Source organism: Coturnix japonica, chromosome 6, assembly GCF_054131305.1.
Source record: "Coturnix japonica strain WE chromosome 6, WE-NBRP24, whole genome shotgun sequence".
Lineage (NCBI taxonomy): Eukaryota > Metazoa > Chordata > Aves > Galliformes > Phasianidae > Coturnix > Coturnix japonica.
The window spans coordinates 13,929,655-14,185,788 of NC_140668.1; the positions used below are offsets into that span (position 1 = coordinate 13,929,655).

The following is a 256,134-nucleotide window of genomic DNA, read 5'->3' on the forward strand; positions in this document are numbered from 1 at the left end:
CACTCAGGTGATGAAGGAGGCACTTGGTACCTTGACCTGAAAACCAGCAGTGGGAGTGCTGGGTTTGGGAAGCCTCCTGCAGCAGCTGATGTTGTGATGAGCATGTCGAGTGGCGACTTTGTGAAGATGTTCACTGGTGAGTAACAAACGGGTTTGGCAGAACTGAGGCAGCTACTGGTGGCAGGAAACATCTTGCTGATGGATGAGCTGACAGGCTCACCTCTCTTTGTGGTCTTGGAATTGGATGAGCTGTAGCTGGAAGTGCATGGCCTTTAAATTCCCTTCCAACGTAAGTCACTCTGTGAGTCCATGATTTTATAATAAAAATATCTACTGCTTTGTTCAGTAGCTATTGAACTTTTCAGAGTGTAGCTTCAGAAAGCATCCAGTCAATCTGTTGAACCTCTTTTCTGATGCTTTTACAGTAGAACTTGGTAGCAAAGTAACTACTATATGATATCGCAATCTCCAGTTCCTTTCCTTTTCCTGATGATTCTGTGTCTTCTTTTTAGGTAAACTAAAGCCAACCATGGCCTTCATGTCAGGAAAATTAAGGATTAAAGGTAGCATTGAAGCTAGAGAAGATGCTGACACAGTTTAATGCTAAACTGTGAGGGAGAAGCTGTACCAGCAGAACATCCAGCCTTTCTTTTATAATAGCAGTGCTACATTTTAAAACGATAATCTACTTTTTTCTCTTTTTTTGTGTGTATAACAACTGTGGATAAAATGCTGATCTGTTAGAGAAGATCTAATTTAGTTTTATTAAGACTGAAAGGTGTTTGTGATTAAACAATTCCTTCTTGAGAATACTTCTATTATGTAACTGGTGTTTTCCTTTCTTACACTCCTTTGGAGCAATGCAACACACCTGAAGTGGGTTTTCTTTTACATATTTGCTTGCATGCGTGCATGTCCCATAAGAAGTCTGGGAGGAGCAAATATCACCTTGCAGATCTTCACACAAACACACCCCCAGCCCAGACTGCCACAAACAAGGTAATCCCTCCCACAGCACCTGCGTGCAGCACCAGAAGGTTTAAACTACAACATGTTTACAGGCACATCACCTTCCCTCTTTAGCATGGAAAGAATGGAAACTCATGAGAAAAAGCACAAATGCTCTCTAAGGGGACAAGAGCACAGATCCTCCTCCTGGTTCAAGAGCACGTGCAAAGCCAGAGGTAGCAACCTCACAGTGTTGCCAACAGAACTGCTCAAAATGTAGGGCATTTTACTCCTAAGTATGTAGAGAATATTTCAAGACTTAGAATTTATTTTCTAACTCGTTCAATGGTCAAATAGTTTATAGTCTTCAAAGCCTGTGCTCAAACAAAATTATTTGTGCTGTAAAGGTTCCATCCCTGTTGAATTCTGGTAATAATACAGAGAATGTTGAATTCACTTATGCACTCTGCAGTCCCAGCGCCATGAAAAACATGAAGGAACTTTCCTTTTGAGGTGACAGCTTGCCTGTGGCTGTGTGGTTGTTCCCACACTTGGCTACATTATGCAATTCTGTATGTGTAATGCTGGTTGCAGCAGTGCAATCAGGAAGTATGCCTTAGGATTGCCAGGGCTGTTACATCTGGAAGGAGATGTAAGCAGATGTGGCTTGTTCTCATCTAGATAACATGAAGAGTATTGAGGGGATAGTGCAAGAAAAAGAATCTTTCAAAAGCAGTCAAACAAGTGCTTTGCTGCATGACCTGAAAGGGTGATGGTACCAGATTGTCTTGGTGTGAGCACATGGTAAGATTTATGGTCTTAATAACTAAAGACCGTTAGATACGCTGCTGTTCTCTGAGCTGAATAAACATCAGCTGGCGGTACCTCATGTATGAGCAGAGGATGGGTGAGAAGGTGGTGTGTTTGGAAACTGGGGGTGGCTGGGATCTAGAAGATGCAGAGTGAGCTGACAAAAGGTAAAGATTGAAAACAAAATGGGAAAAGAGTTTTGCCAGTTCCTCAGCCGGTGACCCTCCTGAGAACTGAGAGTGGGGAAAAATTAATCAGATGAAATTCCAGCTCCCTCCCTTGAAGACTGACAAAGATTTTAGAGGCACATGTTCATGTTGGACTACACCTCTTTTCCCCTATGAATAAAAAACCTTGCTGCCTCAAAAAACAGGGCACCTTACCCTTCTTTGATCCAGTCTTGCTCAGATCTGGAGGAGCTGGAGAGAGCTGCAGCATAAGTATTCACATATAGTAGTACTGTTAAGCACAACCTGTAGGTGACAGCAGGGCAGCAGCACCTCCAGTGCTGTGGGCTGCTCATGGGTGTGTTGCTCAATTCTATGCAGCTGGGAGCTGCTTGCAAAATGCTGAATGTGCTGTGACCAGCACAGTGCAGAGCTTTTACTCTATCTCACTTTCTGCCTTCCCTCGGAATAATGCACCTACTCTATCACAATTGCATTTGTGTAAAAATGAATATTTGAAACCCGGTTCTTTTGGTTACTCAGCTGATCTCCATTCCCTTGTTAGTAGTCCTGTGTTTTTTTATGGCTTGCACCATCATTAGTCATCTGCCTGTGCTATAAGATTCTCCTTTATCTCTCGTTTGCCTACGCCATATTCAAGCATTTCCAGGAAAAGCTCAGGGTATTGAAATATCCTTCAGTGGTCTAAGTATTCTTTCAGAATATAGGGGGAAGGAATGTGCTTTAAGCACCCGCATCTAAGTAGCTTCTGCTACACTCATAAATTAGATCTAATCCAACACCTGTGAATAACAGCTCCCCTCTGCTTTATAGTTTAGCTGTTCTTTTGGAAACCTTAATTGTGAGTATTGTGTGAGAAACAATTGATGCAATTAGATTTGCTGGAAAGAATAACGACTGTCACTTCCTTTGGAACAAGAGGAAGTACACCATTTTGTGCTTTTTCTGTCTAATACAACAGCACATGTGAGATAAGTAGTGACTAGATCTAAGGGAAGACATGTAATATGTTCTCTCCACAAATAATTCAGCTTCAGCAGATCCACTGCAGTTAAATTTTCTAAGGTACCTCAAACGAGATCAAGGCTTGGCTTTTCAAAAGATGCGTTTGCATGTGGGAGGGAACCTCTGAATGTTGTGCAATGAGCTGCAGCCTCTCTTCAGCCCCTAAATTAATGAAGATCCGTGTAGGTATGTTCAGCACACAATCAAAGTGCTGCCAAAACAGTCCCATTTAATGCAATTATCAGCTACTTTGCACTGTCCGTGCTTTCCCTTTGTTGGCACCTACAACACAATGCTGTCACAAGGGGAGCACGCAGGCACACAGCCCTTGGCAGCCCTTCTACATGATGCTGGGCAGAGGTGAAAATACAAAGAGGCTCAGTGAGGCAGGCACAGAGTGCCAGTGTCAGGTGCTCAGGTGGGGCTATGGGCATTCTGGGGACCTTCCCTGCCCAGAAAGTGTCTTTTTTTGGCTCAGTGAGAGTGTTTTGAAGGCCCTCCAGGAAAGCATGATTTGGAAGTGGAAGATTGGTATGTCATGCTGGTCACACATCCATCCTAGTGCAGAACAGAGAGCATTCATTCACACTCCTACTACTGCTCCTTTAAGCTCTCCTACAGTCTGCAGTTCTGATTTACCAGCAGTCAGCAAAGAAATCATAGCTTCTTCCTACTCATTTGTCTCTAGCAGTCAAATAAAACCATTTGTGTCAAACCTTTCTCTCTGTAGCACCTGCTTTGGCCTGGAGGCGTCTCCCTCAGACTCACAGATAAGCATGCTGGCCCTGAAGGATTCCAAACCATGGCTCTCACCACAGCTCCCCTCTCCCCAAGTTGAAACATACCTTTTTACAGTTATAAACTGCATGTAAAGATCATCATACTCGAATAGAATGCACATGTTTTGACTTAGCCAAATGGAACTGTGTGGTAATAGTTACTTGCAAAGAGTTTGCTCTGCTCTCCGAGCCATTTTGAAAGCTGTGTGCCTTGAAAGCCAACTGCTCTGATTTTAATGCCTCTTTTATCCATATTTCTGTGTCTAATTCAGTCATACTGCAAAAGTGAAGGTAGTTATATGGATTTACAGCACCTTTGGGTCTCAGCAGTCGCCTGGAGACACGAAGCACATGTGCTTGGAGACTCATACTGCCCAAGTGCTCTTTTCTTCACCAAAGGTCCTCTTCCTCAGTTAGAAGGTTCCATGGTGGAGCTGCAGGATCCTTCTTCGGGGAGATTTTATCACCAGAGTGAGGAGATGATTATACAGAATTTGTCCACATGGGTGTGTGTGCATGATGACACTAAGCTGAGTGGTGCAGTTGAAGGAATGCCATTCAGAGGGACCTTGACAGGCTTGAAAGGTGGGCCTGAGTGAACCTAATGAGGTTCAACACGGCAAAGTGCAAGGTTTTGCACTTAGGTTGGAAGAACCCCAGGCACCTGTACAGGCTGGGAGGAGTGGTCCTTGAGAGCAGCTCGGCAGAGAAGGACCTGGGGGTCCTGATGGATGAGAAACTTAACATGAGCCAGCAGTGCGCTCTTGCAGCTCAGAAAGCAAAAGGGATCCTGAGCTCCATCAGGAGAGGGGTGGTCAGCAGGGATAGGGAGGTGATCGTCCCTCTCTACTCTGCTCTTGTGAGGCCCCATCTGGAGTATTGTGTCCAGGTGTGGAGCCCTCAGTACAAAAAAGACATGGAGATTTTGGAAAGGGTCCAGAGGAGGGCCACGAAGATGATCAGGGGGCTGGAGCACCTCCCCTATGAGGACAGGCTGAGGGAGTTGGGTTTGTTCAGCCTGGAGAAGAGAAGGTTGCGGGGCGACCTCATTGCAGCCTTTCAGTACCTGAAGGGAACTTACTCCCAGGAAGGGAGTAAACTCTTCGAAAGGGCTGATAATAGCAGGACTAGGGGAAATGGTTTTAAGTTGAAGGAGGGAAGATTTAGGTTGGATGTTAGGGGAAAGTTCTTTACTAGAAGAGTGGTTAGGTCCTGGAACAGGCTGCCCAGGGAGGTTGTGGATGCCCCGTCCTTGGAGGTGTTCAAGACCAGGTTGGACAGGGCCCTGGGCAACCTGATCTAGTAAAGGCGTATGTTTGGTGGCCCTGCTAGGCAGGGGGGTTGGAACTACATGATCCTTGAGGTCCCTTCCAACCCGGGTAATTCTGTGATTCTGTGTGATTCTGTGAGGAAACCAAACCATTTAGGTACCTGAAATGCTTCTGCTCCTGCAGTCTGGCAGAAAGCAATGCCCTCTGTCTCATGCCATCTCTGCACAAACTGGAAGGGAATGGGGAGACATATGTCAGATCCAATGGGACAGGACTTCACTGGCTGCAGTTTAAAAGCAAATCACCCCAGCTCTCGTTGCCCTCTATTGCTGGGTACCCCTTGCCCCTGGCCACTGGATTTCCACGCATGCATCCTTCCTTGGAGCTAAGTGTGCCTTTCCCAGCAGCAAGCAGTGAGCTGGAGTCAGCACCAAAACCAAAACCTCCTTGTGCCTTTCCCTGTCCTTCTTTCACACATCGTCTTTTAGTTTCAGAAAATATGGCCAGACCCAACGAAACAAGAGCTCTAAGACAAAGCAGCTGCTTTATTTTCCTCCTCCCCTTTCCTCATCTACACCCCACAGAAAGACCATTTGCCAAGTAAGGGATGCAGTGATCAGGTGTATGAGGGGCAAAGCGAATCAAGCTTAATTTCAAAGACTTGTCTCTTCCACGTGACTTCCCTGAGGTCTGATACAATTGTACAGCCATAGACTCATAGAATAGCCTGGGTTGAAAAGGACCACAGTGTGCAGGGTCTCCAACCAGCAGACCAGGCTGCCCAGAGCCACATCCAGCCTGGCCTGGAATGCCTCCAGGGATGGAGCATCCACAACCTCCCTGGGCAACCTGTTCCAGTGCGTTACCACCCTCTGTGTGAAAAACATCAACCTAATATCCAACCTAAACGTCCCCGTATCACTTTAAAAACATTCCCCCTTGTTCTATCACTATCCACCCTCGTAAACAGGCATTCCCCTGCCTGTTTATACACTCCTTTCAAATACTAGAAGGCCACAGTGAGGTTTCCCTGGAACCTTCTCATCTCCAAGCACAACAAGCCCAGTTCCCTCAACCTGTCCTCACAGGAAAGGTGCTCCAGCCCTCTGATCATCTTACTGGCCCCCCTTAGCATTATTTGCAATTCTCTTTTGCCTTCCTGCAAGCACACCTGCTTCAGGGCACATTTCATCCCACTGTTAGGCCTTGTAAGAAGCACTATGGCAAGTCCATATGCAGAAAACAATGGCATTCCATTCACTAACAGAGAAACTATTCTGCCCTTGCTCCTGACTCTTGTCCCTGCCTCCTCCTGCATAGGGCAGTGTTTGTGGGCAATGAAAGAAATACCCACATTCTGGAAAATACAGACAAAAAAGAAACAGGCAGAAAAGCGGCACTAATACTTTGTCACTGGTGGGAATCTCCACAGAAAGTGCTGTGCTAAAGGTGTGAGGTTAAGGGATCATCACTATCAAGATAAAAGTCACAGCATGGAAGATTTAGCGATGGCGTGCTGACTAGAAGGAAAAAACAACACTTACCTTGGAGCTTGTTCATTTTCCCTCCTATCACTGGATATCTTATCATCATCTACGTAGCTCTGAGGTTGGCCAAAGCCTGTTGCCATGAGCTTTGCTAAACGCAACAGTGCTGTGGCTCAGAGATTTACACCGGCACATAGCATAGGAGAACTCCATAACCCAAGTGTCAAGGGAAGAAGAAAGGGGAACTGTTACAATTAATTACGTTCACTAAATTGATAATTGTAGGCTTCTTGTCACACACTACTGCCTACAGCAAAACAGCACAGATGTTGACAACTGTGATTTCTGCATACAAGCAACCACTCGAGGCTGAGCACACTCTCCTGTCTCTTTGCCATGTCTAGAAAGACCCAGAAGAGCTCAGTGTTCTCTTGCTGTTAGTTTACATCCTCCAAGCACTTCCAAAGGCACGCTGCTCTGTAGAAAAAGCTGAGCTGCCCAGAAAGTTTGTGCAGGAAGAAGGCAGCAGTGTCAGTGCACGTCATCCTGGGGGATCTGAAAGCATTTGTGAAGAGAACAGGGAAAGAAGAGGGAAGAGAGCAAAACCAACAGGCACTAGCACTGCTGCCCACAGGGGGCGGGGCTTGAGGCAGGGCCTGTGCCAGAGGGGGGCCTGGCACAGTTAGGGCCAGCTCAGGGCCCAGAGCAGAGGGGGAGCAGGCAGAGGCAGGGCCTTGGGGCCCAGGATGGAGGAGGACCAGGCACAGCTGGGGCCAGCTCAGGGCCCAGAGCAGAGGGGGACCAGGCACAGCTGAGGCCACTGCAGGGCCCAGGTGAGAGGGGAACCCAGCACAGTCGGGGCTGCTTTGGGGCCTGGGCCGGAAGGGGGCCCGCACAGCCAGGGCCCATCCCCCTTTTTTGCACATATGAAATGCTCCCAGCTGTGCTGCACAGCAGAACATCTTTCAATGGAGATGAAAGCCTGTGAAATGAAAGAATCCTTTCTTATTTCTTTCACATTTGTGTTTGTTGACTGCAGTTCCAACCAGGTGGACTCGCAGTGTCTTGCAAGTGCCACCTGGAAGCAGGTACAGACTGGAGACACAGCACCCTCAATGTCCAGGTGAGTAACAGCAACCAAGGAGGCCTTTGGGCTCTGCAGGGTCCAAGTGTGGAGCATTACACACAGGAACAGCTGAGTATAAAGACAGTGGCAGAGCTGCAGAGCTTGCCATAGTAGGGAGGCACAGTGGCTCAGCTCATTTCCCACAGTAACACAGGAAATAAGAGCCATGAGGGAAATGCAGATGCCTTCTGCCCCCATCAGAGGGGAGGAATGAGCTGCACTTCCACAGAGACATTCATTCCTCTCACAGCCACTCACACCTCAGGTGTGGAGGGACGAGCTGGGGCTGCTGGTGGCAGCTGTGGATCACTGCCATCTGTGGTGCTCCATCCTACGTTGGAGGTGGGCATGTAGAGCTGAGGACCTTTGTCACTGCACAAATGACTGCAAGCAGAGATGTAGCAGAGGGAACATAAAGCATTTAATAACTTATCACACAAAGCAATGAGTAATAGAAATGACAGTATTTCCAACCAAATATTCCCCATCCTAGCAGTCATATCTGATCTATACAATCCCACCCAAACAATTTCCCAGCCCCCTCCAATTCCTCCTCACTATCCCACCCCTGAATTTCCCTCCCCCAATTCCCACACAGTAATTGCCCACACTAATTACCAGTATGCAGGGCATGGGGAACACCTGTTCCTTGTGTGCAGACACCTGGAAAAAAAAGAAGTGTCAGGGAACTGGAGGTCTGTAGCAGGTTGTGGAGGCTCTGCATAGAACGTAACCCCAGACCACAACCCCATCAGCTGCTGGGGCAGCATCATCCCTGTCATTGGGGGATGTTGCCAGTGGTGGACAGGGACACAGGGAGAAGCCACACCTTGGTGTAGCTCTGATCTGCTCATGTCCAGTCCAATCCTCTATAGCACTTTCCATCTTCTGTCCTTTGTTCTTAACCGTATCCTTCCTTCTCTTCTGCTCTTTTCCTTTCCTTTAGGTGTCTTACCTGTATCTGCTTTTCCCCTCTTCTGTTCTTTTACTGCTCTGGTCAGCATCCAGTGTCTGCACCGCAACTCTAGGTTTTGGGATGGAGAAAGGTACACAGGGCATAGATTTGTACAAGAAAAGCTCTCTTGCTGTGCTCAACAGATGACAAAAAGGAACCCTCAGGACCACAAAGGCAGCTTGTTTCTCCAAAGGCCACAGCGTAAGCTCGTGTAACTGGGAAGGACTCTGTTATACATCTCCTAGAAGTGCCTTTGAATGAATAATTTTCTGGTCTTGTTTCCAATTGTTGCTCAGAGGAAATGAGGTTTTTATCCTTGTATCTTTGCAGGAAGACAGAGAGGAGGGAACCTGTCTGGTGAAATGCTCAGGTGCCGTTTCCTTCCTTGCACCAACAGCCTGTTTGTGTCCACACGATGCCAGTTGTCCTCCTGACAGTTTCTACCGGTCCTTCTCCGAGTCCTTCTGCTAAGCACTGCTATTTCTGTATCCTCGGGGCCCTATTAGGACTAAAAAGAGGAGCGGATAACAGACGGAAGGATCTGGCCTTCTGCTGGGTGATAGCCGCCTGCATGTCCTGTTCCTGCTTTCTCTTTTCCCCAGGTGGCATTGTGCTTCCCAAGGAGCATATGGACCTTTTAGATGGGAGTGTGCAGCAAGGAACACATGGGGTCTCAGCTTCCTCCCTGCTCTACATCTGAGTGAGGGACACTGTGACCTGCTCAGGAGGCAAGATGTCATGTCAGGGAGGTGTGTTTTCCTTGCTGTTTTTTATCATCTGTGCTTTGCTTTGCTGTGTTATTTTTTTTCCTTTGCAGCTCTATGGTTTTCTTTCCTATTTGGTGTTTTCTATGTCGTGTTTTTTTTTTTTGTTTTTTGTTTTTTGTATTTTGTTTTTTGTTTTTTTTATAAGTTTTTTTCTGTTTTTCCTTGTCTTAGTTTTTTTCTTTTGTTTGGTTTATTATTTTTTCTTTGCTTTTATTATTATTATTATTATTTTTTAATTCTGTGTTATTTCCTAAAATCCTTCATGGTTTATTTGTTGTTGTGTTTTTCATCTATGCTTTGTTATTTTTCTTTAGATACGCTGTATGAGAACTGTTGAATCACAGTCTGAGCCACTGATTATCACCTAGGGAAGGGACCTGGTCAGCCCTGGTTAGTGCAGGTGAGGCCAATGCAGCTGAGTGACTGGAAGGGATGGAGCCATTCTTTCCTTACCTTTGTAGTATATTCACACTGTGCTAGTCTTTCTGCTGTTACAGATAGTATGTGTTTTTTTTCTATTTGTTTTCTGTGGTTTTTTAAACTTTGATTCCCTGGTTTTTGGCTTGCTTTTTTCTTTATATTTCTTTTTTTTTTTCTTTTTTCTTTTTTTTTTTTTTTTTCTTTTGCTGTGTCCTATTCTGCTTTACGGTGACATTTGCAAGAGACTGTGAATTCTCCTGGTTCAAATTGCAGTTGGCTTAATCAAATGTGTAAGAAATATATAAGGGCTGCTGAGGCCAGGCTGGAGTTGCATTTCTTTATGAACTGGGGTGTTGCTGCAGATGCACTTATCTCCTGTTTTGTCTCATTTGCGGCTGTTCAAGAATATTAGATTGTGCTATGTCAGTGTTTGTTGCCATCCTGCTTTCTCTTCTCTGTCTTGCAGGTCAGCTCGTGCTAGAAGTCAGTGGTATCACTGTATGAATGGAGGTCAGTTTAGGAGCAGCTGCTGATGGAAGGAATCAAGACCAGGCTAATAAATGGAAGCATCTCCTGGTAAGGTGTCAGAGGTGGCAGTAATGATGTCTGTCATCATAAAAACCAGAGGGCAGGATCATCCGAGTGCTTGCTGACTGATACTTCGGAGTATCTCGTTCTCCAGCTGAACGATAAGAAAGCTAAATATGCTGAGCCATTACAGCTTGTGCTGAAGTTGTGAAGTGCCCCCAGATGTTTCCTTTAGTGGTAAATCATGTTCGGGCACTGTGGTAGTCCTATCTCTGTCATGATCTGGAGCACCGTGTCTTGTTGCGAGCCTTGTGTGCCTGTTTCCATGAACCTTGCTTTCTTTCTCTCTTCAGAGTAAGGGCAGGGTGCTTCCTTGCTCTTGGTGGATTCATCCAGGAGGCTGTTAGAAGGCCAAATGCAATGTTCATTACATGGAGGGACAGGATGGGAATGAACTGTCGTTGCCACCAGGCAAAAGTGAGTTTCTTATGTCATGAATGATATAATTTTGATTATTCTGAGCAGTTGCAGTGTGGTAGAGGATGTCACGAAACCATTTATTTGGGAGCGCAGGGAAGAGTCATGAGAACCGAAACCGTAGTTTCTGTTTTGGCTGTCAAAATGGTGGAGTTTCTTTGGGAGGGCAATAGCTGGGCTTCCTGTTAGCAGGCCCCCTCTGAGAGATTGGTCTTTGCTTGCTGCTTTGCTGTGCCTACCTGCCTGCTCCCTGTGCTTGTTCCTTTTACCTTTCCGCGCTTCTTTTCCCTTGCTTTGATGCTTTCCCTTTCAGGGCTCCTTTTCTCTTTCAGTGCTTTGCCCTTTTTGTACTTCTTTTCCCTATCAGTGTTGCTTTATGCTGTTCCTTTCCCTTTCAGGTCTCCTTTTCCCTTTCGCGGCTGCTTTTCCCTTTCAGGGCTGCTTTTCTTTATCAGTTCTGCTTCTCCCATTCAGGGCTCCTTCTCCCTTTCAGGGCTGCATTTTCTTGTTCCTTTTCCCTTTCACTGCTGCTTTTCTGTGCTACTTTTCCCTTTCACTGCCGCTTTTCCCTTTTAGTCTTGCTTTTCCCTTTCGCTGCTGCTTTTCCCTTTCACTGCTGCTTTTCCCTTTCACTGCTGCTTTTCCCTTTCGCTGCTGCTTTTCCCTTTCACTGCTAATTTTCCCTTTCACTGCTGCTTTTCCCTTTCACTGCTGCTTTTTCCTTTTAGACTTGCTTTTCCCTTTCACTCTTGTTCTTCCCATTCAGTCTTGCTTTTCCCATTCACTGCTGCTTTTCCCTTTCACTGCTGCTTTTCCATTTTAGTCTTGCTTTTCCCTTTCACTGCTGCTTTTCCCTTTTAGTCTTACTTTTCGCTTTTAGTCTTGCTTTTCCCTTTTAGTCTTGCTTTTCCCTTTTAGTGCTGCTTTTCCCTCTCACTGCTGGTTTTCCCTTTTGGTCTTCCTTTTCCCATTTGGTCTTCCTTTTCCCATTTGGTCTTGCTTTTCCCTTTTAGTCTTACTTTTCCCTTTCACTGCTGCTTTTCCCTTTTAATCTGCTTTTCATTTTTAGTCTTGCTTTTCCCTTTTAATCTTGCTTTTCCCTTTTAGTCTTGCTTTTCCCTTTCCCTGCTGCTTTTCCCTTTCACTGCTGCTTTTCCCTTTGACTGCTGCTCTTACATTTTAATCTTGCTTTTCCCTTTAAGTCTTGCTTTTCCCTTTTAATCTTGCTTTTCCCTTTTAGTCTTGCTTTTCACTTTTAGTCTTGCTTTTCACTTTTAGTCTTGCTTTTCCCTTTTAGTTTTGCTTTTCCCTTTCACTGCTGCTTTTCCCTTTCACTGCTGCTCTTCCCTTTTAGTCTTGCTTTTCCCTTTCAGTTTTGCTATTCCCTTTCCCTGCTGCTTTTCCCTTTCCCTGCTGCTTTTCCCTTTTAGTCTTGCTTTTCCTTTTTAGTCTTGCTTTTCCCATTTAGTCTTGCTTTTCCATTTTAGTCTTGCTTTTCCCTTTCAGTCCTGATTTTCCATTTTAGTCTTGCTTTTCCCTTTCATTGTGGATTTTCCCTTTCACAACTGCTTTTCCCTTTTAGACTTGCTTTTCCCTTTCAGTCTTGCTTTTCCCTTTCAGTCTTGCTTTTCCCTTTCAGTCTTGCTTTTCCCTTTCAGTCTTGCTTTTTCCTTTTATTCTTGCTTCACCCTTTCACTGCTGCTTTTCCCTTTTAGTCTTGGTTTTCCCTTTTAGTCTGTCTTTTCACTTTCCCTGCTGCTTTTCCCTTTGACTGCTGATTTTCCCTTTCAGTCTTGATTTTCCCTTTTAGTTTTTCTTTTCCCTTTTCGTCTTGCTTTTCCCTTTTAGTCTTGTTTTTCCCTTTCCCTGGTGCTTTTCCCTTTCCCTGGTGCTTTTCCCTTTCCCTGGTGCTTTTCCCTTTCCCTGGTGCTTTTCCCTTTCCCTGGTGCTTTTCCCTTTCACTGCTGCTTTTCCCTTTCCCTGGTGCTTTTCCCTTTCCCTGGTGCTTTTCCCTTTCACTGCTGCTTTTCCCTTTCACTGCTGCTTTTCCCTTTCACTGCTGCTTTTCCCTTTCACTGCTGCTTTTCCCTTTCACTGCTGCTTTTCCCTTTCACTGCTGCTTTTCCCTTTCACTGCTGCTTTTCCCTTTCACTGCTGCTTTTCCCTTTCACTGCTGCTTTTCCCTTTCACTGCTGCTTTTCCCTTTCACTGCTGCTTTTCCCTTTCACTGCTGCTTTTCCCTTTCACTGCTGCTTTTCCCTTTCACTGCTGCTTTTCCCTTTCACTGCTGCTTTTCCCTTTCACTGCTGCTTTTCCCTTTCACTGCTGCTTTTCCCTTTCACTGCTGCTTTTCCCTTTCACTGCTGCTTTTCCCTTTTAGTCTTGCTTTTCCCTTTTAGTCTTGCTTTTCCCTTTTAGTCTTGCTTTTCCCTTTTAGTCTTGCTTTTCCCTTTTAGTCTTGCTTTTCCCTTTTAGTCTTGCTTTTCCCTTTTAGTCTTGCTTTTCCCTTTCATTGCTGCTTTTCCCTTTCAGTCTTGCTTTTCCCTTTCTCTGCTTCTTTTCCTTTTCTCTGCTTCTTTTCCCTTTCTCTGCTTCTTTTCCCTTTCTCTGCTTCTTTTCCCTTTCACTGACACTTTTCCCTTTTAGTCTTGCTTTTCCCTTTCACTGACACTTTTCCCTTTTAGTCTTGCTTTTCCCTTTCACTGCCACTTTTCCCTTTTAGTCTTGCTTTTCCCTTTGACTGCTGCTTTTCCCTTTGACTGCTGCTTTTCCCTTTGACTGCTGCTTTTCCCTTTGACTGCTGCTTTTCCCTTTCACTGCTGCTTTTCCCTTTCACTGCTGTCTTTCCCTTTTAGTATTGCTTTTCCCTTTCACTGCTGCTTTTCCCTTTCACTGCTGCTTTTCCCTTTCACTGCCGCTTTTCTCTTTTGATTTTGCTTTTCCCTTTTAGTCTTGCTTTTCCCTTTTAGTCTTGCTTTTCCCTTTGACTGCTGCTTTTCCCTTTGACTGCTGCTTTTCCCTTTGACTGCTGCTTTTCCCTTTGACTGCTGCTTTTCCCTTTGACTGCTGCTTTTCCCTTTGACTGCTGCTTTTCCCTTTGACTGCTGCTTTTCCCTTTGACTGCTGCTTTTCCCTTTGACTGCTGCTTTTCCCTTTGACTGCTGCTTTTCCCTTTGACTGCTGCTTTTCCCTTTGACTGCTGCTTTTCCCTTTGACTGCTGCTTTTCCCTTTGACTGCTGCTTTTCCCTTTCACTGCTGCTTTTCCCTTTCACTGCTGCTTTTCCCTTTCACTGCTGCTTTTCCCTTTCACTGCTGCTTTTCCCTTTCACTGCTGCTTTTCCCTTTCACTGCTGCTTTTCCCTTTCACTGCTGCTTTTCCCTTTTAGACTCGCTTTTCCCTTTTAGTCTCGCTTTTCCCTTTTAGTCTCGCTTTTCCCTTTTAGTCTCGCTTTTCCCTTTTAGTCTCGCTTTTCCCTTTTAGTCTCGCTTTTCCCTTTTAGTCTCGCTTTTCCCTTTTAGTCTCGCTTTTCCCTTTTAGTCTCGCTTTTCCCTTTTAGTCTCGCTTTTCCCTTTTAGTCTCGCTTTTCCCTTTTAGTCTCGCTTTTCTCTTTTAGTCTCGCTTTTCCCTTTTAGTCTTGCTTTTCCTATTCACTGCTGCTTTTCTCTTTAATCTTTCTTTTCGCTTTCACTGCTGCTTTTCTCTTTTAGTCTTGTTTTTCCCTTTCTGTAGAGAGTGTTTTTTACAGCTAGTTAGCTGAGAAGGGTTGTAATCACGGTGCAGCTAGGCAAGCAGCTATAACACCTGCAAGGACAGCAAGAATAACAAGATGCCTTGGGATGGTGAGAAACTAGCCATGGTTCTGGGAACTCAGCAAGGGAGTAGCTTTCAGTTGATAACAACAAGCTGTTAAGATACTCGGGGATAGTATGTAATTGGGAACCAATGATGAGCTGCACTTTTGCAATATGTATGAGCTAATTATCCATATTATAAAGGTACACGCAGCCAAGGGTTAAATGAGATTCGCTGATCATATGTCAATGACAGGTGTGGTCGTCTGCTTTTCTCCCGCCGTTCTGCAACAAACACCTATATACAAATTTAAGAACACAACGGAGTAACTGTTACTGTTTATTAACAACCAGTTTTAATAATACGATAAAAGTATGTCCTGAGAAAGGGGAACAAACATGCTTCTTCAAGGTTTTTTAGCTGTTCTGGATCTCAGCCGTCGCTTGATGATCAGATGATCACTTTCCTTCTTTTGTTCCTCAGATTCCTGAAGAAAACATTTCAAAAGTTACTCATCTTTTCACACAAGACTGACAAGCTCTTCTTGACCCACGCAAACATATTTCTTCCCCTAAATGGATTTCAGAATGGAATTTGCTTATTATATTTTATTCAGAAAACTATGGGATACCGAGATCATTTTAATGCAGCTTAATCACTCCGCCAGCTTCCTCTGCTCCATATGTGCGCGTAGCAGTACCTGCTAAAGGAGCGCTGCCTCAACACCACGTGCGTGAAGGCCAAGCACAAACAGACATTTTCTGTTGGGGTGACCTTCAGTGAGAACTGACAACTGAGGAGTGAGAGCGAGAGCAAACCCAGGCTCTGTGGGAAAGCATCTGGCGTGAGTCTCTGCTGCCAGCCTGCACTGCAGCAAGCACAGCCGTGGCTGCCAACTCTCACAGAGGGTGGATTAGGGATTAGAAAGTGCAGGAAGAGAAGACAAAGGCAAGGGCTGTGTGCTTGCAAGCCCTTGCTGCCTGCTAGGGTGCAGTCTTGTGTAACTTAAGTCTTGTGATTGGAATAACACCCACTACAGAGGGGTGTAAGATCTAGGAATATAAAGGTATGCTAAAGGATTCAGTAACTTTCTAGAATGAGAAATATGAGTGCAGACAATCAGCATTTCTCTCTAATTTAGATAGGTGATCTGACCTGTCCTTTATCTGGCATGTAAGGCCATGAGAGGTAGCACAGTGGATTTTGCTGAAGAAATGGGCCAAATTTGGTTGGCTGCTCCACCTTTTATCTGTGAATTGCACGCATAGCAAGGCAAGAGACCCCAAAAGATGGGCAAAGAAGGAAGACGGACATCAGTTTTTATGTTGGTGCGCCGAGCCTTCACATGGGATTCTTGCACTTTCCCAGCGTCTGAACGGGAGTCTTGATTTCCAGACATGGGAGCAGATTTCCCATGGACATGTGGCTCACGGCTGACAGTAAGGCTGGTGTCCATGCGAGGATGAGCTTTGCTACAGAGGCTCAAGGAGATGCGGCAGTAATGGCATGGCCCACCTCTTGTTCCCCTCTTGGCAGGCTCTCTGCCCTCTGATGAGATTTCTTTGGCTGGGGAACTGCACAATCACTTCTTCCTTACCCAGATGCTCTCCCAGAACTGGTTGCATCTGGCTATCCGTGGAACTTCCAACTTTGCTGGCAAATACATTCAAAGCTTCAGGAGGTAGGAGGGAATGCATATACGAACATACACTTATGTATATCCATTTGCTACCTTGCAGGACAGTATCATCACAAGTGCTGTTTCTATGGAAACAAGACTAAAAATACAGAATAACAGAAATTAGAGTCTCATCTAACAAGTATTTTCTATCCTGGACAAGGTTATTCTCATTTATATACTGTGCCTGCACATGTTTGCATGGAGACGGGGTTTCATTTTGTTTTGTTGGTGCTCTCGACTGCTCTTACATGCAGAGCCCCTCAGCAATAGTCCTGCTGTTATTTCTTCTGAAAAGAAATGCTGCATTGCATCAATATGTGCTGCTGAAGCACCTCAATGAGATCAAGAATTGACGTTAAGGATTCTTCCCCATCTCAGCTGCTTTGCAGCTGCGTCTCCAGGGCACTATAGCAGGTGCCCAAAGCAGGCAGCTTTTGCCCTTTGGCTCAGGGCAGCCACCTGCTTTGCTCCAGTGCTGGTGGTGTCGGAAGGGCACTGCAGGCACTGATCTGCCCTCACCTCACAGCTTTCCCAAACAGGCCTTTGGGGCAGCAAAGCACTGATGCACCAACAGTGTGTTGTGTGAACCCCGTGCCCTTCCCCACTTGAGCTGCCCGGGCCCACTAAAAGCTTTAAAAACCCATGAAAGTGCTCTTGCAATTTGCATATAAGCAAGACTGCACTTCAGAAAATCTTACATTTTACTTCATAAACATAGGCATCTGCTGCTAATTAAAGTAGCAGCATATAATTATACCCTTTCTTATTAGTAGATATAGAGTCTGACAGTTGCTTAGATACAAAATAAGCGACCACGGATTGTCTTCTGCACTTTAACAAGCAGAGAGAGCAGGAACAATAGAAATGTAAACTTATTCTATATTATCTCTGGTAAGTGCGCCTGGGAAAAATGTTTAATCTCATTGGTAGCTTGTAATTTTAGCTCTAAGGTTCTTCAGCAACCCCTCTGTTTTCCACAGTAAAATACCAACCAGTTGGTTCCTTGCCCCATCCTTGGAGGTGTTCAAGACCAGGTTGGACGGGGCCCTGGGCAACCTGATCTAGTAAATGTGTATGTTTGGTGGCCCTGTTAGGCAGGGGGGTTGGAACTACATGATCCTCGAGGTCCCTTCCAACCCGGGTCATTCTGTGATTCTGTGGTTCCTCTGGGGAGAGCAGTGAAGCTCCTTGGGGAAGGTGTCGGGCAGGAGGAGTGATAGTGGAGCTAGTAGACACCATTTTTCAGAGACCCCATCTTCTGGCTTTTTTTTCCCAGGGAAGTAATGTCTGCTTCCTGATTAAAATAAAACCAGTGCAATCCAGGATTGTCACTGTAGACAGAGGCAGATAAACAGGAGCAAAGTGAACTGTGTGCAGAGCGTAGGTAAGGTTTTTAAAAGGCGGTGATGTTGCCAAATGTGGTTGCCTTATTTTCTAATGGGTTAAGTTTGCAGCCAAAGCAGCCCGGATGTGACAAGATGGATCTTCAAAGTCCTTACTGCTTCTCGTCAAAATACTCATGACGCTGTAGTGAAAAATCACTTCCCTGCCCCACTGAATATGTCAGCTGCATCCTGAGAGGCACATTGCAGTGCGTGACCTTTTCTTTCCTCTTGTTCTGCTAATAACCCCCAACTTTCCTTGCTCGCAAATCTAAAACTCTGTTGATACACCTACAGTCTAAGTGCTCTTGTTATTAAACTGTAGGGAAGGTAATCAGAGCAGCTAATGCCACGATAATCCCCCTGATCCATACTGTTATCTTTGGAGATATCAGAAATGATGCTGCCTGTAAAAGCGATGATGTATGTTCTGGTTAATTCTGCACTGGGAAACATTTGAAGCTAACCTTCAGAGTGTTACATGCTGGAGGCTGCAATGGGATTTCAATTGCCTTTCTTATTGACTAACAAAAAGTGCAATATTTCTCAGCAGAAACCACTGGCTTATTTCTAAAAAGTCATAGTGATAATAAGAAAGTTCATTTTGGGAAAGGTCCTTCTTCCCTCTGCAGCACTGTGACACCTAGGCAAAAGGCCAAGGCTCATAGGGATGGGCAGCAGCCTCCCTTCCTTCTCCCTGTGTGGGGCGTTAGGAGTTGAAGAGAGACATGAAGCTTCCCTTTGCGATGTCAGCTGGAGCAGAATTTTGGGTATGGCTTCCCGTGCTCTGAAGACAGATTTGGTGGGCTGTTGCTGTTCTCTCTTTTCTGAAGCATCACCAGTTTTAGGTTCTGCGTTACTGTTTTGGCAATGATGCCAAGGAGATGGCACAAACACTTTGCCAGCCTACTTGGTGCTTTCCAAGCTGGCCAGATCTACAGCATGGGCATTGCTGGCACACCTTCTGGTTCAAAGTTTTTCTGCTATGGCAGCACTGGGATGCCAGTGGAGAAAGGCCAAGGCAACTCTTTCTCTCGCTGTGCCAGTCCCTGGAAACCACCTTGCCACCTCCTCCCAGCCTGCACACAAACCAATTGATTTGCTCCACTCTCTGAGCCTCCTGGCAGCCCACTGTGAGCTGACACAAAGGAAGACCCACAGATCAAAAGAAACCAGCACAGAGACAAGGGGAAAGCATTACAGGAAAGCAAAGTGCTGCAGTGAAGTTCTCTTAGCATCTTTTTCCATCTCTGTTTTTGTTACTGGGCGATTTCCTTTTCATTCCCAGTGTGATAGAAACTTTATCATCCCAGTAACATTAATTTGCTAGATCCACCCCTCTCTGAAAGACTCCTGACAAGAGGACTGCATGGCAAACTCCTGTGCTCTCTGCCTCCCCATCGAGTTTCTCAAATATTCTGATGTTGTCTCAGAAGTGCCTTTCTTCTGCTGTTTTTGTTTCTCAGCATGAACTTTATGGTCCCCAGAGGTAGATTCAGAGCTTAAAGGTAAGTGAAATGCAGTGTCACTGGGTGTGCTTCAGGCTCTTCCGCATGAAACGCAGAAACAACAATCTCTTCACCTCCTTCCAAGCATAACTAAAGCCCTATTTTCAGTAGAACAAACTCATGCAAAAATTCCATAAGGTTCTTAATAGAGCCAGCTGAGTTTGCTGCTCACCCTTTCAATCCGTGGGCATTTGACAATTGTGAGATGATGTTATTTTAGCGAGTATCTGACAAAGCATCTGGTAAATTTTGCCCCCCTATTTTTCAGGAAACCAGATTTCAAGGTAAGGTGATCTTAGAGGTTGCCTATTGCAGCCGTGCTTGACATTTTGGCTGCAGGCAAGACATGCAAGTGCACGGCTGTGCTGTGCCAAAAAGGTATTTCTCTTTTGTTCTTGGTGTGAAGTCTCATCTAACTCAAGTACAGGTGAAGAGGTTACCCAGTGTTAACAACAGTGGGCTTTCTCCGTGCCTGCTTGCAGGTATAGGTTCTACTAACAAACCATGGGAGACTCACATGTGGTAAGAAAAGCAACCTCCAATGAGCTTGCATAGTTTCTCTGTTCCTTACTACCCCGTTTTTTTCATGCACTTTTCATTACAGCTCCTTTTTCTGTACTTCACTGATCCCTCATTCTTTTTAGAAAGACTTTTTTTTTTTAAATAGCTTTTAAAAATACAGCTTTCTTATAAGATGGGCTCCTCAGGCAGCACGCCTCCCTCGAGACAACAAAGTAGGCATCTCACACAGAGCCCTGAGAGGCTGTGGATGTCCTGCCCATCAGTTCACTGTTTGCTTTCCCATCACCCTGCTGAGGATTCTGCTACTTCAGTGATGCTACAGCAGCAAATAGACTTCGTCTGTTTTAGGCCTTCGCAAGGCAAAGGGTGACAGCTCCCAGCTGTCTGCACAGGGCTGCAGGAGGAGGCTCTTCATATGAGCAAGTGCTGCCCATGGATCAGCTGGTGCAGAAACATTGCTTCCACAGGTCCATGAGCTCTCTGTGCTGGCCAGTGTCTGTGTGGGCTGAGGAAAGGGGCCCAGGGGAGAGAGGCTGTAAGGTGGTTCAGTACCAGAATAGGAAGGGACGTCAGGGAGCATCATTTTGGCTGCACCTGGGGGCTCCTGTGTGGGCTGGTATAGGGCTGATACCACTTCACCACATGAAGGGGCTAGGCTGAGAGCCCCCACAGCAGATGTCTCTCCTTACATACACATTACAAGTTGCTGTAGATCCAGGAATGAGTTCCTAGTGCAATGTGTATGGTCTGGGAAGGAAGGTATCTGAGAGGTGGAAATGTAATCCTCCAGCAAGAGTGGAGGTAAAACATCAGTGTACCAAAGGGGTTTTGTACATCCCCATATATGCTGAAGCAATATTTAATTTGTGCTCTCACGAATGCACAGAGCTCATCAAAGCTGTAAATGCAATAAGCTTTTGTAAACTGACTCACAAGAAAGGAGGAAAACTGGGGACCTGGGAACTGCTCTGGAGACTCAGCATATCATCTCGATAAACTGCCGTTACCATCAGTGCATCAGAGAGCCTAGAGCAGGGTCCTGTTGGCAGTGTTTCTCTATTGGCTATGGGATATCTAAGAGCTACAGCTAACTGATTCCTTGCTGTACCTCAGTGTATCTAGCATCTCCAGCATTAGCAGTATGTCTGCTAAAAGGCGTCTTGGAACAATCTGAAATACAATAAGTGCTGTTGTACAGAAAGCTGTTTTTGTGTCTGCAGTCCAGGCAAAACGGGTAAACACCTATACTGTCACAATGGGGTCATGTTGTTCCCTCAATAAAAAATAGGGTTTTCGCAGCATAGGTTGCTAAAATTTGCTAGTCACAGCATATTTGAAAAAGAGCCTCCAATTTCCCTGTTAGCTAGTGCTCTTTCTCTGCCATAAACAGTAATGCTCGATCAAACATCTTGATGCTGTTATAATGAGCTGTACCTAATACCTTGACGAAAACATCTGTGTAGGCTAAAAGGGAGAACAGACTTTCTGGCTCTCAGCAGATTTAGAGCTCTGTATCTGATGCAGTCCAGCCAGATAGTCTCTGTTCATATCTTTCCCTGTTGGCTTTCTTCTTTTCCTACATCTGCTCAGGTAGCACTGGGTGTCCACGACCAGTCACAAGTCACCAACCTATACAGATGTTCTGCTTAGGGCTGTGCCACCTGTGGAGAGGAAATCCAGCAGTGATGGGAGTTAGTGGTTTCTTTGCAAGCCCACCCCATGTGCCATGTCGTCCTGTTTTCCCCTTCAGTAGACCTTTGATTTCTCTTTTTTGCAGGCTGCTTTCAATATTCTGTTTCTCCAGATACTGGTGCCCTTCTCTTGCATTCTCTGTGTACCCCCATGCATGTAGTACCTCATGTAGTAGCACGTAATACCTCATTCATAAAATTTCCCAGGCACGCTTCTAGACCCAGATAGCAAGGGCATTTGTTAACTGAGACAGGATTTCAACCTGTGTGATGCAGTATCTGTGGAGTTGACAGAGCCTGCGGAAAGCTGACAAGAGATGATTTCATTCAACTGTGAAGCCTTGAACCATGAAGATCGCAGCGCTGCTCATCCTTTCAGAGCACTGTCATCATTTGATAGATTAATCAGGGTTACTTAGCAGGGATGCTTACCTGGCAAGGCAATTCCTTAGCTTTTGTACCCCTTGAGTAAAAAACTCAAGAGCAATGAGCAGCTGCATCTGGCTCCAGCAGCACTATTAAACTCCAATACCAATGGGGTATTCAGTGAAGGGTATGAGGGTCTTACAGTTGATTTTTTTCTCCCTTGAAGATACCTCTGTATTTTGTCTTCGGTGAGGTGAAAATTTCACTGTAACCCGCATTGTTGCATCTGATAATATTTACAGAGCTTTCTGCCTTAGTAGCCTTGAAGAAATTCCTGTCTCTGGTTTATATTTGCTATGAGCAGACCAGTGCATGTTACCATTGTTGTTTAAAGGATATTTGTGCTTCAAGACCTTTTGTGTAGCATCTCTTTCCAGCTTTGGAGTCAGACTTTCTGCTCCTCCCCTGCAGGTCTTCATGCTTCCTAAAGCGTGCCCGTGGGCACAAGATGAAGCACACACGTACCAGTGTCCTGAGGCTCAAATGCTTTCTGTCCTCAGGAAAGATCCTGAAAAGCCTTTTCCTAAGTGAAGCTCTGGCCCTTGTTTGGGTTGGCTATGAGCTGGCAGAGACAAGATCCTTAATGCTACCTGCATGCATGCTTAGATTGGATTTTATGGCTTGTGAGCCTTCCTGCAGCCCTCTGTGTGGCAGCCTGACATTTAGGCTTCTTTCTTCTTCCATCTTAAAGAGGGGTCAAAAGCAAGTTAGCTTTCTGCCTTCTTTCTTATCTGATCTGGTCTTTGTACCATGATCTGAGCATTTGTCACCTGCGTGGACAGCTTATATTAACACTGATTTTAGTTTCCAGCCTTTGATCTGCTCACTTCTAACTATTAATTGTCTTATCTCGTTCATCAGTAAGACTGCTTTTCCCCTGAGGGGAGATATTCTCTTCCTCTGCCCTGTTTTCCTTTATATTACTGCTACAGCATGTTTGCAGTGCCTGAACTTGGCTCTGCATTGTATTTTCTCTAACTTCTTGCTTACAGATGCAGATTATCAAATAACATCCCATCTGCAAATGGACTCTTAATTTAAGCTTCATAGTATCTGAATATCACCACGCTGCAATCACATCAAGACTGAAGGGAGAAACACGTTTTGCAGAATGGCAGTGTTGTATTTCAGATTGGAGTCAGCCTCTTGTGAAAGCAGCCAACACTTTTGCTCCAACTGGAGCATACTGATGCTTCTCTTCTGTGACTCACTTGAGGCTGCAAATCTAGCTCAGTAACATCTTATTCTTGGTAACAGTGGTCTTCAGAATCCCTCCAGTTTTGGAAGGCTTGTATCACATTTTTTTTTCCCCAAGGACTGAGCCATAGGTGGGCTATGGCTTCTAGGCTGCAGACCTTGTGTATGTTTTTATAAACCTAAAGGAAAGAACTAATATCTTTCCTAAACAACTTAGTACAAGCTGTGCTACGTTACTTGAATACCCTTTCCAATTAACATCTTCTGTGTACAGTTCTTGAACGGCCACTAATTTGTGTTTGCTCCATTTTAGTGTAGCACTGTTTAAGACATCAGTTTATTCATTTGATTAGTTTAGCCACAGCAGTGGCACTCCCAAATATACTTTTGTTCCACTGTCCAGGTAGCTTGTCAATGTGCATATTGTTAATGCTTTTGTTTTCTTCTTTGCTTTCCCTTCTTTTTTTTCCCTCCTGCAGTTCTGCTGCAGTCAGCCCTAGAAATATCTTGAAGCATAGATTTCTTCTCTGTGCTAATTCTTTAAATGCCAAAAAGTCTTCCTGCTTCCATATGGAGGCTTTTAAGCTTTTTCTTATGCAGAAAACAAACATTTTCTGACAGCTGCAGAGGAATTCAGCCTGCTCTGGCATTTCAATACAGACACCTTTTTGCTTGCTAGATAACCACTTTGGGATGAGAGGTAGTCTTAAAAGTAGAATTTTATCGAGTATTTCCTTCCTTTCTCATAACAAAATTCAAAGCCTTTGGTCTACAAATACATATGACTTGTACCTGCCTCACTGCTGCTGAGTGTTAGCAGCAGGGTGCAATGAAGCCCTGTTTTCCTGAGTTACAGAAGGTCTTCTCCACCTGCACAGAGGCTTTTTCACCTCCCGCTAGTGCTGTGCAGTGGGAATCAGGGCTCATTTGGAGCAAGTGTAGGTGACCTCTGGGTGCTCACAATGCAATGAAAATACAGTAACCCCAAAAACAGAGCTTGCTGTACCTAACACATTTACTTTGCAGATCCCTTTGTTCAGATTCCTGTTGCACAGAGTGATATGCTTTATCCTGCATAAAGATGGGTCACGCTGCTCTTGGGAGTGCAGGCTGTACAACTTTCCACTCTCTTCTGAGAGCATCGTGCCTGACAAGTCTCTCTTCGATCTCGCTAGACCCTCAGTAGCTTCCAGATATCCAGACAAGAATAAATGCCAGGATGTTCTTTCATTCTTCATTGTCAGAAAGGATTGCAAGATCATTTTTTCTACAGACTGACTGAACTTGCTCTATCTATCCAAGCCTTTTCCATCTTCATATTAAATTACTTCCTCATATTTCTACATCGGGCTATGATGAGTACAGCATATGGGAAAGTTAATAATGAAAAAGCAAAGAAGTTAAAAGTAAATCTGGAGTTTTAAATTTATTCACGTTAAAAAGCCAAGTGCTACTTTAAAAATTATTTCCTATGTTTTCACAGTGTTATTTCAAAAAATATCTCCACTAAGAAAGCTAAAAATCAAATGTGAGTTGAAACTTTTTTAGTTTCATATGATGTTAATGAAGAATCTGGGCAAAACAACAAACTCTGAACCCAGATTGCAAAGTCTGTACAACCAAAGGAAACAAGGGGGGGTACCTACTGGGGGTGATGGCTGACAGGCAAACCGAGAAGAACGTGAACCCGAAGTACTTCAGCCAATAGGAAAAGGGGGAAGGGCTCACTACTGTTGGGGTATAATGATAAAATAGAGGCTGTGTCCCTCGGTACTTTGAGACATTCCACAGGGGAATGCCCCAGTGAATTCAAAATGAGAGAGCTGAAGATTCGCCTCTGTCTCTTTTTGGGATGATTGAATAAGCCTGCTGGAGCAGAAATTTTCCAAACAACTGGTTCAATGGTTCACCCACAGGTCTTAGGAGAATGGGAGGAAACTGGGGAGAGGCTTATGCATTTCTTTCTGCCTTTCTCTTGCCTGTGACACAGAGGTAGTACTGCAGCATGCAGAAAGGCTGCTCTGCTGAAGAGTGCTGAGCACACTGCCAGCTGCAAAAAATGTCATAGTGTGAGATTTAAACAAGAAAAAACAAATTAGTTCTCCTCACCCTATCTTGGAATTTTGAGGTGTCTGTGGGACTATTTTCTAAGGGCTGGAGGGCTGGAGGTTTGTGTTCTCTTCTCTCCTTTTGCTTTTTAAAAGATAGCTAAATTTCCTGTGGGATTATGTGGCTTAAAAAGCCGTAAGAGAGGGAAGTCTGAATCCTCGGGAGCAGTCATTGCCCTGCACAATGCAGAATGTGCAGGCAGGTGGGTAGGAAGGCTGTTAGTGTACAAAGATTTGTCTTCGTGCATTTTCATCCTGTGAGGACTGTTCAAAAGCTGCTCTTGTTTAAGGCAATTGCAGAGATTATCATTGATGAAGAGTGATTTAACAGTTCCTAGGTGCCATACATTCACTGTGCTGGCAATCCGGGCTCTCCAACAGCCTCCCCAAGGGCGGGCCTACAGCTGGTAAGGACATGCTTAGAGGCGGCATTTTTTCTGACTACTAACTTGAAAAAGTGGGCCAACTACTCCTTGGTGTGAGCAAAGGAGGGACATCAGAGAGTGAGGGTGGCTGCAAGACCCCTCCCAGTGCCACGCTGGCCCCTCTGCCCCAACAGCTGTGTGAGGCCTCACCTGTGGCCTTTACCCACCCCTGCCTAGGCCCTGTTTCAGCCCTTCTGAGGTCTGCACCAAAGGATAGCTGCTACAGATCATGCAGGTATGTGTATGTATGCTGTTTTGGTGGGTACCTAGCTCTGTTTAACACAAGTTTGGTTGGCAAAAGATGTCTGGGTGCCTCCTCTCTCCTGCTCCACCATGCAAGACTTGCGCTATGCAGGACACATGGCTGGAACTTGCCTGCTTGATGTGCTAAAGCTATCCAAGTCTCTGTTGTGTCAGCTTTATAAGTCAAGAGGAGCTCCACCTGAGGCTTTCTTTTCCTTTCTCTGGCCAAGATATCTCAGCCCTGGAGCTGCCAGCTGGGGTGTGGGTGGTAGCCGGTGTGCAGGACTCCACCAGAGCTCGCTGCTTGCTTTTCCCAGTGTTAGCAGGGTGAGCTGAAGAGTTTGAAAGGAAAGAGGATAACTTCCTCAGTTGGAAACTAGGGGTGTTGGTAACTCTGGGAGTCCTTTCTAGCCTTGTATTTCCCATCCCCTTCCCCTGTGGGAAACCTGAAGGAGCAGAAGTAATCTACTTCCCGCTGCTTAGCTGTATTTATTTTCCACTGCCTGCCTCTCGGCCTGCAGCACCACTAATGTTCCCAAAGCACCTGAAGTCATTTATTTTCTACCTCTGCCTATGGCAGTGGTATTGCACCCTAGAAGGTTTTTCTTGAAACCTTCTGGGCTTTGTTGGGTGCGCTCTAGGCATGTGAGAAAATAAATGGGCATAGAAGCAGTATGTGTTAAATCCACAGCGGGTGTCTAGACTGCCAAGGCTTGTATATGTTTTCACTTCTAATAAGTGTACATAGATATATTACTAAGTATCTAGTAGACAAACATACTCTAGATGCTGGAAACTTGCTGCTCCTATGGTCCTCACAGGAGCAGTTTGAACAGCATCACCTTCCCTTTATAAACACTGTAACATTTCTCTAAGAACTTAGATTACTTTTGATGCTCTCCATTTAATTAGGAAAATCTCTGCTTGTTTTACAAGCTTTTCTGGGTCATCCAAAGCCCTGTGTGAGAAAAGATGCTTGGATGTTGCTGGGGTTGTGCGGGTCTCCCTGCTCTGAACTGAGCTATGCATGCATAGACCAAGGTTCAGCATTTTGGTTAAGAGGAAAGGAGCCAGTCAGCTGCTTTTTCAAAGAATGATGAGGTTTAGAGTGATTAAATGTCTACAAGCTTCTAAGGTAACAAGGCTTCAATTCTTCTGTGATTATAAATGGCTGAGAGTCAAAATGGGACTATTTATTTCCATGAGTGACTGCGTAGGAAGTGCCTAGTTCATGCTGTGAATAACTTGTGTTTTTCCTCTTCTTCATTCCCTCGGCTTCTGATGGTCTCTTGCAGACGAACTTAGACACATTTCTATTAGCTGTCCCCAGCTGGTGTCACTGGCATCTCCTCGATCTACACCAGCAGTTTTTTGGCCTCAGTCATTAAAAAATACATGAGTAAAAATACAAGTCACTGGCTCCAAGGTGGACATAGTGAGCTAGGCTGCTTTCCCCAGTATCTAGCCAGTCTGCATCTAATGGTGAGCCTGCAACCAATAAAGTCCTGAGGAAGGCACATAAGATGTAAAGCCTTCCCCCTCTTATTTCCCTTGGACTGTTTTTCCCATCTTTCCTCATGTGTTTTGCTAGCAGAAGCACCTGTTGTTTGTCAGACAGCTACTTAAGACTTAGGCTGGAACAGGCACATGATACAGTCAAAACTTTTGTAATTTGAACTCCTATGTAACTTTCCTACTTACCACAGGGGAGATAAATCCTCTTACCCACCTGTCAGGTAGGCCCAACAGAGCAGCTGGAAAGAAGAAAACAAGCTGTGCATGACCATCCAATCCCTGCTGACCATTGCGGGTGTTGCTGGGAGCATGCTTTGCTTTCTCCTGTGTAGAAGATATTACCTGGAGCTTTACCTCTGGGGTCTTCCTAGGCACTCTGGTGCTGAAAAGTCCATTCTGCTCAGCAAAGTCATCAGAGGTGAAAAAAGCAGTTTGAGCAATTGATAGAGCTTAAAGTTACAGATGAAAAGGGAACTTCTCTTCAAAGGCTTCAACTTTTTCTATAATGTTGCTGCCCCCAGGCTTGCTCTGCTGATGACTCTCTGTTGGCCTGTGCTCCTTGGGGTCATAGGAAAACTGCTTTGTCTGTTGAAGATGGGGGTGGAGGAGGAGAAAATAATAAGTTGGTCTTTCTTTTTTCTTATTTTTTTCCTCTCTGGAATTGAAAAACATGCAGTTTTAGAAGACATTATGTCAGTCTGTTCCTGCTACGGAGCAAGATTAGTGTTGTATACAAATGGAGATGTTAGGAGAAAAATGTAATGCAAAACAATGTCTTGTTCCCATGCAAGCTAGAGTGGCTGCATAATAAATACAAGGCATCCAGTCTGTGTTTAACATACTTTTTTGAAGCCATGAAAAAACCTTCAGTAAAAGTCTCCTAAAAAGCTATGAAATGAAAAAGTAGCAGCTGATTCTTACAAATGTTTCTTCCTGGAGGTTTATGTTTATCTTCAGTATTTTTGTTTAGGATTGTTTGACCCTCACACAGCCCTGTGCAGAGGGCATATATAAAATCAGAACAGCTCCATTTTGAAACACGTGGGGTGGCTTCTGAGCTCACTGGCTCTGCTGTAACTAACACTGCAGCACCTCTCTATCTCTCTCTTAAAACTGAGACATCAAAAATGTTTTCTCCAGCCTCCTCCTCCTGGCCACACTTCACCAACATGTACCTTGCAGAAGATGAGGGATAGCAATCCATGAACTTTACGGCTTCAGTGCTGGGGTTGTTCCTGGGCCAGCTGCTCCTCTGGGTCCTGCTGATGGTCAAGGTATGCATCTCTGGAAAAAGCTGGCTTCTGAAGCAAGAGGTATAGCATTGAGACCTATTTGAGATCAGTTCAAGTGCACTGATGAGCTGCAAAGCAATAAGGCATCTAGTAGGAACACGTAAGGTGGTATTTCAGCACTTGCCAAGGAAGGGCATTTATCTGCTATTAAGTCAGCACCCATCAGGATAACAACTAATTGAAACCAAAGGGACCGCTCACAGCGTAATATACCAGGCAACGTGAATAATGATAATACTATTTGGCCCTCAGTTAGTCATCTACAGTTTCCTTCTAGAGCTAGAGAGCTCTGGCTGTATCTCCTGCTGCTGCACGTGGGCTCTGTGTGGATTAATTTGTGCCTCTGAAGAGGGGTGACTGCTGCTCATGTCTGCAGGTGTTTGGCCCAATCTTACCCCTTCCATTTAAGAACTGAAAAATCAGTTATTTTTTTCTTCCTCCTTTACCACAAACTATCTGGGGTCTCTCAAGTGTCTCAAATAAATCTTTCTGATTTCTCTTTGTGCCTGCTAAATTATGGCATCTTTACTGCAGGATAACAAGCCTGGCTGCCTCCCAGCTGGTTTCTTTGCTGGTTGCCCAGCTGTTAGCCTGACCAGAAAGGTGACATGGATGTCTGTCACAACGCAGGGTTTGCCTTTTCTTTCACATTACTTATGTTGCTGTAAGTATACTTGATGAGGTTCAAACACATGAAGTCTGTGGGAATGAAAATTCCTTGTTATTGCCCATTAACATCTATGCAGGGAGACTGGTACTCAACAGTACCAGTGGATGGGGATTTTTTTTCTTACTGCTGGGCTTGTTTCTTTTTGTAATATATCTTCCTGGAAACTGATTTTGGTTCTCCCGTTGCTGTCTGTGAACTTTAACAAGTAGACAGACTACTGAGATGGCTGCTGCTGCTGAACAATATTGGATGAGCAGACAGGGTTAGTGCTAAGTTTTGGAACACACTCAGCATGTGCCCCTTGAAGTCTGGATTCTTTCCTGGGACTTGAGGTCCTTCTGTGGACTGCTGCTGTGGCATTGCCTCTGCTCATTAGATTTGATACTTCTGTAAGTATAGAAAGGTGGCTTACTGTTAATAAGCTTCTCTGTTAATCTCAAGCGTGTCCCCTTACTCTGTAAAAGCTCCTTGCAAACATAGACTCCGAATCTCATCTTGGCTGTGCTTCTTCATTTCTGTTTGTGCCATGCATTGCAGTAACGTATCATTTTCTGAATCCTGCCAGGAAGAATGTCTGCTATTCTTCATAGTCTTCTTTATAAGATGGCTTCTGTAGTGTTAGTCCTTGCCTGCTCTGGGAAACAAATACTTTGCTGACAGTGTTTTTCACTGATACATCTTGCTGTACTATTTTTGAAAGCTGGTCTCGTCTTTGCACTTGGGCAATTCTCCCTTTAGAAAATGTGACAATGAAACCCATGTGGCACCTTTTGTTTTCGCCATAGCTGCTGATGAGTCATTGGTAGGAGACGCTCTCAATGAATTTTAAGTTTGCGCAGCACCAAATGAAAGTACTTATTTGGACACTTCCAGTCGATGTTGTGCTCAAGCACAATAGCAGCAATTAACTTGAATGTGATTATTGTGAGGTCTGGTTTTGATCCCACCAAAGATGTCCTCAAACACATCCTGCACTGTGAGCTACCAGATCTGAGGGTGGGAGGGCAAAGCACAAGGATGTGTATTTTGGCCACTTCTGAAAACAGAAGCATCTGGATGTAGATTCTGTCTAAAGGTCTCACCCTGCAAAAATGTCAGCCATCATAGTACCAGATTAGATCTTCACTTAGCTCCAGTATGTTTATCAAACTGCAAGGTTTTGCTTTCCCCATTCCCCTGCTTCTGCAGTCTAAAGCTGCTGAGGAGTTTCATAAGAATATGTAGCTGTAGTTCCTGTAAATGGGTGAGAAAAATGAACTGCCAACAGTCGTATACTTTATCAATTAGCAGACTGGAGCTGGAAAAAAGAATTATGCCCACCTGTCCTCAACAGTTTCCTGTTTACTGGATTTATTGAGCCCATTCATCTTGACTGAAACATACATCTGGATATGCAGGACTGCTGCTTAATATGTGTGAAGCGGGGGATTTAAAAATCAATCATATTGAGGAGCAACTATTTTCAGTCCTTCACTCTTTCACATTTCTGCCTTTTCACTGTGTTCTCCAAGCTGTGAAAGCTTTTAATTTCAGTGTGTTTGACTGACACCCCAGAGGATGTGACTCATGAGTTAAGGGATGGACAGGAAGTGTTCAGTGGTTTCTCAGTAGGGATACATCTGTCCTGAGGCAATTCTCCTTTTTAAGTGGCAGGGGGCTTTAGTGGGAAGAAAGAAGGTTTTGACCAGGAATTATAAAGGGTATCTAGTAGAGGGTTCTAAGAAAAATGCTCACATAAATTCTTCTAATTCTGTGCTAACAGGGACTTGTCAGTGAGCATCCAAAGGTAAAGTTTGGCCAAGTTTGATCAGCACAGAGAGCAGAAAAGGATGTGGCAGCCCAGAGTGCCTTCTTTCCCCAAGTTTCTCTGGTTGGAAGAGCCACTTCTCTGGTCTTGACAAGAGGTCTAGAAAGAAAAAGACAGATTCTGCCTACACTAGAAATAAAGCTATGCAATATGCCTACGTTCTGACACAGAGCTCCATGGGCAGTTTTCTGTGGGCAATTTCTTATTCTTTCCTTGCTTCCTTATGCTGTTCTCTTTGTCATGGTGTCAAGATGTCCTGTGGATTTTATGACTTGAATTAGCTCATGCTAAGTAATTTACCTGAATGTTAACTATATAATAACACAGGGGAGGTTCAGGTTGGATATCAGGAAAAGGCTTCAGCCATGGGGAGGCTGGGCACTGGAACAGGCTCCCCAGGTCAGTGGTCATGGCTCCAGACTGCCAGAGTCTTAAAAAGGTCTATTGGTCAGTTTAATCCTACAGCCTAAGCTGACTAGAACAAGATATGTTGCAACTATAATGAGTCTATTTATTTCAGTGTATTCTTATTTATTTATCTTTCTGTTCCATGGGTTCAAACTCAGCTATAGCCCTAATCTATTTTATATGTGGTTTTCCCTGGCTTCAAAGTTTTGGTTCAGACCCCTAGGAAAGTGCAGAGAGTTTCTCCAGACAGAAATCCCTTCAGCTTTCTGATGTGTCATGGAAAGACTTTTTTTGGGTGCTCATATGTGGAGCCAGTGAAGCGTTTTGAAGCGTCCCTCACCTGCAGACCACTCTTCTGACTGCTTTGTGAGGGAGACGCTGGGTAAGGGATCTGTGAAAAGTAAAGCAGCTTGAAGCTTTTCTTGTGATCTTGCCAAGCGGGATAAATGGCTTCCCCATTTAAACAGGTCAGCCTCTAGGAGGTTTCTTTTCCAATTGGCTGCTGTGTTAGGGCACTCTGGGAAGACATTCTGTGATGTCTCGGAAAAGTTCAGAAAATGCATATAATGTTTCTCAGTGTTAAATTCTTTCATTACCATTGAAGGAACTTCTGGGATTTTGCTTTTTTATTAAAGAAGTCTACAGGTGTGTAGGAATCAAACTTCATAAGCTTATGAACTTGAAGCAAATGAACGCATTTCCTCCAGTTTCCTATGGCTCTAATCTCAATAGGCTTTGATAATATAAGAACAGGGAAAGGACAGCTTGTGGTAATGGACAGTTTAATCTCACCTGCCTGCTGTGAAATACACTGGTCGATCTAGAGAACTGCAAAGTATAAATTGCCTTTTTAATACTGATAAACAATAAAGGGGTAAACAAAAACTTAAGGAAATATTACATCCTAATTGTAGTTATCTGCTGGGATCAACAAATCTGGTTCATCCCACAGCTTCTGCTGTTTATTGAGTCTCTCAGCCCCACAGTAATTATTTCCTTAGCCCTTAGTTTGTTTGTGCTGTAACAATGGCTTGAGGATGAGAAATTCTGTCCATGTTTATTATGCAACCAAAGCAGCTGACCAGCTAAGTATCTGTCTGATTTTTTTTTATCAAGGAGTTTGTAAGCAAACTTATAATCTAAATGATGCCCTGATGTAATGTAAAGAAAGGGAGGTGATGGATAATCCTCTACCCCTCTCCATCCCATTCCTTACAAGTCAATAAGCTGCATTCCGTGCTACTTCAGGCTGTTTGCATGGAAAAGAGGTAAAGAGGGAATAGACTGAAATTATGTAACTTGTTTAATCGTAGAATTATAGGGCTGGCAGCAATGCTTCAAGTCTCCCTCACACCCAGCCTTTACTTGTGCCCTCAGAAGAAGCAGGATCCTTTCAGAAACTCCGAGCTGAGTCTCGCCTCTCTATCACAAGGCAGAGATGGATCTTACCAGATTTTCAGGCTGATCTGATGAAAGAGAGATGGAAAAATGCTACATCCTGTCAGTTTACAATCAGGCAGCCTCCAGGTGCCACAGCTTGGGAGTACAAACACCATGAAGAGCATCTGTTTGAGAAGATCTAACGCAGGGAAAGAGAATGAAATTGAGACTGGGCAGAATATCAGAGCAATGTTTCACAGCAGTGAGGACTACTGAGTATGACTGGGAAAACAGCAGAAATGATCTTAAGAGTGGGGTGATAACTATGAACCAACCCATGCACACTGCCCTGTAAAGGAGGAGGAGCTTGTTATCTGCCTGGTGGGGAAACTGTACATCAATTGGTTGTTTGCAGTCTAATGAAGGATCCAAGTGTGCTGCCCAAAGGTGGACATTTTCACTGATTTATGCCAGAGGAAGACTCCTGGTAGCACTTCAGCTCAGTCTGATTTCAGTGTGTTGCACTCATGTCTTATTCTAGTGAATTAGGCCAGAGTAGAGTCCTTTGTTAACATAGGGTGGTCAATTGTATTTTGCCTGTAAAGCTTTATTTTTTATGCCTTTTTCTCCTTTTGCTTCAGGATCCCAAGTCCCGAAGCATTTAGAAGAGCAGGCTCAGTTAGAAGCACTGTAAGGGCGGTGGAGATGTGTGGCTGCTTACAACTGTCATGGACAGATGTCATGGGAGCTCAGCATTTTGAACAAGAGACAGGCAGAGCTGTGCTGTCATGTCTAAGGAATATGATCCCCGTAAGAGGAATGATATCTGCTATCCTGTAGGGCATCATGTTGATGGGTGATGTTAGCCTCTGAACTGCTTTTCATGACACTTGAGTGGGTCACTGGTAGCTCCCCAAAGAATTAACTGCTGTGGTGAGGTGGGAAAAGATGTCTGACCTTGGATAGCTGGCCTTTGTGCCTCAAGCACAGCAGCTGGTGTCCTCCCTCTGCAATTGTTTTGTGGGAGTCTGGGAGGGCAGGCAGGCAGGCATGGAGACATCCCTTTCACAGAGCAGAAAGGGGCTTGTCTGGCTGTGCTTGTATGCTTGAAACGTGGAATGAACTTAAATATCCCCTTTAACTTTCTTAGAAGAAATCCCATTTGCATGTTACACCATTATTAGCAGAGGCAATGGGACAAACACTGGTATCCTGTTAATTATGGGCATGCTAATGATACATACTTCTGCAGTCAAATAGCTCTGTAATTCTATTTCCTGTCTTAATTTTGTGCTTTGCTGTTTGAAATGTTAATGAAGCCAGAATTCTCAAAGGTCATCCTCTGAATATATCGGCTTTTTTATTTTTTATTTTTTTATTTTTAATTTTGTTTCAGAACAATTTAAATGAGGTTTTGTTCTTAATGTTGCTAACAATGTTAACTTTTCTGTTTAATTAATGAAGGTGTAGGAATATGCCTTGGCCCTGGTCAGCGAGCTAAATGAGAACAGCTCTGTGTTCTTCTCTAAACCATTCCCTGCCATTTTCTGCCCTGATATGTGTCCTGTTGCCCTGTTTCCCCCAGCAGCCCCTGCCTCTTTCTCTTCAAAGATGACATGGAAGAATAGTTAAAGGAAAAAAGAAAAAGAAAAAACAAGAACAAAAAAAAAAACAACAGAAAAGTGCAAATTTAGCAGAACTGAGCATTGCATTTTCCACGAGGCCATTTATCATCCTCAGAAAGTTTAGGTTCTTCACAAATAATAAAGCAAAGAACTGGTAATTGCAGTTTTCGGCTAATTGGCAGAACTGTGTCATGCAAAAAGGAGAATTTCTACACTGCCTTTGCTGACGATACTTGAAGGTTGTTTTAAACTTTCTACTAAATTAAGTGATCGTCCCTTGTCCGGGTTCAATGTTAATCCAACAGGTGGGGTTTTCATTTGTTTTTAATACTCTTAGATGACGGGGAAGTGGCAAGTGTAAGAGGTTGTTTCCACCAACTCGATTTGTGTGATAAAGCTCTCCAGGTCTGTTGTATGCACCTTCATATTGTAAGCTAGGTTCTGCTTTCTTTTTCACTGGAAAGCAAATGGAAGCTCTGGGTTATTTGGTGCTTTTGTACATGACCATACAGCTTTTTGGTGCCTTAAATACCTCTCATGCAGCCAAAGCTTCTCAGTGGTTAGAAAATGCAGGAGCCGTTTGTCTGGCTTTTTTCAGTCTGAACTGCTGACAGTTTCCAGCTTTAGGAAGCTCTCACCTGGCTCCCAGTGTTTAAGTCTCTGATACAGTGGGGCTGAAAAGGAACTGGCCAGGGGGAGGATATGCAGGTATTTGTTTCTAATGAATTAATCGAAACTGGATCAGAAGAGAGTGGTGGAATTTTTAGCTAGCTAATCTATCAGCTGTACTTGCTTGTACCTACAAATCTGTGCATGAGAGGCAAGCCAAGAGCTTCTGCAGTAAACTTGCTATTTTTCACATATTTAGATAGCGTGATCATCCTGCATGTGGAGGGCAAATGTGTGAGTGGAATTTTACCTGCTTCTAATATAATCAACAGAGAGTTTGCTTACTTCTCTCATACAACGTGAAGGTGACTTTGGTCTACCTCTTACATTTCTCACTTTACAACTGAGATTGTCAGTGTCTTTTAGCTTCACAGCCTAGGGCTGGATAGTTCCTCAAATATTATTTTACAGCAAGTGTTTCCACCTACAGCGCTGAATTTGCATGTTAGAGCACTTCAAGGGCAGCTTCCCAGCCTACAGACCCTGCTGTTCAGGTAGATAGAGGACAGTTAATCAAGTGTCTGAATGGAGTTCAGCAAGCTTTGCACAGGTATTCCTGGTGTGTCTCAGTGTCAAAATGGGGCAGTATTTACCCTGTGGTGAACAACCCTGGATGCAGATATAACAGCTGCTTGGGGAGGAGTCTGTGGCATTTGTAGCTCAAGAACACCCACTAGCTTAAAACCAGGGTTGTGGCCACATAAACTTCTAATCTAACACAAATGGAGAGACTATAAGCCTCTTAAACCAGCTTTTCCTGGTTTGTGGACATCACTTGTCCATCAGCCATGGTAGTAGAACTGCCCCAAAACTGGGGAGGAGAACCATGCTACTGGTTAATGTCTCCTGCAACACTGCTGTTCTGGGGGGTGAGGCAGTTCGATTATCTGAATGCTTACTACACTGATATTGCCAACTTTTCTTTTTTTCCTCCACTATTATAGATCTAATCATAAAGTCCAGCTTGTACCCAAAGCACTAGCACATCCATCAAGACGCATTATGTTCTCTAGGGCTTTTTATTTTTATTTATTTTTTTTAAATAAAGACTGTATATTTGGCATTATATAAGAAATCAGTTTTGAGAGAAGATTGATGTTTTCAGCAGATTTTGGTATTTTATGATATTTACAAAGCCCAGAGAAGTGCAGAGGGAGAAAAATATGACTAACTTTTCTTGAGTACTCCAAATAGTTAAATTGAAGTGAAGCTCTTTGTTGTTCCCCAGCAAAACAAAAACAAAAGTCTCTTTTGTTTTGTGTGGTAATTATGGATTTTCATGAGCACTCCCTGGTAATCAGGTTTAATGACACCAAACCCAAATCACATTATAGTCATTTTCCAAGGCTGTGTTGGAGACATGCCACATTAACCCAAAAGAACAAAGCTTTCGACGACAAGAAGAGTAAAAAGACAAAGGGAAGCAGCAAAGAAGTAAGATTTTTCTTACCTGTGACTGTACCCTTTGCACAATGTGATGCTGCACTAGAGGAATAAGCACTGATAAAAATATTGGGGAAATAATGTTGTCCTTGGATATCTTGGGAATCTAAGGGATAAACTTGTGTAAGGATTTACTCTTAATTTTATCTTCTTTACTATCATGTCTATTTGATTAAGCTAATAAAAAAACCGTGCTGCAGGTTGCATTATGTTATTTTAATATGCTCTTTTTCTTCTTGCTTGCTAAGCCTGACTTAGCTCAGTTGTCGAGTGCCAAGGGTTATGGGTTAGACTGTTCTGTGAGCTCATGAGCTGCAGAAAAAGGTTGGGGCTTGGTGGGTTGGAGGAACTTTCTATAGGAAACTAATGGGGGAATCTCATGTCTGCTGTGATGAGTAATGCTTTAGCAGATGCGCATGAAATGATGGAAATAGATCAACTGTACCACCACATTGAGCACTGAAAATAATTTTGGAAAGCCTGTCTATCCAGGCTATCCAAATAAAAACTTGATAGGAATTTCATTGCTGAGCTGAGGAGGGGATGTGGTCAAGAAGTAGGTAACTTAAAATTCATACAGGGAGCATGCTTTAACATAAATGCATGTTTTGAGTTCTGGTAAGATATGAAGTGTGCACACTGGCACACTTGTATCCATTTTTCTATTATGTCATATGCACTTATTAGTGAAAACCTCCATGTAATTTTTAATATGTGCTGAGTGAGTAAGATAACTCTCAGTGTGAATTTTCCTGCACTATAACTTTTGCTTTCTGGCTTCCACAAAGCACCGTAAGGACTTCATCTGTAATTAGTGAGTTGTTCGCATTGCTGTAAAGTGGTAACCTGCTGTAGCTATTGTCTTCTTGGCTGTACACAACTTTCAAAAATATGGTCTAGGATGTCATTATTCTTTTCTTTGTGGTTCAGAAAAGGAATCCATTTTCTTTGATAAAAGACCCATTGATCTTTGTGATCTATAAATCATTCTTTCAAAAGAAGCCCTTTGAAATATCAATTCAAGGTATTCTCACAGAATATAACTTTATAGCTTTTTCTAGTGATGGAAGATAATCCTTGCGCCTATCAAAAAGGAAAATCCATACTATTTTTCATTGAATTTTGTGACTTTAGTTGAAGCTTTCTGAAGGCCCAACATTACCATCTCTAGCCTTGTATACCATATGAAGTCAAAGCCTTTGTGTCAAAACAGCATTTCCTTACCTCCAGCAGAGCTTGAGATAATTGAATTAAAAACAGGACTGTACAAAACAGCACTCCTTGCAGCACTGCAAAGGCTTAGCACCTTTCATGAGGAACACTTGTGCTGTGTGTGATTTCTTCCTATTTCTATTTTTATTTTATTTTATTTTATTTTATTTTATTTTATTTTATTTTATTTTATTTTATTTTATTTTATTTTATTTTATTTTATTTTATTGTCTTTTAAGGAACTGGTTTTCCATTACTGTAAACTGCTTTTAGGAGCCCTGATAAACTCTCTCCATAGGATGCGTTTCTTAGATGCCAGCTTGAAAGTGTCTTACATCCAGTGGAAATACCTGATCTTGCATAAACCTGTCCTGGACAAATCTGCCTCTACCAAGGCTACAGGCCAGGGTCTGCTAAGACTGTCGTATTTGGTGAAACAACTGGAGGGGAGGTGGTGAGTGAGTGGTGTCATCATGCTCTCACACCAGCTGTCAGTCCTGTAGCTATCAAGTTTTTTGGCATAAGGGTGCATTCATGTTTCTCCTTATGCAATAAAGGACTGAGACTTTTCTTTGTATAATCTGAAAACCATGGCCACATCTTCAAGGAAAGCACAATGTACGATAACAATGCTGGCTCTATTGCTAGTGGAGGCTAGAGAGCGGGCCTGGGGTGGCTGCCTTTCAGTGCTATAAGTAATGAGCAGTCCTTAAGTGAACAGTTTAGAATTCCTCAGAGACGTTCAGAAACCTGCTGCACAAACCAAGGAATAAACGCAATGCAGCTCTTTTACATAAATAATCCTTTCTGCTTCTAATCTTCTGATTTATTCCCGTGGTGGCATATTGTTTGTGGTGTTTATCTCAAGGGATTGCTATTGATCTCTATTGAAGTGCTGAGGAAATGCATTTATCTGCATGAACCTGTGTCACTGTAGAGGCGCTCTGTGTCTGAGTGTACAGTTCTCCTCTTCGTGGTGATCACGCCTTATCTTTATTTCTCTTTTCCCTCCTCAGTTTATCTTTTGGGTGGCTGGCGCAGAGCAGTGGAATGCTTGGTGTGGTTTGTGAAACTGATTTAGGAAGTCAGCAGTGCTTCTAGTCCAGATCTTACCTCTTCAGTCTGTGACCTGACTGTGGATATAATGTGATTTGGTTTGGTTTTATTTTAATAACTTTCTCACAGAGACATCTATACTTCAAGCATGTTCAGTGAAATTGGGGCACTCAGTAGAGGAGGGGAGAAGATGGTAGTGAGGAAATACTACCCAAACTGCATCCTTATTGAAGCTAAATAGGGTATTCCCAAAGGTTAAGAAAAGGACCAAGATCTGAAAGTAGCTGGAGTGCCATGCAGAAGGGGGAGGATTTTGTAGCAAATGTGTCCCTCTGTCTGTATTCTCCTCTGAGAATGTGAGGTCTGAAGGATTCTTCAAAGAGCAGAGCCTTCATCACAGGGTTGTCTCGTCTAAAACTGCAGAATAGAGTGAGAAACCTCTTAGGTCTGGTCCTCAAATGAGAAGATTAAAGAGAAAACCACACTTCTATTTTTGTTCATTTGTCCTTCAACATTAGAAACAAGGCAAATGTTAGATTTCTGTTAATTTTTTTTTTTTTTTCCTGTTATTTTTTTTTTTAACCTGGCTTGTATTATAGGAAATGTCAAGGTAACTGACCAAAGCTTTGGTATCATTCCTATGGGTTTTCCTGCCCCTTGAAAAAGGCAACTGAGCAGTTTTTGTGAGACCTAACATCCTGAAGGTCCAGATCCAGAGCAATCAGATATGTCTTTGCCCCATTGCACAGGCTGTCACAGCAGCTGGCTTCAGGGCCTTAGGCAAAAAAATCTCCTTGGTCTTCAGCAGGATGCTGTGGAAGGAGTCTGAACTCAGATGAGTTCCTTAAAATCACCTGTAGAGTTCTCCTTCACATTTCTGTAAGGAGTTCAGATGCCATTTCACTGTCTTCCTTGGGATAAGTCAGCTTTGCTGTGGAAATCAGTGAGGCAGGCCATATCCTTGCTAGTTGTTCTGCAGAACCAACCTGCTTGTTCCTGTTGGCTGGGTGAATGGGATTTTGGAAAGATGCTTTATGTCTTTGAAGTATTTTTCTGGTTAAATATTGTTAATCGTCAGAACTATTCAGTTCTTAAGGTAATTTGTGGGTTTCTTTTTTTCTTTCTTTTTTATTTTTTATTTTCTTTAAATCCATTAAAGGCATGAAGTGGAAAAAATTCTTTGGTTCAAGATTATTCAATGTAATTAGAACAGTGTCACTCATCTTAGTAAAATCCTCTATAAAAGTGTTTGTTTTTTTTTCCCGCTCTCGTTAAAACTTAAATCCATGATACATAGGAAAAGATACAAGTTATTGTTCATTTACTCTGTACCTCGCCATATAATATATTCCTAGAAATAGGAGGCTCTTGGTTTTAGTTTTATAAGTTGAATGCAGCTACTGCTACTATAGGTTGCTGCATGTATGGGAGGCCTGGAAGTGCTTTCTGCTGGTATCGGATTAACTACCTCTGTAATGTATGAAATCCTCATGTAAAGGATGGCTGTGCAAGAAGTGTGGCTGGGATGTGAAATATGGATTCACTGGACACCATTAGGTAAGGCAAGCTGCAACGTTATTATCTGCTTGTAGATTGTCTTTAATACCGGAATACATGTTGAGCATCCTTCTGGCCATCAACCAGATGCTGATTGTGACTTGCTGATTTCTCGATTCCAGCTTCAGCCATGACATTCCAGGCTATGAGGAATAAGTTACTCTTACTACCAGTGCTCGGGATGATAAAGAAACTGTTATTGTTTTTCTTCTTCTCTGCTTTTGTCTTTAATTTGATTGCATAAAACCTTATTTTTCATTTTCTATTTTGTTCCTGTAGATCTCATGGTTCAGTGGAAAAGAAATCATGGGATGCTGCTTCCTTCTGCAAGCTCATCACTTTAAATTTTGATCATTCGAGTTAGTATTATTTCAAGGACTGTTCATTAATTAGGATTTGGATTGCCAAATGTGACATTGTGCCTTGTGTAATCATGTATCAACATATCAATGACTGTGCTGTTCAGCAAACTCTAATAGCCATTTTGGGCAGATAAAAATTGCAATAGAAATTAAAAGCAGATTTAAGTAGTTTTATGCTTATGCTTTATGCTTATGGCTGCATATATCTAAATTTTCCAAGGGTTTCATTTGATTATTCTGGACTCATCTATTATTATTGAAAGATTTTTTCCCCCCTTTTCTATGCTTCTCATGACTTTTTTTTTTTTTTTTTTTTTTTTTTTTAAGTATCACAATTTGTTCCTCTCTGTGTGTGATGAAGAGACCTCCTCCTAGTTTTCTTCACAAAAGTTTGGCTTGCTCTCCACTTGAATCCTAGGAATGAATTTCATTTGTACCCTGAAGATCCATAATCATTCTTTGTCTACATAGCTCACACCCTGTCAGAGGCTGCTGTTTCTTACAAATTGCTGAATACCTGCAGTGTTTTGCCTTCTTTCTGTTTGTAATGATTGTGTAACAGTTTCCACCATTCCCTAAGTGCTATTACTGTAGTCTGTTCTCAGTTTGCTGTGCTCAGTCTTGCACTTCAACAAGCCTTTGATATTTCCAGTTGTCCCATGTGAAGTCTCCAACAGGCCTGATTTTACCTACCAAATACCCATTTTCCTTGGCTTTGTGAGTTACCACTCATCTGACAGTCTCTTAGATGGAACTCTATCCCTGTTCCTTAGTGAGGTTGGTGCACCTGGCTGGATTGCCAAAGAAGTTTAAAATTAAACTATTATTTGGAGACATTTCTCCCCCTGTGCCATAAACTGAGGTTTCCCGTGAGCCCATGAGAGGTTATTAACAACAGGCAGTCATGGAAAAGTCTGTTTCGCAGGACACAAATAAGTTCTATGAAATATAGTCCAGTACATTATTATTACTGTGGAGCAAAGGAATCAGGTTTTATTTGTATGATCTGGAAGCTTTGGTTTTTGGCTGGATAGAATGACTGGAAGATACTGGGAGAAGCTAAATACCAGTAATAAACACTCTTCTTTAGTGCTTTGAGCTTGTATTATATTTTTCTGTATGTTTGTCTGTTTGATATGATTGTCATAACTCAAATCCATTTGTTCTTAGGTGTTTAGGAACTGCTGTGAGCAGCTACAAGTATCATCCATTTATTTGCTCTCCTACAGGAAGATGTGTAAGAATACGAAGTTGCCCGAAAGAGACCTTTCCTGAAGTACTGATTTTGGTTCTCACTCTACAATGTGACAAAGCCACCTTCCTAAGACCTTCATCTACAGGTAATATAACATCAGCTGAGTCCATGGTGCTGCTGTTAGATGCAGCCAAATTGAAAATGTATCATAACTAACAATGCACATTGTACATCAGCATACTGAATACATGCATATGACACAGTCTGTAGCTTGGGATCTCTGGATTCCACAGGTTGGAGTATTGGGCACCATCACAGGTTGTTTACTCACCTGTATGTAATGTATGCTCACTATTTAGCAAATATGATAAATCTGGTATCAAGTTCAATGATATGGTTGGTTGAGGGAATCAGGCTCAAAGAAGAAGAAATGGTATCAAAACCAGCTGTATTCTGAAGTGCTTTTGGGGTCCTACAGTTGATAGTTTCTGAAGTGCCCAAGCAGCAGGTTGTTTTTGTTTACTTTAAAGCTTGTTGCCTTCTGATTATTTTCTTTCTCTGGTCACTTTTTCTTAAAGGGAAATAATCTGAGTACCAGGTTTACCCACTGTATTTGTTTGTGCTTAGCTTCTTTGCCTTGTTCATGTCTTTGCTTGAGGGGAATGTTGTCTTTGGACTGACTAGGTACTTAGATATTTCTCCTATGTTAGACAAAATATTGTATCCTTTACAGGGTGGGGAGTGCTACCATTTAAGACGATGGAATCAGTCTGTTCCAAAACTGTTTTATGTGCATTAGGATCGTTAAAGAAGTTTTTTTTTCTGTTGCTATGACCAAACTGTTTCGGTAGCTTTGGACCATTTGCATCCTCATCTTTGTATATTGTCATTCTGAAGTCAGTGTTTTCTACTGCAACACTGGAGCTCTTACAGATTTTGTATTGAGAAACTCTTCCTCAGTCTGGGAACGTATTTCTTGTACAGTCCAAATTATATTCACAAATAACTTGCCTTTGTGCGAGCCCCTACCACCTCCGTGCCTCAGCATGCACCGTACTTTTACAGGATGAATACATTAAAATGCTTAGGCATTCACGGCTGACATTTGTTCTGTTTAATTGAAATAATTTCATCACCTTCTAAACTAAGCTTTTATGACACATCAAAACTTTGGAACATTCTCTTTTCAATTATTTATAAGCCTTACAATATATTTCTAAATTTCTAGTTTAGTTGTCTCAAATCATGTTTTTATGTTTTCTCATAACAGCCTGCTCTTCATCTTAAGAATGCTGTCTAACCACTAGCTTTCTAGAAAATGTGTCTCCTATGAGCTGTAGGATGAATACACAACACAATCCACTCCATTAAAATGCACACACCATAACAATGCTAAGCTTTTGATGCAGGAGTGCTTTCAAGAAACCCGTGTTTCTTTGTGCTATAACATGTCCATTGCTGAAAGTGGTCTAGTACCTAGAGCTGCCTAAATGAAGATTGTGTTGTAGCTCGACTATATTACAATGACAGTAAATGAAGGACATATTTTGTATTCACTTACCGTGTTTTTTTTTCCAATTTACTGAAATCATGGAAGTATTTATGGTTAGGTTACCTTAACTGAATGGTATATAAGCCCACTATATGGTGGTACATCTATTCTAAGAGTCTGTAATTGAATAAAGTAGGAAAACAGGGTAAGAGTTTATTGACAGAAGAGTGGTTCTGTGTTCACAGACTTCTGCACCATCTTGTCTTATTAACTGAAATGTTGTTTCCCTAGCATATAGCTGTTCTATGGTTGTCTTAATCATTTTGCTCTGTAGCCTCTAACAGCACCCTCAATGTGCTATTAGCAGCAGGGTCGTTCTGTAAATGAATAAGACAAAATATCTGTTTTTTTTCCTTTTTCCGGTGAAATTTCTCTGCCTACACAAGTTCTGTGTCCCTGGGAGCTGCAAGGAGTCAATCTTTGGTTCAGGTTGGGAGGAGTTTTATTTCTTTTTTTTTCTTCCTCCTTTTTAAATGTAGTTCAGCCAGCCACTTGGAAGGTGAAGATAAGATAGCACTGAGGTTGTCTGCAGACTCAAGTCACGAGGACTTGTAGGCTTCTCTCTCTGCTCACAATATAGTGTTGCAGTGGGCACTTCTTGGGATCCATGATGAAGGTGTATATTTGATTCTAGTTTCAGTGCTTTTCTCTTGGTTTCTGAAGCTGTGTTCTTGCTAAGCAGGAAGGTGTTTTTGTAGTGTTAGAATTAGCAATCAGTGTTGGAACTAATACCTTTGCTGTGAGCTGGGCAAGAGCGCTTCAGAAATAGCGCGTGGTTGTCATTAAATGCAGTGAAATGCGGCAGTGTCTTCTAAAAAAATTAACTTCCAGGATTTCCTGTGGAGCTGACTATTTTCTTGATCTTCATGTAAGTGCTCAGAATTAGTGCTCATAAAAAGATTTTAGTACTAATCCTCCTGTAGGTTCCTTTGAAATACAGTGTTAACTTTTTTTTTCTTTACTCCCGTAAAAGTTCTTAATGTGCCTCCTACGCTTCTTTCAGTGAACACACAGCCTCTGATTTATTAATGCACAACGTGTCCCAGAAATCAGTTTAACTGATTCCCATCCATCATTCAGTACCATTTCTTCTATTATGTTGCAGAGCGGGTGTCTTTGAAGCCCTATTTTGTATACACTGGGTGATAGTTCCGTCTAACTTTTCTGAAAAAGAGATAGAACTCACCAGTTTTATTATTTATGATTGAAGGGTGCATTAGTAAGAGCAGAGCCAGAAACCTACTTTCCATAAAAATGTTGAATACTGTTTTTCAGAAGCTGCCTTTCATTTACGCTTCTTAAGTTTTAGGAAATAAATTTAATGATCAAGAAAGGACTGACAGCACCAGTTCAAACAATGTTTAAGGCCAGGTCTGTGTACAAAAGCAAGGTCTGCAATCATACATTGTGCATTACGAATTAATCTAAACCGGAAATGTTATTTCTTGAAGGCCTGGAGCAAAGACGATATTTATTCCAGGCAAGTACCTTCTGTTCTGCCATGTTGTGTCTGTCCATTGCTCTTAGCTGCCTGTCATCTCTGCTGAATGCAAAATACATTGATTGTCACTTCTGCCCTCTGACATTATTGAAGCCTAAATAGAAGGATGTAGAGCTAGTATTTGTTATGCTACATCAGCCATAACATACTTCCTGTACCAAAACAGTCTCGTAGTCTCTGATGTTCAAAAGTAAGCAATGTCAGGGAAACAAAGACAAGCCCATCACTTGGGGACTTGTTTTATTAGCCTCCTCTAGCTAAATACTCCCTGACCTACATCTGGAGCTTGTCTGCAATTAGGAAATAACTATGTCTGCTGTGTTGAGCAAATCAGGAGAGAAGCTCTCAAAACAAGTGAGCAGTGGGTTATACCTAAGCTGGGGATATTTAAGGCAGAATCCTGAAGTTCACATTCAAGCACGGAAAGTGAGTGACGTGGTAACTTTCTGGTGCGCAATCCTACACCCTGGTCAGAAAGGTGACTGAAAGCAGCCCTCTGTGGGTTTGCTGATGGAAAAGCTGAGTTACCAGACTTTGATCCATAATCAGCACCATTATTCAATGAGACGGTTGGGATGGCCCATGTTAGAGTCAGGCAGTCTCTAATCTTTAAGTAGGAAGTTTGCAAAGCCTTGGATCAGTTACATTCTGAGTAGGAATAAGCTCTGTTTTTTTGTGGGGATTGAATATCAGTAAGACTCCAGCAGCAGGGCTCCCCTTTGCTCCCACAGTGAGGTGGTGTCCACAGCTCTGTACCTTTTCCCACATTTCATGGTGTCAATGTGGAGTTTTTAACAATCAGCAGCACTTAAGTTAGCTAAGAGGCAGGCAGTGTGTTGGCACTGCCAAGAATGTCAGCAAGCAGTTTGTGGCCACCCCACATAATTGACACATCAGTGCGTTATTCAGAGTTTGCTCCGTACAAACTGTTAAACAATGAGTTAGGATTGCCAGCAAGGATAGTCAGTTTGGGAGTATGAAAATGTGTGCATCAGCATCTCTAAAATAAGAGAAGAAGAAGCAGCTTTGAGTCTGGGAAAGATTTACAGGTAGGCAGCACCCACTTGCTTTAATTAAGACTGAAAGAGAAGAGCTGAAGGTGACCTGTAGGGGTATAAATGAAGCTGGTGTGTGTAGTAGCAGAATAGGGATTAAAAGACCTGAGGAAGGGAACTGACTATCAGTGTTTGCTAGTGAGGAAGAGGAACCTGCAGCTTTTGGATGAGTACAGAGCTCTTCACTATTCAGTAAGAACCCAAACAGATTGAATGCAGTTTCCTCCTTTCTGACTAAACAAAGACTGATGGAATATTACAATAAACTTCAGCCTTTTACTGCTTTAGTCAGTATAAAATTATAGAGAACAGGTCATCCCTGTGAGTGCAGAGGAAATAGGTCAGGGGTAAAGCATATGAACAACAGCATCTCCATTTTCATAAGATATATTATTCCTGTTTTGAGGCAGATTCTGGTCTTTGTGAAGTGCCAGAGGGCATCTGTTGTGAACTCTGGAACAGGTAGATGAATGGTGGCTGAATTTAACTAATATAAGGAAGCCTTCATTAACTAATGAACTGAATAAGTACAAAGAGAAACTGAGCTTGAATAACTCAGCTTCTCCTCTGAAAAGAAGAACAATGGCATGGAAATCAAATAACATACTCCTTACGTGGGAATAAATTTCTGGCCAATCAGTCCTTGATTTGTTTTCCAGGTTGTACCCGTGCTGGCAAGCTTCATTTCTCATGAGTTGCTGGTAGTTGCTGGCTCTGGGATTCGTGGGTGGTTTATGCCAGAAGGTGAGTCCCAGTCTTGGCATTTGAGCTCTGTGTTCCACATGCAATGTAGTTGTCAGCATTTGGGCTCATGACCTTATTCTGACTGACATATCCTGTCCTATGCCCTGGAAAACCCATATGTGCACAATCCACTGTCAAACAGAGTTCATAGAGAGGACACGTTATTCATATAAACCTTGTTTTGAAATCTTTGGTCTTTGCCCTTTACCTGTTTATCTGTAAGTTTATTTACAAGACTGCTCTGTGTCCATTTGTGTCTAGATGATAAGTGACAAAATTAGATCTCACTTAAGGCTTACACTTGTTTACTTCTAGAAGATGGTGTGATATAGGTGCTAGGAGAGGTGAATCTATTGCAAAACAAAACAAAAATATTTCATTCAAAATTGAGCTTAGATACTTTCTTCTTGTAGTTCAGACTCTTTTACAAGGAATACAAATATGCAATCAGGTAATAGTGCAATCAGTGTCCTAATCAAAGTCAGGGGTCACTTGCTAGATGATCTCTTCGTTTGACACAAGTAGTAGGTGGCCAGATAGATAGTAGAGGACAGACAATTGCTATAGATAAAGAAACAATACAACCAAAATCAATTCAAACTTTTTTACTCTTATGACAGCAATATGAGTCATGCTGAAAAAACCTTCACAGCACACCTTTGTTTTTTTTTTTTTCCCTGGTAAATGTTTCAAAGGCTGAATATGAAATTTGGGTACAATTATTATTCCATTAAAAATAAAGATGTACTGCATCTGATTTCACTGTGTATCCAAACAGTTTTTAACATTTTTTTTTTTTTTCCAGAACAAAATTGCACCAAGTAAATTTGTGCTAGAAACTTGCACTTTACACAGGAAAGAAACATTATTTTCTGGGCTGAGTGTACAGATGCTGCTGCTTTGGTACACGTGAAGTTCTTTTGTGTTTTATAGTCAAGTGTGTGATTTTTTTTTTTTCCACGTGGATGTACTTTTCTTTTGAAATGCCATAAAAATGTATTTTCTCCGCTTCCAAACAAAGATCAACAAGTATGTGATGCACTGACATGTCAGCAGTTACACAGGATAATTTTCCATGAAAAGAATGCTAATTAACTTGAATCAAAATGAATTTGAACTAGAACTTGCCTTCTGGTGGGTGAAGCATGTAACAAAAGTAATAGCCTATGAAAAAATGGGACACGTGTATGAAGGTTTTTCTTTTGTGGTGTGGCACTCAGGAAAATACTCTTCATGTTGTGGAATTTCACGGTGCAGTGGTTGGTAAGTTTCTCTCTATTTCATTCCCCATAGATACTCTTGAAGCAGAACTGCTGAGTCACAGCCTGCACCAGTGACGGAGCTCCTGGTGGGAAGGCAGGGCCTACCCAGGGGAGCTTAAGTGCATGTAATGTGTCTGAGTGATTGGAAGGGCTGGAGCCAAGATCTACCCTTTCCAACACCTCATTTGAGGGTTGGTGGTGAAGGTGAGGATATCTTGTTGGAGATTCCTGTATACCTGAGGCCTTCTCAAAGTAAGTAGCTACTTTTCTTTATTTCTGTGTCTGTTGTGTTTGAGCAAATCCTCACTTGTTGCAGCCTGTGATCTTGCTCCTCTGCTGTTGTAGTTGTGCTTTCTGTTGTGTTACAGCCCTAAATTGTGCTCTTAGTCTGTGGTAGCTCTATGGGCTTTTTCCAGACCTTATTTAAAAACAAATGGAAAATGGGCAAAGTGGGTGTGAGAGTCAGACGAAAAAGTTTGGGTTTCACAGTGTCAACAACATGTATTGCCTCCTTTGGATTCCTTGACAGGTGACAAAAGATCAGAATTTCTATATTCTTCGCTGCACTATTTGTTACAAGGCTATACTACAAAAGGAGAACTGTGGTTTCTTTTTCCTATTTCCATTTCTTTTCTTCCTGTTCATTAAACTTCTCTTTGTAGAACATAGTTTATCAACTGGATGTATATGAAAGGATGCAGCCTTTTCAGCCAGAAATTTGACTCAAGCACTGCTGTTGAGAGGAGAATGCCAGTTGTGCTTGACAACTTAGTACTCTGTTGAGTGTGGAGTAGCTTTTGATTAGTTTTAGTTTTAATGTAGGCATTCTGCAGGTGAGAGGAGGTTCATGTAGAATCAAGGTAAATGTTTTTGAAAGGCTGTTTCATTTGCTCAAGCAGCAATAATAAACTTGCAATTGTTGCATATATATTTCTAGGCAAGTCAGTAATTTGCTTCCAAAGTGATTTGGTTATGTTTGGCCACTCGTAATGAAAAGCCTTATTCTGATTAATCTACAGCACATGTCAATTAATCTCTTGTGTAAGACTGAACTATAGTGCCTAATGTGGTTCTTCAAAGTGATAACCCTCTTATGCTTTGCTAAAAAAGTACTTGTCTTTGCAGTTCTGAAATAGATTAAATTAAATTTCACATTGTTGCTGTGAAGAGAGGAGGTAGGAAGAGCCCAGTCTCATAGAATCATAACTGGAAAGCAGTTTTGCTCTTCCTGAACACTCTTGTAACCTCACTGTACTAACGTATGGGCAGAACCTAAAGGAAATGACATAAAATCCAATTTAACTTCAGACTCTTTCATTTTATAAGCAAGAAGAATTTGTGAATCTGCATAGATGCAATTGAACAAAATATGTAATGCAAGCCCTTTTTCATTGACTTAATTTAACCAATTTCAGCCACGTGTCAAATCACATGAGGGGGATGCTCTAGAAACTAGTAAAGTCACAAACCTCTTAACTAATCTTGTTGATGCTAATTTAAATTCTTGTAATAAATTTCTATTATAAAAATATCAGAGGGAAATAGGAAATGCTGGTACATAATGCTCAGGAGATATGAAAACTAGTCTGATTGGCTGGGAAACTTGTGCCTTTCAAAATTCCACACTTACGAGCAGTCCTATGAATGTTCTGGTCAGTTGCTGGCATTTAATGAAACCTGCAGAATTCATGGCATCTCTAAGAGTCCCACATTGCATTAGTTGATGATGGGGCTTGGGCCAACAGGCTCAGTGTCTCTGGATGATGGATCTCAGGTTGAAAATCACTGTGCTCGCTCACCCTTCTGATCATCCTGGACGTCAGATTCATGGGAAATCAAAGTTGCTTTGTTATGCTCATTTCTGAATGGAAACGCTTTGCATGCCTCTCATGTCTACATCTGGGCTTTGGGTCAGATGCTTTGCACACTCAAGATTTCATTCAGTAGCTGTGGCAGAGTGCATCATGTTAGGTTTTCATTCGTCAGTCCTGGGTGCTTGAAACTGTAAGGAAGAGCCATTCTCACAATATGAGTGAGAAACCTGAAGTTGTGGGGTCCTCAGCGCATCAGCTGCAGCTGACTAGCTAGTTAAAGATAATCTGGTCTTTCTAATTTAAAAATGTAGTGTAAGATGATAAGTTAAAGGGAACACTGTTACGGTTGTACATGACGCTAGAATAGATTTGTCCTCAGTGCTGTTACAAAACAAGTCTCCACAAACAAATTTTAGTGTCTCATTAAAGACTGCTTTATTGAGAGCATAGTGAACAATGGATATTTAAGGTTATTTTTTGAGAGCAGAAATTATTTACGTTTAAAGAAAACTTTGACTTTATTTCTTGACCATCTTAAGCTATAAATCTTAAGCTGTGTTTTACTTGCTCTGTTATTACCAGAAATGCAGTGTAGTAAAACATGAAGTACTCAAAAAAAACCCCGCAAACATTATTGAAGTCTTATTTGGGCACTTAATGTTGAAACATCTTTACTACCAGTTTATAGACACTTAAAATATCATTGTCCTATAAGGTCAATTGCTCTTGCAACTTCACTAGTGGCAGTTACACTGCCTACCCTGTATTGCATTAAACCTTTGTGTACTTATTTAGAGTCATGTGCTTCTTCCACTTTCAATGCTCTTACATATGTTATAGGAATCAGAACTTTTAAAGCAGGCTTTTAAAAATCGGATGTAACTTTTAAATCATATGTGCATTCCTTTTGTTTATTTCTAGAGCTGTTAGAGACACAAATGAAAATTCTTTTGTAATATAATTGATGTCTGACTATAACATGAATCTTGTCATATTCAACTTTTACCTCTGTTCTTGTACTTGTATCATTCTGCTCTTTTAGCAGAATTGAAGAGGATAGTGTCTGGTCTTGATAGCTTGGGTACAAAAAGGGATCTATGGCGAGTCCTAAATGAAATCATTTATCTGCTTTAAAACTATACTTCAAGGACTGTTATGCCTTCAGCAGAGATTTGCAGGGGAGGGGAAGAGATCAGAAGGAAAAACTGAAGCGATGGGTCATCATGACATACTTGCGTACAAGCATCAATAAATACACTTCTTAGGGGCAGTTGCTGGTACGTCTTCCTCCCAAATATGAGTACAGAGGTATGGTGTCTGCCAGCACCCACTGGGCAGCTCAACACACAGCTACATGCCACACACACTCAGGAGAATGCACAAAAGGTAATTTGTGTAGGCATAAATATATGTACCGAGAATATAATTCCTTAGGAGCAGGCAAGCTGATTGTTTGATTCAAATTGTTTCTTAATTGAAACACAAAACAGCTCCTCTTTAATCTTCAGAGTACTTGAAATCATGTCTAGCTGGGAATATATGAACAACAGTATATGAACTGCATCTTTGAGGAATGATGTCTCTACTTTTTTCCAGTAACAGATGCCATTTGGATTAACAAATAGGGATTCTCCTCACAGCAGCAGTATCTGATGGGGTTATCAAATTCTCTGAAACTAAAGAGAATGTGACAGTGACATCAATCAGATGTTATTGCTGCACATACAAATTCATTTGCTAGCCCAAGTGGTAGTTCATTTTTGTGCAGCTGGGAAATTCCTTTCAAGATTTGGTAATAGCTCACCAGTGTGTATGAGTGGATTTGTATACATAAATGACATATATGGGTGCTGTGGCAGCAGTACAAAGCCATACAAATCTGGAGCTGTTTGTTCCTGATTTGAGGCTTTCCATCATCAGAGCTTTGTCTTTTTGGCCTGTGTTAAACATGGGGCGCATAACATCAAGTTGAAACTTGCCGTGGTAGATTCACAGATGTTTCACCTATGTATTTGTTAAATTAAATGTAGGTCTGTAGTGACAAATTTCAGTCTTGATTAAACCTACGTCGGATTATAGTCTGGTGCTGCAGTTTTCACGTTCATTTTGTAGTGGAGTAGGTATCTGGCTTAAAACCTTAACCATAATATTTAGAGGATGTTCAACACTAGACTTCTGTTATAACATTGCCTTTATGGTTTTAAATGGTAATTGCCCTAGTGGCTATTTTATGCACTCAAGTATAAGTGCTCTATATGTGTATAATACCTGGATTTAACAGTTGTCTTTGTTCAGAGCCATATCAGGCATAGCAACAGCTCCTGTGGGTCAAAAGCTTTTGCCTTTTGAATACCCTCCGTGCCTCTCTGAGTTGACCTTCTCTTAGGAAATAGGTTCACAATAGGGCTGAAATGTCCTGCATGCATTTCTCATTTCGTAGTGGAGCATTGCAACTGCTATGTCCTCTTGGGCTTTGAGCTTTGAAGAGCTCCTCTTCCTTATGGCTGCTTTTAGACAAGAAAAAATATGCCAGCAGACTCTATATCTGTGCGTTAGCACTCCATGTACTGCATTCCCTTTCTGGGCTGTTGCATTAATTTCACAGTGTTTTCCAATATCTAGTAGCTCTGAATCAAAAGAATCTTGGTCTTTTCTGTTTCTAGCAGTTCTGGATTTAGAACAGTCTAGAAATTAAACGATGTCCTAATCTTTCCTTAGTGGCAAATGAGGGAAGAGTACTTGTCTGTGTGGGCATGGCCAAATTGTGGCACTGGGACTTACAGTCCTGATGTTAATCCATGGAGAGAACATCCTCCTATCCACACTGTTATTGGGCCATGAGAAATTAGTTTATTATGAACAGGATTTAGGAAAAAAAATTAATGAAGTGTCATTAAAAAAAATATATATATATATATACACATATATATTTTTTCTTAAAGCACCCTGTAAAGTAAAAGCATGAATTCAGTTTGTTTGTGGAGCAGAGGCATCTCGATATGTATTCGCACTTGTTAATGAAGGGGGACAGCTGCCTGGAGATGCAGAAATTGTAGTTGAAAGGAACTCTGAGAAACACTTATAAGTGTATGTCTATGTATTTTTATAGTCTTTTGTACAGATTTGTATCTATTCACTGTAAGAGAAACGCTATCCTTTTACAGTCTCCATTGAGTGGTATTGGCTTTGAAAGGTATATTCCACCCCTGCTTTGTTCACATATGCACATTATTTCTATTTTAAGGTTTGCTGTGAGTAAAAGCAATCACTGGGTAGGATTCATCTCCTTACAACTATGTCTCTTTAGAGTCAGTGGAGATCACATCAGGACAGTCAGTAGATTCTCGAGTGCAATTCCTGCTATCTTAAAGCAACACTTAAATAGGTCAGATTAATTGTGCCTGAGAGGTTTATTTCTTTCCACTGATTATGGAGGGAGAGTAGATGTTTGTATCACAGTCATCAGCTCTGAAGCTCAGTGATGTGCATCCCACCTGTGGTGTCAGCACAGAGTGGTTCCTGCAGTGAGGTGCTTCCCATCTACTGGCCTCCCGCTCTGCATTTCTGTGGTTCTGCTTTCCTGCACACCAGTATGATTTTTGCCTTGACATTAGAGTTCATAGATGTGAAAATGTAGTCTCCAGATGTTTTAATTCTGCCTGTCAGCACAAGAACCACATTCTAAAACACTTCATTTGACATAATGCATAGGAGAGAAGTGGAGGTGCTGTAGGAGACTTTGTCAAATGGGTCCTTTGCTGTTACAACTAGGGCAAGTTAGCCCTGTTTTGAGCATGGTTGGATTATGCAACCTCCAAAAGCCTCTTCCAGTCTGGTTAATTCTATGACTCTTCATCCAGAGTTTTTCAAATTCATGGTTATTAGTGGCAGGTTTTAAGTCGGGCAATCTGTCTTTTAACAGGTCATAACATAGCAGCCAGTCTTGGGCCTGTACCTTGCTATCTGACCTATTCCTGGGGCTGGATGAGGAGAGCTGCCTGGATTTTCTCCATGAAGTTAGGCAGGATCTTCTGTAGGTACTCATCAGAGCATTGCTTGGCAAACTTTTTTTCCCCTTTCCTTCCTCTACAAAGAATAAGTATATAGAATAAAGTGAAAGAAGATATTTTTCTGTTCTGCTAAGGCAATTTTGTAAGACTTGGCGTGAGTATCCTGGGAGTCTAAGCTAAAGATGGTGAACATATGGGAAAGCCCAGGAGGAAGCACAGAGTTTTAGTTTTCAAACCTTACTCTTGGATTGCTACAGTAATGTAATGAAAGGACATTAAATGAGCTGAAGTTATTAAACCCTAAAGGTTACAGAGTCCTATTGGGGGCCACATTCAAAATGTAATTAAACCAAGTCCAGATATTTTAATTTCTAGCTGGAGATTTACACAACATAAGTAGATTCTTCTTCCAATTCTAAACTTTATTGAAAATAAGCTTGTTAACTTGTTTATTTCTCTCTAGCAGTAACTGAATAGACATTGTTTAGAGCCACTTGGCTCTAGTAAAACAGTAGGTACCAGTATCAAAGAGTCATGGTTCAAATCAGATCATGTATCTGGGAAAACAGATGCTTGCACTCTGCTATTAAAGTCTCACTCCCCCAAAACCATGTAGTCTGCAAATGGTTATCCATTCTGATCCTCCAAGGCTCTCCCTGCCTGTTGTTCCAGATGGTCCATTGCTGGTATAATGCTCTCCATTACAGTGTGTGAGAGAACAATGGTCCTAGAACTGTTAATTCTGCTTATTAGGAATATAGGATTACACTTATAAGAGGTTGTTTCCATCTAAAACATTCCGATTTCATTGTAAAATGAACTTGAGTGAGTTTAACTCTTCAAGAACACTATCTTTAAAAAACAAAACACAAGAACAACAACAACAAAAAGTTCACCAAACATGAACACCACCGAGAAAAATCCTTAAAACAAGCCAAAATCCAAAACCAAGGACATATCTTTATGGATTTGACTTGGCTTCCTATTGCTGGATTGGCTCAGCTTTTAGTAGTCCCTTCTCTCCTTCTTTCTGACTAGCTGCTCTTCTCTGAAGGAGTCGGATTGGCTCTGCTATCTATTTTCCTCAGGGAGAAAGCTGGCATGTGGTTCAGGTGCCTTGTGCTGCAGTTTGCAGGTCTGTGCTGGAAAGCTGACTCTTGAGATGACCTGGGTGAAAAAGAAGACGTCACTCCCTCTGCCCCACATCAGTTTATTTCTTGGACTAATTCTGTGACCTGTTTGGGCATTGTGACTCCAAACAAGTTTATTCATGAAACACATCTTGAGTGTGTCCTGTGACTGCCTTGGAGCTGGGAAGATGATTTGAGGGGGCAAGAAGCCAGCAGTCTGCCTTGGTGAGTTGTGCGCACACTAACTAGGGTTTGAGTGACCTGGAATAATCAGGCACTGGCAAGGTATACCTGGGTGCTGTGAAAAGGTGTGGATTAGAATTCTTAAGGTGAGGGGAGACTCAGTCCTAAAACTCGCTCCTTGGTTGTTTGTCTTGACTGTTGGAGGCAACGGGCTGGCACTGAAAAAATGCTTAAGTTTTAAATTCAGAACAAAAACCTGCAGCAAGCCAAATCACCTTATTTAGAACTTACTAATTGCTTATAACTTTGCTACATCAGTGAAGACATTAGTTAGAAGCAATTGTGGGGCAAGGAGGAAGATAAGAACATGTTTTTAAGACTGTCTTAATATTCAGTCGTACTAAACAAGGTTGCTATGCTTGAGACAACAAGAGTAGAGGAGAACTGCTGAGAATTGCTCTCCTGCTGGAAGGTGTTTGTGTTTGGAAGTACAAGCACTCTGCCCAAGAGACAGCGGGCTGCAGGCTGGCGTAAAAGCTGCTTCAAGGACAGAATCCAGTGAGAATGGTTTGTATGCAGGTGGAGGAGAACATGAACCTTGGGCACCACTCTCCCTTTTTTGTTTTGTTTCTCTACTCTGATAGGGTTGTGTAGGGCTGGGCTTCTTAGAGGAGTAACTGTATTAAAGACAGCAATTCCTGAAAAGGTCAATTTAGGATACCTTCGTCTTGATCGGTAAACAGACAAAAAAATAGATGTGTGAGTTTTGCACTTGAATCTCGATGAGCAGGAGGCATGTGGTAATGTGTGAGAAGAGCCTCAATGTGCAGAGCAGCCCAGAGAGACCAGTTCAGCAGCAGATCGGGATGTGGGAGTCAGACAACGCTCCCACATTAATTAATGAGGTGAGGAAATAGAATCACATGTTTTCCAAGTTTGTTCTCCAGAGAAGATTTATCTGGAAAAGCTTCTGTGTTGATTTAATGGAGATGTGCACACTATGAGGTGTTTGTATGAACAGTTCTGAGCTATTTGGATGCATGTCCCAAAAGCAGAGTAGGGCAAGCGGTGAGAAACTTCTCCCCTGCTTTTTTATTTGCTTACCTTATTTCTCACTGAACGAAGGTGCATTGGGTCTGAGGGCAGTGTTTGAGCCAGTTATTCCTCTGTCCTTCCGGGGTACAGTGCCAGTCCCTGCCTGTTCCCTGCCGGGTGTTTCCTGAGGGAAAACTGAATGAGGAGTGGGGAGTGAAGAACCTGTTTCCCCCAGGAGAGCAGCTCAGGGATTTGTATTGAAACAGGCCAATGATTGAGCTTAGTCCTTAACCAAAGTGTTAATGCTGGCAGCTTGCCTGCACAGTATAAAAAAAGAAGTAAAAAAAAAGGTAGGGGGAAGGATGAGGGTGAAGATGTGGATGGAAAAGAAAACACAGCAGCCTGTACAACCCATGCAAAAGAGACAAAATGAATGTGCTACAAGGAAGGCAAGCTTCCTGGGTGAGGTCAGAATGGAGAGGGGAGCAGGTCACAGGCACAAGCTTGAGAAGGTTAGCTTTGAAAAGCACTCCAATGGCTTTTTTCTGTGCTAGGGAGCAGCAGCTGTTGGTTGTGCCTCTGCTGAGATTGAATTTTGATCTACTTCAAGCTGCAGTAAAAAAGATGCAATATCCTCTGCAAAATGCCTGCTGAGCACAGAGCTGGGTTTGTAGGGATTGCATGGGTAGATCAATCTATTGGCTTATTAGCTAAAATGATCAGGAATTGCATCACAATGGACTATCGATGTCCCATAGCAGCTGATGGCTCTGAATTCTCATCTCTTCTCTTTGAATATCTATTTTATGTATGTATGTATATGTATATACATACATACATGTATATAAATATAAATTTAAGTTTCTTCATAAATTTTTAGGATACAGTGCACTCGTACCTTGTAACAATTGTATCTTCTGAGATAATTGTGCCCTTAATTTTTTCTGCTGGTTGTTTCTTCTAGGCTTGCCATCTGTGGGACTGGCAGTCCTCAGTGGCTTCAAACATCCCAGTGAAATTTGATCTGATCTTTCCTTTTTCTTTGTCTAAACAAGCATGGTCTAAACTAGTTGGTTCAGGGTGCGTGGCACACAGAGCATGCTTGACTGAGAGTTTCCAGGAAGGGTGAGGATCCTTATGAGGAAAATCCATTCTCTTCAGTGAAAGCTGCCTTCAGAGCCTGGGAGCCCTGGGACAACTGCAGCCGTGCCTTGCAGTAATCTGGTAAGCAAGAGAAAGATGAGGCTGATTGGAAAATAAACCGAAATGATACAATATTTGCAATGGATAGCTTTCCTCCTGTCTCTGCATATATTGAAAGTTTGTGCTATTTGATGATGCCTCTCCTTTCCCTACCAAATGTTTTACTGTTTTGCTGCTTGCTCTGAAGCTCTAGCAGAGACCTGCTGTGGTACGTAACTTCTAATCTGAGGGTCAGCAGGTTGGGCTCATTCAACAGCAAACTCTGTGGTCACTAAAGTGTCACTGATGCCATGTCCCGAGATACATCCCAGTAAGGTTTTCCAGAAGTGAAAAGATGACAGTTCTGACAAAGGCCGATGAAGTGGGAATTATCAAAGCAATGTAAAAGGGGAGTGTGTTCAATGAAGAAAAGAGAAGTTTCCTTTTGGGATTGGGGGAAAGGACTGAAATGAAATGAAGCTTTCTTGTAAATATTATAGAGAAACTCTTTGCTGGCTTGGCTGAAAGACAAAGTTAGCATGAAGTAAACCGGACAATGAATTGTACAGACAGTTGGATAGGCAGGCCTTGGATTTCTTCATAAAGACCATTTCCTGTGTGTTGTTAATCCTGTTGATTTAAAAACAAAACAACAACAAAAGGTTTCCTTAATTGTCCAGAAGTTTGCTGGACACAAACCTTGATGGTTATTACGTATTTTCCAAGGATTGCACAAATCTAAGTTTTGTTTGGATGTCATTCTAGCTGACTCTTTTTCAGCCATGCAGTGGAATTTGAATGTGGGTTATTATAGTGGGTCCCTTTTTCCTTTACTGACAATTTTCCCAGCGGTGTAATCAGTCTGTGATAAGTTTTGATTCTGCGTTAACTCTTGTGAGATTGTTTTTATGGATTCATAAGGAATCAGACCTTTGGAACCTGCGTTAGCAGAACAGAAAAACTTTTCCTCTTGTCCTCTGGATGCAGAAACGTCGTGTCACCTAGAAAAAGTGACACAGTAATCACAAGCTGAATGTGAATTTGCAGAAGAGGGCTGTTGTATGGTCCTTAGCTTAGAACTGCATGATGCTTCTTCAGAAGGGAGACCCTGAGGAGGCGTTCAAAATGGAGTACTTGATATGCTTCATGTAAAAACCAATGCCTTAGTGGAAATCATGTGTTGCATTTTAATATTTCTGGTTTTGCTAAGGGAGAGGAGAAAAAAATAATCCAGGTTGCTATTTCTAAATGAGTTCTAGCAGTGACCCATACAGTCCACCTTCTTTTACACAGGCACACAAGGGATCTCTCACAGTAAAGAGTGCTAAGTTTGCATGCTTAAATTTAAAATCCTGCTTAAATAGAGTTTAACTAAGACCTTAACTCTCTTGACATTAGACCTAATAATTATTAGGCAAAGCAAGTACTGTCTTTTATTAAACTAATGGGTAGAGTTGGAAGGAAAAAAAAGACAAGCTCCTGGGTGTAAAAGAATTTGTCTTTTTTTTTTTTTTTCCCTCAACATCTCTTAGCGAGAGGTGGGGAGAATGAAGTATTTTCTCTTTCCATTCAGTGCTTTTCTTTCCCATGTCCTTGATTGACCATAACTCTGTTATATACTACATTATGAACTATTGCTGTTCTGTGGTTGTGTGATTAAAAATGAGAGAGGTCCTATTGGGGGAAGCTGCAGTCTGACTGGGACTAGACTCCATGGTGAGGTGCAGTAAGCAAAGGAGCAGCATCCGGAAGAGACAGTGAAAAAAGCATGTTTACAAAGGCCAGTTCTCCATGTGGTTTTGGTTTTGAAGACCAAGTACGTAATGCAGTAAGCTTCAGAAGCTATCAGCAGCTTCTCCTAGCTGACAATTCAGGTACTGGGGATAAAAGAAGTGATTTTGAAGGAACTGATGAAACTTGTGAGGTTACATGTTAACATCCAGTAGATGTGAGCTCCCAATTGCCAGGCTGGCCTCTGTGTTCTTTCATTTTTTGAGGCCTGTGGCAGATGTAGGAAAACATGAGGAATTCTGACCTGTGAATTAGGTTGGGATCTTTAATTAGGCAGGGAACACTTAGGAAAAAAATTGGCCTGAATGGGGATTTTTGAGCAATGAGCTGATTTGAGAGGTTCAGGTTTGATATCCTGCCAACTAAAGTTTTGCATTAATACTCAGGCCTCTCTTGCTGCGTGAAGTAGGATGGAATCTGTTTGGGTTTGCCCAGTTTAGCAACATTTTAACTGGTACAAAGCACATATAAACTGTCTGCAGGCTGCTCAGTGTCCCTGACTCATGCTGGATACAAGCAGCAGTTAAAGTTACAGCATCCCATTCTCCAGCTATGCCTGGTCTAACAGGGCAATATCTGCTTGAGCCTAAGAATGGTGTGGGTCTTCCTGGCCAGTTGGAAGAAAGCTTTAGCACGCAAGCCTGGATGTGGAAACAGTCTCGTCTGCAAGAGTCTCATTTCCATTGTTCTGAGACCTCATTTTCTATAATGATGTGGAAACACTGCTAATGAATTTCAATTCATGTTCATCAGATCTCTTGGATTTGATCAAATATAGGCAGGTCTAGTATAAGCCTCAGTTAAAGGGGATTTAGTTTCTCAATAGCAGGAGTTATGTTCTCTCTATTGCCCTGTATTATCCAGCATCAGAACTAAGCTTGGTAGAGCCTGTTGCAAAGGTGGAATGTGCTTAGCTTAAAAACTAGGTCAGGGTCTGAGTAGGCAGTGATTAATATCAGGGTTCAGACCATGTGTAACCCATTTCTGTGAAATATTTATATTCTCAAGAAGGATTTTATCATGGGAGGATTTCCCAGCAGGTTAGGCATATACCAATGTAGCCTTCATTTTTCATGCTGTGATTTAACTGGGTCTATTCAAGAAATGAGTAATTGCTACATCATTGTGATTTTTTGCTTTATCTTAGAACTGCAAGTTTACCTGTTGCCTACAGGGTTCTAATATGAACCTGGTGAACCACGAACGAAATGCTGTTTTGGAATGTAGCTGAAATTAAATCTTGATGTGGATCCTTTGCATGATTTCTAGAATAATGTTCTGCAGGGTATCCCATAACACTGCTGTGATTCTAACACTTGCCTGTAAGAATGTTTCCAACAGCATCCCTAACAGCGACTGGGAATCACTGTATGTTTTCATCTGAGATGTGTACTGAGAAAACTTTTAGAAGAGTGTTTTGAGAATGTGATCATTTTCTATCACTTCTATTTTCTTGGAGTGTTTGCTGCTAACTGTGATCATAAACATAATAATAAGAAAGCAAGAGGATGAAAACTGAGACACAGGCAAGATCCACGTACTCTACCTGGTGCTAGTATTGCCTCGCTATGAGAATCATTGTTCTCATCAGCCACAGAAAATGTAGTTTAGTTTTGTCTTCTCAAGCTTATCTACTTTACGCAAGCAGCTCTAAGACACCAGGCTCTGTCATGCCTGGTATGCCTGGTAGATAAGTCTACTTCATGCAGTCATTTAAATTACAGTGCTTATCCCTTTCATAGCATAACGAGTCGTTTTTTCATCTTTGAAGTGCTTTCAGACTGTTTGCTCTTAGTTCACCTAACACCTGAGAGACAGTGACTGAGAAACGGAGGTTAAGGGGCTTGCTTCAGGCACAGAAACAGTTGGTGTCTGGGCTAAATTCAGGTTTCTGTACACTTGATTCCCATTCCAGAATTAGGAGCCTCCATTTAAAAGCCAACTAAAGCTTATATCTCCTTTTTGTTTCTTTACTTTTTTAAAGGGTAAAAACTATTTTGTTGCTCCACTGCAGCAACGCTAATGCAAGTTTTAATGTGGTAGCTGTAAGAAGGTATTTGTTACAGGTGACAGCTTAGAGTTTCTCATAATGACAGCTCCACACAAATAATAATCCAGTAGTTCTGTGTTAGGGTTGTCCGATGGCAACAAAATTCTGAGAATCAAAGGTATGGATGTAATTAGGAATCTTGCTAATGATTCTGTGCGTTTTTGTTTTTTCCTTCTCAATGAAATGAGATTCACACAGATTAATTACTACCTGCTATAAATAAACCCTGAGAATGGCAATCTGCATCGCAGTGGCAGAGGGTAGCTGTCATTTAATATATCACAGCTTTCCATGCACCTGTTCACTCGGTACTGTTCCTATGGCAACTACACTGTCACGGTTTGAACTAAAAATCCACCTGCGTCCGTGACAGGGGCCGTGGGCCCCGGAGGGGCCCTAGGCCGAAAGGAAAAAGTTAATTAGGAAAAGAAAACAGCGGCAACGATCTAAGGAGGCACACTTATTTACTAAATACTATATCGAAATACAGGATAACACAATATAATACAATATAATTGAAAATTGAGCTAACGAATCAAGCGAAATAGGAGAGAGAATGAGTCCCGTAACCGAGAGGCCTACTGTGAATCTAGGCGAACGGCTGAAGGCTCCCACACACTGCCCTGAACGCCAGAACTCGAAAGACGTCAGTCTGTTCTGCGACTGAGTTAATATAGAGTCCAGGTCCCGTGACCCATCGTGTTGTTCCCTGGGAGATGTAGTCTTCTTCTGTAAGTTGCAGATTCAGTAAAATTATTCATGCTTAATATGATGTTATGATGTGGAATACTGATAGCAAAAATTACAAAATTATTAAACCATGACATTCCACCCCTTATTCTACATCATTACATTATGTTTATACATACATACACACTCATATGTATAATTGTGAATAATCAGCAACCTTATTTTTCTCAACAATTTATATTTCTTCCATACAAATCCCTAAGTTGAGAACAAAACTCTATAACCTAACCTACTATTTATTAATTTTGAGAAAATGGCAAAACTGCCAGAAAAAGGAAAACATGTCAGCGGTAGAGGGGAAAGGCAGCGCTAGTAGGGCGTCCCCCACATCAAGGTGCACTCATCCTTTCCCAGCCACCACAGCAGATTCCCTTTTGACTTATACTTCTTTCCATGTGTGCTCTACACATGCATGGCCAGTGCAGGATATAGAGTCCAGATGGAAAACTTGCTTACAGAATGCCTAATTAAGGTATATAGAGAAAAAGTGTTTCCTTAACATTAATCCACTCTATCTTAAGTCCTATACCTAATTGAACTATTCTGTACCTAATTGAAATATTTTCTGAGACTCTACCTATATATCTACAGGAAAATCATTGGCTGCACTCCCCCAACATCAAATTCCCTTGTGGTACACATTGGACATTCCCATTTTTGTCCATCACCCACCACGTGCACCCAGGTCCCTGGGCAAAGACAGTACCCCGGAGAGGTTTGCCCTTTCCAGATGCTGGAAGGACCCAAACCGTCTTTCCCAACACGCTCTTTATGTGTACTACAGGAACCTTATCTCCCTCCACGGTACGTAGGGAGCTGGATTGGTTAGGACCATTGCGATTACTAGATCCTCGAGTGTTGACCAACCAGGTGGCTTCTGCTAAAATGTTCTCCCAATTTTTATACGTTCCCCCACCCATTGCTTTCAACATAGTTTTCAACAACCCATTGAATCGTTCAATCTTACCAGAAGCTGGTGCATGATAGGGAATATGGTAAATCCACTCAATGCCATGATTTTTGGCCCAAGTGGTTACAAGGGAATTTTTAAAATGGGTCCCATTATCTGATTCAATTCTTTCTGGAGTGCCATGCCGCCATAGGATTTGCTTTTCCAACCCTAATATGGTGTTTCGGGCGGTAGCATGGGGTACTGCGTATGTTTCGAGCCACCCAGTGGTTGCCTCCACCATGGTGAGTACATAACGCTTACCATTGCGAGATCGTGGCAAGGTGATATAATCAACCTGCCATGCCTCTCCATATTTATACTTTTGCCATCGCCCTTCCCCCCAAAGAGGTTTCATCCTCTTGGCTTGTTTAATTATGGCGCATGTTTCACAATCATGAATAACCTGAGCAATAGCGTCCATAGTTAAGTCCACCCCTCGGTCTCTGGCCCACTTATATGTTGCATCCCTTCCTTGATGACCTGAAGTCTCATGGGCCCACCGAGCTAGGAATAATTCACCCTTGTTCTGCCAGTCCAAGTCTATTTGAGCCACCTCAATTTTGGCAGCTCGATCAACCTGATGGTTATTTTTATGTTCTTCAGTAGCCTTACTTTTAGGCACATGAGCATCTACATGGCGCACCTTTACAACAATGTTCCTTATTCGGGCAGCAATGTCTTTCCACAGTTCAGCAGCCCAAACAGGTTTACCCTTTCGTTGCCAATTATCATCTTCCCACTGTTGCAACCACCCCCATAAGGCATTTGCCACCATCCATGAATCAGTATAAAGATGAAGCATTGGCCACCTCTCCCGTTCAGCCACATCTAAAGCCAGCTGAACAGCCTTTACCTCTGCAAATTGACTTGATTCTCCTTTACCTTCAGTGGCCTCTGCAACTTGTCGAGTGGGGCTCCATACAGCAGCTTTCCATCTGCGATGCTTCCCTACAATACGACATGATCCGTCTGTGAATAGGGCAAATTTCTGTTCGTTTTCTGGTAGCTCATTGTATGGTGGTGCCTCTTTAGCACGTGATACCTCTTCTGTAGGCGGTATTTCAGTTTTTTTACTCTCAGGCCAGTCCATGATCACTTCTAGAATTCCAGGACGGATGAGTTTTCCCATTCGAGCTTGTTGAGTAATTAATGAAATCCACTTACTCCAAGTGGCATCAGTAGCATGATGGGTGGAGGGAACCTGTCCTTTAAACATCCAGTTTATTACTGGCAAGCGAGGTGCTAGAAGAAGCTGAACCTCTGTCCCAACTACTTCAGAAGCAGCCCGAACCCCCTCATACACGGCTAAGATCTCCTTCTCAGTCGGAGTGTAGCGCTCCTCAGACCCTTTATATGCTCGACTCCAAAATCCTAGGGGTCGGCCTCGGGTCTCTCCTGAGGCTCTTTGCCACAAACTCCAGGTGGGACCTTTCTCTCCAGCAGCAGTGTAGAGGATGTTCTTCACATCCTGTCCCGTCCGTACTGGCCCCAAGGCCACGGCACGGGCTATTTCTTGTTTTATCTGCTCAAAAGCCTGCTGCTGCTCAGGACCCCATGAGAAATTATTCTTCTTCCGTGTTACCTGATAGAGAGGGCTCACTATGTGGCTGTAGTTTGGGACATGCATTCTCCAAAAGCCCACTACTCCCAGAAAAGATTGGGTCTCTGTTTTATTTGTGGGCGGAGACATAGCAGTGATTTTGTCAATCACATCTGCTGGGATGTGACGACGTCCATCTTGCCATTTTATGCCTAAGAACTGGATTTCCTGGGCAGGCCCCTTCACCTTGCTGCGCTTAATGGCAAAACCAGCTTTCAAAAGAATTTGGATTATCTGTTTCCCTTTCTTGGAAACCTCTGCTGCTGTATGGCCCCACACCACAATGTCATCAATATACTGCAAGTGCTCAGGAGCATTACCCTGTTCCAAAACAGCTTGGATCAATCCATGGCAAATTGTTGGGCTGTGCTTCCACCCCTGGGGTAAACGGTTCCAGGTATACTGAATACCTCTCCAGGTAAAAGCAAACTGTGGCCTACATTTTGCAGCCAATGGGATGGAAAAGAAGGCATTAGCAATATCAATGGTGGCATACCACCTAGCTTCTTTTGACTCCAATTCATACTGGAGTTCTAGCATGTCTGGTACAGCAGCACTTAATGGAGGTGTGACTTCATTCAGGCCACGGTAATCTACCGTCAGCCTCCATTCCCCACTGGTTTTACGCACTGGCCATATGGGGCTGTTAAAAGGCGAGTGCGTTTTGCTAATCACTCCCTGATTTTCTAATTGGCGAATTAGCTTGTGAATGGGGAGCAATGAGTCCCTATTGGTGCGGTACTGCCGTCTGTGAACCACTTTGGTGGCAATTGGTACCTCTTGGTCTTTTACCTGGAGCAACCCCACAGCAGAAGGATCATCTGACAGACCAGGTAAAGTTGACAGCTGCTTAACACCATTTGTGTTTACAGCAGCTATCCCAAAGGCCCATCGATACCCCTTGGGATCCTTGAAATATCCCATCCTAAGGTAATCGATTCCCAGTATACATGGAGCCTCTGGACCAGTCACAATAGGGTGCCTTCGCCAGTTTTTACCAGTGAGGCTTATTTCGGCCTCCAACATAGTCAATTCTTGGGAACCCCCAGTCACTCCATGGATATATATTGGTTGTGTCCCTTGGTGACTTGAGGGCATTAGGGTGCATTGTGCACCAGTGTCCACCAAGGCTTTATATTTCTGTGGTTGAGATGTGCCAGGCCACTTAATCCACACAGTCCAGTATACTCTGTTGTCCCTTTCCCCCCCCTGGCTGGGGGCAGGGCCCCTCTATTGTTTACCTCGTTGACTTGCAGCAACTGGAACTCTCCCCTTCTTGGAAGAGTTCACCTTGGTAGTTGTTTCACCTTGTAATTCTTTCACTCGTGCCTGAAGTGCAGAAGTGGATGAATTACACCACTTCTTCATGTCCTCCCCATGACTACAGAGGAAAAGCAACAAGGCAAGACGTGTAGTCTCATTGTTGATTCGAGGTGACTTATCATCGTCATTTGCTTGAATACGAGGACGTCTCTTTTTAATGGTTGAGATTTTCGATGATACAGGTCGAGAGGAACTCATGTTGTTTAGCTTCCTCAATAGGCGATTGTGGAAATCCTGGTTTCCATCATCTTGTACCACCGTGGATTCATCTACATCAGGCACATTAGCCAATTTGTCAATAATATCATTTTGTGTTCCCTCCACTTCGTTTAACCTTTCCACAATTTTGACAATGGCTGAAGTATACAGATTAACTTCTGTGGCGCTTATAAATAATTCAAGTTCCTGAAGTCTGCCAATTAGTTCATTCACAAAGGGTTTCCTGTCCCCTTTGCCATATACTAATGCAAGTGCACTGGCATGCTTTTCTGGAGCTGCTTTTGTAAAGTCACGCCACATTTGTCGTGGAACGCGGACTGCTTCAGGATCATGTAATTGGTCTGGATCATTACGATTGAACTTGCGGCTGTATAGCATTTCCACCAGAGCACTTTCTCTCAAAGATTGGATACCTTTCTCTATATCAGTCCATTTCTTTCTCTCAGGCTCCAAGTCCCGTTTAAAGGGGAATCTATCTCTTACCGCTATCAACATCCGCTTCCAGAGGGTGTAGGACCGATTTTGGCATGTGCCAATACCTCTGTCCACACGTGGGTCCCTGGAAATGCTACCCAGTTGGCGAGCTTCACTGCCATCGAGCCATGCACTGTTGGCACCATTGTCCCAGCAGCGAAGTAACCAAGTGACCATATTTTCTTTTGGCTGACGTGTGTAATCCTTTCTTAGATCTCGAATTTCACTCAGTTTAAAAGATCGATCAATAATGGTCGTAATACTTTGCTCACCTTTTGCTCTATCAAGAGTCCCAGGTGTTGATGGTGGCAACTGTGTTGATGAGGCTGCCCCATCTACAAGTTTGGACTTGAGAAATTCTCGTAAAGAAAAAGTAGCTTTTGGCTCCTCTTCTGACTCTGACCCTGACCCTGATGCTTGTGTTATTTCCTCCAGGTAACCCTCCTTCTTTTTCCTCTCTCCTAACTTTCTCTGCTCCTCTAACTTCTTCTGCTCCTCTATCATCTTCTGCTCCTCTATCATCTTCTGCTCCTCTATCATCTTCTTATACCCCTCTAACATCCTCTGCTCCTCCAACTTCTTCTGGTCTTCTGACTCCCCCTGCTCCCCTGAGTCTCCTGAGTCCTGCTCTCCTAACTCCCTCCGCTCTTCTAACTCCTTCTGCATTTTCTCTAACTGAGTTGAAACTTGTTTTGTCTTTCGCCCTCTTACAGGGGCAACCAACATTGTATCTGGTGTCCCAGATGGTTGGTCCAATTGGACTACCTGTGCCCCCGGTGGCTGGTTAGATTGGACTACATGTGCCCCTGGTAGTTGGTTAAATACATTCAACTCACCCTGGAGGGCACATAGCTGGTCTCGGAGAGCGTTCCGCTCAAACTGGACGGCACCAAGCTCAGTCTGGAGGCTGTTGTAGTTGGACTGGAGAGTGTTGTACCCGAACCGGAGGACGTTATGCTCGGCCTGGAGGGCAGTGTGCTCAGTCTGGAGAGTGTTGAGCTTGGTCTGAAGAGCGTTATGCTCGGACTGGAGGGCATTATGCTCGGACTGAAGAGTGTTGTGCTCGGTCCGGAGGGCATTGTGCTCAGTCTGAAGAGCGTTATGCTCGGACCGGAGGGCATTATGCACAGACTGAAGAGTGTTGTGCTCGGACTGGAGGGTGTCGCAGTTGGATTGGAAGGCATCATGCTTGGCCTGGAGGGTGCCGCACTCAGACTGGACGGCGTCATACTTGGACTGGAGAGTGTTGTGCTCGGTCTGGAGGGCATTGTGCTCGGTCCGGAGGGCATCGCGCTCAGTCTGGAGAGTGTTGTACTCGGACCGGAGGGCGCTGTGCTCGGACTGGAGAGTGTCGTGCTCGGACCGGAGGGCGCTGTGCTCGGACTGGAGAGTGTCGTGCTCGGACCGGAGGGCGCTGTGCTCGGACTGGAGAGTCTCGTGCTCGGACTGGAGGGCATCGCGCTCAGTCTGGAGAGTGTCATGCTCGGACCGGAGGGCGCTGTGCTCGGACTGGAGAGTGTCGTGCTCGGACTGGAGGGCGCCGTGCTCGGACTGGAGAGTGTCGTGCTCAGACCGGAGGGCGCTGTGCTCGGACTGGAGAGTGTTGAGTTGGGATTGCAGGGAGCTTTTCTCATCCCAAAGTTTTTCTGCGTCAGCTCTAAGATTCTCTTTCTCGTACCAGATTGAGTCTCGTTGGTACAGGAGATCTTTTCTCTCAGCTTCAAAAACTTTTTCTCTCTCTACCGTCTCATCCCAAAGTTTTTCTGCGTCAGCTCTAAGACTCTCTTTCTCGTACCAGATTGAGTCTCGTTGGTACAGGAGATCTTTTCTCTCAGCTTCAAAAGCTTTTTCTCTCTCTACCTTCTCAGTCCAAAGTTTTTCTGCCTCAGCTCTAAGACTCTCCTTCTCGGCCCTGAGACTCTCTCTCTCAGCTTCAAAAACTTCCCTCTCAGGAATGGTATTGACTAAGGCCCGATAAGCATTAGCTAGGCCCAAAATCATTTGTGCCTCCTGAGATCTGCCTGAGCCACAACATTCCTGCCTCAAATATGCAATCAAACTCTCAGGATTCTTCAAGTGTTCAGGAGTGAAGCTCCATAACACTGAAGATGTCTGTCCTTTGAGAATCTCTTCAAAGCCTCTCCACACTCCCTGCCACTCAGTATTCTCTGGTTCTAGAGAAGACTTCCTCCGGATGTTATAAATCCAGATACTGAGTGAGATTATTACAATAATCAACAGTAAGATCAGGGAGATTGAGAGTGTGGCCCACTGATCATTCAAAAACTGCATAAAGGATTCATAGAAAGAAAGAGGAGCACGCTTAAAAATCACCATTTCTGTATAATTAGTTGCATTAGTTGCTCCTTCTGGAGCTGTATACAGATACGAAGTGAGCATTGCTAACCATGCTTTCAATCCATTATACAATTGTATAGCTCCATAAGAAAAAGTGGCTAGCTTAAACATGACCCAATATGTTCGGAGCGTCTCAAAAAAGGAACCAATGGCACACAGTCCCTGGTAAAACAAATTTAGTAGAGAAAACATTTTTTTTTCCTCCAATAGAGAGAAAAAAAAGTAAAAGAAAACAAAGCTCAGCAGTATTTATAAAATATACCGGAGTATTGGCAGTCCGCCTGGACTTTCAAGGTCAAGCTCGCAGGTGCAGAATCGCAAACACGAGATAGCTCCTTAACAGGGAAAAAACTCGTAGCTCTGTTAAAAGCTAAAAGAGCAACAGAAGAAAACACAGAAAAACAGCAACTCAATTTGCCCGCATTCTCCACCAAAATCTGTCACGGTTTGAACTAAAAATCCACCTGCGTCCGTGACAGGGGGCCGTGGGCCCCGGAGGGGCCCTAGGCCGAAAGGAAAAAGTTAATTAGGAAAAGAAAACAGCGGCAACGATCTAAGGAGGCACACTTATTTACTAAATACTATATCGAAATACAGGATAACACAATATAATACAATATAATTGAAAATTGAGCTAACGAATCAAGCAAAATAGGAGAGAGAATGAGTCCCGTAACCGAGAGGCCTACTGTAAATCTAGGCGAACGGCTGAAGGCTCCCACACACTCCCCTGAACGCCAGAACTCGAAAGACGTCAGTATGTTCTGCAACAGAGTTAATATAGAGTCCAAGTCCCGTGACCTATCGTGTTGTTCTCTGGGAGATGTAGTCTTCTTCTGTAAGTTGCAGATTCAGTAAAATTATTCATGCTTAATATGATGTTATGATGTGGAATACTGATAGCAAAAATTACAAAATTATTAAACCATGACAGCACTGTAGACAGCTGGACTGTGGACTGCACTAGAGTAAGTCCTCAATTCTCTTTAAAAATCAGTGGAGAGGAGCTGGTGGTTCTCAAGGGTGATTCCTCTCACCCAGACACATACATGAGGGTGAGATGACGTGCAGAATACAAGTACTGTTGTCTCTTTACTGTCTTTGCAGCCAGCAGAGGTGGCGTAGATCTCTGCGTTACCAACACATTAAGAATTAAGTGGATCCTGGCTGACATGCTTTCTGTTCCTCCCTGGAGTTGGTGGGATTTCAAAGCATTCCGTTTGAAGTGAGGGCTGTACAACACTCACCAAACCCATCCCGAGCTGCCAGCGAGATGTGAAAGCCGTTCCGCATTTGTCCTAAACTTCAGTGGGCGGCGAATTGCATTGCTTCCACTTGTCAGGTGGAAAAGCCTCACTTCTGGGGGCTCTGACAGGAAGGAAGAAATATATGCATTCTTTTGATCTCTGTATAGAAATGCAGCGTGGAGATTTGGAACGAGCTGCTGTCCGGTGACATCCCCAGCTCAGTGTATCAGCTTAAATGCTGACTCCATCCAGATATCCGGATGTTTTTAAAGATCTTTGTTGTATTCATTTTTGAAGCTTTTCTAGGGCAAGATAGTTGGTTCTTCTTGCATTTCGCATGCAAAGCATCCAGTTTAAAATACAAATCAGTTTGAAAACAATCCTCTTTTTGCTTTTTTTTTTATATTAAAGAACTTTTAAAGCTTGGATTTAGCTTTTTAGGCTCATTAATATTCACAAACACTGCTTAGTTAAGCTTGCTTTAATTTCTCTGTGTGCTTTCTTAATAGGGATTATAGTGATGTTTGCATTTGCATGTGAGACTTTTACTATTGTGTAAATTATGGTCCTTATTATGGGAAAAAGAAAACTAAATCTACTTTGCTCCCTTCATTTCTTTAACTCTTAATACCCCATGGGTGTGTTTCTTTTGTGCTTTCCTTATTTATCAGGTGGGTTTTTCAGTTCCCTTTGGGGTTCTAAGCCATCTTTCAGAGGATGAGGAGACTTCTGGTCTCCAGGGAGGCCTGTGACAGGGACCGAAGGATGTCTACCTCTAGAAATTACTGCTTGCTGTCAACCCTGCAAGAGCAAGAGAGCATGTATGGACACTGGGCTGCCTTGTGCTCAGCTCTGCCTTGCTGGAGATCCATGTGGATAGGAGTCAGTGAGTGCCCTGTCAGCAGGGCACGTGGTTGTTGAATTAGAAGCATTAATGTTGGAAAGACCACTAAGGTCATCTAGTCTACCCCCAAACTGTTCACTTAGCACTGGTTCCTGTCATATACCTGCAGGCCATAGGTGTTTGGTCCAGAAGCTGTCAGTGCACCAATGCAGTGCTAGTGCTGAGCAAACACTGCCTCTCAGCTGGGCTTCTCACCTTGGACTTGGTGCATGTGGCTCTTGGCAAGCAAGGAAGGTGGAAGAGAGAATAAGTGATCATCTCTGGGTAGGACCCAGACCACTGTCTGAGGATGCACAGGATGAGCAGCAGCAGCAGTTCAGTGCTTGGGATAACCCTAGGAAAGCTGCAGAACTCTTCTGAGGTGTACCAGCACTCTTTAAGCACTACTGTTGCTTATCTGAGTCTCTATAGCTAGAGCATGAAGAGAGTATTCTCTTTCCTTTCCTCCTTGAAAACCCCAAACTAACAAATCAGACACAGGGAACTTGTACACCTAGGAACGTTTCAAACAAAAAGAGCTTCATTTCCACTGGCTGTTGTGAATGGATGCACTTTGCATCTTCGCTTGGCATCTCTGACAACGTGTACTCTGTAATTTCATGCATCCCTGTAATTTATCACTCACGGTGTGGCTTGTGTAGCAAGAGATGCAACCATCTATAAATCAAATAAAATACCTTGCATAAGTAGTCCTTATATCTTTCTCATGTTATGTTTTCAGGAAAAAAGATGGCTTTTGGTTGGGTTTGCTGGGAATGGGGTTGTTCAGGTTTTTGGAGGGGGAAGCTGTTCTCTGGCAGTCACGTGTGACTTCTTTTTGCATTAGGAGTTGGCAGAAGTAACACATTAATTCACTAAGCAGTTCAGAGCAGCAGGTTCAGCTTCCTTCTGCTGAGGGAGAGTTCTAGTGCAACTCCTTGGGATGTTTTCTTTCCTGCATCAGCTGGAATGGGCTGCATGCTCCAAGCTGCAGAGCATTGATAAGCCTTTCAACTTCAATAAATAAACCCTGTCTGATGGATTTGGGTTTTTACATCCTCCTCATCAATATCTCTTGTTCCATCAGTCACAGGATGCAGCTTGTGTTTGTTCTGACTTATTCCAGCTTAAGAAATCTTGGGAAATGGTGGGGAAGAAGGGGGGGGTAATGGTTTCTGTATATTTAGCATCATGGAGATCTTCATCTGAAGCATTATTAGACTGTGCTGTCCTACCTCTGAAGGCAGCCTTTGCTGATTAACTCAGCAAATAATTAAGCACACGCACCCCTTAAAACTTCAGTTGTATGAGAGTTCTGCACGTTTTGGGGCATTTTTCTGCCCTTATGGAAGAGTAGCACGAGTTTTTCTTCTGCCTGTTCAGATGCTTTATGAAGCCAATTTGTAATACATATTACTCTGGGGACACTTGTAAATTCGGGTAATGTCTGTCTGTATGAACAGAAATTGTAAGTTTAGGAAGTGCAGCTTAACAGTATTATCAGCTGATCTCTGCTAAACTCCCTTCCCTACCTCTGTTCCATAAAATAATAGATATCTGACAGAGGTTCTGATGCTGATTCATTCTGTTGTTTTTTTCCTTCTGGTTTGCTGTTTAAATAGGCTCCAGCATACAGTGCGTAAACAGCTGTGCTGGAAAAGGCAGATCACTCGATCCTGTCCAGTTAGCGTGTGCCTTGCTGCCTCAGATCAGAGTGCTTTAGACAACTAAGATGAATATCAATGTTGTTTGAAAGATTTGGAATCAAAAGTAGAGAATTTGCCATAGGTTACCCAAGGTGTCCCTGCCTATAGCAGGGGATTGGAGCTACATGATCTGAAAGGTCCTTTCCTACACAAACCATTCTGTCATTTGATGCTCCAAGGCAAAGTAAACCTGCCAGAAGGTACCAACATTCTGAGGCTTAGTGCTGAGGTTCTGAGGAAACGAGGCTTTCAGAATTGCCATGCCATACAACAGCAGAGAAATGAAAGTGATGGAAGAAGCAGAATTGCCACATCTTTGCCTCCTTGTCTCCCACCATGATTCTACAAATGCTGTCTGTAGACCACAGCTAAGCACAGATCAGTCCTGAAGCAATGGCTGTTTATTCTGGTTAGTGTTTCTCTAGGACCAGCGCTCTGTTTTCACTGTCCTTGTGACAGTGGGATTTCAAGGGGAGAAAAAGAAAGTGTGGTCACAGTGTTAAGGGATTAATTACCTGACGTTTAATTACTATGAATTTCTGTAAGCGTGTAAATTGTGTTATGGCTTCCAGGTGTTAACTGTACCCACAGCATCTGAGCATGTGAATGACCATGAGGCACGTGAGATCTGCTGGTGCTTCTGTGGAACTAAACATAGCATCAGGGTCTGAGAATTCCTCTTGTATAGCTGACACGTTCATTTGTTATCGTGAAAGAAAAGAAGGGATGTAAGAAAGTGACTAACGATCTTATAAGAGCCATAAAAACATTCAGTTGCACAGATGTATAAGCTCTAAAGCTCAGTGCTGGTAAAGATGAGATTATTGTTTCTGAAAGCATGCTGAAATAATGCACTGTTTGCTTCTGAGGCTGTGCTAAGTCCCTTTGTGCCGTCTTGTTTTAAGAGATGAGAACTACTAAGCAACAGAATATTTTAGCTTTGTACTGGCAAGATTTTTCTGATTATGTAGGAAGGTAATCGCAAAATGGCTTTTTTGTTTTTGAAAGCAACAGCAGTAAAACATGTATCCAAAACAAAATCGTACATGGTTTGTTTTTTTTTCCTACATAGAATATAATTTTAAAGCACTCATTCAATGTGGAATAGTTGTCTTGAACAAGTCCTTTTTTTATGTAATATGCTCAGATCTGTGCTACTCTGTGGAAGGATCATTGGTCCCAAACATATTGCTCTGAGCACACTGCAGCTCTGTTTTGTGGGTTGGCCTGGTGAAGAGAACAACTGCCCAGGTTAGATATGTAACCTTTAGGGATGGGAGAACTGGACATGAGACTTCATTTGGGGTGGTGATGGAAGCAGGAGCTGTGAGATTGAAACAATGTGGTTTTATTTCGTCTTATAGTTAGGTGAAGTTCTTACAGCTCTGGACTTGTGTATGGAAGATTGAACAGATTAAGTGCTTTATTGAAATCCTCTTTGCATTCCCAATCATGCCATGGCAGTCACTTCTGCTAGAAACAGAAGAATAGTTCAAACTCAATCTAGGGCTTGTCATACCATAGGAAATGTTTGTTAAGAACAGTAGTGTTACGTTATCTAAAATGAGGCAATTTTAACATCATGTGTCTCTGTAGACTTGACTTCTCAAGCCATTTCCACAAAATTCTTCCTCACAAAACACAGAAGCTGGATAAAATGGGTCTTCAGTTCTCTGAGAAGCAAACTCCCTTTTGTGGCCCACTGAACCACATTAACATCCTAAGGGAGATCTTGTAAAACGCGTGATGCAACATGCTGTGTAAAACCTCTGAGGCCAATGGGTGTCAATCTAGCCTTTGCATATGATAATTGTGCTATTTTTGGTTTAGGGGAGGAAACCATTGCATATTTTCAGCTTTAATAGATCTGCTGGTTTCCCTTCTCTTTTCCTTCCTTTCTCTGTACTCTTTGCCAACACTTGATTTTCCAGCTGGAAACCTTGACCGTCCTCTAGAGATGGAGCATCATTTCTGTCAGATCACAATGTTTCTTCAAAGATCTTTTCTTGCTTTGCCTGTGATTGTTGCTACTCCAGTGGTACAGAGGAATTAATAGAAGAGTAACAATATTGGATGAATCAACAAGCATGCTCTTGTTGGTTTGTTTTCTTCTAGAAATAAATCCTGGCATGTGAACATATAAACAATATTAGTGTAGGTTTTGTCTATATTAATCTCAGCAATGGGTACACTTAATAGTCTGGTTGTTTTCATCAGCAACCTTATTAGAACTGTTTTATTAAGACTGCTTTTCAGCTTTTTGGGGGTCTCCCTTTCATGTGTTCCTCTAAATCAAGGAATGTAGTCATTTTCTGAAGGATTATTGATCTGTATCTTCTTGCTTCTCTTTGCTCTTCTGCTTGTTTATTAAATCTCATGGAGCTTCCTGCTTGAATGTTAAAGCTCTTCATCTAACCATCAGGTTTCAGTAAATACTTTCTCATATGAGTTTTCCTAAGCTCAGCCACTGCTCTGATTTTTATTGAAGCAGTCTATCCCAGGATGTTTGGCTTCCCGTTTTCCGCAACAGCAAATTTATTACCTTCCTCCTATTTGCAGTGTTGAAACCATGGGGCATTATGTGATGATTAAGGACCGAATCACCCAAGGATGCCGCTCAGCTTCAGCAGTTTCTTCTCGTCCTTTTAAGACACAAAGTTCAGAAGGCTGTAAAGTGAACCATGTACTGTAACCATCCCTATAACTTGTTGGTTCCCAGGAATGAGCTGTAGGAGAGGCCATCTGCTCCCACACCTCCTGACAGGCACTTCTGCTCCTTCTTTACTTATTTTCTCTCTCTTACAGCTTAGAAATGGACTGTGACTGTTATCAAACCGAACAGATTTTAGCTTGCGCGTGTCTTTAAGAGATTCATCTCAAACACAGAGATGCGGAGGATGCAGCTCTCCCCCATCGTGTTCTGCTACAGCGTTTAATCACCCTTACTGTTAAAAAATGTGTCCTTCTAATCTGAAATTTTCTGGAACAGCAGCTGTGCATCTGACAGAGCAGTGCTTCATGATCTTCCCCTAAAGTGATCTAATAGTGTTTAACATCTGTGGACCACTTGGGGTTGCCAAGGTTTTACACACCGCTGTGAGAGTGTTTGCACACAAAGGATGCCCCGTTTCTCTGCTGCTCTTGTGCACATCATTCTGGCAACTTCTTAAAAACGAGCCAACATCGCGGTATCTGCACAGCTATGCAGCAGATTTACTGTGCTTTAGAGTACCAGTGTTGATACATGTTGGCAATACTACTCATTCTTCATCCTTGTATCCATTCTGACTCCATCCTCTGCACTGTAGCAGTGGGAAGTATGTAGGATTAGCTGGTGGCACCGTTTGGGCAGATGCTGAGGACTGTCAGTAGTAGAGAAGTGGAATCCACACACATTGTGTGTTCTGGCTGGTGCTTCAGCTCACAACTTTGGTGGGTTCTGTGTGCGTTTGTTTGGCTTTGTTTTCTTAAACAAAGATCTCTTGTTACTCTGAAACAGATTTGCTTCGTGGTTGTTTGTGCTGCTTTCTATTGCTTTTCATAGACGAGAGTTCTGTTGGTACTCTGAGCTTGTTATCCACGGAGAGCTGTGTGTGTTTGGAGGCAGAAGAGAGTCTGTGCCTGAAGGTTGTGTTGTGTCCCTATGGCTTTTTGCTGTGCTCCAAATGGACCCCAGGGCAAGGCTGCATGGGACAGCACTGCTCCTCCTGGGACAGCTATGGGGAAGGGGCATGAGGGATGTGGGTAACACTGACCTGGGGGACAAATCTGGGGCTGGAGGTGCCGGCTGTGTCTGTTTGGGAATGTGGGGTGCAAGGGGAGGGTGCTGTGCTCAGCGTGAGAACAAAAATAGTCTTGTTGGCCAAGCTGGGCTGATGTTCTCTATGGGCTGTGTGGGCCTGGCTGCTTGAAGTCTTGCTAATTACCTTTGTGTGGCTTTTGGGATAATGCTGCTTCTAGAAGCATGGCCTGTAGTCCTTTATACTAAAATTTCTCCCTTGGTTCTTGCATTCTGTGCAATCAAGAGCTGTGTGTGAGCGCACTTGATCACAAGCATCTCACTGCTCCTAACCTTTGGTTGCTTGGTTTCCACAGCAGCATCTGAAAGCTTCTCTTGTCTTTCATCTGAAAGTTCGGCTTTGTATGAAAACCTGGAGGTTTATATTCATGCTGCCCCTGGAGCAGTGGGCTACACACACAGATCTCTGGGGGAGAGGATGTTTCAGGGACTATAATGGACTTGGGGGACACTGTGAGGGGAGTGGATGCTTGAATTAATTTCATGTTGTTTCAGGATACTTACCAGCCCATGTTCTGCAATGCTGCAGTGCTTCAGTGGTTGTGGGAGGGATGAGATTAGAGGAGCAGAAATTCAGATTATCCTTTCCTCTTAATGCTGTTATTAATTCTGGTCTGTATCGGAGTGGTCACTGTAATTATCTCTATACGCTGAGATTGATTTCTCCTTGTGCTCCATGGAGTAGAAGCTGGGCTTTCATGTAAATACATTGCAAACGTCAGACAAACTCAATATTGGTTATAAGCTGAGAGGACCTTTCCTCAGGCGTTGGTGTAAGACTTTGTACTTTGTTTTTACTCAATCTATCTGCCTCTGGCCTTCAAGTGAAATATGCTTGTCCTTCCTGCTCTCCATCTCCTGTAATCGTTCTTCAAGTGGAATCAGTTTTTTCAGATTTAGAAGCACTGCTTTGTTGGATACCAGTCCAGAACGTATTTAACTTGAAATTATATTATATTAAAGTTTAGTGAAGCTGAATCTCTCTGTTTATTTCTCTGCCAGTCAAATCAATATCCTTCATCTATTTGCTGATGGGGAGGCAGCAAAAAAGGAATCGTTGTGTAGGTGGTAGCGACTTGATTGGCACATGGTAGAAACAAACAGGTGAGAGATGTTTTCTTCTTTTGTTTCCCCACTTTGGAACTTTCAAGGAAAGGAAACAAGTTTCCCAGTAGGGTTTGAAGTGGTTCTTGCAATGATGCAGTTCTATCCCATGGGATAGATGTGGGGCACGTGCTTGCCCAGCTGGTGCTACAGGAGGCTCTTCTGTAGTGCAAACACTCAGGAGGGCAGGATTCTGCCCTCCCCAAGTCATCCCAATCAGATACCATTCATTCCTTCAGTGGCATGTGGATGTATGTGGAAAAAGTAGTGAGTTAGCTTGGAAAGGGAAGCGTGAGTGCAATGGACTGCTTCAATCTATTCCTCCTCATAAGAAATGCTAAGAAAGCCACTTGAATTTTTAAAAATGGAGTTGTAGAATTTCATTATTGCTCTTTTTGAGTCAATTAAAGCTGAAATACCACAGGCTGTGGAGCAGGGAAGGAGCCAGGGTGGAACTGTAACGTGTGGTGACTGCAGTCACAGCACCCAGTGGAAATATTAGCAGAGGTTAAGATCTCAGAGTTGTGCTCGTGGTGCCCTAATTCTGCTTCCACAGAGGTCAGTGGTGAAAGGCTCTCTGGTGTAATTTAGAGCCAATGTAAGCTAATGAAGAACATTTTGACAAGTCCACGCTGCAGACGTTGGCCCCTGTAAGGCTGCAGTCAGCTCTGTAAGGCTGCCGTCTCTGAAGAGCTTGCACTCAACCAGCACGACAGTGGCTTGATCTTTTTTTGCATCTTAATTTAGCGTTTTAATTAGAGTTTGTAACGATGAGTGTGAGCTGGTGTGCTGGATGTGGCCTTGCTCTGCTTTCCCAGGTAAGAGCTGATTCTCGGTGGATGAGAGATCTGCATGCTGAGAAGGTTAATGCAGGGTTCGGCCCTTCATAGCTATGGCTGCAATGTAGATAGGAGCATTAATGGAGCAGGTTTATGCTCTATATGGGTTTTTTGGTTGTTTTCTATATGTTTCTGCCATTGGGTGAATCATGCAAGTCCTCTTCATTAAATTTAGTTATTACTTTTGTCTGTGAGTGTTTGGTGTTCAAATAACTGGGGGGAGGGGGAAGGTTACTTAAATATTTAGGCGCATAAAGCTGTCTTTAATATGCAGTCTACAGAACAAGAAAGCAAGCTTACAAAAGTATTTTACATTTACAATGGATTTATCTGTGTAATGTAATGGTGTTTATCTACTTCATGCAAACTCAGCTCTAACTGCATTCTATTGGAGAAGTCAGGCATTTAGCGGCAGCCGTATGGAAGCTGAACAGCAGCTCTGCACTGGGCTACTGCTTCCTAAGTCCATGTTTGTCTTAGCTGAAGTTGGTTTTGCTTCTGATCCACGTAAGTGCGGAGCCAGCAAACTTTGAAGTGAAAATCAATCCGTTAATGAGCTCAGTTCCTGGTCAGAAACAATTATTTGTTTCTATTTTGGAACAGACTAAAGCTTGCAACTGCCTTCCTGTATGTTTGAAGCGAAGTTGCTGAGGTGGATTATTTTGTACTTTGTGAACTTGCACCAAATGTGTTTAATGAAGTTATACCTGGCAGACACATCTGACAGTGGTTTTATGAAGTTGGTGTTCATATACTATTGAAAAAAATAGTATGGAAATGCCAGACGTGTTTTCCAGGCAGATTCAGACATGGCTATTGATTCATAGATGCAGATACCTTCAAGTTCTGAGATGAGCTTCTGGCATGGATAGAGCTGTGTTAGAGACAGAGCAGAGGAGTTTTGCCCTTTCATTGGCAAATACACAGCCGGTAACAGCTCAGGCTCACTTGTGGTCCAGAAATCAATTATCAGGCTTTTACTCAGCTCTTTTGTAACTTCCTTTTCCTTAATAAATGATGCAGCTGCCCTGATGCCAGGGTTCTCAATAAGGGTGAGCATCCCTCTGCAGCAGTGGCTGCTTTCCCCGTGCCCCCTTTTGTGGTAAAGCAATGCAAGTAAATCTTGGTGTGTGCAATGCCAAACATGTACCCTCTAGAAATATTTCCTTATTCATATAGACGTCCATTAGCTGCTGGTGGTACTTCAGGGCTACTATCAAGCTCAGGACTACAGTGAAAACTCCAGGGCTGCTGGTCCTGATGCTTTCACTAGTCAGAACAAAGCTGGTAAAGTTTCAATCTGGGCTCAGAACTGTTGTTTAATCAATTTCTTATGAAGTTTGAAGCTTGCACTGAGACTGTATGCTTGCATGCTTATGAAAGACTAAATTAATTATGCTTGGCTTTCTTAGGCTTTTCTTTCTTGTATGTCTGCACTCTGGGTCCCACCAATGGCTTTTTGGTGTTCTGGCCATTGGAAACCGAGTTTAAGTTCGGTTACTGTGAAGAAGTTGTTTGTCAATGTAATTGCTGTTAGCAGCTGGAGAAGAGACTGAAGTATGGATTATAGCTGCAGAGAAAAATACAAAGCTGAGCTGTTCTACATTGCAAAATAACCAGCCAAACCTTCAAACCAGGGCTGCAAAACGGTGGCAGCTGCTGCACTGGCACTGTGCTGCAGAGTGGAGCCTGCATAGATGTTCCCATCACATCAGCTGAGGATGCAGCTCCACATTCAGCTCTTTGCTCCTGTGAACAGAAATGTTAAAGGCTGTGGGGTACCAGCTGCGTGGTGTTGGGGGCTGTAGGCACTAAGGGAGGGGATACCCATTAGATGCCTTGTTTTAAAAGAGAAAAACTTTAATTTAGTATGGTCATGGGAGGATCCTGGCTGGCAGCACTGCAGCCAAATCCTGTTCTGAAATGTGTTGGTACAGACATAGAGTCGCTGCTTAAAGAAATCTTGCCTTTAACCTTTGGGATTTGCAGACCTTGCAAAGAAGGTAGGCTGCTCTTGTTAGCTTCTTCTGGCTAACCTGTTTTACACTCAAGTCTTTGCTGTGCAGTGGAAGGATGCTGTGTGCCCATGGTATTGTTATAGCCTTGTAGTGTGTCTGCGCTCTAGTGCAGAGCTGCTCAAGTTCTTTGAGATCTGAACAGATCTTGAGCATAAAAGCGGTTTGTAAAGACCCATTCATAATACTGAGATGGAAGATGGCTTATCTTGAAACAACAGGGAACAGCAGCTGCCAGAGTCTCCATAGAGCACTCAATGGAAGGATTCAGCGATGTGTATTTTGTTGCTGTTTGCTTCTTTAAGAAGGCTTGAGCATCGTTCCTGCACACTCCATGACATTCCCCACCAGAACTGATACTAATTCTTCAGCAGATGAATTAAGCTCACTCTCAACTCAAATTCTCTCACCTGAAAGCAGAACTGTGCAGTTAAGATCTGGGAAAGACCTTGTATGTGCAGATAATTTACATCTACTTAAATGTGTGTTTAGGAACTGATGCCATATATCAGTGTCTAAAATCTCTGCTTTGTAGAGCATCTGGGCCTGGCCGTCTTATTTGTGAGCAAGTCAAATTGAATTAAACACATCTTTGTGCTCATGCAACCCTGGGCCATCAGCATCTGGGAAGGAACTGCTCCATTCTGCACATCCTAATGCAAACAGCCCCTCCTGCCCCATCAGCCAAAGGTAGGCTGGGGAGAAGCCATGACTAGGAGTGCTGCAGCTCCAGGCCATCCCCAGGGGGTGCACTGGGTTGTGCCCTCCTGTGTGTATTTGCTTCTCTGCTGTTTCAGGGCATGAGCAGAGAAACTAAGCAATTCCCAGGGGATCTGTCTGGTTTTCCTTTTAGCAGACAAAATGCTTAATTTTTTTTTTTCTCCTGAAACCCTGGGGCATTGCAGACTGTAATTTACAGAAATTAGTATCTTCAACCAGAATTGGTTTAAGTCCATGAATTTTGCAGAGCTCAAGGAAGCCATAATGCCTAAACAAACCAGTGCTGAGCTGAAAGGGGTTGAGGTTGGGATCAGTGGTGAGGTTTTCTGCAGTGTTGTTTGGGTTGGTCTCTTTCAAAAGGAACAATTTGATAGTGCGTGGTGCGTTTGTGTTCAAAGTGCCCTGCACACATCCCAAGTTAACCCTGCCAAAATCCTTTGCAGTGCTGTGGAATGAGGTCTTCTGAGGCTCTGAATGAGGGACCTGTAGTGCAGTGTCAGGCTGGAAGTTGTAAGGAACAGCTGTACTGGAGATGGAGTATTTGAAAACTCATGACTGTGTGCTGAAGCCACATCCAGCCCAAACAGACTGATTAATTTCCTTAATTTTTTTGACGTAATACTGCTGATATGGATGAATTTTGGATCCAGCCCCAGAAAATATCTGATGCATCTTACTGAGTTGTCATTGGTTTTGTTTTTCAGATTTATGTTTTTAGGGATGTGTCAGAGATGTACATCTGTCTACACAGCAGTTTCTAAATGCTGTGTCTTTTTGGAAATGACCTCAGGTAACATTTGTATTAAGAAACAGCTCAGCTTTGCCTCGCTGGTTTTGAAAGCTGCCTGTGTTTTCTTGCAGTTTTAAAAGCCCCGACAAACCTATCAATCCTCTTTATAAAGGAAAGAAAGATTGAAAATACAAATAAATTTTGTATGCCAGCTCTGGCGAAGTCGTAACAAGAAATGAATGTAGCTATAGGAAATGTCACTGTTTCTGATTTCTCTGATGTAGCCGTGGCTTGTAGATATAAATGTGTGCCCTTTGCTTGTTTATCACCTTTTATTCTGTAATCAGAAACAATGCCAAGCGTGTAACACAGCTGCTCTTTGCTGCTCAAGTGGCACGGGCTTTGGGAGAGGCACTGCTGCAGCACTCTGTTCCTTTGTGCCTGAAGGAGGAGCGATGGCAAATTATTGCAGATAGAGTGTTTTGCAAGTACAAGGAATCCCGTCTAATCCATAATTTAACCTTTGCAAGAAGATTGCTTCTGTGAGGATGCTACCTGGGCCCATCTCTGAGTTCTTCCCCTAAATGAAGTGGATGTTGCAGGAGCTTTAGTTGTAGCTTCAGTTTTTGAGGAGAATCTCCACTGATCTCTCATGGCTGCAAAGTTTTGGCCACTCCCTCTGCACTGTGTGCTCAACCAAAGCCACCTCCTGATTCTTACATTGATTTTGGGCAGCGGCTTCATTGAGGAAGTGAACTTCATCCTAAAGTAAGGGCCTGCTATGCATATAGGATATTGTTCAGCTTCTGTGTGCATAACATCCCTGGAAGGTGCACACAGCACAGCAATGGGAGATGAACCCTATGCTGAGCTCTGTGTGCCATCTGGGGGTCTGGTGGCCATGGCAGCCTTTCCCACTGTGTGGTCCCAATGCAGCAACCTGAGCACCAGCAAGGTCACAAGCTGAGCATGGAGGTGTTTGGCAGCAGCTGGCACAGACTGCTCCTCTGATCCTCATTGCTGTTCGTTTGCTGTTGCCTAAAACTGGGAAATGAACCAGGGGTTTTTGTACCTGTGCATCAGTGAGCTCTTTCAGCCTACAGAACAGTGACAGTATTGTGGCACGTTGAACCTCTTGTTTAACACTGACTCTGTAAACAAACTGAAGATTTCCAGTTGTGTGTATCAGATTGTTACACCCGTGTTGCTGTGGCCTGTTCTGCTACTCGTCACCTTTGCATCCTGTTCCCACTCTCAGGAAAGCAGCCTTCTCCTTGCATTGTCTTATGACCCAGCAGAAGTGTTTTCTGCTGTGTCTGGCTTCCTCTGGCACTGTAGCATCCCCACCTGCCTCCCCAGCCCCTCGTGCTGAACATGAGCTTAGTTCTCTTCTCCAAATTAGCTTTTGTCCTTATCTTTGCCATGCATTCCATTGATTAATCCAGAATGAAAATACAAATCACTGATGTTGGGCTTTTTTGTGTGTGCAACTCACTTAAAATGCATAAAAATCCATCAGAGGCAATGCAACATCTGTGCAGTTCTTTGTTAATGGCTATTTGCTGCTCTTGCAGTGCAGGAACAAAGGGACATCCAAGGAGTTTGGAAGGTAGCACATTGTGCATTTAGAACTGATTGAAAAAGAGAAGTGCACATTTTACTTGTGCCGTTCTGTCTGGAGGCGTTTTTGGGGAAGTAACTTGGCTTGGCGAAAGATCAGACGCTTCCTTGAAAATCCATGGTTAAATTATGTAGGATGGAGTTGGGGAAGAGATACAAAGCCACTGCCCCAGGGCATCAGCCTGCGCTCTGCTGTGGGTCAGGAGTTGTGGAAGGGTCCTTGATGCATCTCCTTCCCCACAGCACCAGGGCTGAGCACGGGGCAAGTTGCTCCGTTGCTTTCATCCGATGTGTTACTCTTGCTTTCGTTTACCTAAGTACACCAATTAATTGGTCATAAAGTTGTTCAGGCTTTTCATTAATAGGGAACGTGAGTGATTTACAGCCCCTGGGAATAATCCATCAGATGAGCCGTGGAGCTCAGGCTGGCTGTTTTCAGAGAGAGGCTACGCGGCGATGCTGCTTGCATAGCAAGGAGTCGTGCTGCAGCCATTGGTATTCAAGGAGTGCTGCCCAAAGGGAATTTTTTAAAGATAATTATGACGTTTTCTCCTTTCCTTCCCCTCTTCCTACTGCACTTTGCCGACACGATGTGATGGAGACATAGCGGCGTGGGCTCCCTCCCCTCAGTGTGCGTAGGGTTACTGTTCCCGCAGCACAGGGAGGCAGCCGCTGTGGAAGGGAAGAGCCTTCCTGGATCACAGCACTCATAAATATCAGATGGAACCAGCAGGAAGGAATTTAGGTTGGGAGTAAAATGACACAAAGCCCCGTGTTGGTTTTACGCAGGTGTGGGGAAGCCTGAACAATTATTCTTTCTGCGCTGACAGTTGAATATTTCTTCCCTTTGCCTTACTGTGGTATTTCAGTTTCCTTGGCAACCAGGGTGGGTTTTTTTTTTTTTGCAGGCTGGCAAACCCTCCCAAGAGCAAATACAGGGAAGCAGGTGTTGGCCGTGGCTTTGCACATTGCTTGGGCTCCTCCAGCTGTGGTTCTATAGGATGCTCCTTGGGCCATGCCATGAGCTGAGTTCTGCGCGGCATCGCCGCGTGCCACCAATAGTGTTACCTGAAGGACTTAGGCTGCAGGCTGTGCTGAAGTTATCAGCATTCCATTTTTCAGAGGGTGAGTTAAGTGTGCAGAAGGGCTGAGGAAATCACACCTTGGTTTTCTCGCAGAACGTGGTGCTGTAGTGATATTTTAGGAAGGTATTATTTCTTACCCGTTACCTGTGAGTCACCGTGGTTGCGAGCTCAGCCACCTCATTGCCTTGTGTCTTCCAGATCGTCTCATTGATCCCAATTGCTTCTAATGAGCTGCAGTAATAACCAGCAGACCTTATCTTTGGATGCTAAGGAGTATAAAAACTAGCTAATTTAGATCTAACCAGCTTTAATTTAGATCTGTGCTTTGCCACTGGAATAAAAAGAATCTGGGCAACTACAGGCAGAGCTGTGCAGTTGGTTTTTAGCATGGATTCTGTTAGGAAAAGAACCACAAGCTTTTCTTCTTTTCTGCCTGCAGAGGCAAGGCTGAGGTGTCTTGATGCTTTGACCAAAGGGAGATAAAGCTCCAGCAAGCACCATGCTTGGTGCCATGTATATGCAAGGAACTCTATTGCATTTATGTGATTGCTGTGTTTGCACTCTGCGAGTTTCAGTAGGGAAGTGGGTTGTCTGGCCATGTCTCATTGACCACAACTAAAAAAAGCACAAGAGTAGTCACTAAAGAAGTTGATGCTTTGCTGCAAGGTGTAACGTCCCATTTTCTTGCTGATGAAAGGAGGTAAAACCAAACTGCCAGAGTTTAAAAAGGGATTCTTTTCCTCCTAGTACTATATTTGGTAGTAAGAAGACATGAACTGTAATGGAAATGTAATATGGCTTTATAAGCAACAGGTGAAATTAAGGAATTTCAGTTCTTAGTTAAGTGCTCACATTTCTTATGTTCCCCAGTTCCCTTCAGAGTTGAGCTAAAAGCATCCCTAGATAAGCAGCTTTCCAGACTATGGTGGGATGGGAAGTGCTCCAGATAACCCTACTTGGTGAAGTTGGATGTATCTGTTTCTGCTCCCAGGTGGATTCTGGTGGCGCAGAGGCCAGTGGGTGGGTGAGCTTTAAGGTGCTCAGATGTGAATGTTCTTCTCTGTTCATGCCTGATTGACAGAGCAAAATCTTAAAGGTCACACACTGCCCAAATGTAAATGTCTTCACTGACAAGCACATGTAAGTGGGGCCCGTACTCAGTCTCTTGTGCAATACTTTCATCTCTCGGTACGGTTGCTGTTTTGAGTAGTTGGTGTGTTCTGCAGGTCAGACTTCAGAGGAGTACCCAACTGTGAACGATTCCTTTAAATCAGTGCACCTGTCTGCACACCATGCTGCTGAAGCAGTATTTGTTTCTGCTACACCTGGAGGGCTCCTTCAGAGCCGGGAGCTGAGTCCTTTCCAGCAATGATCATCTGAGTGTGATCCTTCTGGATGGTCTCACTCTGCTGTGCCACTGCAGCAGGAATGAGAGCTGAGGAGACAGTTGTAGTGCTCATCTGAACTGAGTCCACGTGCAAAACAAATCAGCAGGGCCCGTGGCTTCTCCCTACTGAACAGAAAAGAGATGGATTCAGGTACGGTGCCACTTACCCTCTTCTTCTTGAGAAGCATTCTGGTGCTCTCTCTACTCCTTCAGAGATTAAAGTGCCCCAAAATGAGCCCAGTCTGAGCACTCAGAACTGTGGGAGGATGCAGTGCTTGTTGTGCTGACAGAGAAACACTAATACAAACTGCTCCGTGTCTGGTTTGGCCACCTGCACAGAGAGCTGCTGTGGCTGTTCCTTATATGAGCATTTATAAAACCACTTTTGGGTGATGAGAAAATGAAAGCTGGGAGTTCAGCACAGCATTTGCTGTGTCCCTCTCCCATCACAGATTATTAATCCTCATAGGAGCAGCCTACTCTTTTAAAATAAAACCCAAAGAACAGCAACAATAAAGAACAGTGAGTCAAGCAGATGTTACAAGGAACAGGAAGAAGGGGAACATGCTGCCCTTCACTAATTATTGGAGTAGTGCTTAATATCTCACTCTTCTGTGGGCGTATGTTAGGCAGTGAGCTAAGGAGTACTCAGGGCTTTGATTTTTACCTGGAAGATGAACGCCCTTATTCTCAAGAGCATCGCGTTGGTGTGACTGTGCAGGGGGGAGGATGCAGAAAACCTGGAGTCAATCAAAGGACCCCCCAGACATTGTTCTGCTGTCACCTCTGCATCCCATAATGGTTCTGGGATGCTCTCTGACCTGCTGGCACCAGGAATCTCTGCACACTCAGCTGACACACAGCTGGGATTACAGAAGTGCATTGCCTGACTGTGAGCAATAACGAACAGTGAGCTTCGGGAAAACCTGACTAATAAGAGACCTTAAGCACACGTGGGTTTTTAAAGCTCTGTTAAGTACCTTTAATCTTCCTGAAGATTATAGGGTGACAGGATTTTCTAGAAACGGGCAGGATTGTTAAAACAGTGTGCGGAGATCAGCTGTGAAATGACTACTTTTATCATAACCTCTCAACGAGACCTCTCTTTATTGTGTTGGGAGATAAGCGTAGGTTGTACCTGGGAAGTTATAATAAATGCTAATTGAGTTTAAGAATCTGTTCTAAAACTGCTGCTTTTTCTATTTCTAAGGAGGGGGAAAGAAAAAAAGGAGGGGGAAGAGGGTAGAATTGTGACTCTTTTGAATGGTGACTGAGCTAATTTGACAAAACACGTTATTAGACTGTGCGCTGGAATGCTTTTCTGTGCTCTGTAATGGATCCCCCTAGTTTACAGAAACATGCTTTGTTTAGAAACAACCATGGCTGCATGAGATCTGGATTCACCCACCCGTATGGTTGCAAACACAAATACGTGAGGAATGAGGAGAAAAATTGCTACTGCTCTGTTTTGTAGCTGGTTCCATAAAGCTCACCCTGCTTGCAGCGGACACCAAGCTGCAGCTGGATCCTGCTGTCACCCAGCAGCACCAGTTCTCCTGGCTCTGCAGTGCTGCTGAGATGTGATCTCACAATTGTCAGTATAAGGCTGCACCTTTCTCTGTTTCCTTGATTTTTTTTAATCTGGGTGATGGGCAACAACTCTGACTCTTCTACTGACCGGGTAAGCTGTGGTGGGTGGGTATGTAGGGTGTATAGATAGCCTTTATTTAAATAACAAACACCAACAAACCCCGTCTCCCCAAAAAATATCACTTCCAAGGAACTTTAAAGAATAAATCCTGGCTCACCCCTTGGCATAGGAGATCAAGGACTAAAAAAGTGGCCTAGACACAAATCCTACTTGTCTAAAAGCTTACCAGATGTAGCCCGGTGGGCTGACCTGGCTCAGCTTCTTTGATGCAGCCTGATGCCTTCAACTTGACTTTCTAATGCTGTCCCTTTGCTCCCCTGAGAGATGCTTGCTCTTCTTTTCATCTCGTTTTCAGCTGTGACAGAGTGCATCCTTACTTTGCTAGAGCCAAGGCAGGTTTGTCCCTCCTAATAAGCAACAGACTCTGTTGTCCTTCTGTCTGTTGAGGTGTTTTGTTTAAGGCATCATCTTTTCACACTCCTCTGCCTCCTGCAGCTTCTAATTAATTTTGATAATGAGATACTTATTGCCACAAGAGTATTCAAAATGTAGGTACAATTAACTATTGGGAAATTGGCCCTCCTCCTCCATGGAGGAATGGAATGGCATTGACTATTCCTGGCAGTGACTTCTGTTTTCCATCATGGATGGAGGTCATTGCCAGGAACTGCACAGCTTCTTCCCTTTGGGTTTTGTGGCTGTTTCTGGAGCAGGTCCTGCTCCTGTCTGCATTCTGCCCTGGCTAAAGTGAAAGGAGCTGTGCCAAAGCTGCTTCCTGATGAAAGGAGCAGCGACACATTCCCCTGTGGGCCCTTACAATAGGCAGGGGAAAAAGCACTTGTGAAGATTCAGTCTTGGCCGTGTGTATGTAACAGGCAGTGCTCCTGCTTCTGACCCTCCTTCAAGTCACCATGCCATCCAAAGAGCTCTAGTGAGGCTGAGATGGCACTGGAAGTGTGTCCTCAGGTTGTGGGCTCTTCTGCCAGCAGTGCCAATAGCAAAGGAGCATGCTGCCTGCTGAATTACCCGTTTGACAGCTTATATGCACGTAAGCTGGTACTGGTGATTTATTTATTTACTGTTGGCTCTCCATGACCCCTCTACTGCAAATGTTGTATGACTGCAGCCAAGCCCCTCTGTAGGTCCCCATGTCCCTAAGAGCTGTGTTGGCAGCTAAAGGTGAGAGCTGGTGCCTGCCCTTGACCTAATTCTGGAGCTTGTGTGTACAAATCCATCCCATAGTATTCATTCCCCCGGAGCAGACTTCAAGTAGAACGTCATTACGCATAAAACAGCAACTAGGGAAGGGAGAAAATATCAAAGGGCTGATGTTAATGCATGATGCAAAGTGCCATGTGCCACAGAAATTTAAGTACTCTGTGTAGCTATGGGGATTGAACTCGGTGCTTCAAGGCACAGCAGCATCCAGAAGCCAAGTTGGATGAGATCATCAACAGTAATGCATTCAAACCTCTGTAGGTTGAAAGCAGAAGGTGATGGTGTTTCAGGGGTTGCACGCTCCTGCTATCAGTAGGAGAAGCCCAAAGTGTGTTTTGTGGGGACATAGAAACCCTTAACCCACCTGCCTGACTGGCTGGAAATGGAATTGTGAAAGTCCAGGTCACTGCTCAGGGTGAAAAGAGCTGTTAAGGCTTAACATAGCCTGAAGTTGTACCTTCTGTGTTTGTGTCGGATAAAGGTGGGAAGAATCTGAAATCCTGTGCCAATTATTCATAGTGGTTATTAATCACCGATGAGGGTTGGGATCAGATGATCTTTAAGTTCCTTTCCAACCAAAGCTGTTGTATGATTCAAGCCATGCTATTGCCAGGCTGTGTGCATGAATGCAGTTTTGGTGGGGTCCTCCTTCACACAGTTTATACCTACAGATCATCAACTCTGTCATTTGTTAATTATTAACGTGATATCAAAAGCTTTTGTATTTTAAAAGCCACAGAAACCTTTGCTATTAAGCAGTACCTACCGCAACTTTGAAGTTCTTTGGTTCAGGGATTAACCATGCATAATCCTTTGGGTTTCTTTCTTTTGATGGTTAAAATGTACTAAGGACTGCTTCAAAGAGAAAGCAATGACGTGGCATGATAAAACAGCCACATTTAACTGTTTTTCCTGGTACAAACAGCAAAAACCTGCAGATTTGAGGTTGTTTGGAAGGTGTAATAAACACTCTCTGATGACATATGAGGCTAAAGGTTACTCAGCTTTCTTATGATGTTACATTAGGAATCCTGATGAGCCATTTCCACAGAGGGAAACTACTCATTACACAGAAGAAAGTGCAAATATGGGAGGTAATTTCTTGCATGTCTGTAGGGAAAGACAGGTGGTCTGCATTGAACAGAGGGGGAGGGCTGTCTAATGGAAGGATGAGTGGGGATGTCTGCCATTCAGAGCTTATCGGGTCAATGAAGGAAATACTTTCCTGTTTTCTTTCTTTTCTGTTCATGTGAAGAAAATAGCAATACAGAATTCTTCAGATGTAATACTAGGAGGGTGGATATGCTCACTGAGGTACAGGGCAGTGGAATCTATTTTTACCTTAAATTGCAAGTACCGGACCAGAAGCATAGTGCTTTTTCAAGCTTATAAGCTCTCTTACAGAACTGTTTGCCACAAAAGAAAATATGAGATCTGTAGGTAATTGTATTTTGGATGCAAGATGTAGAAATCATTTGCAATTTCACATTTTACATTTCCATATGTTTCAAATCACAAGACAATGAGAACCGTGTTTGTAACTTATAGCAACCGTGTGAGATCATATAGTTGCCTCCATTCTAGGACAGGCAGAACAATTGGGAACCTATGCGTTGCATGTTGGTACCTTTTCAGCTTTTATGGCATGTAAATCCAGACATCCTTAGCTGAATTTGGTAACTTCTGTAACCTAGTTCTTATCAATAAGTATAGGATCTTATATGTGTGAGTCTGTCTGTATGCCTGTAATCTATAGTCACAGCCTGAGATCCCTAAACTTCAGCCATCTCTACTAGTGTTGCTATATTCCTATTTTCCTGATAATTAGCAATTAGAAATAATTAGAAACTTCAGACAAATTCAAAATAGGAATTAGTCTCAAGTAAATTCTTAGCAGTGGAGAAGTAGGTAGGACTGAGATGCCCAGATGGGGGCTGCACTCAGTGCTTCTCTGTTCTGCTCCAGCTGGTTCAAGTTTCTGGGAGGGGACAGGGAAGTGCTGCAATGAAGTCGTGGGAATGTGAAGAGGTGCAAGGCCGCACGTTAGAAAGTTTACTTCTAAAACCTCAGACGTTTGACTTCAGACATAGTGAGGGCTTGAGCAGGGTGTACCCCCCATGCTCCAATTGCTCCAAAAAAAGTTTATTTTGGACAGAGCACTTCAGGCTTGAACTGCTGTTGTGAGTTTGTGCAAGCAGCAATATACAGATGAAGGGCTTTGGAAGACCTCCACCCCATCTCTAGCTTCTTGATGCAGGATTGCTCTGTTTTTGATGTATGATTCCTTATTTAAGGTCATTGAAGCTAATGCTGCAGTCAGGTCTTTCATGATGGATGTTTTTCTTAAGTCTATTTCACCCACCTGATTGCATGGCCTCAACCAAAGAGGAAATAAGGCAAATGAGGCAAGGAAGCTACTGGAGATGGTCCTTTGGGTTGTGCTGAGCCTTTGAGCTCCCATTTATAACCTGCTGAAGTCACATCGATACCACCTTCCACTACCAGTCCCTCCCCCCCAAAATCAAATGCCCACCTCTTTTCCTTTTGTCTCTCCACCAAAAATTAACAAAGAGTTAAGTGTTATTTGGAAGTTCTTCGTCTCAAAGTGTTCTCTTAGCCATTTGTCTGTATGTTTCCAGGGTATCTGTGGCTAGGGAGTTTTAAACGAGTAGAGAACAACTCTGGTTTGACAGCTGTGTGCTTTGAAACAAATCTAGTTGATTACTTCTGCTTTTTTTTTAGCTGAAGTTGACTACAGACATCAGTCCTTAGTGCTTTTACTTCAAAGTATATGTATTTATTTCAAAGCTCGTGCTTATTTGCAATCCCAGCTTTGTACACAGTTGATTATTTTCATATTATTTCCCACTTGAATGAAAATCATCTCAGGCAGTATTACAGATTCAATTTTCATTGCTAGTGCACATCTGTAAATATATTTTCAGTGAATATTTGTACACATAGTTGAATGTTTTCTTTCTGCAAAGTGTGTGCCAGGAATGACTGTATTTAAGAGTCGTACACCTGGTATCAGTGTGATTAGAGGTAAGATTGCTCCCCAGTTTTAGAAGGAATTTACACTGCTTGCTCACTTGTTGCCATGGTGCCACTGGTTTTGTTTCTGTAAATGTAGGACGTGCTTTCTTTGTAAAGGGCCTGTGAGTTCACTATTGGCTGCTTGGAGTGCAGATTGCTTTAATCCTCATAGTTTAAACAGGCAAGTGTGAGGATGTAAATAGAATAGGCAGAGAAACATCTAAGTGGCTTACCAGAAAGAATCCTATGGATGCATCCCCAAAAGTTTCAGTTGTTGGCTCCAATTTGTGTTCATTCTCACTGCTTTGCTTTCTTCAAACACACAAGGCTAACAAGGCAGGTCCTGAGCCTCTCAGAAGAGCAAGGAGCAGTGTGACTTACTCTGGATGAGTGGTAGGCATTAGAGAAAGCAAGAAAATACTTTTAACATTCTCTCTCATTGTTTCAGGGTCTGAATGATTTGGCTGAAACAAGGCATCTGTGTCATGGAGCAAATATTCATCTGGTTCTACTTGTTGTGGAGGTGATGGGGGCAACTGAGAAACAGTGGAATGCCAGCAGTGTGAAGCAAACCTTCAACTCTGTCTTATCCCCCTGACAGCACATTTAGGTGATCGTATTTGTGACAGTGGATGAGGAATGGTAGAGCCTGATTTGTGTACGTGCTCCAAATAAAGTGCTGATTTCAGCATCAGCTGAGATGTGTTAAAAGTAGTGGTATTTTTATTCCATCCTGCTTTAAGTCTGACCGTCAAGAGCACTTGGGTATTTTCTGCAGTGTTAGGAAAAACATTGTACTTTGTGCTACCTGCTGTCTGTGCTCCAGGGTCTATTAAGGGCTACCGAGCTCGAGGGCTTGAGGTTTGGTTTGCTGGTTGCAGAACAAAGTGAGAGAACAGCTGATGGTTCTGTGTGTGGTTGTTGCTCTGTGGCACAGAAAGGTTGGCACCTGTAATGAAGTATGGATGTCTAAACAGTACAGTGCACACAGTAAATAAACTTTGGTCATCTGAGGGTGAACTGACCAAAGCTCTGCAAAGCAGGAAAAAGTAGATTTGCTTTGGTTTTTTTTTGTTTTTTGTTTTTTTTTTTGTTCTTCTTTTGAACACACTATTGCATAATAGTTTGATTTGTGGGAAATGTTTGAGAAATAGAGAATCTTCCCTTTTCCAGGTACTTGTGGGCTGTCTGTGAGAAGCAGCAGCTATAGCACTCATGTCCTGTGGTGCAGAGCGGGCCCATATGTCTTCACCTCTGGGGGGAACTGATGCTGTTTACTGTGAAAGATAGTCTCTTGTTTTCCTCTAGAATAGTCAAATCCTCCTCTGAGGAATCCCTAAATTACAAGATCAAATCATTGCTTGGATGCACCGAGCGTGAGGATTCTGCTTGAGAAGCACAAGCTTCTTGAATTGCTGCATTGTGCAAAGGGAGAAGGAATCCTGGCTTTCTGAACTGTAGCTCAGGTAATAAGGGAAGATGATCCTGATGGCCACAGCTTTTCAGTGCACCTGGTGCAGGGAAGAGCACTGTGGGAGAAGAAGAGGAAGAAGGATCCAAATGCTTCAAATGGAGTAGGACAGGGAAAAAAGCACAGTTTTCTCAGTTTATGTTAGAATATTGCTGTATACCAGAAGCACCAATGTGTTAAAATGCCCAGGTATTGTGCAATGGTTGCAGAACGGGCTCAGATAAGGCCTGGTGCTTCTGGGTTCTGTTTCACAGCACTGGAGAGTTCATACTGCAGTATATATCTTGCTTGTTATTTACCAACCATCCTTTTTGCAGTCCTAGAAAATTTATCAAGTTAACTCCCCTCTCTCCCACACACAGTTTTAGTATGTCCACTTGTATGGGAGAGAAAATGCAATTAAACCCTTGCTTTTATCATGGTGTTATTAGGGTGAGAAAGTGCTGACAAGGCCTCTGCCTTCAAACTTGCTTCAATCTAATTGTTCTCCATTTGTGGTTCTATAGTTGACTTTTTAACTGAGCTTTTCCTCCCCTCAAATTCAACTTGAGCTGCATTTTTTCAACATAATAATGTTGCTTAAAAGGAAGGGGGGGGGGGGGGGGCACAAACATGGCTCTGTAATTTTGTCTTCATTTGAACTCTTTATGATGTTGTTGGCATTGGGAAAGAAGATGGAGGAGTGTGGAAGGGGTTGATGGAGGAGGTGAAACTCAATGCAGCTACTCCTGTTGATAAAAGGTGGTAAAAGGTGGGCAGATCCAGGCTCTGGTCAGCTCAGCATAGCAGCAAGAGCTGGGGGGAGAAAATAATGGTTGTTGCAGTAGTAGATAACATCTTCAAGCGGTATTAATTCAATTGGAAGGTTGTAATAAAACCATTTATTTTCAAAAAATACCAGCAGAGGCCAGTTGTGTTTTCCTCATATGCAGAGCAGTTGTCAAAGGAGGTCATCAAAATGATGATTCCTCGTCTGCCCTGCTTCTTATGTCCTTGACTATTTTTATTCACTGTTTTCATAGCTAGCACATCCTGCTATGCAGAGTTCTCTGCAAATAAGCCCAAATTAAAAGTCTATAAATATTTATTTTTCTCCCCGTGAAGCAAAAAGATTTTGCGTTGCTTTTATTACAGCATTATCCTTGGTGTCAGGTAATCTATCTGAAAAGATATAAAAAGAGAGTCACACTTAGAAGGCTTTTTCACGTTCTTGAAACTGAAGGCAAATATTGACTCTGCTTTTCCCTCTAGAAGAGAAATCTGGTTGTTTTTGTATATAGGCTTCTTATCTAAGATTCAATTTGAAGGGGAAGTGACTTTGCTGCTTTTGTCAATTAGCAAGTCAGCAGTTTCAGAACTTACATGTGATTTTAACATAGTTACCCGAGGATGCATTTGAATTTGGTGTAGATACACTTATTCCACATTATGAAATTGTTTCTAACATCGTTTGCCTTTCAGAGAATTTCAAACCTAAATTGCAAGTGAAAGCTTTATAGTTACAGGCGCTGAAAGTTTGCTCACTCGTGAATGCAAACATGACGGCGGGGTGTGTGTGTGAATGCAATCTGATAGCAGAAAGCAAAGCATTGCATTCTGCAGTTGGACTCCGTTGTGTCAGAAGCGTGAACGGAGATGTGTGTTCCACCAAAGGGAGGACTTATGGTCTCTTTGCTAATCTGCAGAGCATTGAGTCCGCTTGGCGTGTCAGCTGCTGGGGAGTTCTGTTAGGAGTTCAGTGAAGGAAAAAAGAGGGAACACAGATGGATGGAAGTCTATGCTTGCTTCTATGTTGGAAATGCATCTGCCTAAAAAGAAAGTATATGAATGATACAGGATCATAGTGTTTATTTTGTTTCACATGCCCTGTGAAAAAGGGGAAACAATAACCCTTTCTTCGAAAGCAGTATTTATCTTGAAAGTGCCTGTTTGCTGTTGGACGGTGAGCATTTGAGGTCCCTAAAGAAGTTAAAGCATCCATTACTTTCTGGTTTTCCAAGAGTAGCTGCACAGAAAGTAGAACATTACTTTTATAACCTGTCTTCCTTTATAGATTGATGGATAATGGTGGTATTGTGAACTTTCAGTCAAGGTTTTGCTTAGCCTTTTGTGTTTTCCAGGTAAGGCAGATGTGCTGAGTGAGAACAATGTTACAAAGAAAAATTAAAATACTGAATGTCCTAAAATAGCTTAACAGGGAAAGATGATACACAAGTCTTAGGACTCTAAGTTACTTCTATCTCTATTCAAGGATTGTCAAACTCTCTACGGTCTGCATCCCTGAACTGTGAAATATTCAAGGGGGAAGTCACCAAAGCAGATACTTGGAGCCAGGTGTTTAGAAAGCTGGCACCGTCGTGAATGGCCCAATTCAAATTGGGTGTATAGATAACAACAGATTTTATTTTTACTATACTGTAGAAGCTAAACCATATTTTAGAAACTGAATTATGCCTGTAGTCCTTCAGTTCTCCCCCTTTAGCCTTCTTACAAGGGCTTTATTCAGTGACCCTACAGGAAACCAACATTTTAGTAGATAAATTAGTGTTATTCTAGCAACAAATCTCAGGCTGGTATTTGGATTCCTAATTCTCAGCCTCCCAGCGTACTACCAAACCTTGGTTATCTGGGGAACCCATTACTGATTCTTTAAAGCATGCAGTGTATTAAAAATTCCAAAGAAATGAAGAGGTTTAGCACAATAACATGAATTTGTTCAAATCCTGACCATCATTTAAGTCTCTGGGGTGCTCTGATAATACAAGTGCATAGAAAGTTGCATATTCAGCTGGGTATAGTTTTCATCTCTGGCAAAATGAAAAGGGTTTGGATATTCATTCCAGGAGACATTTTTGAAAAGGACTTGTGATTGATATCTTAGTCAAAAAGACTTAAGGCTCTTGGAAAACACTTTATACTTGTCCAGAAGACACTGGTGCTGAAAGGCAGCAATTTTAATAATTTAGAACATTAAGAACATAATCATTTATAATCCAGCAGTGTCTTTGTACATGTCTGTGTTCTGAGGGGTTTCAAGCAGATAATACTTATTTGAAAGTCATACAGAAAAGGAACATGACTTAAAAATCTTAAGAAGAGATAATGATTAGCTCTGTAATCTGTTTTGCATCTCTTTTGAAAACGTTTTCAGTGTATCATGCTAGACAGTGGTGTGTGTGTGTGTGTGTGTGTGTGTATAAAATAGCTTAAGAGTTCATGAAGGCTGCAAAGGTCATTAAAATCAGGTGAAGCTTTCTCCATCTGCTGTAGGAAATCGCATGTTAATGGGCAGAATTAGGTGACCTTTGCAGGAGCCTGGAGATACGTGAAGCTATTTGGAAATTCTACAGCGAATGAAACAAACAAGATCACCTGCTAGATGTATTTATTTCTCTGTGTGCAATCTCTCTTTCTGAGAAAATCTTGAATGACTAATAGTTGTTTAAAACTGGGTCTAGAGGAGCCTTATAGAAGGTTTTAAGCTCACTGGACTGATTGTCCTTGCACATAAATGTAAGTACATTGTGGACCATTAAAGTGAGTAATCATCAGATGTGTCTTATGCTTCTTATTGACACCATCACAGTTGGTAAGCAATGGAAGTCTTGCTTGCATTAACATAGGCAGATGATATGAAGAATCTTGCAGTATTTTTATTGTAACAGGAGGACTGTGCTCCTCAGCAGAAGGCTTCATTTCCATCACGGTTCCCCAATTCTCAGTCTTCTATCCTGGGGGTGTTAAGAATAACCATTTAACTTGGACGGCTCTGTAATGGAGGACTGTGGAAATGGAGAGGATGATGATAATGCATTCCATTGTGATTTAGTAAAACAGCCTTAAAAAAGGGCTTGAGTTTCTGTGATGTGGTTTTGTTTCTCTTATAGAACACCCCAGATGTTACCATAGTACCATGTTGTTGTGCTATAAAACAAGGTAGATATTTAATGTTTTCAACAGGGTTCTGTGGCTTGCTTCCTAACCAAGCACTCTCACTTGGTGTCTTCAGCCAGTCGCTCTTACATGAAAAACAGGTGATTAAACTGTTACTTAACAGATGATTTCTATTTTCAAAACAGAAAAACAATACTTATTATCAATCCACATATAAAAGACGGGGAGTGAACTTCCTGACTTTTACAGTTAGCAAAAACAGGGTATTATGGGTATTCTTAACTATGTCTACATGTATTACATATACATATATATTATTATTTTATGTAAATGAACTTTTAAAGCCACTTTGAGAAATAACATGCTTTATAAACATAGTGCGTGTCAGCATTGTTGTAAAATTACACCCTAGTCTCCATGAATGAAGACCTAAGCTTGAAGTAGCTGATAATGTACTTATGAGTTACTAATTTCTAAGTCATTGATGTTTCATGTCAAAACAGTAACTTAAGATTTGAAAAAGTCAAATAGAAACTTGTTAAATGAAGGGTTTAGAGCAAGTATACTTGATCCTTTGTTTCTCATTATTCCTTTCCTATCTATTAAATACTGCATCAATTTGACAGTACTGGAAATCAGAATCTATTAAATAATTACCCAGTTTTAGCAGTACCAGCGTGACAGTCCACTGACTTTATCTAAGAGATTAAATCAAGTAGTCAAAACCTTTACTGTCATAAACTCTGTGGGACTGGATGGGTGAAAGATTGGCTCAAGCTGGTACAAATTTTTTCAGTCACTACTGAATCGCGCAGTGTTGATTGCTACAGCCAGATAAAGATTTAATTTAGATCAGAAGTATTTGGAAACATTCATAAAGATCCTACAAGATAGAGTTTATGAGAGAACCAGTGCATGGGCATACTGTTAGACTGGATGTATCTTTAGAGAAGAAATATATTAAATGGCTGAGTCTGTGACTAACCTGAGTGTTGTTAACTTTGTGTATACCTTTCTTCTATATGAGGAGTTGGCTAAAGGAGTAAAGGATGATTCTTGAGATCTAACTTCTTTTCACTGATGCTCCTGATGTAAAAGCAATGGATGTGCAATCCATAAGCACTCACGGACGCGCAGTTGGGAGAGAGTAAATTAATCATACTGGTGAAGAGTGAGCAAAGCCTCAAAATGGTGGTAAGGTAACACTGTGCTATAGAAAGGGAAAGGGGAACTTCACAGAAACCAAGACAAAGGGTAACTGTACATTTAAAAGTGCAGGGAAAGGGGGAATTGCAGACACTTAGTCAAAATAAAGCCAGAGAAGAGAGCAATAAAGATAAGAAGAAACTGTCCGGAGACCTCTGACAAGAAGGATTAGATCCCCCCCCCCCGGGCAAGATGATGCCGACATGGGAGAACAATAACAGCAGATAACACCAAGAAGAAAACAGAAGAAGAATTTCACCCCAAAACATCGGCAAGGGTCGCAGGGAATGGGGTCAGGGGGAATGAGGGAATGGGGTCGCGGGGAACGGGGCCATAGGGAATGTAATGAATATGTAATCAAACTGAGGAGGAGACTATTGATTATGTATTAGCTTAACCTATATCTGTAACACACTTTTCTCTTTACGGGGTGCAAGTTTGGAGGAGCTATCCCCCTTGCACCCGGCGCTGCGCAACGCTGGAATAAACATACCTGCTTTATAACCCATCTCTGGATTATAGAGTTTGATTCCGCAAGTCAATTTGGCACCCCAGATGGGACCCTCTCTGTTCGGCTGCAGGACCAGCTGAGAAGGGGGACGCCTTTGGCGCGCCCCGAGATTTCTCGGAAGGACTCCCCTCCCTCATCTGATCACTGCAGGAGCAGACAAGACCCATCTATCAGCGGACCAGGTATGTGAAATGGGGGACCCGTAAGTCGTGAGGAGACGTCCTACGCAGGGCACAGAGGAGTCGGCGTGCTCCCCCCAGGGATGTGAGCTCACGGGTTAGGTTAGGTTGCCGGCTGGGTTAGGACTCCCTAGGGAGTGCCTACAAAGGGGCCAGTAAGTCGTACGCATGGTAAAAGAGCTATTGCTCACATTCAGGTGATTGCTAATTGGGCAGAGCTTGTCTGCTCTCTGGTACAGGGTGATTTGGGTAATCCTGGGATAATTGGTATCGTACAGTGCTGTTTATATAGGTGACCTAAGTCAACAACTAGCACCGGTGTTCTTAACATCTTTGGTTAAGCTTAACAAATGATATAATGTAATTGTGCTTGAATTGTCGTGTGAGTGTGGTGTGAGTGAGACGCAGCACAGCTGCGGGGCGAGTGCGGAGTCCCGACCCGCGGTTCCGTCCTCCCGCGAGGGAAACGGCCGGGGACGGACGAAGCGAAAGTTGTCTCCAATACTTGTATGTCTTTGTTTTAATACATGTTTATTTTGTATTATTAATTACTGGTTGTTGTAAAGTATGTGGTCATAAGTCATAACAATGCTGTTGTGTCAGAAGTGGTTTTACTTATAAAAGAATATGGTGGTTTATATTAAGTTACGATGGGAAAATCACAGAGCAAAGAGGTCCCTGCGCGCTCACCCCTGGGGTGTATACTGGCACATTGGCGAGATATCGCTGGGGAACCAGGAGGAACCCTGAGCCGAAAAAAAAAAATCCTGATTAAATATTGTAATCAGTGGTGGTTGATGTATAAGCTAGAGGACAGGGACAATGAACATATAGAGGGATGTCTGTGTGGAATGAGTATCAAGCCATTTATGTGATACTGTGTTCTGCCTGCGAAGAGGTGTAAGGGAGGTGGGTCAGTCAGTGCTGGCTCTGTGGCGAGAGGTTTATAACTGAACGATATGGATTGCTAAGGGAAAGTTATAAGGTAGTAAGGGTGTTTATGGAAACTGAAGAACTGTGTTGCTTGATTTGTGGGTTTTGAAGGGAATGGGACAAACTGTTTTGCTGGTATAAGAAAGTGTAGTTGTTAATGGCATACGGAAGTATAGTTGAGGGTATGTGGAAGTGTAACTGAGGGTACAAATAGTGGAATAGTGTACAGAGGAAAAAGGGTTAAAGAGAAAGTGAGTTTATCTGTGCTGGCATGAGAACAACCCCCCGCACCGTTCCCCTGCAATCAGAACTCTCAGAGTGGGAGAGGGAGCCAGGGTCAGAGACTGCTGCTGTAAACTGCAAAGGGGGAGGTGGAGAGGACAGGGCATTGGAAGTGAGAATAGCCTTCATGTGCAGAGATGTGGGAAATCTGAAATCTGGGCAGCACTGGAAGGCTCTGGAGAGGAGGTGAAATGTAATGATTAGAGTTTGGAAAGCGAAAAGGTTTGGGAAGGACACAGGTTGAGGAAGGCAAAGATAAAAACAGGGATGTCAGGTCTAAAGAGAGGAGTACAATAAGAAGAAAACAAACAAACAACAACAACAACAGAAAACAAAACAAACACCTGATTGAGAATCAGAGATGTTCAGGAAATTGAGAATAATAACAGCTGTTACTGTTGTGGTGCTAGAGTAGGGCCATAGGACCCAGAGATCCCCCACAAGGAAAGGGGAGGGAGGCTTGAAGAGCCCAGGGAGGGCTCTGCTCCGCTGGAATGAAAGTAGTGTACAAACTGCAGTGGGACACTGGTAGAGAAATCCGACCAAGCTGAGTGAGAAGGAATTGTCTCTGATTGCAGAACTGAACAATGAGAACTTGGGAAGTTTACCCTAGCAGATACACCGATGAAACTGCAGCTAAAGAAGCAGGATAAAGTAGTTCATTTTCTGATGGATATGGGAGCTTCTTACTACCCATAGATGGTTTTGTAACATTAGTAGGTGCTACTGCCCAACAAGAAAAGGCTTACTTTTGGAATTAATTAAATATAAGCTAAGAAAACAAGTAGGAATACAGGAATTCTTGTACCTGTCAGGTTACCCTGGCAAGAAATTTAATAAAACTGGAGCTAAGGGTCAAACAATATTGGCTGATTAAGAATTGTAAGTCTGACTATTAACACAAACTGGGAAAAACAATGTTATACCCCCAGGAGCCACAGCAATCTCAAATAAGACACACTTAGGGGTGTGGGCATCAGGGCCAAAAATTAAGTTAAAAGCAAGAGCTCACCCACTCAGGGTAAAGTGGTGCCCTTTGAGGATATGTGACTGTAGAAGGATAAAAGAAATAATAGATAATTTTTTTTGAGTTTGAATTGCTAATTGAATGGGAATCCAAGTACAAAACTCCAGTTTTGCCAATTTGCTAAATTTTCGGTAGTTTGGTAGAAGACATGAGGACAAGTAATAGAATTGTTGAATGGATACACTCAGTGATGGAAAATCTATGCACTTTATCAACCAAGTTAAGGAATGACTAGGTGGAGTTTACCTTCTGGATTTGAGGGATGTCTCTTCTGCCTGGTTTGGCTAAAGGAAGCCTAAGGTTATTTGCCTTTGAATAGGAAAGCCCTAATAAAGGGAGAAGAGACTCAGTTAACCTGGACAGTGTTACCCAGGGTTGTGAGAACAGCTTAATGATTTTTGAGAACCGGTCAACTTGTGAGCCTGAGACCTGGGATCCTCCATCCTAGGGTGGAACTAACTTTACTGGAGCATGTGGATGCCACAGCAACAAAAGAACTGTGTACAATAGACTGAGAGTTTGCTGAGTTTCTTGGTTTACAGAAAGCACAAATAACTCAGAAATTACAGCTGGACTTTGGACCTTAAGGACTGCCAAGAAAGAAGCCATCTGCTAAGCCCCTGAGCTGCAAACTGTCAAGGAACTCCATACGTTCCCAGGAATGACAGGAGGATGCTGACCATGGATACACAGCTACGGACTGATGGTAAACCTCAAACAGCTTGAAGTGAGTAAGGGATGGTGCCTGAGGGCAGTGGCTGCACTAGTGCTCAATATTCAAGAAGCCTATAAATCTACACTGGGCCAAAGGACACCAGTTTTAATATCTCATACAGTGTTTACTGTATTGGAGGCAAAAGGGGGACATTAGTTCATTGGCTCTCACCCCAAAGATTCCTGAAATACCAGGCCATCCTGGTAGAGCAGGGTGATGTAGAAATAATTGTGACTAATATTGTCAACCCAGTATCTTTCCTTAGCGGAACTCCCGGAGAACCAGTATTACATGACTGCTTTAAATCAACTGAAGCTGCACATTCCAGCCAGTCAGTCGAACCTGAAGGACGAACCCTTAGAAGATGCAGAAGACACCTGGTTTACCAGAAGCTGCAGTTTTATGAGACAAGGAGACTGTAAGGCAGGACATACAGTAACTGCTACTGACCAGGTAACCGAAGCACAACCACCAGCTGTGGGGACTTCCCCTCAGAAGACTGAAATAACTGCCTTGACAAGAGCCTTAATCATATGGACAGATGCTAAATATGTGCCACACGCTCATAGTACCATCTGAAAAGAGCAAGGATTGCTCACACACAAGGAAAACAGATTTAAATCTACCAATGGTTATTATATGTTGTAAAAGACATCAGAAATGTAACACTGTACAGGAAACAGAAAATAAGATGATAGATCAGGTGGCAGAACAGGCAGTTGAAGAGGGCTTCAATTCCAGACGGTAAACTTAAAATCTCTGAAGCCAAGTCAAAACCTGTAAAATATTCTAAAGAGAACAGGAGTCCAATTAATAATTTAGAAAGGAAGAGAGCAAGCTGACAGATGTGTGCATGCCCAAATGGACACATTATTATGCCCTTTAGTATTTTATGGAAATTGGTTATAAGGGAAGATAAGAGAATATATTGGGCAAACCAACACTACAAAGTACAGTCCCAGTACCAGGAACAGGGCACAAGTGGGCCTCACAGGAGAGGGCCTTCCAGGGCAACAACGGCAAATTGAGTTCACAGAACTCCCAAGAAAAGGGGGGTACCACTGTATGAAAATTTCTGTAACCTTAGAAACAATTGAGGATGCTGCTGCAGATGCTTGATGGACAATCCAAAAGGAGATATCCTGTTTATCCAAAGATGCATTGCAACATGGAGTAGGCAGGGATAACACCGATTGGGGAATAGTTTTCTCTGGATCATGGGATAAACTTACTAGTTGCCAAATTTAGGATGACTAAAACAGCTTTTCTTAGCCTGCATCACCTTGCTACTCTTGGTGTGTTTTACTTGTGTTGTTATAAGATGTCTTTTGTGTCTGTACCAAGGTACTGGAAGGGAATACGAGGTTTGGAAGAGACATGAGCTGAGACAAAAGGTAGAGAGCGGAGCCTATTTTGAGACCCATTAAGAATCTAGCAGGTAAAAGCCTGCTAGATTGAAGAAAAGGGGGGAATTGAAGAGTGAGCAAAGCCTCAAAATGGTGGTAAGGTAACACTGTGCTATAGAAAGGGAAAGGGGAACTTCACAGAAACCAAGACAAAGGGTAACTGTACATTTAAAAGTGCAGGGAAAGGGGGAATTGCAGACACTTAGTCAAAATAAAGCCAGAGAAGAGAGCAATAAAGATAAGAAGAAACTGTCCGGAGACCTCTGACAAGAAGGATTAGATCCCCCCCCCCCGGGCAAGATGATGCCGACATGGGAGAACAATAACAGCAGATAACACCAAGAAGAAAACAGAAGAAGAATTTCACCCCAAAACATCGGCAAGGGTCGCAGGGAATGGGGTCAGGGGGAATGAGGGAATGGGGTCGCGGGGAACGGGGCCATAGGGAATGTAATGAATATGTAATCAAACTGAGGAGGAGACTATTGATTATGTATTAGCTTAACCTATATCTGTAACACACTTTTCTCTTTACGGGGTGCAAGTTTGGAGGAGCTATCCCCCTTGCACCCGGCGCTGCGCAACGCTGGAATAAACATACCTGCTTTATAACCCATCTCTGGATTATAGAGTTTGATTCCGCAAGTCACTGGAGGAACGAAAGCTTTGAAATGGGGTGAAATCGAAATTGGATGTAATTTAGTATTGCAGTGTGTAAGGTCATGCATGTCCGGATTAATTAGATTCTTACTTAAAGATAGAGAATCAGCTGAAAGTGACAAAAAGCTGCTGGAGCATTAATAAAAGGAGATTGAGGTGAGTGAGAGATTTGTCCTAACGCAGGGAACGAATTCCTGTAAGGAAGGATGGTAAAATAAGAATGCTGTTATGCAGATAAAAAGTAACTTAATTTGGCATGTTCTGTACAACTTAGGTGCTCCTTTAGAGGAAGGATTAATTCAGAACATTACAGATGCAAAGAAGGGCTATGAGGATTATTGGTAAAACTGACAACTTTCCCTGTGAGAAGACCACAAGAGTGTGACTTTATTAATCCGGAAAGACAGTGGCTCCTCATGGAAATACACAGAAAGAAAGGAAAAATAACAGAATGCTCTAAACACTCCAGATTGCTCTATTTTTCTAATGGGCACCCCTTCACTGACCAGGTCACCAAGTTACACATCCAGAAGCATCTTGGTAGGATGGCTTAACATCTTGGTGCTTTCCTCTTGGTGAGGTAGCTCAGGTTTGCTTTCTCCCATCGTGTAGGTAAATGTAAACTTTGTTCTCACATCCCCATCTCTTGTGTTCAGGAGAGTGTAGCCTGTGCAAGTCTGAAGATACCATTCTCACAACAGTGTTTTTTGATGAGGTTTTTTTTTCTTGATGTGGAAGCCTCACTCTAGAGCAGTCTGAGAACTTTTACTGAAGTGAAACAGTGTTTTGTACAAACCCCTTGAGACTTAGAAGTATATTCTTTTCTACATCGTTTTGTCCTCCCTATGGTGCCCTCTGTCGAGCCTTAAAAGGCCACGTCAAGATGATCTCTGGTGACAGCAGCAAGAAAAAGTGATGATACCAATGGATGCCATGCCATTGGCTATAGTCCTCTTGAGAATGGCTTGATATTTTCTACCTCAATCAGTACAGGTAGAGATGATCAGGTAATTAAGCTGGATTTTCTGCTAATAGATGATGTAATTTTTATTCCTGGCACTTGACTCAAGCAATAATTGCTTAGTCCTTCATTAGTTGCTGCTGTCATGCATGCAGTATTCCCAGTGGCTACTGTCAACTCACTCTGAAGAAAGAAAAGGTCTCTACTTATTCTTGTTTTCAGTGTTGAGTGTAATCAAATTCACTCAGTGTTCGTGATGCCATCCAATCTGCAGAAGAAGCGTTACGTCAATTAGCTCTGTGTACAGCGTGAAGACTGTGTGATTCTGTGAGGAGTGGGATCGCTGAGGTTGGAGCAGTGTTTTTGGAAGTTGGTGACATAATTATAAGTCAGGTCAAATATATTCCATAAATCAATGTTCCCAGCTGTCCTGCACTTGAATGCAGATGATTTATGGATATAAAATCTCTCAGAGGAGGAGGGAAAAAAAAGAAGAAAGGGGAAAGATTTCATTAAAGTAAAACTTGAACTACTCAAAACGATTTGGTATGATCTTTACATTTGAAACCAAGCCCATCGCCTTGATTCTTTTTAGTCCTTATGCTAATAAAATGATAACTGCTAGTTAAATATTGCTCATCAAAGTCCATGTTAATTGTGGTAACAGTTCTGGGAAATTCTATTAGTTTCTGCCACAGATAAGTGTTTTCAGAGGTAGTTAAATAACATCTTTATTCCAGCTGGGACCTCATTGTCAGGTTTCTCTTCATTAGATAATCTTAAAATAGCCTTAAACTACTAGAACTGCTGCAATACAGTCAAGTATACCGATTCTTTTTCTCCCTGAGAGACAGTTCTTCACAAGGAGAGGGAAAAAAAAAAGTACTGTTGGCTGATAGCCTAGTGAGAAGTCTATCTTGTCCCAAAGTGCAGAATGTGATTTAAAACAGTTATGCCTCCTGGGTACAGCCCGACAAGCGCTGTCACTTACATGGGAAAACAATACGCTGTAATCCCTTTCTCATCACTAAAGTGTCAGTTCAGCACATGAGGTAAATGCCATCTCTGCAAAGACAGCGTCACTGTCCTGTGCTTGTATGGCTTTGCGTAAGGGCAAAAATCACCCCATCTCTAAGTATCCCCAGGAAAGTAGTAGCCAGCTGTCGGAGTGCGGTTCAGCTGTAGAAGCATCACAAACGTGAAGGTTCTGAAAATGGTTGGGTAGATTCATGGGGAAAGAACAACTGACTTGAGAGAGGCTTGTTTGGGGCTGGGAAGGAGTTTTGAAGAAGATCTGTTGTGTGCATGTCCTATTTCTGCATCTTTCCCAAGTGACGTCTAGCAGATGTCTGACCTTTGGTCTGACGTGCTGCTGTCACTCTTCTGTTTTGGAAGCAGCATGAAGTGCTCTGCTGTCTTTTCCTTCTGCCAACCTCAGATATGTGCAGGTTCAGGCGATTATGATGGAACTCAGGGGCATCAACAAAGGTCTGATACGGTACCATGCTTGTTCTCTTAGGCTAGGAAGTGCATGAATAACAAATGGAGATACCTGACTAGCTTATTTTTGTCACTATTGTGCTTGATGTGATATGCTAAAACCTGCATCTGAAGCCTGAAAGATCTTAAGTTGCTTTTTCTTAAGAGAAGGACCATGGGGCAAACGCCAAGAAAGCATTACCTTCATTTCTTACATTTTTGGCAGTAGTGCCTTACGTGTTCTTGCTAACTGAAGTATCAATGGAGTTACAATGTGGTTCTAATTTAATGGGTATATTTAGTACCAATTCATTTGATCAGAAACTGAATCTAATTTCTGAGTTAATATTATCATTGTAATGTTTTGAAGCATTATCTATTTAATGAATCAGATTCTACACAATTACTTTAAAATTACAGTGTCTGGCATGAAAATATTATTGAAGAACACTGAGTTGATTTGAATTTTTACACTCAATTTTAACTGCATAGCTGAGATCTTTAGGATGGCGCTTTCATCTCTGCTTCTGAGTATCTGCACTTTCACCTGGGGACACTGGGAATGCATTACATGTTAATGAGGTTGCCTGTGTCATCTTGTAAAGCGAGTGCATGCAGTTGTGTGCATAAATACCCTTTCCTCTACCAAAATCAAGTGGGAGAGAAATTTTTTAGGGCTTGATGGTGTATGGATAGAACAATATCGTAGAGTAAGTGTTTGTCTAATTAACAGAGGCAGCGTTGTTAGACCTCTACTGCAAAGAGAAATTCTGTAAGCAAAGGGATTTACTTTCTTAGAGTGATGCAAAGACTTCTTCCAGAATTAGACTTCAGCAAATGAGCTTTTTGTGCATCTGAGTCGCACCTGTGAGCCAGAACTATTTCAATGTAGGAACAGTGATGAAATCTTTGACTGCAGAACTGTTTTGTATTGCACTCTATGTAGAAAACGTCACAAAATCCTTGTAGGTTACTCAAAGGAAATATTGATGTATTGTGACCTACTGTATGTTAAATGCTATTCAGACCAGGTTCTAAACTTGGATCTTTAGGTGCCTTTCCCTGGGCCATCTCAGCTGTACCAAGTATGTTTGCACTAGAGCATGAAGCACAGGTTAGACCTGTGTGCACTTGGGATAAGAAGCTCAGGGTACCTGGTTCGTGTCTCTCAACTCAATGACACAAGGTTTAAACCGTGACCAAATATGACAGCAAAAGGTTTCCTGCTAGAAATTGGCTGTTGAGTATCTTGAAAAGTAATTGTGTTGATGTTCTGCCTTTCATATCTTGGGAAGAGGTGCTTTAAACATATAATGCTTCCTGGCATGGTTCAAACTGATGCTATTTTAAGAAGTAGGAACGGAGGAATTCAGAAAATCCTCCTTTAGAAATAGTTTCAATTTAAAACGTAGCATTCTAAGTTTCAGACTCAAAATGGAGAAGATCCATCCCAGAAATGGGAGGAAGGCTTTGGATGAGGGCATACTGTTTATTATTTTTCTGCTACCATTCAGGTTTTCTATAACAACAGCACAGCCGGAACCCATTTTGAAATGAAATGCGTAGTGAACTTAAAACATTACAAATGAGCCCATTTGTGCAGTTTGGAATTCCTCTAAAACCAAGGATCTGAGCGGATAGCATTGAACTGTTCTCAATCTTCTATTAGCAAATGATTTTCTGCATCAGAGGATGAAGGAGAAGCTGTTTTCTCCCTTAGTGGAACTGCCTTAGTATTACATGGCTGATGGTCATTATTTGAGATTACCTTTGCTTTGTCTCTGGTTGCAGCTGTTTCAGGACAACACTGTGCGGTGAGATGTGCTCTGGTGGCCTCCTTTTTAACACAATATGAGCTGCTATTAGAGAGTTGCATTTGTGTTAATGCCTTTAATTTTTTCTCCTTTCCCCTGCTGTCCTTCTCTAATACACAGTTTAGGAGCCAACAGCTGTGTCTCTGCTAAATGCGTGTTCTGGGTCTGGCACTGCAAGTTGAAGATTCAAAGCTGTAATTAGAGGGGCACTTTAGCATTTCTGCTCACATACCTAAGTTGGATATTTGGTTAAGCAGAAAGGGAGCTCTATATATTTTCAGGGACTCGTTTGCTATCAGGCAGGGATCTAGTCTTTCCTGGCACCTATCTGTGTTTTGCTCTTTGGACAAAGATATTTGTGCTACAGGCTAAAAGTAAGCAAATCTTCCCATGATTCCCATGTTTGCAGTGTGCTGCAGAGGATAACAAGGCTCCTGGTGCTGTTTGCCCCCACTGTACTATGATTCTGGAAGGCATTTCTGTTATTACAGTGCAATTGGGGCACTCAAGAACATCAAAATGTGTGAAAAATAGAAAATAAATGGACTTAAAAAAGAAAACAAAAATCAAGTAACAGATAATTAACTTTTGAGTCCAGCTGATTGTTGGTGCCTTGGCCATCACTCAGCTGACCAGACTTTGCAAGGTCTTTCGCGTAGTCCATCCAGCATTTGACATCCTGCCCCCAGCCTGACTGCAGGGCACCTGAGAACAGAGCAGCTGGCTCACTGCTGTTATTTCAAGGCCTGAGTCTCTCCTGACACATTAAATGAAGATCATGATGCAACTGAAAACAGTTTTAAAAACACATCTCCTACTATCCTTGAACCCTGCACTTTACATGTAAATTGAAACTGCTGGCAACAAATAAGAGAGTATTTTATGGACCTCAGTCTATGGAAGGTGCAAACTCATAGCTGCAAAAATTGATAGACCTCAATAAAATTTATTTATGCAGCCAAACACTCGGAGTAACTTCCAATAAGCACAGAATTAAATTTAACAAGATATGTCAATTGCAACACTCATTGCAAGTTATTATTATTGTGATATGAGCCAATGAGATTCTGTCTGAACAGGTTATATCCATTTTTCTAGGTAACTCTCTGGTATTTGACTGGTATGCAGTTGAGCTATTACATTTTATATACACCAGCTTAAATATCAAGAAGCAATCTTTGGAGATCTATGCCACGCTGGATGCTTAAATTGCACGAGTGCTTCAGAAGCAGTTTAACAAAAAAAAATCAGTATTGATCAGAAAGAATCAAACTAGGATGTGGCTCTGGGCATCCTGGTCTGGTGGCTGGCGACCCTGCACATAGCAGGGGGGTTGAAACCGGATGATCATTGTGGTCCTGTTTAACCCAGGCCATTCTATGAATCTATTCAGTGAACCTATGAAACTATTGGATTTAAGTTTCTAGAGGAAAACTTTGAAACAGGTATTTTTAAAATTACCTGTATGCGGGCACAATCTGTAATCAAATCATGACTACCTTGTCTTTATGCATGCTGTATGTAGCTTTCTATGAGTATAAAATGGAGGGGTGGTCTTTGGATCATGCTAGGTGTTAGTGGAGGTTGGCTCTGGAAATGTGGTGAAGGATCAGTGAATGTCAGATGCAGAGAGAATTAGAGAGGTCATTGCAGACTGAATGACAGCAACTACCACAGAGAAAAGGAGTTATTTATTTCACTTGGGAAAAGCACTGAGGTAATAAAATGCCTTCTGAAAATCTCAGCTTAATTTTTTGCTCTCTAAAAGTGATAAAAATCTGTTTCAGTTACTTTTGATTGCAACCAGATTGCGTTTAACTGCTTTCCTTTTTCACTGTTGTGGCAGTTAACATGATTTCTGTTCCATTGCCAGAACTCACAAGGACAGTAGCTTAGAAGTCTTCAAAGAAAGCATCTCAGCTACAAGGAGATCCTCCTTGGGATTCCTGATAGTCCATCTTTTTGTTTTCATTCATCGCCATGCACAATATGAGTGAACCGATGACTGCTGCTTGTTTGAAGCTCTAACATAATAATTCTAGGCTTATTAAAAAAATTAAATAAAAAAGCTCTCCCTGAGAGCTGCCGGGCTTCTCCTCTACCCGGGGGTTCCCTGCTTGAAGGAACCGCCCGAGATCCCCCTTGACCACGCGGTCAGCCGCTGCTGATCGGTCCGGGACGGCTCCGAGTCAGGCGACTTCGGCGATCAGAAAGGATTCTGCCGAGCAATGTGCCCGTTTAAATCTCCCTCCGTAGGCAGGGAACGCCCACACGCTGCGTCAGCGGCTGCGTCAGCTGCTCCCTGAGAGCTGCCGGGCTTCTCCTCTACCCGGGGGTTCCCTGCTTGAAGGAACCGCCCGAGATCCCCCTTGACCACGCGGTCAGCCGCTGCTGATCGGTCCGGGACGGCTCCGAGTCAGGCGACTTCGGCGATCAGAAAGGATTCTGCCGAGCAATGTGCCCGTTTAAATCTCCCTCCGTAGGCAGGGAACGCCCACACGCTGCGTCAGCGGCTGCGTCAGCTGCTCCCTGAGAGCTGCCGGGCTTCTCCTCTACCCGGGGGTTCCCTGCTTGAAGGAACCGCCCGAGATCCCCCTTGACCACGCGGTCAGCCGCTGCTGATCGGTCCGGGACGGCTCCGAGTCAGGCGACTTCGGCGATCAGAAAGGATTCTGCCGAGCAATGTGCCCGTTTAAATCTCCCTCCGTAGGCAGGGAACGCCCACACGCTGCGTCAGCGGCTGCGTCAGCTGCTCCCTGAGAGCTGCCGGGCTTCTCCTCTACCCGGGGGTTCCCTGCTTGAAGGAACCGCCCGAGATCCCCCTTGACCACGCGGTCAGCCGCTGCTGATCGGTCCGGGACGGCTCCGAGTCAGGCGACTTCGGCGATCAGAAAGGAATCTTGGAAGTTAAATTACATGAAGATAGGCCGGCCCGAAAACTTCCTGCAAGTTAATCCTGGTGTTTCAGCAGCCTGAAGCTAAGCTTCATTTGCAAAGCCTGGATTCCTTGAGAGCCAGCTCATGTGCCATGCTGGGTGAACTGACTTGGTGCTGTAGCTTAAAACAACATTGGGTTTATAAACGTGTATATATTTAAAGCAATTCAACGTTACAATTGGAGAATAGATAAAACCTCCCTTGCATATGTCCAAACCAACTAATACTTTGTGTTGAAAGTAAGATGGAAAGGAAGTTAATGGATCTCCACTGTGGCAGATGAATCCACCCCATGACAGTGAGGACTGATATGGCAGCAGAGAACCAACAAGTCATTGTACTTGTAGGGGAAATGAATGTGTTTGAAGCACTGGAGAAATCATTGGTGTTTCCTCCTGAAGCCCAAAATTTCTGGATAGCTTGAGAAATGCAGCTCTGTCAACACAAGACTTTGAAGAGTAAATGTGGATTTGCATTTCACAGTTGTGTTATCTGAATTTCTGTTAGGTATGAGCTCAAGCAACTGACATAAGAAAATTATACCTTGTTTTATGCTGGGGAATCTGCTCCTTAATTTCTTCTGGTGTAGACCCTCAGGTGACTGAGGGACAAAACCTTACCAGAGCTTTCCCTGCAGTTTAAAGAGAAGCATCTTCCTCATATTCTGAATATATGCAGCGAACACGTGGTAGGTTTTGAGATGGTAAAGGCAACTTTTCTCTTTACAAAAGTCTTTTTCTTGAAAAAACAGGTAATATAGAAGTAATTCAGGAAAATAAGGAGGTATTGATTGAAATTAACCAGTTACAACAGTAGATTGATAAGATGGCAGAAGGATGATTTTCTGAGGAATGAGCCTTTCTGAAACTTCCTATCTTGTACTATGCAGAATCACAAAGCTTATCACTTCTAGGCTGTTACACATGAAACTAATGATGACTCAAGTGACAAGCACCCTCTGCCTTCTCTTTGGTATGATGCCTGTTGAGAGCTGAGGTCACTGGACAGTGCTCATCAGAAATAGGTCTGTCGAAGTTGGATCTGTTCAGCTTAGCATTTCTGGTTGCTTGTACGTGTATTTCTGATGACTTCTGTGTTAACCTTTCTGGATGGAGTAGAAGGTATATGAAGTTGTAGCTACCACCCCTGATGAAAGAAAACTCAATAGCCCTTGAAAAGATTTACCCTGTCTTAAATGAAGTGGCTCAACACAAAGTTGATTTGCACACCCTGTGCTACATGAAGTCTGCAATCTGAGAAATTTATTACAAATGGATTCTTGTAAGACAAATCGTGTGGAATAAATTGTTTTTCTAAGGAGCCAAATGCAGCTCTTTCAGTGAAGTATAGACAAAAATTATTGATCAGAGAGCGTTGTTTGGTTTTGTTTTAATTTCTGGAGTCTTACAATTCCCAAGCACTGTCTCATTCTATGACCATCTGTTTCTTCCTGAACTCTCTTCTTATTTTGTGAGGCTAAGAATGAAATGAATCAATTTCAACCCATTTTCAGAACAAGTATTCCAGGGAAAAAGCATTGGTTGGAATGGTGTGTGCTGTTATAATTTCTATCCCCAAAGCAAAGGCATGGAAGGTGACAAACGGCACTATTGAGGTTCTTGCTCTCTTCCCCCCCTCCCCACACTGGGAATGTTGTAAATGCCTCATTGAACTGTCTGAGGGTGTGTTATTTTCAGTCTGTATCTAGAAATACAGGATAACCAACGAGGCTTCTCCCATTAGTATATTTCTTTATCCCTCTTTAGAAGTATTGTTTTTTATCTAGTGAGTCTGTGAGAGTTTGACATTGGATGACTTTATAAAACATTCTACTAATTGGATTTGTTAAAATAAATAAATCAAACACTAATTGGAACGTGCCCTGCCATTATTTTTGCTTACTGAATTAGATATAATGGCGTGAAGTCCTTTTTATCATATTTGTGCACTTATTTAAACACCCCCCTGGCGCACACTTCTGCAAATTCAATTATATATTCAAAGGAGGCACTCAATTTATGCAAGGCTGGTTTACATTTAATCCGGGGGAAGACTCAGTAACTGATGATAGGTCTGTTCAAGATTAATTAGCATCACTCAGATGAGCAGTGGCATTGTTACAAGCCTGCAGTGTAAAACAAGGGATATTTAATCTGTCCTGTGTGAGCTGTTATTTGCTTCAATATGACCCTTTTCAGGAAGGGAACGACTTCATCCTTTTTTGGCTTTCATTTTGTGTGAAAAGAGATGGTCAACACCACATGCATTATCTTAACAGTATCAGAGTCATCTCAGTTTCCTTTCTTTTTTTGCCCTACTTAGCAATTGTATTTCTTCACTTAATTTTTAGCTGATTAATGGAAAGATTCTGGTTTGCATCCCGAAATCCTTAGCCCTGTTAATTATTAACGAAGACACCAAACCTTATTTTGGTTGGTGTGCAAGTGCTTTACTTTTCCTCTGAGCTGCTTTGTGACGCTGTGGGTAGAGCTGTGACGTGCAAACCTAGAATCTAAATTCACTTCATGATATCTTTTATAATGAATTATCTTCTCTCTGTTAATGAAAATCCCTGTTCTGCAGTCAAGCAGTTTTGTTTCAGCAGTGGCTGATTTTGTATTAAGATGGAACTTATCTATGTGGTTTTTCTTCTCTTGTTATGTTCCTGCAGAGCTGTAGCTTTTAGGTATCCATACAGGTGATGTCTTAGGAAATAGTAAATATTAAGCTTGTGCTGCTGCCAGTGAAAGGAACTCACCTGCAGGTTTCAGCCTACTATGCCATTTTGGAGTCGCTATCCCTACTTAAGTAGGCATTTAAAGTCCGTAATTACATTTTTTTGTTTAGACTGAAATTAATCAGTGGGGAGTAATTGAATTTCTAAGGACCTGGCAATGAGCTGCTCATGTAGCAGAGCGGATGGCTCCATCCCAGCAGGTTAGCACTTGTGCAAATGCCACGTGTGCCTTCACCTTGCTGCCTTGCCATCTTGCTTGGGAGCTTGTTCTCACGCACACACACTTGAACATAACAGCACACTCATCAGTTGGGTCAGCAGTATTCCCCAGAAGAGGCAAGATGCTGTGCTTCTCTTTAAACTCTCTCTTCTCCCCTTATGCACGGTTTGCTCTGCTCAGAGCCTGCTGCAGCCTGGACCAGGCTGTGGGCTCCATGGGCAGTGGGGTGCTGCTGGTTGCATGGATGGGGTGATCCTATTTGATCTGGTGGCCATATGCATGGATTAAAGCAGAGTTTGGTGCTCTAAATATCTGCAGTGGGTGTCTATGAGTGGGGGCTGGCAGCAGGGCACCTCTGGGAGGAGAAGGCAGGGCTGTGCTAGGCTGGGCATGACCACTTCCACAGGGCACAGATTGTTTGAGAAAGAGCTTTCTTGCTCACGGGTGATCATGGCTGCGTCCCAACTAGGTCCACTTTTAGTTCTTGTCCCTTTTGCCACTCTCTAGCACAAAGCCGACAGGTGCTTTCCTCTTCTTGATCACCAGGATTGAGCCGTTGTGTGCTCCCTGTGCAGCCACTCTGCTTATCCGAGCATTGAGAATCGACTCCAATGCTTTTTTTCCCCCCTGTCCTCATTTCCTGCAAATTCACCTCTCCAAATTCCAATTCTGCTTCCAGTAAATTAATCCATCTGGTTTATTGCCTTGTCACTTTGCATTTGGTGGTTCCTCCACTAACTTTTCTTTCTTCAGAAATGTAGATGTGTTTGCAGCTGCTTTTAAGGCTCTCCATGGTTTATCCTTTCTTATCCAATCTCACTACACGGGTTAGCCTTGAATTTCATTCAAGGCACTTTCAAGCTTCTTAAGGTGTTGTCTCTTATCAGTGGAAACTCCCAATTAATTTCCAGAAGCTCTCACTATCCTTGTTCAGCTTGCCCTCCAACTTCACCCGCCTCTGTGTACATAAAACAATCTATTTGGCTAATTGTATCTGTATATCAGCAATTAGGTTCCCTGTTAAATAAGGACTTCTACCCTGTATTTTGTTGTCGTCTCATTTTGCTTCTGAGACTATCAGCACCTGCGTAATTTTCTCTGTACGCGAGTCCTCGTACAATTGCATGTCTTGATCAGAGTATTTATTTGCAACTCCTTCAAAGGAAGAGCTGAGAGACAGCACCACTTACTGTACTGTAGCGTGCTTTAGAGAGGTGTTGTGTAAATGGAGTTTGTCTGAAGTCCTCCTATTAGAGTGAATCTATTAAAACTAGAATGCCCTGCATGGAGACGGAGAGCAGAGTATTTGATATTGTCTCTTGTGCCTGCTCGCTATGGGAGAAGGTGATTTTTGGCTGCATTGCATGCTTCTCACAGACAATCCAGAGCACCTGTTTTTTCTGTCAGACATTTTAATAAGCACATTTAATATTTTAAACTTGAACTTTTTCACCTAAATTAAATTAAAACTTGAGGGAAACAGCTGAAGTGCGGTCCTGCTCATTTTGACAGCTCTGAAAGCCTCACAAGAACTGTAAATTTAAAGCAAAAACTACTTTTAAATGCTGTAGGAAATACATTTGCAAGGTCTCTGCTGGAGCAGGCAAGGCTGCAAGGGTCATAAAATCTGCTAAACTCAGAACTATTTATATTAAAATTACACAACATAACAATTTTTTTCTGTTACGACAAGCTTAATCTTTAAACTTGAACAACACCGACTACGGTCAGGTACTCTATCCAACAAATCCTTCAAGCGTGTGCTTAAATAGGAATAATTTGTGTGAATTTTGACATGAATTTTTAGAAAATCATTTGTGGTTGGAGTGCACTTTAAGTCCTTTAGCAGAATAAGGATTGTATGAGGAATTTTGATGTAACTGAGATGGGTTTGGTCTTCCTTGGGACACGTAGAGAAAAAAAACACATGTTAAAACTAAAGAATGCTTAAATGACCCACTGCTGGGTAACGGTTATTGAATTGAAACCAGAGATCACTTGTGTACTTGCTATTCGTTGTGCATGTGTAGGGAATGCAGCCTGTGGGAAGGTAAAGAGCCGGGAACGTCTCTGTGCATATAACTCTGATTAGTGTCAGGAGCAATTGGCAGTTTGGCTGGCACAGCAAGATCGTGTAGCCCTGAGCAGTGCTCAGTCCCTGCAGCTCCAGAAGTGTTAGATATGTCCAGCTGACTTTGGAGTAACTGCCCAGAGATTTCTCCTTGCTTCTGTAAGAGAAAACAAAAGCAGAGCAGTGACACTGTTGTCATAATTAAGGTCAAAACCCAAACACCCAAATTACCTCATGTAATAGAGCCAGTACTACAATATGTTTGGCAAACCAAGATGGGGAGATGTGAGGAATGTACCTGAGGCAATGGAAGGGGAGGTTCAGCAGTGTAGTAATGATCCACTAGTACTAAATGGGGATAAACTAATTGAATTAGTTTGCCTGGCACACGAGCATGTGTTGAAATATATATTTTTCCCCCACCGTCAATGCATTTATCTTGATTTGTAAGTGTTCAGGCAGCTGCCAGGTGGCAGTGAACCACATTCAAGTATTTCAGGAACCGGAGTAGGAAAGATCACTTAGTCAACAGTCTGGAAGGTGTGAATGCCAGTTTCTATCCACTTCTTGTTATTCTCCCATTGTAGAGAAATTAAAGGCTTACACTGTGAGGTCCAGTTCTGAAAGGCCTGGAGAAGTAGTCATGTGTCACATAGGACTTTGTGTTATTAAGCATAAGAGGTGGTTGCAAGGAAGGATGCAAGTTCTCAAAGTGCAACCCAACCCAGTGTAATTTGAATCTCAAGTGAAATCAAGCATGTATTGCTGTAGTATAGGGATACTTTGCTTGTCTTTGCCATTTGGGTTCTTTCTTTCTCTTATTTCTTTAAAAAATCTGACCTGGAGTTTTCTGTAAATACCAGCACTGGGACCCAAATGCGTGTGCTTGTTATGTGCAATTGTCCGTGAAAATGTTAAGAAAATAGGTGGAAATAAAGGGAGCTGATGGAGGAGAAGAGCAGCAATGTGAGAAGAAAGACTTCTAAGGGATACAAAAAGGTTGAACGTTCAAAACTGTTTTCTGGATACCTTCTCTGCTCTCTGAAATATATTATACATGACTTGTTTGTTCCCCCTCCCTCTGTATTTCTCCCTCTGTAAACCTAGGTGTGAGAAATTAAATGATTTTAGTGTCATGATTATGTATAATATTAATGCAGGAATGTATGTGTTTTCCTTGCTTTTAGGTGGTTGTTCCTTTGATGAGCACTACAGTAACTGTGGTTATAGCGTGGCCTTGGGAACCAATGGATTTACCTGGGAGCAGATCAATACCTGGGAAAAGCCAACGATGGATCCTGCAGTCCCAACTGGTGAGTGAGAAGCCTCAGCAGCAGCAGAGGTGTTACTCTGTGAGGATCAGCTGTTAGCCCTGAACAGATTACTGACATATATTGTATGTCAGTATATTATACATTTATATATTACTCACATATATTGTGAGCACATCATAACACCACTGTCTTTTCAGTATTCTCTGAAGAGTTCACAATAATGATAACTTCTAGTGGTTTTATTTCTTAATGGAAACTAACATTATATGTTGGTGTATATGGCATAAATCCCACAGAATGCTTTGTTGACCCTGAAGAAAAGCATATTTTAGGAGAAGGCGCTATATTTTTCTGAAAACCATTGTTTGTGCTTTTTTGGCAGTTGAAATAGCTGAAGTCCCTGCTCTAAAGCAATTGACACAATGGCAAACAGAACTGGCCAGCCAACTTGACTGCAGTCTTAAAGTATTTGTTCCAGTTAATTGATTGCACTCTGACAAGCATGAACTACTTGGCAGAATTAACATCTTGTGTTGTTGTTGTGGTATTTATATGACTGTAAATTATTGGGCTAAGAAGCCTGAAATTGCCAGGTGCCTGTTAAGGGAAGCACAGAGAGCTGATGTAACAATAGTTCCCTGCTGTAGCCATGGAGAGGCAGGCTGGTGTTCATCCCTGTGTGTTAAAGCTATTAAAAGAAACAAAACAATAAGAAAACTTGTTTGTTTGTTTGTTTTAATTACAGCCTAGATTGGAAACTGTTAGTAACTGAATCTTTCATAGCATGTGACTTGTAGGACTATTTGTTTAGACTCTGGTATCCCAAAAGTTAATTCTGAAAGTTACGTCTCTGGTCTTGTCTGTAAGAATGCATTTCATTATTCTGAATGTGTTCTCAATGAGGGCAGTTTTATTTCTACATCTCCTCACCTTCAGCTCTTGTGTGTGTCACAGTCCCTGTTCATGGTAGACCTAACTAGGGAGAGATGGCAGTTATTTGAATTTACAGATCTCAGAATGATCTGAAGGAATAGGAACAGACATAGCTGTGATGCCATCTGGAAGGCAAGGAATTAATGGGAGGGCTTGTACTGGAAAAGTTCAGTACTTTGCTAACTCCAGATGTGAAGGAAAAATCTATCTTCCTGGCTTCCATCTGAAAGTGTTTTATCATCTGAAGATGCTGGGTCTGTGGAGAAATTGATAGGCAATCAACAGGCTGGGATGGCAAACAAACCCCAGAATAGTGCAGTGTGTTTCTTAACAAGGCCTTCAGAATTGATTTTCCCAATTAAGAAGTAGATAGAGATGTGTGTGGTTCTTTCTCTTAGTGCTGTGTTCCATATTATCAGGTAGCACTAATAGTTAGATCCATAAAAGTGTTAGAGCAACTGCAAATTAATGACAACGACAACAGAAAGCAACATAAAGAAATGCAGATATCTCAATTGTATGGAAATACAGAAGAGGGAAAGCTTCTAACAACTTATAGTGTGCTGATATTGAAACGCCATTTAAGTGAGCTTAAAGGGTATGAGGGGCAATGACAAAGTGCTTCGCTTTACTAATTGTTTTCTCAGTACTAGTCATGCAGAGCAGAAAGTCAAATCAGTAGGTAGGAAAATAAGGTTGACCACAGCAAATGTGTACAGAACACATTTCTCCACTAACAAAAATACGTTTTCAAAAGCTGTCCAAATGATGCTAACGTCGAGGTAAATTATGGTGGTCAATTAAACTGCCTTAAGCTTGCAGAGATGCTAGCGCTATTACTGGGAGTCTGTATTGCTGGATGGAATCTTAATGCATATGTTGTTTGTATTGGTTAATTGTTTGAAAGTCTGTTTTGTGAGAATAAAGGATTACTTAAAAATCATCTAGTGGCAAAGCCAGCCAAATAAACTGATGAACAGCATGTTCCACTCCTACAATCAGAGACATCTTTAAAGCCAGAGTACCAGAACATTTGGTGATTGACTTTCTATTTTGTTTAATTTATCCACAGCAGCTGAAAGCAGCAGGGTGGAAATCCATCGAGTTTGCAAGGGTGTCAAAGGTGGTAACAGTGGTTGGAATAAGCAACTGTGGCCAACTGGAGGCAGGAAATCTCTTTTAGCATGGGCAGGAGCAACAGGAGTGCAAGAATGCATAGAGTTGTGAGCAGTAATGTGTGTTTTCTTGATCAGGATGCTGTTTTAGGCACTATGCAGTTCTTGTGTGACTGGAAACAGCATAAAATACTGTATTGTGAAAGTGGTAAAGCATGAGTGAGCAGACATTAAATTGGTTCCACGATACTAAACAAGTCTGCAGCGCAACCTGCTGGGAGACGTTGGCAGAAAAGCGTGGCCTCACCCCATCCTGGTCAGCCCACATTAATGTTGCTCTCAGAGCTATTTCCTTGTTTAAAATGTCGGCTTTCATAAGCACCAGCTTATGAAAGCTGGTCCCTTTGAATTGAACTAAGTCACAGAATTCCATCCTCCTGAATACTAATGATAACATCTAGTGCTTTTTACAGTCCTTTTCATCGTTAGATCTCAGAGTGCTCTTCAGAGGAGGTCAGTATCATGAATGAGAGCCTGAGTCTGTTATACCATGTAATTCTCTGCTCAGACACTGCTGCAAAGGTCTCTGCTCAGGGATGACTTCCTATTTTTATTTATATTATTTTGAAATCCAAGTGTGCTCCTCAAAGGAGGGGGACAAAAAAAAGCACAATTAAACTGCTCTATTAGCCATGTAAAAGTTTGTAGGCAATTTGTTTTACACCACTGCTAGCAAATAAACTGTTTGTCATGAATTCTGTGGTTAATTCCTTAGGGCTGGAAACTGTGTTAATTGGAGGATTAAGAACCAGATGTTTGTTGTTTCAAATAAACGTTTCAGACAACCTGAAATAAATGAATTTGTAGGTATCTAGTCCCCAGACTTTGGTGCAACTCTTTCCACCTCCTTGCACAATAGCAGGAGCGATTATAACAGAATATTCCATAACAGATGGGTGTTTACTTAAGCTTGAATTTCCTCAGTGATGAGTATTCTACAGCCTCTGGGCTACTTGTTCCACTCTTTGAGTTATAAAGGTTCTCAGTACTCATCTTCCATTTTCCCTTTTATGGCTTAATCTCATTATTTTTTTCTCTATCTATGACTAGGAAGAATAATCAGTTGTTGCTCTCTTTTATTATCTCTGACGTAGCTGTGTGAGGTTAAGTCTTTGTTTCCCAGGACTAAGTATGACCCAGTGCTTTTAACCTCTTTTAATTCAGAATGTTTTGCTTCCTTCTCTCTATTTAATGCCTTCAGTCATTACCTTCTTATCTTTTTTGGGTATTTGCCTAAAGCTCTCTTATCAAGCTGGGGTTTGATACACTGTATAAGAGTCTTGGCAGGATGTGTGGCTGTAATTCTGTTCCAGAAGTTTAGACTACAGTACGTAGTTATATCCTGCTCCTTGTATTTGCTTGATGCAGTTTTTATTCTTTCTTTCCCCGCAAATAACTAGTCTTTATGTGCTTATGTATTAGATGATTTGAGATGAACATGGGGGTCTAGTCTGTGTTGAATGACAGAAGATGCTTCCTTGCTGATAAAAAGGCCTGAGCTGTTGTGTATATCAGAGGCAAAAGCTTGGTTCATGGAACAAGTTCTTGTGTTAAAACTAAGAAAAACACTGGCTTTACTTTGCATGTTATGACACTGCAGCATTCCAGGAACCCTGCACCTGCCTACCCTTGCAGCATTTGTGAGAATATATTAATAATGGAAGTATTTAACATTTAGCATTTGCATGTTCAAAGTATTTTACTGGCATTTACTAATTAACTCCAATGGAGACCTTGCTGTGCTGACTAGACTGGAGCAATTACTTTAATTGTGTTAAATACAGTCGTCCTCTGAATGCAAAGCTATGGTACAATGTGCCTTTGTGCATCAGTGTTAGGCTGGCTGTTAATCTGCTGGTTTGGCTGTGTGAAGTTTGGTGGAAAGCAATCAGCACACAGCAGTTTGAAGGTCTGGCCTCATCTTCCCAACTGCTGATTTCCTTTCATTTATACAAACTGGCACTTAGTGTAAGTGCTAGTTTACTTTGTATGTATGTGTGTGTGTATATCCATAGTTATCCTGTAAAGATGAGCAATATCGCTGCTGTTTTGGGCTGAATCAAGTAGACATTGTGTTTATCTAAGAAACAAATTTAGATGAGCTTAGAGCTGAATTAAAAGGTTAGAAGAAATCAGAGCATTCAGAATTAGCACTGTGGCATTAGTGTGTCACTTACCGAGTGCAGGCAGCTTACCTTTCCTCACACCACAAAAATCAACAAGACCCATTATCAGCCAGCAGTATTTTCATGCTAGAAATGGATGCATTGTTATCTAAGGGTTGAACTCACTTGAAATGTGTAACCGACAGTTTGGAAGCTGCAAATGTTTGTGGAAAATGCCACGAGTACATAATTTTGTGGGTTTTCTTGTGTGTATTTATGTTGTGCTTCTCAAATAGCTGCTAAGTAGCATTGCACCACAGATATGGAAGTGTGCATGTACTGCATTTGCACTCTTGCTGTTTACAGCTGAGCTAAAGCATTTGAACTGTTTCACAGTGCTTCAGAAGACAGAGTATGGTAGTACCAAGAGACTGCAAGCTGCCCTATTGGTTTAAACCCTAATGGCAAGTGCAACATTGAAATAAGAGGTTCACTCTTCAGAGATGGCAGTCAGCATTTGTCCTATAGTCTTCACATGAATATGGAGAAGGGTTCTGTGCTGACACCTTATAATTGTAGATGTTTTGAGATAATGGTAAGGTTAAGACACAAACATGTCCTGTGAACTTCCGTATGTGAGTTGGTATTGCATGACACAATGAAATGAACCTAACTTGAGAGGTGCTTGGTGTTTGAATTGCATTGCTTCTCTTGAACTTGTAGTGGATTTTTTCTTTTCTCTTGCAGCAGAGATAAGGGATGGGGACTCTTCTCTCATCTAATTGGGCGTGTACTTTTGTTCCAGTAGCTGGAGGGCTCACTAAGCTTCTTACTGAAAGAACAGAAGGGTTATCATCATTAGCATTGCTTCATGAAATAACCATTTAGCAAGTGAACATCATAGGCATGATGTATATCTGAATACCAGATGGCTAAATTCTACTTGGACTCCACTGAACTGAGTGAAGTTTTATGTTTCTCTAATAGGCCAAATGCTTTCCTGTGTCACCTTCTTCTTTGCAGCGAGTGGCACTGTGAAGTTAGTGTGAATGAATAATTGTGGAACAGCTTTCTTTGGGGAAGATGATAAACTTTCCATCTATGCCTACACAGAAGACTGACAGGATTGTTCAGTTTCATTCAGAGAGGAGTGATGTGCAGTCAGTGTTAGCCTACCCAAAGAACAGAGGACCTCTGTACACACATCAGGCATTTCTAGTTTTATTTCTTCAAGGCTAGAGTAAACACCAACGTGAGTTAGACTCAGCTTTTTTAAGTTTGAAAGGCAGTGCAGTAGAATTAACATTTTCCTGTGTCAGAGTGGATTAATACTTGCTTACAAGAAAATAAACAAACTTGTTAAAGGAATAAATTAAAACCCAATTGTGTCTATGATGAATCATGATCCAATTTTGTCTGAGAGGGGAGAAGGAAAATTGGCTCAGCTGTCTATGTATTGTTTCTCCAAAAAGTATTTTTTGTGGGGGAAAATTACTAAGAATGAGTGAAATATGTTTGTTCCCACTCTCTGACTTCCATAGGAGTAAATAGATTAGCCTGGGGACTGGGGACTGAACTCAAAGTAATTTCTCAGCTTTTAAGGTCTGAGCAAAAAGGGATCTGTGGAGACTTTTCACAGTGCATTTTAATTCTGCTCTTTACCATCTCACTTAGTGTCTGTATTTTGGGGTTGGCTTTTATAGTAACAATTGTAAATAATTCTTCTGAATTTTCATCACTAACTTAAACTGACTTGAGTCTGGGGGGATGATTTACATCTTTCCCCTGATTTTATTTTAGGTAAGTGTACCTAAGAATGCTTAGAATTGGGAAAATGAATGATTTTCATCCATACAGCTGTTTATCCATACAGCTTTGGGATGGACAGAACATTGTAAACAACTAGAGGGAACTTACTTTGAACTGCACCTTTTAAATTGCTCACACTTATGCTATCTATCGGGTCTCCCCAGAAGCTATTACTGCAGCTGATTCTTTAATAGCCGCTTGCAGCCCAGTGTTAGTATTTAGCTTTCCCTCAGAGGAATATATTGTCATCCATATTTTTTTTATTTTCTCTGGTCTAGGTTATCTGTAAGTAAATCATACCTGCATTACTATATAATTTGCTTTTCAGCCAAGGGAAACTAGCAGTGAAGACCATGAGCAATTACTTCTGTTGCACACAATTGCTTTCAGGAAGGCAAATCTAAGCAATTAGTCTTGAGGGTGATTCGTACCAAATATTAGATTTCTATCTGGTGTTCCTGTATTCTAACACCAAGTAGATTTCTTCTGTGGTTAGACCTACTGATTTTGGGTGGACCATAAATAGTAATGAATTAAAGTACGTGTGAAATTACAGACTTGTAAATTAACAATCTTGCGCTGAAAAATAATAAGCATAAGTCAGCCAACTACTCTGTGATTGTCACGGTTTGAACTAAAAATCCACCTGCGTCCCTGACAGGGGGCCGTGGGCCCCGGAGGGGCCCTAGGCCGAAAGGAAAAAGTTAATTAGGAAAAGAAAACAGCGGCAACGATCTAAGGAGGCACACTTATTTACTAAATACTATATCGAAATACCGGATAAACACAATATAATACAATATAATTGAAAATTGAAAATTGAACTAACGAATCAAGCAAAATAGGAGAGAGAATGAGTCCCGTAACCGAGAGGCCTACTGTGAATCTAGGCGAATGGCTGAAGGCTCCCACACACTGCCCTGAACGCCAGAACTCGAAAAAACGTCAGTCTGTTCTGCGACAGAGTTAATATAGAGTCCAGGTCCCGTGACCTATCGTGTTGTTCCCTGGGAGATGTAGTCTTCTTCTGTAAGTTGCAGATTCAGTAAAATTATTCATGCTTTATATGATGTTATGATGTGGAATACTGATAGCAAAAAATACAAAATTATTAAACTATGACAGTGATGTTATATGCAGGAGAAGTTGATTTAATTAAGAACTCTTAGCTCTCCAGAGGCTCGCTTCTGAAGGAAGCTACATCCCGGTTATTAATGTTTTGTCAGTCCATTGTGAAATAGAATCTTTCCTTATGCGTCGTTGTGAGAGGTCAGAAGCAGCTTCCATGTAGTTGGCACTTTGGTACTGTCATCTTGCTTAGCAAGGGAGCGTAGTTTGCTCTGAACATGCACATATCAAGATAAATCAAAGAGGGTGGAAAGAATGACTTCTAGGAAGGCCTTTTAATGACCGTGAAGGAAACATGTAGGGAATGCATGTAGTTACTGCAACTTGATGTGTTAAATGGTACGTTTGAACTGTTGTGAGTCTATTTCTGATCCTTTTCAGTGGAAAAAGTCAGAAGTGGGACTGTTTGTGAGTGCCAGGACCTTTCCATTATCACCATTAGAGAGACCATGACACTTAAAAAGCAATGCCATAACATCGTTCAGCATCATGCTAGGAGGAAGGACAAGAAATCCATTGTTATACATGTTTATCTTCCATAGTTCCAGGCATATTCATTTTTCTCAGAACCTGTTGGCTCTGTCAGGAACTGATGTTTTTCAGCATCTTAGATTAGGAACAGTGCAGACTATGAGGGCGTGCTGTCCACGTGCCATGGGGTAGTTGTTTGAGAGCCAAGTTAAGGCGCTGTATAACCAAAGTAATGGAAAAACGTTTCTAATTTAAAACTTGAAAATGTTAGAGAGTTGGAAAGAAATGTTTCTTTTCATGTTAGGTTTCTTCCAAGTGGATAAATATGATCTAGTTTAAATGCCACAGAAGTTAATATAGTTGTGTTAAAATAAGGCTAGCGTAGAAAACGAGTTTACTTATCCTGTGACTAAGATCTTTTGTTTTAAGTAGTTAATTCTATAGCTTCCTATAACAAAGGGAAGATTGATAGTTTTATACTCCACTTGTTAGAAGGTTTGGAGCAAGAAAAGAAGTGCGCTATAGGAAGACGAGCAAGATGTGTGAGTAGGAAGAGGCTCGGAGAAGGTCTTTCTGGTGAAGCTGGTATAGTAAAACTGATAAATGTGAAAGTAGTGGCTACTAAGGAACAGAGGAAAAACAATGACTAAGGTCATCTAGAGAAGGTAGACCCAAAAAGGAATAAGTCTGAGAGAAGAATGACCTGAGCAGTCTGTATGGACAGATGGCCAAAGTCAAGATAGATTAGATATGAATAAGATATCTTTGGATAAGATTGTGAATGAGGAGCGAACGTTGAAAGATAAGGATTTACGAAAGGAAATGCTGAGGAAACAGTAGGCAAAATTACATCTCAGAAGTGATCAGAAAGCAACAGAGGAAAACCTTGGAGGCATTCAGAGCAGAGACTGAATGGAATACAGGAAAGGCAAAAGGTTTAGTCAAGGTCCAGTCCATCATCTGCTTTTATAGCAGAGTCTTGGGCAGTTCTCTATGGGTGTTCAGCTCCTCGCAGCTGCTTAACACCAAGTCAGTGGAATTTTCCTGAAGTCCTTTGAATTTAGTGGATACTGGATACAGTCACTGAAGGGTACTGTATGTTGTAATGATTGTCTGACTAATGCAGTACTTTTCCTGTTTTATTTCTTCCCAGTAAGCTCATCTTTCTACTTTTATTATTACTATTACTTCTCTCACAAAACCAGACTCAGCATCAGAGCACAAAGCTGTATTGCGGTATCTAAGATTCCAGTGTAATTAATTATTTAACTTTACCATAGGCCTAATTTGTTGTGTAGTGAAATAAGTGAAAGCCTTTCCACCAACCTCAAAATAAATGAGATGAGATTTCATAATAGGCAGAGTACATAGTCTAGGCTTTTAAATACTTCAGTCCTTAAAAGGATGCAGGTTGTTTGGATTGAATGGTAATAACCTCAGTTAAGTAATCCTGCTGAGAACTGTGACTACTAAGAGCCCTAAGTCATTTTTTGTTCTTAGGAAATACCAGCATTTCCCATTTCCAATAGTAAATCTTTAGTGCATGTAATTCAGCACATAAAAGGAAAAAAAAAAAGAAAGGTCTGTTTTCCTGAAAGTCATTTGTGTGTGTACAAAAAGAAGCTGATAGCAACAGCTTTCGCATATTCTCATGAGAAAAAATAATGTATGCATCCCTTGCATTAGGCAATCCAATGCCTTCTATAGCATTCACCTCTTTCAGAAGGAGTGGGAACTGTTGCAGTTGTATTCCTTTGAGATGAAAGTTGTAATACTACAAATTATCGCTTGTTTTCAGTATGGACTAGAAAAATAAATGCAATTTATGCTTTTAAATGTGGAAAATTAAGCAAAATAAAGCAATTTTATATGTTTGAGGATCTTTTCAAATGAAAAGCTGCACTCAGTGAATTCTCATCAGTTCCTTTTTTCACTGTCATGTTTCACGATGTGAACTCTGAATTGAATGAACAGCTGCAGTAAAATGGTACCAGTCAAGTCACAGGGAATTCACAGGGAGTTGAGACATTTCAGGCTGTGACACAGCCCTTTGGAGCTCTCATTTACCTTGAGAAATGGTTGACTTTTAGCATAATGTCTTCAGTACAGCTCACAAATAGAGAGGTGTCAAGCCCTTATTTGCAGTACTTATACTTAGTACTAAGAGTCAGCCTTGTACAAACAGAACAAAGACTCTTACTATCACTATTAGGGGTTTATATTTCTAATTGTGGAAACAGATTTTTTTTCTCCTGGTCTTCCCCTTCAGTCTTACTTACAGTGCAAACATGAGAGTTAATATGAAGGAAATGGCAGAGTTGATCTTAAGGGTGTTTTAGGGAAAGCAGAATAGGAAATGAAAGACATGGCTTAGGTGTCTAAAAGCCTTCTTAGTTCACCTGAAATAAGGCTATTCTTCACATTAAAGATCTGACTGTATCCCTTTGATCCTTGAAAATGCCACCTACTGCAGCGTATGGATGTTGGCTGAGCCAGGATGCAGTTTCAGCTGATGTCTTGGTCCAGTCTCATGGCTGTGCCTCTATGCACACAACAGAAGCAGTGGGCAGAAACATGCTGAAAGCACAAACAGAGGGGCAGTGAGTGGCCGGCACTCCTCAATATCCTGAAATAACAGACCTGATTAATTTGAAGATTTTTCAGAACAGATCTTCTTTTAATCTGTACAATTACAGTGGTGAAGGTTGAGCTGTGGGGAATCTGGGCAGTACAGCTGAGGTTGCCTTCTTGCTCACCCTGAGCCAAACTGATCAAGCTACAATAACTTAAATTAAGTTCTTGTTATACTTGATGCAGCGTAGGCTGATTGAGTGAAGATGCACCACAGCCTTCATTACGTGCTCTCATGGCCAGTCTGATTACTCCATCTGACCATAGCAGACAAATATCTTTCACCCTTTCCATTTTATAGGTTTAAGCTGTTTAGTAATAGAGGGAATATTAAAAAGAGGAATCATAACCAGATCGTATTTTAGCTTAGTTCTCATTAGCTGTTCATCTAGAACAGATTGCATAGGACAATCTTCTGGAGTGTGTCTAATTGCTGCAACATGGTAATTTAATGGGAACACATTTTTATAAGCTTGTTTAACCGCATCTGTGCCAACTGACCCCACAGCTTGGTGTGCAGTGATGCAATGCGAGCAACTAGCCTTTAAATGTAGGGTCTTATTTGTATGGCCCCTTTTGAACTTCATTCACTGTTGTGCCTTTTCTAATGTGGCATCTAGCATCACTGCAGTATCTGAATTCAAAGTGTTCATCCTCCATCCCACTCATCATCCACAAACGTTTGTTCTTCAAGATAACTTTTAGGTCCTTAGAGTCTTATCCCTTACATTTTTCCTTCTATTCTTTATACTGTGAGCGTTTCTTTTCCTAAAATGTTCTTTGTCATAATTTGTCTAGGAACCAAGTTTTCTTGTTGTCTGGAGTGTTTTTACATGGCAGCAAACAAAGCAGCTCTCAGAACTCTGTGGTCCTTCAGCCCATCCCAGGAAATACACCATTTCTGTGCATCTATCTCAAAACCTTGTGACTGTTTCTGTTTTTCCCTCGATTCCTTCTTCATTGACCTCAGGCTTCCCTGTTACTCACAGCCTCAAGTCCAGTGGGCCACACTTGATTCTTGTAGGCTGCCTAGAAAAAAAGGTATGTGCATTCTGTTGCAGCTTGGCTGAATTGGTACAGAAATCATCCCTCAGCCTTTTACCCTTTAAGTGAGAAACAGGGTTTTAAAAGCTAATTTGCTTGTTTTCATGGCACGATCTTAATTCTACAAGGGAGAATAGATGATCTAATCTAATTTAATTTTGCTCTTTGAGAAGGAGGGAGATCACTTGGCCAGCTGCTGCTCTGAGCAAACATGGAGCATGTAGGCTACAAGATAAGCTTTGAACTCTATCAAGTCTCTCGGCAGTATATGCTAATGTGCGCTGTTGGGAGATTTCTGAAACTTTCTCTTCTGATTGTATTAATTAGCGTGCCACTCCAAACCAACAAAGCAGTTGGAATGAGCTGTAACTCTGTAAAACAAGTGAGTGCTGTTACACATAGGGCTTCCTCTGTCCCTGATGCTTTAGTGTGTTGGCAGTGTGGACTATGAAGATATATATTTGGCCTGATTTATGGAGTATATCTATTTCATCTCTTTCTAGAACTTTAAGCATATTTTAGCACTTTAATCTTTTCCATTCAAGCTGTTCATTTGTTAGAAAAGTGTACATGCCAATCTTGCATCTAAAGAGAAACCCTTTTCTTCGCAAATATTTAAACATTTAACATGAGGTAGGAAAGCATCTCTGAGTATCAATAGCAATACTAAATTTCTTTCTGCACTGTGACAAACCCCCTGAAAAACCAAGGCCTCTACAATTCAGGGCCTCAGAGTTCTTCAACTAATCTTCCCCAAGGTGGATTTGTTCTTTTTTGTAATCTGATGTTTGTCAGGGTGGAATAAGTTTATCAGTACTGGCTGTTGAATCTTTGTATGTAATAAGACACAGAGATGTTCCTGTATTCTTTTATCTTCCTCCATGCAGTAACGGTCCATGCAGTTGACAAAGACATGACTTTATTCCAAAAGACAGAGCAAACCAAGGCTTGGAATATAGGAGATAATTCCTATAACTTAAATGTATAGAAGTCCATGCTTGTGCCAGCAGAGGAGTTAGGGTTATAGCACTTGGGAGCTCATACTGCTTGCTGTGTATAGCAGCTTAAATAAGACATAAGATGAGAAGCAATAGTTTGTGAGATAATGTCAGGGAGTATCATAGTGTACAGTACATTAAAGCTGTATCCCCATTTGGGGAGTTTATTACTCTATGAAATTGTGAACTTTACCTGTTTCACTGTAGCCTTGTTTGTTTTTTTCCCCTTACATCATCTTTAAGATGTTATTTCACGTGTGCGGTCTAAATCAAGTCGTTACCTTTCTCATCTCATGTGAGGTCTTGACAAGTGTAGGTTCTGCCTATGGCTTCACCTCTAGCCTGTCCTATTGCTGAACTTGAAATAGCAAAGTCTGCAGGTTTTAACTTCTGTTTCATACCCATAAAGAAAGAGATGAAAACATTTAGCTAAAATCATTATATCATTGCTGTGTGAACTGGTTACAAACTGTTGTTTGGATCTAAGTACAGTTCTGGGAGAGCCTTCCCTGTACTATTGCTAAAGAATTCTTTAGGCTTTCGTATTCTATTCAGCTCCCTCTTTAGCTTTGTTTCCCCTTGTCTGATAAGTACTGATAAAAACTCACCAACAGCCTCCCTTTGAAACAGAGGTCATACCTCCCATAGTAAAAATAAAGCATTGCATCAGTTCCTTCACAAGGACTCTATTCAAGCTACTTCTTTATGGGGGAGAAAGAAGCTACTAACATTGTTATCAGAAATCAACTCTTTCCTCATGTTGAAATTAACCTAATGATTCTCCCATATTACTTCAGTTAAAAGAATATGATCAATGTTGGGCTTCCTTGGTCACACTTAAAGCTTTATTTTTTTCCTCAGAATCTCAGATATCAGATTTAATCCTCCTACCTGCACTTCTTGAATACTTTTTCGTTATTCCCAAAGTAAAAGCAATAAATAATTTCCTTTATGTTAAATATATTTAAAGCTGCCTTAAGCTCAGATAGGAAATCTAAGAAACATCTCTTGGTGCCATATACGTACAGTATGACAGCCCATCCAGAATTCATCTGGCTATGACAAATTATTTCCACAGGCATGAATGCAGTGTCTTTTATGCATGTACTCACATACTACTGCTTAACTTGAGAAAATGATAAAAGCATATCAACTTTAGAGCCTACTCAATACTTTACATAGTAGATATTTATAGGGCATCAGCTATGCTTTTTCATTCACTTAACCTACGCTTACTTCTGGAACTGTGTTGCCTATGTAGTTGCTTATTTGCTTGATTTAAGAGATGTCACCCTTTTCTTTTGTACCTTGCTCACAAGGCACAGCTGGACCACAGCTGAGCTTTCTTGTGCATCTATGATAGAAGTGTCATCCCGCTGTAGAATGATTACAGGGCTTGTAGAACATGTACCCAATTTGCAACTAAATGATTTTTGTCTGCTATCACATCGTGCTGCAGCTTGAGATTCAACCACCAGTCTACATTTTTCCTCCCTATTTACATCGTCATAAATTATAATACTTATTTTGCCAACCAATTCCGTTATCAAAAATACACACATGTCATCTTTCTTGCCTTTGGATGTCTAACTGAAAGTTTGCTATGAAAACTGTTACCCTGGGCAGTGTGGTCATTTCTGCTATGTTTGTTTACTTTTGTTTCTATTGTTAAGGCAGTAAATCAGTAGTGTGGTGGCTGCTGTTATACTGCGAAATCCCCAAATCCTTAAACAGAAATGATGTAATCCCAACACAAGAAGTGCTAAGAAAAGAATGCGTAAGTGTGGGTAGGCACATTGGCTAATTAGCTCAAGTGCATAGGAGAATTCAGCTCACTTTTGAGTAGCTGGACATGTAGGGCTAACAGCGATTGGATGTTTTAGTGCAGAATCAAAATGCTTCATTGCAGAGTAAGCCATGTTTTCCATAGTCTTTTCACCACAACTTCAGGACACTTAATAGTTCAAAGCACTGGACTGTAAAAACTCTGTAAATGAGTCTTTAAAAGTTAGAATGAAAACAGGGGGATGGTGGTACAACCACAACAGTAGTCAGTCAACATTGCAGTAGTGCAGCCTTACTGAATTGCTGCCAAGGAATGTAGATTAGGAGCCATTCTGTTTTAAAAGCTTCAGCTAAGATAATTAATTGCATTTATTTTCAAGGTGATGTAGTGCTTGTTTGTGGGAATGAGCAACAGAGAATTAGAAAAAAAAACATGGAAATTTCATCAGTGATTACCAAAGCGATAGTGATTTACTAATTGCCTTTTGCTGTTTCCTGACAGTTTGTATCTCTTATAAGCGAAACAATCTGCCTCCAGTCACTGAAAACATTTGTGTGTTGAGAGATTAGGATAAATATACCACAAGTAATTGTTTAGTTGTAAATTTGTTCTTTTCCCTTTGTGGGGAGTTGGATTTGCCTCCTGTCTTCTGTGGGAAGTGCAAATACTTACCCTGTAACCCTTAAAGTGTGCTCAGAAGACCCTAAGCAAGATTTTGGCAGAACAGAATGTAGCCAGGAGCAAAAATCGCCTTCCAGATGTGGTGGAACGGAGCCCTGGCAAATTCTTTGCTCTCCTGGTTTTGGCTCTGGGAAATTCTTGAGAGCTGCGGTTAGCATCAGTTAAACAAAGACTGCAGACTGATGCAGGTTCTGTATGTTGTCCCCATGTTGCTGCTGTTGCTTCTTAAAGGTCTTTCCCCTCCATAGCCCTGTGTGCTTCAGCTGGGAGTTGGAAGGCAGATGCAGCTACATGACTGTATTTGCACTGTGTGAGCGGGGGCTGATCTAGGGCAGTATTTTCTGCATTTTTCCTTCTCTATGCTCTGGTATTTCTTTGCCAGCAGTGTGTGGATAGCACATTAATCAATATAATGAGATTTATGTGGTTCTGTTGAGTTCTGTAGGAAAACATATTGAACGTAGATTGAATGATGGAAATGAAGGCTCAGACAAATGTCTGACATATGTGTTTCTTCAGGCATTTCAGAGTTTAATACGCAAATGGGAAAGGTGTTGATTTTGTGACCCTTTGTGAATTGGCAGATCTAGATCCACAGAGGCAGAGATCCTTCTGCTGCCATCAGTAACTCAGTTCCTGAGTGTTTAATAAAGTGCAACCGAAACCTCTGGATAAATAAATAAGTACCTCGTACTGCAAATCAGTAACTTCTATAGTAAAACCATATTCACAGGTTTTTGCTATGTGACTGTATCCTTTTTTTCCCCCCATCCTGAAATAGTTTTTTTCTAATTAAAACTAATGTAAAAGTGCAGACAAAAGTAGTGAAATGCCATATGAAGCTGCCCCATAACCATGGGCCAGGCCTATCTTTCTCACTGCTGTAAGAACAATACGGTTCTGTGTTTGTGCTGATCTTGAAATCATCCTGCAGTACTTTGCAGTCTGAAACAAATGAAAATCACCATACATTGTTGCATGGCAGATCCCATAAACAGCAGGTCTGAACGACAAGTGTGTAGTGTAATGGGATAGGAATAATTCAGTGAGAAAGCAAAAAGCCTCCTTTAAGGAATGCTTTTTGGAATATCAAAAAACCCAACCAACCAACCCTACCCACAGCCTTTGTGCACAGCGTGTGGTTACTTTCATGCACAGAGCTGGGCTGTGTGAGCAGGGAGATGACAATCCTGAGCCTGGATGGACAACCTGGACACAGTCTTCCACTTTGGATGCTGTATGTGAACTGAACCTGGTCTGCTAGAGATGTTAATTAAGTTGTAAACCTGTGGAATGGATTCCAAAAAAGCCAGACAGTTGGAGCATATAAACAGGAGGGGCAATGGCTAATTACAAGGGTGGACAGTGATAGGACAGGGAGGAATGGTTTTAAACTGAGACAAGAGAGGTTTAGGTTGGATATTAGGAGGAGGTTTTTCACCCAGAGGGTGGTGATGCACTGGAACAGGTTGCCCAAGGAGGCTGTGGATGCCCCATCCCTGCAGGCATTCAAGGCCAGGCTGGATGTGGCTCTGGGCAGCCTGGGCTGCTGGTTTGTGACCCTGCACATAACAGGGGGTTGAAACCAGATGATCATTGTGGTCCTTTTCAACCCAGGCCATTCTAAAATTCTATGATAAAAAGGGGTATATTGATGGAAGACGGCTGGTAGATTTGCTTCATTTTCCCATGGTTCCTCTGCTATTGTTCTTGAGGAGCAGAAGGGAGTGAAATGGAAGTAGTCCTCTGGTTCTCTATTACAAGCCTGTGTATTGTCTGTGTCACCTTAAGTGGTGGAAGAAATCTGTAACTACTCAGGACACCCCCTAAACTCTGTATTCAGCACTTACTTGTTTTAATCCCAGCAGTTGCTTAGTTGCATTTAAAGCCCCCGGGCCCCATTGAGTTAACTGTTGTGACTGTCACCAGGTTGTTTTTCTTTCCTGCCCAAATGAGATGTCTCCCCTGAAAATAACATGAGTCTCACATGCAGAAAGCACAGCTTTCAAATGTTAAACCAGATGGCAATTATCCTGAATTAGTCTCTCATTTGCAATGCTCTCATTTTTTTTGAGGTCTTCTTTATTTTTTTCCTTTTCTTTTCTTTTCTTTCTTTTTTTTTTTTTTTTTTAAACTTAAAAACAAAACAACAACTAAAACAACAGCAAAAGCAACCCTTCAGCCATTTGTGATTATTCTTGTTTGGTATTTAAAGACTTGTTTACTTTTAATTGGTTGCCAAAGTCACGTACTGTTTTTGATACAATGGAAAGGCAATAGAATCTTTCTGGGGACAAGATTTGTACTATGACATTCAATGGCAAGGATGTACATGAGGGACATGGTTCTAATCTATATGGAACAGTAAACATCAAGTACTTAACTGGAGAATACATGCTTTTACATTTGGACCATCTACATTATTTCCCTCCAAATACTATGTTGGCTATATACCGTATTTCTCTGCTTTCAGAGCTTTTGTTTTCTAAATTACATTTAGAGCTATAAAACAGAATGCAAGCAGAAGGCAGGAGACTCCCTGTAAGCTTATTTAACTTACTGATGTGGACTGAAGATGGGTTTGTGGAGTTTCTAGCTCTGAAAATGGCCGTCAGAAAGCTTTGATCTCTCTCCCACCTTCAGTCAGGTCGTACTGTTCCAGGAGTAAATCTGAAGATACAAAGCAATTTCATTTTCATTTTGAAGTCATTTAAAACAGAATTGGGCCTTTTTTTTTTTTTTTTTTTTGTGCAGTGAGATGAGTAATGTATAATTCTGAAATACAAATACTGAGAGGTTGAACCTTCCCACCAATATCCTGTTAAATTTTGTTGCTGTGTGACAGATGGCAGCAGAGGGTCAGTCTGACAGAACGGTGTTGACATGGGAGTATGTATGAAGCAGAGGTTTGGAACTGAATTCCTCCATGTGGAAGAAATGTTACCCATCAACATTCATTGACATTTGCTGAAAGTTTATGGAAATCAAACAGTGCATGTTGGCACAATGGGGTGGGGGGTAGAGCATATCAGCAGCATGGAAGACAAGCCTCATTCTGGACAGCTGTCACACCATGGAATGAAGAGTGTCTCCATCAGCTCATCTGCGTGAATGAGCAACTTGAGAACTGTGTACAGAGCTTAATATCATCTTCAGTGTGTTGGAAGTGATGGTGACTGTGTTAAAATATTGGAAAGCCTGTGCCAAGTGGGTCCCAGAAATGCGCACACAGGAACAGAAAGAGCACCATATGCAGGTTTGTCAGGACATATTGAACCACTGTGAGGATGAAGGTGACAGTTTTCTGGATCGCATCATTATCGGTGACAAGATGTGGCATCACTGCTACAAGCTAGAGTCAAAATGGCAGTCTGTGGAGGAGTGATGTGAATTCTGCATCGAAGAAAAAGCTCAAGATGCAGCAGCCCTCAGTGGGTAAAGAAACATACACTGTCCTTTGGAATAGGAAAGGGGAGGATCCTTCTGGAGTACCTGGAAACTGGACAAACCATCAATTCTGACCATTACATCATATCTGAATAAGCTGAAAGCTTCAACTTCTGGACTCTGCCAGAGACAGTCTCAGTTTTACAAGATAACACAAAGCCACATACCTGTTTAGGGACCATGGAATATGTTGCCCATCTTGGTTGGACTATCCTACTGCACTCACCATATAGTCTGGATTTGGCTCCCTCTGACTTCCATCTGTGCAGGGTGATGAAAGATGGGCTGTGTAGACAAGATTTTTCTAGCAGCAATGCCATCATAGCAGCTGGGAACCACTGGGCCATCTCTGCTGGTGCAGATTTTGACATGCATGGCATGCAGGCTTTTTCTTGTCCATCACTGGTGAAATTGCACAGTGAATGACTATGTTGAAAACGAATGTTTTATAGGTGAGAATTTGCTCTAACGAATGGTGATATTATGCTCTTTGTATCTGTTGTTGTTTCTGTGGAAATAAATAGGAGGCATTACTTTTGGAACAATCTCTACATAAAAAGTCCCAGGTATCCATATAGTTTCTTTGCAACGAAGTAATCTCTTATGGATCAGATAAGAAGAAAGCTGCTCCTTCCACAAAATCATTCTGCCTTTGGTAGTTGCTGTGTGACCACTTAGGGGTTTGGAGTGCAAAGTGAAACATTCAAGGATTGCTTTATTCCAGTATGTTTAGGATTACTTTTTCCAGCATGTAAAAGACACAGATATTCCTGTGTACATTCTGAGTTCTTTAAAAAAAAAATACAACCATGTATTCCGATGCTGAATATGCAGAATATACTGAATAGCTTTAGTTGGTACTTGGAGGCAGTTAGAATTTTTTCTTTATCAGCTGAAAAATCTCATAGAAATCTGCAGAGTGTTCAAGGAATTCAGGTACTTCAATCCCACCCTCATATATATAACTCAGTGTTTTGAAATGTAAATCCTACTGGTATCTTAAATATACATATATATTAAGTACTTCAGAGAATGTTACCTATAAAGCATTTATTTGTAGCCATGGACTGTTTTAAGTATGTGCAATAAGATACCATGTACTGCTAACATAATTCCTAATCATATTGTAAGAGCCCGCAGACAGGTTTCTTATATCACAATCAGTGTGTTTTATAATGCATTGTTCCCCAGGGCTTGGTGCTGGGGATGCTTCTATTTAACATCTTTATTAATGATCTTGATGAGGGGGTTGAGTGCACCCTCAGTCTGCAGATGATGCCATGTTGGGAGGTAGTGTTGATCTGCCAGAGGGGAGAAAGGCACTACAGAGAAACCTGCATAGGCTGGATTGATGGGACAGGGTAAACTGTATGAGTTTCAATAGGGCCAAATGTCTGGTCCTGCATTCTTGTCTTAACAACCCCAGGCAACCCTGTGGGCTTTGGGAGAAATGGCTAGAAAGCTGCGTGATGGAAAGGGACCTTGGTGTGCTGATGGACAGTCAGCTGAATATGAACCAGCAGTGTGCACAGGTGGCCAAGAAGGCCAATGGCATCCTGGCTTGTATCAGGAGTGGTGTGATGAGCAGGACTAGGGAAGTCATCCTGCCCAGTACTCTGCACTGGTGAGGCCTCACCTCGAGTGCTGTATTCAGTTTTGGGAACCTCAGTAAAGAAAGGACACTCAGGTCCAAAGAAGGGCAACAAAGCTTGTGAGGGGTTTGGAGAACGTTGCCTACGAGGAGCAACTGAGGGAACTGGGGCTGTTTAGTCTGGGGAAAAGGAGGCTGAGGGGAGACCTTATTGTTCTCTTCCAATACCTGAAAGGTGACTTCCAATCTAGATGCAGAGGGAGATATTAAATGCAAGAAGAGAATAGTTGTTGAATTGAATCTTGAATCAGGACCGAGTAGGCAACATAAACAGTGTATTTAGTTCTGTATAAGGCTGGAGATAAAAGGATAATGACCATAGGAGGAGGAAAGAGAATTGCATCAGCCTCTGGAATGAAGGTTCTTGTTTGTGTGCATTAAAGGAACTATTATTATTCCATAGAAATATCCATGGAGATCTGAAGTAACTATGTGAGCTGGGATTAAGTATATGTATTAGGTCTTCGTAGCATATGAAGTTGTCAAAATGATCAGTCCTAGAACTGGTCTATGGAATCTTCTGACATATGAAAATGTAGCAGGGTGCTGAAAATACAGACCCAGAGTGTTTAAAGAAAAGAAAAAATGGTATTTATAATCAAAAGAAGGAAAAAAGGATCAGAATTTGTTCCTGCCAAGAGATTAGGACAAGAATTGATTTGTGATTTCTGGACAAATGTAAGGAAATAAAACACAAATAGCTGAAAAACAACAGTGTAAGTACAAGCACACAAAGGCAGTAATAGAAAAAAAAAAGGGGGATTATAAAGGATAAAGCTGATGCCTTTAATGCGCTGCTTGGCAGTATTAAAAGCACAATGAAAAGCAAACAAATTCTGCAGTGGATACACAGAAGTAGTGAAAAGCCAAAAGGTATCTTCATAGCTGCTGGATGACTGTACTTAGTGGAGCTTACCCCATTATAGAGAAGCTGTTAGAAGAGAGATGAGGATTCAGCAAAGGTCAAACTGAAGTGGTCTGGGGTCCTGAGGATCTGAAAGTATTATGAGAGAACAGGAAAATAATATTTTCATAGCATTTAGAAAACAGAGAAGGAAAGTGATCAACAGAGGGCCTTGTTGAATTATAAGAATGTGCTTGGAATAAAATGAGCAGATGCTACAAGAATACTTGAGCTGGTGATGCATTTAGGAACAAGGAGCTGTGAACTAAAAGTGAGAGGGGGCCATGCACATTAATTTAACCACATTTCCTTAAAGAGTAATGCATCAAATAGACTTTCAAGAAGAGTAGGGTAAATGCTCCAAGCAATTTTAAAACATTAGCTAAGTTTTAACTTTCAGAGTGTGGGGAGAAAAGTGGTTTTCCAGCAGCCCTTCAGTCCCCCATAAAAATTTTCCAGACTTGCTTTGAAAAAGAGCTTTATACATCTAACTCCTCCTAACATCACTGGAATGGAGTTAGAGAGTAGAGAGTAACTGACTACTGGGATTGTTCATGAAAGTCCAGGCTAAAGAGTGAAAGAAGAGGAGGATACTGAAGTTATGTGGAAAATGAGCATCCAGTTGACCTTGCTGTTTAGCTGGACCTTCCCCCAAAGTCTCTGTTGCTTGACAGTTTTACACATGAAATACTCTATTTCTTTTTTCTTAGTAGACGCTCTTCTGAAGACACAGACATCTCAGCCCAAAAACAGCTTCTGCAAATCGAAGTTAGTAAGCACTCTGGATTGTTTGCACCTTGCTCAATATCTGCAGCAGTTAGACTTTTGGAACAAGAACACAGAATCTTCTCTAAAAAGCTAGAGATGAAGTCATTCTCCAGTGGAATAAAAGCTTCTAGTGAAACACGCTCATTTTAATTTAAGATGAATGAGATTGAAACTGTATTGCCTCAAGATAATTTCCGGCTGCACTGTTGGTCAGTCATAGCTCTTTAGCACTTATAGCTTGGTTAACCCTTCTAGTTCTTCAGAGATTGCATTAATCCTGTTTTTTTACTCAGCCTTCCCCAGGCACAGAACTTTATTAGGGAAGAACAATATGTATTGCTGTGCTAGTGACTGAACAACGCACAGCAGAGCTGAAGGCAAAGGATCCAAACCACATTTCAGCTTTGTCCACATTTAGTTCAGTATGTAGAGCATCATACACAGTACTACTATTTTTTTCTGTTTTCTGCTATATTTTTAATTGATGACTTGCTCTAATTATACTACTAGGTGTCAATTTAAACTATACTCATCATCAAAACAAAGTTTGGTACGTTCTGTATTTGACAAGTCATGTTCTCGCTGAACAGTCGTATTTTGTGGATTTTTTTGGTGTTACTTTGACTAAAAAGCAGTCTGCTCATTAGCTTGCCTAGATACTTGCTGCTCTAACAGGTCAACATTTTCAACACCTTGGTTGTGCAGGTGATGTTTTTCAGACTCTAAAAACATTGCTCTGTCCTGAAGCAATGATTTTTGTCTTGGTCGAGTGAGAATTTCAGTAGTTATCATGGTAAATAGAACTAAGTTATAAATATGGATTTTTGCATCTGAAAAAAAAACCCAGTGTTGCCAAACGAATTCTTGCAGGCAAAACCTAAATACTTATTTTTATTCATGAAGCCATCAGTTTTTCCAAAAGGTATGCTGCAAATGCACATATTGAAATCTGTGGGAGGGTTCTATCAAGCATGCAATTACTACAGCGTGAAGTCAGTAATATTTGATAGAGACTGAAAACTGGTACCGTCAGTGACCCAGTTCTTTGGACAATGGCAATGGGAATATCTTCCATCTTCTGCACCCTTCCCATTGACGTGACTCTGGTGGTGGGTATTCTGTTGTTTCCCACAGGTGATGTTCACAGATTAAATTGATCTTGCTCTGAGGTGATATCCAATGTAAACGTTCTTTTCTGTTTCATCGTATCTCTTTGGAGGATTGGTTTACTGCAGGAAGAAATGTCAAAGTTCTTCTATCAATCAGGCAAACATCATCTCTTCTGACAGGAATTTGCTCAGTTTGGTCCTGTATATGGTGAACATAGAAGTGCACTTGTTTCTCCCTGGAATTTTTAGTTTTGGAAAGTCCTTCAGCAGGGAGTGCTGCTTAATCACTCAGTGTGACTTCGTCTCTTCTAGGTAGGCTTTTGGTGAAAGCCAGGATGAATGAATTGGTCCTCAGAATAATTTTTAAGGGAAAAATTGGATGTTTACCGCTACATGGCATGAACTTCATGGTGCCTCTTTGCCATATGATGTCTACCAATTGGCGTGAGGTTTTAATTCCCAATTAACTAGAAAAGAAATACACTTGAGAAGTGTTGAAGGTTTGTGCTTGCTTTGAGGCAAATGATCTTTGCAGATAATGAAGGCAGCATTGTATCCTTACAGCAAATTGAAGTGGAAATTTGTGGGCTTTTCTGATTGTGTGGTTTTGTTGCCATCATTTATTTCTTGGTTGTTTTTCTTTTCCCCTCTTAACCAATAGGCCAGATTTCCACATGGTGCTTTAGTTCTCTTGGAGCCTGGCTGGTTTTTATCAGTTGAGAATTTATGTCTTGAAGGGAGTGCCTCTATCAGATGTACTTGTTTTCCCAAGGAAAGAACTTCCCATTCTGCAACCTGCCTTCTCATTCCCAGTGCTTTTCAAACGTTGTAATATCTTAGCACTTTCTAAATGTTGCAAAGGATTTGAATAACTTCTACTTCAGCATATGGTATGTATCATCAGTGTAATCCACTACAGGTTCTGAGAGCTGATAGCAAACTGCATGAGAGAGTCTATGCGGAAAGTAAATGAGATGGGGAAGAACTTTAAATATGAAATTAGAGCAACAGTGAGATAAATCAATAAAACCCATTTAAAACATTAGGATAAAGTAATTTGCTTTGAATGCTCAGGAGAATTTACTATCTTGTGTTCAGTTTGTATCCCATGTTTACTTAATTTTGTCTTCTGCCTGTTTGTAATGGGTTTTTTCTGTGTTTTTTTAAAATTTTTTTTTGTTTTTTTATAACTGCGCATATTTGAGGTAATTCAAGTAATGAGAGAAATTGATACTTGCAGTATAGAAATGACTGTCCAGGTGTCTTGGATGGCATTGAAACCAGTTCTGGAAGTAAACAAGTAACATTCAGGATGTTAGTTCTTCTTCACCTGCAACTTATTCTGCATATCTTGTAGAGAAACTGATGCTTCAATTTACTGTGCCACCTGGACTCTTTTACTTTGTGCCTTAAGCAGAAAGACTCTGTACTCTCTGGAGCTTTGTTATACCTCATGCTGTACTTTCTGATGCATCAGCTCATGGAGAGAAGATAATGGCACAGAGTTGTTGGATTTTTTTTTTTCCATTCCAGTGAAAATGCTTTCATTTAATTTGTGAATGTTTCTGTCACTCCACTTAAAGCAATGTTCGTGTATTTGGTTTTGCACAAAAGGTGGAAACGCTGCCTAGTTTCTCTTCACAACCTCAGTCCTTGACTTCAGCAAACCATCAGAGGCTGAATTCCTCTTACAGCAACAGCTGCAGGAATTAGGAATTTTAGAGGGTCACACTTTATTACATGCAAGTACAGTGTGTCTTGCTTCACTGGAGCTGGACTCTCGTAGATTTAATTGAACTATGTTGCCGTTGGGTTTTTTTTGGTTCTTTTTTTTTTTACTGCTGCTTGGTCTCACTTTATTGGATATCTTAGCCATAGCTGTTAAAAAGCAACATTAGAGCTGAGCAAAAAATAAAATTGCAGAAGAACAAAATGTTACAGGAGGCAGATATCCATGTGTGTTTTATAGAAATAGGACTTAGGTTGCCAGAGGCGTTGTTTGTGACTTTATAGCCAAGTTGAATGCTCTAAACCATGTACAAAACTAAAAAGTGACATGATATAATGCAAGATTTAAAGATGTAGACAAGCACAGAGTTGTTTGTCTTGTCCTGAAGTGTAGAAAGGACCTGTGGTGTTTGTGGAAGGAATCACCTTGGATGGACATATTTAACCCTTAACAGCTTAATCTTCTCATGCTTTCTCAGCTGTCTCTGTTGAGACATGGGCTACATGACAAGTTTAATGTTTTAAACAGCTATTTAGAAATGTATTAGAAATTACTTGAGAAACTATTATGTAGGTTTTAGAACAACACCAGCAATACATGCCAGCAGTTGTTTTCAAATGGCCATTAAGCAAAACTTCCACGCTTGATCACTCTTTTTTTGAGCTGACATGGTGCTTTTGATGTTGCTATGAGATGATGATGGTAGAGATACTTGCAATGTAGACATGCTGCTGTCTAAAATCCCTAAGGATTAGAAGAGCAGTTGAGGCCAGTTTCTTACTGGGTCTCTGTAGCTTGCTTGAGGCCCACGGCTTAAAGAGTCCTTGAAGCAGATTTTGCATTGAGCACTAAATAAAACATTTTCTGTCACTGTTTCAGACAAGAAATTCCTTAAAATAAAAATACTTCTAAATAATTTACAGGTTATTGAGGATATATCTTCCAAATTCAGAATGTTTACGAGTAAAATAAAGCACTAATCATACTAATGTTTTTAAATTGAAATTCTTTGAAGGCAGAGCTGTCCGCATACATTGGGAATATGGTTGCTGTGCTTTTGTTACCTATGCATCAGTGGTTATATATTTTTTTTCAGTTTGAGTCTGCTATTATGATGAGGCTTCTGTCTGTTTTCTGCATCTAAAGGAAAGGATTGGTTCAGAATATTGAAATACAGAGGTTTTGTTTTTTTTTTCCTGCAAATCTCTCACAACTGGTACAGTCCAATCAAAATCAGCTTTCACGCTGTGTCTGGTGTTGCTGCCAAAGGCTGCCTGCCCTGGGCTGATGTTGATGTTTCTCTTCCACTTCTGAGAGTGTTTGTCATATTGTCTCAATCAGGCCAAATGAAATACAAACTGGAAGCAAGAGAAAGATTGGGAAATCAGTTGTGGTGTGAATGAATATGTTTGGGGGCTCTTGGGGGCTGAAGCTTGGAGACTGGGGCAAATGGGTGCTATTGAGAACTGCATTGCCTACCTGGAGGAAAAAAAGAGCTGTATGGTGTTTGCTATTTATGTTGGAAGCAGTTGTTCCTTGCTCATTAAAGGCTCAGTGATCTGATCCAGAAATAGACTTTGTTGCTTGGAGGCACGAGTTGTGATGAGTAGAAATGAACAGTGACTAACCCATCAGCTGAAAAATGCCACAAACAGAATCCAAACTATTAGAAACCCCAAGAAAATTCATAGGTGTCAAGTTAGGTTTGTGAATAATTCATAAATAACAGTTTCCATGTTACAGAGTAAATCACTCAGGAAATTCTGCTCACCACCTTCTCATAGTAGTGACTTCTGAGCTAGTATAGTTGGTACGTTTATTATTTCTTTTGTTTGTTTCAAAACAATCTCTTTATGATTAAGTTAGCTGAATAGCTGTGCCAGGATTGCAGCTGGCATCCATTCTGCTCTGCCAGCATTTCACAAGGAGCACCTCCATGACCTGTTGTTGAACAGGTGACCTAACAGGAAAAAGAATCTTGTTAATGACATGATAGCCTTTGACATTGCTTCCTCAAAACCCCACTTGCATGTGTGCTGAAAGAGCAGTGCAAAGCATTTCCAATCGTATTACAAGGGTTTGCCGAGCAGAATGGTGTGGAAAGGTGATCCAGAATGGGGAGCTGGTAAAAAGGGCTGGGATTCTAATGCAATGTTTCAGCTTTTTTTTTTTTCTGTAGACTTGCTCCCCTCTTTGAAAGACATTTCATACTAGTAGAATGTCAGTGATTTTATTCATTCTACCAAGCATATGATCACCCTTGCAGAGATCAATGTTCCTCTGACTAACAGTTTCATCTTTGCTTTGTTTTTGTGTCACTGCTATAAGCAGAACATCTGGCCTTATGGGACAAGGAAGGCATCTGGCTTCTTGGAAGAGGCAGCAGAACAACTCAGATTTTGCTGCTCTGAAAGTAATGCCTCCTGTTTAGTTCCATGGCATCTGCAACAGTTCCTCGCTGCCTTCCATCCCCCCTTCTTGGCTTTCTGTGCCCCGCGCTGAGCACAGGCCGTGCCCGCAGCCTGCCCTGGGCTGCTGTGTGCCCAGGCTCCTACCCAGCACTGATACCTGGACTGGGCCCTCACCCTGCGGGGCAGAGCCATTCCCACTGGGGAGAGCAAGAGGGGACATGGGAGTCCCCAGGCAGACCCTCAATTACCCACATGGAGAGGCACAGACTGTTTTTGCTTTTTTAAGAATTGCTCAGGTTTTTATTGTTATTATTTTGTGTTGTCCTTTTAAATCGGTTGTGGCCCAGTGTTGAAACAAAAGTCCCAATGGAGCAACTGCGGTGGACCTTCATGCTGCCCTTGAGCCCTTCTTCCTGTCCAAAGCCAAGTCCTCTGCTTCTCCAAAGGAACAGCCGCCTCTGTAGCTTCTGTGCCAGCGCCTGGAGGCCGCAGGGAGCTCGGGGCCGTCCGCTGGACTCCTCGTGCTGTGGTGGTGCAGCAGCTGAGAGGACACCAGTCCCAGTCCTGCCCTCTTGTCAGGGCTCAGCTGGAGGCTGCAGGAAGCTGAAAGCCATCTGTTGGACTCCTTGTCTTGTCCCGGTGCAGCAGCTTGTAGGACAGCAGTGCCAGTCCTTCCCGTCTCCTCAGAGTTAGGGGAAGAAGAGGTGAGAGGTCTTGGGGAAGGCTGAGGATGGAGGGCGGGGAAGAAAGGGCGGCAGGGAGCAGCAGCTGGCGCAGGGGCTCTCTGGCGGATGGTGCCATTTCAACGCCAAGATGGAAATGGAGAGCCCCTGGTGCGCCGCCGATGGATGTAGCAGCGTCTCCAGGCAGACACGATGTTGGGGTGTCTGCCCTGCCTCGATGGAGGTGGATCCACCTCCATGGGCTCTTCCTCCACAGGGATGTCCACCTCCATGGGCTCGACGCTGCTCTGTGGTGGATCGACATCCATCGGCTCAGGTTTGCTGCTGCTCCCCTGAAGCCGCGGCTTCTTTGGTGGAGGAGGATCCATCCTCCTCCACGAGGGACAACACAAAAGGTGTGAAGGGACATTATATGTTGCTCCTTGGGCCACAAGGGTGTCACCAAGTCGCGAGTCGACTAAGGACTGATGTTCTGTTGTCAGGGTCCCTGTATTTATAGCGGTTGTCAGGGAGGTGGTTTGTGACATCAGAAAGCCGTGGTAGTGTGACCGTTAGAATGTCCCATGGTGACCAAAACATGGCTGTGTTGGGCGTGGGGAGGCAATGGCCTGAGAGCAGCCATAGCTTTCAATGGGGATGTAGGTTGCATATAATTTGAAAGATGAATAGAAATAAAACCAGCTCACAGTAATAAACAGACAAGCCAACAAACTTTGAGGCAGTGCATGCTATTGAGATCCTTCAGTCATTTGCTTGAGTTCTGTGTACAGTGAAGCACATTTGAAACATTTATACACCAGTGCACACAGCAGGTGGAAGTAGGTAGAGCAGCTGGAAGTCTTGGCAGTGTCCCATAGCTGCAGTGTCATTGGCATTAGCAAAATGTGTTGGGAAGAGCCCTGTGCCTGTTGTGTCATGATGGACGGTTACTGGAACTTCATCAGCGACAGGCAGGGCAGTTGTGGGAGAGAAAGTGAAGTGTCATCTACCATAGGCCATGGTAGATGCAAATTAGGAACGGTGCTTGTAGATTTGTTCCTTTTAAACATTGAAGTTGAAGTTTCAAATCCTTGGTGGTGGTTGGGAATTTGTCACAAAACTTCAACCCAGGATATCAATACCACCAATATCTGCCTCTAATGTCCTGGGCCACATAATAAAATAGGAGGCCTTACTTTTGGAGCTGTTCTCATAGCTTGCATTGAATAGGATGAGCTTGGAGTGTGACCTTTGCTTCTGAAATCCTCTGCATCCTCTGGTAGGATGTCAGAACTCAAGAGTAAGCTGGTGATTAGATTTTTAACAGATAGGAGTTTAAGTCCTTATTGAGCTGTGTGGAGGATGTAACATGGCTGTAAGCAGTGATATGACACGTAAACAGAATCAAGAGCATGGGGATCATTTTGTAACCTCTAATTCCTGAGGGAATATCGAACACATCCTTCCAGCAAGCACAAGTCATGGCTGCTGTAAATACTAGGGTCTGCTTTGTACAAAGATTCAAGTAGTGCATAAAAGCATTCTGCAAATATATGTATTTTGTTACGTTAATCAGTGTGCAAGGTCGTTGTGTGTGTGTATGTTCCATGTGTTAACAAGATGAGGCAGAAGCCCCAAAGAAAATAGAAAATCAAGTCTATAAATTATCATTTTGAAATTAGACAGTGTCAGCCTTGAAAGTTCTTCTTGTAAATGTAAATAATGGGACTTGGTTATTGTTATCCCTAATGATTTATTCATCAAGTAGAAAAATACCTGTATTGACAGTGCAAGATAAATCCATGCTTCTTCACAAACAGGTGGCCTAACAGGAAAAAGAATCTAGTTAGTGCCAGGATAGCCTTTGACATTGCTTCCTCAAAACCCCACTTGCATGTGTGCAGAAAGAGCAGTGCAAAGCATTTCCAATCGTATTACAAGGGTTTGCCGAGCAGAATGGTGTGGAAAGGTGATCCAGAACGGGGAGCTGGTAAAACGGGCCGGGATTCTAATGCAATGCTTCAGCGTTATTTTTCTGTAGGCTTGCTCCCCTCTTTGAAAGACATTTCATACTAGTAAAATGTCTGTGATTTTATTCATTCTACCAAGAATATGATCACCCTTGCAGAGATCAATGTTCCACTGACTAACAGTTTCATCTTTGCTTTGTTTTTGTGTCACTGCTATAAGCAGAACATCTGGCCTTATGGGACAAGGAAGGCATCTGGCTTCTGAGAAGAGCCAGCAGAACAACTCAGATTCTGCTGCTCTGAAAGTAATGCCTCCTGTTTAGTTCCATGGCATCTGCAACAGTTCCTCGCTGCCTTCCATCCCCCCTTCTTGGCTTTCTGTGCCCAGCGCTGAGCACAGGCCGTGCCTGCAGCCTGCCCTGGGCTGCTGTGTGCCCAGGCTCCTACCCAGCACTGATACCTGGACTGGGCCCTCACCCTGCGGGGCAGAGCCATTCCCACTGGGGAGAGCAAGAGGGGACATGGGAGTCCCCAGGCAGACCCTCAATTACCCACATGGAGAGGCACAGACTGCTTTTGCTTTTTTAAGAATTGCTCAGGTTTTTATTGTTATTACTTTGTGTTGTCCTTTTAAATCGGTTGTGGCCCACTGTTGAAACAAAAGTACCAATGGAGCAACTGCGGTGGACCTTCATGCTGCCCTTGAGCCCTTCTTCCCGTCCAAAGCCAAGTCCTCTGCTTCTCCAAAGGAACAGCCGCCTCTGTAGCTTCTGTGCCAGTGCCTGGAGGCCGCAGGGAGCTCGGGGCCGTCCGCTGGACTCCTCGTGCTGTGGTGGTGCAGCAGCTGAGAGGACACCAGTCCCAGTCCTGCCCTCTTGTCAGGGCTCAGCTGGAGGCTGCAGGAAGCTGAAAGCCATCTGTTGGACTCCTTGTCTTGTCCCGGCGCAGCAGCTTCTGGGACAGCAGTGCCAGTCCTTCCCGTCTCCTCAGAGTTAGGGGAAGGAGAGGTGAGAGGTCTTGGGGAAGGCTGAGGATGGAGGGCGGGGAAGAAAGGGCGGCAGGGAGCAGCAGCTGGCGCAGGGGCTCTCTGGCGGATAGTGCCATTTCAACGCCAAGATGGAAATGGAGAGCCCATGGTGCGCCGCCGATGGAGGTAGCAGCGTCGCCAGGCAGACACGATGTTGGGGTGTCTGCCCTGCCTCGATGGAGGTGGATCCACCTCCATGGGTTCCTCCTGCAGAGGGATGTCCACCTCCATGGGCTCGACGCTGCTCTGTGGTGGATCGACATCCATCGGCTCAGGTTTGCTGCTTCTCACCTGAAGCCGCCGCTTCTTTGGTGGAGGAGGATCCATCCTCCTCCACGAGGGACAACACGGAAGGTGGGAAATGGCTTTGAGTTGCTCCTCGGGCCAAAAGTGTGTCACCAAGTCGCGAGTCGACTAAGGACTGATGTTCTGTTGTCAGGGTCCCTGTATTTATAGCGGTTGTCAGGGAGGTGGTTTGTGACATCAGAAAGCCGTGGCAGTGTGACCGTTAGAATGTCCCATGGTGACCAAAACATGGCTGTGTTGGGCGTGGGGAGGCAGTGGCCTGAGAGCAGCCAAAGTTTTCAATGGGGATGGAGGGTGCATATAATCTGAAAGATGAATAGAAATAAAACCAGCTCACAGTAATAAACAGACAAGCCAACAAACTTTGAGGCAGTGCATGCTATTGAGATCCTTCAGTCATTTGCATGAGTTCTGGGTACAGTGAAGCACATTTGAAACATTTATACACCAGTGCACACAGCAGGTGGAAGTAGGTAGAGCAGCTGGAAGTCTTGGCAGTGTCCCATAGCTGCAGTGTCATTGGCATTAGCAAAATGTGTTGGGAAGAGCCCTGTGCCTGTTGTGTCATGATGGACGGTTACTGGAACTTCATCAGCGACAGGCAGGGCAGTTGTGGGAGAGGAAGTGAAGTGTTGCCACCCTTCTGGGATGATGACACTGATGATGTATTCTTTAAGGACCTGAGAGGTACCTGTGCATCAGGTGCTCTTGTCCTTGTGATTACTTCAACTTGCCAGATGTTAAGGGTGAATACCACACAGCTGGTATAAAACAGGTCCAGGAGGGTCCTAAAAATAGCTTGATGGTAATTTCTTGGTACAGGTTCTAGGGGAACCAATGGGGAACGGTGTTTGTAGGTTTGTTGTTTTTAAACATTGAAGTTGAAGTTTCAAATCCTTGGTGGCTGGTGGGAATTTGTCACAAAACTTCAACCCAGGATATCAATACCACCAATATCTGCCTCTGATGTCCTGGGCCAACGTAATAAAATAGGAGGCCTTACTTTTGGAGCTGTTCTCATAGCTTGCATTGAATAGGATGAGCTTGGAGTGTGACCTTTGCTTCTGAAATCCTCTGCATCCTCTGGTAGCATGTCAGAACTCAAGAGTAAGCTGGTGATTAGATTTTTAACAGATAGGAGTTTAAGTCCTTATTGAGCTGTTAGGAAGATGTAACATGGCTGTAAGCAGTGATATGACATGTAACCAGAATCAAGAGCATGGGGATCATTTTGTAACATCTAATTCCTGAGGGAATCCCTAACACATCCTTCCAACAAGCACAAGTCATTGCTGCTGTAAATACTAGGGTCTGCTTTGTACAAAGATTCAAGTAGTGCATAAAAGCATTCTGCAAATATATGTATTTTGTTACATTAATCAGTGTGCAAGGTCGTTGTGTGTGTGTATGTTCCATGTGTTAACAAGGTGAGGCAGAAGCCCCAAAGAAAATAGAAAATCAAGTCTATGAATTATCATTTTGAAATTAGACAGTGTCAGCCTTGAAAGTTCTTCTTGTAAATGTAAATAATGGGACTTGGTTATTGTTATCCCTAATGATTTATTCATCAAGTAGAAAAATACCTGTATTGACAGTGCAAGATAAATCCATGCTTCTTCACAAACAGGTGGCCTAACAGGAAAAAGAATCTAGTTAGTGCCAGGATAGCCTTTGACATTGCTTCCTCAAAACCCCACTTGCATGTGTGCAGAAAGAGCAGTGCAAAGCATTTCCAATCGTATTACAAGGGTTTGCAGTGCAGAGTGGTGTGGAAAGGTGATCCAGAACGGGGAGCTGGTAAAACGGGCCGGGATTCTAATGCAATGCTTCAGCATTTTTTTTTTTCTGTAGACTTGCTCCCCACTTTGAAAGACATTTCATACTAGTAGAATGTCAGTGATTTTATTCATTCTACCAAGAATATGATCACCCTTGCTGAGATCAATGTTCCACTGACTAACAGTTTCATCTTTGCTTTGTTTTTGTGTCACTGCTATAAGCAGAACATCTGGCCTTATGGGACAAGGAAGGCATCTGGCTTCTGAGAAGAGGCAGTAGAACAACTCAGATTCTGCTGCTCTGAAAGTAATGCCTCCTGTTTAGTTCCATGGCATCTGCAACAGTTCCTCGCTGCCTTCCATCCCCCCTTCTTGGCTTTCTGTGCCCAGCGCTGAGCACAGGCCGTGCCCGCAGCCTGCCCTGGGCTGCTGTGTGCCCAGGCTCCTACCCAGCACTGATACCTGGATTGGGCCCTCACCCTGTGGGGCAGAGCCATTCCCACTGGGGAGAGCAAGAGGGGACATGGGAGTCCCCAGGCAGACCCTCAAGTACCCACATGGAGAGGCACAGACTGTTTTTGCTTTTTTAAGAATTGCTCAGGTTTTTATTGTTATTACTTTGTGTTGTCCTTTTAAATCGGTTGTGGCCCAGTGTTGAAACAGAAGTCCCAGTGGAGCAACTGCAGTGCACCTTGGTGTTGCCCTTGAGCCCTTCTTCCCGTCCAAAGCCAAGTTCTCTGCTTCTCCAAAGGAACAGCCGCCTCTGTAGCTTCTGTGCCAGCGCCTGGAGGCCGCAGGGAGCTCGGGGCCGTCCGCTGGACTCCTCGTGCTGTGGTGGTGCAGCAGCTGAGAGGACACCAGTCCCAGTCCTGCCCTCTTGTCAGGGCTCAGCTGGAGGCTGCAGGAAGCTGAAAGCCATCTGTTGGACTCCTTGTCTTGTCCCGGCGCAGCAGCTTCTAGGACAGCAGTGCCAGTCCTTCCCGTCTCCTCAGAGTTAGGGGAAGAAGAGGTGAGAGGTCTTGGGGAAGGCTGAGGATGGAGGGCGGGGAAGAAAGGGCGGCAGGGAGCAGCAGCTGGCGCAGGGGCTCTCTGGCGGATGGTGCCATTTCAACGCCAAGATGGAAATGGAGAGCCCCTGGTGCGCCGCCGATGGAGGTAGCAGCGTCGCCAGGTAGACACGATGTTGGGGTGCCTGCCCTGCCTCGATGGAGGTGGATCCACCTCCATGGGCTCTTCCTCCAGAGGGATGTCCACCTCCATGGGCTCGACGCTGCTCTGTGGTGGATCGACATCCATCGGCTCAGGTTTGCTGCTGCTCACCTGAAGCCGCCGCTTCTTTGGTGGAGGAGGATCCATCCTCCTCCACGAGGGACAACACGGAAGGTGGGAAATGACTTTGAGTTGCTCCTCGGGCCACAAGTGTGTCACCAAGTCGCGAGTCGACTAAGGACTGATGTTCTGTTGTCAGGGTCCCTGTATTTATAGCGGTTGTCAGGGAGGTGGTTTGTGACATCAGAAAGCTGTGGCAGTGTGACCGTTAGAATGTCCCATGGTGACCAAAACATGGCGGTGTTGGGCGTGGGGAGGCAATTGCCTGAGAGCAGCCATAGTTTTCAATGGGGATGGAGGGTGCATATAATTTGAAAGATGAATAGAAATGAAACCAGCTCACAGTAATAAACAGACAAGCCAACAAACTTTGAAGCAGTGCGTGCTATTGAGATCCTTCAGTCATTTGCATGAGTTCTGGGTACAGTGGAGCGCATTTGAAACATTTATACACCAGTGCACACAGCAGGTGGAAGTAGGTAGAGCAGCTGGAAGTCTTGGCAGTGTCCCATAGCTGCAGTGTCATTGGCATTAGCAAAATGTGTTGGGAAGAGCCCTGTGCCTGTTGTGTCATGATGGACGGTTACTGGAACTTCATCAGCGACAGGCAGGGCAGTTGTGGGAGAGGAAGTGAAGTGTTGCCACCCTTCTGGGATGATGACACTGATGATGTATTCTTTAAGGACCTGAGAGGTACCTGTGCATCAGGTGCTCTTGTCCTTATGATGACTTCAACTTGCCAGATGTTAAGGGTGAATACCACACAGCTGGTATAAAACAGGTCCAGGAGGGTCCTAAAAATAGCTTGATGGTAATTTCTTGGTACAGGTTCTAGGGGAACCAATGGGGAACGGTGTTTGTAGGTTTGTTGTTTTTAAACATTGAAGTTGAAGTTTCAAATCCTTGGTGGCTGGTGGGAATTTGTCACAAAACTTCAACCCAGGATATCAATACCACCAATATCTGCCTCTGATGTCCTGGGCCAACGTAATAAAATAGGAGGCCTTACTTTTGGAGCTGTTCTCATAGCTTGCATTGAATAGGATGAGCTTGGAGTGTGACCTTTGCTTCTGAAATCCTCTGCATCCTCTGGTAGGATGTCAGAACTCAAGAGTAAGCTGGTGATTAGATTTTTAACAGATAGGAGTTTAAGTCCTTATTGAGCTGTGTGGAAGATGTAACATGGCTGTAAGCTGTGATATGACATGTAACCAGAATCAAGAGTATGGGGATCATTTTGTATCCTCTAATTCCTGAGGGAATCCCTAACACATCCTTCCAGCAAGCACAAGTCATGGCTGCTGTAAATACTAGGGTCTGCTTTGTACAAAGATTCAAGTAGTGCATAAAAGCATTCTGCAAATATATGTATTTTGTTACGTTACCTTGGCTATTTCATCATCCTGAGCAAAGTAAGTGTTTTGGCATAGATATTTGTTGACTACAGTAATTAAACAGCTGTGGTATGAGGAGTGAATTCAAGAAATCCAAGCCCTGTCAGTGCAGCCACCTTTGACCAAGGTGCCTTGGTTCTGTTGTCTCCCCCGAATAGAACAGAATGGTTCAGTTGGCAGGGACCTACTTAAAAAGCTTCTTGGCCTCTTTAGGGATGAAACAAATTTGTGAGGGCATTGGAGTGTCTCTTGAATACTGACATGCCCAGGGCGTCAGCATCTCTGTAGGAGGCTTGTTCTAATGTTTGGCCACCCTTGTCATAATGGAATCTTTCCTTGTATCAGCTTTGTGTACTGAAAACTGTGCATTGTAGGATATAGTTCAAGAAGTTATTAGGGATAGTCTGGACTACAGTAGCTGAGAATAGAAAAATACAACATCAAATGTGTAGCTTCAGTACTACTTATGATTTATGGGAGAATGTTCACTGCAGCAGAGGCCTTTGCAAGCTGCCCTGGAGGCTGGGTGGCAAGGCCTGCCTTTCCTTGTCTTGACGTTCCCATGTCCTTCTGCATGTAATGCTCATCCACTATATGCTGAGGAAGGAAAACAATGTTTTAGAGAGTTATCTTTTCTATGAAAATCTGTTTTCGTGTTAGATATGGTTGGAAAATCAGCTCACTCTAATTCAGAAGGAGAGAAAAACTGTGTAATACATTTTCAATGGTCATGTTTGCATAATATATGCAATGCATAATCTTTCTTTCAGTTTTTTTCCTTAGGTCTTTGAGGTAAGCTTTTCTTCATGCTTTGGTGACTTCCATTGCTAAAAATGAGACAACACTTCTGGTAAAGGTTAAGAAAACCTTCAGAGCCTTATTAAGGCTTGTACCTTGACTGATCTGTAGAGCATCTTAGACGTCAAAGTAGTAAGAACATCTTCAAAAGATTGATGAGTAATTAAAATCCACGCCTTTTCAGAGCTGCAAATGCGTTGCTATACCAAAGGCTTTACATGCTACAAGCATGTCTACAATTGCCATACAACTGTGTGGTTGAATGCATGAAATCATGTCATGCAGCACATGTATGGGTTGAGAATGCAGAAATCAAGATGTACCAGGCTTTTGGAAATCATAATTGTTGTACTTCACGTGATTTAAAGGTATCTGGAGCTGTAGGCAGCGTGAATGCCGTATTTAAAGTGCTGTGCTTTCACTGACATTGTCAGAGTTTGGTACAAATCCTTAGTTGTGTGTACCCTTATGGCACTGGTACTATCTGGAATTTTAGATACTTCTGGATATTTTATTTCTAGCACCATTGCATATGACATAGAGTCATTTGGTAGTTTCCTAAATGGAAAGAAGTTAAAATCTACTATTGTATTGAGCCATATTGAAAATACTACGGAAAAAATAAGTGTGCTCATGGCCAAGAGAATTAGAGTAAGATGAGCAATATATACCCTTCAGCTCTTAACAAACTGTTTGATAGGCAAATTGTTGCATGCTGAGTCTAAGCGGTTCTGTGAGCAGGAGGAAATCATCCTCCACTGTTCTACCAAATTAGCACCCTGGATGGAGGCTGTGTGAATGCAAAATAGAAATGGAGCAAATGATCTCAGTTCTTGTTAATTCCTTTATGCCTTATTGTAAATAGAACAACTAAAATCTTGAACTGTTTAAAGTAAAAGCGTTCTGAATAGAATACGTTAGGAGGAAATTAAAACAGGATGGAATTCAGAAAGATCTCTTGGAGGAAAGTTTGCACTCAGCATACGGTATGTGTTTCACAGCGCTGTGAAATCAGACTTTCATCAAGTTATCTATGTTGAAAATGTAAACCTTCAGCCTGTTACCAGTTTTAGTGGAATATGCTGAGCCTTTGCCTTACTAGGGTGAAACATAATTGCGTGTCCTCAAAGCACAAGCTGCAAGTGGTACACATTCAAAATGGAAAGATGTGTTTTAAATGAACTGTCTGTAGGTTTGGAAATTGGATTCTTCCTTTACAGTATGAGGAGGCAAAATAGCAAAGGAAATTGTCAGGCAGCAGGACTGCTCAAATTCCATTCCTCTGGGGGCTCACATCATGGTGTTCTGAATACCAAAAGTAAGAGGAAAGACTAAACAAATGGAAAAGAGCTTGGGGTTTGTGTTTATTTATTTATTTGTTTTTAAATGTAGTTTTTATGTTTATATCACAAGCAGCAGTTGTCTGTTTTGGGTACTTTTCCTCCCCAGCTGCTGAAAATGATACGGATACAGAGCCAATCTGAGCATGGACTGTGTTTTAAGCTGTTATCATTTTTACTGCTCTTCTAGACAATGTTTTTTTAATGTAGTATATTCTCTATTCCTTTCAGTTCAGAGCTGGGAAGGGAACAGCTCTGTGCGTGTAACAACACTGGGCTCTTGACGTTTGGTTGCAGTACCTCCATGTTGTTGTGTATCGCTGGCTCAAAGATGGTAAACTTCAGGCAGTATTCCACAGTCAGCTTTTGGGTACTGGGCTCTGCATTCCAGTGCGTCTCAGTGCTTTAACAAGTAACTACAGAAGACAGTTTAAATGCTCTTAAAAAATAAAACTAAAAACTGAGTAATCTTGATTGCTTGAGAAATGCATTTGCTATCCAAACACAATACCACTGCCTTGAAAAACTGATTAGCCCGATGATCCAATAGGCTACCTGTACGTACACTGACATTTAAAGGAAAATCTAATGGGTTTCATGAGGTTGCTCACCATGCTGCATTTTGTAGATCAGCGCTCCTTGTGAATGGCAGCTGTGAGCAAGCTAAGCAAGTTATTTCAATTGAGCATCCATAAAACCTCAAGAGTAGAAACACCGTTGCATGGCTGTCAGAAATGCTGAGCTTATTTTAACAATCGTTCCCCTGGGGTATGAACTTCCTAATTTATTCTGTAAGTCTTCACCTGTGGGTAGACTGCCATCCCAGTGCCTGTGGGCAGAATAATGCATGCTGACCCTGCTGTAGCACACATAGAGTTATGCTGCTTGCAGTCAAAGTGAAAGTGGCCTCTAGAAAGGGAAGAAGTCCTAAGATCCCTCTGATATTTTTACTATGTGTTTGCCTATGTAACTGCCTATGTTTTTGGATCATGTTATAAGCGTAAGTAATGCTAATAAATACAAGTTTAAAAGTGATATGTTTTATGTTGTACATGATCACCAGAGGAAAAAAAACTGACTTACGCATTTTGAGGCATTTTCTTATTTCTAAAATGGAGCAGAATGTGGATGCTAGAGAAATCTCCATCCCAAAATCTCTGCCAGGGTGTTGACTTGAGAGCTTCCTGCAGCTGCAATAATAGAGTTCAATATATTAAATCAGGAGGCATAGAAATAGGATTCCAGAGTACATTTCTGTAATAGAGATTAATGGGAAAACTGAAAGCCTGAAAGCTTAATTGTGTCCCCATGCTTGGAATGCTAGTTTGTTTGCATGAATTTGTGGAAATTCTAGTTAGCTCGGTGTAAGTCCTACAGAAATTGCTCATTTGTTTGCAAGGCCACGAGGAGCAATTATTTTTCAAAGATAGATAATCCTACTCAGAAAGATGCTTGTTAATAATTTGGCCCTGATCCTGATCGTGCTGAGTTCAGGAGGAGCTTTATTTGTCTGCTTCATTTAGAGCAGTATCAGAACCTGAGAAAACCGTTCAAGTATGTTTTAATTTGAGTTCTTTCTACCTAAAGTGTTTACAGCCTGTTTCAACAGCGTGCTCATGGAATGGTAAGGGGGAGCTTTGCCTATGGAAAAATCTGTTTCCTTTTGAACTCATGCCAGTACTGAAAACTTCCTTCATGTTCTAAAAATACAACTGAATTTTTCACTTTACCTCTTGGCCATCTTAAACGTTCTGCTGTAATTGCCCAGCCCTCCATTCAAGTCTCGATACTTATGTTGTTTCAAGGCTGTCTCGCACAGAGTTTTAGGTTTTTTTATCTTGCTGTTCCAATTGAAGAATTAAGAAGGGTTATGTGTAGGAAACCATGCTACTGTTTGTCCTTACACTGAAGTAAGTTTATTCAAGCGTTGCTACATTTGGTGGCATCTTTGAAGACTGAAAGTATGAACTAAGAGAGATTGTTAGGGCTGCCATGGAATAAAGCAAATAAGTCATAGAATCATAAAAGATGACTTGGTGTCATCTGCAAACTTACTGAGAGTGCACTCAATCCTCTCATCCAGGTCATCAATAAAGATCTTAAACAGGACAGACCACAGTACTGAACCCCTGGGGAGCACCACTAGTGCCTGGTCACCAGTTGGATTTAACTCTGTTCACCACCACTCTCTGGGCCTGGTGTTCAGCCAGTTCTTTACCCAGCAAAGAGGGTACTGATGCCAGCCATGGGCTGCCATTATCCTGAGTGGTCAGGTACCCATCTGCATCCAGTAAACGATGGAGATTCTCATTAGCCCTTCCCCAAGAATAGAGAACTCTACCATTGCGGGATTGCTCTGCATAAGACAGCTCCTGGCCTCCACATCTCCATCAGTTCTTCTGTTTGTGAACACCAGGTCTAGGAGTGCACCTCCCCTGGTAGGCACTCTTACCAGCTGTGAAGTTTGTCTTCCATAACTTCTAGAAGCCTCCTAGACTGTGGGTCTAGATTAATGTGCAGCGTTATATTTCCAGTATTTATCAGGGGAAGTTAAAGTCCTCAATGAGAACAAGGGCTGGCAATCATACAGCCTGTGCCAGCTGTTCACAGAAATGCCTTGTCTGTCTCTTCATCCCGATTAGGTTGTCTTTAACAGACCCCCACCTGGATGTTCGCCCTGTTGGTCTTCTCCTGGATCCTTACCCACTCAGATTCAATCTTATCATTGCTGTCCCTTTGAAGATAAAAATAACATTCCACTTTAAAAAATAATTAAATAATAAAAAGAGCCTATTAAGAATAACTTTGAGGTCTAGTACAGACACTTGAAATTGGGGTAGAAAGATAATTTCAGACTAAGGTAATAAGAGATTCTAAGTTTATTTAAATCTCCTGGCTGCGGGAATTGAGGACTGATGAGTCAGCTAGAATCAGAATATCAGTAATTGGGTTCTTTTTTAGGTACAGAAATCTACACTTCAGGTAACCTAACTGATTACTTTGCACTAGCATTATTTTTTTTTTTCTCTTGGGAGGTGTGGGGGGAGGTTTTTTTTCCTTCTTTGATTCTTGGTCAAACAACCACTTGTGGTTTTAGTAACAAACAAGAAAACTTCATAATTCTCTGAGGAATTTTTTAGGGGAAGGACTTGATTTGCTAATGTGCTTTTTCACAGCTGCTTAATTGGCTACTGAAGAGAAGAGCCAGGAGTCTCTTTCTTTAACATAAAGAAAAAGAGATGATCCTAGAAAGCTTGGAGGTAAAAACGATTAAAACAATAACAAATAGATGAATCCACTTAGGTGAATCCAGCATGACAGACTAACCAGCAGAGCACTATGACGTTCTAATTTACAGAAATTTCTTCAATGCCAGTGTAATAATGGATTAAAAACTGGATTTACCAGGGATTTCAAAGCTTTTGAAATACCTCCCGAGAGTTTATTAAATAAAGTAATCCTCATGGGAGGGTTAAAATTCTGTTTGGGATTTGAAGGCTACTGAAGATAGAAAATAGTCAAATGTGGCAGAAGGTTAACAAAGGATTGCCCAAATGACTTTCCTAATAGCATATTAAACTGCATTCTGTAAGAGGAAGCGAACAATTAAATAAGTAGCATGGCACTGACTGCAAAATTTGTTGAGAACTGTGAGGAACTTGAGCTGAAGGAAGAGCTGGCATACTTGGGTGTTTAGAGGCTCTGAGGATTTCTCAGCAAAGTTATGAACTATTTACGTCACATTCTGAACATCTCTGTTTGTGTACATTTAACCCTTCTGTCACTTCTAGCTCCATGTGTTTAACCAAAGTGCCAGGACTTGGTGCAGTGTTTGTTATGTGGTTGCTAAATAATGCTCTTCATTTAAGCGGGGTCCCGGTGGCGTCAATTCATGGCTACATTAACCAGTTATTTTGGTGTGGCTGGTACAACATTTGAGTTACCTTCTGGGGATAAAGGTGGATTTAGGTTATGTCAAAGAACTTAGCAGGTAAAATATTGGAAGTTTTCACCCAAAAAGTGGTATAAACTCAGTCTGTATCACCTGCGGAGCTTGGAATGGATGTTGCACAGCCATGTTTCTCAGCAGGGAAGAGCATGGCCAGAAAATGTGATTCAGTTAATGCTATTAATTTCTAATCAAAATCTAACATTGTGTGTATAACGCTATTAGGTTCTAAATGAACTGCAGTCCACAGGGCATAAATGTATACACACTTTTGGGCAATTTAGTAAAAATAAATAAATTCACACAGGCGTCCAACTGGGCTCCAAAAACCACATGTGAATAATAGCCTCTGTGGATGTTAATAATCTTGTTGCTGCTTACTATCAAAAAGACCATGAAGTGAGTCATGATCAACTATTGCAAACTATGCACATTGAGTGTGCTGAGCGTACTTGTTTGACTAAAGCACAGGGATGTGTCCTGTGGCTCAAAGGCAGCTTCTTTTAAGCTACTCAAAGAAAAGCTTTGTTATTGAGTACAGCTGTCAAGTTGAGTAAAAATGTTTGTCAATATTCAGTAACTATTGGGCTTTTACTTAGGCTTCTGTGTAGTGATTGATCCAGTTCAGTAATCGTTAATTGCAACTGCATGGTTTGGGACTTTTTATGAGCACAAATATTGCCTTGTGTTCTGAGCCAGCCACGTATTCATCCTGTTACTGAGAAATGTCTTCTGCTTGGATTAAACTAGTATTTTATTGTGGAGAGTTTAAACCTTCTCTGAATGGTAGTGTTAGTCAAGGCAGTATTTCATTTTCTCTTCCTGAGGCATAAATAATGTTCAGCTAGAAAATGACCACCCTAAGAGGATAACATGCTTGGAAATGAGGATGGTGACTCTTCTGCTTAGGTTGCTGTAATTGTACCAGGGGTTATGATAGGCAAACAAACATTGCCTGTTTAAAAGAAAAAATCTGGTTTAATTTAGTTCCCATGGGAATGAGCAAATCACAGTGATCACAGCTGGTAAAGGTGTGGGCTGAAATGACTGAGGCTCCTTTTTGCTGTGCCAATACGCCTCCACAGTGGCCTGCATGAACCTCTGCTTTTGCAGTTTAGAGCTGCTCCTTTTGAGAAATTCTTGCTCTGCCATACAGTGTGGTGACTTGTGAGATGGGCTTCATTATTTTCTGAATTCTCTCTGCCAAACTCCATCGTTGGCTGCACTGCAGTAAACCCAGAATAGCATCACTGACTTAACAGCAATTAACACTTTCTGTTAAAACCAAGCTCCGTGAAGTTGGGAGTTTGTTACAAAAATAACTCACCAGCCAACCTTTGTCATATTCTGAGTTGAGAGTTGTGGTGCTGATCTCTTAAGTGTGTAAATAAGTGACCATATGGTCAGAACTCTGTTACGTAAAAACAAACTCCTTAAGAAACAATTCCTCTTCAGACATTGTTTGCTGCAGTTGCCTTTTGGCATTGCATTTAATATGTGTTTTCTGTCACAAATACAGACGGTAATAATCTCTCCGCGGTTGCCTGGTGAATGTTACATAGACAGACATATGGAAGTTTTACACAAGTTGCAGAGGCCGTAAAAGTTGGCCAGCAATGGAGCTGCATGCCTGCTAATGAGGTATTTGGTTCTGGCTGGCGTACAACACACTTCTTATGCTTTGGAATGACATAATAAATTATTTAGCCATTTGTCTTTAATGATTAAGCAAAGATAGAATCCAGTGTATTGAAAATAAGACTGTGCTTGGATTACTTGGAATCTAGTACCTTCTAATAGACTAATAGTTTTGCTAAAATACTTCTGGTAGCCCTCATGCCAACTCCAAAGGTTATTCCAAAGTTCCTTTTAAAAAATACACAAGTGTTGAGGTCCAACTTGCATGGCCATTTAGAATTTTTATGAATTGCAACAGCAAGAAAGCCAGGAGTCTATGAACATGTGCTCCAGATGGCTGTCTTATGGGGCACTGGAAACAGGCAGTGGGTTTTGTCTGATGCAGAGTTAGGTGCTGTGGAGCATCTGAGAACCTTGAGCTCCAGCAGCAGGGTAAGTGTCTGGTGGTGTTCCATCTCAGTGGCCTTAGATGAGTGAAAGTAAAGTAAACTAAACCAAGCCGTTCTGTGAACCTTGAGCCATCCATCCGCGCACCTCTCAAATGAGGCTGCATCTAACAGATGTCTGCTGCATACTTGAAGAATGAGGCATAACGGAGTTTGCAGTCATCTTTTAGAACGTGTGTAGAGGAGAGAAAAAATGTGTTCAGAAGCAAACCAGAAATGAGAAACACTGTAAATACAAAGTAAAAGTAGAGAATAAAAGTGTATTCTAAAGAGGGGCTGTTGTTTTTGAATGACTTTGACTGGTCTGACATTGTATCTGAACAGTGCAGGATAGTTGCTCTGTGCGGGTAGTTACAAGTTGTTATATCATGTCTGTTGGCCGTTACTTGTATATGAAACATTCAGACAAAACAGCTTTCAAAGCCAGAAAGAAATTATGTTCCTGGTTTAGTGCATACTGTGTCTGTTCAGGCGTATCAAAGCCTGTTGCCATTGGCTGTCCCAGTCCAGAGGGGCAGCAGAGCTTCCCTTTGCCTTGCTGCCCTTCCTCCAATAAGAGCTGATGTAGCATTAGCTGTAATGTACTCATTTAATTCTTTAATGACTTGTAATCAACAACTGAAAACATGCTTTCCTTGAGCCTTGGTTGGAGAGACCTTTATTTTTAGCCATTGAGTTGTAATGAGATGGGGAATTTTATTTTTAAAGTAAGTTCCATATTTGTAAGCATAGCTATGAGGTGCACGTTCTAAACAGCAATTACTTGTTCAGAAAAATCTGTACTGACTGCTACCTCTGAACTCATTTGTTGTTGGCATTTCCTCACGAGAGCGTTCTTTAGCATCTGTCTGTAAATTATGCTCATTACACAAGCATTTGCATGCCTGGAACCTAAATAAATGGTCAGTGTGTTTTCAGAGAGTGGGTCCGGGGGTTCTACACTGAAATGCTGCGTTTCCCATGAGTGAGAGAAGCACTTGGCAGCAGCCAGTTGGCCATGGGTTAAATCAGGTGAAGAAGATATTTAGTATTCTGCTGAACTCTGAGCCTTCTTGGAACTACATTTGCAAGAGGCTTTGAGGCTTACTAATGTCCCTACAACTCATTCCTGTGGGCCTCTCTTTCAAGGCTCAGCTGTAATAAAGCTCTTGAGTGCTGAGAACAAGATTTGCAATGTCTTTAAACATAGATATTATGCTGAGTTACGGCTATTCCCTCTATTTTGCTTATTTGCCCATTTAATAACCTATGCCTTATTAAGTGTTTAAATCAGTTCTCTACATTTTACCGAAGTGTTAAGGTAGTAATTGATAGGATGAATAGTAATCAAACTACTGGAACTGAAAATCAACAATAACTCCTCATGGTTTTAGTGTATATTTTCATGCGATTTAAAAAATGATGATGCAAACAAGAAGGTATAATTAAAATCAAAGAGACTTCTGATCTTTTGATTGTAGAGACACGTGTTTATTATTACAAGATTCATTTATCTGATAAACTGGGGTAACTTCATTGCTAATGGATCCTTTTTTTGCAGTACTGCAAAGCAATTCATACTGTATTTATAAATAATGGAATAAGGACAGTCTCAAAGCATGCTACAGCAGTGACCTTAGCAACAATGAATGAAGGCAGTGAATCCATTAAAAAGTTGTTCGCCATTGAGATTTATAGAATAGTTTGTGATTCCACAGCACTGTTTGCTTCTCAGGAACAGGCTGATGGCTGTGACAGTCACTCTTTCAATAAATAAACATTTACAAAACATGGAAAGACAATTCTGAAGATGACTGTGGAGCATTGCGGTACGCAGAGCATTTGTAAGGTACATGTAACACATGAGCGATGGCTTTCATCTGGGGTCTGATACCAAGGATTTTTGCTTTGTAAATTAAAATTTGAGGGAAAGAGGTGATTGGAGCACAGATGTTATTCCAGCAAACACCAGCTGCCGGTGTTCTTCCTCTGGTTGATGATGGAAGCAACTTGCTTGTGAGGCTTGAGTGATAAGCAATAGCACTGGACAGCATTGTGCACCTTCAAGTGTGAAATTTTATCATGAGTCTTTGTGATAAATCATCCCTATTACAGACCAGGGCTGTTAGATGGCACTGCTTTCAGGATTCATCTGATGGAGGCTTAGATCGAGGTTCTTTGGTTATCAGAGTTGTAGTTAAGTATCACTACTGTGTTTGTGCTCCATACAGATGTTAGTTAACCTCTAAGTGCTGATCTTCCAGTGCATCTAGCAGTAGTTTGGGTACAGGTATACCTGCATTGAGTGCATAGCTGCTTGGGACTGCTCTGGGCTGGTGGTGAGGCCACAAAGTCCCTCTGCTAATAAGAGACCCTGCTTCAGAAGGGTCAGTGAGGCGACAGTGCCACAATCTTCACATCCTTTCAATGAGTACAGCAAATATTTGTAGTCGCTGAAGCAATATGTAATCAGTCTTGTTTCCAGAGAAGATTTATCTTATAAAAACCCTCAGCAACATAATTCTTTTCACGACATAAATATCCAGAAGAAAACGTCTTTACAAATAAAGGCTGTCTCTTTAAAAAATATTTTCCTATTATCCAACAGTTTCCCAAGTGAATGAATTGTCCTCATGAATTATATGGGACTGAACTTGCAGTTTATATTCCTGTTTATCTGTGAATCAAGCTCTTTCTTATTCCATGGCAGATTAATTCAGTGTGGCCCACATTTGAGAGATAAAACCAACGGGTCTGATTTTGTCCTAATATTTGAAGAAGGGATAGCAGCTATGAGATACGCCTTGTTTAATTCTGAGTTTGTACAAGCGCTGCTCGCTGTGGTTCATCAGTCAGGAGAAGAGATTTCTGAGCCTTCTTCAGCTGTTATTACATGTAGCTGAGAAGGGCAGGGGTAGAAAAATGAGGAAAGTACAATGGTAACTTTTTGTGAAGAAGAACTGTGAATTTCATGGTTTTAACTTTAAGCAACTATATGGAAATACTTTCTTTCTTTTTTGGTTTTGTAAGATGTGAAGTTACCAGAGCTCTCTTGGTCCTGTAATTCAACTGCAGAAGAAGTGCTATGAAACTACGGAGACCAGAGTCAGGACAAAGCTTCATGTGTTTCCAGGTCAGGGTGTTGTTATGGTCTGGGCTGGTGGTGGTAGCTGTGGAGGTGTGCACTGGTTGGCTGGCAGTAATTGGTGGCATCTCTAGTTTGGCATCAAACTATGGGAACAGTTGATACAGTCAAGGGTAGGACCACCATCCAGAGGGGTAGAGGCAGGCTGGAAGAAATACTGTGAATGTGGACGTAGACTAGTCAGGTAGAGGGCAGCCTGAATATAAGTCATCAGCATGTTCTGACTGCTGATGCCATCCTGGGCTGTATTAACAGGGACCTAGCCAGCAGACAAATAGAAGTGGTCCTTCCTTGCTTGCCACTCATTAGATTGCCTTTAGCCTATTGTGTCCAATTTCGGGTGCCCCAACATCACAGACTCTGATGAAAGGGAGGGAGGAAAGTGAAGGCCACCGAGTGAGTGGTCAGGGCAGGAGCCAGCACCCTGGGACAAGAGGTTGAGGAGTGATGACATTGTTCAGGCTCGGGCAGGAAAGATTTGGGGGGGTCCTGGGAGCAACACCTCAGTGCCTCCAGGATGGGGTAGAGTCATTATTGCACTGAGTGGCTGGAGGGTGAGAGACAAGGGGTATGGGCTGAAATGAGAGGTTATAGGGGTGACAAAAAAACAACCTGAGGGCAGCCAAGTACTGGAGCAGGTTATCCAGAGGGACTGGACCATCTGGGAGGCTTTAGAGAGTCAGTGGGGAGAAGAGATGACCCTGCTCTAAGCACAGAAATGGACTAAATATGATGCCTTAGATATTACCTGAGGCCCCTTCTGACTGAAATTATTTCAGGTTGCTTCATTCCATGCTAACAGGGTCAGGTGTCAGGCCCTTCCTTTTTGAGGGTAGAGTTGTTCTTTGGTAACCAGAAGCACTGTGTCTGAAAAAAAAAAGTGCCTGTGCTGTGATGGAGCTGCTGGAAAAGCAGATTGATGTACTGGGAGAAAGAGTTTGCTGTTTCAAAGAAAGTTCTGTACTTTCTGATTTGGGTTCTCAGGGTTTCCGAAGGCTGTTTTTGCAGTTGAGCATTTTGACAGTTTTCTTTTCAAGTTTACATTCAGTCTTTAATGGTTGCTGTAATTTTACTTTTAAACAGCGCAGTTCTTCAAAGGCAGCAGTGAAAGAGCATCAGCTGAGGTCTGTCTGGTGATCATGAGGGGTTCTCAGTGGCTCATTTCTTCAGCTGTCATTTGTCAGAACACACTCATGTAATCTTAATGAACAATGTGCAAAGCCATTAAAAACTCAATTACGGCTTTCTTTTTTACTGCAGACGTGAGAAAATGCAATCATAAAGTGCTGATGTGTAAACACAATAGCCACCATCTGCTACAGAGCAGCATTTCAGCTCAAAAAGAGGGTATATGTTGCAGATGCATCAATAATAGGAAGCTTATCAAGGCATCATTATGCACCAAGCAGGGGAAAAATTGAAATTTATGGCCAGCTAGAGAGCTCTTCATGGTTTAATTCCCCAATTTTCGGTGGTATGTTTAATAACTATAAGAGAGTGCCTTTTTATGTTCACTGTCATTTGAATGGATTTTTAAAAATGAATTTATTTACCATCTTTCTTTTCTCCATGCTTTTGACTGATCTGAACGCAGCACATTTGGTTTTAGTTATTCAGGAAGGTGGCAAAGCCAGCAAGATATTAACTGATGTAACCTGTTGGTTCAAGAGCACTAAATTTAATTGACCTCATATTCAGCTCCTTTAATGAGCATTTACTTCTGTGTCCAATAGAAACAGAACAACCCAACAACTTTCACACAGCAGAGATCATTTCTTCTCTTCAAACTTTCCCATTTCAGTGTCTATTTGATGACATTTGAACTTTCCAGATGGAGGTAAACAAAAACAGCACTCAGTGTTTTTTTCTGCTCTCATTACTGTTCAAAGTCAGTCCAAATCAGAGTTTCTTCAAGGAATCTTTTGTTTTATACACATTCATGCCTGGAGAAATTTAAATAGGTTTTAGTCATTCATTGATCAATAATTTCTGTTTGTGACACGTTAATGCATTCCCTAGTTCTTTATATGAGTGAGAAATGTGACAAATGGCTTGTTGGTGCCAGTCCCGCTTGTACCTCTTTTATTTGCACATACAGGCCTATAAATTCAAAAGAAGTCCCATCAGCTTCAATTCTGCGCTCATGTTAAAGAAGTCTGTCAGGCTCTGAATCGCAATGTGTCAGTTTTTATTACAGCTAATAAGGCAAAACACGCTTGTCCTTAAAAGGCTGTTCTGAACTCTGTTTGTTTGTTTACTTATTGCTGATCTCAGAGCTACTGGTAAGCAATGCGTCCTGCCCAGAAAAGCTTTAGTGGCATGGACAGGTAGTCAGTGCATCCCAGCTGCTGGTCCAGGAGCACACAGAGCAACCTTTGGAAGGTCCTTGAGGGTAGGGGATGGGTTATGCATTCAGGTTCACAGTGCAAGAAGGGAAATGAGAATCACATACAGCTAGGTTTGTTTGGAGGGTAATTTGTGGTAGAGGGTATAAATTATTCACAGCAGTGAGATTTTGTGAGATAGCAACGTTCTTGTACCCACTGTCAGTCATGGCATGGGTGAAGTTTAATAATATCCCCTCCTAAGGGCAGGCTTGGGGTGTTGAGCACCAACTTGACCTGGCAGGAAAAGACCTTCCTGAGGCAGCTGCTATTTGAGGTCTCTGTGGAAGTAAGAGCAGGTAGAGAAACCAGATGGCACAGTTAAAGATGGGAGCAGCACCAGTAGTGGAATTTTTTTTTATCTTTTTCACAATCATGTAAAACAGTCTTTCCCCTCAGGACTTTACTGGAGACAGTTATGATCTTAGAGCCTTTTCTCTTGTATTTCTAGGCATGCTATGGGGTGTGGGTTTTTGTTTCTAAGGCATCCAGAAATGAGAACCAAGGCTGTGAATAACATGCAAATGGCAATGATTTTTTTTTTTTATTTTTTTTTTTGGTAAGGCTATTCTTCCCATAACGAATGCTGATTATTTTATTAAGTGTTTTTTTGCTTGATGGATATTTCACTCACTCACGTTGTGTCAGTCTCTATGTACAGGCTCTATACTCCAGAGTTATTGTACAAAAGGCCATTGTCGTTCTGCAAATAGGGTATGATTCATTTTTGGTGGGTGTCAAAAACTAAAATTGTAATTATTGCTTTGAACTTTTACTAAAAGCTGATGTTTTTCTCCCAGAGGAATGCTCCTTATTTTCATACGTGAATCTGTAAAAGTGAAATCCTCCTTAAGTCTTTCTATCATTGAAACGCCTGCCTGATGTAGTACAGTTCAGGACCCTGTTGTGCTGGGCACTGTATAGCTTCAGAGTAGATCTTTAGGGCAGGGATCCATCTACTATCCAAATAGATAAGGATTTCCAAATAGGGAAAGGATGAGGAAGACACCCAGAAGTGAAATGATGTGTGCTAAGATCTGATCAAAGATGGAACAGAAATGAATGACCTCTTCTTTACTGAATGTTTGCTTTGGCTGTAGCATCACCCCTGTATCTTACCTGTTGGAAACTGTGCTTCCTGGTCATAAATTATCCCAGGTGATACAGTCTGAGCCCAAATCTCAGATTGCCACTATTTTAGTTTATTTGGGTGGATCAGAAGATTACTGCAGCACTCAGTGAGAAACTAACTGACGAAGGGGGTTTTGAGTTTGACTGAGAGCAGGAGTGAATCAACAGAGAATGTTTATCAGTCTCACCTTACAGACTTTGATTATTAGAGAAAAAATTGAAGGCTTGGATTCAGCTTTTCTGTTTCTTGAGCTCTTTACTGTGAATTTGGAATCTCTGGATTGGGGGCCATTGGGATTTTTAACCTATCCAAATGAAAGATCGGATCGCTAGAGAGCACCTTACTGTAGCTTTTTTGCTTGTACCGCCTCATCCCCAGCTGTGCCTGCACTGTGCTCGAGTTTTCCAAGGTCTCAGGAGCGTGTGTGATTTCTTGTGAAAGATGCACTTTCTTCTGCATCCGTGCTTTGCAGTCCTTTACAAAATGTATACACATATCACATAAACAGAAACAAACCAACAAACCACCAAAAGCAGTTTTGTGTGAGGAAGTGGCTGGTATCTGGTGGCTTAAAAGAAAATAAAATAGAATATGTATGGCTGTCCACTGGACAAAACTGATCAGAATGTTTATCTGGCTCATCTGAGTGTCTGTCAAACTGCTGTGGCACGGAATTGGGGAAGTCAATAGGTTAGAAGTGAGGCAAGGCTTTTCAAACACAGTGTGCTGTGAACTGCAAGAGGCCAGTAGAGAAATACATTTGTAGCATGACTTGGCAGCTGCAGCAGGACTCTGAATGTCAAGAAGGCTGCATTTGATTAAAAATTATTATGCCTAGCTGCTGACACATAGATTTTTTTTTCCCCCGGATCTTGGTATTTTCTTCAGCTTTTTCTGTGAGTGTCTGCACACACATAAAGCAGATCCCTTAAACAGAATTGAATCAAATAACTCTCATAATGTTTTTTCTTATTGCTAACATTTGTCACCTTGATGCATCTGTAAAGAGATGAGTTGAGACACAATGTGCTGTAAAATAACTGCTTGATGAATCAAAACATGAGTTCAACATCCAGTGCCATGCTTAATATGATGCAAGCTTCAGGGTTAACAAACTCATAAATTGCCTTAGTATAGATTTCTCTCCTAAAATTCAGCCGGTCCTTCCCTCCTAGAAGTGTAATTGTCCTTGTTGCTGTATTGCTAGTTGAGATGTTGCTCTTGTGCTAACAAGCCTAATTCATCTAGGCTCTGTACACTGGGTTTTCTTAACACCTTGCTGCTTTCCAAAGCTTGTACCACCAAGATACAGTGTTCCCGGGTACAGATTGGCACTAAGGTGGTAGAGACCATGCAGGCAAATGCCAGCTGAGAATGTGATCTTTTATAGCATTCTTTTGTGTTGAATGTGCCTTTGGGAAAGTAGGTATTTGGGGCTGTACGCTGTAGGAGAGACCTGTGGCTTCTTGGAAGGTAAATATGACTTTGTTTAGGGTGACTCTTTTATTGCAGTGTTATAAAACAATAAAAGCAAAGTTGTATTTATAATTTCTAAGTTATCTAATTAAGGCGGTTATAGCTGGCCATGAATCTATTTGTATTTATACCCTGTAATTTAGATCTCCTTTCTTTTCTGTTACCTAACAACTAGCATAAAATAGCTAGTTTGAGTTCTTAGGAGGAACTGTTTTGTTTGCTGGCTTCTAAAGGAATCATTGACTTTTCTAGGGAATCTGCTTTAACTGAAAGAGCTCAGCAGATGTTTAGTATTCATTCTTTTTTCCCTTGTCTGTGTACAGGCTCCTTCATGATGGTGAACAGCTCTGGACGGGCATCCGGGCAGAAAGCTCACTTACTTTTGCCCACGTTGAAGGAAAATGACACACATTGCATCGATTTCCATTATTACTTGTCCAGCAGAGATCGTTCGAGTCCTGGCTCTCTGAATGTCTACGTGAAAGTGAACGGAGGACCACAGGGCAATCCCATATGGAATGTCTCAGGGGTTGTAACAGAAGGATGGGTGAAGGCAGAGCTTGCCATCAGTACTTTCTGGCCGCATTTTTATCAGGTATGAGTTCACAGTATTTCTCTGTCTGTTTCCATTGAGTGTCTGGCTGGGTGTGAGCTATGAGCTGTTGTTAGCAATAAGTCTTCTGAAAATTAAATACAGCTTTTTTTTCCCGCATTTTTTTTTTTTTGCATCAGATAGAGTTTTCATATGACAGTTTTATAGCAAGAGATGATAGAGACATCTTGACTTAATTCTTCTCACCCTTTTTCTTTACATATGTTCTCAGGTCACAGAGGAAAAGCTGGGCAGGTGAAGTAAATTATTGGAAAGTTAGAACCCACTTATGTATCATGAAATATGCATGTAAACGGACTTGGATTGGCACTTCCCATGCACACAATGGACTCATATACTCCTTGTTAAGCAGTGAAGACATGAGAACTCTTATCTTCTGATTTTTATCGTTTTACATTCAAGGGAAAAAAAACAGTGCCTGGGAGGTAATTGCACCCTACACCTTGCAGGAAAAGGAGAAATACATATTATAGTGTAAGAAAAAAGAGCATGAGTGAGATGGGAATTACAGTAAAAGAAACTATGAAAAGGCATTGAATGCTCTACGGATAGAAAACAGTAGGAAGAAAAGCTTTTTTTTTTTTTTTTTTTAAATAACTGGGTAGTAGGTCTGTAAAATCTGAGCTAAAGTAGAACACTTTAATGTTCTGCCTCCAAAAAGGAGCCAAGGATTTCAGCAGAATAGATAAGAGCACACTGTACAGGGTGAAGGGGAATATGGGATAAAGAGATGCAAATGCACTGGAAGTGGTGTTTTAAGGGCTGTGCACAACTTGTCACTCGCTCTGAAATCATATTAAAGTGATCGATACTACTTTCATATTAACATCAACCAGAATCTGCTTCGTAGTAGGTGCTGTACAGAGAGAACAGAAATGATCTTTCACCCAGGTAATCAGTGCTTGAAAAACCTGGAAAAGACAGTCTGATCTCAAACTACGAGATCCAACTGTTAGATATACCAATACCAGACTTCCTGAACCTCATTACATCTTTTGCAAGTTTTTTTAGAGGTCAGGTTTGCTTTTCCCGAGGAAGAAAATCCTTTAAATCAAAGAAGAATTTTGCACCGCTGTGCAAAAACGAAGAGCCTAAAGGCAGCAGTGACTGCCTGGGAGTGGTTCCTGCCCAGAAAATGCAAATGTTCTCTCTCTTTTTCTCTCCCTCTCCTGAGCCTCACCTTTATGATGGATAAAGTTCTAATTTCCCTCTGCTAAAGTATGGCTCTTAAAATGTTGTCAGGGATCTGATAGTCTGCTCTGTCCTTGGTCCCTAATTTTGTCCATTGGTTTCTGCAATCTAGTGACTCTCTATGTTTAAGGAAAAAAAGAAAAAAAGAAAGAAAACTTTAAGCTCTCAAAAGTGGGGGGGAAATGCAATCATGGAATTTTATCAAAATTACTGTTGGTTACATCGTAACACTTGTGGCTGAAGGAGTCCAGAGGTGGCATGGTGATAAAAGCTTCTGTGTACCGATGCCTGGGGAACGTCTCATTGACACTCACAATCCAGATTATGCTGTGAGAGTGTTATTTGTCAACTTTAAATCAAAACTGCATGCCCGGAGAACAGTTTGTGCAGAAGAGGCCTGAATGGATATTCTGTATTTCAAAAGTACAAGGTAACACAGGGGGGAAAAAAGTATTTCTCCTAAATAATGAAATCTACGTCAAGAAAAATGTTTATTTTCTTAATACCCAACAATTACACCATCAGTAATTGCTGTGTGCATTGAGAAATCTGAAGCCAACTGCCCAGGATGCAAGGTATTGACAAGTGCCCAGAGCTTTGGAGGTGTGAGTAGCAGCAAACCAGTGCTAGGCCTATTGCCAGAGGGTCGTGGTTTGGGTCTGGCAATTCTGCACAAGGGTTGTATGAGTCACCTACATCCAGAAGCACTCTGCTGAGGTATTAATGTGATGGTGGTAGAGGTTTATCAGCTCTGCCCATGAGTTAGTTGTGCCTGGATTCCCAGTCTGCGAGCGTTTGTAGTGTAGTGAGAAAAATCTATAATAGCTCTAGGAGAAAGGTAAGACGTGTGCTCTTGAATTACTGCATGCCACGAGGATTAACTTAGTCCCAGAATGCACTGAGCACAGCACTACAGTCTGCCAGGAAGGGGTGTTTTGATGTACTGATCCTGTGTACTGTATTGATCCATGCCTGAAGAAGTCTGTCGTACCACGACAGATGAGCCACGCTACATCACTAACACAGACATTGCTGGTAGATAGCAGCAGTGAAATGTGGGTTTGTTTATGGGTAAGGAAACATGAAATGAATCTTGGTATTTGCAGTTCTCAGGAGCATTTAAGAATGTTGAAGAGCCAAACTTTGCATTTGCGAATTATATTAATTTCTGAGAACTTCCAAAAATGTTAAGTATTAAACACTTGTTCTTCAGCCCAGGTGCTTCTGCTCTGCCCACTCTGACAGGGCTGAAGTGGTGCAAAACTGTATAAAAGGGTGAGAACAGTGTGGAAATCTGAACTGAGAAATAAAGAGATCTGAGAGTAGAGTTAAAAAGGTAATAAAATAGCTGTCTAAACAAAGCAGTGTGAATTGAGACCCTCTGCTCTTGTCAGTGATTTTGGCAGCAATGTGAAGATTAAATCCATGGTCTTTTTAGAAGCTGACACAGCTGCTACCGACTCAAGGTTTAGGTTATTTTGTGCTCTATTAAAGACACTGAACTGTGTCACTAATTAACAGAGGTCAGTCCGCTATGTGTTTGTTTTTACCTCAAAGAAGCGGGGAATTATTCTTTCCAAGTTCTTGGCTTTCAGGAAATTGAGGTAGTAATTCAGCAAAGCTTGTAACTTCTCAGCTATAAGATAAGCAAAGTAAAGTTTGGTGGCTATGAAGGCGCAGTTTAATCCTAGTCTGAAGGGAGTCACAGTAATTGCTGTGTGACCTTAGCAGTAAGTGCTGTGTTTATCATGAATGAATTTTCATTTATCAAATAAATTGTCATTTCCATACTGAGGACATGCATTCTATTCCTTGTTTATACAGTCCTTAGAAAGTATTCTTGAACACAGGAAACATTTATTGATGGTTTGATCATCTTCCAGATATTTGCTACCTCCTCTTATCCTTCGGACAACCTATTTTTTGCCCACCTTCATCTGCTGCAGAACTCTGTTTATATTGCTAGCACCTGAGCTTTTCTTACTTTGTTTTTTCCCCTTTATTTCTTTATTCTACCTGTTTTTATCATGGCATTTTTCTAAAGGGCTTATTTCAGGAGTGCTCCCACTTGGAATGCTTTGAACTGAGGGAGTAGATCTTAAGATATCATGGGAATATAAGTAGAAACTAAATTATGGAAGCCCAAATGCAAAGCAAAATGATTAATGGCAACCTGATTATGAAGTACATGCTGCTCCACTTTTGTAGCTTGAGCTGTGGTGGTCGGCATTCAAAAAGCTGAATCTTTTGTTGAGTTACATCTTCCAATGGAGGAGATGAAGAAAAGGCTCAATAGTGACAGGCTAGGAATGCCAAATTTTATTTAAAGTGGGAATAGCAGTGTTGAAGACTGGCTTTTAGTAGTTAACAAACTTAATGGTGTTCCGGTAATGATTTTGATAGTCACGAATTATCCTGCAAAAACAGTGGCTGCTGCAGTAGTAATAACTGTGCCAGCTGAACACATTAATTAGCTTTGTCCTTGTAAACTTTACAGCATTTAATACTGTTTTTTTCCTGAATTTTATTTTGCTTATTTGGCAATAGTTAATTAGTTTGAATTTTACCAGTCTCCCAGAGTCCCCTTGCCCTGCCCCAAACTCTTTGCACACAGTATTTGTATTGTACTTATAGAACACTTCAAATCAGATGTAATTGCACACGTGTGTAATTGGTTTCTTTGGTCTTCCAAATGGAAGCAGTACATAGTTCTCACTAATCCTAATTAATATTGCTCTTTTTGTTATCTGTGTCAAATTGATTTTCTGTCTTTGACATGTGTCTTCATGCTGTATTGCATAGGTACCCCTTTGTTATTAATGATAAAATGCTTTGAATGTATCAGACATTGGAATAGGAGTGGAATGTGGTGACTGGCCAAATGACTAGTGCAGTTCTTTCTAAGAAAACCTTTTCTTTGTATTTCAGGTGATATTTGAATCTGTCTCTTTGAAAGGACATCCAGGGTACATAGCTGTGGATGAAGTCAGAGTTCTTGCCCATCCATGCAGTGAGTATTCTTTGTTCTTCTAACCGTCTCAATGCGTTAAATACCAGGCTTTGCAGTCTATAATACTGGGCTTGGCAGTCTTAAGTTGTGACTTATCCAATAGTGCCAACTGTAAAATCTCTTCTGTTTTGGTATCCCCCAAAACAACTAAAGACAGCCAGCCTTGTGCAATTAAATAACTTGACAATTTGTGCAAAAGGCAAAGGTGCTCTGATTCGGTCACTTGTGCCAGGATGTTTGTGGAAGTTTCTCATTGTAGAAGAGTCACAAGAACATAAAACTCTGTTTTGTTGTTTCGGAATTGTTCTGCTGTAGGAAAAGATCTAAATGTTTCTGATAATGTCCTGCGTGGTTAACTTAAGGAAATAAGACAAATTGGTTCGATATATAAAGTAGTAAAATAAGAAAAGACATATCCTAAAGGTATCTCTCAAAAGAAAGGTTTTTGATTCTGCATGAGTTATTTAATAAATAAATCTCATTTAGACTTACACAGCAACGAAAACTAATGCAGGTTCATTACACTGTTCAGAAATATTTGTTCTGTTTCTCCTACCTTAGCTGTACTATGCCCAGCTTACATTTTTCCAGCATAGAGACATTAAGCCTCTACATTTGTGTGCGCACTTCTTTGGTTTCTCTGTGCATCTACTGAGAGGCTCAAGGACTTTTGTATCCCTACACTGTGTATGGAGCATACAGATTTTTAACAGCTTTCATGTTCATTGATGAGTTTAGACATATCTCTTTAAAATATAGTATTTTTAAAAAGTAATCCATAATAAATTAATGTCTTTTAGTGCTTGAATTATTAATTGTTATGTAGCAGATTAAATTGAATTTATGGGTGATACTTTGGCTTATTATATTTAGGTTTGTTTATAACTTTGATGCTGTAGTATTTCCAGGTGGCCTGATGTCCTTTGGGAAGGTAGCCCACCACCCCCATCAGGTTGGAGCTTTAACAGCCCCTTTCACTGGTTCTTAGTTTCAGTAAATGAGCAGCAGCTCTTCCAAACAAAATTCTGTGGGTGAGGTTCACCCATTTTATTTCAAAGAATAGCAACCATTCGCAATGTGAGGTACATGGCTCTGCTCAAGTTTAACAGGACATTTCTGATAACTGCAGTATGGTTAATTGCAGTTTAACTGAATTATATTTGTATTTACCATGTGCTTGTTCCTCGGGCCTTTGGGTGTATTTACTTCATTAAGAAATACTTACAATCTGTGTTGACCAGATGTTGCTGATAACTGGCAGCCTCCAAACAAATCCCCCAAATGATGTGTATGCATTCCAAAGCATGTTTGGTGGTGACTGATCCCTTTACTGGGAAAGAGGCCACAGAACCAACTGTGAGGCAAAGACAAGAAGGTTATGGGATTAAAAAATATATAGCAACCCCAAATCCTGCTTGGTGAATTATTAAAACTGATGTTTAAAACTCCATCTCCAAGTACATGCAGGTTCCTCTGGAAAATTAAATGCAATCTTGGTGACCCAAAGCTGGAATTACTCAGACTATATCCAGTGCATTTGAAATCAGTTGGCAACCTGCAGTGTGTGCAGGTCCCTACAAGCTATGAGTTCTCTGCAGTCTTTGCAAATACTTCTGTCTGATTCCCAGTGTTGTCTTTGCTGTTCAGTAGTGACACTGTACAGACTTACTTTGCCCCTCGGGTTCATTTTACAGTTGTTAAAACTCAAAGCACAGGAATGAGGAAGCTTCTGATTGAGCCTGAATGGCACTTGAAATTATTGGTGTTATGTTTTAGTTTTGAGGCTGGTGTGGCTATATGTGCCTGATTTGGAGCTCACTCATACCTGAACATAGGCAGAAGTCACTCCTAAATAGCCTGCAAGCAGCACATAGTACTTGCTTTGCTGCCTGTCACCCAGAGGTGGTTTACCAGTTGGCTTTGACACGCTGCTCTGACCCCTAGAAAGCACGATAGTACAGAATCCCTGCACTTTGCTTGAGTTGTCAGCAAACTGGGCATATGGAGAATGTGGCACAGGAATTAGATAAAAACCTCTGACGTAGCATGCGGGCAAGGGTTTTCTGTTCATGTGCCTGTAGTAGACAACCATCTATTTGCCAGGCTTCCTGCACACACATGCCTACATCTTCTGAACCTATTTAATTCCAATAGAAAAATGTAGGTTAGTTTGTGCTCTGAAAATATGTAATTCCTTGGCTACTTATATCCAAAAGGTAAAGATGAAGTTGAAAAATGCTGACCCTTACTGTATTAGAAGGCTGTTGTGTGTCCTACTCTGAGAGTATTTGGTTGGTGCACAAACTTCCTTCTGAAGCCCAGCAAGCACAAAGCTAATCAGATGATCTTTTTCTGCTGTCACAAAATATGTTGGTGATATCAGCATTTGGATGTTGGTGGTTTAGTGTTGAACGAATACTGAATTTATTGTCATCAAAAAGCAGATATTGGCGTTATTAACCAGTGCAGCAATCCAACACTTATCAGTAATATCAATGTTTCATTTAATATCAGTGATTTTATATCAGCGGCATTGTTACTCCACAGTTACAGGATGTATTTGATAGTCAATACAATTGAAAGGAGAAAATTCTTTATACAAATTTGTTTTGGCCAGCCACACTTGACAACCTCAATTTCATTTCATTTTGCCCTTGGTAGAGCCACAGTTTCCTAAAGAGAAAAAATGTTCTCAGTTACTCTTAATAGAAGGGAGTAACAAATTGTTTTGGTGACCATGAAAGATCTGTAAGATCCCCTTGCTCTGCACCAAGTAGCTCAGTACTGAGGGACAGCTTTATTTTGCTAAATCTCTTTGTCAGGAGTAGGATGACTTGCTTTGTTCTGATATCTGTGTTGGTGTAACACAATCGCTGCCTTGCTCTACCCTTCCTATTCTTTGCATTTCTTGTTAGGAAAAGCACCTCATTTCTTACGGCTTCAGAATGTGGAGGTTAATGTGGGACAGAATGCGACATTCCAGTGCATTGCCGGGGGGAAGTGGTCCCAGCATGACAAACTCTGGCTTCAGGTAAAGTGATGCAATTTTTTCAAGTAAAATAAATAGACAGAGGACAGCAGGGTGGTGGGGCAAATGTTTATCATCAAAATCCTTTGAGAACTGCCTTGAGTTGTTTCCAGATCAGAATTCAAGATGATAAAATGCAGAACTGTGCTTCAGAAGATGGAAAAAGTGGCCAGCAAAATGTTAGTTCTAAACATACATCTTCAGACCTGTAAGCACTCCTTCATAAAAAAGAAAAGGCAGAACAGGTGCAATAATCCCTCCCTTCTGCTTAATTTTTGGTCTTCTTTCCTTTTGCCCTCCAAAAATATTGTTGACAAAGGCTGAGGGAAGTATGTTGAGATGAAAACATTCCTTAAGGTATGTTATAAAAGGACAAAGCCAGTTTGTACTCATTTTGTTTCTTCCTCCCAGTTTCCGTTGGCTTTTGCTCTGCATTGGCTCTGTATTGATAGCAGAATGTTCCTCTGGTTGCTCACTAAATGACCAAAGAGTTCCTTCTCTTTGTGTCTATTTTCATTCTACTGGTTGGACTTCAAAAACTGTGTTGTGCTATTCACGTAGTGACAAACTTAAGTGATTTTCAGTTCTGGAGTTAGAAATGGAGCTTTTAGCAAACTGGAAGGGTGGAATGCTGTTTGCCAGTGAAGGACAAAGTTATTACTTGTGCCCTTTGGAGTACTTGGCTCTGTGGAGTTCCAGCATTGCCATATTCTATACTAGAGTTCTTCTGGAGACTTTGAAGATAGTTGAGTTGAAAATTGTTTGAAATTGGTAATCACAGCCTGAACCTCTGATTAATCAGCTGAGGCAAATGTTAGGTCAGCTGTGGGAGCACAGGTGAGACTAATTTAGCTGTGGTCCCAGAAGGGGTGGAGCTTGACTCCACCTCCTCTAGACCTCATTTAAGGGCTGACCACCACTGAGGCAGTATCGCTTGGAGATTGCTCCCTGGTGGAGGTTGCTTCAGCATTTCCCAGCGAAGGCATCCATATTAGTGAGTTTTTCCTCATAAATAACCTTCTGAATATCTGTTACCATCTTTGTATCATTCCACCTTGCACTAGTCTAAATACTCAGGCAAGAATCAGTTTACTAATGGTGTAAACAAAAATTAATACCGGGAAAAAGATTGTGTTGGTGAGAAATGTGGTTGGCGTTCTGTAAAAATAACAGTCATTCTAACTGTACATTATTAAAGCTGTTATCTTAAAATATACCTTTTAGCCTGAAAATTATTGGCCTATGTTGTACTTTTAGCATTAACAGAAACATATTTTGGCTTATTCTATATCTTTTTTTGAATTATTTCTGTGAAATCTTTCCACGGAAAGATTATATGTGTGTGAAAAAACTTCTGATCTGAAGCACTGTGAACCTTTTTTCCAAAGAGAAGAAGGGATTTGGGAGGAAATCATCATTGGTAGGGGGATCCTGGTTTCCATTCTTTTAAACTGGAGGATTTAATGAAAACAGCCTTGGAAATACTTCCCAAAATTGATTACTGGAAACTGGCACAATGACTCTGTGTTTTCCATTGAGGTTTCTAATAAAATAGACCAACTGAGCAAGTTCAGGTGTTTATGCTGATTTCCAGTTAATTCATCATCTGTCACTTTTCCAGTTGGGAAAATGCTGCATGGCATTGGTGGAGAAAGATTTATTGAGGATTGCTGGACATATAAACATTGCTGTTCATCCAAGCAATGTATTTAAATTGTTCTGGAAACAAAGTTTTATGCCTGAAAATGACAGGTTTATAAAATCTGTTCACTTATAGTATTTTCACAGGAGTACAAAATGCATTCATTTGTAGTATTTTCATGTCCTGGATAAGCTTCTGGATATACCCAGTACAAATAGTCTTAGCTGTCACTCTCCAGGCTTTTCAGTATACATAACACATCAAACGCACAAAAATATGTCAGAATTTAAGTAGATACAAAAAACTTAAATATATAAGAACATTTAAGCCCACTACTTCATAAAACCCAGAAAGCCTGTAAATTTTTCAGGGACGTTACCAGCTGTCTTTTCCTGAATGAATTGTACTCGTACAAAATCTAACCTAGTGAAGGTCTGAGCAGTTTTAAGAGTAACGAAGAGTGAATAATTTGTGTGCCTTTGTGATGTGAGTTGTTTTCATCTGTCTCCACAGCAGTGGAATGGGAGGGACACAGCATTAATGGTTACTCGAGTCGTCAACCACAGGCGTTTCTCTGCTACCGTCAGCGTTGCTGACACTTCGCAGCGCAGCATCAGCAAATACCGGTGTGTCATTCGCTCAGATGGAGGATCTGGAGTTTCAAATTATGCAGAACTAATAGTGAAAGGTAAGTTGTATTAATACAGCAACTTGGTGTTAGTTGAGCGTTTCCTCCTGTGTCAACTGTGTGTAAAATTTGACGTCCTATTGGGCCTTTCTTTCTTTCAATCCTATTAGATTCAAGTAGGAAAAATGGGTAAAAGTGACATGAATTTCAATCATTTTCTTAAAACAAGTATTTGAATCAAAGCTTTATCTGAATACAGCCTTCTTCATGAGCTCTTGAAGTAATGTATGGTAGCTGTGGATAATTTTAATGCAGTCAGCAGAATAGTTTATCTGTCAGTCAGCTTCATCTGGCTTGCTTTACATTTCATCAGACACAAATAATCCTATGGTAGTGTTGCATGTCAGAAGAGTCTGTTCAAGACTGTTGGGTGCAGGTGATCTGGAATGATTCTGTTGATGTCCTGAAGCACACAGTACAGATATCAGTAGCTCTTAATGGAAGCTGGAGGTTTCAGCTCTCTTATTAACTGTGATTCAGGAGGTGATGCTGTGCCTGACACGTGCAAGGTGGTATTTGCTTAAGAACATCCATGATGCACGGAATGAAATGCTATTTACTGCGCTGCTTTATTAATGTTACCCAAGCTGCACCACAAGGATGCTCACTGTGTCTTAGGAGAACAAACCAGAAGGTGACAGTCTCCCCTTAGACTGCTTTAGTGTCTATTGAAGGCAATACTGATGTGGGTGGAAGGAATCTTCTCAGAGAATATAGTTTTATTGATCAAAACTTTTGTACGTTATGGAGATAGAGGACTGTTGGAGAAATGAGATCACTTTGTTCTACTGTAGTACTTTTTTAGCAACTTTTTCTGTCACTTAGCACTAGCACCTTCACAATGTTTTAAATATCCAATGTTGTAGATATTCAGGCTACACTGATCATGAAGAGAACGTTCAGATTAGGTGCGAAATGCTTTTAATTCCCACCAAATTATCTACTATCTCACTTGTTAGAGGAGTTAACTTATGATTAAAATGAAATCGAGTTGCCAAAAGCAGCATATTGGTACTGTAAAATTGTTAAGTAGAGGGAAGGCAGTCTTCCAGAGCAACCAATATTAGAGTATGCAGAGTTGGGCATGTGCCTGACACTTTCATGTTTAACAGTATGAGGAGGAGAAAAATAGAAGAGTGAGTTGTAAATGTGAATGGCTGGACATCCAACATGATGGACATTGGTAGACTCTCTGCTGAATTACCCAGGCAGACACCTAGGCAGAGAAACTTGAGGAGAGGAATATTGTTATGGGAAGGCACACTCCTCTGCTCTGTGCTGCTGTATTAGTAAGCAGGCAAAGTTAAGTGGTTCATTTGAGGTTAGCTTGATGCAGCACTGTGAAACACTGGGATTGCATGGATGAGTACTTCTAGTCTGGCTAATTTTAGCGTGGGTAATAGCAAATTCGCAACACATATATACAGACTGAAATGAAAGCAAATTGGAATTGTTTAATTCTGAAGAGGTGTTTATTGAATTGCAGTAATGTACTTGGGTATACATTAAATTAGTCTGTAATTGAAGTTCTGCTCAATTGATAGTCCTGTCCCTAAACCTACTAAATCCAAGCTAATTCTTTGCCTCACATGCTTTTTCCCAGTTAGCTGAACATAAAATCATGTAGGATTTTTTCAACAAAGGTCAAGGTTGAAAAAACTATCTATATATCTTTCTCATGTGAAGATCTGTTTGCTTCCCTTAGCCGTAAGATATTTTATTACAGCAATGAGAAAGTGATTTACAGTTCTTGATGCTGCATAATTTAGTAGACACAGATTGAGGAATCTTTATTTGAAATACATTTACTACCTCAACACTTGAAATTGGAACCGTAGATACTTCTTTCAGCAAATAAACCAGTGATATTAAACACAAACCAGCCCCTTCGGTTGTCATACGTGACTATGTGGACATTATATTTCCAATACTGAGAATGCTAGAGAACTGCCACTGCAGAGCTGTTCACTGTCTGTGCAAATACCTTCTGTAAGTGGCAGTAAATCTATTCTTCTCTTTGCACTTCAGAATCGTAATCACAAAGCCTGCAAAACCCATCATTTCCATCTGCACACCTTACCATCCTTTGGTGCTCCTCTGGAAAATAGCTCTCCTCTATTTCTTAACTTTCACAGTCTCTCATACAGTAATTTTGTGTAGGGCAGGCTTCGAGTATCCTAGAGCTTCTACATCTTGCTGTACTGATCGCATGCAGATGGAATGCTTCTAGTCCGTAATTTTCTTTTAAGTAAAAGCTGCATGGCAGTTATCCATATTCTGAAATAAATGCATATTTTGCTTGTGTAAAGATTGTTTAAAATACTACAAAACTGTCCAGGATCTGAACACGTGAGATCTGTATTAATGATACAATTCGAGTGTCCTTCCAGAAAGCCTCTTACTTCATGTGGGAGTGTGAATAACATTTTAAACTGTGCGTGTGTTTGTATTGGCAAGTTGTTTGCGATTTATTTTTCTGATCCATTTCAGGTAGTTTGAGTGCCCAAATTAATGAGTGGTAGAAATTTGTAACTTCTTTTTTCTTGAACCTGTTTGTTTTTGCAGTCTTGGCTCACCAGCAGGTCCCTTGAGATCATTTTATTGCTACCTGATGATTTTTATGAGATCTGTTCTATGCTGCCACAACAGGAGTTGCAGTATGCGACAAAACCCCTTTACAGACCTCTCAGGATATGTTCTTTTTCCCTTCAGTTTTGCCTTTGTTGATTTTTATAGTGTTTGATTACTCAACACAGATGTAAGACAGTCTGTTCCTTAGCTGAGTGGCTTTCTGTCATCCATGTGATGTTTGGGACAGCTCATCTGTTTATCAGTCACTTTTTTCTTGAGGTTTTCAGACATGAAGCTGATACTTGCAATGATGCCAGAGGGAGAGGTGGGTTGTTGTTTTTTTCCCTAGTGTTGCTTACTGTTTTTTCTCTAATTCTTTTCTGGTCTGATGCCTGTCAAGACAACAAATAACAATAAATAATTATGCATTAAGACAAAATACCTATGTATGTGGTTAAGTTGCTTCAGTATTAAATATATAGAGATATACCTTGCAAATTCACTATTAAAAATTATGAAGTAGACAACCTCTACCTGCATTTTGACCAGTCTCAGTATGTACCATTGGAGTTGTATCCAGAGTAGTTTCAATTAATTATTAAGCTTCAGGAAGAACTATTAGGAAAAAGAACTTTCCAAAGCCTAAAAAAAATAAGAAATAAAGATATGTCTCGCACATCTGATCCAGGCTGGATCTGGCCATAGAGATGTTGCATCAGGCCCTCCATAGGTCTGCTTGGGTGAAACAAGTGGGAGTGTAGATATGAAAGTATATTATATGGCATTATGCATGTACTGCAGATTAGAGCTTGCATCTGGACTGAAAATACAATTGACTTCAATGTACTTCCTTAGGATGACATTGTTATGGGGGCCTGTAGTGACAGGATGAGCAGAAATTGCCCTCTTCCAGTTTAAAGCTGATTTAGATGTGATATCAGGGAGAAATTCCTTACTGCGAGGCTGGTGAGACACTGGCACAGGTTGCCCATTGAGGCTGTGGATGCCCCTTCCCTGCCGTCATTCAGGGCCAGGCTGGATGGGGCTGAGCAACCTGGGCTTAGAGGGAGGTGTCCCTGCCTACAGCAGGGGGTTGGAAGGAGGTGATCTTAAAGGTCCCTTCCAACCCATTCTTTGATTCTGTGACCATAAACTCCATAGTCTTTCACTTCATATTCATCCACAGTACATGTATAATTTTGTACCTTAGGATACTGGTATGAAAAGTACTCATTAAATGTATCATAATACCCTTGCCATCACAAGATAATATAGCAACTATTGCCATAACAGTACTCAGATCCCTGGGCTGGGGGTACTGATAAGAATAGTAGCAATGTTGCAGTCATCTTCTTTTGCCTGAGAGTAGCTGGAAGATCCTAACCTGGCCCCTCACTTGGAGCCATTTAGGTGAGAAACTCATCTATGGTCGGAAATAAATGCTTTTTAGATTTCACTGTTAAAATATTTTTTTATAGTGTGCAGAAATTCAGATAGGAATTTTCGTGCCTCACGGCTATTAATCGGGCTCATCCAGGTTGTGAAAGTTGCTGAGTAGATTTGAATTCATCTGCCTGAGTAATATGCATTAATCAAGGTCCTGCACGTTATCACTTTATGAACAGGGAAGCATCTCTCGTTGGCACTGTCAGCGGTATCAGGAAAGCTGTGATGGGGAGGGCTTTCCTCAGGCTTCATGCTCTCACACTCTCATGTTCTCTCTTTGCCTTTTTACACAACTGGATTGTCTGCAGAGTTAATGTGTGCAGCACCAGGAGAAGTTAAGTGTAGATTTGATCGGGTGTGTGTTAATGTTGCTCTTTTGGATTACCACAGAGTGTATGTGTGGATGTGAACCATTTGTGAAGGTTATGAAATTAGTGAACATGAGAAACTGACTTTGTGGTTGCGGGGTGCCTGAAGAAGCTGCTGCCATTCCTTTATTCCTCTGTAGTCACAGTGATGTAGGGAATGCAATGCTCCAAACCCTGGTGTTCAAATCTGGCTAATAATTACTCGAACTCTTCACTCTGTTTTAATCATCTAGTTTGGTGTTGTCCAATAGCTATTGCTTTAACTCAGATCTAATCATTGGATGTCTGTGTGCTGAGAAAAGGGGAGATGAGATTTTGAACACTCATTCCCTCTCACTGAGAGCTTTGCTTCCTCTCCTTTCGCTCTGCCTTAATAGCTTTTGGAGGAGGGGAGAGCGCTGAGGACAAAGCCGTTGTTTCATAGAAATAGGCAGTTAGAAAGAATGATACGTGTTATTTCAAAAGAAAATATTTCCTTCTCCTTCTGTTTAACCTCCAAAATAGAACTGGAAATGAAGCCTTTCTTGGGAGCTGATTGATAGACATACATGATATTATAGACTGGATCCATTTTTCAGAGCTGCACTGTGCAATGTGGACTTGCAGTCGTGTTGCCATGTTTGTATTCCTTGTTTTCAGTGTTTACGTTAGCCAAGGATGTGTGAATTAGAATGGGTGTTTCCGGGAAGAATACAAAGCTACAGCTGTGATACAAGGACATTTCCTAAGCTAATTGTTGACAGTTCAGGTCTCCAATTTCTTTTCTTTCTGCCATAGCTCTTCAATTTCTAAGCTAAGCAAGCAGAGATTGCTGTATGAACTTTATCTTCATTGTAGGCACTTGGGAAATGAATACAACTTTCCTGTCACAGCACTGACTTGAGTTTCAGGAACTATCAGTGTTGTGCATATAGGAAAGAAATTGGAGATTGGGATGGGGGGAAGGCTGGGCGTTGGAGGGGGGGGGTGGAGGTTGGTGGTGTTTGATTTGTTTGTTTTCCTCCTAGAGATGCATTAAGGAGTTATGTTTTAATCCTGACTGAGCATGGTAGACAAGTAGGCATGGGATTGAGTTCCTTAGGATTGTTCTTAATATGCATGTTTCTAAGCGTGATGCTCATGATGTATAAAGTTCTTAACTGAATACAAGATAAAAATGCAATAACAAGTAGAAAAAAAAAGAATACAAAACAATCTTTTTGAAGTGAAGGAGCTTGAGTAAATCCTTGTGCTTTCTGAGTGTGGTTACCTGCAGCCTCCCTGATGTATCTCAGGAACCGGTTGTGATGGTGCAGGGAGCAGACGGCTCATGTGAGCTGTGGTTCTGCTGGCTGAAAGCCATGGGGCAAGCAGTCCTCACCAGTCTTAGGCAGAGAGAGCTGTTACAGCTTTGTAGGAGCAAGGAGGCTTCTCCCAGGGTTATCATCTTCTCTCTCTCTAGAAGAGGACTCTAGAAATAGCTAGGAATGATTAACTTAGTAAAAGGCTTGTTTGTTTTTAGTTTTGTTTCTTTAAATCTTTCCTCTCAACTTGACCTGAGTAACTGCAAGATTTGTTGTGGGAAGAAGCCTTCTTGCTGCTTTTAAGTAAGATAATGTTATGAATGTATTGAATGTATGAAATAATTGTGCCCTGTCCTATACCCTCTTAACCTGCCTCTACCAAACAGAGGAGAGGAAATCTCCAAAGAGCAAAAGTAATGAAAGGAAAAGCATTGCTGTGTGATAGACTTTGTCATCTCACTAGACTGCCCTGGCATTCCTTGACTTTTCCATCAGCTATTCATGTAGACCTGCATATTTCTATATAACCTTATTCTTCTACCTGCTGTTCTGAGAAGTGTCTCCCCACATCAGACAAATACAAAGGATAAAGTGGGAATCGAAGTAAATAAATGAGCTGTTTAATCATAACAATTTCAATCTTAGTATGTTAAAATTGCCAAAACAATTTACATAAGGTTTTGGTCTTCAGAGAAAAGATGTGGTCCAAAAGTTGGTGGAAATAATATGTTGTTTTTTGGTTAGTGTTCCAGTAAACATCTACCTATTAGCTTCCTATTGTAGAGAAAGCTCCCAACAAACAGTTCAGCTGGTGGAAGGAGGGAAGCTTGCAAGAACAAATGAATGTGTTTCAGTCTGCCTAGGATTACACTCATGCTTGAAAAGTACAGACAAGGTAATTTCGTATATTTCATGCTGCCTTACATCGTGGAGGAAGATAGCAGTAATGCAATTTTCAAGTATCTATTGCTGCTGGGGCGTACAGCGTATTAACTTATGTTGAGGGACTTTCACTGCTGGAGGCTTCTGTTGTTCTGTAGTATTCATATGACAGTCTGTAGTCTTGCTAATACCAATTCTCATTTGTTTATTTTTAAAGGGATGGGAGGGGTAGCAGTTACTTGGCCAGTGTTGTTTATTGTCCCCATTAGCTTTCTTGCTTGGTGGCTAAAATATAGTCAAAATACAAAATTGTCCCTTTGTTAATTGTTCTGCAATCTATGCTGCTGTTTCTAGTAGGGTTTGATCCTGCTGGGTTATGCCTGTAGTTGATATTTGGCAGTCAGAACACACAGCCCTCTCCGTGCCCATTTAAAATCATCAGAAAAGTTGAAGGCAGCTGCAAAGAAATTAATTCAGGAGTGCTGCTATCGGAAGGAAAAAAAGCATCAAATGCTAAGGAGATATCTTAAAAGCCTTTGCTAGCTGGAAACGTTCTTGCAGTTAGGATAGCTTGGCAACTCAGACGATCAGATGTACACCATGCAAAATGTATCTGGAACTTTCCATTGTTCTTTGTTTCTTTCCAAGGTACGGTGTTTTCTAACAGCTGATTGCTTGTGATGCTCATATGATATTACAATTCAAAATGACGCCCCCCCACCCACCTTATGACTCAACTATGAAATTTAGCAGAAGGTTTGAGTCACATGCGTCGTTAACTGTCTCTCTTCCACTCATCTTTCTTCTGCCTCTTTAATTGTAGGGAAGTTATTAATGAACTTTCAAACCTCTTGGCAAATGGAACCTAGAACTATTCTTAATTTGCCCATGCTGTGGTTACAATCCTGTTAAGTGCTTTTAATTCAAGAGAAGGCACTTGAAGTACCATCTGTCATTGTACTGGATATTGGTGAGGAGTCTGGTATGATTAGGAGACCTTTGACACTTGTTAGATATAATTGGTGGATATGAGCTGTTATCTCCGCAGGAAGGATATCCTTTCTACATCAAAATATCTTTTCTGTTGCAGGAGGGGGGAAAAAAAGCCCAAAATTGTAGTGCTATACTTAATATGAAATGTGGGCAAAGATTCATTAGATTTCTCAGTGTGCAATGGTCATTATTAATAAGAGAACCTGTCAGAGTAAACTGGCAAAACAGCACGGATTCCATTTATATGTGAGAAATGGTTGAATTTCAAATGAAGGGAGTAAACTCATTCTATTGGGATGCAGGTGCCTCAGATCATGATGACTGGAGATTGTAGGAAGTTTGTGGTGCTAGACACACAGAGTGTAAGGAAGCATAGTTACTGAGCTCTTTCAGGAATGCAGTAGTTACTGCAGCTAATAGGCTTGCTGCAAAAGTATTACATTTGCTACTGGACAACTGAATGAAGTCAGGTGTGCTGAATGGAGGCCCTTCAGCCAGCTTCTGTTAGATATTGAGGGAAACAGGGCTTTTAAAGTTCACACAGTATTTGCCTCTGAATGATGGAGCTGAACTGCTTTGCATTCAAAGCCGGCAGAACTGAACTCCAGGGAGAAGCTGGGTGTTGGTTACGTTAACATTCGCCCTATCCAAATGAAAAGATTAAAGAGCATTTTTCAGCGTTAGGGAAGGAATGCTCACTCTGCAGTCAGCTCCCACTCAGCTTCGAGATTATTGGAGGTAGGAAAATATCCGAAGTTGCAGTTTTGCATTTAGATTTTGCAGTCCCACTTCTTCCCCCCTGCTCCACTGAGGAATTTATCTGAGCCAATGATTTCCCAGCATCCATGGTAGCTGTCAGGTGAGGAAATGCAGATCCCAGATGATCACCAACAAACCCCAAAACCTGTTGTGATGCTTTTCAGCTTTGATCTGATGTGTTAATCTTCTGCCATGATAAATATCACCACTTGTTGCCCTCCTTTACTGGTGCTGGGATGCTTTGCTCACTTCACATCCTTCCTGTTACTTCTGCCCTGCTGTGACTTTGAGAGATGCCTTCAGATGTAGGGGCAGAAACCTGCTGAGCAGCAGTTAAGTAGTGTGATTGCAGCAAGCCCTGCCTCTATTGTAATCCTTAGCCTATGGATTTGAGGGCAGAAAAAAAAAACAAACATCAACATAATATGAAGTTTCTTGGCTTTGTACAGACTAGACCTATCTCTCTACAGGTGAGATTTCCCTCCCGAGCATCTCTCACTTCTCTTTCTCGGCAGGAAACTTTCTATCAGTGCACGTTTGTATGTGAGGAGGATGCAAATAGCTGCACGACTTAGGCTCTCTCTCTTTGGATCCTATAAATCAGTCTTTGCGTGTGCTTTACTGTCCTATTTATGAGCCTGCAGCTAATACTGAATCACATGGCAGACTACAACTTACAAACTGCTTGTTCCCTCAGCAGGATACAGACACAAATTAAAATGGAAAAGGGTTGAATTGCTTATTTCTTTAATTCTCTCTTTTGTTTCTGCTGTTTCTAAGTTTCTGACTGGCCCCTGTGAGCAGTGCTGAGAAGATCTTATTCCCTCTTACTTGGCATTATGGTATTATTCAGTCCTCTGTTCCAAACTCAGTATTTCTCAGTATTTTCCATGGTTTTGAGGCTGGAATTCTCAATATAAGCACTTTTGTGTTTCCTCTTGCATTTTCTTTTGCCATCACTCTACTACTTAGTCTTCCACATACCTTTGTCTACTTGTTGAGCCTTGCCAAATCGCTTACTTCTGCTTCCTTGTGTGTGTTATGGATGAACTTCTCTCAAGTCTCAGCAAGGAACCTTAAGCATTGGTAGAGGCAAGCACTTGGGCAATGGAATTACTGCTTACCCCTGGGTAAGGGCTTCCACAGTGATGCTCCCAAGAACTACAGGAAGACACAAAAAGCATCAGCTGAGAACAGCATAAGAGCATGAAAAAGTAATTCTGAAGTTTAAAACTGTACAGTTGGTGATGTGTTCTGGGAGACAATTATTTCAAGTGGTTTGTGTACACTAAATCAGCAGCCTTCCGTATTAACTGCATTTACGGCTGTATGCTGTACGATCTGTTTATAAGTAAAAAAGTAAGGTGTCTATCCTTAGTGAATCCACTGCACATCTCTGTATCAGTTCTTATGCTTTTATATGCACCTGCTGCTTCTCTTTCCTGTTAGCTGCTCTCAAGAGGAGCAACTCAAATGACAGGCCATAATGTTATCCACTCATTGACTTGTCTATCCACATCAAAATGTTTTGCTGCAGACAAGGTGATAATTTCCCTTACATCAGTCAAACTTCTGTCAGTAAGATCAGACAAATGTCCCTCTGGTTGCTGCAAGGTATATTTATCCTGTTTCCAGTCTGAACAAAGAAAGGAGCAGTAGGTAATTCTGGTGGAACGGAATAGAGCAAATTACTGATAATTGACAAGTAAGACACTTGAGTTGCTAGGGTTACTCCAGAATAGGAGAGGTTTATGTATAATTACAACAGTTCAGTTCCTTGCGTGGGACTGCACTATTGATTCCCCTTGCTTTAGATATGTTTGTGAGAAAAGCAAAAGAGAAAAGCCAGTGTATTTCAAAACAAGTAGTGAGAGTGTTGTACACAAAATGTTCTTTCATTTTGGCTCCTCCATTAAACTGAAATTCCTTGGGCACTAAGCCCAAGAGTTCAGAGTGACATTTGTAAGGTTACGGTCTTCTATACGTTCTTTCTCTTGCCATTTGTGTCCAACAAGCCAAGAGTCCAGACAGTTACATCACAAATTGAGAGGAGAGTTCAGTTAGTAGTTGGATGTGTGAGGTGTTTATATCTTTGGGGACAAATGAGTCAACTTTTCTGATCAAACTATGATTTGATAGTGTTCTACATCAAAATGTGTAGAAAAAAATAAACAAAACCCAAATAACAGATTAGTAGAAAGCGTGAGAGAATCTAACTTAAAACATAACTATTGATTGTTCCATGTGTTCTTATTGTCCCATCTGCTGTTGCAGAATCTGTCATGATTTAATCATCTTAAAAGTTCATTTTTAGGATAGAGATGTCTTAGTCATATATATCTGTCAAGTCTTGACTATGTGGGCAATTCTGGGATTCACCAGTGACTCTCTTCAGTTGTTTTCTCTTGAATATTACATAGTGGTTATTTGAAAAAGATGTAATATCTGGAGACCTACACTGCTGTTTTTTTGTGTTCTTTTTAATTTTATGTTTTCTGATGCTTTATATATGTCTGGTCTGGGTGGCAGCTCTGTTTACTAATACTGCTTCCAAATTGATTCATGTCACCAGACGTGCACCACATTTCCTGTGCCTTTTGATGCTTGAAGGGAAAAACGTGTTCTACGTACACAGCAGTGAATCAGTTTGGGTATTTACTCTTGTAAATAGATGGAGACAGGAGACAAGCTTTCGCCAAACTCAAAGGCAGTGGATCTGGTGGTATTTATAATTCTAGGAAGCTTTCAAACAGGAATGTGATGGTTGGCTGACAATGGATGGCATCCAGTCTGCCAAAGCTGAGTTATCTGAACTTGAGCAGATCTTTCTCTCAATGGCTTCAAAGGCATCTGCCTTTCAGGGTGAACTGTGTAAGAGACTGAGGCACTTGTTCTCCAAGGCCATTTCATTAGATGACTGGAATTCATCCTCAGGATAGCTATACTTGTACAAGTTAATGTGCATATCATTTCGAAAGCGGCTGTAGCTTTAGGCACAGCAGGCTTAAAATAATCTCTGTAGTTAGGACAGTGGATGCCATCATACTGGAGTACAAGCACAAGTACAGATCTCACTCCACATTGTGTCACACGTGCAAAAGTAAGCATTTACCATATTGCAAATCTAAGCCTATATTTGTTAACATGCATGCAAAAATGAACCCAGGGGACTTTAAGATGATATCTAACTAAATGATTGTGCTTGGGGCCCTGAGGCTAATGGCATAAAATGTGGCAGTGCATTAAGATCACTTAGCTGAAATAGCACCTCAAACAATTTATATGTTAAATGAGTTGTCACATATCTTGCCTGGGATCTGCAGCCCTCTTTTCATTATATGCATTAATATATTCCTGTTTGGAACCATCCTTTTTTTTAGGGGGGGGAGGAGGGGGGGGGATGAGGTGGGGTGGAAAAAAGGGAGTATTCAATAAAACCCCACTGGGTTCAATTTTCAAGAAAATTAACAAATGCCAACTTAATTAGTGTAATAAAATTGTGAAGGATGGGGTGTGGTTAATATTGCATGAAATACGTATCCAAGAAGAAAAAGCAAATGGATTTTTGTAGGAATGCATGTTTGGATCCATCTGCAGTTTATAATAGATGTTTTGTTCAGATCTACACAACAGAAAGTTGAATTAGTGTAGCAGGTGTACGTTTTTTGTTTAAATACACTGATTGGCACCTGCTTGCCCCTGCATCCCCTCCTCTGCTCTTATTAATGATCAGTATCCTGTTAGAGTGAGAAAATTCACTTTTCATTCAGTTATATACAATTCATTTGCACTGACAATTGTTTTGAGATGGAACATACTTCAGCAGATTTGAGCAGCATTGCTAGTCAGTGCCCACAGTCTGTAGTTGTGGTGGTTGTCCTTAGCTCTGTGGGGCTTTATATGCACTTAAATCCATACTTTCTTCTCTTATTCTTCTGAATGTCTGCTACGACCACAGCATTCTGAGTTACTTATTGTCCTCCTCTATCTGTCCTCCATCACCTCATTTTTCTTATTTCACTCCTTCAGTCCTGTCCTTGCCTCCTAATCAGGAAAACACACCTTTAACCTGTTGCTAATGCCCTTAGAAAACAATGATGCTGTTTGGATCTTTGCATAGACATGCTATGGTCTGTATCAAGGGAAAAGAAGTTTTTCTCCTGTTCCCAGACACAACTTGGAAGGAAACGTACTTAAATCATCTCTGTCACACGTGTTTCTGTGAAGCAGGAGGGCAAAACATGATACTTTCTAGATTAATACTGCTGTTAGTCAAGGTCGTTGTATCATCCATCAAGAGGCTAATCCTGCTGGGTAGGAAGGTTTGAATTTTCCAAGTCTTTCCAAGTGAAAGGCAAGCAGACCATTAGCATAGTGCCTGGGATATCTCTGTTCACATCAGTTATAGGCAATTAGTGTTTTATTTTCCAACTGAATAAACAATTTCAAATATAATTAGTCAACAGAATGTCTTTCCTGTTCTTTAAATGCAGCCTTAGGGAGTGTTGGTTTCAAGCAGGTTAAAGTTCTTATTAGATCAGCTGGAATGTTGTAACAAGATTTATTTTGGTGCTGTATGGTAGAAAAGAAAAAAATCACTGAGAACAGCTTTTTCTTTGTGACTTTTTAGGAGAGAAAAAAAAGCCTACAGGAAATACTGCTGCCACTTGTTTCAGATAGGACTTTTAGGGACTTGAGATAGAACTTTTAGGGCTGTGAATGTCCTTGCAAGATCTGGGAAACCCATTCCAGAAATTATTTCACTCTCCAAGGAAGTGTTTGTTGATCCCTATTGTGGGCCACACAAATGGGAAGGAATGCCATGTACCCACTGAAATAAAATAATAACACTTTTACATTGGTTGTAAATTGCAGATATAATCATGCGTCCTTTTCCGTTATCTGGAAGCAGTGTGTTCCTTTAAAAGCTTACTAATTTTATTTTAGAAAGGGAACATAAGTATCTGACTCACTCTCTCATTCGTCTGCCGTAGAAAATGTCTTCTCTTCAGTATTCAAGGCATCTAACAATACTTATTCACGTGCCTCTTGTTTCTTTAATAACTAAATAAGCATTTCTGAATAAGTACCATTAAACCAATTAGCACAAACATCTATTGTATTGTTGTCGATAAAGGAATAGCCTGTATTTACTCTTTCTGATTCAACCCTTCCTCAATTAATAAATATCTTCTGAGGAGTCCGTGCTAGTAAATCTCCTTTGACCTCTCTCTTCTGCTGTACCAAGGCCATGTGTAAGCGCTTCCTTGGGAAAGGAGTTTAGTTCTTACTCTATGTAAGCTAAATAAGCATCACTGAGTTTGAGTTACCTCACAGCCTGTGGCTGTTTTCCTGTGCCCACTCCCAGGTTTGGGTGGCATATTGGCTCTGGTTTCTCATCTTCGTTTAGTGTGATGGAAGACCCCAAAGTCATCCATTGGACATGGCTGCTCATACTCTGCTCCCTGCGTGCTTGATGTCACCCACCTGTCTGACTACGTATTGCTCGTCATGCCCAATGAGTTTTATGAGTTTTTACATACATCCAGAAAGCCATCTTTTCCTATTAATGCAATTTATATCAATGTGTATGAAATAATAATATTTTGTATAATTTTGCTCACTTATAGTTACACCTAAGCATTGTTAGTTATTTTTCTGAGTGTATTAATAAGGAAAACATTGGTGTACAGAATAGTTTCCCTCAGTTATCCCAGTGGCAAGGCAGTTAGTGCATCTCTGCTGGCCACTGACTTGAATCTTGCATGGTTGTAGTGCTTTTATTCACAAGCTGTCACTGTTATTCTCTAATCTATCTAGTTCACAGGGAAATAAAGTATGCCATCTTTCGGGATTGCGTTGGAAATGGAAATAACGAATAAAAGATATTTAGTTTAAAAAAAAAAAAAAAAGTAATGCCTAAACTAAACTGTAGCCTGATTCTTCAGGGAGAAAATAAAATACCTGCTGGCAGCTCTTACCATAGTGACGTTTTTGCTTCTGTCAAAATATCAGACGCCCCATCATTTCCATTGGCATTTGCAAGACTCTTTAAAGAGATGCATAGGAAAGCAGAATGTTTTGATGGGTGAATTTTTCAGTTGGAATCCCTTTCTGTAGCCACTGTTTCAATTGAAAAGAATTTTTTTTCTGTCTGCATGCACTCAGTTTGATTAGAGAAGGTTTGGGAGCAAGTGAAGTTGAAGGGCAGATAAGATATTAAAATTCAGCAAAGTCTAAGTTTTTCCACCTGTTGTGCAACTGGACAGTGAGAACTTCTGCTATTATTAGAGAAAAAGAGATATTTATAGTGCAGATGAACTGTGGGACCTGGGATGCGCTGCTCATCACTTGGGTATCTGTGTGTTATTTACAAGCGAGTGAAATTCCTCCTTTACAGAGGTGTAAGGCAGAGTGAAGGACATAGCAATGTCCACTTTGAGATAAAGATAATTGCTCAGCATTCAAGACCTCCTCCTTTCAGGTTCTGGTGCTTCTAAAGAAATATTAGTCTTATCTCCCTAGGATGTGTGTGCCTATTTCTGACGCTTGTGGAGAGCGGCCCACACTATCTGTGTTGTGGTTAATCTCATCTGATTAATAGAGGAGAAGTCAAACATCTGATGTAATTGGGACTGAGGCACTGAGCACAGGTGTGTGAGCTGTCATTGAAATAGGAAGATGGATGCCTATGGAGAAATAAGCCTTTAATGTGTCATTTAGTACTGCAGTGTTTTCTTGTCTGCTTAGCTTTTCTAGATATGGGGCAACCACAATCCTTCTAGTTACAAGAAAACAGCATCCTGTGATTTCGTAGCAAAGTGGTTGTTTGTGACTTTCTTTCCTTGGAGTATAGATTCCTTTACTGAGTTGGAAGAAGGCTCCCCTTCTTTTTTCCAGACATATTGCCTAAATAGGAGGGATGGTTATATATATATACTGTGCCAACAACTAACTGGTACTGGGGCAGGGTACACACTTGATAGCTGGACGTCCATGCTTAGTACCTGGTGCTGACAGAAAGGATGACAGACTCAAATACAGTGTATTAAGTAGTAATCTGCCTAACTTCATCTACTCTTTGTCAATAATAAACCCCATAGGACACCAATTTTTTTTTTGTCCGTGTCCACACACATGGCAGAGAGAGGATGAAACTATGGAGAAATAGGAGCGAAAGAGGCAAAAATGAGAAAGTAATTCCCTGTCCAATTACCCTTATCCACACCGCTGTTGTTTGCAGTCACTTTGTCTGGCTGTGTCGTGCTGATTGGCAAAGAGCTGCAGACAGGGTAAGAACAAGTCCATTGCAAATAGGTCTGCATGACTCCAATTCATTGGAAATTTTCATTTAATACTTACTAAGTATTAAACTTTCTTTGCTTCTTACTTCCTTGATGAGATGGACTGGAACATAAATGCAGTCAGCTCTGTGTTTATTGTAATGTGGCTTTTAAAGGAAATAACAGATCATGGGTAATTATATCCCTCCTTCCTCATCTCTGTTCTTCAGAAGCGATTTAGGCTGCCTCATTATAAGCCCTGTTTTCTTTACTCTGAGAGCTTCCTTAGGAGCTTTGCTTTCTGTTTGGCACCTCTGCAGTGTGGAAGTCACCTTTTTACTTCATGGATTTTTTTGTGTGTGTGTTTTTAACAAGAAAGGTCAATAGGGCTGGTATTTTAGAATGCATAGTCTTAGGTAATGAGTTTGGGAGACTCCTCTGTGCTTTTGAAAAAGGAAAACCATTTTAACGCTTTCCTTCACATTGCTGGCATAGTGCAGTTTTTGACAGCTGCTCCTTTACTGTGATTGCCAGATTTGCCTTTACTGTACTTACCAGATTTGGTGATGTATATTAAAGGCTAAACATTCTGATCTCTCAATCCAGCCGTTGGGAAAACCATTACTTAAAGAATGATGTGATGACAACAACTGCAGTAACAGGACCTGTCATTACATTTAAAGACTAAGAAGGAACCGTTGCTGCAATATCAAATGCATACTTTTGTACCTCACTGGTTCATCAATTGAATATGTGTTCAGTTTATTGTTCAGCTTATTAATGGAAGTAAACAACCCCCTAAACCTTCACACTGCATTATGAGAGGTACTGAGCTCTGGCAAACAACTGGAAAAGATAACCCATTAAACAAGCTGGCCTTAAAACTGCCTATAGCAGGCATGAATCCTGGAGCATACCTGGCAGTCCCAAGTTCCATGTGTTGAACGAATGAAAGAAGCCCAGTTCTTTGCACCTCTGTGGTTCTGTATGGGTGCACTCAAGGTTTGCACCAGGTCTTTTTTGTTTGGAAAGGTGTCTTGTCAGATGAACAAATATCACCATATAATGGATGTGTAGGTGGTGATTATAGGATGAGAAACATCTAACTTGGGTGATAAAGTACGTGCCTCCAGCTGTGAAGTGACTGAGCAGGGAATATTTCAATGACTGAATCCTGAATGCTTTATGTTGGTAGGAACCATCTACTTCCTTGGGAAGAGGAGGAAGAAGAGTTCTTAGAGCCCCAAGAGTGAATCCCTGTTGTTTTTGTTAGCTTGGTATGACAAAAGGAATTCAGTGGTGTTTAATATAGGTGGGATTAATTATTTACTAAGGCTGGATCTATTTGGTTTTAATGTGGATGCGCTTATGTGGATTAACCAATAACTATAAAGACCAGGAAAGCAGGAATAGCACAAACCAGGTCTTCCTTGATGTACTTTTATTTTATTTTTAAGCTAAAGCACATCAAAAGATTTATGTCTGACAGAGTGAATTTTTGTGTGTTAGTGCACCATCCTGACCTGTTGTTGGAAAAAGAAGAGACTGTAAATGTAAGTGTATTGCATATTCACTTTGCAATTCTTCTTAACTGTTCCCTGAGTGGCTTGTCGTTTGAGCAATCATAAATGATCCATGATCACATTTGCCACTGCTCCTTCCAACAAATGAAGCAATAGCAGTGTACCCTGTAAATCCCGCAATACAGATGATCTTAGAGTGGAGGTAATGAGAAGATATTTTTCCAAGTATGAACCGTATTGCTGCTTCTTTTTTTTAATCAGCATATACATCTGTATCTTGTCTAGCCGTGATTGTGTTCAACTGTTGAGTTCAAACATCACTTAATCAAGATTCTCAGTCCTTTATTGACATGACTTGTTAAGTTTGCTTTGAAATAGGCTTTGTATAGGAGAGTTGTGGTGTCTGTTTAAGTGCTTGGTTGAGTCACTGCATTTACCTTTTGTGTTAAATTACTCTATGGGTAGTTCTACTAATAATTTGTAGCAACATCCTGAAAGAAATACAAGGAACTCAGGTCTGCCAACTAATTCCTGCTCACATGCAGCTGCTAGGCATTTTTTCTTGTTTACATACAAGATAATAGTGCCTTAAGATTTATTTCATAATGGCTTCTGAGATGCATATGCTGTTATTATCTACATAAATTTCTTTCAGTGAGAGATCTCTTATACAAACAACTAATTTTAATGTCCAGGCACTTTCAACTGAGCAATGAAGAATGAAGTAATTCCTTTTAGCTGATATCACATTAGGACATCTTTCTTACTTTCTTAATTCCAGTGATTTGAAAACAAGATAGGCTGCCCAGAGGCAAATGAGCTGGTAGTGCTGCTGCTCTTCTACCTGAGCTCTATTGCAGGAGCTCATTGTCCTGCAGAGGTAATAGGTAGGTAGATTTTCATCGTTGTGTCTTTGAAGTATGGTTAATATGAATCATTAGGATCATCATAAATCTGTGCTGTGATTTCTGAAGAAAGGAATTGGGTACAAGGCAGTGGTAAATTAACCTAGCCGAGTAATTAATTGTATCAGATGGAAATTTCAAATTCTCCACTTTCGTATACCTGTCCTCCTTTCATGTGGTTAACTGAGGTCTCCCGAAGGATTACACTGATTGAAGAGCCAGATAACTGCTGTTACCAGAAGCGTGAAGGAGGCATTGAACTCAATGAATCAAATAAATGAAGGGATTTGTAAGGCACAATTCAAGTAAAAAGCACTTCAAAGATACTTGAAAAGGCCACATGGGTCAAGTTAGCTAATTGTGGATCTTAACCTATGCGCTGCATTCTGGCCCAGATTTGTGCATACCTGTGGGGGTGGGCCATGGGAACAACGCGTGTGCTGCTTTCTTCATGGTCTGTTACGTTGCCTGCTGTCTTTATAAAATTAAAGCTTACTGAAAGCTTTTGCATACCATACACTGGTAAGGCTTGTCTTGTTGAGATTATTTTTCCCTTGTGTTAGCTAATATAAGATTTCTGTTTTTATTTTTATAACCTGAATGCTTTCAAGGAGCTGCAGGTCTTCTCTGTGTTTTTGCAAATTCCTTTTAGGAAGTACTGAGGTAGATCTGTCCAGTTACCCCTACAGCTCTCAAAATGCAGAGTGCTGGATTTCCTGGGGAAGGAGTTGCAATTTTCCATACTGGTGTGGCAGAATACGAGGCTGTCATGGCAGCTAATTAGATGGGAGAGGCAGTGCTGCTTTTTTCCCCTCATGCTCTTCCATGTTATGGTAATCTCTTATAAAGAAGCACCTTAAACTGTAGTGGTTAAATTTAATAACTGTCTGTAAAAGTCATTTAGCTGTAGAAATCCTTTGCTATGGAGCAGAGCTTATTTACAGCTTCCTGTGTGCTCGTTCCCTTTATAAAACAGTGGGCAATGTTCTGTTGTAAGTACACCTTTGTTTAGGAGAAGGTATGAAATATCAGGACTGTGATTTCCATGAGATAACAAGATTGTCTAAATATTAAGCAATGAATTGTGAGGACTAGAATCCAGAATTGGTACCACAGGCAGTTAAGAGTTGTAAGTGAAAATTGCGTTGGTTGTGTAATGGATTGGCAGCTAACACAGTACTTGAAATTCATTTGGCATTTACATGCACGGTAAATTCCAAACGAGCTCCTAAGAACCCTATAAAAAGAAAGAAGTGCATGTGTGGACTGCTAGTCCCTCCCTGTAATCCTCATAGTATCAGGTTATCATCTGTGCATCATCGGGAGTTTTTTAATGCATGTGCAGAGATGAGTTACATTCCCAGTTATAATACATTTCCAACACCATCAGAGGAAGTAGACTGTTGTTATCTTCTCATCTGATGCTTGCACTTTCCACATGAATTTATCTCAGTTTTTCTGCCCTGCTGCTTTTATGCAGTGAATATTGGTAGATCCCAAGAAAATACAGCCACGAATTTTATTACCAATGAAGTGATTGCCCAGCAGATCGCATTCACACTGGCAGCTTGTGACAGATGTATATATAATGGTCCTAAATCATTGCATGGATTCACTGCGTTCTGTGTTTTACTTGAATAAGTTTCAATAACAGTTATCCAAATAAATTAAAATGCCGCTGTCAAGATCACCAGCAGGAGCTGAAGGCATGGACAAAACATATTAAATATCCAATTCCTTGTGGAAAACCTGTGAAATAAATTTTGCTGAATCTGAAAGCAGCAGATTCATCTCCGCTGTTCGTTTTTCTTCTCTCACTTTTATTAATCAAGTCAACTTGTAATTGAGCTTATTCCAGAAGGTTGCTTACAGTTCTGGGTCTGGTTCTGTATCTGTTCCATCAGTCCTGGTTTACTTTTTTTTCTGAATTATAACTAATTTTCCTGGAAGTTATATACTATAATACTTTATCTAGGGTTTCCAATACCTACAAATGAACATAGCTTCTCAGAAACTCCAGATAGATTTGACTGCCACAGTTATTTCCTTTTATAAAATTATTGCCTAGTTCTTAGAATTGGGGTTTTATGTGATCTTAAAACTAAAAATCTACTGACAACTCTATTTTAGACTCTCGTATTTTATCTTAGTGCCCCAGAGATGCCAGTTCTGGATGTTGTCAGTGCGTGCCTAGTGGTTTGAGTAGCTCCCCATCCACTTCCTTTGTCTCCAGTCACTTCTTATCCAGTTGGCAATGGCTTATTTTGACTCCAAGCTGCTGGCTCTGCTTCTCCCTGTGCTTGCTGGGGAGCTGAGCCAGACCCTCAGGGGCCGGCTTCACTCCACTGCCTTGCTTGCAACCACTGTCTCCAAGTAGCATCCTTTCCACCCTTTCCTGTCAAACTCTCTTATAATCTCCTATTTCCCAGCACCCCAGGACTTACTCATTAATTCATGCTGGAGCAAAAAGTAAAGGAAGCTGTGCAATGGCTTCTTTTCTCTTGACCTCACTTTCAACACTTGGTCATCACAGTTTCTGACAACCAGCGGGGTGCTCAACATTTATCTGTACTCACATTCATAGATCTGTTGGTGTTGAAACATTTCTAGAAAGCATCAACTCTTTCTACGTAGCTGACAGTGGTTTTCATATCTCTCCAGGCTCATTATAGCCACCTGTTCAACAGACTAAGTTCATCAAATCATTTTTAATCATGTTTGTTGGGCTGTGGAGCTGTGCCAGGGTCCTACTAAGCAACAAATGGGTTCAGAGCAGGCACAGCACAGATACTGCTAGAAAATAGTTCCCTCTGGTGCTTATCTTCTTACCAGCTTGCCTATGAAGGGTAAGAATTTATCAATATTTCAGATTACTCGGGGACAAAAGAGCAGGAACTTGGCTTATTTACCTCACAGTGGTAACTCCATTTATTTTGCATTTGTACCAGAGTAAACTAGGGAAGAATTAGGCACAGAGCCAAGTCATCTTTGTGTTTCTTAAATAATCAGCCAATTCTGCAAGGAGTTATGCTGATGAATATTTAACGAGTGAGAGGATCAGATGCTATTCGTTAAAGCCAAATATTATACCATAATCCATATCTTCCTGTTCTCAACCAGGAGATGTTTTTAGGGGTATGCTTTGAAAAGAACTCTGAGGAATGCAATCTAACTGGTGCTTACAAAGCAGTAGATTTTGCTGTGCAAGTACTTTGGGTAAGATTTGACCTGTAGTGTTTTACTCTAGCTCCTCTAGGGTGCATGATTATCTGCAGCAATTCACTTGTGATTAGACACTAGTCTAAGAAATAGAGGGTTTTCTATTGCACTGGAGGGAGATCTCATCAGGTATTACCCGCAGTTTGTTTGGACACTAGGTTTCTGCTTGTGCAGATAGAAAGTAGGAAACTGAACTTTTAACTCAGTATAATCAGGTCTTATCCATTCATATAATAACAGGACAGTTCTAAATGTTTTCTGTTGCTGCTCTTTGTTACAGTACCTGTGTTTCAGTGGCATAGTGCAATGCTGCTTCATGTTGAGAGGCATTAAGAATCTGAGAGTTTCAGCAGGTACATGGCAGGTATTACTGACAGTAATAAAAGTGAATTTTGACCCAGTGCCTCATAATTACATAATGAGAAAATTGCTGACTTTTTTAGCACAGATGTTCATGATTATGTAAATGACAGCTTATGGAGGACTTGTCTGCTTAAAGTTCTCCATTGATCTGCATCAGCAGGAGTTCCACACGTACAAAGTAATGGGCAAAAAGAAACCCCTTATGTACCCTAACTCAATTTTATGTACGTACCAAAGGCTGAAATAATCAACATATGGCCTTTGCTGTGTTGCTTCAATGTGAATGACAGCTTGAGAGTTCACAGCCTACCTTTCTAAATTCTGTGGCTTTTTTAATCAAACCTGTTTTTCCATCAGTGACTCAAATGGATCTAAATTAATGACTTCTCCACTGAGTTAAGAAGTACAGACCTTGTACAAAGTGATAAACGTCCCTTACTGAGGAAAACATATTTTTTTCCAGTCATCATTTTCATCTAAGCTAGGCATAACACTTTTTCATACTGAATAGTATGTTGGTCATTTTGCATTTTAGTTGCTGATTCTTCACATTCACAGGATGACACATTGTTCAGGCTGCTGCTAATTACGTATTAGCTATTAAGGTAATTGGCAGCTCTCAATTTAGCTGTTGTGATTACAAAGTACTTGGTAACAGGATGATGGTGCAAAAAGGTTCCAGCCAGTCTTCCTGCTGGGAGTCAGTGCTGCTCCTGTTCTCCTGTCTGTGTGTACAGGTATGAGCCTGGTGTAGAGTTTCATCTGTGCAGTGCTTATCACCATAACACAGATAGTATGGCAGTGCAAACGTGTGCAGGTGTGTAGTCATGTATACATGTGTAATCCACTCCTCTCTGTCAGCAGTGGTCTCAAATCACACTTTGGAATAATGTAGTGTTTAATCAGATCTTGTTTCGGCCAGAAGGCATGTGTGAACTGCTCTTTCTTGATGATTCTTGACCTGTTTGATGGCCATGCTTAGGGAGTGTTGCTATTAGAAGCTGACAGATTGTATATCAAAGCTTGTGTACCACAGCACATCATCTTGAAAGGATGAGTCGCTGTGACCTGAATCCTTTGAAGTGTTTTTGAGATTGTAGTTTTTGGTTGTTGTGGGTTTTTGTTTGTTTTCAAAGCTGTCTTTGCATGTCTTAACAGATTTTCCCTTCTGTTTTTAGACTTCGCTGAATGTTTGTCTGTAGGGAACTAAACTATTTGGGAAGCACTCAGCTCATTACATCAGTACATTCAGGTAGATTCTGAACCTACTCAGGATTGCCCAGGTTCAATTTGCATGGGTAGATGGAGTAATAATGTACTTTAAGCAGAAAACTCTGGACAGAAAAGTGTCCTTCAGTGAACAAACTACTAATAATCTGATGAGTCTTATATGCAGATGGTTCTCAGACACCTGCAGATTCTGTTTAGGTAAGATTTGTAGCAAAGTGAATATTCCATCCATTAGTTCCTCCATAAATCATTTTAGTCTATCATTTTATATCATTGGAACACACACTTTTATAATGGAGATTTTATTTGGAGGAAGTTGATTTGAGGTCATGCAGGAAGTGTGTGAAACTTGATGCGACGTGAATGAGAAATAGCATCTTCTCAAGAAGGACAGGGTTCTGTTGCATAAGCTCAAGTACAAGATCTTGTCTGTGGAGGACACAAGTTGTCTTAATACTAATTTTGCATTGACTTCTAGATACAGTACACTACATCAAAACCTGCTTTAGCTCTTCTACAGTTACAGTCTGTATTCCAGGAGCCATGACCAAATAAGCTTCCAGGTTTGTCTGGTTATAGGAGATCTTGTTTCAAACTAACTCCCTCAGTGACAACAGGACAAGCAGTGAACATGTACTTACTGAAAGAGTTTATTAACTAATTACAGACATCCTTGGGAATACTGGGAGACTGCTTGACAAAAAGCCAAAGCACACCCAAACCAGTAAAATGGCAGCACCTTTTTTGGGATCTTGGATTTCTGCTGGTCTTCAAGTCTAAAGGAAATATCCTACCAGCCTTCGCTTAGTTGGACTATTAGATTTATTGATGTGGTCTGGCCTCTTGGTTAGGGAGCTGCACTCTGTGTTTGGGACATTTTCTCCATTGTGCTGCAGCTGAGGAAATTACCAGCTCTTACTTCTCATCCCCTGTAATTTCTCTGCGATTGGCTGCTCACTCAGTTGGTAGCTCTAAGAATAGTTGGGTAGAAATGTCATTCATTGTTCACCACTGTAGATTGCTGTCTTAGACCTTCAATCTCTTTTCTTTAATGGCTACAAAATAGATTCTTTCATACACAAAAGAGATTTTGAAATGCCTCTTTTATACTTTTTCAGGGGGAAGTTTATGATACAGGGTGAGACTTTTTAAATAAAATGGGGATTTATCAGGCCTGAAAATCCCGGTGTCAACAGGCGCAGTTTCCCAAGTGGAGAGCTCTATTAGAGCTGTACACCTATGATAGGTTTCAGTGTTCATGGGTCCCCATGCCACAAACCAAGCCCTTCTGCAAGAAATTCTTTGTTTTATTCACATGATTAACGTAAGTAGCAGATACATAGAAAACAAATTGAGTGCAGTTTGTATCATCTCTGAAATAACGGGGCTTTTAGGGCTGTACGGATATTGTCAGGCACTTTTTGGACTGTAACATTTCAGCAAGGAGAAGGTCTTGGTCTGAAGCCCCATTTAACTTACATTAAGATTACTTGGACTAGACAGTGAAAGTGGTTTTTTGAAGAATTCCTTATCTTGTTGGAGTGTATTTGGGGTTAATAGGACCGACTCTCAGGTATTCTGTTAGGTACATTCAGAAGTAGAAAGTTTGTTCTTCATGGAAATAAAAACAACAACACCACACATTGGAAATCATAAGTACTAATACAAATAACCAGTTTGGGGAGTATTTCTTGGTGTAATAGGCAGATTTCTTTCTTTCTGGCTGGTATGAAGTATGTACAAGAGTCTGGCATATAAGCTAAGGGTGGAAAGAGATCCCTTTATGATCTGGATGTCAAAATGGAGCTTCATGGTGTGCTATTAGGACACACTTGGACTTTTTTACACTTTGCATGAGTATCTTTCACATACTTTTCAGAGGTGGCTGATGGTAAAGGGCAGTGGGATGTTTTAATTCCCCAATTTGCCTTAAACGAAATGAAAAAACCCTGCCTGAGGCTTTTCCTGCAAACCTAGCAGGTTGCTATGGATTAAACTACTTAATCAATCTGGACAAACTGTTCCATGCTGCTCATAGTAGTCAATACCACCAGTCACTTGCCATTTCAGCAGCTTAGAGACAGACAATCCTTCATTCTGCAGACAGAGATGTGCCAGAAAGCCAAAGTTGCTAAATAGCCTCTCTAGAAGAACCTATAAAATCTTGTTGTCTCCATCCTTTCCCATCATCATAAGCTAGTAGCATAGCAACTGATGAAGCTGCTTGAACTTGAGTTGACCTGAAATTACATGTTTCACGGTTTATGTGTTTACTACTACTACTGCCTTTCTACTTTTTTGTGCTTGTTGAATTTACATTTGCAGTCCCTGTGGGAGATTAGCAGCTTGTTCATGCAGAAAGCTGAAATAGATTTAATAACACATGATATATGAGCTTAAGTAGCGCCCAGAGTTAGAAGCATGAGATAGAGCTAAAGCTGGCCCTGACTACTGGCTGTTGAGAATTCCTTGTTTTTGAATGGGATGTGGATGCAGTTTTCAGTATCTTTGTACAGAGTAGTTGCAGCCATAAGAAAGGAGACTTCATCTGTCTTGGATATGAAAGTTACCTTGAACATTGTCTGAAATTGTCCATTTCTCTCCATTGACTATAGAGGGAACTTGAGATGATTAGTACAAGCTTGAATATATAGAAGCTACACATTAAATTTTAGAGTATTGCCATCAGTTCATGGATATGTAAGTTCTTAACACATAGGAGTGTGTTGTGTTGAGTCTCTCGTGAAAGATGTCCGTAACAAGAATGGTATTCCATAATAGTGTCATTCCATAAGCAACAAGGAGCATGATGCTGTTTCTCTTGTCATGATGTCATTGTGTAGCTATTCTGTGGTTGAGAAGATCACACAAACATTAAAAATGAGTTAAATGGCCATTACTCGCAACCCTGGGGAGCTTGATGCTCGCATAGATTAGCTGGAGACTGCCTGTGCACTCCTATCTGTGTAAAGAAAGGTTGCCTTCTAGCACTCTGAGAGCACAATACTTATGAGTGTGTCTTGCTACAGTAGTGGAGGTTTTTGATTCTTTTGATACAGTTGTGTCTCGTCAATACTGAGCCATTAGGGAGCCTTGGGAGAGTCTACAATCACCTTCTTTTTTCCCTCTTTTACACTACAAATGATGACTCAAAGAGAAGCATTCAGTTCTAATCTATGTGGGTTCTTGTAATAAGCTTTACAATTAGAGCAGTCTTCCATCTAATTCACTTAATTTACGCTGGGAAATGAGATACTGTTCAACTAATCCGATGCTATTTTCTTCTTTATTAGAGAATGAAAGCATCCTTGGAGGCTCTGGTGGGATTCAGATTAAGCTTCTGAGAGACAAACAGTATGAAAGGCTAATGAAATAGCATGCTATGGTAATTCCCAATCAGTATCCATGCCCCACTCCTTTAACCTATAACAGAATTAGGAGAAGAGTTGGTAGGGGGTGATGGACTGTACCAACTCTTTCTGGTCTCAGGGTAAGTTCATAAATCTCTGTTTAATAGGATGACACTGATAAACTTTGTTAAGTAGGGTTTGTTCCACCTGTCTTATCTGGTGACTGCAGTGCTTTCAAAAAGGTTTCAAGAAGTTTTCTGAATTATCTTACCTCTTAACAAACTTCATTGCATTCCCCTCTTTAAACCCAGGCAGCTCTGTTGCTTAATTTAGAACAGACATATTCAAATCACTGAGGAGTATTTCCACTGCTTTTTAAGGGGGAAATGTATAGAGAGTGTGTTCCTCATTCTCATCAGGCTGCAAGTTCTTTAGAACAAAAGTACTACACCTACCCTGCTGTGAGATGTAAAGGATATAATTCCATACGTTTTGACTATTAGCTCTTTGGGAGTGTCAGAAGATGAGCATCTTGTCAAATATTGGTTATCTTGCTCCAATAGCTTCTTTTTTCTTTCTGTGATTACAGTTACTATCCCCAGAGATCTGCTCTGCTCTTGTTTTATTGCCATTGCGTTGAGTTTTTTGACCACTTTGTTTAGTTCTTTGACACCATTCTGGATCGCATATGTTTTCTCCCCTGCTTCTTCTACATATGGGCTTTGTTTTACTGCTTTTTATTCTCTGTATGATCTCCTGTACTTGTGCCTTTTCAGCTCTCACTTCTGTCCTTCTCAGCCAGATCGCTGTGATTGCCTTGCTGTCAACTTGCAATTCCATTTCTACACAAAACCTCCCACTTTCCACCTTTCCCACTGTAAATACCAACAACCTTTTGTTTCTTATGCTTTTGGAAACTAAAGCATTTCCTAGCTTAATCTGTCACATAGATCTGCACTGTATCTGCTCCTTCTGCTTCCCCATGACATTGATGCCAGTACTTTTGACCGAGTCTTCTACAACTTCAGTTTTTGGGAAGGAATTCCTGCCTCATGACGTGGTGGACATTGGCTAATATTTGTAGGTGACCTTTTTGTTGTAAGACAGGAGACAGTTGATCAAATCATGATGTTGTGTCCAGTCCCTTGCAGGCAGAGATATTAGCCGTGAAAGCAAAAGTGAGAAGCAGATGACATGCTATGACGTGTGGTCTGTATCATACCGTACTGAAGCTACTTACTGTGTGCTAGTAAATTCTGCATTGGAAGGAGTATCACATGGAAAGGACTGACATTAATTTGCTAATGCATTAAACAATATGGCAGCATCTAATTGCATCTCCCCAGTTACTACTCCAGTGTCCTGGATCTTTAGCTAAGTACCAGCCTGCCAAGTTCCCATTCTTTCTGTAAGTCTTTGATTGTTAAGCACATAAAAATCTTCTGATTGTTCCCAGGAATGGCTGCAGTGTTGATCTCAAGAGGGCCAACGAGACACCTGCACACCCGCTGGGCCTCTGCATGCAGTGCAGGAGTGCTTGTGAAGGATGAGAAGTGAAATGTTTGTAAGGGTGGTGATTGCAGGTTGGGACTGCTGTGTTGGGATACAAATGGGATAACGGGATACAAAACCAGCTTCTCGCAAGAAAGGCTTTTGCATCCTTAGGATGTATGAATCTTTGTTCTGTAGACTGTAGAAACCCGGCATTGTCTTCTCTCTCTTCCGTGGATTTTTGCTTTAATTAAATATTCAGAATTATTGATTTTAGAGCTGGTTCTGGGCACTTTTCTTTGAGAGTAGGCAGACTGGTGCAATTTACCCATGCAGGTGAATTAATGAATCACTTTATTAACGCCACTGGCACATTTCTTCCAACACAGTTGACATATGCCATTGCTGTCAGCCTATTGCATTACCGAGAGACTGATTTGAATGTCTCTCTTATAGACAAAAGAGCTATTAGTACCGTGTCTGTCAGTGCAGTGAAATGGTCTCATGCTAAATTTCGTCAAATCCTCATGCTGTTTCTTTGTGCAGTTAATGGAACTGGAAGTTCAGACAGTCACTGGAAAGCAAAATTCAATGGCTGCATTTATAACAGTAACGTGCTCTTAATAAGCAATATAAATACCATGATTCAGAGCTTAAAATGCTCATTACAGGGGTGTAAAAGTAGAAGGAGTCACACAGATGCTGTTCAGACATTTACATGACTGGCTCGAAGCTGTCATTACAAACAAGGTGTGCAACACAGCTGTGCTAAGGTGACAGATTTATCTTCAAGGACAGAGGTACGAAAAATCCCAACAGTGGCACTTCAATGTGTTGCCACTTCATTTCTTAAAACAGCTGGGTTTGCATTCTTAAATGTAAATTTAATTATGTACATTCTCAGTAGCCACTGTTTGTGGCTGTTGTGCCAAAAAACACACAATTATGTTCTGTTCTGCAGTTTTTGTTTTATTCGAAGAAAAAGGGTTCTAAGAAGCTTGACATTTGCCTTCTGGCCTCATCTTTACCCGTTTCACCTGCTCAGTGAGGATGCCGTGAGAAAATTGTGGTTACAGTTCCTATTAGTAGGGGAATAAGCAATATCAGGTTTGGAAACACAAATCCTGCTTGTCCAGCAAATAGCAGCTCCCCATCCCCAGCTCTTTAACCGCCAAAGAATGAAAAGCACTGTGTGTCTTTGAGCTTGTAGTTGGAGCCTGTGCTCTTGGCTGTGTGCATGTGGGTCTGGGCAGGCTGCAGCTGTCTTGCTGCTCTTTGGGATTTCTGGCTACAGACAGGACATGTACTACTGATGTTACAGGATATCAAGCACTGTGACAGGTATAGACTGGATGGCTCAGGCAGCCTTGTAACAATAGGGGTTCTTTTTTATCTTAAATCATCTCTTGGCCAACATGCAAATGCAGGGTTGATTTTTTTCTAATGCCTTTCTCTTATGAATTGTATCACAGTAGACAGTGAAAACAGTTCTGATGTTTCAGTATTCAATCGGCTATTGACATTTCTAAGCTGAGTTCTTGCATTTGGTGCATTTTTAAGTTCAGGTGGAGACTCTGGTCAGCTGGAGGTTTGTCCTGTGAAACTACTTGGGATGATACAGATACTGGGAGACTCTTTTAGGGAGCTTGGGAAGTCCTTACGTAGTACTATGTGCTGTAGAAAATCAACATGTAACTCTTCTGTTCTTATGCTTTGCTAGAAGTAGACTTGGAACTGGTTTTTGAGTGTGACAGACCTTTGGGCTGATCAGGTTGAGCTGATGTTGTGTTCCCATGTGTATGGCTGTCTATGGAAGCAGGGCAAGAAAAAGTATCCAGTATTAACTAACTCTCTGTAAAGCCATCAGCTACTTTCCCTTTTGTTTTACTCTCAGATCAGTCTCTTCTATCCCTGTTTAAAAAGCAGCAACATTCCATGGCTTCAGTTTTGCCAATTAATTTTCTTGAATCTTTTGTAATTGATGTAAGCTGTTCACATAATTCCCTTCTGTCATGAGATACTTGCATGAAGTCTCAAAACACCAAAAAGCAAAAAACAGCCATCTAATTGCAACAGCAACCCCAAAAAATAACATCAGCAGCGTGCCAATTTGGCATAGAACGTTTTTTACTTTATTATAGAAATCAGAAGCTCTGATTTAGAGCAAAGCAACAAACAAAAAAACCCCTCAACATTCTCCTGTTTTCACGTCTCAATTTGAGACAGCTTCTTTGGCAGTTCCTTTCTGGTGCCTGGGAGAACAATGGAGGTTTTCTAAAGGTCTCTTGGTAGAGTTTGCCCTTTTCCTCTGGACAGATCAGGGATGTCATGGTGATGGAACTTCAGCCTTCTTTCACAAGGATTGATATAGCAAGATCTCAGCTGTGCTCCTTTCCAGCTTCGTGCTCAGGTCTTTTTCTTAGTGAGGGGATTATTGCTTTCCATCTGGGATTGCAGTGGTTTAGAATAGGCAATAAGCAAGGGCTTGTTCAGGAATCGCCTCTCTTTTTTCTTAAAGATGATACAAACTTTCAGACAGAATTAATGCAAGTGACATTCACTGCAACATTTAAATAGCTCATTGGTTGTCCTAGTGGGTATTACCTCTTCTAATACCTGTTTGTATTTAGTAATGGATAATAAAATTAATGGCTTTAGCTCTGTTCCAGTTAGGCTGAGTGTGTTTCTTGCAACTGTATTTTCAAACATTTTTTGCCATGTCTGCTTCCTCCTATGCTTCTGCCAAAAGGGAGTTTTTCCCTCAGTTCTATTTGGCTTTTGAACAGGCTGCTTAGTTTTCAGCAATCTCATCTTGCTTTTTCACACAGGGGTTTTAGATGTGAGAGGTAAGTTGGGCTGAAGTTGGCAAAAAAGAGTTCAGAAAAAGCACTCTGTGAAATAATCTTAATGTACCTCTGGGTGCATTTCCGAGATGAAAGTCATTGCTGATTGGGGAGTATTTGTCACACTGCTGGGAGAACAACTACATGCCTTTTACTTGAATGATAGTCAATCTAGTACATTTTACAGTTGCTTACACATTGGTCATCTACTGATCTACTACTTAAAGGATTACCCAGCACCTCCTATGAAGATAACTGTAGTTTCTTTCACTGCAGCAATCAAAATCTGTAACATTTCATGTTTTCATTGGGAGCTCCATTAAAAGCTCCAGAACTGTTTAGACCTCTACCAAGGACTGATGGACCAGCTGCTTCCTGCCACGTTTCTAACAGACTTGTTGATTTTTTCCAACATAACATTTTCTTACATCATCTTTATGGGAGAGAAAAAAAGTAGCGTGTTGAAGGTGTCTCCAGCAAATAATTTGTCTTCTATAATACCGTTTTCCTTCGCGATTGATCTCAACGGACAGAGCTTAGCAGTCTTCTATTGACTTTCTCCATCTTTTGGTCCACTTTACAGTGTTTTACCACTGAACTATACAGATAACTGGAAAACTAAGTATAGAACATAAACTCTGTTCTCATTTCAAGCTTTTTCACCCATGCTGCATCCAGTGCTTTGTCACGGAGCACTCGGTTCATCCTCTTTTCTCTCCCTCATTTTCGAGCCTTTTGAGCTCAATTAAAGCAATTGCTTAGAATTGTCAGGTAGAGAAGTATTCCAGTAGAAGGGTAGAGATACCCAGAAGCGGTTGTCCAAGAGTAAAATGGGTGCTGTATGTGAAGTATTTCTCTTCTTATGGAGGGCAGAAGAGTACACCCTGAATTCCATCACTGACTGCATAATTGGAACTACTTTGTGTGCAGGGTAAAATCTATGCATGTTCAGTAACTATTTTGGGCTTGTACTATGTCTTTTCTTTTCTTGAACCCTCATTTTTGTGTCCATCCTGGGACTGGCATTCAGGCTAGATGCCGTCCCAGTTGCAGCAGCCCAGTTCCAGGTGTGCTCTTCCCTGCAGTGTCTGCAGGAAGAGGGATAAAGGCTGAAAGGGAGCAACATGGTGGACAAAGCTTGCTATATAAAATATGGGCTGGATGGATCAAATGATGCTTAAAATACTGCTGATTGCAATTACATGTGTACAGACCCAATCTGTTTCCCTGTTAATCGAGGTTGCAGAAAGGTTTTAATTACAAAAGGAAGCTGTTAGCATGAGGCTGGTCATCTGTAACTGACAAGCGGGTTTAGTTATAATGGCCAAAAAAAAGGTCCTGGTTTATGTTCTAGTTGTGCTAAATAGTGAATAACTAGTTAAGATCACTTGCAATAGTTTGGCAAAGAGTGATATTGAAAAGTAGCTTCCTGTCCAGTTGGTGTCAGTAGGAAAGAGCCCATTATGTGCAGTGAGGTGTTACTGAGTCTTGAAAAATTGCAATTACATCTGCTCATCTTTGCTCCTTCTGTTTGGAAAATGAGAACAACAGTTTCAACTCCTAATATTCCATTATTCTGCAACATCTCTTCCTCTAATGTTATTAGAGAGACAAAAATGAAGGGGTAGATGAAAATGGAAACCCTGTTTTGGCAGAGGTGGAGGGGAGGTGGTTTAGATCTGTCCTGAAGTAGGCAGGGAAGTAATGCTGGATGCCGTCTTAATTTAAATTGCTTTGGCAATATTAGTTTCTAAACTTGCTAGACAAGACTTTAATGTCTGGTTAGCAGGACAAACTGTTCTATTAATTAAACTCAGGCCCATAAATCTGTTCTAACTGGCAATCAAATCCCAGAGTAACCTGGATCATGCTGTTGTTGAAGCATCACCAGCCCAGGAGAATGATGCTTAATATTTCATTTGTCTTGTGCTCAGCTGTAATGTGACTTTGCAAGATGTCATTTTTTGCACTGGGAATAAAAATCAGCGAGTCCATCTTTTAATGCTCTTGCACCAAGAAAAAAGCAATAAACAATTTAAGATTTATAATGATGTGATTTTTAATGATAATGTATCAACATGCATTTCTTGAAAACTAATTATTTTATTTTTAGAGAAATAACTTTATTGCATAGCTGATTGTGATTAGATAGCCAGAGGAGGTGAATTAGGTAACGTTTTAGTTGGTACTTTTGTATTTACGCTGGTTTCTGTATATTTGTTTCTCTTCACTCAGCAGATGTTAACCTGCAAAACTTCTCCAGAGGGGAAAGTGCTCTGGTCCTCCATCCCGTGTTGCTCCATCTCCTTTCTTCCCCATTCCCGTGGTTCTGCCCTCTTGCTGTTTTCTGTGCTCAGTGAGGAATCAGCTGTGGGAGTTGCAGAGTAATTCCCATAGGGCTCTAAAATTAATGTCGTGATGTAACATTCATAGGTTTCTTTTTTTCTCAGAGAGAAATGTCCTTTTCGTTGCCTTGTTTTCACAAGAGAATAGGTTTTGTGTCCTCTGGGCTGAAGGCAAACTGCATTAGAGTGTGGCAGAGCAAAAGCTAAATGAAATTAATGAAATTGCTCATAATCTTGCACAGTTCAGCTCGGGTTTTCAAAACCACAAAGCATATGCTATTCATGTGGCTTCCAATACCCAGGTGTTATTTCCAACAGAGGGGGATGATCAGGCAGGCAGGGCTCAGGAGACCATCAGTGGCTTTTGTCACAGGGTGCTGCTGAGATATCAGTGCTTGTCTTTGCTTTTCTATCACAGAGGTTATATTCAGTGGCTGAGTTCCTCGTGATGCTTCTCAGACATCTGGGCACTCTTCCAAGTCTCACACAGACTTTATTTGGGTACTTCTGCTCATGAAATTAAGCAAGTTCACAGTCAATCCTTGGTGCCTTTGTTTTTTTTAGCTCTGAGCTATCAAAGCTCTCAGTCAGTTTTAGTGGTGCCTGGAGTGCAGGACCACTGAAAGATCCCCAGTGTTTGTAACTGCAGTACCTTCTCAGAGAAATAGCCAGTGCTTTCACTGCAAATCTGTCCTATTTTTCATGTATGTTTGCCTCTATAAAACTTCAGAATGAACAAGTGATTTGAGTTTTCTGCTCTTTGCTAGTTGTGTCATTTTAAGCACTACACAGGTGTGCTCAATCTGTGTTATTTAAGACTTCTTTTCCTCCTCCTATGTTCTATTGACTGCCAGTATGTGTATGCGTAAAGGAGGAAATAAGTACAAACCTTCTGTTCTTTTAAATGTATGACTGTTGTGCTTTATATTTTCAGCAGAAGTTGCTTTGTAAGCACTGTATTTTTTGAAGTGGTGTTTCTGCATTGGTAATGCTACCAGTTGCATTAATACAGCAGTGCAAGGGGCAATAACTTCAAAACAAATATAGTGCCTTTTTATTGTTTTATTTCTGTAAAGCAATAAAAACTTTCATAAAAAGAATATTCCAAATGAAAGATTTGGTAAATAACAGGAAAAATTCAATAACTAACAATGGACTGGGGGCAGACTTGCTTTACAGGTACATAGTGGAAGGCCTCAGGCCTCTCATGATTTCTTTTTGTCTACAGAACCCCCAACTCCTATTGCTCCTCCTGAGCTGCTGGCTGTCGGAGCCACCTACCTGTGGATCAAACCCAACGCCAACTCCATCATCGGAGACGGGCCCATCATACTGAAAGAGGTGGAGTATCGGACGACCACTGGGAACTGGGCAGAAACCCACATTGTGGACTCTCCCAATTACAAACTGTGGCATCTGGATCCAGATGTGGAGTATGAGATCAGAGTGCTGCTGACTCGCCCTGGAGAAGGAGGCACGGGACCACCTGGACCACCACTCACAACAAGGACAAAATGTGCAGGTAGTGTTTCTGCTGCTTTCCAGTACTGCATGGATGTTTTGGTTTGCTTACTGATGCATTAACAGACAGGACTTTACCTGTCCTTCTTGTAGATGTGCTTCTTTGGAGATCTGAATGAACTTTATGGATTTTGATATGCTGTAGGTATATTTTGACTTTTTATCCATGGACAAGTGTTTGAGAGTGTTGTTTTTATTCATGCAGTGTGTTTGCTTGCAAGACTTTCTTCCACAGGGTATGTCTGCTTTCTGTTGAAACGGACAAGCAAACGAGAGCTTTTCAACTGATTCTCCAGTAGGCAAATAGATCTTAGGACTTGACTATTATCACATTTTCACCCTGCAAGTTTATAGCAAAATATGTGTTCTTCTTAAGTAGAAGCAGTTCAGTGTTGGCTATTCTGTGCAACAGGGATAAGCGGTAAGCATTGAATTGTTAGAATATATTTCTGTATTCTATTTGATTGTGCTGATTGTTCCTCTACCTTCTGACAAAGAAACCTATCTGAACACTGCACAGTGTCTTCCTTTTTGCTTTTCATATTGGAACAGATCAGTTTTGATCCAAGGTTATGAAAAATCTTTCTAAAGCATTTTGGACTTATCAGTTAAAATTAAAGGATCACATTCTTCATGTTTCAGGTATATTCATCCCATTTTCATAAATGGATCACTAATGGAAATCAAGAATAGTGCTCCTCACTGTCTCTCACAGCATAAGTATCCCTAGCATCATCCTCTTCCTTTGCCAAAGAAGCCTGGCAGGTTGAGAGTGCAGGGCAGAGCTGGGGGCACATCCCTACTGCCTTTGCTTTTTGTGTGGCTTATACAGCAGTGAACATCTGGAGTCTCTTTGAGAAGTTTTGATTGGTAAAAAAAAATAGAAAGGAAACTTTAGCATAAGGATTTGGCAGTTGGGTGTTTGCTATATTCAGCACTTATACATTGGCAGAAGACAGATGTTAGGAGGCTTTACTTCAGTGATATGGTTGTTCTGCTGGCCTCTTTGGGAAATGGCATGTGCTGTGCTTCCAGCTGTCCTCATTCACTAGTGTTGTGGTCACGTCGGTGTCAAATTTTCTAACCTTCAGCAGAAATAACCTGGCACAGTGCATCTCCATGTGGAATTATGACATGCTGAGGTTGGGTTTCTTGCAGCTTTGCAGGCCAACTTTCTGCGACAGCCAAACTTGCAAGCCTGTCTGGTAATACTTTCTAGGTAATACAGGATTAAAAAAAAAAGTGGTTAACTTTGTGCATTATGACGGCTTGTACAGGAACCCAAATTGCTCAATTTCTTGCTCTGATTATCAACTGATGTCATAAAGGATGATGTAGATAATCTATTAAAATTGGCTAAGTGGTGCTACTTGCTGTTTTCCGTCCTAGTTTGCTAATGAAAATCTTACTGGAGAAGGTCATTCTGTTAATATATGTTGCAATTTAGAGCTTGTTAAGGCTGATGATGGTGGCATTTATGTTTTGTTTAGGGCACTGGGTGGGGGAACTTGTAGCGATCTTTATGGACTCGAAGGAAGAGACCTCCCTACTGTCTGAAGATGTATGCCTTCTAGAAAGGGCTAACTGAAATGATAGACAAGAAAACATGTGGTATTTCCTGATTTTCATATGTGGTGGCAGGACTACAAAATAACCTATTTCTGGTATAATTATACAAAATTTTCATAGTAAAGGCTTTCAGAAATGTACTGAATGAAGAAAGCAGCGCTACCTCCTTGGTTTTCCTTACAGCACCCAATGAATGACATCAATTGAAAGAGAGTTGTTGTTTTCTAAATAGTTCAGTGATGAGCAGTTCCACTTTTTTTTCAGCCCATTATTTTCTTTTGTCATTGTGTTTTCTTAGCAGGGAGGGAAGTACCAAACTCCCACACATTTGTATGTCATCAGTAAGTGGTGAAATGGTCCTGTTTTATGTTGTTTGTAACGAGTCTTGCTTTAAATAAACAGAAATAATACAAAGTTTTTATTAAACTAGATAATATCTTATTTTTTATAACTTATATATAATATATATAATGTATATAATTTTTTATAATTTCTTTTTTTATCCCACTGGTGGAGCTTTTGCTTTCACACAGGATGGTATTGCAGGACTTCATTTATATTTGATATTTAGAAATGATACTGAGAAGTAAGTCCTACCTTGCTTTCTTCCAGGAAAAAGCCAGATGCAGGGAAAGGGCAAACCCTGCCCTTGCAAATAAATGATTATTTTTGTTTGTAGTTTGTTTCCATAGGCTGTGATAGGTCCTGACTTGGGGTATGAGAAGGTTAAATGGTCTGGCAGTGCATTGGCAGTCACAGGGAAGAGACAAGAGAACAAGAGAAAGACTGTTGGAGGTTAAAACCAGACACAGGGTTGAGGAGCAGTTAGAGGAAAGGATGATATCAAATGTTAGGTTGTTTTCCCCCCAAAAATAATAGGGAAGGGATAATAGGGTCAAAATAATATGTCTGAACACAGCTCCCAGTAATGATCTGTTCAGCTCAGCACCATCTTCTGAGTGAACTGAGCAACCAAAGCTGTTCACTCACATCTGTTCATGGTAAACACTGAGTTTTTACAGTTTCAAAAACATTTTGTATTTACCTTTAAGGTGATAACTCCCCTTAAATGGGAAACGTTACCTGTTGATGTTGGAAAATAACATTTGGGGTTACTTACTTATGTTTCTTGTCTGTTTTTATTGGTAAATGTTGTAAGGGACTTTCTATTCTTACTGCACTAGACAAGGCACAAGGCTCAGTGGCACATGTTCCGTTCGTGTTTGGTTTTTGCTATATTCCCCAAAAAAAAGGCTTGTATAGCACAATGAAATGAGTTGTTCTTCTCTTGATAGCTTCTGTTCCCAAGAGCCACAGAGCCCTGCAGGTGAGCTGCTGAGGATGGCACAATCTTACATCTGCGTTTTGATATGTGGATCCCACAAAGCCTGTGGGACTTGTACCTGTTTGAGCGACTCTGTCCGTGAGCTGCAGCGTTTTGTTGATGATTGAAACTCTGCTTTCATTCCACCTCAATAGCCTTTGGCATGGCAGCTGGAGAGATAAGAATAGACTTAGGAAATATGATATTCCTTTTTCTTGATCCCCAGTTGGTGCTTGGAAACAGTCTGATGGTGTTATTGAAAAATAGGGACTTCATCTTAATGGCTTATGTCCTTTTACGAGAGATGATGACTTTCTCTGTCTAATTGATTCAATAGATAACGCACGTTTCTTGGTTTCTCCTTTTTCCCTCCTCACTTCCTAATTTTTGGGGAGCAGAAGAACAGCATCTATCCTTTAAATAACAGCAAGAAAGGGCGTAGTGTTTCCTGATGACATGCATTTTGTGGCTGTCGACGTGCTGGAGTGGAGCAATTTCCTCATCTGTCAGGTTTTAATTTCTTGTAGCCCGTAATAGGTTCATTCAGACCTCCTGGACAGTGCAGAGATGGTGTCAGTTTGAAGAGCTGAGTTCCATAGGAAGAAGTTGTTTCTGTTTTGTCTTTGTGCTGCTGGTGCCAGGGGTGTCCCAGGCAAAAGGTGTCTCTTGGAGGAGCTGCCAATACCAGGTTAGAGATGCACCAGCTGTGGAAGTGTGGTCAAAGCAAAGTGACACCTTTCAGAGATCAGAGGATTGATTGTATGTAACTAGGAGTTATGGACACTAGAAAGGAACTGAGGAAAATGCCATCAACCAACTGTGTTGTCTGAGCTGTAACAAGGTGATGACTTACAAGGAACAGAAAGAATCTGGGAGCAGGAAGGGGTGTAATTAAATGGTGAAATGAGAAGCAGGATGCTTCACAGTACAGCACTCTTGAAGAGCCAGATTGGAGTATGACAGGTTATGTGGATAGGCTTGAGAAGCCCAGCCAAAGTTCAGGCAGTACATTCAGTGCATTGGGAAATGATAGTGTGCAGAGGAGAAGCTGGGATTTACTGTGGGAGTTCATCAGCATGGCACAGATCTAAGGCTTGCTTCTAGCAGCTCCCGAGCCTAGCAAAGCGTGTCTCCTTTTGCCCTGAATCAGGACACATGTGGTGAGGAAATTTCTTTATCCTGATCCTGCAGGAGATCAGCTTTTGTCCCAAGGCGTGTGGATTGACTACCCTTATCTTAGTCTGCATAAATACTTTCATGAATGTAGAAGCAGTCATGATAGGGTTTTGGTCTGGAGGTTTTTTTCCAGTGGGATTTTGCTCATGATGGATTTAAATTCTAGGGATTTATTTCATTTTATCTGCAAAGGCAGTTTGTTATCCTGAAGTGGTTATTTTTATTTATTAGTCTGAAGTCTATTTATTCATTTCCACATCCCCCTGTTTCTGCTTGGTGCCGTTGGTGTTAAATCTAATGACTTTCTACAGTGGTGTTTGAATATAGCACTACAGAATGAATATAGCACCATATTCTGAGTGGGCTGGCTGGCCAGCCTTTCAGAAAGGCATGAGGCTTTCATGGTAAGAGGAGGAGATCTTGCTGGGGATGGGACAGCATCTCTTTCCCAAAGGAACAGAACCTACCTGGCACCTGTTTCCATGCCAGCTGTGTTGGGACACTCTTGATATTCCTTGTCTCTCAAGTCCCATCTGGGTTTCACCCTGAACTGACAGATCTGAAGAGGCGGAAATGCAGAGGGGGGAGATAATGGCTCGATTCTCCTTTTTAAGCTCACTTAAAGAAGGGAGAGCAACAAAACAAGCGGATATTTGGCGCGCTGATGGCTTCTTTCCGCTTTGCTTTCACAGCTTCATTTTAGCATCCTCGATTTGAGGGTCTCTTCACCACACGATCCTAAAAGTGCCATTGCACAAAATGGTATTCAGGGGTTTGTGTGCAACCAGAACTGCTGTACCAACATCACCATTTTACACCAGTTGAAAGTCGGGCCCATGATTTGCACAAAAAAAAAAGGGCCGGGAGTGGGGTTGTGGTTTTTTTTCCTGATTGTCACTCAGTCCCCTGCTAAAAGCAATTTATGGAAATTGCATGGTGTCTTTTAGTCTTCAGTTAAGTGCCATCTCTCGTAAAATTTCATCCCTTATTACCATATTATTACTGCTTCTCTGCCTTTTTGAGGGTGCGATGAGATGATCATTTCCAGATGTTGCTTTATACGAGAGTGAAAAGCCCAGTTAGTGGGAGGAAACTGGAACGGAGAACACTGTGTGTGTTCCTGCCGTGCCTGTGGGAAGCACTGAGCTTCCACTGGGGAGTGACCCAAGAGAGGAGGCTGTTTTTCCTCTCTATACAGTTCACATTGTGAAATGACAGACCCCACACTTGCAAAGCATTCATGAAGCTCTGTGTTTGTGTAGTCATGAACCTACCTTTGTCCTGGGACTAACGCTGCTTCCTGCTTACGCTTCTCTTTCTGCTTTTCTAAAGGCAGCTGAAAAATAAATGCCTTTTCATTTTGATGTACGCGAGTCTGCATGAAAAAGCACCCAAATAATAACAGATGCTTAGGGTTTGTATACCAAAAGTGCCCAATTTTAAACATTTCATAGAATAAAAGGCACTTTAATTGGCTTTTTTTAGAAGCTCCAGCATGTAACACAAAAGCAAGGTAGGGGCTGAACTGAATAGAACACTGCATCTTTAGCCTCGCTTTACTCTTTTAACCCTGAAATATTTGTGAAACATTTAGAAAGTGTTTTGTTCCATACATTGTCAATTGTTTTACATTGCCGTGAATATTTTACCCTTTTACTTTTTCCCCACTGGATGTTGAAATATTAAGGTGAGTGTGGCTTCCTGCCCAGTGCTCTCCAGCTTACCCCTATCAGCTGGGATGGTGCACAGCTTATGAGAGAAGCGGGGAAAAAAGAAGTAGAAAACCCAAACTGAACATAGAAATACAACTGATCCCTACTGAGGAGAGCCAGCAGGTGGAGTATGAGAGTACAGAGCCTTTTATGTGCTGGTGTGTGAGTTCACCTTCATAAATACTTTTCATTTTCATTTGGATCTCACCCTGGTTGAGCTTGAAAGTTCGTTGTGGGTTTGTCTGTTTGCATGGGTTTTTAGCCCCTCTTTTGTTCGTGGATGCTTCTATGATCCATTACTTTATGGCATCTGAATATGACAAAGCCAGGAATGAGCTAGACTTGTCCTCCCTCCTCAGAGGGTGCCAGAATCCCTCTGTATCTCAGTTTGCATTTTGCAGGTGGAGAAGCAAAGACCCCGAGCTCCACAGTCTTTGGATTGTGGTGCAGTTTGTTTGCCATGGGATTGATAGGAGACGGAAGCTTTGCTGCCATCTTAATTCTTTGTTATTCCACTGAGCTCAAAGTAAGTGAAAGGAAATGCTTTCACCTCCTTTAAACTTAATCTATAAGCTTTTAGCTTATAAAAGCTTTTTATTGTGATTTAATAAAAGCTGTGCTTCTAAAGCATGTTTAGTAGTAGACTGTTTTTTGACTCTAGACATTTTCATGTAGGCCATAGCTGTGACCATATCAAAGTATTCAGATGTTGCTGGAGAGGCGTACAGGCCTGAGCATCATAATCAGCCTGACAGTTGTTATTACAATGTACTTCATTCAACATCCACAAATCCTCCCCTTAGCTGCCAATAATCCTTCAAGTATTAAACTAAAATCTTGGTGCAGAAACCATTGGAAAGGGATTTACGTGGAGAACCACAAGTGCCAAAATAACAAACTCTGAAACCTTAACATAACAGATTTCTCCCTGTGGCACTTGGAAAATTTTTCCAGCATTTACTAGAAAATGAAGAATAATGCAGGAGGGAAGGAGTCCTTGAATATATCCAGATCTCCAGAAGCTGATTTGTGAGTAAAGGAAGGGTGAAGAAACATATTTGGTGAGCTTGAAAGATTATTTATCAAGGAAGGCTATTTATCGAGGAAGTCCATCACTTTGGAGATGAAGTCTTAGAGTGATCTATTTGTCCAACGTGGAATTTTTAAGGTACGTTTGGTTTAGCAATGCTTGTAATAGGTAAGTTGTTAGTACTGAGTTATTTTTAACAGAGAAGGGAGTGAGGCAAAGAAACAGGACATCAGCTACAAGGCAATGAACGCTGCACCAAAGGCAATCTCAGGTACCAAATACTGTATGTGCTGTGATCATTGTGAGCGTGGATACTCAGTCCTCCACAGGTTATTGTCTTCCTTCTAAATCACCCTAATTTCAATGAAGAGAACATGAAACACAGACATGAAAGCTGAATTTTGACCTGGCCTAAAACCCACAGAGTTAAACTCAGCCCTCTGTGCGCTGCCTGTGCTCCTGCTTGTTCCAAAGTGGTTTTCAGTCACTGCTGGTTTCAGTTTGTGCTGTGCATGTGTACTGCAAATACCTGCCTTCTTCCTACCTCCTCTCAAAGGTTTGTGCAATATATAGCTTTCCCTTGATCCAGCTGGCACAGCAGAGCAAATATTTACTTCTTTTCCCACAGAAGCAAATAACCTCAGTGTAAAAGAGCTGGAATTGCATTCTGTGCAAACAGGTGAGCAAGCAGTACAGCATGTTACAGCCTATCAGGAGCTGAATCTCCCAAAGCTCCTGCACTGCTGCAGCACAGCAGGGGTGCAACCTCAGGCTGCAGGCAGTTCCTTGTATTGCAGGGCTGCACCTGGGGGCTGGGGGCATCAGCAGCATCACCCTGTTGTTGCTGCCTTTTCTTTGGGACACTGGGGGTCCCTTGGGAGTAGAACAAGGAGGTTTTAAAAGCAAGCACTTGTTGAAAGAGGGGAAGGCACTGCATTGTTTAGGTTGGATATCAGGAAAAACTTCTTTACAGAAAGAGCTGTTAAACACTGCAATAGGCTCCCCACGGAGGTGGTTGAGTCACCATCCCTGGATGTGTTTAAAAACCATTTGGATGTGGTACTCGGGGACATGATTTAGTGGAGGGTTGTTAAGATTTGGGATAGTACGGTTAGGTTATGGTTGGACTTGATAATCTTTAAGGTCTTTTCAACCTGAGCAATTCTACCATTCAATGATTGCTTAGATGTGTTAAGCAAAGGGTACGTTTCCAAAAGTGCAATGGAAGAACCTAAAATGAAAGCAGTGGGGGGATATTCTCACTGTACTGAAAAACACTCTAAAAATTGGTTTCAAATCACAGGCTGTTTTCTGGGGATGTGTGTGTTCTGAGCTGAATCACTTCAGTGCTGAGTTTCTTTGTGCAGGAAAAGGGTTGTTGTGGTTTTTTTTGATGTTGTTTTTCCTTCTGATTGGAGCCGTTTGCTACAAAATATTTACGTTCACCTGAAATTTTCTCAATCATTTCACTCAGAGACAGTAATTAAAAATGAAGAATGTTCTCCTCGCGTTCATCCTTAAGCCATGTGATCCTCCAGTAACCCTGAGATCCTTGGATCTTGTTTTCCTATGCATGTGGCAAGAGAAAGTTAAAGTAATAGGAGTTATAAAAACACAGAACATACCTGAGTCTTAACTGTAGATGACACGGATGACAGTGGAATGAACAAATGTAAAGTCAGTCTGCATATGTGCAGTGAAACTTAGTTTGTCTAGCAAAATATCTCGGTGGTGTTTGACTTGCAGTTTGTGTGGCCACCATAAATATTGGCGTATGTGCAATTGTGCACATGTTGGAAGTTTTTGCATAAGAAAAATGCTGGGTGAAGTTGGTAGGTGTTGGATTGAATCTGCATTTAAATATCCTAAAGAATACTTTGGCTTCATGAAAATAATTATTTTAAAGAATGGATAATGAGTTTTGTTTTTGCAATGCACTTGCCTTCATTCACAGCATGAAAAATAACCCTGTGTATAATTCTGCATTTCTTTGTCCATAATTGCTGCATTGATTCCTCAGTTTCAGATCTGGAAGCGGTAGTATCCACAGAAGTACATATGGAATCATATAAACAGTGAGATAGAACGGATTATGAGGCATTATGCTATTCACGTTATAGATATATTATGTATTTTGTTTCCTCACAGGAGTAATAGGAAGATTAACGTTAGAGCAGCATGATGCTACAGCTCAGCTTGCGGGAGACACCAGAGGTTTCTGGTGTTGCATCTGAGATGTAGAACTATGCATTTGTATTTCAAGCCAAAGCAGCAGCCGTGCTCTGGGAAGCAGGGCCCAACAGCTGTGGGGCAGGCACTCTTTGTCACTGCCATCCAGGAACAGGTCTGTGACCTGGACACTCCAAACCTGGTGCTGTGGCCGAAGCTCTGCCCTGGGCAGTCTGTATTGGAGGTGGGGGATTCCTCTGAACCACCAGCTGGGGGAATTCAGGGCTTCCAGCTATTTCGTTGGGAATGGCCCATCATTGGAAGTGCTTGTGACAGGGTTTTATAAAAGAAATCTCAAGCAATTGCTGCTATAAGAATATGGAGAGTTAGACATCCGTATGCATTTTTGTTTTCTCCTGTCTCTGTCTCTGCCTCAATTCTAAACAAATTCCTGCCTGTGAAGCTTTCATCTAATTCAACCTTTCCTTTCAAATAATATTTTCTTCTATCTCTGATTTCTGAGATCAGAGTTGAGTTTTCTCTTACATGCCTGGAATCGATGCCCTCCGGTCCCTGCAAACAGCTTGCCTGCACTCGGTGATGGTTTTCTCTCTGCTGGAGTGCCTGTCCTCAGTTAGCCGTCCCACTTGGCACGGTCACTTTTATCTGTTTAACCATTGACAGTTTGATTGCTCAGACCTTTCCAGTTGTCAGCAAACCTTAACAGTTACCCCCTTATACCAACATCTGTTTGACCATATATTTTCCATTTCAGGTAAATAAAACCAGGTTATCCTCCCTGGGGTTAAGGGGGAAAAAGATATATCCAAGAAGGCATGATTAAACTGCTGCCTGAGTGACAGACTTCATAAACATCATGAAGAAATCTCCAGTATTCTCCATTGCAGGACAAAAATGGCCATACTTTGCATGGCAGCTGCATGGGATTCATGAAATGCCATTGCCTCAGATAATGTACTTGAATGTGTTGACAGCTTTGAAACCTAAATACCTTAAAGGGTTTATGAAAAAAAATCCTACCTTGGGTTGTCCCCTGGGTTAAGGACTGGGGCACTGGTGGTGTATCACCTTCAGCATTTCCTTTCAATTGGTCTTTCTCAAAGGAGTCAGGCTGAAAAATAGCAAATTGTAGCCTGCAGCCGTCCATCTGTTCCCTCCTGAGAGCACAAGGACAGTGTGAGATGCTCTGGGCACCCTTCACACAGCTGCAGGTTGCCTTCTTGTGTATTCAGAGCATGGAAGGAACAACAACGTGATCGGATTCTGGGCAGCAAAGCTGAGCGATTCCCAGATTGTGTTGACAGGTCTATCCTTAAAAACCCTTTCTGCTTTGCTTTTGTGATTTTTATGACAGTTCTAGTACCATTGGTCCAAAGAGCTTGAAAATTTTGGAGTCAGAAACCATCTATCTGATTCGCCACTCCCTGCATCCAACAACCTCAGGAAAACTGGTCTGGTTTTTGTTTTTAAACCTTCTTTTTGCTTATGCTTTCATGTGTATTTAACAGTCATAAATGGATGTTTTGTTCTCCATGCAAAAACCACAGGCATTGAGCTGTGCCTCCAGGCTGCCATCTACATGCATCCTCTCTTCTGCATTGCTCCACTTCAAGACTGAATACATTTCCACAGTGGTAAAACCAACAGCTTTTCTGTCTAGAAGGCAAGTTGGGGGGCAGGCTGCTAAAAACTGCTTTGTTGGTTCTGCTGCCTGTTTGTCCTCGAGTCCAGCCCCAAAAGAGTCAGCAGGTGGTGGGATGTGCTGCCCCAGGACTGTGCTATTTGTTTGCACTGCAGGGCTGATGGCAGAGGGTCTGGTATTTGCTCCTGCTGTCTCTGTAGAGCACCAGGAGCATCTTTGCTGCACTGCTCTTTACCTGGTCGCAATTAACTCAAACAATTCCTTTGAGCTTCCTGGGCTTCTTGCAATGCTAATTGCCAAATCATGTAGCTTGCAATAATTTTAGCTCTACTTACACTAAAATATTATCCTAGACTATTTAGGGAGCCTTATTCTGTGTAGTATGTTGTCTGCTTGAAAGGAAGCGTGGGAGCTCAGGAACTGTGCCAGTCAGTGTGATCTGCAAAGCTTTACGTTTCCTACACTGCTGAGACAACATATGGGTGTCAAGATGTACCATACTAGAGAGACATTTATAAGGGGAGGTTTGACATGAAGCTTCAGAACAGCACAGCTTCTTGGCAGCCTTTGCATTGCATTATACCAATGTATATTTATTTTTTATATATATACAGAGCTATTATGGTATTAATATGCAGTGCTGAATTTAGTGGAGAAGAGCAGTGATGTCTGGAATGCTGTTGAGTTTACTGCAGATACAGCAGTGCTGGGCTGAGTGCTGCTCAGCTTTCACATTAACATCTCTTGCTTCTGTTTCCATTATTTTCTTTAAATTTTATTATCTCTTTTCCTTCCGCTGAAAAAGAAGTATTTTTAAATTTCAGAGTTGAGCTGATGCTTCATCCTCACGGGAATAAGAGCTCACCTTCTCCTCCCTCCAAGCACAGTCTCAGATCTCTGCTTTCTTTAAGCACTGTGCCAGCTTTCAGCTCTCGAGTGCCTCCTTGCTTTGACTGCTGTGTCAGGTGGGTAGTGCGTGAATTCCAGGTATTGTCCTAGGAGGATGAAGCATCACGGAATGGGGGTTTTTCATCCCTCATACTGTGTCATCTGCAAAGCCTTTGGGTTATATTTAAGCTCCTTAGGGCCTTGCATGTCACTGGAAAACACCACGTTTTCAAATAATCAAACTCTTATAACATTCCTTAGATACGGTTTTATAACTCCAGGTCAAATTGCCCGAGAACCTAAATTTTAAAAATTATCTGTGTGGGGAAAGGCAAAAAACCTCTGAATAAAATGTGTGGCAATTAAACATCTAAGCAATGTCACTTGCTTAGTAGCAGCTTTGTGGAAGATCTCATTATTTGATACCATATAGAGTATCCTTTGTAATAACAGAAGCTGGAGACATCATGCTCCTGCGGTGTGTTGTATTGATGCATGTTGTCTGTGTGCATAGAAGTGCTCAGTAGAAACTGCAGTCCTGTCTTTTTGTGCAGTGGGAACCTGAACTGGACCCAGGGCTCCAAAATACTGATGTAATACTAATAAATGTAGAAGGAGATGTGAAATGTGGTAAGAGCATCATTGAATTGCATCAGACTTTGGCAACTGGATGGATGCACTTTGTGCCCTTCTCCATCCTTGAATGTGCACGCACAAAAAGTGGGTGAGCAGCCATTTCTGTGACAAAACTTGAAGACTGAAGGCTTCTGTTGTTTTTAGTGTCGCTGAGGCTGCACAAAAGAGGAAGAATCTTCTAATTCTACCCAAGTCTAAATACTGGTGTTTGGTTGGTGTTCTGTCGAATGGATGGGGCCAAGCTCTTCTTGGTGTTGTGTAGCAATAGGACGGGGAGCGATGGCCTCCTTAATGTTGAACATAGAAAGTCCAGTACTAACGTGTGGAAGAACTTCTTTATGTAAGGGTGATGAAGTGCTGCGGCAGGCTGCCCACAAAGGTTGGGGAGTCTCCTATGGAGTTATTCGAGGCCTGGCTGGATGCCCATCTGTGTGACCTATTGTAGGGAACTGCTGTAGCAGGGACTGGACTCAATGATATCTTGAATCCCTTTCAACCCCATGAGCAACAAAACATTTCCATTGTAGGGATGTTAAGCTTAATATTTAACGGGGAAAGTAAGAAATTTTCTATTTAACTTTCTGTGTGAATCAGTACCAAGGAGCAATTTTCTGTATATAATATCTGTAAGTATCTATCAGTAGCTTGCAAATGTTTGATCAATTTCTTTCTGGCCTGTAGCCCATTCAGTGAGTCTGTAGCATTGAGCGTTAATAGTGTATATATATATAGTGTATAGTGTAATATATGAAGTGCATTAAGAGTCCTTTTCCTTGCTCCCTGGATGGGACTCGTTGCAGGGCCAGCAGGCTGTGGCCTTCCTCTGCTCTTCAAACACAGCCTCTGACATCCAAACAGCAAATGGAGCAGCTTCCTTCCTGTCCCTGCATGCCATACAAAAAATAGTTTTAGTGAAAATAAGTGATCTAGTTTAGGTTCTAAATACAGAAATAAACAAGTCTGTGGTAAATTAGGTTTCAGTCTGACTCCTGACCCACGCAGTAACTGTGGCATTTAAAATGCAGCGCAGGTTCAGCTCTGGGTTCTCGGTTACTGTTTCTGCTATCCTGAGATGAGACAAAATGAGGTTTCATCTGGTGCAGTCACTGGCAGTTTGAAGCGTTAACTGCTGTGGAAGAAGATTTGAAAGGCAATTTCCCTTCTCAATTTTCTCCTAAGTCATTAAAATTCATCTTTGGTTCTTGAAACATCCAGATTCTGTTCCGCCTTGTTATCTGGATTGGAGATCTTACGATTGTTCGCTGCATTGAATATCCCTTAAATATATAGCAAACTGTTTGACACCGTTTTACAAATCGTCTGTGATTCTACAGATTTATCTTTAGAAGTTTAATTTTTTCCCTGCCAAATGAACGCTAATCTCGCAATGATCTGAGCTTAGTACTGCTGAAACCTGAAGCTTCCTCGTTGCTTTCATTACTTATTAGCATGATGCACTGCTGCGGCACTTTCTTGGAACTGTTCTTTCTTCAGGTTGGACCCACTCTTGACTCCTCAGCCCTTTCGTTTAATGTGTTTTGCTGTGATGCTGACGGCTATTGGCAATAAAATGAATGGAGAGAGGAAGCAGAGTGCACAGTTCACTCATCCATGCCTCAGAGCACCTATTTGGGAAGAGACCTGGAGGAAGTTTGTCTTAGAAGTGCAGAGGAGTATAAAAATAACTGTGTCACCATATTTGAATTTAAAATAACTTTTTTTTTTTTTAATTCAAAAAAGCTCATGGCAGGAGTTGTCAGGCTGTGGGTGTCAGAAGGGGATGAATTTGCGTGAGCGGAGGCTAGAAGAATACATAGGACTTCCTGCATATCTTTTCTTTAGGAAGCTAGTGGGAAGGGAATAGCCTTTTGTCATGCTCGTGTCACATTTTATTTTAGCTTAAGACTGATGAGAGAGGAGAAGAATCTGGCTGTCAAGATCAGCCTGTCTCCTCTTGCCTGCTTTGTTCCTCCAATCCTCAGCTTCCACTCCTTGCAATGTGCAGCAGAAACAAAGCTCCAGCTAATCCAGGCATTCAGCTGGCGATGCTCACTGCCCTGCTCATGCTACTGGCTTTTAGTGAACGCGATGATGTGCCTTATTCTTGTCTTCTGAAGGTTACTCTAAACCATGTTTGTTTCTACTCGTTATGTTCAGCTCCGCAACTGTTTTAAGTATGGACATTCTAGGGTGCGCTGATTCGCCTGGGATTTGGGAGCTGGATTTTTTCTGTCTAGACAACAACCTTGACAAATGATCATTTCAAAAAGTTAAGGTTAATGACAACACACTTTTCAAGGTGCTCCAATAATAAATTACTACGAAGTGAAACATGGGCACAGTATGTATTTATATCCCAGTTTTGACACCTCTCGGTCATAGAAGAGATTGGCAACTCTTCTGTTTGTCAAGTACAGCGGGAAAGAGAGGGGATGAAGAGATTCATCTTGTTCTCTGAAGTTACTTCTCGTTTCAAGGCAGACACCAAAAGAGAAGGTTAAATGAATGGCGAGAACCTCTCTTTTCCTTTCATTTCATTCTTCAGCTGTGACTGTGATTGTGCGCCGCGCATCAAGTAGCCAAAGGCCCTTCTGAAAACTCTTTTCATGTGAGAATGATGCCAGACAGAGCGCTTGTGAAATAATTACAGAAAATGAGTGTTGATGCATGTTTTGACTGTGCTGCAGAAGTAATTCTGTCTTCTCTAGCTGAAGTAATTACATTTGTTTCTAAATAGAGGAAAAAAATGGTAATTGTAAAAAAAAAAAAAAAAAGATAATAAAATTAATAATAATAATAGATCCAAATTCTACTTTATGTAGTGGCAGATAGTTGGGAAGCAAAAAAAGTAATTGTTATATTAGTGGAGTCATTGTTGTGTGTTATTCATTGAGTGAAGTACTGTTATTAAACACATAGAGTCGTGAAGGATTTGTGGGTTTTACGGAATAGTTTGCCTGATGGTTGTTGCTTTCTGTAGCTTTATGGAGAATCAACGTTTTTACATTGTGCTTGGTTAATACTAGACAGCATAGAATGCTGCAGGAACTCGTTAGCTGCTATTACTTTTTAATCTTTTTAAAGGCAAAGATGATCTTCTGTAGTTTCAACTAGAGTTTTCACCAGGGGAGGAGCAAGATTGTCACTTGTAGTTCTATACCTGCGAAGTTTCTGCTCCATGCACATGGCCAGGGGTGAGGCTGTGCTGTCCTTCCTTTTGGACTGGGCTGGGACTGCCCTGTCAGCAGCACTGCTCTCAGCCCTCCAGCAGAACAAGCCTGCAAGTTCTGCCACTCAGTATCTATTTCACCATCTATCTTTTCAAAGAGATAAAAAGTGTGTGTGGTTCCTTGAGACTCGGCTCCCTGAGGTTTTGGTGCAAATCAAGTGATGTAGACCTTACAGCCTTCAGTAAGGACAGAGGTTTAGTGTGTGTTTGGGGTGGGCATTTCAGGAGCACTCCGGGGAGAATCCCAGGCTCTAGAAAACTGCTGAGACTTCTTGATGCTGTGTGCTGTTGGTTTTTCTGTCACAGATGTGGCCTTGCAAGCAGCACATGTATGCTGAGTCTGTTGGATATACTAGAAATCTTGGTGGTTTCAGAAATGCAGATGACCCAGGTCTCAATGGGCTCAGCGTTGCTCACAGTTTAGTGTGATGGACACGTAATTCTTCATGCTTTGCTGGTGCGTGGTTTTCTTGATTTTATCTTCTGTCTTTCACATTCAGGGAAGGCTTGTTCTATTGACCTTAACTGGAAATTGGACTTCCACTGGAAATGGGGATTAAACCTTTTGAGATAAACTTTGGCTAGACTTTTGCCCAGCATACTAGAGTCCTGTTGGCACATATCTGAAAGCAGAGTTGGACATCTGTAATGCAGATTGCATGTTACTGTGAGTTGTTTAATGAGAGAATTTGAATTGTTGAGTGTATTGTTAAATTTAGAAGTTAGTGAAAGGAAATACAGTGGAACGTTGCTCTACATTCTTAATGAGGCACCTGATACTCTGTTCAATATTAGTTAATTTACTAGTTTCCTGAAGAGACTTCTTAATCTCTTCCTAATGCCTGTACTCAATCTGACAGCATTCATTTACATAGCTAGTGTTTGATTGCATGTATTTAACAGGTGCACATCACCGTAGAGTCATGGACTGAAATAGCCACACATCAGCAATGGATTTAACCGAACACTTTTGGTGCTTCTGAGATATGTGATGAAATTCTGCATCTCCCAGTCGGTCACAATCTGGAAAACCTGTCTGTGTAAAATCACATAACGTGGTTCCAGCATTAATGCTGTGGACTTGCTTTGTGTTTCAGTATTCTATCCGTAGATTTGCCACCTGCTCTTTGCATGGTGAGCTGAGCAGCAAAGTAGGCATCAAGCCTTGATTCCACACTGCTAGCAAGGCAACTGAGATGTCAAATAAAGAATAAAGGCCACTGAAATTAACAGGGTTTAATGTCCTCCAGGGATGAATTCTATTTGCAAGGCGATTCTTTCCGTTTTTAAGGGAGAGCTGTCAAAAATGATGCGGGGACCCTACCTGCTTTTTGGAGAGCAGGGTAGAGTCACGGGAGCTTTGTTTTGGCGTAAAATCTTGATGAGTTAACCAAAAGCACTGTGCAGACTCGCACACAAATTGTCCCTTAGTGAGTCATGAAATTATACTCACTTTTCATTTCTATTTTTTTCTTGCTTGTGCTGGAAAGCTTTGGATGACACACGATGCTGTCAAGGCTGTCAAAACTTCATACAGTATATTTCAGCTAAAAGAAAAACCCACAAAACCAACATCTGGTGTGAATGGGAAGAAGGAGAACCTGGCAAGCTCTCTGACATCAAGGAATGAGAAGGGCGTTTAGAGATTTCTCCCTATCCAAGATCATAAGCAACATATGTTCAGTATGGTGATTTTTTTGCTATATATATTTTTTTTCTTTGATAGTAAAATACAACTACTCTCTTTTCACTACAATGTTTGATGCTTGTGAAATGAAGATCACTTATTTGTGCTAGTGTAGTTTTGATGGGGATGAACTGGCTGTGCGGCTGCTTTCAGGTCAATGGTGGTAACACAGAGCTGTGGACTGGCAGGACTTGAGGTATGAAGCCTGTTTGTGGGGTCTTGTGAAAGCCCACAGACCCTCTTGGAAGTACCATTCCCATGCTGAACTTCAATAACCCCAACATCTGCTGGGAGGGCAGCATGGCAGGATATGAACAGTCCGAGAAGCTTTTGGAGTGCAGCAAGAACAATTCTATGAAAAAGATTAGAACTTGAATCATTTGGTAGGTGATTGTTGGAACTGGATGCTCTTTGAGGTCCTTTCCAGCCCAGGCCTTTCTAGGAGAAGTTAAAATGAGTTTGTTCCACCTGAAAACGTGGGTCTGGAGGGGAATGGTGTCTGATTGCTGTAGCTGTTATGTGAACTGTAATAGAGAGAACACAGTGAAATCATCCTTTTGATGCACAGGGAGAGGATCAGAAGAATATATCTGTTGAATTTTGAAGTTGAATGTAACTTTGAAATTCTGTTTTGGATGTGGAGTTGTTGGACCAGATGACTTGCAAAGGTTTCCCCCAACCCGAATGACGTCAGGATTGGCTTTTTTCCCTCTTTGGCTTTTATCCCTCTTCATCACAACCCTTACTGGGTTATAGAACAGCTTCTCTTGTCCTTTAACTGACACTTTTCATTTACTGTTCCACTTATTCAACAAATTCTGCCTTCTGACCAGGAGTGTGTTACTCTTGATTTTTAATGTTGCTGCACCAGCTATTGGCTGGTGTTGGTGGTGGGGGGGGAAGGATGAGGAAGCTGCAAACTAAATCAAGGACCAGAGGACTTTTAGTCAAGGATTCAGGAGAACAGGGGAAAAAATGCGACTTTAAGGTCACCCTGTGAGGGGATTGTTGTTCTGCAAAAGCCAGCTGTTCTCCCATGGGTGCTATGAACAAAGGCCTTGCTGCATGCAGAACTGATGGAGAACTCTTTCTGCAAATACCTTCTTTGCGCTGTTCTTCATGTAACTTTATTGTGTTTTTAACTCTGAGGTAACAGCATTTTGTGTTAACTCTATTATGCCACGTTTATAAATTGCCAGAGCTCCCAGATGTATCACAAACTACCAAAAAGCAGCAGCATGAGAAGTGTAGTGATTTTACTCAGTGGGGAATTGCAGACACTGGACTTTGAAAGACTTCATTTAAGGGAAAAAGAGATCTTCAAAGCTGGCATTTCCCAAGTAAATAAGGCTTCATCTTTGATATGCCCGCTTCGTGCTGCCTCGTTGGTCTAGAGAAAGATGTACCTTAAATCAAAGTGGACAACTGAGAATGAAAGCTGATAAAAGATTATAATAACAGAAAGGAATCCCTGACAAAAGAAAAGACAAAAAAAGAAAGACATTGTGCTATCTGTTACAGCAAGCGTTTGTCGGGGTGGATAGCTCATGTACAGTCTAGACTGAGATTTCTTTGGGTGAACTTTTATCATGCGCTCAAAGCTCTGCAGGGTGATGTGAAAAATCATGGGGCAAGGGAAGTCCCCAGCCATAGGTTCTCTGTCACCTTGGAGACTCCATAATGTTACCATTATGAAAGAAAAATCACTGCTGGGCTGGTGATGGTTTTGCTGAGCAGGCAAGTACACAGTATGTATAAGCACATGGATGAGGATTCAATAGCCTCATATTTTATGACTGAAATCAGCATGATTAATATTTAGCAGAGCAATAGATCCCTGACCTTGAACAGCCCTGCACAGGCCATCATTACAGACTGGCCATGGAGGAGGCAATAGCACTTCACTAATGGAGAGCATTTGTCACTTTTAGGGAAGTTTGTTTGAGCTCCCAAACTTGGGCATTTCAAACTACTGAAAATTAAGATTAAACCAGTCTGGAGCTGAGTTCTTTCTCCAAGAGCTTGAAGTTGATGCTGGTTTGGGATAGGGAAGTGTTTCTTGTTTTAACATGTTTCCATGGCCATCTTGGCAGGACGGCACAGTCATTGGTGCAAGACTGAAGCACATGTTGTGTATTGGTGCAGTGCTGGGGCTCAGTGATGACACTCATAATCTCTTTTTCTCTTACAACCTCAGAACAGGGAGTGCAGAAGGGATTGCCAGATACATGGGGCAAAGAATCTGCCCTTCTAGGGGTACAGGATGTTGGTGGTGATGTGAGGTACAAGAGCAGGATGAACACAGGTATATCTAAATAGTCTTTTGGAAGCTTGCAGTGCGGGGAGGACCTCTCAGTTTGTTTTACCTGCCCTGGGACCACTGCCAAGTGCTATCTCTAATGGACTGAAGGGGCAGAAAGTGTCCTTGCTGTCTTTGTGACTTGGTTTCTTTGCCTGTAAGCACTGGATGTTTTGTAGGGTTGGTTCAGCTGGAAGGCTGAGTTGTTGGAAAGCCTGAAAGGACCTGGAAGTCACTGGGGAAATAAAGAGTTCATTTCATTTTCCCATCTGTAAAACAAGGATTAGCAATGCTGCTTTGCATAGTGTTTTTTTGTTTATTTTAGGTACTGCAATTGTAGGAGCCCTACGATATCTGTAGCACATTGCCATCCTCTCTTTGGTAAACAGCAACAAGATGTTACCCCAGTTATCCTGGTGCACTTAACAGTGTTTACAGTGTGCTTCAGCTGGGTGCTGCCTTCATGTTTGTTCCCTGCCTGATCTGTGTAGTAGTGTTGCACAAAGGATGCTGAGGCAGACTGAAGTGCAAAAAGATCTTCTAGTGGCATCTGTTGTTGCCATCAGGTCTTTCTGAGGGATAAAACTAGAGAAAGGACAGTGAGCCTTCCAGTGGCAGCTGGGAGGAGAAGTAGTTCAGTGCTTCCATGGTCATGGAAATGATGCAGTTTCCATCAGGATCTTCTTAAAGTCACCGCTGGTTGCAGCCAAGTGGGTTTGTGTTGGCTGGAGCACTTCAGGGGCAGGAGGTGCTGCCTACTGGGAGCTGCTAAGGGCAGGTCCGGTCCTAGCACTGCCTGGGTTAAGGCACTTGGGATGCTGTGTGCTGCTACATGTGTCTCAAGTGGGCTTTTGCCCCTCGTGCTGGGGGCATAGGCCTCTTGTCAATGAGGATTTTCCATAGCATCTGCTTTCCTTGCTGGGAATTCAACAGCAGAAGGTGGTGATATGAAATATCCCATCTTCCAGATAAACACGTTGATGACTTCACAAGTGAAACACGGTGCCAGGTTCTGAAGCAGGAGAGCACACGGTGCTGCAAAGAGTAGGATTTGGCAGACCCTCCGATAAATACTGTGACTTTGCATGTTGTAGGTAATGGCCCTGCAACAAATTATCTCTGATAAAGCAGGGCTGTAGTAGCATGGGTAGATTCCCACTACTGTCCTGCTGCTTGTAGACATCCTTGAAGAACCATTCTCACATCAAATACTTTCGGAGTCCTTTGTGCTGAACTGCAGCAGAACTGTGCTGTGCACGGTCCTGCGAGTGACATGATGGCTCATTTTGTCTTTACAGTCAATGCCAAATGAATAAATAATGTTCTGCCACTTACTATAAATAATGCCCTATTTCCACTATGAAACCACATGCATCCTGCAGAACTCTGACACACCAAGGCCACGGAGCTGCTTCTGCAGAGGTGCTTTGCTGGGCTGGCAGAAACGATGTGTGTGTGGCTTCAGGCATAGAGTCCGGTGGCCCTGCTCTATCTGACAGCCACTCAGTTCTTCTGGAAAAGAAACTGAAGATAGAAAGTCAAGCAGTGACAGAGTGAGCATTGGCTGGGGGCTGGAATTCACCAGCTGCTAAATGAACAGCGAGGAGCAGGACGGCTCCATTAGGGAGAAACATCACACAATATGCTGTGCTTAAAATGTGTCGTTTCATAGCAAATGTTACTGTTTCTGTGTGTCAGTCCTGTAATAGATTTACGTGAGCAGCCTTTGGCAGGTGCTGAGTTCTGTCCAAACCCATGGAGATCTTCAAGTCTGGTTTACATGATCAGATCTCACTAAGGATGCAAATCATCAAGGATGGCACTTGGCAAATTCTGGGGCACTGCATAAATAATCTCAAGGCAGAATATGTTACAGGTGACGCTCATTAATATGCTGCAAAGCTGGGGATTGAACCTACCTGACATGAGATGTCTTGGGAAATAATCTCTGGCTGCGTTGTTCCTGATCAGTCACATGTGGCTTGTTAAAGCAGTTGGAAAAAACACCAGACTGATATGTTCTGCAAGCAGAACAACTTGTGTGAGCAGCAAGTTTTTCACCCAGAGGGTGGAGATGCACTGGAACAGGTTGCCCAAGGAGGCTGTGGATGCCCCATCCCTGCAGACATTCAAGGCCAGGCTGGATGTGGCTCTGGGCAGCCTGGTCTGTTGGTTGACAGCCCTGCACACAGCAGGGGGTTGAAACCAGATGAGCATTGTGGCCCTTTTCAAGCCAGACCACTCTGTGGTTCTATAAGGGTTTCTATGGGGAGGGATGGTCTCCATGACCATTTAGGTGTGAGGAATGACCCAGCATTATTCTCAGCCTGCTAATGTTGTTAAACCAAAGTATGTGCACAGCTACAGTGTGCTGAGGAACATGGAGGTTGTAAATGTGTTTGTAAATGCTTTGCTTTAATTGTATAAATAACGTTTCGCAGGGAGAAGTAAAGAACCATAGGCTGAAGCAGCCCTAACAGTCATATTTCTCTTACAGGGAACTGACAAGTTTAAATGTCAGGGCCATAATAATAATTAATTCAAAATGCTTAATTATCATTTTGTAGCCAGTTTTCCTCTCTGTGCCACAATGCCAGGCATAAATTGCCTGCTGCTGAAATGTGGCTACCAGGAGAAGCCACGGCAGGCATTTTAATGTTGTTTGGGAACGTTATATACTAACCAGTAGCTTGAGGTACGAGGGGGGGGAGGCATCTCTTAACTCTCCATTTTAGTGCACATAAAGGCAGCACGCTGATGTATCCCCAGCTCCAGAGACTGACCTCCCCATGCTGGATGTTGCACTAGGGATGAGTTTTGGTGCTTACATGTGTTTACAAAGGCAGACAAATGCTTCAGTGCCCTGGGCTTTCTGCTGTGTGCTTTGAGTAAGAGAATTTGTCAGCAAACAGTGTGGCATACTCCAAGAGAGCAGGGAAAGCAATTATCTTCCCTGGCACCCTCAGTTCCAAGCCCAGCAATATTGAGGGGCAGGGAGCTAATTGCTCCATCTGTTGCTTTGGGTCTTTGGGAAGGAGCCGGGTCTGTCTGCCACACCCCATGGAAGCTCCAAGTGTCATTGGCTTCATTAGAGCCCACACGATTTTCATTGCATCGCTGCATTAGCCTGGGTTTTCTGTCAGACTGGGGTCGATGAGGTTTGTTTTCAATCACAACTTGTGTTGGATGCATTTTTTTCTGCCTGGTGGTTCAGTTGCGATCATAAACCAAAGTTCTTTGTGCCTGCAAACCGCTGTGCAGAGATGCATGTTGGTGTCTGTGCAAACTTTAGTGGCCCAATATCACAGCGGCATTTACAACAGGATGCTCAGTACCCGGGTTTGTACTTAGGGTCTGTTTTACTTAGTGGTAAAAAAGAAAATGGGCATTGGCTCTTCAGGTTCTGTATTGGTCCTGCAGTGCTTTCCTGTCCTCATTCATGTATATGATGCTCTGATACGCATTAGCATTGGTTTGTACATTTATGAACTGTTTTTGTACGCTGGGATGGCAGTCACATCAAGTATAGCAGAATAGCAGCCGTTACAGGTACAGCAGTACTGAAATAACCTGAGATGGAAGAGACCTGAGAGGACTGTGCTGCTTCTGATGGTGAGGTCTCAGTTGTGTAGAAAGCCGAGCTCTTCTGTGCTGTGCCCAGCTGAGCTTTAGTCTGCTGAAGGGGGGTGGGTTTGCCACGAGGCTCTTGTACAGATTGCTTTTTAGTTGCCTCTTGCTTTTTGTTGCTTACATTATGCATACCCCCAAACTGGAGGCAGTGCTGCTGATTAGCTCATCAGGCGCGCAAACTGTGCAGCACCGCACTTTGATCTTTGCTGTATTAGAGATTTAAATGATAAAGCAAGCCTGATTTTCTGTTGAGGAGTCAGAAATAAAAAGCACAAATTTAAAGAGCCCAGGAGTCTTCCCAGTAGGCTAACATTCTACTTAAAGATATTTTATATGGCAATATGTTCCCGCTAAATATCTCTCCAAATACCATCGTTAGCCTTCCATCCAGAGCCACGCTGACATGCTGCTTTCAATCAGACCCAGGCTGCAGAGGATGTCTGAACAGAAAGCAAACCTGAAGCTGAAAGTTGGAGCTTTCAACCCACCTGACTGGCCCAGAAGAGCCCAGGGAGCAGTTCCCTATGATCCACTTGGTTATGGGACAGCTGCACTGGGAGCCTCCAGAACAGCTCTTCTTTGCTATTCCACTGCTCTGCCCCTCTGTGATGGCAGCAGCAGCTCACAGAGTTTGCTTATCCCTGTCTTAGTATCATCACAGCTAGAGACAGAAAGCACCTTAACACAAGGAGCTGGTAGCACGGGTCCATGTCATACATCCTTATCTGCAGCATGCCCTGCAGGAGCCATGTCCATTACACAGGTGAAGGTGAAAAGGCTTATTCGACCTCAGTGACCTCTTCATTTTTTGTAGTTCATGAGGTTGAGAAAATAATGTTACATTGCTTATGTTACATTGCTTATCTTTATGATTAAGTTTTAGAAGTCGCAGCTTATCTCAGCCTGCTTTTTAGACAGATGCTGCTGTTTTCCACTGAAACTGTTAGGAGTGCAAAGATCAATGCTTTCGAGTTGGAGTAAAGGTGATTGAACATGCTACAGGAGAAAAACAAAACCAGGTTTGCATTCAAGGCTGCTGTTTGAAGAATTGTTAGCTGTAGTAAGTGATATTGATTCATTCTTGGAGATGCAAGTTTGGAAAGAGCTCTTTTCTTCTTGCACCTCTTGCAGAGGAGAACAGAGGGACATTCCCCTCTTCTCAGCACCCAGCTGCAGGAGTGAAGCTGAGCTGGCTCAGTGAGTGACACGACTGCTGCATCTTCATGGCTCCTGAGCAGCAGCTGCAACTTGTTCTGTTCCAAAGTTCCCAAGCAAGTCTGGGGTGCAACATTTGTTTAAAGCTTAATGAATGTGTACGGTCTGTAGTACTAAAGAGCCTGGGAAAATCAGCATTAAAACAAAAAGCAAACAACAAAACAAAAAAAGGCCAGAAGATGAAATAATTACCTAAAAAGCAGCTTGTAGATGCTAGAAAAATATATCTCCCATTTTCTTCTATGTGAAATTTTGCAATCTCAATTCTGTTTCCTGAAGACCCATGTACTTATTGGGTGCTCCAGCAAGAAGCTCAGTGAGGAACATGAGGCTGAAATGCTGCTCCTTGCTGCCTGAGCTGCCCCTGAAGAAGGCTGAAGCATCCCAGACAAGTGTGCAGAGGTGAAGGAGGATTTCTTCCTGCTGTTGCTCATGGGCTTGTTTTGTTGCCAGCTTCCACAAGAGTCAGAACAGAATCCTCTCATTTCACTTCCAGAGGTCAACAGAAGCAAAAATCTGAGGCAGTAGCAGTCCTTGGTTGGATTTTTGTAGCTCAGCATGTAGCAAACGTGAGGAGGACGTGCTTGTTCCCCCCTTTTAAAAACAAATAAAGAAGTCTTAGGTGCTTTTGCATTGCATGAAGGTTTATTTCCCAGGTAAAAACCATACATCCTAGAGAACACTTTGGTGTACACCATGGCTTGCTGAAGAAATAGAATGGGAAGACAGAAGGCATATGCAGACAGGCATATGCGTGCATGCATGCATTCACGTGGACTATAACAGTTCATTTCATATACATGAAAATCAGTGACACGTAGTAAATGTGACCTGACACACTGCAGATAACTGTGTGATTTGGTGGTGTTCCATGTTCTGAAACTTGGAACCATTGTTGTAAAGAGATTTTGGAATATGGATGATGTTGGCAGAGCACACCCTGGCTGTTTGATTGGCTCAGAGACCGTTGCCAACCAAGTGATAAGAGGAACTGCATCAAAAAGTTCAGTTCCTGCATGAAGCTTGAAAAATACAAAGGTGCAGATAATTCCACATTTATCTGCTTTAAATTTTGATTCATTTCCCTAGCTGTTCTGTTGATGGAAATCTGTGTAATCTGCATATAGGCCTGCAAAGAGAAACTCAATGATTTTACAGAGCTTTTGGGAGAGCTTAAGCATCAGGCCAGTAGGAGAAGCACAGGCAGCTCTGCTTCCTTGCCAGTGCATGTGGGATGAGGGCCCTGCCCCTTGTTTCACAGCACTCATGTGCTCCGTGAGTGGCATTAAAGACCCACATCAAGGCTTTTTTTGTTTTGCTTTGCCTTGCCCTCCCCATGGGTTATTTGAAGTCTGCTGGGACCAGGCATAGTATGAAGTGCCCCATGGCTGCTGAGGACTGTGTTCTGGTTGGGGGGAAAAGAATGTTCTGCTGCATGGCAGAAGGGGAAACAGCATCTTCAGGAGCACCCCTTGGTTTGGGTAGGATTGTTGTCCTGTGACCCCATTAATTACCTGCATGCAGCCACCCACCTTGACTTTATGAAGCCCCCGTGTGTATATAGCTTGAAGAATTAGGCTGTATTTGCATCTATGAGATGACAAGAAAACCAGAAAAATATAGAAATCCTTTTAAATGCAGTATTGGTAACCATTTTTTCAAAACAATTCATGGAGTTGTAGCTCATCCTCTATTTCTCAATAGGAAACCCCAAGTGATCCCAGGTTGGCAGCCCTGGATCTGTGAGCATTCCTTTTAGTTTCCAGAATGAAATTTAAATGGGAAATGAGCTTGGTGCTGGATGGTGTGGGGACAGATGGAAGAGGAAACGCTGGCAGAAGGAAAAAAATACCTTGACTATGTCAGTACAGGCGAATGTGCAGCACTGCAGCGCTCATACAGTGCAGTGATGGAGCCATCAGTAATGGGAATGCACAGAACAACAAGGCTGGGGAGCAGCAGATTTCTTTTTCGCTATTAAGCCTATAAACCTTTAGGCTACTTCCTATTAAGGCCATGCAATAAAACATTCCCAGCTGTTTCCAGAACACATTTTGTGGCAGTGACCACAGCAATATAGTATGAGTATTGGCTGCATTTTATAGAGGCTTCTGGAAGTATGAGATACTTGAAAAATACACTGGAGTAATGCTTGAAAACACTTAGGATGTGCCCTCAGGCCACTGCTATAATGTTGGGACTGCTTGTTTCTTTCCTATATTGTTAATCTTTCCTTTTTCTGCGTGCTTGGTTCCACGCCAGTCCTGCAGGATAGGAAATCAAAGTGTCACCAATGACGGAGCTGTCTGAAGGTGAGTGTGCACTGCTGGGTGCTGAGCATCCCATCAGCACCTTCCTGGCTCTGGAACTAAAATGTAGGAGTGCATTTCCATAGCTCCAGCATAAGGTGGCTGAAGTCAGATGTGTTTTGATGAAGAAGCCCAATTGAATTGCATTGCCTTATTCTTCTCAAACGCTTTGGTTAGAGTGAGCAGGCATTTAATCGCCCTTGTGGGTCACTGCTTCACACTGTTTCCTTTCCCATCCATCCCTCGAAGTCACTGCTGAGTTTCAAACCAGGTTTTTCCTTTTCTCTGGTGTTACACGTTCAGCTACGCAGCCAATTGTGGTTTGTTTCCATATCTTGTTCTACATCTCTCCTAGTGGTTTCATTTCATGCTTTAATTAGAAGAAAGGAGCACATCAGTTATTTTCAAAGGAACCGTTGTTAGGTGGAAAAAGCATTTGCTGCAGGTTCATTGCTTCATAGTTTTGACCCTTATACGCTGTTTGATTTAAACAGTTATTCATCAGGGAAGATGACAGCTAGCTCCTGAGTGCTTGAGGGTGCTGCAGGTATTGCACTGCTGATCTCTGTGTGTCCTGCAAAACACCGTGAATGGTGTCTGAAGGATGAAACCAACAGGATCCTGCTTCTAAAAGCAGCAGAAATTAATAAAGAGCTGTTGGAGTGGGTCCAGAGGAGGGTCACTAAGATGATCAGGGGGCTGGAGCACCTCTACTGTGAGGAAAGGTTGAGGGAACTGGGCTTGTTTAGCTTGGAGAAGAAAAGGCTCCAGGGAGACTTCATTGTGGCCTTCCAGTACTTGAAGGGAGTGTATAAACAGGAGGGGGAATGGCTTTTTGTGAGGGTGGGCAGCGATAAGACAAGGAGGAATGGTTTTAAACTGAGACAGGGGAGGTTTAGGTTGGATCTTAGGAGGAAGCTTTTCACCCAGAGGGTGGTGATGCACTGGAACAGGTTGCCCGAGGAGGCTGTGGATGCCCCATCCCTGCAGGCATTCAAGGCCAGGCTGGATGTGGCTCTGGGCAGTGGCGACCATGTACATAGCAGGGGGGGTTGAAACCAGATGATCATTGTGGTCCTTTTCAACCCAGGCCATTCTGTGGTTCTATAATGTCTATTCCTAATGTGTTTTTTTAAGACTTTCCCACATAAAATTCTATAGCAGCGATAAAATATACAGTGATATGAAAACACTGAATATAGAGGGTAATAGAAAAATTAAATATTTTGTGAGGTCCTTCCCCATCAGGGATAACTAGACATCACTAGTCTGTCTGAACTTCTAATCAATATGAAATTCAATTTGGAAGTGGATAAAAGAGCTAACAACTTCTTTGCAAAGAGAAGATAATACATCTCAGTTCAGCGAACATACACCATTCTGAAGTACAGCAAAAATGTTTGGGCAGTAGAAAAAGATGGGAAAAGCATCCCTGAGTAGTGTTTGCATAACAGAAAGGCGCTGTTAGAGTCTTCCAGTGCTTCATGGGGAGTGAAGACCTCAATGAATACAGTATGTAGGATGAGGAAAGGCTGATCTCTGGCATTTGTGGTATCAAATAGAGATGAGGGTCTTATTTTTTACCTAAATAGCCTCAGTAATGTTACTGGTGTTCTAAATTCAGCTGCAGAACAGTGACTGGAGCTCCCCATGCTGCCCCATACAGACCCAGAGCCCAAACCAAACCACTGGGCACACCCAGACTGCAGAGGATAAAATGCATCATCAACACAGCGCTGTTTCTTGTGCACAGGGATATTGTTTGGATGCCATCTGAGGGCTGCTGGTCACAGAGTTTACTTGTTCAGGTCATCGGTTACATCTGTGAGATTTTATTTTGCCTTTCATTGTGTAAAACCCAGAAACTGGGTTATAAGTAAGTGACACCTGAGCTCATGATCTGTGATATGTTGGAGGAACTGCATTTGCGGAAATTCTTCCTCAGAAGATCCCCCAAACATTTGCCAACAGATGACTTTGTTCTCTTGGCTCTTCAGTGAGGTTTAAATGCTATCATGAGGCTCAAAGCCTCGATGGTTGTGAGGGCAGTTTGCATAGAGAGCATTAACAGGTAGCTAACCTTTCCCACTGCAGCTCATTATAGGTGCAATTAATGCTCAGGTTTCTTCATAGCTACGATATAAAAAATGTCAATAGTGTGCAATAGCTGGTTCAGTGCTGTGGAAGAGGTGTGTGTGTAAGAAAGGAAAATGCATTGCTTGGAAAGGGAGCGCAACAGAAGTCAATGGGCAGCATTTCAAAGTAGAGAGTGGTATCATTTCAGGGGTTGTTGGATTTGGGGATTGGAATTAATTTCTGACCAAAAATGCTGTTTGTGGGTGGTTTTCTTTGGTTGTTTTTGTGTTTGCTTTTAAAATGTTTTGAGCAGTGAACTTTCCCAGTGTGAACTAGAAAAGGGGCAAACAGAAAGCAATCTTAATATTGTTTAGGCTGTGATAGATGTGTAAATATTTTATAAAACCATGGCCAGCCAACAAGCAAATATTCTGTCTGCCCATTGTGACTAATTAGAAGATGGCTGAGCCTTCTAATGCCACAGTGCCTTCAAATACAATGCACAAGCAGAGTAGCAAAGCACCATCCGTTATTGACTCGTATTGTTTTATGCTTTTACCTTTGTGCTGTATTGCTGCAGATGAGATTAGACGTCAGTCTGCTCAAACAGAAATCTAATTGAACTTCTTGATTTAGTGCCTCGTTCTAATAACGTTGGAATAGATGGACTAAAACTTTGTTATTGCTCCCTATATATTTAAAATTAAACAAACAATAAAAAAGCAGGCAGAATCTGGATTTTATAGCTGTAGCCTTTGGCAAGAGCAGTGTATGCTTCTATAAATTCTGTTTGATATTGTTGGATCTCTTATGTGACAGCAGTGTTGAAATGAAAGAGTATTACTGCAGAGAACCCAGGCACGAATAACACACCAGCCCGGCGGTGCTCAGATACAGAGGGGCGGCTACAGCTTTGAAACCAAGGTGTTCATTTTGTTTTCCTTCCTGGAGGATGAGTACAAATGTGTTTGGATGCCGCTCATTTGCAGGCAGGAACTTGGTTGTTCACACCACCCCCACTGTCTGTTTTGTTCTGTTTCGTTTTTTCATTTCTCTATAAATGAATTGCTAGACGGAAATTTGGCCAGAGAAAATGTTTTTAGATGCCTTTGAAGATGTAAAAACAGCAAATGGAACGTGCTGTGGCATAAACATCAAAGATCTGCCCAGGAGGAATCAAAGGATTTTTGTCAGTCTATCAGCTTGCCCATAAGCTGCAATGCTTCAACTGCTGTATGTTTCCTCATGCAGGGCACCTCGCTATTGATTTTGGTGCCACCCATGCATGAAAAGATGCATGGTACATTACAACTGCAAAATTCTACCTCTCATTTCTACACCAGCAGTTCTCCTAAGTGATGTCAGCTCTTCTTCCTTGGGTCCCACACTTCTAAGAGTTCGGGGATGCAGCTGGCAGCCCTCCTTTCTCTGAGCTGGGAATAAGGCAGCAGGTCTTGTCCCAGAGCTGCTCTTGGGTGTTGTTAGCAACCTTCGGCCCTAAGAGGGATTGGGGAGTTGCATTATTAGTGTTAATCTCGTAGTGCTACTGTATGTAGGCAGAAAATGCTTTATGCCAATATACTCGCATTTTATGTCTCTGTTTCTGTTCTGCATACTTGTGCTGCATCAGGGCAGTCAGGTATTAATAACAGTGCTAATGGGACACACACATTTTATTCCTTCCAGATTAGTATGAATACTTTTCCCTAAATGGCTTTTCAGATAGAGGAAAAGTTAACTCTGTGCAGATGAGCTGGTATTGGTTACTAATGTAGTTTCCTTCTGGTTTTGATGCAGTGACCTCCCAGGGCAAAGTGAGAGATTTTTCTCAGTGGAATGCAGAGTGAATTCCTTTGCATTGAACCTGAGGTGTTAACAGTGCAGGTTCAAATGTTCAAAGAACATTGAAATTCTGTCTCAGCAATCCCTAATGACTCTCTTTGGATGTGTTCTTAACTACTGGGTGTTAGAAGGGGTTGGTGCTTTTTGCTTTAATTATCTTCTGTGAGTTAAGGAGAAGTTATGCAATAGCCTCTTATTGCTATTTATGCCACTAGTTCCATTGTGATAAGATCCTGTTTTTGAAGAGTAGAGCAAAAACGAGGCATTTCTGGGTGAAGTCTTTCATTTGGAACCATGATTAGGACTTCTTGAGAGCCTCCCGGTTTGGTGCATCCATGTAAGGCCGTGGCTGCATCCCACAGCCAGCAGCAAATCCCTGCCATGGAGCACTGCAGAGTTTGGGCACCGATACCTCCTGGGGCAGAAGACAGAGTCCAGCCTGGCACTGTAGGAGAATGTCAGCCCAGAGCACAGTTTGGAAGGAAAAGCCAACTGCTTGAACATCATGTATTTTCTCTTCAGGTATTTTTTTTCCCTTTGGATAATTTTCAAATTGCCATAGTTAGTCTCTGTGCCGGTTGCTCAGGTTTCCATGCCTGCAGCGCCACATACGCAATGTCAGGGGAAGTTGTTGATGTTGAATTGATAAAAGAGTGAAAAGAAGAAAAAGAACAGCTTTGACAACCTGACAGTAAAATGCCAGTTTAATTGCTGTGCCCTCTAAACTGTGCTGCTGGCTCTAGTGTGGTGTCCCTGCCAGCTGGGCCTGCAGAAGCAATGAGTGGTTTGATCCACCGGTTCTGTTTCCTTTCTAAATGAGAAAATTTCTCTTATGTTTCCCCACATGCACCTTGCCCAGGAGCTGCTCTGTCCATTTAACACCTCTCCTTTGGCATTAATTGAGCTAGGAAGGTGTGATAAATGGAAAGCATAGTCTGTTTGCTTCCTTTCCGCTCTTGCAGTCATCCAAGACTGGCCCATTATAGTGATTCCCTTTGTCTGATGTTCATGTGAATGCTAACTGATGGTTAGGTGCTCTCTCTAGTTGCACTTCTAGCTACTGGAATTGAAGACCTTATTTCCTTTCCCTTGGATCACACCAGCAGCTTTTCTCTTGTCTTATGAATTCTTATTGCTTTCAGAGGTGGAGAAGTAATATCCTCGTCCACTAGGTGAGAAGTACGTGGGAGTATTTACAAGTGGAAAGATAGAATGAGATTGGTTCCTTCTGTCAAGCTAGACTAGTAGGACGCATCTTCCCAACGGAGCTGGAGCACTGCAGGGTGTCCCTCTGCTGCCCAGTGCTGCACACAGGCTGTTTAACAAGTTTTCCATTGCTTTTCTGAGAATGATTAAAAAGATGGGAAGTTTTGCAGTCAGCTGGTGCTCCCGTAAGCAGGAGCTACACATTTATCTTCTCGTGTTGCGTTTTTCCGTGGGAGAACTGTAGATATATAACAAATCTGATGGACATCTGTATTTCACATTATGAAATATCTGATTTTAGAATGGTTTGCTAAAGACAGAAGAGCAATTCTGAACGTAGCAGGGCTGCTCAGACTGTTTGCGGAGAAGTATCAGTTTTAAAACTGGGTTCTGTTGCTGAGTTGGCATTGTATGTCAATTGTTTCTTCACTTCTTGTGAGATAGGAAGCCAATAGAGTATATAAAGTGAATGAGGGAAAGATCACCACTTCCTATGCTGTGCTTCGGTGGGGAAAAAAAGCACTTAGAATATTTTGTTCTGCTCTAAGAAATAAGACATAGAAATAGGAGGTCTCAAACACATGAATACCCACATGTGCAAGGTCATGTTGTGCACTGCTGTGCCTGTCCAGATGGACAGAAGTTGGTGTCAGGCTATGGGAGTGTAGCACTGCAATGACAAACTTTAGTACTTAATTGTAGGCTCTGCAACTCGGTGTGTTTGGGGAGTATATGTTTATTTCTAGGAGGAGGAAAAAAGGCTTAGTGCCTGTTGGTGTGAAATAGTCAGCAGTTTCTGTCTGTGAGAGGACTTCATAATAGCAAATGGGCTGCTTCTGGAATGGGGACTCAGTCGATTTCTTATTATTGGTTTTTAATTTTATGGTACATTCATGCATTTCCTCGTGCCCTGGAGGAGGCTGCTTATTGCCAGGACCTTCTTTTTACTCTTCTTTGACAGGCCAGAAAGGCGCTTTTATAAATCTAAGTTCATTATCCAAACACAAGTGTAATTATTAACACGACAAAGCTAAACTCAGAGAAAATGCAGCTCATTCAAGGACTGTTTCAAAGGATGCCCACTGGGTCAAACCCAACAGATCAAACATCCTGCAGCACTGTAAGGATTAGGTGTCAAACTGCAGGATATCAAACTTGCTGTCCTACGGTCCCGCATTGCAAAGTGAATTATCTTGAGCCGATCAAAGAACACCTCCCCCCTCTCATGCTTACTGCAGTGCTTGGAATGAAAAGCTTCTTAAGAGTAGTTTCCCAAGGTTATGTTTCTTCACTGCTGTGTATTGAAGAGGGATGCATGTTGTGTGTTTGGGAAGAGTGGGGCAGTGGTAGGAAAGAGGCTGATAAGATAAAATGCAAACCCCACGTTGTTCAAGGAGTGTCACAGATAATGTTCATGTCTCAAAGATATCTGGAACTTTGGAGACTGAGAGCACAGGTGGCAGAGCATGCTGATGGTCGGTGGTGTTTCTGCTGTGTGTGTCTTTATGCAGCCTTTCTCATCTGCTTTTGCCATTAGTCTGCCATATCGGATGCTCAGAAAGATGCATGGGCTCCTGTGTGAGGCACAGGCAATACATTTGGTTTTAGGGACTGCTTCCAGTTCTAGCAGAAGTGTCATGTAAAACCAGGAACTCTTCTCTTGCATATGATTAATAAAATAGAAAACATTGATTGATTATATTTCCAGCACAAACATGAGAGCTTTTGATCCAGTTAGCCAAAAAAAACCCAACAACACCAAAACACCAAACAAACAAGCAAAGAAAAACCCCAAACTAAACAAAATCAAACACCAGAAAAATGCTTATCTGTAAATATTAGAGTTGCAGTGGCTGGTCTGAGGTAAGTTACTGCCTCCAAAGTAACAGCCCTATTTGTAGTATTGCATTTCAGCTTTCCAGAACTCTGAGAGTCACTGAAACGTTCAGGTGGAAGAGAACGTTAAGATCATTAAGCTGGTTCTAAATGTGGGTCTTAAAATAGTGCAGGAAGAGAAGAAAGATGTTAAAATATTCTTTTACGCTGTAACTCAGTTCATTTTGTCTGGATCTGAAAGCTTGATGTTGTAGATGGGGAAGATCGTTTCTAATAAGCTCCAGCTGGTCGCCTGGTTTGGGGATGGGATTCAAGGAAATGGGAGAGGAGAGGAGAATGATTCCCTCTCTCCTTAAGCCGCTCCTACATGGTCTGGCAGGTGGGAATGTGGCTCGTGGTTGTTTCCCCTCACTCATTACTATGAGATACTGGTTATCTTCCTCCCTATTTTATCAGCTTCCAGATGTGACTGTGGAGTACATGAATTGTTCCATGCCTCAAAGTCTAAAATGATACATCTGATCTCTCAGGAGAGTGAGCTGTTATCTAGGAAGGAAGAAAACAAGCACAATGGACAAACCCCAAAAGCTCATCAACCAAGGGCGACATTTCTGGCAGCCTGTGTTTTATGGCAGGTTGCTTACAGCAAAGTTTTTGGGCTCTTGTAGTAGATTTCATCTCTTCTACCTCTATTGTTGGCTTGTGAAGTACCTGCAGCAAATCCTAAAGAGATCGCAGTACTCAGACTGCTTTTGCAAATGTAATGCAAAAAGGCTCCTATGAAGAAGTGGCCTGCAGGTGTTTGGGGAACAAGACAGCATTATTAAAAATGGAATAATTAATCTCCCAAGGCTTGTTGTATGTTGCTTTTACAGTCAGCTGTTGTTTCTAGGCAAGCTTCAGATGCTGCAATCAGTACTTGAAGTCTGTGGAAAACTTGCAGTACGGTGTGTATCTGTTCAAGTGTGTGTGGAATGGGCTGAAATGGTCTCTGCCACCCTTCTTACCCTATGAAAAAACGATGCCTGTTGTCCCAGAAGCAGGTCAGTCTGGACAGCCACATCTTTGCATGCTAACCCTGAATCTTTTAACCTCTGTCAGGGACAAACTTTGTTTTCCATCATAACTTTCAGCTGTTGAGCCGAGTTCCCCTTACCATTGTTATCTCTCAATTGTAATAAGGCATTAATAAGGCTGCAGCTGAAGAATCAAATCCAGTATTGGATGTTGCAAAGTAAGACCTGGAAAGCAATAGGAAGAGCCCAAGGGAAAGCATTAAGAACAATCAGAGGTCTGGAAGGCAAGATTAATCATTAGGGTGGTTTTGTCTGGAGAACAGCATGTAAAGCACATAGTGTTCTTCAAGAACATTAAAGGAAAGAAGAGAGTAATTTATTTCCCATGTCTGTAGTGAGCATAGAGAGATGCAGTCAGGTTAAATGGCAGCTTTGCAGTTTGACCTAACATTAATGTCTATAAGCCAAAGCTTGGTATAGTTTCTGCTTCAAGATCCATTTGGCAAAGGTAACAGCTGTGCTCCGAAGTATAATTCGGTATCATGCAAGAATGGAACATCAACAACAAAAATTGAAATTATTTATCTAAGTAAACTTTTTTTGGTAGTAATGCTTAGAGTTGTGTGTTTATGATTAAATGCCTAATTAAATATGAGCATCTCACCTTGATAATTAAGCAATAAAGACACATCAAGCAGTGCATTTCAGGGTGATTATAGTCTGCCTTGGGTGTTACTATAAGGCATGAGGCCAAAGATTAAGTGGCTTAAACCACCTGAGAAATTCATTAATATCTAGTAATTTCCTGCTTGGAGTGTTTTGTTGCTATTGAGAACCAGATTCATACATAAGAGCAAGGAAAGCAGGTCTTAGAGGGGAAATTTAGGTAGTGTGGTTAGAAGTGGCTGAAAGCCATAAGGCTCTCAAAGCAGTAGGTACATGTGGTGTTAGCTTATATTCCTTATAAGAATAAAATGTACACAAATGCATATGTATCTTACCTGCTTTTTCTGTTTGACTTCTCTTAATATATTCTAAATCACTCAGTAGCCCCTATGACTTCATGGAGCTCTGTGCATGTCAGTGCATTAACCTTGACTGGATTCTCCAGGTACCACTTTGAGATAAACATTAGGCAATAAAGCATATTGTGGCTGGTATTAAGCAGAGAAGAGTGCTGAATGTTTAATAGGCTTGTGATTCCATGTGTTAGCTTCATAAAATAACCTACATCGGAGTCCTTCCCCTTGCATCCACCAGAGAGCTTATATTAGTGGGGTTATGCTGGCTTTACAGCACAGAATTATATATGTTGATGTTGTTATTTTTCCTTTTCATCATCCAGGCTTTATGTTCTTCACTTACCTTCTTCAAGCATGTTCTAATTTTGTTTTCTAATTACTCCAACCAAGTCCATTCCCTTGCCAGCACCAATACCTGCGTACAACTGGTTGTCAGTGGGGACTTGGTGAGAGCCTTCCAGCTGGTAGTTTGTGTGCCATCCAATCTGTGATGCCTGTTTATTTTTGCTTGGATGAAATATAATTGCTCCTTGGGTTGACATTGATAAACGGTGTTGACTGGAGTGTGTTCTGATTGCTTCAGTGAATGATGTGAACCATGTGCTGATTTTTGACTGTTAAACAAACATCTCCTTGGAAGACAGTAGATTATTAACCTCTTGCAACGACGTGCTAATTAGCCACTATAAAAATGGGAGAAAACAGAGTCTTATGCTCACTGGTGTTCAGTGGGGATAAAGTTTCTTGAAGTTCTTGGTAAGATCAGCAGGAAACATGCAGCAGTCGGTTTGTGCTCCCAGAATAGGAGGCACCCTTAATTTTGATGCTGAATATTAGAGAAAGAAGTGAAACTAATTTATGTACCACGGGAACTTCTGAATTGAATCAAATGGATTCTGAATCCTGTATTTTGCTGCTTTCTAAAGCAAAACTGGCATATCTCAGCACAGATGTAATTGCTGTTTCAGAATTAGAACTGAGATTTGGGCTGCAGTAAATGTCTCCGGTTACATTTTGGCCCAAGTCCTTCATTTGAATAAACAAACTTTAGAAGGGTTTTGGGAAGTGATTGAAAGGGATAGATTAGAATTTCCCTGCCATTTCCAATCAGAAATACCTTCCAAGCTCTCTGTTTCTGTCCGCACTGTTTGAAATATCTGACCCTTTCTCTAGTGGTTCTGCAAACATTCTGCCCAGCTCTCATCCCATCTCCCCCCATGCCTGTTTGATAGATTTGTTTCCTCATCATTTATTTGTGACATTTGTCTATGCTTCCTCATTGTCCCCACATAATGCACAAACTTTGGCATTAAAATTCATTTTCAGATACTTCTTTTTCACAGTATTTTTGGATGCTGAGTTCAAAAGGAGGACAAAAAGAGGCAGGTAGCTGCCTGCTTCCCAGCATCAATGACTGCTGGACCTACCGACCTTAGGGGTCTTAGAGGCACATAGAATCTTACAACCATAGAATGGCCTGGGTTGAAAAGGACCACAATGACCATCTGGTTTCAACCCCCTGCTATCTGCAGGGTCACCAACCACCAGACCAGGCTGCCCAGAGCCACAACCAGCCTGGCCTTGAATGCCTCCAGGGATGGGGCATCCCATCTCATCTCATGTTCTGCTTGAAGCATGAAGAGGTGCGAAGGGAAGAAGCTGCATTCATGAACACGCTGTTGTAATCCACAGGTATCTTCAAGATGCTGCAAAGTTGGAAGGATTAGAAATAATAGTACTCCAAATGCTCAGGGAACTGGAAAGAGACGTGGGTTGTGGAGAGGTAATTAGATGTACGTGTTGTGCCTCTATTGGCCAACATCTGGGCAGAGAGTGAAAATTAATAATTTACACATTTGTAAACATTGAGAGGGAAGAAGAATTTGGGATGACACCGAGAATATGGCTATGAATAGTTGAATGGAAATAAAGAAAGCAAAAGCAAAATAATAATTATAAACCTCAGTCTTGGGAAATGTATTAGAATTAGTAACCTCTGCCTGGGGCATTTAAGATTAGAACGGAAATTGCAGTGCCAGCTCATTTCCTACAGCATGCTTTACAGAGACAGAGGACATTATCTTAATGATCTGTGGTCCTGAGGCAGAGCTAATTTAAATTTCATGTTTGTGTAAGTGTAATGTTTTGGAAAAGAGGATCATTTATATTTTTCTGTCACTTTTTCTGATATCGGGTCTTAGATATGAACAAACGTGTGAGCGTTTGTGTTGATGGGTTAGAAGGATGCCAGTTCAAAACGTGTTGCTTCAGGAGGAGTGGTTGTCATACAGAAGCTCTTGCATGGAAACAGAATGGATGTGGTGGATGATTGGAGCAGTGTGACAGCACATGTCTTGTTGTGCTTGTTCATTTTACAACAGGTTTTTAGTTAAAAAGCCTTGAGTAACAGGTGGCCAAAAAAAAAAAAAAGTCTAAGGAAAAGCTGTATTTAAAAGGAAATCTGTTGTAAAATAGTTCGGGGACTTCTGATCACGATGTGATTGATCTCACTGGGACTTGCTCGAAGAATTTCAGTCTTTAATCCTCTCTGGTACTGACCACTCTATTGATCACACTCATTGAAGGCCAATCACAGGTCAGTAGCTGCTAATTTACAAATGTGCTTTCAGTCTCCAGACCTCATGAAACTCATTTGGATGCATTAGATAACGAGCAAATCCGAATGCCTTTAGTTTGACTGACAGAGAAATCTCCAAGGCATTGTACAGGGACCATAAAAAGCACCTGTGTCAGAATGCCAGTGCACGCTTTTTTACCCTCCTGTTTGCATGGACTGCTTAAGGCCCTTTTTGATGAAGAAATAATTAATGTATTGCTTCCTAACCCCGATTTCCTTCATCTCTTTGGTCGTGTTTCTGATGTAATGATCTCAGTACCATCTCCACAGCACCCATCCAAGCTACAGTGTTTTTCTGTTGCTTTGGGAGAAAGGCGAGGACTTGAGACCTGTTTCTTGTTTCAGTTGCTCAGTGTATCCCAGAACAGCCCCCATTTACATTCTTTAGTCTGTAGCATAATGTGCATACAAGTTCTTATAATCTGGATGCAAAGTAAACTGTGAAAGTAGATGGAAATAAATGTGTTCAGCTTGCATTCAAATGCAAAGCTATTCAAGACCAATACCATAGTACAAATTGCATACAAGCAAACCAATGCATTCCTGTTTAGTAAGGGAGATTTCAGTGCTATTCTAACACTGCCTACCATGGCAGGGCAATTACACAGCAACTAACCACCCTCCCCTGAGTGCCTGTTCTGTGAGCCTGAGCATGTAATTGAAAAAGCCACAAGTACATTGAAGAGCCACCTGTTTCCTCTTAGGATTATTTAAGGATGTAAATATCTCACTTCAGAAAATCTTAAGAACACATGCAACTATTTGCTGATTCACGAACAATTTATCTCCAAGGTTACCTACGCTAGGACAAAAAGAAAAGGATGTGCAGCAATTGTACTAAAACACAATCCAAAATGGTTTGAAAGCAGCAAGGAAACCTCATAACCATGACAGCGGTTCACACTGTAGGGCTCATCCTGTGCTCCTTCAGCACAGGCATTTCATTCCTGCCCTTCTCTTCCTTACGGCAAATTAAAGTCTATCAAGATTGAAGATGTGTTAAGAGCATGTTCCAATGAAGAGAAGCCAGTGGTGGCTGCTGGTGCCAGGGACGATCAACTTCCTCTTCTTCTTGAGCAGCTTAAAGCAAAATGGATGCCCTCTGCACTGAGATCAAAGTGTGTTTTCAGTGTTGGCAATGGAAACCCAAAGAGAGCAGCTGGTTTGAAAGGAGTTTGTCAGCAATTATATGCACCAGGTCTGTGCTAAAGGGCAAACGTACATTTCTGACAAATGGGACCATTCTACTTTTGAATAACACTTCTGGAAGTGCCTTTTGAAAAGCTTCCCATCTTTTATAACCATTTGAGATTCTAAATAGGTCAGTATAAGCATATCAGCTACGACTATCAGCTGACAAAAGCCTTGCCTGGAGTGGACAAAATGACATCCAGATACAGAACTCAGTCCTTGCTATTGCAAGCATTGAGAATGAACTAAAGCAGAAGTTTGCTAAAAATTCAAAGATAGAAATGCTAAACTAAACAACTGCTGATACATTCATGGAAGGAATACCAAGGTTTGTTTTAATGTTTAGAATTCAATGGCAAATTTAGAACTTGGAGCAGCAAGTGGGGGGCTGCTCCGCCAGGGCTGGGAGTGGGGAAGGCCCTGAGCCTCCAGCAAGACGCTGGCACAAACCAAGCATCACCTCTGCTTCCTATGCAGGTGTTCATTCATAAAAATACACCTTCTGAGACTGAAACACAACAGAGAGAAGCTCACAGCTCTGCTATCTTTAATGTGTAAGGGTTGCATCTACTTAGCTTCAGCTGTTTGCCATCAGCATGAGGTACTCATCAAAGAAAATCCTTTCTATTCCCATTTGATTAATACTGCAGTTCTGGACTGGGAAAAGGAAGTTTTGAGGTAGAAGCAGTCTGTCACTAATGAAAGAGAGCAATTTCCCTTTGTCTTTGCTTGGCTATAGATGATCTCTGTGAGCACTGATATTCAGGTGTCAAATTGGATAAAGCCAGGCTTACTCTGTCATTCTGTGCTCCTGAACACAGCTGTTGTGGCACAAGTTCTTTCTCAGTGGTTCTTTTCTATACGAGGGGATAGACCATGCTTGTGGCTGTGTGGGCCTCACCTTAGTACCATTGACAAGCTGAACCTGGAGTCATTATTGGTATTCCAGTTGCTGAGGCAGAAATCCAACTCTTGAATAGCACTGGGACTGGGGTGTTCTATTCCTGTTGCATCTGATCCAGCTGCGGGATGTTCCCAAACTGACTGACATTTTGCAAGAGATTCAAATGAAACAGAAATATCACATCACAGCAATCTTTGTGTCAGGGTAAGTTGGAAGCTTTCAAGTGTGAAGCAGAATGGCTGCCTCTTTATTGTATCCGTGGGCCAAAAATTTCTTTCCTGCTCAAGGATTTTTTTCCTACTGGATATAGGTAGAAATTGAAGGCCAGGACACGTGAGTGTTCCCTTTTCTCATGTCACGGCTATTGATGAATAGCAGACCTAAGATGTTTTTAGTATTATCCTGTACTCCATTTAAAACTTAGGGGTTGGAAAAGTAGGAAAGAGATTTGTATGCACACTGTAAGCAGAGCAGCTTCCATCACACTGCTGCTTCAGATGTGGAATGATGGGATGTGAGCTCCTCTTCTCAGGTTGCCTGATTAGCAGACCAGGATTAACTGACAGGGCTGACTTTTTATCACAGTGACGTACAAGATTGGAAATGCCAAAGATGTATTCTTATGTAAAGGCTGGCATTTCAGCTCATGAGCTAAGTAAGACTGATTTATGGTTATTTCTACCTGGGTATTAATTTCTGCCTATAATAGAAGCACCAGATGTGTTCTGTCCACTGCTGCTGAATGCAGCTTTATTTCACTTCTCAAAGCCATCTCCTAGGAAGTTGGATTTGTCATATCTTGGATAGGAGGATTATTATCACAAGCACAATAACTCTGTGGTTGAACATTTCCTTTCCTCCGTTTCTAGTTCTTTCCTCAGTACTTGTTCTCTGATGGTTTGTTTGCATATTTACTGCATATCCATGTTTTTTACTGCTCTCTGGTGTTACTGTCTGTGGGTTTTGCGGTTATCCAAAGGTGATTTGTAAATGACCTGTTGGACACATAGCCCAGAAGAGCCTGGGATTCAGCAGCAGCTCAGAAACCAGCATTTACTGAGTTGGTACTTGCATTGCAGCATATGTGGCTACTGCAGCCTATTTCAATGGCTACACTGCTAAGGATGCTCAACCCATGAACTTCAAAGCTCAGCTGGATATATACATACATACATACACATATATATATGTATGTATGTATATATCCAGCTGACCTTTATATATATTATATATATATAAAGGAAGTAGGTAAGAGTGCTTAATGGGTGACAGACATGTTGCTTTGTCCTCTTATGTCTGAAGATCCAAATTTCCTTTGAGGAAGGAGAGAATGCAGGATGTTCTGTGCTTGTGTAGGGGGGTCTCAGTCCTATAGCAGAAATTGATAGTTTAGATTCTGGCTTAGGAAGTCAAACCCATCCGCTGTTCGTGGGTTGCTGTAATGAACAGGTCGTGTTAAGGAAAGAAACTACGGCATGGAGCACGTTTCTTTTAATTACTGTCCACTTTGAAACGTGTCAGCACGTGTTCAGCGCCTCAGCTGGGAGGAGCTGCGTCTGCCTCGAGGGCGGGGACACGGGTTGGGTGCAGCTCCCGCAGCGGTTCCTGCTGCTGCCATCAGGCGCTGACAGAGCCGGGCAGCCCTGCAGCCCGAGGCCCGGCCGCACGTTGGATGCGGAGCCGCGTCCGGGCGGCTGCGGCGGTTATTGAGGCTGCGGAGGCCGCGGCTCCGTGCCCGGTGGGGGCCGTGCCGGGAGATCATCACCGCCCTTGTCCCCCCTGGGCCTTCTGGGCCCAGCACCGAGCACAGGCCGTGCCTGGGCAGACCCTCAAGTACCCACATGGAGAGGCACAGACTGGTTTTGCTTTTTTAAGAATTGCTCAGGTTTTTATTCTTATTATTTTGTGTTGTCCTTTTAAATCGGTTGTGGCCCAGTGTTGAAACAAAAGTCCCAGTGGAGCAACTGCGGTGGACCTTCATGCTGCCCTTGAGCCCTTCTTCCCGTCCAAAGCCAAGTCCTCTGCTTCTCCAAAGGAACAGCCGCCTCTGTAGCTT

General features: G+C 41.9%; 1 protein-coding gene, 1 long non-coding RNA gene and 1 pseudogene across 6 annotated transcripts in view; all 3 read left to right on the top strand.

Moving 5' to 3' along the window:
- LOC146760329 (hydroxysteroid dehydrogenase-like protein 2) overlaps positions 1-816 on the top strand; it is a 9,732-nt pseudogene extending 8,916 nt beyond the window's left edge. Inside the window, exons 11-12 of the transcript XR_014947653.1 lie at positions 8-136; positions 513-816. The product of XR_014947653.1 is annotated as a hydroxysteroid dehydrogenase-like protein 2 (transcript). The remainder of the gene's footprint in view (positions 1-7; positions 137-512) is intronic.
- A 6,710-nt stretch (positions 817-7,526) lies between these two features.
- LOC146760330 (uncharacterized) lies at positions 7,527-10,988 on the top strand. 3 transcript variants are annotated; one of them, XR_014947668.1, is made up of 5 exons: positions 7,527-7,611; positions 9,172-9,318; positions 9,651-9,736; positions 10,223-10,332; positions 10,638-10,987. It is a non-coding gene; the product is annotated as an uncharacterized LOC146760330 (long non-coding RNA). The 3 variants fall into 3 exon arrangements; XR_014947666.1 differs by lacking the exon at positions 7,527-7,611 and having other exon boundaries at positions 7,759-9,318; positions 10,638-10,988; XR_014947667.1 differs by lacking the exons at positions 7,527-7,611; positions 9,651-9,736 and having other exon boundaries at positions 7,759-9,318; positions 10,638-10,988.
- A 30,979-nt stretch (positions 10,989-41,967) lies between these two features.
- On the top strand, positions 41,968-214,768 carry LOC146760331 (receptor-type tyrosine-protein phosphatase T-like). 2 transcript variants are annotated; one of them, XM_085551528.1, is made up of 10 exons: positions 41,968-42,074; positions 46,697-46,781; positions 48,075-48,295; positions 117,645-117,770; positions 169,588-169,859; positions 173,997-174,078; positions 176,994-177,109; positions 179,262-179,436; positions 213,519-213,812; positions 214,454-214,768. In XM_085551528.1, the coding sequence occupies exons 3-10, from the start codon at positions 48,172-48,174 to the stop codon at positions 214,474-214,476; spliced, it is 1,212 nt and encodes a 403-aa protein (XP_085407654.1). In that variant the 5' UTR covers positions 41,968-42,074; positions 46,697-46,781; positions 48,075-48,171; the 3' UTR covers positions 214,477-214,768. The 2 variants fall into 2 exon arrangements, with proteins under 2 accessions (XP_085407654.1, XP_085407653.1); XM_085551527.1 differs by lacking the exon at positions 214,454-214,768 and having other exon boundaries at positions 213,519-214,270.
- Positions 214,769-256,134: the final 41,366 nt, after the last annotated feature.

Excerpts from the sequence above, each read along its gene's own strand:
- LOC146760331 (XM_085551527.1), top strand. The coding sequence starts at position 48,172 with ATGTGTCTGAGTGATTGGAAGGGCTGGAGCCAAGATCTACCCTTTCCA. Across the intron at positions 48,296-117,644 it reads ATACCTGAGGCCTTCTCAAA|GTGGTTGTTCCTTTGATGAG; the intron begins GTAAGTAGCTAC and ends CCTTGCTTTTAG. Across the intron at positions 177,110-179,261 it reads ATGACAAACTCTGGCTTCAG|CAGTGGAATGGGAGGGACAC; the intron begins GTAAAGTGATGC and ends CTGTCTCCACAG.